The sequence below is a fragment of the Aulonocara sp. 'chitande type north' Nkhata Bay genome, linkage group LG6, assembly GCF_057382095.1.
Source record: "Aulonocara sp. 'chitande type north' Nkhata Bay isolate Kocher_YH1m ecotype deep benthic linkage group LG6, A_spYH_male_GT1.1, whole genome shotgun sequence".
Lineage (NCBI taxonomy): Eukaryota > Metazoa > Chordata > Actinopteri > Cichliformes > Cichlidae > Aulonocara > Aulonocara sp. 'chitande type north' Nkhata Bay.
In genome coordinates, this window is record NC_141349.1 from 25,646,725 (window position 1) to 25,935,082 (window position 288,358).

The 288,358-nt window shown below is 40.4% G+C and overlaps 11 protein-coding genes across 35 annotated transcripts in view; 4 read left to right on the plus strand and 7 right to left on the minus strand.

The window, feature by feature from the left end:
• Nucleotides 1-19,905: 19,905 nt before the first annotated feature.
• Nucleotides 19,906-31,174, minus strand: LOC147327897 (C-X-C motif chemokine 10-like). Of its 4 annotated transcripts, XR_015129898.1 has the most exons (5): nucleotides 27,564-31,174; nucleotides 27,259-27,376; nucleotides 27,086-27,172; nucleotides 21,024-21,144; nucleotides 19,906-20,442 (listed from the first exon to the last, which is right to left on the minus strand). XR_015129898.1 is itself a non-coding variant. In XM_086295863.1 (4 exons), the coding sequence occupies exons 1-4, from the start codon at nucleotides 27,610-27,612 to the stop codon at nucleotides 21,075-21,077; spliced, it is 324 nt and encodes a 107-aa protein (XP_086151989.1). In that variant the 5' UTR covers nucleotides 27,613-31,174; the 3' UTR covers nucleotides 20,741-21,074. The 4 variants fall into 4 exon arrangements, 3 of the variants coding, with proteins under 3 accessions (XP_086151989.1, XP_086151990.1, XP_086151991.1); XM_086295863.1 differs by lacking the exon at nucleotides 19,906-20,442 and having other exon boundaries at nucleotides 20,741-21,144; XM_086295864.1 differs by lacking the exons at nucleotides 19,906-20,442; nucleotides 21,024-21,144 and adding an exon at nucleotides 24,690-26,043.
• A 5,556-nt stretch (nucleotides 31,175-36,730) lies between these two features.
• On the plus strand, nucleotides 36,731-37,958 carry LOC147327898 (permeability factor 2-like). 3 transcript variants are annotated; one of them, XM_086295881.1, is made up of 4 exons: nucleotides 36,731-36,990; nucleotides 37,124-37,241; nucleotides 37,370-37,456; nucleotides 37,593-37,958. In XM_086295881.1, exons 1-4 carry the CDS (start codon nucleotides 36,924-36,926, stop codon nucleotides 37,603-37,605), a joined length of 285 nt encoding a protein of 94 aa, XP_086152007.1. In that variant the 5' UTR covers nucleotides 36,731-36,923; the 3' UTR covers nucleotides 37,606-37,958. The 3 variants fall into 3 exon arrangements, with proteins under 3 accessions (XP_086152007.1, XP_086152009.1, XP_086152008.1); XM_086295882.1 differs by having other exon boundaries at nucleotides 36,732-36,990; nucleotides 37,596-37,958; XM_086295883.1 differs by lacking the exon at nucleotides 37,593-37,958 and having other exon boundaries at nucleotides 37,370-37,460.
• A 6,515-nt stretch (nucleotides 37,959-44,473) lies between these two features.
• Nucleotides 44,474-92,752, plus strand: camk2d2 (calcium/calmodulin-dependent protein kinase (CaM kinase) II delta 2). Of its 13 annotated transcripts, none has more exons than XM_086295867.1 (22): nucleotides 44,474-44,896; nucleotides 47,817-47,911; nucleotides 68,003-68,062; nucleotides 71,071-71,125; nucleotides 72,226-72,291; nucleotides 72,830-72,902; nucleotides 74,461-74,563; nucleotides 75,156-75,239; nucleotides 75,464-75,558; nucleotides 75,945-76,067; nucleotides 76,262-76,345; nucleotides 76,608-76,650; nucleotides 78,908-78,948; nucleotides 80,041-80,100; nucleotides 81,509-81,553; nucleotides 81,830-81,878; nucleotides 82,348-82,446; nucleotides 82,779-82,799; nucleotides 83,181-83,256; nucleotides 85,857-85,951; nucleotides 87,773-88,008; nucleotides 90,153-92,752. In XM_086295867.1, the coding sequence occupies exons 1-21, from the start codon at nucleotides 44,835-44,837 to the stop codon at nucleotides 88,000-88,002; spliced, it is 1,659 nt and encodes a 552-aa protein (XP_086151993.1). In that variant the 5' UTR covers nucleotides 44,474-44,834; the 3' UTR covers nucleotides 88,003-88,008; nucleotides 90,153-92,752. The 13 variants fall into 13 exon arrangements, with proteins under 13 accessions (XP_086151993.1, XP_086151992.1, XP_086151994.1 ...); XM_086295866.1 differs by having other exon boundaries at nucleotides 44,475-44,896; nucleotides 87,773-87,998; XM_086295868.1 differs by having other exon boundaries at nucleotides 44,475-44,896; nucleotides 78,911-78,948; nucleotides 87,773-87,998.
• Nucleotides 92,753-93,640: 888 nt separating this feature from the next.
• Nucleotides 93,641-179,303, minus strand: ank2a (ankyrin 2a, neuronal). 4 transcript variants are annotated; one of them, XM_086295888.1, is made up of 49 exons: nucleotides 178,892-179,303; nucleotides 159,044-159,145; nucleotides 154,092-154,190; nucleotides 152,790-152,888; nucleotides 152,595-152,693; nucleotides 152,275-152,460; nucleotides 152,007-152,030; nucleotides 149,890-149,988; nucleotides 149,591-149,689; nucleotides 149,357-149,455; nucleotides 149,037-149,234; nucleotides 148,378-148,476; nucleotides 148,143-148,241; nucleotides 147,864-147,962; nucleotides 147,454-147,651; nucleotides 147,265-147,363; nucleotides 146,929-147,027; nucleotides 146,623-146,820; nucleotides 146,273-146,371; nucleotides 145,839-145,937; nucleotides 145,581-145,679; nucleotides 145,383-145,481; nucleotides 145,190-145,262; nucleotides 144,672-144,798; nucleotides 144,433-144,508; nucleotides 144,236-144,339; nucleotides 143,048-143,083; nucleotides 142,338-142,562; nucleotides 142,072-142,170; nucleotides 141,427-141,581; nucleotides 140,994-141,205; nucleotides 140,698-140,896; nucleotides 140,197-140,293; nucleotides 139,845-140,073; nucleotides 139,436-139,561; nucleotides 139,202-139,324; nucleotides 139,068-139,100; nucleotides 138,948-138,969; nucleotides 127,880-137,383; nucleotides 127,108-127,185; nucleotides 126,759-126,890; nucleotides 126,450-126,590; nucleotides 126,141-126,351; nucleotides 125,783-125,858; nucleotides 97,786-97,869; nucleotides 97,538-97,702; nucleotides 97,210-97,383; nucleotides 96,900-96,991; nucleotides 93,641-95,618 (listed from the first exon to the last, which is right to left on the minus strand). In XM_086295888.1, exons 1-49 carry the CDS (start codon nucleotides 179,021-179,023, stop codon nucleotides 95,414-95,416), a joined length of 15,321 nt encoding a protein of 5,106 aa, XP_086152014.1. In that variant the 5' UTR covers nucleotides 179,024-179,303; the 3' UTR covers nucleotides 93,641-95,413. The 4 variants fall into 4 exon arrangements, with proteins under 4 accessions (XP_086152014.1, XP_086152010.1, XP_086152011.1 ...); XM_086295884.1 differs by lacking the exons at nucleotides 138,948-138,969; nucleotides 139,068-139,100; nucleotides 139,202-139,324; ... (33 more) ...; nucleotides 159,044-159,145; nucleotides 178,892-179,303 and adding exons at nucleotides 98,292-98,381; nucleotides 98,854-100,617 and having other exon boundaries at nucleotides 127,880-137,297; XM_086295885.1 differs by lacking the exons at nucleotides 138,948-138,969; nucleotides 139,068-139,100; nucleotides 139,202-139,324; ... (33 more) ...; nucleotides 159,044-159,145; nucleotides 178,892-179,303 and adding an exon at nucleotides 98,854-100,617 and having other exon boundaries at nucleotides 127,880-137,297.
• Nucleotides 102,042-123,691, minus strand: LOC147327901 (uncharacterized). Its single transcript, XM_086297342.1, has 2 exons — nucleotides 122,947-123,691; nucleotides 102,042-122,157 (listed from the first exon to the last, which is right to left on the minus strand). Exons 1-2 carry the CDS (start codon nucleotides 123,689-123,691, stop codon nucleotides 107,315-107,317), a joined length of 15,588 nt encoding a protein of 5,195 aa, XP_086153468.1. The 3' UTR covers nucleotides 102,042-107,314.
• A 7,539-nt stretch (nucleotides 179,304-186,842) lies between the features above and the next one.
• On the minus strand, nucleotides 186,843-200,304 carry hpf1 (histone PARylation factor 1). Its single transcript, XM_086295889.1, has 8 exons — nucleotides 200,156-200,304; nucleotides 199,135-199,318; nucleotides 198,170-198,356; nucleotides 197,860-197,958; nucleotides 189,981-190,134; nucleotides 189,538-189,625; nucleotides 187,515-187,687; nucleotides 186,843-187,170 (listed from the first exon to the last, which is right to left on the minus strand). Exons 1-8 carry the CDS (start codon nucleotides 200,192-200,194, stop codon nucleotides 187,036-187,038), a joined length of 1,059 nt encoding a protein of 352 aa, XP_086152015.1. The 5' UTR covers nucleotides 200,195-200,304; the 3' UTR covers nucleotides 186,843-187,035.
• Nucleotides 200,305-200,551: 247 nt separating this feature from the next.
• On the minus strand, nucleotides 200,552-210,289 carry pde5aa (phosphodiesterase 5A, cGMP-specific, a). Of its 2 annotated transcripts, XM_086295891.1 has the most exons (20): nucleotides 209,899-210,289; nucleotides 208,960-209,626; nucleotides 208,170-208,253; nucleotides 207,955-208,035; nucleotides 207,745-207,834; nucleotides 207,499-207,651; nucleotides 207,283-207,350; nucleotides 207,034-207,182; nucleotides 206,352-206,527; nucleotides 206,184-206,234; nucleotides 205,555-205,701; nucleotides 204,614-204,742; nucleotides 203,507-203,601; nucleotides 203,252-203,339; nucleotides 202,969-203,069; nucleotides 202,785-202,862; nucleotides 202,622-202,685; nucleotides 202,445-202,519; nucleotides 201,691-201,774; nucleotides 200,552-201,509 (listed from the first exon to the last, which is right to left on the minus strand). In XM_086295891.1, the coding sequence occupies exons 1-20, from the start codon at nucleotides 210,174-210,176 to the stop codon at nucleotides 201,387-201,389; spliced, it is 2,781 nt and encodes a 926-aa protein (XP_086152017.1). In that variant the 5' UTR covers nucleotides 210,177-210,289; the 3' UTR covers nucleotides 200,552-201,386. The 2 variants fall into 2 exon arrangements, 1 of the variants encoding a protein (XP_086152017.1); XR_015129899.1 differs by lacking the exons at nucleotides 200,552-201,509; nucleotides 201,691-201,774 and having other exon boundaries at nucleotides 202,444-202,519; nucleotides 202,810-202,862.
• Nucleotides 210,290-210,493: 204 nt separating this feature from the next.
• Nucleotides 210,494-219,092, plus strand: ppp2r2ca (protein phosphatase 2, regulatory subunit B, gamma a). 3 transcript variants are annotated; one of them, XM_086295893.1, is made up of 10 exons: nucleotides 210,494-211,404; nucleotides 211,874-212,244; nucleotides 212,640-212,737; nucleotides 212,861-213,044; nucleotides 213,775-213,887; nucleotides 214,144-214,321; nucleotides 215,443-215,607; nucleotides 215,699-215,868; nucleotides 216,215-216,306; nucleotides 216,590-219,092. In XM_086295893.1, exons 2-10 carry the CDS (start codon nucleotides 212,181-212,183, stop codon nucleotides 216,885-216,887), a joined length of 1,362 nt encoding a protein of 453 aa, XP_086152019.1. In that variant the 5' UTR covers nucleotides 210,494-211,404; nucleotides 211,874-212,180; the 3' UTR covers nucleotides 216,888-219,092. The 3 variants fall into 3 exon arrangements, with proteins under 3 accessions (XP_086152019.1, XP_086152018.1, XP_086152020.1); XM_086295892.1 differs by having other exon boundaries at nucleotides 212,000-212,244; XM_086295894.1 differs by having other exon boundaries at nucleotides 212,051-212,244.
• wfs1a (Wolfram syndrome 1a (wolframin)) lies at nucleotides 217,432-231,736 on the minus strand. The gene is made up of 12 exons (XM_086295890.1): nucleotides 231,385-231,736; nucleotides 230,407-230,967; nucleotides 228,056-228,135; nucleotides 226,336-226,480; nucleotides 226,087-226,260; nucleotides 225,737-225,817; nucleotides 225,514-225,653; nucleotides 225,228-225,365; nucleotides 224,887-225,132; nucleotides 223,915-224,193; nucleotides 222,527-222,690; nucleotides 217,432-222,347 (listed from the first exon to the last, which is right to left on the minus strand). Exons 2-12 carry the CDS (start codon nucleotides 230,960-230,962, stop codon nucleotides 221,162-221,164), a joined length of 3,189 nt encoding a protein of 1,062 aa, XP_086152016.1. The 5' UTR covers nucleotides 230,963-230,967; nucleotides 231,385-231,736; the 3' UTR covers nucleotides 217,432-221,161.
• Nucleotides 231,737-232,753: 1,017 nt separating this feature from the next.
• On the plus strand, nucleotides 232,754-243,879 carry crmp1 (collapsin response mediator protein 1). 2 transcript variants are annotated; one of them, XM_086295895.1, is made up of 14 exons: nucleotides 232,754-234,131; nucleotides 235,865-235,953; nucleotides 236,188-236,372; nucleotides 236,514-236,678; nucleotides 237,127-237,188; nucleotides 237,291-237,371; nucleotides 238,166-238,234; nucleotides 238,325-238,445; nucleotides 238,520-238,676; nucleotides 240,170-240,311; nucleotides 240,403-240,573; nucleotides 241,629-241,808; nucleotides 242,305-242,470; nucleotides 242,584-243,879. In XM_086295895.1, exons 1-14 carry the CDS (start codon nucleotides 233,781-233,783, stop codon nucleotides 242,673-242,675), a joined length of 2,031 nt encoding a protein of 676 aa, XP_086152021.1. In that variant the 5' UTR covers nucleotides 232,754-233,780; the 3' UTR covers nucleotides 242,676-243,879. The 2 variants fall into 2 exon arrangements, with proteins under 2 accessions (XP_086152021.1, XP_086152022.1); XM_086295896.1 differs by lacking the exon at nucleotides 232,754-234,131 and adding an exon at nucleotides 234,141-234,968.
• Nucleotides 243,880-254,889: 11,010 nt separating this feature from the next.
• pcdh7a (protocadherin 7a) overlaps nucleotides 254,890-288,358 on the minus strand; it is a 40,443-nt gene continuing 6,974 nt past the window's right edge. The window contains exons 4-6 of the mRNA XM_086295897.1: nucleotides 283,698-284,477; nucleotides 260,635-260,836; nucleotides 254,890-259,103 (exon numbers count right to left, since the gene is read on the minus strand). Of these exons, the coding sequence (XP_086152023.1) occupies nucleotides 258,565-259,103; nucleotides 260,635-260,836; nucleotides 283,698-284,477 (1,521 nt within the window). The 3' untranslated portion in view covers nucleotides 254,890-258,564. The remainder of the gene's footprint in view (nucleotides 259,104-260,634; nucleotides 260,837-283,697; nucleotides 284,478-288,358) is intronic.

The following is a 288,358-nucleotide window of genomic DNA, read 5'->3' on the forward strand; positions in this document are numbered from 1 at the left end:
ACCTGTGTTCCCCATGTGCTCCCACTTCCCTCGTTAACCCTCGGTGTATTTATGTCTGCGTCTCCCTCAGTTCTGTGTCGCGTTCTCCCTCATGCTGCGTGGATTTCCCTGTGTCTCTCTCCGAGTGTTAGTTTATTGTTCCCAGTTTAAGTTTTGTATTTCCTGTGATCTGCCTTCCAGCATTAAAGCTGTGATTTTGAGTTTATCCCCTGAGTCCGTGAGTTTGCATTTTGGGTCCTCATCCTGCCTGCCACACAGCAAGCCATGACAGCCTTGAGTTTTCAGCAACAGGAGGTGAGTCCTAATGTGCAGCAGGCGACAGGCAACAGTAAGTGTATTACACCATCACCAACCTCTACCTCAGCATCACTTACCGACCTTCATGCAAAACCACCTACTGATCGTCTTGATCATGTGATAGCCCTGTTAGAGAAAGTCCTGGAGGGACAGCTTCGACAAGCAAAGCTGCCTGCTAAAGATGATGTAAGGGTTCCCCGGAACCAAACACACAAAATTGTGCCTTGCGTGATTTGTGTTGACACTGAACATTCTACATATCACCACTGTAGAGCCCATCAGCTATGTTTCATCTGCCATGCTGGCGACCACACACGGGCTCAATGCCCCAGGGCCGTGTCTGTCAGAGTGAGGGGGCCTGAATCAGCCACCCAGCAGCTGGGAAACTAGATGGCCTACATGTGGAGGGGGCAAGTGTTAGGCCTGAAATCGCCCCCAAAGAGGATGATTTTGATGATTTAGAATCTGTATTACACACTGTTTGTGAGGAGCGCCAGCTAGGCCGGAGACCCATTCTTCAGAACACACACAGACTAAAACAGCATGATGAGCTGTTCTATGAAAATGTGACCCTGGGTGGCAAAGTGTCTGTTAAAGCCATGCTTGACAGTGGCTCTATGGCCTGCACCCTCAGCACCAATATGATGCCCCAACTATTACATCATGCAGTGCTGCAGACCCCCACCTTGCAACCCACGGATGTCGTCCTGATTGGCTGTGGTGGTTCGAGGACAGTTCCATCAGGTGTGTGTGACATTACAGTGGAGATATATGGCTGTAAAGTTGTTGTGCCAATGTTGGTGATTGCAGGGCAGAGTGAGGACCTCATTTTGGGCAGTAACCTAATGAGGTATCTGGGTAATCACCTGAGGGAAGAGGGACATTTAGGAGAGGAATGCAGCAAGACTCTGAGTGCGGAAGAACAGCTTAATAAAAATCTGCTGAGTTCAATGTCAGGAGTGGTGGCCCCAGGGCATGTTGGTGATAAGATCAGAACTGTCAAGCTAAAGAGAGCTGTAACATTAGAGCCTTTGACAGAACACCTTGTTTGGGGCAGGCTGCAGCTAATGAATAATGGGGAAGTGGGCAGTGCTGTCGTTGTAGAGCCCACCGGGTCAAAGTCTGGACCGAGGTCAGTTATGGTTGGGAGAACTGTAGCGCATCTAAACAGTGATGGGTGGCTCCCTGCGAAAGTGCTGAACCCCTTTGACAAGCCGATAACACTGAAACGGAACATGAAGTTGGCTGACGTGTCCCCCTGTACAGCAGTGGAGAACTTCAGCCCCACTGGCTCCTACTTGCAACAGAACATGCAACGGTCTACTGGCTCAGCTTGGTGCCATGATGAGCAGAGTCTAGTCACTGATGTTTCCACTTTGCCAGATGTTTCACCCTCACAGGAGGTGACAAGTGGTTGTAGCCCCCTACATGCAGTGCTGCAAAATCTGGGGCTGTCTGATATCGACATTGATTCATGTGCAGTTTCGCCGGCTGGCAAAGAAAAACTGGTTGGCCTCATAGCCCAGTTTGAGTCTATCTTCTTGAGAGACAAGCTGGATTGTGGCAAGGCTGCCTACATCGAATTCGAGTTGTGGACGACAAGCCATTCCGGTTGCCATGCCGACGTGTGCCGCCGACTCATTATGAAAAACTAAGACAGGCTTTGAATGACATGGAGGAACAGGAAATAATTCGGAAGTCTTGCAGTGAGTTTGCATCACCCCTGGTCTTAGTTTGGAACTAGTCCGGTGAGTTGAGAATCTGTAACGACTTTCGCTGGCTTAATGCTAGAACTGTCAAAGATGTTCACCCACTCCCGCATCCGACTGACGCACTGGCTGCTTTGGGAGGGAACGGATTGTTCTCCACAATGGACTTGACTTCGGGTTATTATAATGTGGAGGTGCATGAGGAGGACCGTAAGTACACGGCATTTACGTCTCCATTTGGGTTGTACGAATATAATCGTATGCCACAAGGACTGTGCAACAGTCCGGCCACCTTCATGAGGATGATGCTAGGCATTTTTGGGGATCAGAACTTCCTCAGTGTGCTGTGTTATCTTGACGATGTTCTGGTTTTTGCCCCGACAGAAGAATTGGCACTGGAGCGCTTGCATATGGTGTTCCAGAGACTCCAGGTTCACAACCTTAAGTTGGCTCCAAAGAAGTGCCATTTTCTGAGACAGTCTGTGAAATTCCTGGGGCACATTGTAAATGCTGATGGGATACAGTCAGACCCTGACAAAATAGCATCCATTACATCCCTTGCAGAGGCAGACCTTATGGAAGAGGGTTCGAGTGTCCCATCCCAACAGAAGGTCCGCTCATTTTTGGGGATGGTAATGTTCTACCAACAATTTATTGAGAACTGCTCATCCATCGCAAAACCTCTGTTTCGGCTGACATCTGGGGATAAAGTCCCTTGTGGTTCACGGCGAAAGCACCGGCTGGTGCGTACAAAGCTGTGTGAGGAGGACTGGACGGATGAATGCAGGGCAGCTTTCAATGAGCTGAAGCAGGCCTTGTTGGATCGAGTGCTCCTGGCCCATCCTAATTTTGAGGAGCCCTTTTTGCTCTCTGTTGATGCCTCCAGCAGTGGCCTTGGTGCCGTGTTGTTGCCTTTGCCAGTAAGACACTCAATCATGCACAGTCCAAGTACCCAGCGCATAGGCTGGAGTTCTTTGCATTGAAGTGGGCGGTGTGCGACAAGTTCCATCACTGGTTGAGGGGTCATCAGTTTACCGTATGGACGGATAATAACCCTCTCACTTACATGCTTTCTAAGCCAAGACTGGATGCATGTGAGCAGAGGTGGATCGCAAAGCTAGCGCCTTTCAAGTTTGACATAAAGTACATTCCTGGTCCTAAAAATGTGGTTGCTGACGCACTGAGCAGGGAGCCCTTCGTGCACCCCAGGGCCTCACACCGTTTGATAAGAGTTCCATATAAGGAACTTCTGGCAGAAGCAGAGGCAGTCGCCACTGGTGGGGTTCAGGAGGCCTTCAGATGGACTGTTCACTCAGCTGATAAGGCCTCAAGCAATGACCAGCCTGTTGTTTCGCAGTGCACGGCTGTTGCACAGACAGGAATGCTGATATCTTCTGAGGTGGGAGCTGTCTTCCAGGCCCATAGTGAACATGAGTCCAGGGTGTGGCCACATGCTCTCCTTCTGCCCCAATGCTCTCAGACTGTGCTTACGCCAAACCAGTCTGACTCTGAACCCTTCTTGCGTGATGACCTAGTGGGACACCAGCGGCGTGATGATGTGCTGTGCAGAGTGATCTCCTATGTGGAAAGGGGACGGAGACCCTCGAGGAGGGAGCGGGCAAGTGAACCGGTTGATACGAAGAGATTTCTAAGGGCTTGGGACAAGTTAACTGTGAGGGATGGTGTGCTGTATCGAGTCTCCAAGAAGCCCGTCTCAAAGACAAAGATTTATCTGTATGTTGTTCTGCCAACCTTGCGGCTCGCTGTACTGAAAGGCGTCCATGATGAAGCCGGTCACCAGGGACAACAACGAACACTTTATCTGGCCAGGCATAGATTCTACTGGCCTGGTATGGCCAAACATGTGTCAGAGTATGTACGGTGCTGCAGAAGGTGTGTTGTTAGCAAGTCGCCTGAGCGAGAGCACCTTTGGAGAATATCAGAACATCAGAGCCTCTTGAACTGGTCTGCATAGATTTTTGGTCTGCAGAGGATTCGGCGAACAAATCACTGAATGTGCTTGTGGTCACAGACCACTTTACTAAGATGGCTCAGGCCTTTCTATGCCCCAATCAGTCTGCTAAGGCGGTGGCACACCAACTCTGGCATAACTACTTCTGCATCTACGGCTTTCCGAAACGCCTTCACTCGGATCAAGGAGCTAATTTTGAGAGTGTGCTCATTGCCGAGCTATTGAATGTGGCAGGTGTCCAGAAGTCTCACACGACCCCATACCATCCGATGGGAAACGGCTCCTGCGAGAGGATGAACCGTACCTTGGGCAACATGATTCGTGCATTACCCCCAAGAGCCAAGCAAAGGTGGCCTGAGGCACTGAAAGCTCTCACATTCGCCTATAACTGCACAGTCCATGAGACAACTGGCTATGCGCCATTTCTGCTGATGTTTGGCAGAGTGCCAAGACTGCCGATTGATGTGATCTTTGGCTCTGTTATTGAGCACCAAGACCTCATGAACTATGATCGATATGTCCAGACATTGAGGAGGGACCTCAAAGAGGCCATGGATTTGGCGCAGGAGGTGGCACGCAAAAATTTGAAGCATCACACGGACCTCTACAACCGGAAAGTGCGGGGAGCCCCAGTAGCGATTGGTGATCACGTCCTTTTGGCCAACAAAAAGGGACGTGGCAAAAGAAAACTTGCTGATCGCTGGGAGAGTGTTGTCTATACAGTTTTTGACAAAAATGATGAGAGTCACACCTTTAAGCTGATGGATGATTCCACAGGGGAAGTGAAAGTTGTGCATCGCAACCTGATAATGCCAGTGAACTTCCTCCCTCTCAGTGGTGTTTCAGTTCAGGATGATGGAGATGAGCTTTCTGAGTCTGGCTCGCTGATGGTTGGATGCGACGGAGAAGCTGTCTGCAACTCATCAGTGGGCACGGCTGAATACAGGACGAGAGCTTGGGTGTCTGACTTACCGTCTGCAGTGTCCAGCGACTCGCTGATGACAGAGGTTACTCAACCAGAAGGCAGCATGGTGGATCGAGAGCTTGCCTGTACCAGTGTCCCCCTTGTTGACACTAAGGAGCAGGTAGATGCCACCTCTGGTGGTCAACATTCTGACCTGCTTATGTCTGTGGCCCCAGTTGCAGCCTCCTCTGTTTCGGAGTTGGCAGCCATTACTGACAGTGACCAGGACAATGAAGCTACGATTGAGGGTCATGTCTCAACCACAGTTGTTCCACCCAACGCAGACCCGATTGATGTTAGCAGGATGGTGGGGACCCGTGCTAGATCGAGAGTGGGACGGTTACTTAAGCCTGTTTCCAGGTTGATTGAAATGATGCATCAGAGACCTGTTAAAGTTTAAATATTGTTGATAACTGTGAGTTGATTCTATTGTTGTTGAAGTGGGACTTTGATCTTTAGAATTGAAACTGATTATTTGTCGTTGATTTTTCTGTGTCGGAGTGGCGTACAGTTATGATGTGATGAAATATGTAACTGGCATATTTTGTTCTTTTTTGGAAGGGGTCTGGCCAACTTCTTCTTCTACTTCCTTTGGGGATAGTCCTCTGACTGAATTTTCTTTGTGACTGTACGACCTGGTATTACTGAACAGATTTATCACATGCTGATAGCTGTGGATTAGCTATTGGATTTTTTTTTTTTATCTTGTTCTTTTTTTTTGAGGATTATTGGGTTTTTGTCCTCTGTTTGTGTTATGGTGACTGTGGTGTACCTGATTTTTTTTTTTTAAGGGTGTTTTTTGTTTGTTTGTGGTGTTTGTTTATTTGAGTGTGCAAGTGGAATTCAGCAGGGGGGGAATGTAACAGTGTTTATGTGGTATTATTCCACTTGCCACAAATATCAGTGTAATGGGGAAACAGCGCCCCCCTCTCGGTGTGGCTGGTTAGGTGAGGCTGGCTGCAGTAATCGCTGCCAGTCTGCCGTAGCCATACGAGAGGTGAGTTGTATTGTTCCGCACACGATATAGCTAAGTAGTACAGACACATAAACATGTTTGATTAGCTGACGAGCACCGAGTGTAATAAGTGCTTAGTGGACACATGTCCAACACCAGTTTTATGTACTTTTCATTTGTTTATTAATGTGTGAAACTGTATGCTAAAGCGGAATGCTAATGAGATGTTCTGCCGTAGTGTGCTGTGCGGAGTGGTGTATGGCGAGCCTGTGCACTGATAATACACCGTTGTTTCCATTCAGGTACATCATTTGTTGTTGCTGTTATTTTATTGTATATTAGAAATTGTAATATTGCTGCAGTAATCACTGCCAGTCTGCCGTAGCCATACGAGAGTGTGCTGTGCGGAGTGGTGTATGGCGAGCCTGTGCACTGATAATACACCGTTGTTTCAATTCAGGAAATAAAGTGGCAACGAACGATCAGAGACTCCTTGTCTTTTTAAAAACACTACACAACGCAGAGTCGAGGAGTCTGTTTGGGCCGAACTGTTGCAGCGGGATGAAGCAGAAACCGGTTACATACGCACTCCTTGATACACAGAGCGATACAACCTTTATTCTTGAAGAAACTGCACAAGCTCTGCATATCAAAGGTGAATCGACTCAGCTAAAGTTCACTACCATGTCTTCAAGAAACACAGTTGTGTCCTGTTGCAAGCTCTCAGGTCTACAAGTCAGAGGGTGCTACTCAAGACCATTTCCCTACCAGTAACATATGCCAGAGATTGTATACCTGCAAACCGAGATCACATTCAGACATGGCCTCATCTCAAATGCATTGCAAGTGAGATCGCTCCACTTCAAAGCTGTGATGTTGGTCTGCTGATTGGGTAAAACTGCCCCCAAGCACTTGTTTCTTGTGAGGTTGTGTCTGGAAAGGAAAATCAGCCGTTCGCACAAAGAACTGATCTGGGATGGAGTATTGTGGGTTATGGAAATCCATGTCTCGATTATGGACATGCCTTCGAAGTAAGTCACCAAGTCATTGTGAAGGAAGTGGTGCCTGACATTCAGCCCTCTTCAAACCTCACCAACAAGGTTCACTATGTCTACATAACTCAAATAAAGGAAATGATCTCTTCCACAGAGGTCCTAAAGATGTTGGAGTCTGACTTTGTTGAGAAACAGCAGAAGATACAAAGGTCTCTCAAGAAGATCTCAAATTTTTAACAAAGATAAGACTGCCATTAGGCACAAGGAGGATGGTAATTTTGAGATGCCACTCCCATTCAAGAGTGAAAGGCCTAACCTGCTGAACAACAAGGCATGTGCTATTCATCGTCTCAAATGTTTAGAAAAAAGGCTCAAGAAGAACAAGTAGTACTACATGGACTATAAGAAATTCATGGATGAGATCCTAGCCCATGGAGATGCTGAAAAGGTCCCAGAGCAACACATTGTCAAGACACCAGAGCCCTATTTCAGGAAGCCGGTTTAGAAAACTCAGAGTGAAAAACGATACTCGGGGTTAAGTAACCCCGAACTGTCCAACTCAGAATATTCGGTTTCAGAAAGGCTGATAACAATTAGTTCAGTCAACGTGGAGTTGCTTTAACCCCAAGTTAAGCGCGCGCACGAGGATACATAAAGCCCTGATTAGTGGAGCACAGATTAAGCGAGTCACCATGGAGACGGAGGGAAAGAAGGCGCGGTCAATGTATTTTACAGCGCTTGAGGCCGAAATTCTGATGGCAGCATATGCCGATAACATGCAAATTCCGCAGAAAAAAAGTAACACAGCCTCAGCTGCAAAAGAAAGGGAGGATGCATGGCAAAACATAGCCGACAGAGTCAATGCGTGAGTGTTAATTTAAACATTGATCTAGGGATTTCCACCCATTTAACACGTTATTTTATTATATTTTATTTTATTTTGTATTTTATACATTTTATTTTGTGACGTGATGTGAGCGCAGGTGCAACCCAACAGGCCCCAAACGTTCCTGGCAGCAAGTAAAAATGAAATATAAAAATATAGTCCAAACAGGTAAGGTGTAATTGTATTATGAGCCATAGTGCTTGGTCTGTTTGTCCGATGTAAATCAATTGCAGTTAGAGGCTACATTAATTTTCTTTCTGTAAGCACTTATTGAAATTATCTGAGCACATTACAAGTACATATTTGCTTACTCTGTATGCTCAAATGTGACCCGTTATAGCCAACAGAAAAAAAAGCGGAGGCCCGAAAAACAGGTGGGGGTCCTCCACCACCACCACTCACAGAGGCTGAGCAGTTGGCTTCCACATTTGTGATAATGTTGGCAGCATCACATATGATCTTCACAGTGCAGAGAACACAAATTAGCATCCATTACTATAATGAAATAATTTGTTAGTTTGAAATGCTACAGGGAACTATGTACCTGTGCATTAATGCTGTGGAAAGACTTCCTGTTCACATAGTCTCCTTCATTCACTGAAGGAGCAATGATTGGAATGTGAGTGCCATCTATACAGCCAATCACGCCTGGGAACCGTGAGAATAAATGTAAAATTTAAGTAGTAGTTCAAGTATCACCACATCATGAATTAAGTTTCGTTCATCCTGATACCTGCAATTTTGTGGAATCCCTCTTTGATAAATCTTGTGGGTCTATGACCGGGGAACACCACAGACGAGTACAGGAGACGTTTCAGTGCAACTGTAACATTCCTGACTGCCCGACAGACGGTAGCCTTGGAAACGTGCTCAGCGTCACCAATATTATACAGAAAGCTCCCGTTTGCAAAAAACCGAAGTACAATACAAATAATATGTACAGAACTGAGAGAATGTCCGTGATGTGTCACATGAGCAATATTAGGCCTGAGGATGTTATTCAAATAAATTATAGATTGTGCTGAAAAACGGTAACGTTCACACAGGAGATCATCAGGAAATGATAAAATGTCCGAACGCGCTCTAATCACTCTCTCCCGGCGGAGAGCTCTGCGGAGAGCTCTGCGGAGAATTTGGGCTTCAACATCTACTGGCTCTTCAAGGAAGGAGCACGCCATGTCTGACACTTCCTACAGTCAGGTTTCTGACAAAGAGGCGGAGAAAGTCAGGGTTAGTTGAAGTAAACCTGCTAGGGGGCAGGTTAGCTTCACGGAGTGTGTCGTCATAGTAACTCACTCAGAATTAATCTAAACTCGCTTTGTGAAACCGAAAACCCAGAGTTTTCATTAACTCAGGGTATACTTACTCAGAGTTTGCACTAAACCGGCTTCCTGAAATAGGGCCCAGCTTAGTACATCCCACACCATGGTGTGTATCATCCACAAAAACCTGGAAAGATTCGTATCGTCTTTGATGCCTCTGCCAAGTTCCAAGGCACTTCACTAAATGACCATCTCCTGACTGGTCCAGAGCTAACAAACACCTTGCTCGGAGTCTTGTGTCGCTTCCAAAGAGGCCCAGGGAACTTTCATGTGTGATATCGTTCTACCAATTCCATGTGCATGCTTGTGACCACGATTACCTATGGTTCTTGTGGTGGTAGACCAGTGACCTTGAAACTCCATTCACTGTCTACGGGATGAAGGTACACTTATTTGGAGCAGCATCTTCTCCAGGTTTTGCCAACTATGGCCTCAAGCATCTTGCAGTTGAAGGAGAAGGAAGTTTTGATGAAGAAACCATCATGTTCATCAAGACCAACTTCTTCATTGAACTCTGACTAGCAAGTGTTGACACTGAAGATCAGGCAATACAGCTTGTTAATGAAGCACGCAAACTCTGCAGCACGGGGAATGTTTGTGTAAACAAGATCCAGCGCATTTTCCCCCTTCATCGCAAATATCATTTTGATGTAGATCCACGTGTCCCATGGAAGCTGGTTCCATAAAAAATGGGCTGGAAAACCGAAGGCTCTGCCAACCATTCTACTTTTAAATACTCTGGGAACAACAAGTAAGCCTGCAGTTCAGAGGCGAGCTGCTCTAATGGGGTGATATGGTACTATAAGGTCAGTAAGATAAGATGGAGCCTGATTATTCCAGAAATTGTATGTGAGGATTTTGAATTCAATTCTGGATTTAACAGGGAGCCAATGAAATGAAGTCAATATAGGAGTTTTTTTTGGATCAACTGAAGACTTTAAATATGAGGTGAATTTACCTAAATTGATTATGTGCACGTTAGCATATGCTACTTCCGGTGCGGAAACTCCTGTGGGGAGCTTTGTTTCCGGTGTCCTATTCGCGCCCTGTTTACGGTCCAAAACAAGTTAAGCAAATGAATGAATTAAGCGGCGATTTACATTTCTATAGATGTCTTGGGCATTTACACAATATATCTGTAAATGATGTTCATCGACTTGTCGATATGTTTTCCCCGCGCCTCAGGGCAAAAGAGAAAATGGATTCAAATGTTATATTTCTCAGCTGTCCCTCGTTTATCGCGGGTGTTATGTTTTAAAAATAACCAGCGATAGGTGAAATCAAGTAGCCAATTTTGTTTTTTGACGGTGCAAAACGTTTCGTGGGCATCGTGGACATACAGTACTGCACTTCAGAGTCACACTGCTAGCGATCGATGCAGCGATTCTGTACTGTACAGGAGAGACGGCACGGATGAGATCGTCTGCAGCGATCAGGACGCAGGACACAATGTGACGTAAGAAAAAATAAGCATGCAAACTTGCACTAAAAAATCTGCGAAACAGCGAGGTGAAAGGTGAACCGCGTTATTAGCGAGGGACCACTGTAATTTTTAAGGTAAGTCACAACATACCCTTCGTACATACTAATGTATAGAAACCGTTACCAGCAATCACTCATTTTTGTGTGGCTTTTTTCACGGTTTGTTAACATGCTGTGTAGGTGTGTACTTGACTAGCTGATCTCGACATAATGGGGGAAACATCTGGTTTGACTATTCTTGTCCTGTAGTTTGAATGCTGAACATTTTCCTGTTTAAATCATAAGACCAGTCACTATACAGAGATGTGCTTCTGAATGTGGACGATGTGTCTTCTGCATGCAGTAATGCAGTACTGCTTGTGTTGAGTGATGTAAACAACTGATCGATCTAAACTCTTTAAACGTCAAAATTGATCATTAGATTTTTTATGACGCAACAGTGGTGAGTGTTCCCACCTTCTCCTCTTTGTAACTTAACGCGATCTTTCCGTTTTCGAGTTTTGGACATGATTTTGGAGTATATCTTCGCAGTAGCGATTGACCGCAAAGTAAAGCTACTGGAAATGTACAACCCCACACCCGGTCTCAAACCAGGAAGTTAGCATTTTCTCGAGCACAGGGTCAATTTCCAGAGAAAGAGATCTGGAGGGTGCAAAAATTGTTTGTCACTGTTTAACTGGAAGACGTTATTAGTCATCCAATGTTATTATTTTCAAGACAAACCACAGGGAATTACAAAAAAGACTTGTCATCTACAGTATCAAAAGCAGTACTGAGGTCCAACAGAATCAAGTCTTCATAACTTCCTGAAACTATTTTAAATGACAGATCATTGGTCACATTCAACAAAGCTGTTTTAGGGGCATCAATGGTAAATGCCTCTGAAGTCTGACTAAAATAGTAATTATCATGGTCCTGAGTCTGATGACTCAGTGTTTTGTTTTTCTTTATATTATTCTATGTTCTTGTTTATTCTGTTATATCTTTTGTTAAGGTTTGCCATTTGTTAGGGTTTTGATCTATGCCTGCCTGCTCCCACTTCTCTGTGTTCCCTCTGTCTGTCCATGGTGTCACACTGTCTGCTTGTAAATCTATCTGGTAAGTTCAGTGTCTTGTCTGGTTCTCTGTGTCTGTGAGTTTCCTGTTTTATTCTGAAGGTCTCTGTCTCATGTGAGTGTGTGCAGTTTACGTTTCCCCTGTCTCGTCAGCTCTGATTTCTCCCAGGTGTGTTCCCCTCTTGTCTCTCGTCCCTTGATTACTGCTGTGTGTATTTAAGCCCTGTGTGTTCTCCTGCCTGTTGCCGGTTCATCTGTGTTATTTCCCTGCATCATCCTATGTTGGTTTCCTGATTCTCCCTGCGTCTCCATTTCAGGTCTGCTTGTGTTAGTTTTTCCAGTTTAGTTAATCTTAGGTTCAGCACTTGCCACCTCCTTTGCTGTTTGTTCTATCACCGTCACAATAAAGCTCACTCTCATCAAAGTCAGTGCTTGCATCTTGGGTGCTACTTCCAACCTCCCCTCATCTGCCACTGCGGATGTGACAGTAATAGTATCTCATTTGAGTTCATGAAAGCAGCAGTAGTGACATGACAACTTTTTCCATTATTTTTCACATGTGTGGTAATTTAGAGATAGGATGGTGTGGGTTTTTATTTATTTTGTTTAAAGGCTGACCTTCTTCAGATACTCGATTGAAACTAGCATCTACACTATCCCGTATGATATGAGAAGACCCAGCATCACAGGGGCAAAAGGGGATTTTCTTGCACAATGTCCCTCAGCTCAGACGAAAATACCTTACAGAACCAGTTGAAGGTGAGTCAGTGCAACACCCAAGGAAGAGAGGCTGTGACCGTTAATCTTATCTTTTCAATTTTATCTATGAAACAAAACCAATAGATGCTTCAGTGACTGTAAATATAAGAGGTTTGACTGAATTGATAATGCTTGACGATATCTTAGATCTGTGAGAATGTGCACTGATGCATCAGTACATTTAATGGAGGTTGCAATGGGATTTTGCCAAAATCTTTCCAAATGCAGTGAGAGGTAATTATGTGTTTGGATATTACACAGAGCAAATAGCGAGCAAAATAAGCTCACAACAGGAGAAGGCAGCAACCTCAATATAAATATTAACTGGGAACCTACAGTGGCTTGCAAAAGTATTCGGGCCCCTTGAACTTTTCCACATGTTGTCACATTACAGCCACAAACATGAATCAATTTTATTGGAATTCCACGTGAAAGACCAATACAAAGTGGTGTACACGAGAGAAGTGGAACGAAAATCATACATGATTCCAAACATTTTTTTAATAAATGTGTGCGTAAATATTCAGCCCCCTGAGTCAATACTTTGTAGAACCACCTTTTGCTGCAATTACAGCTGCCAGTCTTTTAGGGTATGTCTCTACCAGCTTTGCACATCTACAGACTGAAATCCTTTCCCATTCTTCTTTGCAAAACAGCTCCAGCTCAGTCAGATTAGATGGACAGCGTTTGTGAACAGCAGTTGTCAGATCTTGCCACAGATTCTCGATTGGATTTAGATCTGGACTTTGATTGGGCCATTCTAACACATGGATGTGTTTTGTTTTAAACCATTCCATTGTTGCCCTGGCTTTATGTTTAGGGTCGTTGTCCTGCTGGAAGGTGAACCTCCGCCCCAGTCTCAAGTCTTTTGCAGACTCCAACAGGTTTTCTTCCAAGATTGCCCTGTATTTGGCTCCATCCATCTTCCCATCAACTCTCACCAGCTTCCCTGTCCCTGCTGAAGAGAAGTCCCCCCAGAGCATGATGCTGCCACCACCATATTTGACAGAGTGTGTTCAGAGTGATGTGCAGTGTTAGTTTTCCGCCACATATAGTGTTTTGCATTTTGGCCAAAAAGTTCCATTTTGGTCTCATCTGACCAGAGCACCTTCTTCCACACGTTTGCTGTGTCCCCCACATGGCTTGTGGCAAACTGTAAATGGGACTTCTTATGGTTTTCTGTTAACAATGACTTTCTTCTTGCCACTCTTCCATAAAGGCCAACTTTGTGCAGCGCATGACTAATAGTTGTCCTATGGACAGATTCCCCCACCTAAGCTCTAGATTTCTGCAGTTTCTGCCACTTTGTATCGGTCTTTCACGTGGAATTCCAATAAGATTGATTCATGTTTGTGGCTGTAATGTGACAAAATTTAGGAAAGTTCAAGTGAGCTGAATACTTTTGCAAGCCACTGTATATGATAGAATAAGGTCAAGAGTATACATGAGTAGCCTCACTTATGTTGGAAGGAATCAAAGCAGTCCATTACATAACAGAACTTGTTGACAATGGGTCTACTAGGGCAAAAAAGTTTAAAGCACTGAAACTTTACCACTTATATACAGAAAATATGTACTCCATCCATCCATCCATCCATCCATCCATCCATCTTCATCCGCTTTATCCGAGGCCGGGTCGCGGGGGCAGCAGCCTAAGCAAAGAGGCCCAGACCTCCCTCTCCCCAGCCACCTCCTCCAGCTTATCCGGGGGAATACCAAGGCGTTCCCAGGCCAGCCGAGAGATATAATCTCTCCAGCGTGTCCTGGGTCTGCCCCGGGGCCTCCTCCCGGTGGGACATGCCTGGAACACCTCACCCAGGAGGCGCCCAGGGGGCATCCTTGTCAGATGCCAGAACCACCTCAGCTGGCTCCTTTCGATGTGGAGCAGCAGCTGTTCTACTCTGAGCCCCTCCCGGATGGCCGAACTTCTCACCCTATCTCTAAGGGAGAGGCCAGCCACCCTTTGGAGGAAGCTCATTTCTGCCGCTTGTATCCGCGATCTCGTTCTTTCGGTCACTACCCACAGCTCATGGCCATAGGTAAGGGTAGGGATGTAGATCGACCGGTAAATTGAGAGCTTCGCTTTTACACTCAGCTCCCTCTTCACCACGACGGACCAGTGCAGCGTCCGCATCACTGCAGCTGCAGCCCCAATCTGTCTGTTGATCTCCGGCTCCCTTCTCCCATCACTCGCGAACAAGACCCCGAGATACTTGAACTCCTCCACTTGGGGCAGGAACTCATCCCCAACCCGGAGTGGGCACTCCACCCTTTTCCGGCTGAGAACCATGGCCTCAGATTTGGAGGTGCTGATCCTCATTCCCGCTGCTTCACACTCGGCTGCGAACCGTTCCAGTGCGAGTTGGAGGCCCTCACCCGATGAAGCCAACAGAACCACATCATCCGCAAAAATCAGAGATGAGATTCTGAGGCCACCAAAGCGAAAGCCCTCCGCCACTTGGCTGCGCCTAGAAATCCTGTCCATAAAAATTATGAACAGAACCGGAGACAAAGGGCAGCCCTGGCGGAGCCCATCACCCACCGGGAACGAGTCCGACTTATTGCCGGCAATGCGAACCAAGCTCTTGCAACGGTTGTATAGGGATCGAATGGCCCGTAGCAATGGGCCAGACACCCCATACTCCCGCAACACCTCCCACAGGACACCCCGAGGGACACGGTCGAATGCCTTCTCCAAGTCCACAAAACACATGTAGACTGGTTGGGCAAACTCCCATGCACCCTCAGGTATCCTTGAGAGGATAAAGAGCTGGTCCAGTGTTCCGCGACCAGGACGAAAACCGCATTGTTCCTCCTGTATCCGAGGTTCGACTAGCGGACGAACTCTCCTTTTCAGCACCCTGGCATAGACTTTCCCAGGGAGGCTGTGGAGTGTGATCCCCCTGTAGTTGGAACACACCCTCCGGTCCCCCTTCTTAAAGATGGGGACCACCACCCCGGTCTGCCAGTCCACAGGTACTGCCCCTGATCTCCACGCAACATTGCAGAGGCGTGTCAACCAGGACAGCCCTACAACGTCCAGAGCCTTCAGGAACTCGGGGCGGACTTCATCAACACCAGGGGCTCTGCCACCAAGGAGTTGTTTAACTGCCTCAGTGACCTCACCCCCGGAAATTGGCGGGTCATTCCCCTCATCCCCAGACTCTGCTTCCTCCTCGGAAGACGTGTCAGTGGGATTAAGGAGGTCCTTGAAGTATTCCATCCACTGCCTGACAATTTTCTCAGTCGACGTCAGCAGCGCTCCGCCAGCACTATACACAGTGCAGGTAGAGCACCGCTTTCCCCTTCTGAGACGCCTGACGGTTTGCCAGAATCTCTTCGAGGCAGTCCGAAAGTCTTTTTCCATGGCCTCTCCGAACTCCTCCCACACCCGAGTTTTTGCTTCAGCCACTGCCCGAGCCGCATTCCGCTTGGCCTGTCGATACCTGTCGGCTGCCTCCGGAGTCCCACAGGCTAACCAAGCCCGATAGGACTCCTTCTTCAGCCTGGTGGCTCCCTTTCTCCTCCTTGAATCGCTACCTTATCGTGGTGGAGGGGTTTGTGTGTCCCAGGGATCCCAGGGGCTATGTTGTCTGGGGGCTTTTGCCCCCTGGTAGGGTCTCCCATGGCAAATTGGTCCTGGGTGAGGGACCAGACAAAGAGCGATTCAGAAGACCCTTATGAAAAGGATATCGAGGGAACAGTTTACCTTGCCCGGGATAGGGTTACCGGGGCCCCGCCCTGGAGCCAGGCCCGGGGAGGGTGCCCGAGGGCGAGCGTCTGGTGGCCGGGCCTTAGTCCATGGGGCCCGGCCGGGCACAGCCCGAAGAGGAGACATGGGCCCATCCTCCCACAGGCCCACCACCCGCAGGAGGTGCCATAGGGGTCGGGTGCATTGTGTGCCGGGTGGCGGCCAGGAGCGGAGGCCCTGGCGGACTGACCCCCGGCTGCCAAGACTGGCAATAGGGACATGGAATGTCACCTCTCTGGTGGGGAAGGAGCCTGAGTTAGTGCGTGAGGTTGAGAGGTACCGGCTAGATATAGTCGGGCTCACCTCTACGCATGGCTTGGGCTCTGGAACCAGTCTCCTGGAGAGGGGCTGGACTCTGTCTCAGTACAAAATATGTACTCATATTGCAATATTTTTGTGTGAAATACAGAAGATGGTCAGAAATTATTATTGAATAAAGAATTTTATAAATGAGCCCATTGTTCCTTCAGTGGGCTGGTTTCAGTCATTATGCAAATGTACTGTTTATAAGATTGGGGAAACCTGCAGTCAGCTGAGACTGAAGAAGTCACTTGGATGAGTGACAAAACGTTTCTCCCACTTAAAAAGCTACGTTGTGATGAACAGAATCAACTTTTGGAGATAAATGAATGTGCTTCTTCTCTGTGAAGACCTGAGGTTTAAAAGGGCTTCTCTCTCTTCTTTGTTCCAGGCTTGTGGACATTACACTTGTCTTTAGGTTACCTTGTCAATGCTGAATCTGTTTGGGGCTTGTGATAGCCTAATTGAAGAGTGGTGTGAGTTTATGGCTTATGCTTCAATTATTTTGTCTGTTGCCTGGTCTCTAACTATGGCTGTTGTCCATAGTGCGGATCAAAAGCCAGAATGATGCTGCTGATATTAATTATTGCTATTTAATATTATTTTGTACTTACAGTGTATCCGTGTGTGTGTGTGTGTGTGTGTGTGTGTGTGTGAGAGAGAGAGAGAGAGAGAGAGAGAGAGAAAGGAAGGAAGAGAGAGCAGGAGTGTAAAATGTTGCCTTGTTTTAGTATATTTTTGCTATGATGCACTAGATGACTTTGAGTCACCCAGCAGTTTCAGTTCTGTACTGATATAACCTCCCCCGCTAATTCCAAGTAAATGAACACTCTTCATGAACTCCTAACTTCTAATGAACACTAAAAATGTTATTGCTAAAACTTCCAATAAATATATAAGAGCTGAAAGTGTCAGCCTCCTTTAACTGCAAATCACTTTTTCCCTCCATCTTTACTGGATGGTACATTTAGAGGTTAGACTATTAGACCTTGGCAATAAGTCACTTAAAGACCTGTATGGTGATGATTATTTTGTTTTTGTTTTTTGTTCTTTGTCTGGTAAATTTGGATTACCTAAACATTTCTTTGACTCTCTCTGTTTGTATGCTTGCTGCTCTGTGTGTGGTTACCTGCTTTGCAGGGGGGAATCCTCCTGGGATCCCCAGCCTCTCCTGCACACACCTGAATCAATCAAGAACCTGTGTATCACCTGTTGGTATTTAAGGTGGGTCCTGACTTACAAGTCGTGTCCAAATTCATGGGCTGCATCCTCCTGAGGACCCGGCCTTCGCGGTCTACGTGGGTCGCGTCCTCAGAAGGTCGGGTAGGCCGGAAGTAAACGTCTGGGGAAATTGGATGGTCTAGACTTCTGATTAGCGTCACCGCTGTCTCGGTGGAGTTTAATAAACTCGGCCGTCTGCTCCTTGCTATCTAAAATATAACAGGACACTGACGTAAATTCTCGACCGTCTCATACTTCTTTTTTATCAGTTTTCTGTTTGACGTTTAGTGAGCTGTGTGAAAACCAAGGAGGAACCCACCCGGGGGATTAATAAAGTTTTATTTTATCTAATCTAATCTAATAACTTTAATCTCAGCCAAACTGATTGACTCACAAACAAACAAAACAAAACACTGAAAAAAGCCCGACAATAACATTTTTAGGTTGTCTAAGTGACTTATATATTATGTTTAACCTGAGTAGCTTAAGTCCGCGGTGATCTGAAAATGATGTGCCAGGAGTTGTGCCGTTCTCGGCGGCTTCAGTGACCCTCGAGCTCCCAGTTAGCTATCGAGCTGGTGGGTAGCAGACGTCTCTGAAAACATCGAAGCACTTTTGCAAATATGCGATATCTTGATAAACCGAGAAGATATTTGATGTTTACATACCCACATTCTCGCCTGAAAATATGTTAAAAGTTTATTTTGTGACCCAGAAAGATTAGTAAGAGTAATTTTAAAACTTAGTAGCGGCCGCCATTGTTGGAAACTGGAGTTTGGCTGGGCCGCGCTATGAATTCTGGGATATGGTGGGCCACGAAGGACACACCCGACCCATCCTTCAAATTCGGGGAAAAGGAGGACGCTGTCACTACCCGATCCGTACCGGAAACCCGATCGGTACCCCGCATGCGCGAAAGATGTCTACTTCCGGTCGAAGCGTTTTACGATAGTTACAGGTCAGAGTATCTGTTAAGATGTTAAGAATAATAACTATCTCTTAAAATGTTTCCAATAATGAAACATTTCAATATGATGTAGACAAAAACGAAAAATAAAAAGATAGTTATGGATCAGAACTCACCGATCCTTACTGCGCATGTGCAAAGTCGGACCATACAAATCGGGTCTACCCGATCCGTACCGCGCATGTGCAGGGGTTTTCTTCTTCTTCTGTTCGTTTAATGAGTTTACTCCCCAGTGTATGAGGATACTGCCGCCTGCTGACCGATCGAATGAACCATATTGTAAACTGAATTAGCGTCATTACAAACGTGTGTTAAATTTGATTTAGTGATAGTCGAGTGTGTTTATGCTTGTCTGTGTGGAGAAGATTGATTGGAATAGTGATGGTGATGTCTGCTATCACTGTCAATTGTCAGTAAACACTTCATCTGGCTGATGAATCTTCACGTGACATATTACAAAGTCTGTATTATTAACTCTGTAATTAGGCGCCATTCTTCTTATTTTACGGCGTTGTTCAATCGGGGAACGCTCTCTGTTGAGGAGAAAAGCATAAATTTGTTTGTATACGGATTATCCATTGTTTAAATGTCCTGGTAGTCGAAAAGGAGGCAGAGCTGTTGAGAAATGCTAGGAGCTAACTGGGCACTAACCGTATCATTGAAATATATTGAATGTCGCAATGTTGGCAAAGAGAGGAAGTGACGTAAGATTTGCACATGCGGGGTACCCATGGGTTTCCGGTACGGATCGGGTAGCGACAGTGACAGTCTACAAATTTGGACAGCTTTCGGCGCGTCGCTGTGACGTAATCGGTCTACAAATGCAGCCTCAGGAGGATGCAGCCCATGAATTTGGACACGACCTGAGTGTTGTGTAACTGTGGTAGTCTTTACTGTGCCTGTCTGTAAATCTTTGTTTCCAATTTATTTGGTGAAAATTTCTAATGTGTCTCTTCTTGTGCGTAGGACAGCGCAGCGGAGTTCTGTGAGAGTGCTGCTTGGCCAAGTTAGGCGATTCTGTTCGAGAGACTCAGAGGCTCGGGGACTTGGATTAACTGAACCTTCCTTCCAGTGGATTTTGTACATATGGGACTTTTGAACATAGCACTTTAAGAAAACTTTGCATGTAGCACTATCTGCACCAACACTATAAATAAATTCACTGAACCTTCATTCCTGAGTCCTGGGTTTGAGTCTGGCAAGACAAACCATAACAAAAATAGTCTAAAGTACACAGCAAATCCAGCATGTCCAAATTAACACTGTCGGATTTGATTTCAACACTATTAAAGTGTCTATATGGGTCCACACCAGAAAGTGTTAATTTAACTCTTTTTGGAGAGTTGGTACGTTAACTCTGATTTAGTGTTAAACACCAAATCTGTCTGGAGTTGATAATTTAACACTTGGTGTTAAGAGTTTATATATTAACTCTCAAAGAGTATTTTAGTTTAACTACGTAAGAGTTATCTTCTAATTCATTCTAAAAAGCGGGAATTTTACTGTTCTGAACTTCTAGAAATTTCTTTTGGAAATAAACATTTACTAAAAAGATGCAATGGTTTTTGAAAAACATTTATTCTGAACTGTGCACCACAATTTCAAAACATTTTCTGAAAGATGTAACAGTGTACATGTTCTCACTTTCATTAGAATTGTGTTTATCAAAAGGTCTGACATGGTAAATGCAAATAACAGCATTCTCAACACTTATTGCTTCAATACAATATGCATGTCCTTCATTCATCCCTTTGTGGAACTTCAACGCACTTCTGCTCTCCCCATATTCCATCTTCACAAGCATATCCTGTGCGGAGATTGAATAAAAATTAGTTGACACTAATTAATGGCACAAATAATCCAGTAAACAATTGCAGCACAGTAAAAAAAAAAAAAGGAATCCTCTTTGAGCCATTACTTGTGTAAAGTATTTTCCCAAAAGACAAAGACACAGGCAACAGGTAATACTGAACTAAATGTAAAACCTCAACCTTTTTCATTTTTACCTAAACTGTGTGCACAAAACTCTGGAGGGATCTAAATGCTAACGTAGAATCCAGTCAGGACGTCTGCTACTGCTGTTTGCTCGGTTTTTTTATGGGCGATCGTTTTCAGGCTTCAAGTAGCACCATTATACCAACATTTCACATTCTAGACATTGTTTTAGGTGTATTTGACCAAAAATTTGACTGAAAATTCACATGCAAGCTTTTTTTCAAGGCTGTGGTATTTGCCCGCAAACAATACCTTTCAGCTAGCTAAAACAGAATATTATGCTATCACCGAGCAACATGGCTAATGCCTTTCACACAGCTTTGTCTCAACTCCAAAGAGCCACAGAAGTAAAAGCTAATAACAATTGAAACAATCTTTGAAAAAATGACTTACCAAGCATGGCAAACAACTCAAATATGTAGAGCAAAATGTTCTGAAACGGCTTCACTTCAGCTTCGATTGGAGCCGTGCTGGGGGCGGAGTCTGTGAATTTACTCTGTTGGTGTCATAGCCCCTGTAGGAGTTCAGAATTAAGAGGTCAAGAGTTAATGTTTCCATTGTAACACCTCCAGATTTGACAGAGAAACACTCATTTTTAACACTCGATTTTAACTACTATCATTTTACACCTCAGAGTTACATTAAAAGAATGTGACTCTGCTTAGAGTAAAATTAACTCTACTTTTGCAAGGAGACTATTAACACCAAAAAATTTAACACTTTTGAATTTGCTGTGTAGTCAAGTACTGTAGAGCAAGTACTAAGGAAAGTGATAAGTAGAAAGAATCAGCAGACTGGTCAAATTTATTTATCTCCTGGCATCTCCACTCTACCATCTCAAAACAACCCCGGTCGTCAAACTCTCACTTGATTTATACAGACTTTATACACACCTGAACATCATTAGTCTCTACCATTAAGAAATAGGTTAGACCAAACAATACAATCTAAACAAAGAAACAGGAGTAAGATTATTTATCCAATTGACAAACTCATTTATGCAGCTAAATGGTTTGAAATGTAAAACACTGCATACAGTACAACTCAAGAGGTTACTTTAAAGTAAATAAACAGTACTATACAAAAGGAAAAACCCTTCATTTGGTTGTACCCAGTGATGCAGTTAATGATATCATGACCCACACACGTTTTGGATATAGGACCAGAACAAAGGAACAATCAATGGTAAGTTTAACCAAAGCAACATAAGCAAACATAATTTACCAGAAAGTTATCTGTCAGCAGAAGAAAATTCAAATCACCTGATGGTTCACTAGTATTTGCTTTAAAAGCATATGCATGGATGTAAACTGTAACATAATGCTACCACAAACAAAGTTACACCAGCAATGTCAAGGTCAAGCCTACCACTTTTTTCCACAAATACCAGCAAGCAATTTGCATATTTTTTGGTTCAGGCCAGCTTTGTAGCCTTCTAGGAAGAAATCTTTAAAATCTTTTTCTACATGAACTGGGAAACAAGTTGTACATAATGCTCTTTTTTTCCAGACCATTTCACCAATAGCACAGCTTCATCTAAAGAGTTTACAGTTCAGGACCCTTTAAAGGCCAGACTTGTAATATTGTGCAAATGGAAATCTCCCATTATTCCTATCATGTTTTTTTCGGAAAATATTCTATTAATGCAATGCTTACCTTTGATTACATTTGATTCTTGATGTTATACTGTATATATATTATTTGAAAATTTAATGAAAAGAACAGTCACATTTTGATGAGTACTGAGGTGCAGCTACAGTGGGGCAAACAAGTATTTAGTCAGCCACCGATTGTGCAAGTTCCCCCACCTGAAATGATGACAGAGGTCAGTAATTTGCACCAGAGGTACACTTCAACTGTGAGAGACAGAATGTGGAAAAAAAAAAAATAAATAAAAATAAAAAAAAAATCCATCAATCCACATGGTAGGATTTGTAAAGAATTTATTCGTAAATCAGGGTGGAAAATAAGTATTTGGTCAATAACAAAAATACAACTCAATACTTTGTAACATAACCTTTGTTGGCAATAACAGAGGTCAAACGTTTACTATAGGTCTTTACCAGGTGTTGCAGCTTTTAGGCAGGGATGACTCCGAGAGTTGCTTTCTCACTGCATATGCTTTATTTCACAATCAGATCGATAACAAAAACATACAGCAGCTCCTCTCCAACTCCTAGCCCTTCGCTGCGGTGGAAAAAAGAACGACTCCAATCCCCTTCAAGGAACATACGTACAAAAGAGTTTTCCTGACACACCAATGGGGCGTTCAATGCCAGCTTGTAAATATGAGTACTCTGGCAGAATAACAGTTCAAATGAAAAATACACCAGAACAAACAAGCAAACAAAAAAAGAAGTGTAGGGTACCTTTGAACCAATGACCACCAAAGTATAACAACAATACTTTTTAACATAACCCGGCCCCGTCAATATGTGTATCTCTCACACAGGTTTGCACACACAGTAGCTGGTATTTTGGCCCATTCCTCCATGCAGATCTTCTCGAGAGCAGTGATGTTTTGGGGCTGTCGCCGAGCAACACGGACTTTCAACTCCCGCCACAGATTTTCTATGGGGTTGAGGTCTGGAGACTGGCTAGGCCACTCCAGGACTTTCAAATGCTTCTTACGGAGCCACTCCTTTGTTGCCCGGGCGGTGTGTTTTGGATCATTGTCATGTTGGAAGACCCAGCCTCGTTTCATCTTCAAAGTTCTCACTGATGGAAGGAGGTTTTGGCTCAAAATCTCACGATACATGGCCCCATTCATTCTGTCCTTAACACGGATCAGTCGTCCTGTCCCCTTGGCAGAAAAACAACCCCATAGCATGATGTTTCCACCCCCATGCTTCACAGTAGGTATGGTGTTCTTGGGATGCAACTCAGTATTCTTCTTCCTCCAAACACGACGAGTTGAGTTTATACCAAAAAGTTCTACTTTGGTTTCATCTGACCACATGACATTCTCCCAATCCTCTGCTGTATCATCCATGTGCTCTCTGGCAAACTTCAGACGGGCCTGGACATGCACTGGCTTCAGCAGCGGAACACGTCTGGCACTGCGGGATTTGATTCCCTGCCGTTGTAGTGTGTTACTGATGGTGACCTTTGTTACTTTGGTCCCAGCTCTCTGCAGGTCATTCACCAGGTCCCCCCGTGTGGTTCTGGGATCTTTGCTCACCGTTCTCATGATCATTTTGACCCCACGGGATGAGATCTTGCGTGGAGCCCCAGATCGAGGGAGATTATCAGTGGTCTTGTATGTCTTCCATTTTCTGATGATTGCTCCCACAGTTGATTTTTTCACACCAAGCTGCTTGCCTATTGTAGATTCACTCTTCCCAGTCTGGTGCAGGTCTACAATACTTTTCCTGGTGTCCTTCGAAAGCTCTTTGGTCTTGGCCATGGCGGAGTTTGGAGTCTGACTGTTTGAGGCTGTGGACAGGTGTCTTTTATACAGATGATGAGTTCAAACAGGTGCCATTCATACAGGTAACGAGTGGGGGACAGAAAAGCTTCTTACAGAAGACGTTACAGGTCTGTGAGAGCCAGAGACTTTCCTTGTTTGAGGTGACCAAATACTTATTTTCCACCCTAATTTACGAATAAATTCTTTACAAATCCTACCATGTGAATTCATGGATTTTTTTTTTCACATTCTGTCTCTCACAGTTGAAGTGTACCTCTGGTGCAAATTACTGACCTCTGTCATCATTTTAAGTGGGGGAACTTGCACAATCGGTGGCTGACTAAATACTTTTTTGCCCCACTGTATATGATGATTTATATCGTGCATGTGATCTACATTTCTTTTTTTCTTTTCTTTTTTCTGTTTTTTACTTTCTAAGCATAATTCAACATAATGGCTGAGAAAACCCATATGGAAAAGATATATATAAATGTTATAAAGTTTATCTGTCTTGTGTGAAACTTGTATGAAAAGCATATAAGAGTGAAAACAGATATAAGATCCCTTGAAAAATTATATAATGAAACTTGTATGTTTTGGATACTTACTAAAACAATGTATGAAAGTAATTAGAAAGTGGCCACTTTCATGAGTAATCACATATAAGTTTTTACTATTTCTTTTTCACATGGGAAGCACTGGGAGACTGAGAACAAGATTGCAACATTATTTACAGTTTGGCAGTAAATCAACATGATATCCCAGTGTGTTAACATTTGCATGTAAGTCAGTGGGAAAAGTAGGAAAACAGGAGTTACAGAACCACAGAGAACAGATCTGAAGGGAGTAGAGAGTTAGGGAAAGTCAAAGGGGGAATAAAAAGCAGCTGTGTAACTGGGAAGTGGTGTGACATTCGGTATGTCAGCATAACTTTCATAGGCTAAGATCAAATATCTGCTGTTGCTTTTGAAATCACAGTCCTAAAAAGAGGTGACTGTATTTCCTTTATTCATAAGCCTTTATTCAAACCAGCAGTGATGATACAAAACAAGCACATAGTACATTTTTTTAATTGTTAACTTTGTTACTGTGTTTAAAACTAAAATACTAGTTGTTCTGCAGTCAGCTCAGAAGAAGCATAAATGACTATGGTTATACACCAGCTAAGGATTTTTCTTGAAAAGGGCACAGTAAAAACTGTTTAATTTTGAAAGAACATAATTGCTTTCAGCTGCTATAGAGGTATTCAGTAAATGAGACAATCCTAATGGTATGCATCTTTGTCCAAGAGGTGGCAATCTCCTTCCATTGAAAATATAATCTCACTGTGTGCCATAGTCTACATGACACAATCCAAGAAATTCTCCTTTTTGCTTTACCCTGCAATGGACAATATACCTGAATAGACTGTACCTGTTAACCTCTCACCCTATGACATTTTGGGCAGGATTCCAGCCCCACCATGACTCTGCATTGGATAACCAGTTAAGAAAATGGATGAATAGATTTATTTTTCCACAATTTTTTCCTGACATTTCAAAGGCAGCAAAAATGTCCTTGACAAAATGTATGGTATGTAGCACAGCACATGGAACAGTCACACAGTCATATGTGATATACAAACCATTAAATGCCAACTCTTCTAATAAAGTTTTAAACCCATTTCATGACTTGCTGTTGTGCTCTGTCCTCATTGCCCACTATCTAGTCCCTCCTTACCGTTAGTTAATAAGGTTTATCCCCACAATGTATTAATAAATGAACATGTAATGTATATAAGGATATATTTTTAAGGAAATACAAACACAGATAGTTCACATCAATAATAAGAGAACACAGTTAAGTGCTGTAAAGTGAAAACGGGTATAAACAATCCTGCTTCTACACCTTCAAACAAAACCCAGTTTATGTTCTATAACTGCAGTCTGTGCTTCTATTTTCCATGTGTCTATCCTCTGTCCATCTTAGCCAAATCAGGGAAGGTATATTCTTCAAGGTGTCTGCCTACAGAAAAGAAAATGTTCATGTTTTAAGGGGAATACTATTTCACTTGGCTCACAGAAAAAAATGTAAAATAAAAATCAAAATTTTTTTGATTAATTTGAATGCAATAAAATGACCAATTGTATATTTTTTTATTCTTTCATTGGAACCAACAAAAATGTAGGAGCCACTTCCTGTTAACAAAAGCAAAAAATGGAAGTGACACTCCTAGTGACAAGTTAATCATTAACGATTAACTGTTTTCCTGGTATCGTGAATATCTTCCTGTAATTGTATATGTTAAGGGGAAGTGGGTGCTTTTAATTCCTTTTGTAAGAAATTGAACCTTTTCCTGATCCATGACTAAGCATGCAAACACAATAGCCACACAAGGTTTCCAGTTCACCCTAATGTAAAAAATGAAGGTGGGGTTGTGTTAAAATATGTTTCTCAGTCATTGCAGACATCTTGCTCTCCCTGCTTATCCGGATTCTGAAAAAAGTAATATGCTTCTTGTTTAAATAAGGTTTTATATGCACTGGTATCTACTAACTCCCCCTCCCTTTCCAAACGCCTTCGATGCTTGTTTCCTGCGGGGGAAGACGGCGGGTATGCATGCCGCGCTGAAATGGTAGCGCTGTGTAGGACGACTGCTGTGTTCCTTCGGATTACCCCCCACCCCCCTATCCACCCCTGTGGCCAGTCACGTGCTCTAATGTTGTGATGTGGACATTAATGTGCTCTCTGTGCAGAGGAGTTTTTTTTGTTTCCTGTTCTCATGCTGTCCTCCCATAGGTGCCCAGCGTGAGAAGAGGTCTCTTTTCTTCCTCTTGTACTTTTTCCCATTGTTGTGTAATTTTTCAGTGTTTTCTCTGCAACGCTGCCGATCTCCGACTGTATTCCCATGTGATATCTTTGTTGTGTGTGTAAGTCGGGGGGGGGGGGGGGGTACTATTCCTCTGCGGGGCAACCTGCATATGGCCAATAAAGCATTCATTCAATTCAATTCAATTCAATTCAATTCAATTCAACAGTTACCAAAGTACAGTAAAGTTACACTCACGTAATCTTTTTACTTTTAAGCACTTGTTTGACCCATGGAGCATTGGGGTCCAGACAAATCTTTTGCCCCTCCTTCTTGAGAGTAGCACTGCAGGATCGAAGACAGATACGAGACGGCAGATGTATGCATATGGTTCAAGTGTTTTATGAGGGCAAATCAATAGAAATACTTACATAATCTCAGTGCTTTTGCAGTAGGAGTTTGCAGGGTAAATATCCACGGTGCTTATGAAACGTCCAATTGGCCTTTTCTCCTTAAAGAGGCATTGGCATCTAGGACTGATACCTGAGGCTTTTAGATAAGTTAGAGAATGATTTTAGTGTCTGGAGACAAACAAGGTAAGGCAAGCATCTATTGCAGGTTAAAATTCACATGCACGTGACAAAAATGAAAATTCTGTTGCTGCCATTAGGTGTCAAATGCACATTTCTGAGCAATAAATGTTTTGTATTTTCATCAGTTGTTCAGCTATACTTACCTCCATGGATAGTCAGGAAAACCAGGAGTGCTACAACGATGGTAGACATTTCTTCTGCAACTGACTGTAAACTAAACTATCTAAGAGATACGATATATATCTGAAGAATATGATTAGTGAGTAGACTATCAGCTCAGCCCTCTTCTTTGAAAGATTGTGATGAAGTCTGCTCTGCAGACCCCCTTTCTCTCTTTGCTCCCTCTTTCCAATGAACTCTTTTTTCTCCCCCCTCAATAACCACAACTGAAAAAAAAAATGAGAGCACAGAATAAGAATCACATAAGAAATACATGCTGCAGCAGCAGGCTTTTGGCAAGGAAATACCTGGACTCTGTCCCAAGATAAGTACATCGCAAGAGAACTGATTTCCATGGAAAAAGGTTGTGCCAGTAAATGGTACTAACAAGTTATCTGGAATATGGATATCTGTGCCAAACCAAAGACTTTGTATTTGTCTTTCTTGTCTTTGTATAATTTGTGTTGCATATATGCATAAATAAACATAGATCATAACAGTTTCCCTCTATAAACATAAATAAAACTAGCACAAACCTGTTAATATTCAGCCAGATATATGTGTGAAGGCTTTGCAGATACCAACTTTTCAAACAGAAGGTGCTTATGACAAGCCAGCAGGCTTGCCCTGGCATGACATTAAAGTCAGACGGATGCGATTTCACATGTGAAATTGTACTTCGGGACCATCCCCCAACAGATATCCAAGATTAAAGTATTCATTGTTTATGGGTGAGAGGTTGTACAATTCTTTATTTGTTAAACATCCTGACGTTTTTCAGACTATCCAGGGGATGTTTACATTTGAGTCTCAATGGAGGCAAGTTATATTGTAAAACTTCATCCCATCAGCTTGCAGAACGCAAACAATGAACAATTGGCCAACAGCAAGGAAATGATTCAGTCCTTGTTTTCCCAGTTCAGGTTTTTAAGTCTTACCATGAACCTCATGGTAATTTGGGGCTTTTAATGATTTCTTTGAACTGTTATTTTTTCAGGGTGGAATGCTTTGGACGCCATATATCTTTAATTACTTTAAAATTCCAGAATTGGGTGTATAGGATTTTAGATTTTTTTTCTTTGGGGGGGAGAGGGGGGGGGGGGGGGTTCTCTAATCCACACAGGCTCAAATATATACATACACCCCCACTAATAATTGGTTAAATTTTTCCAAGTTGCACCTTACCAGGTGCTTTTGTGTCCAAGTTTTAAACTATCTGGGTTTTGATTTGAGGTGAAGAATCTTGGAGGTAGTCTTTCTCCTTTATTACTTCATCTAGTTTGTTGTACCAGCTTTAAGCCTTGGTGGTTCCTGGGGTGTTTCTGAACATGCTAACTAATCATCTCTTGTATTCTTCCAGACTTTGAAAAAGTGATGACATATCAGAATAACTTGTACTTATGCACTACTGTTTGAACTGATGATGGAGAGATCTGCAGTTGTTGGCTCCAAGAGACCTTCCCAACTTATCCTTTTCCGGTTTTATTCAGTTCTTTTTACTTTCCCAATGTTGTGTTGGTCAACCAAATAGGTCCTGTCAAACAAATCCATTTTTAATGCTGGCAAACAGAAACTACAAGTCGCATTTAATCATAATCACTAATCACAAGTTAATAGGCATTGTCCTTGTCAATTTGAAAGACACTGTTGCACTTTCAGCGCCACTTATTAAAATATTTAAGTGAGTGTATGTATATGTTTGATCCTGAATAATTCTGACTCTGTGTGGACTGGAGAAAATCAGAAAATAAATTCAAACTTGTTCAATCAAAAATTTTTTAGTAATTAAATATGTACACTGTACAATCACTCCACGCTGGAAAAAGAACAGTTCAAAGAAATCCTTGTTGCCATGACATTCATGTCCATGATGCGTGTATATACACACACTGTATATACTGTGTGTATATATCTTTGAGTCTATGAACAGGAAATAGATTTCCTGCATGTTGTCTTGACTTCTTTCCAAAATATTTCATCTTTCTACATTGCTTTAACAGTGAAAAGGTGCAATGTCAGCATCTATGCATTTAATATACATGTCTACTATACTGATAAAATAACAGTTTAACTTTTTACTGTATTACACATTTTCAGCATAAATGGAAATACAGTGTTGACAGTAAAAACAGTCTGCACAATTCTAAAGAACTTAAAAGTCAATATTTGGTTTAGGTAAGGTAAACCTTTATTCTTCACACGACCTCAACTTGCTTAGGCAAGCTTCCTTGCTATTTCTTTTCGTTAATGAAATGACTACAGGCTTCTTGAAGGACATTCAAAGCTCTTCTTTGGATGTTAGCTGCCTTCTTTAAAAGTCTCTGTCAAGGTAATCCCACACTGCTTAAATCATGTTGAAGTCTGGCTTTTCAACCCATGACAGATTATGTTCCATTGTGTGTTTTCTATTCAGTGCCTTTTGTGCATCAATAATGTTTTGACAGTGACGGTGATCACTGACACAGCAATCAGATGAGTTCCAGATGTTAGTGAATGATGGTTTATAATCTGATGTTACTTTTTTGCATTCATAATTAAATGAATTTTGACAAGATTCCCAAACCATGACAAATCTTTCAGCAAGTTTTAGCAGTGGCTGTTGACACTCACTTCACAAGACCTGTTGCCACTGAGTTTGAGTCCGTTCTTGTTTATTTTGGCACAGCATATTAGCCTTTTCTTCCCGGTTCCCCTCCTTAAAAATGGCTTTTTAACTGCCACACTCCCACTGAAACAATTTCTGATGAGACCTCAGGGAATAGAAGGGACAGATATATCTTGCATTCCCTTTGTCTTTTTTTTTTTCGTGATTTCTTCCTCTATTTCTTTAGGGCATGGCTTTCAGTTACTGTTTATCTGCAGTAGATATGTGTAGTTTTTTAGACCTGGCATGTTTTGTCCTCCACTTAACAAATTTCCTTAATTTTTTGGTGACACTCTCAGCACACTCTAACAGCACACTGAGATATGCCCCAAACCAACTAAAGTCACAGAGCAGGGTCAGTGGATGCTTAGGTGCATAGTACATGATGAGAGAGTTTGGCGTATGTTACGTTTCGGTGTTGTCAGTGTGTTGTTTTTGGCGTGACTGTTATGTGTTTCCTGTTTTACTTTGAAAGTCTGTGTTATCTTAGTGTTTTCAGTTTACGTTTCCCTGTCTCGTCAGGTCTAATTTGCCCCAGCTGTGTTTCCCTCCCGTGGTCCATTCCCTGATTGCTCCTTCTAGGTATTTAAACCCTGTGTTTCAGTGTGTCATGGTCGCGATCTCCCCCGTGTTGTAAATAGTTTGGTGTTTTGTTGTAAATAAATAGTCTGTTGTAAATAGCTGTGAATGGGTTTGTTAATATTTTCGTTTGAGACACCTTCGTTTTGGGATTTTGGTGGAGAGCTTTAGTTTTTTTCTCGTGTGTCTTTTTCTTATTTTTATTTTCATACGTTGCACGCCGGTTGCCTAGGCCGGGGTGTAACATATGGGGGCTCGTCCGGGATTGCCTTCGCTGGGGGGGTCCGAGGACCGCCCCAGCCTTTGTCGTCTGCTGGAGGGTCCGTGGGACCGCTCCAGCCTTCATTCGCCTTCGCTGGAGGGTCCGAGGGACCGCTCCAGTCTTCATCTACCTTCGCTGGAGGGTCCGAGGGACCGCTCCAGCCTTCGTCGTCTGCTGGAGGGTCAGTGGGACCGCTCCAGCCTTCATCAGCTTCGTCCGTCTTCGCTGGAGGGTCCGTTGGAGGGACCGCTTCAGCCTTCGTTTGTCTTCGCTGGAGGGTCCGAGGCACCGCTCCAGCCTTCGTCTGCCTTCGCTGGAGGGTCCGAGGCACCGCTTCAGCCTTCGTTTGTCTTCGCTGGAGGGTCCGAGGCACCGCTCCAGCCTTCGTCTGCCTTCGCTGGAGGGTCCGAGGCACCGCTTCAGCCTTCGTTTGTCTTCGCTGGAGGGTCCGAGGCACCGCTCCAGCCTTCGTCTGCCTTCGCTGGAGGGTCCGTGGGACCGCTCCAGCCTTCGTTTGTCTTCGCTGGAGGGTCCGTGGGACCGCTCCAGACTTCATCCGTCTTCGCTGGAGGGTCCGAGGCACCGCTCCAGCCTTCGTCTGCCTTCGCTGGAGGGTCCGAGGGACCGCTCCAGCCTTCGTCGTCTGCTGGAGGGTCCGGGGGACCGCTCCAGCCTTCGTCGTCTGCTGGAGGGTCCGTGGGACCGCTCCAGCCTCCACCAGCCTTCATCCGCCTTCGCTGGAGGGTCCGTGGGACCGCTCCAGCCTTCATCCGCCTTCGCTGGAGGGTCCGTGGGACCGCTCCAGCCTTCGTCGTCTGCTGGAGGGTCCGTGGGACCGCTCCAGCCTTCATCGGCTTCGTCTGTCTGGATCAAACTTTTCACTTGGTGTTAAATGTTTGATTTTTGGGTGGGGGGAACTGTTACGTTTCTGTGTTGTTTGATCGGAGGGTGGTCACCTACATCTATGTCATGTTCGAGGACAGTAGTGCGAGACGGAGTGTCAGCGAACAGAGATGGGTAATTATTGATCAGAGAACACACATCGGTCTGGGCAGCCTCATCTAAATGTTTTAGGTGAGATTTCAAATTATCCATTATTTCAGAGTTTCTGAGTCGGGAGCAACCCTCAGCACAAACGAAAGCTAAGCCATCACTTTCTGGGCTATACTGAGACGGGGATGCTGGCACAACTACCGACACGGCAGACAGCGCAGCGGGGGATGAGGAGGAGTTTACACCTGCATCACGAACAAAATAAGGCTTCATCAGATTAACATGACACACACGACGCTTTCTCCTACGGTCTGGGGTACCTATAACATAATCTGTGTCACTCAGTTTCTCTTGGACAGTATAGGGCCCACAGAACTTTGCCTGGAGAGAGGATCCAGGAACGGGTAGGAGAGTCAACACTTTGTCACCCACTTCAAATTTTCTCTGCACGGACTTTTTGTCGAATTTCCTTTTCATTTTTTCCTGAGACGCGGAAAGAGCCTCGCGTGCAATTTCGCATGCTTTATGCAGACGCTCCCTAAAACAACTTACGTAATCTAATACGTTCTGCTCGGGGGTAGCTGTGTCGGACAGATATCTCTCTTTAAGCAGCCGCAGGGGACCACGCACTGTGTGTCCAAACACCAGCTCTGCGGGACTGAAACCCGTGGACTCCTGCACACTCTCCCTCACCGCTAGAAGGAGAAGTGGCAGACCTTCGTCCCACTCTCTTCCTGACTCGAGGCAGAACTTCCTCATCATGGCTTTTAAAGTCTGGTGGAAACGCTCAAGCGCACCCTGTGATTCGGGGTGATATGCACTGGATTTTTGATGCTTGATGGATAGCGATTTTAAGACCTGAGCGAATATCTTGAACATGAAGTTAGACCCTTGGTCTGTTTGAACTGATTTAGGCAAACCGAAAAGGGAGAAAAAGTTTACTAATGCTCTGACAATGGCTTTGACTTTGATAGTGCGTAACGGAATAGCCTCGGGGAAGCGTGTGGCGGCGCACATTAAAGTCAAAAGGTACTGATGTCCTGACTTGGTTTTTGGAAGCGGACCTACACAATCGATGATTATGTGCTCAAATGGTTCGCCTAAGGCTGGGATTGGATGCAATGGAGCAGGAGGAATAACCTGGTTGGGTTTTCCGCTGACCTGGCAAACGTGGCAAGAGCGGCAATATTTGGTCACATCAGTCTTCAAACCTGGCCAGAAAAAGTGACGCAGAATACGAAGGTAGGTTTTCCTAATTCCTAAATGTCCAGAGAAACTGTCATGTGCTAGGCTGAGTACTTGGTGTCGGAAATTTTGCGGTACAACTGCTTGTTGAAATACGTTCCAGCCAAGATCACTAGAGGAGGGAGGATTCCATTTGCGCATTAACACATCATTTTCAATGCTGTAGACACGGGGATTCTGATCGCTTGAATTTGCGGCATACGTTGCACGCCGGTTGCCTAGGCCGGGGTGTAACATATGGGGGCTCGTCCGGGATTGCCTTCGCTGGGGGGGTCCGAGGACCGCCCCAGCCTTTGTCGTCTGCTGGAGGGTCCGTGGGACCGCTCCAGCCTTCATTCGCCTTCGCTGGAGGGTCCGAGGGACCGCTCCAGTCTTCATCTGCCTTCGCTGGAGGGTCCGAGGGACCGCTCCAGCCTTCGTCGTCTGCTGGAGGGTCAGTGGGACCGCTCCAGCCTTCATCAGCTTCGTCCGTCTTCGCTGGAGGGTAAAAGAAGTTGACTTGCCTGCACAGAGTCCTGACCTCAACCTGACTGAACACCTTTTGGATGAATTAAAGAGTGGGAGCCAGGCCTTCTCCTCCAACTTCCTTGTCTGACCTCACAAACGCACTTGTGGAACGATGGTCAAAAATTTTCATAAACACAAATAAATTAAACCTTGTGGAATTAAAAATGGGATGCCTCTCAAGTTCATATGTGTGTGAAGGCAGATGAGTGAATAGTTTTGGCAATATACATTTAGTGAATGTGGAGGTGATTGGAGTTGTTTTAATGTTTGAAAATATCTATTTTTTATTATATACTTCACTTAGAATGTGGTAATCTGTAAATGAAAACACACAATTGGTGGGAAAATCAGTGAGCTACATAAAGTTGAAGGTTTACAGACGTTCCTACTATTCATTCTGAGGAAACATGACCATATATGTCATTTTTAAGCACAGTTCATCCCACCCCAGTTGTTGTCAAATCTCAATGAATGTGCCTGCTACCAGCATGCACCAGCATGGCAGCAAGTACTGTAATTCAAGTAGATAGTGAGATGATTCACAAGGACGCAAAAACTGGAATGCTTGCATAAAAGTTAGTAGAGTTTATTCTCACCTCTTAGATACCTACACTAAATGGCACTGCAGTTTCATCCAATATTTGTTTTGTCATTTCAAACCTGGCCATTGTGAGTTGACAGTGTGAGTCATCTTTTAACAATAATTCCAAAATAGGTGTTAAAAATAGTTCATCATTTTCATTATCCACCTAAAATGGTCTGATTTCATTTATTCCATTTAGGGGAATTTCTTTGCTTCAACTTCTAGCTTTAGGTTCAAGATGGGCCAACATGAGGTTGTGGAAGTTTTGTTTTGTGAAACATGCTGTTAGGAAAAATTTTGTTATACTTCCTCTTAATTAAAAGTCTAGTTCCTGTATTTTGTGTGTGTGTGTGTGTGTGTGTGTACATGTTTAAACATCTTTGTGATGGCAGAAAATTAAAGCATTATGCCAATGAGATGTCCTCACTAATATACGAAAGTACGCTCCTTAAAATAGGTTTTGCTTTGCAAAATGAAATCTTGCATATAACAGTAGAAATATTTTTTTTCTTTGTTGTGTGCAGGAAATATGAAATACTTTAAATGCACAGAACTCAAACTCAAGCAATAGACAGTGTTTGGTCACTCATATATGTATAAATATTTCTTTAGGGGAATTTCATGGAGCCAGATGATGTAAACTGTCATTTGATTTCTAACATTTGCTGGTGGTCACATGCCGGATATCATCTTTTCTTCACATGTCTCACTACATATGTTAGTTTTAATTTCAGCATCGTAATGGTTAACTTAAAAACTTTCCGTTGAGGTCCATCACATGCTCTGTGTTTAACCATAACTGCTTTCCCTTTCTATATAGCGAAGGTGGGTGTGACCACAAAGGGACCATCGGTTAATAGGTTTATAGACCTTTGGTCATTGCATCCAATTTTTCCAAAAATCAATTTTAAAAAACAAAACAAAACAGAAAAAAAAATTCATTACAACTAATATGGAAATATCTGTGCCTTTAAATGACAGACTTTTGCCCTCTGAAAGAAAAAAAATCTTTAGTCAGCATTAATTTGTTAAGTGAAGCAACAGTTAAAGTCTTTTTCTCTTGCTCAGACTTCCTTCTGCTTCATGAGAATGATTGAATCGACGTCATGTCAGCAGACATGTTTGAGCTAGATGAGATTGCATCAGACTCAAGTCCAATAACAACTTTTGGCAGCTCACCCACTGTTGCTTCAGGAAATATCAATTGCATAAGTAATAAACTGACAATCGTGCCTTCCAAAATGACACCAATGTAATCTAGGGTGCATAAACGCCAAAGGTTCAGTGTCATCAGTTCTGGGAAAGGATTTTAAGATAAGATAAGATAAGATAGAACTTTATTAATCCCTCGGGTGGGTTCCTCTGGGAAATTCGACTTCCAAAGAAAGCACAGCAACGACCGAAGTTACAGTTACAGAACTGTTATATATATATATATATATACACACACACACACACACACACATATATATAAATACAGAGACAAATATAAATAAAATATACAAAGGGGATAAATAGAATAAATAGGAATAAAAAATAAAAATACAAGTGAATTGCACATTTCAAGTATTGAGTCTATTGCACTGTTGACTATTTTCTGTCTCTTTTTAACATATATGCATTTTTTTTTACTATAATGCATATATGGCATGTGTACATGATCAACATATTCACAGTATACCCACTGTTGAAATACAGCAGGTATTTAGCTTTTCTTCTTAAGGACTGAGTGAAATTAAGTTGGCAGTTAATTACTGAGGAGGCAATTACCATCTCATATGGAAAAGAAATGAAATTCTTTAAGAATAAAAAATACTGTAGCTCTTATAAGACTTGATGAGCGAATGTGATACTACATTTTACTTAGGAATTTAGCCACTTTTGCATTTTTCCCCATTTTCACTTTGTTTTCTATGAAAACTATGCAAATAGGTAACTTTCATGATGACTGAGTATGTGAGAGACATGCCAACAAACGGAGGCTAACATTCATCAACCAGTCATTCAAAAATTACATTCAGGTGTAAATTATATTATATCTGTGAATCAGTCACCACTTGGTCAATCTTTAAGCTTCGTGCAAGAGCTGGTGCAATACAGGAATGCAGACGTAGTTGGTTAATGAAAAAAAAAAAAATCTGAAGCATTCCTGTGGCATCAGTCGATTATCACAGAATTTTAGTCACAGTGTTTTTCCACAAAGGTGATATATGTGACAAATCTTGATAAATCAGACTATTAGAGCTCTCAGTGTGAATTCCCACACCGGGTCTGAAAGTCCACTCTTGCGCAATCTGCAAGAAGTGAGTCATTTTCAGTTGGCTTTAAAAGCTGAGCCTCTTCAGGGATAGAGTCAAACAGCAGAGCAGCTGAACTGAGAGAAGAGAGGGGACCGGGAGCTGAAAGAAAGACAAACAGACTAGAAGAAAAAACAAACAGCTGTTGTAGATTAGCGCTTCAGGCTTCATCAGCTTTCAGAAGAACATTGTTATTTTTCGTTGTTAGTTTTTACAGAATTTCTAAAAGGCAAAATGATAAGCAACAGAATCATTGTCAGCTCCATCGTGGTGCTTTTGACCCTGCTGGCCACCTGTGAAGGTATGTTTTTTTTTGTCATTTAATGGCTTAATTTAGCAGTAACAAGCAATTTTATTCATGCTATCCTTTTTCATTGCATTAAATGTTTTCAGCATGCACTTTGTGACCATGTGCAACTGCTTTCTTCTTACAGGCATGGGAGTGGAACTGCACTGCCGTTGCATTCAGACAGAAAGCAAACCTATTGGCCGCCACATCGAGAAGGTGGAGTTGATTCTTCCCAACTCCCACTGCGAGGAGACGGAGATCATGTAAGAGCCAAAGTCTTCTTTCCATCTCAGTAGTGATAATTTTGCTTGATTTTGTCACTGTGATTTGTTGGCTTCAACACGAGTTCTCTATCTAAACTTTAGTTTTTTTTCACTGATTTGTGTTGCAGTGCCACACTGAAAAGGACAGGTGAAGAGGTTTGCCTTAATCCTGAGGCCCCCTGGGTCAAGAAAGTGATCAACAAGATCATGTCCAGGTAAGATTTTACCTAAAAGTATGCCAACACAGCAGTCTTTCTTTTAATAGGAAATAGAAACTAAGAAATTATCAAACAATGTTAAAATCCACTTTTGACACACAAATTAATTCTTCTTTACTGTTTCTTGTCCAAGCAGCAGACCCTGAGCTGAAGAACTGAAGCGACACAAGAGATGTGCTTCATGAACGAGCTGTTTTTTAACCAACAAAAATCACTGAAATCACCGTGTTCCTTTCACGAGATGAATGTCATCATATGCAACTAGCAGTACCATCGCCTGAAAACCTGTTAAAAATGACAGAATTTTGATTGAAGTGTTTGTATCAAACACCTTATTTTTTTACTTCAGTATATGTATTCTCCATGTATTCTCCTGTCATGAAGAAAGGGAGGCTACCTATTTCCCTGTGTGTATGTATTTATGTATTTATGATTATAAGTGCTTAATTTTTTTTCTGTATTTATGAAATAAAATGTCAAATAAAATGTCAAATTGAAATAGCTTGTTTGCCCTTTCTTACATTTTATATTGCAAAACTGACAATATCAATAATAGGAGCAGCCAGATATTGTAAATATTCTGTATGGAAAAACACCCATTCGATGATATAGTAACATATATGACATACATTACATATTTTAATAGATTGTTATTACTGATGCATATTGTGTCTAAGTAATTATTTACTGTTGTAACTAGTTATAGTGGACCTACATTAAGTAGTCCACTGATTCCCACTTATGGCATAATACATAATAATCAAGTAATTGGCTTTTTGTCAGACCATGACTAGTTTTTCCTCTTTGGTCCTAAAACTGTAATTTTAGAGGGAACATCTATTATTGATGAGAATGTCATGAGGCCATCTGTCATCTGAAATGTGACAAGGAGATCCACCGATACAATTTTTTTTTTGTTGGGGTCACAAGACAAAATTACCTCAAAAGTTAATTGACTTCACAGGTATATGTGTTATAATCTGCTTTTCAGGGCATGCTCACTTTTGCCAAACCACATTCTTGCTTTTATCTTTGCCTTTCTACTGAACACATGTCCTTGGATTTTTCTTCCTGTTGTTATTATCTCACTGACCCAGAAGTTCCCATTTTTCATCAGCCCCTCCTGGTTTCTAATCTCTGCTGGCCTGCATGGTAAATGGCCTGTATTTGTATAGCGCTTTATTAGTCCTTAAGGACCCCAAAGCACTTTACACATCCAGTCATCCACCCATTCACACACACTGGTGATGGCTACATTGTAGCCACAGCCACCCTGGGGCGCACTGACAGAGGCGAGGCTGCCGGACACTCGCGCCACTGGGCCCTCTGACCACCACCAGTAGGCAGCGGGTGAAGTGTCTTGCCCAAGGACACAACGACCGAGACTGGAAACCTTCCGATTACAAGGTGAACTCCCAACTCTTGAGCCATGATCGCCCCGTGCATAACACTTCCTAATCAGCCCTGATTTCTTATTTTATTTTATTTTTTAATTCAATTTTTAATCAAACAAAGTGCATATTTCCCATAGCCATGTAGCCAATTCCAAAGAAGTGAAGTTGATTCCAAGTGTTGAACTAACACGTGGTATTTTTCACTAGAATTCTCAATAAGAGCAAAACAGATGTGGATGGAAGTGAAGGGCCAATAACAGGCTGAAAAAAGGAAAAGGGGTGGCCAAATCAATACATTCTTTTAAAGAAGGAAAGTACTGGTCACCTCAGTGACACCAAAAGGCCTGAAACCTGGCAGAATACAAATAAAATGGATGCTTTTGGTTATTACATACAAAGCCAGAGAGACTAACAAAGAAGCTGCAGCTAAAAGTGGCTGCAGCAAAGGCCAGGCCTAGCAGAGCATCTCACGGAATGAAACAAAACATCTGGAGATATCCATCTGTTCTAGGCTTCAGGCAAAAAGAGACTGCAAAGAATTTCATTCGAAGCATTGAAAACAATCCGTATATTAGTTTTTCCAGTTTCAGTGTTGGGATAGGCTATCTCTTAGGAGATAGTACAATCCTTGGCTCCTTCATACTTTGTGTTAGCATATACTTTGGAAAGGTAGTGAATATGAGTTGGATAAGTGAGAAGGAATGGTTGAATCAAAATGTGAACATACATAATGAGTACTGTAAAATTTTAGTTTCATATATCAAATACTTTTCATGATTTTTTAAAGATAACAACCCACTTTCAGGTCTCTTTTTCAAACATTGAAATGTCAGGCTATGTTTGAACGCGATTATCTTAAAACTATTAAAGATAAAGGTCTAACATTTTCACTGATGTACAACAAAATTTTGAGTGCTCTACACCAACTGTGCATGGAAAGAAAACATATAAATAACAAGACAGCAAGAATATGTAAAAAAGAGGAATATATATACAAAACAAGAGGAAGCCACACAGCAGAAAGGCATTAGAGGATAGTTTACAAAGTACTTGAAAGTAGTGTAATGGACTCGGTCTGAGTCTGTGTGTGAGTGACCTGAGTGATGAGGGTTACTCAGATCATGGCTCAGATTAGTGAGTGGGTGGCCAGGGGTGGGGTGTGGGGGGATAGTCTTTCCTGACATTATGAGTGGTCCAAGGGAAGAAGCTGTTTGCCAGTGTTGAGGATTGGGACCTGATTGACCTTAGGCGCCATCCAGAGGGCAGCAGGTCAAACAGCTGTTGCGTGGGATGCACGGGGTCACCTGTGATGACCCTGGTTTTCCTGAAACAGCAGCTTCTGGGAGGTGCAGCCAATGACTCTTTTGGGTAGCAGCAGCTTCTGGTCCAGGTTATTCTTCCTCAAGGCACAGAGGAAGTGCAAACGCTGCAGGGCTTTCTTTACCTGGTGTTCTGGGTCCAGATGAGGTTGGTGGAGATGTGAGTACCCAAAAAACTGAAGGTGGAACTTCCACCTGTTTGGTTCTTTGCCTTATCTAACTGAATTTAGACCTTTTGGTGTGTTTATTACCATCTCAATAAACACGCCAAAGATCTAAATTCAGTGAATTTCTGGATTTGTTTGCCTAGTTACCTCTGTGGTTAAATAAATCATTATATTGCATTAGCTCTGCCATCTTTCCCCCATGTACCGTCAAGGCTGCTAGCAGCTAGTAGCATGTTAGCAGCCCTATAAATAGCATCTGTGCAGAGTAAACACAGAAAGCTTCCTTCTGGTTAGTTGTATGATTTGTTTGTGTCTGTTTAATACTAGAAGGCTGTTGCTTATCTTAAATCACAGCACGTGCATCTATCAGGATTGTTTTTGCTACTTGTTGCCCCCCATACTAAGACAGTGACTTCAGCAAATTCCACTTACAATATCTGAATCGAAGAGTGCAGTCCTAGGATCAGCTGTGATACTGTGCAGAACCCTCTAGCTCTGTATGCCTATGCAGGGCTTGTGTGGGATGTAAATAGTAGAGATGGACCGATCCGATATTACGTATCGGTATCGGTCCGATACTGACCTAAATGACTGGATCGGATATCGGAGAAAAATAAAAAATGTAATCCGATCCATTAAATATCACGAAAGCACCTCACAAAACTTGCAACACGCCGTAACTCACCTCAGAACGTTAGCATGTCGGAGCAGTATGCATCACGTGATAGAGCGGCTGTGGCATGCGGGACCTGTGGTCTGGATAGCATTTGGAGCTTCGCTAGCAACCCGGCATTTCATCTCCGACAAAGTTATCCCCGAGAGAAGTAAAGCAAGTGTGTAAGTCCATCTCTGAATGTTTGTAAAGCATTCCTGCGTTAAGCTTAACGAGCGACTGCCTCTCGCTCTCCGGCTGCTACTTCAATCGTGAAACTGCTTAATGATCAGCTGATCGGCTTTTCTGTCGCGAGTCCGTCTTTGTTTTTGGCCCACTTTGCACCAGAAAGAGGAAACCAGCGGCTGAACAACAGCAGCACGTTTAAGCTTGATAAGCTGTTGTTAGAATTTATTTAATATTACTTTCTACTAGTGATGGCCCGCTTGAAGCTGACGCTCCGGAGCGTGTGTCGAAAAAAACAACACACTGGTTCAGAAGCACTGTGTCGAGGCTTGCTTCGTTTGGCAAAAGTCACGTGACCAGTGACGTCCGAAGCTTCATTACGCACGTAACTGCTTCGGTACCTGATTCAAACAGATATAAGGAAGTGAATCATCCACGGGATTCGTGGAGTGTGTTGATGGTGACAGATAGCGACGAGGTGATCATTCCACTGACAGATATGGAGCCAGCGAGGAAGAGAGGACGTTCTGGCGTGTGGAAATATTTTGAGTTGATTTTGCTCAATTCATTTTATCTGCCGAAGTGAAAAACTTGAAATGTCCAAAATCATGTTTTCATAATGTAAATATCATTACAGCATATGACTTTAGGAACACTTCCATGTGAATTAAAGCTGATGAAGACTACAAAAATGTATTTGACACTATACGTACATGACATTGCTACACAGTTTAGAAAATCATTTTGTTTATTGTTTTTAGGTGATAGTCTGCAGGACCCAGGAATACCTGCATATCTACCAACTTGCAGTGTAGTTCCTGCACTCCACAGCCTCTTCTGTTCCATGCAAGTGGATTTTCTCCAGGGCAGGAGAAACTATTTCTAAGAAAAGAAACAGACTCAGCCAGCGCACAGTAACACTAATCCTCTTGTTAACTGTAAATAACAAAAGGGCTACCTTACATTGATCATGTTTTTACTTTGCAAGTTCTTGATTAGGGATGGGTTTTGATTATCGCTTTTCTGATTACAATCCATGCTAAATTGAATAAAGTGATATTGATTCATTAAAATCCCGTGTCGATTTGTAAATTAACGTTATTATGCCTGAAATGCCAGCATCTCAGGTTAAACCTCACAACATGTCGTCAAACACCATACAGCTAAAACAGTAACTGGGAGCAGGTTTACGGATTCTGCATACAAACGTGAACACAGAGCGCGGACCCGACGCGTCAGAGTCAGATTTTGATGTGTCGGCGGGTCCGCGCTGTGTTTGCCTCTTTTTTTTTCGCTGGCTTCTGCAGCTGCAGGTTTCATAACTCTCTGTTTACATCTCTAATTAAGTCTCACATGTGTCAGCTTTCTTTTAATAGATACGAAATTATGGATATATACTGTTAAATGATCAGACTTGTAATATTTCTGACTGAGGCAAAACTTTCCAGATTCCAATCAAATTGAATCGGATCCTGTATCGAATCAAAATGATTCTACAAATCAGTGACGATGCAGCCGTACTCAGCTTCCTAAGCATTTTCCCTTTCCAGTTCACAATCAATCCCACCCCTAGGTCAAAAATATGTATAGGACAATTGGCCTAATCTAATATTTTGTATGAACCTGTCCAGCTGTCCAGTGATTAAACGACAAGTAGATGGAGGCAGGACTTCACAGCAGGGGCATACTCCATAATGTGCTGTGCATTATCATATGTATATTATATATATTGCTCACTTATTGTATTTACCAACATCAAGGAGTTATGAGCAAAGAAAGGCCACCATAGTGCATGTTTAAATAGGGAAAGTTTATTGATCAAAATGTATTACGCAAATACGCATTACATTTTTTTCAGCCCCCCAATCGAGAAAACAAAACCAATTACATGTTCAAAGCAACGGAACGGTGGCCCAATATCAGAGAGAACTCCACTCTTGAGTGAGCAGTGATAATTGAGCAGTCCGTTTTATTTTGCAGATTCAAGCTGCTCTTCAAAATTTTCACCACCAGATGTCACCGGAGAGGACTGTGTTGAAAAGCTTCGAGTAATGAACCGTTTTTCAATACAAGCTTCAGTGCTTCGGAAAGCTTCATTTGGCCATCACTACTTTCTACACCAGGATCTTTTTCTACGTAGCTGACGCTGGTAACTGTGCAGGGGTGGATCTAGCAAAGTTTAGCCAGGGGGGCCGATAGGGCATTAACTGGGAAAAGGGGGCACAAAGACATACTTTTCTTTCTTATTCTCATTTAAAATGTCGAGCTTTTAATAAATAATTATCTGACACACAAAGTTTTAATTTGATGTAAAATGAATAGAAGTCCATTACTGTATATAGTGACTATTAAGTCTAATATATATACCCTAGTAAGCTATAGTACTTTTTCCTTTGGGAAGGTACCATCTGTGCAGTCTGCAATTTTGTTGAAGAAAGATGTTGAATCTATTTAATATTTCTTGAAAAATAATTGATTTCTGTGCATTTTTTTTCACACTGCATCAAATTAAGGTTGATTACGTCGATTAAGCATCATGAGGTGGTGCGTGAGGGGTGGTTCCCTATTTTTTATTTATTTATTTTTGTTGTTGCTGGGAGTTGGAACCCTATTAGTTAGGTTGCTTAATATTTACGCTAAGTACTCTTTAAAATACCAGAATAGGGAGGATGGTGTAGGTCTAAGTTTATTAGATTGATCAGTATTGCTGAACTATGAAATATTTTTTTTGTATACAGGTATAACAGAATAGCTTTAGTGTAGTTGTTGTTTTAAACTTGAGTATGAACTTGCAGACTTGCAAAATGCAGCAAGATATTTTAAAAAACAGTTTTGTTGATTAAAAAACACTATATCGGATTCATATCGGTATCGGCAGATATCCAAATTTATGATATCGGTATCGGTATCGGACATAAAAAAGTGGTATCGTGCCATCTCTAGTAAATAGAAACAAAATGCCAACCAACCATCAGCTTCACTTTCCTATAATCTGCCAGCACTGTCACAACTGTTTTGCCACTGATGCTTCACAATTAATCATCAATAAATCAAGAATGTAAATAAAACAGAAGAAGGGATGATTCAGTTTCTAGCTTATGTATGACCTTACATTTCATTTGCGCGATTTTTTAATTTCAGAAAGGTTTTGCAGACACGCCAAAAATACTCGTGCATCCAAATGCTGTTAATATTTACAACGTTACATTTATTAATGTTGTTATTTTTGTTTGCCAGTGGCTTGCGTGAGGATGCAGGCAAAGGGGCGGGACTGAGCGCACAGCCGGGGGTAGGTGCGGTAGTGCGGCGTACGATGCGTGCAGAAAGACAACACTTACAGCACAGGACACACAGGAGATAACCGACATACACACAAAATGCTGCGTCCACGAGCTGTAACAAGCCGCTGGATGTGAAGAAAATAAAGGACCGGCTGACGATAACGCCTCCAGATTGAGTACGCTCTAGCAGGCTGCGTTTCTGCCGCAGAAATCATTCCACTAAAGCTCTTGTCGATGCGCTTTAGCTCTGCATGAGTCCCTTCGTTTGGTTTGCAGGTTCAGAACAAAACCGGGCGGTGCTGACTGTGTGTGGTATATACAGTTTGTGAGTGCACCTTATCCGCGTCTCCGCACAGTCCTTGGCACCTCCTTCAGGATGGCGTTAACGATCTGCACGAGATTCACTGACGAATATCAGCTGTTCGAGGAGCTGGGGAAGTAAGGAAACGCGTTCTTCTTCCTTTTTGTTTCATCTGGCATCATCCCTTTTGAAATGTCAGCTTGTTATGTAATAGGCCGCCTTGGTTTAGGGACGCGGATTTCAGGCTGAGTGTGTTTTTGTGAGTGTGCTTGTGCGCGCTGCTGATAAGTGCGGCGATGAAGCCTGATGCAGAGGGGTAAAACACTCTGATGTATATCATGCAGGCCTGTGCGATGGGATCCTATTTGTTTTAATCCAACATCTGAAGCCCTGCTTACGTTTTGTGCTTACGAAAGAAGACGCGTATGGAGCGTGTCGTCATCTGCCTCTATCCTGTGCAGTCTTTGATGCCTCGACCTTAGAGGTTCCACAGCAGGGCGAGGACCTTTTTTTTTCTTTGAAAAGCGAAACCAGGGAAAGATGCATTACTGTGGGTGAAAGCCTGAGATTTGCTAAAACACCCCTCCCTTTCTGCCTCGACCCCCCCATTCCAAAGCCCTCCTCCTCCCCCTCCTCTTCCCTCGTGACAGAAATACACACTCAGTAATGCGACAGCAGACCATGTAGGCGAGATGGAGATGACACACTCCACAGCCAAGCAACCGAACCGTGATCACTCTTAGACCCAGGCAGGGAATTCCTCACCATTGAGAGAGAGCGAGAGGTGTGAAAGAAAGATCCACGTACCTGCATACCTGTGCACACATATGTATATGTTTTTAAGGTGGCTGGCTTGGTTTATATGAAAATATATGTGTGTGTATGTTTGTGGTCATGCAGCTGACTGACCTGCAGTCTGGTCGGCACCCAGTAGTCAGTGTACACAGTTCAAGATGTCTGAAACCAGCGTTGAATTTTACTGACAGCAAAAACTGTATAAGAATGTCCTCCCAGTAGCTCTCACCGAGTATTTTTACTGGAAGAGTTGATCACTGAAAGGAAACCTGGATTTCAAGTCTCCACCGAAGCCACAGCTCCCTTCAATTATGATCCTCTGCAGTATTCATCTTACACCATCTGGCATTAATAATGCACCCGTATTGCTTTCATATTACCATTTAACTCACTGATACTTTAAGCACAGTTTCACCCACACAGGCATTAGACATCTCTCTACTGTCTGTTTACAATACAATGATAGCGTTCCATTAGACAAGTTAGTAAAGGGAATATGGCAAAAAACCCCCACAACAACTCAGATTTGGCTGTTAAAGGACCACACGTGCCTGTCACAGTTTATCTATTGGACTGCATAAAAAAAAAAAGTATGTATATCCCCTTCCTGTTCAAGCATCTTTTGCTGTGTAAGCCATCACAGAAAGGATTTAAGTTTGCTTTAATGTCTGTTAGTTTTAAGCTGCATATAAAGTATAACAGTCTGTTATTTTACACCCATGAATTGGATTTACATCGATTTTCAGGTAAAGAAAAAAAAAAATTAATATAAAAAATGGTGACGTCATTTGCAAAAAAGTGCGTTGTGATTGGGATGATTGGAATGATACATATAAACATTTCAGTTCAATAACAAAAATACATTTTAAATCAAAAGCACTGTCCTGTCATTGATGGTAGAAGTCTTATATCCGTTTACTATCTTCTGTGAACTTCAGTGACATAGAAACTCCTATCTGAGCATTTCTTCACCAAGACAATTTTCATCTTTGTTAAGCATTTTTACATAGTTACACAATAAGATGGTCCATACCAGAGACCAACAGTATATTACATTTATATTTGGAACTATATATTTTGAAGAACCCAAAATATCATGGGAAAGTGTTCAGTGTTTAACCCAGAACCGCATTTCTGCTATTGCCTTTTATTTTCTCTGAATTTAGTAACTGCAGGCAGTTTCACTCTGCAGCTACTGTATATTTTGTCCCGCAGGACTGTATAGATGCACTTGACATATGCGTGCAATAGTGCCACGCGACTTAACCATACTGGACAGTCAACTAAAATTCTTATGTAACATGTCATGCTATGATCATTTCCTTCAACAAATCCCTATAAATTAGAGGTAAGCTTTAGTGGCAGGCTGCGCTCTCAAGAGGATGTTAGATAACATGTTTATGGTACACATCACTATATACTCAACAGCCAGTCATTAAACACACCAAAGACAAGAGTCAGCTCTTTCTTGTAAAACTGATTTCATCAAATCACATGATGTACAATTAGCACTAAATTAAGTGAAAGGCCAGAGTTCTTTTGAGATAATGGCTATTCTCAGCATCATCTTGGCAATACTTACTTACTTCTTACTGACTCTTACTGACGTCTCTGATGTTATATGGAATTAGACAGGAGGTTTGGTACGAAGGAGAACATTTTATTGTTAAGAAAAAGCATAGATAGACAGAGAAAAAGCTTGCGTAGCAAAGCCGCAGGCATGGCTGCAGTGCTGAGCAGATCTGAGGCAGGTGGACCACTCCTTGGCTGCATTTACAGATGAGAGATGCAGCACTCTGCTCCTCTCCTTCAAATATAGCTGACCTAGTTTTTTGATCTTCATACATGTGCCTGAAACTCCAGAGCAGCACGTGACTGAAACAAAAGAAGGCTAGTTGGCATGTCTGCAGGTGCTAACGGGTGTGACGGTTTAGGGAACGTGTACTGCAGGTGTGGTGTGTGAGAGTGAGTTACTGCTGCACCTAGACTTAGTACTACTAACTAATTTACATTGAAATTTCACTATTGTTTAATTAACTTAACTATAACGTCAGCTGGATTTTTAATAAAGCAAGATTATTTTAGTCAGATATATTTGCAGCCTTTTTCAGGGTATCTGGCTGACTCAAGCTAGTCTTTTAAAATTAAGCTCAATTTTTCTGAACTTGTTTTGTTGTATGTTGACTGGTATGGATTATATCTCTTATTTTTACCTGTTGAGAATAAAAACCCTAAGTATTTTTGTGTGCATGTCCATTTTAGGGGCGCCTTCTCTGTGGTCAGGAGGTGCGTAAAGATCTCATCTGGTCAGGAGTATGCTGCCAAAATCATCAACACTAAGAAGCTATCTGCCAGAGGTAGGAACCACAAACATTTTCAAGCACATACAACAACACAAGCTGAAACATTCCCTGAGTGTTACTGACCTATGAGCTGAGCATTGCTCACTCTGAAACAGGCTTTAGGACACATGTTTGTGTGCATCTGATTAAACTCAGTGAGTGACTGACAGACAGTCACACAGAAGGGAAGAGACTCATCTGCATTTTGGATAGTTATGTTTTCTATGTTTGTAGAAAAAAACAACTGAATACGTGTCAAGTGATGTGTCATGCTGTAATTGTTCTGTTGCACTTTTTGTGATGTACAGTTCTCCCTCCTTTTATGGCTTTCATATTTGTCCTCTAGTTTCTATGCAAATGTTTGTCCCATACAACCTTGTGTGTACGTATGTGCGTCCGTGTGAGTGTGTTCCTTATTGATTCAGGGCTCTGGCTGGTCTTGTTGTCCCAGGGGCAGATCTCTTGTGAAGCCGACCCAGTTCTTTCATATCCATCACTGTAATTGTAGCTGCTGGCCTGGTTGCCTCAGGCTTGGGATGCAAACATACACGCTCACAAACGTATGCATGCGCAGCCACATATGTGACCCAGGAGCCATTAAGAGTCTATCTGTGATTACTATCCAGTGATGTGTTGTGCTTTTACAGTTCCATTTCTTCAGCCAATAGATTTTGTTGCAGTGTGCTTGTTTGTGATAATCAGTGACTGCTGTCTACTACAGAAAATGTCAGATTTATGTATATGTGAACCATTCTTTCCAAACTACAATTTAGTTTGCAATAATTTACTTGAAATTAAACTGACTGGAGTGCACATGTTATATTTGTGTACATTTTGACTGTGATGAATCAAATGTGTGGTCTGTTGCTTAGGACCACCCCTAAGTAAATCAGAAGAGGCACTAAGTTTTGATTGGTTGTTGAAGGATAAAAGCAACTCACTGGAAGTAAACTGCTTGTTGGACACACTTTGGAGCTGACAGCTAGTTACTTTCAGACTTTCCAGATACGGTTGCCTAGGTGCCCCAATGATGTATTTACTGTCATGTGATATGCCAATCAGTGGTATCCTGCACTCTCATTGGGGGCTGCCTCAAATTTAAGATAGATGTATCTTGGTGTCTACCCATAACACATATAAACCTGTGTAAACAGTTTTCTGATTTAACCTCTGTAAACACTTTTGTAAATCTTGGTCATACTGTGTTTCAAAATGCAGGATTATCTGTAGTATGGTCACTGGCAGATGACTTATGTAGTAAGTCCCGCTCTTGCTTGTTACATCTAGTTTTCTTAAGCTAAGATGGTGACAGTGAAAACACTCATCTCAAGATTTCAAAACGGGACTAAAGAAACCAGTGGACCAGTGACACCATGGTAACTTTCATTCTGTCTGTGTCACCATATCCATATCACTTACTAAGCAAGCAAGGGAAGTAGCAGTTGTCTAATGAAATCTTAAAAAGGACATGTTTATATATTTATTTTGAGTTCTTTTTTATTTTCATGCCCATTTGCATCTGTCCTCTCTATTACTGCCATCTTGTGGCCACAGTTTGCTATTGTCTCTGGAAGCAGGATTAAGCCCACTTCACTACAATGCTACTAAAATCTGTACAGGGCCAGTGTTTTGAAGACATGGTCTTGTTCTGTTAACAATAGCCTGAGATCGTCAGTTAAGGGCCCAGCAGCTTTTTCTGGTTGCTTGCGCCTACAGAATCAGAACAAGTACAAGTTTTCCTTACATAACCACCTTTGCAAACATGCAAGGTGTAAGGAGTTATAGTGTAGTGTGAAAAAAGTTTTTCATAACTTCTTTTGCAGAAAGCCTTGATAATGGACAGAGGACATCAGCTGTTGCCATCTCTGGTTTAATAAAACAAGTTTAACAAATTAAGAACCCAGCAGCTCTTTCAGAATAACATGTATGTGAACTCACAGGGTTGACAGAATAAACTTTAATCAGCTGTTTTGCATTTTTAATTAATATTTTGAATCCCTCAGTAGATATTGACGGTTTACCATGTCAGACAGTGCAGACAGCTGTCATTTAAAAAATAAATATATATTTGATATACTGTGTTCCTGAGCTCATTAAAAAACGTTTATTTGAAGATTTGTGGTCCTTATTCACAACCACACTACAAAAATGTGATTTTATATACTATGAATCATTACATTAGATTAAATAGAGAATGAAGTATTGAAAATGAGCTGAGACTTAACCATCTGCAAAAATAATATTGTTCCATAAAACACGATGGGGAACAATTTCTGGGGAATATGCGCTTTTTCTTTTGGTTGTTTGTTGATTGTATGACAATAATTGTGTTTTATGTCTCGTGAGGTGTTTAGTGTTTGCTACTACCTTTTACTAAAGGAATAGTTCTATAACATTTGCCCGCAAGTCAAACCACTTGTCATCGTTAGCTAATAGTAAATACTTTGATGATGACTACAGAAGTTATATTTTACACTTCTTCGACCAGGAAGGCGTACGGAAAGGTGCAGGATGTTGTTGGTTTACATAAAGGCAGGTAGCAGACAGGCAACACAAAACAGTATTGACACATAATTTTTAATGACAGTTTTGCTGCCATATCATGCTGTCAATATATAACATTTAAAATTGGTGCCTACTGTTATTAGATAGTAATTTCAAAGGAAATCCAAGAATTGTATCATTTCCAGATGACATGCAAACACTACAGACAATCACTTCTCTTCACATTCAGTGACTTAAAACCATACCAGTTTGTATCTCATACATGATGTAAGACTGTCATATTGTAATATCACTGCTAGAGCAACCCCATGCATTTGCATTCCCTAGTGCGCACAAGAATGAGACAACCCCGGGCATGTCTGAGAGCAAGATGCCCTCTGATGATGCTATACTACCTAAAAACCGACCAACCAAAAAAAAAGTAAAAGAAAAAAACACTAGCACCTGGTGTTGTGTAACTCAACTGTAAGCAAATGACTCAACCAACCTGATTTTCTTGAAATATCATAATAACAAGTTGATCTACATATTGCCATTTGAAACATGCCAAAACTAGCCACATAGGTGCTCACTCAGATAGAATATGCTCAATATTAGATAGACAGTCTCCTGGATTGTTGTTGCTACATTTTTCATTATGCATTTACTGGTGCTGTTCATTTCCATAAAATGTACAGTGGGGCAAAAAAGTATTTAGTCAGCCACCGATTGTGCAAGTTCCCCCACTTAAAATGATGACAGAGGTCAGTAATTTGCACCAGAGGTACACTTCAACTGTGAGAGACAGAATGTGAAAAAAAAATCCATGAATTCACATGGTAGGATTTGTAAAGAATTTATTCGTAAATTAGGGTGGAAAATAAGTATTTGGTCACCTCAAACAAGGAAAATCTCTGGCTCTCACAGACCTGTAACGTCTTCTGTAAGAAGCTTTTCTGTCCCCCACTCGTTACCTGTATGAATGGCACCTGTTTGAACTCATCATCTGTATAAAAGACACCTGTCCACAGCCTCAAACAGTCAGACTCCAAACTCCGCCATGGCCAAGACCAAAGAGCTTTCGAAGGACACCAGGAAACGTATTGTAGACCTGCACCAGACTGGGAAGAGTGAATCTACAATAGACAAGCAGCTTGGTGTGAAAAAATCAACTGTGGGAGCAATCATCAGAAAATGGAAGACATACAAGACCACTGATAATCTCCCTCGATCTGGGGCTCCACGCAAGATCTCATCCCGTGGGGTCAAAATGATCATGAGAACGGTGAGCAAAGATCTCAGAACCACACGGGGGGACCTGGTGAATGACCTGCAGAGAGCTGGGACCAAAGTAACAAAGGTCACCATCAGTAACACACTACAACGGCAGGGAATCAAATCCCGCAGTGCCAGACGTGTTCCGCTGCTGAAGCCAGTGCATGTCCAGGCCCGTCTGAAGTTTGCCAGAGAGCACATGGATGATACAGCAGAGGATTGGGAGAATGTCATGTGGTCAGATGAAACCAAAGTAGAACTTTTTGGTATAAACTCAACTCGTCGTGTTTGGAGGAAGAAGAATACTGAGTTGCATCCCAAGAACACCATACCTACTGTGAAGCATGGGGGTGGAAACATCATGCTATGGGGCTGTTTTTCTGCCAAGGGGACAGGACGACTGATCCGTGTTAAGGACAGAATGAATGGGGCCATGTATCGTGAGATTTTGAGCCAAAACCTCCTTCCATCAGTGAGAACTTTGAAGATGAAATGAGGCTGGGTCTTCCAACATGACAATGATCCAAAACACACCGCCCGGGCAACAAAGGAGTGGCTCCGTAAGAAGCATTTGAAAGTCCTGGAGTGGCCTAGCCAGTCTCCAGACCTCAACCCCATAGAAAATCTGTGGCGGGAGTTGAAAGTCCGTGTTGCTCGGCGACAGCCCCAAAACATCACTGCTCTCGAGAAGATCTGCATGGAGGAATGGGCCAAAATACCAGCTACTGTGTGTGCAAACCTGGTAAAGACCTATAGTAAATGTTTGACCTCTGTTATTGCCAACAAAGGTTATGTTACAAAGTATTGAGTTGTATTTTTGTTATTGACCAAATACTTATTTTCCACCCTGATTTACGAATAAATTCTTTACAAATCCTACCATGTGGATTCATGGATTTTTTTTTCACATTCTGTGTCTCACAGTTGAAGTGTACCTCTGGTGCAAATTACTGACCTCTGTCATCATTTTAGGTGGGGGAACTTGCACAATCGGTGGCTGACTAAATACTTTTTTGCCCCACTGTATATTATATGTTACACAGTGCACATTAAATGTTTAGTGTTATACTCAGTTATTTCCCAGTTCTTAAAGTCTTAAATTAAAATGCTCATCGAATTCTTACCCAAAATGTAATATTTAAATGTGTGAGTACTGACTGAATAGTAACTAAGAAGGTTAGTATGTGCTCTATCTGTCAATCCATCTATCTATTGCAGCATATCTCTATCTTCTCCTCCATATCCTAACAGTCTTTTGCACGTTGCTGAGTGTAGTGTTTGTAATAGACACCTTGGGAGACGGATCAGTGTCTTGACACTTGCGTGGACAGATTTTCCAAAAATACTGCAAAGAATTATCTCACCACTTGTGCATGTGGGTCTCGAAGTGCATACGTACTTGCCCTTCCTCTTTCTTATGTGTGTTCATATAGAGGTTTATATACTCTGCATGCTGGCGTGTCAAATATGGACTTACCCTCTTTCTGCGATAAGCCCTAGCCCTTTGCTGCTTCTAGTTAAGTAGGCACACATGTGGTGGGCCTATTGAACCAGCCAGATTCCTAAAATCTGCAGTCCTGATTATGCAGCATTTGATTTAGAGCAGCAGATGAGTTAGTGAATAAGAGTGGAGAAACAGAATGGAAGAAAAGGAAAGGAAGCAGAGGGAGAGAGACAGAAAATCAGAGTGAGATAGAGAAGATGGTCAGTCAGTATTTAAGTGTGTGTTTGTGCATTCTGTATTTCTCATAGCTAAAAGCTTGCCTAGTTGTGTTGGTTTGTACTTTTAATTTTTAAAAGATGTGCTCTTGGGTTGTCGATACTGATATCCAAGTAAATACTTAATATTCAATGCCAGTTTTGATATCACAGAGGAAAAATGACAAAAAAAATTAAACTAAAAGTTGGTTAAAAAATATATAGATTAGCATAATACAAACAAACAAATTTAAGATTCTTTTAGGTAGTGCAAAAAACCCCAAAGTATTGTCATTGCTGATCAAACAGAGTTGGAAAGGTAGACTGCCTTTGTTTCTACTTGGTGCAGACTTTTCTCACCTTCGTTCTGGTACTTTCAGAGAAACATGACAGTTTTTAGACAAAAGAGAATGTGATCCTGTTAAATTACCAGGAGCCTGTATTAAGGCTACATACTGGCAGGATTGATAATCTTTGATGCCTATTTCTCCATGTTAATGTTATTAATTTATTATTAGTCATAGCAATTAGCCGCTGCCTTAATCATAACTTAACAGACAGCTAATGGTGCTATCAATTAACTGCTAATAGTTAAATTGCAAACATTAAATGTTATGATACTCAATTATCATATTCTTGTTTTAAAACAATAAATTATATATTACAAAATAAGTCCATACTTCCCAGTTGATATATTTTGTTATGTATCTATAACCATTTGCACACTGCCTTGGTCACTGACAATGTCTGTCATGTGACACTGTTTGTGAACGACTGTACTAAATAGTAACGTTATACTATTATTGGTTGTGATTACATACTATTTTTTCAGACATACAATCTCACAAAACGTGTTCTTTAAATGTGCACAGCATGGTGATTTCAAAAGAAGTGTTACTGTAGCCAGTACAAAAATGCTATGTTGCAGAGTCTGTCGTCTGCATTGCATTTTGAAAAGTGTAACCACCCCTGAGATTACTTTTGTCTCCTTGCTGACACCACCATCATTGTACTTGAAAATGTTGTAGGAGTGACATCACACTGTCTCGCTGTCTTTCTTCCTCTAACTCAGATGTTTTGAAATTTGAAACCAATTGATTTAGTGAGAATTGGTACTCATTAATACCAATGCAATTGGTTGGTATCTTTAAAAAATACAGAATTTGGCACTCAAGCTAATCAGGGGTTGTGTGCTTTCAGCTTTGTTGATATAGAAATTTTAGAAAATTTTTAAGTATTGATTGATACCCCAGTATGCTCATTGCATTGTTTTGAGCATGGCATGGTGATAAGGAGATGGGCTGTGAATCTGGAAATCATTTCCAGCAAATTAGAGATGGTGGTTTATCTTCTTCTATCTTCTTTCACCTGGCACATGTTTGACGAAAGTCTGTACTATATGTGAGGAGATGACAATAAAGAGACAGCTGAGCCATTTGACAAAAATAATCATAATAATAAAAAAAAGAAATTAATCAATAGGTCTGTAGGACTAAAAACAGAGAGAAAGGGGAGAAGACTGTGGTTAAGATACACAGATATGCACGCAGGAGAGAAGGAAAGGAAGGAGGGATCAGTCAGAAGAAGGGGATCACATGACTCACTGGGTACTCAAAGGCTAAAAATATATTGCTTGTGCTCTCACACCCTGACATACACTCAGTATTGAAAATATTCTTTTTTTCTGTTTTTTGTGAGTGTTTAGTAGGGGTGCAACGATACACAAAATTCACGGTTCGGTTCGGTTCGATACTTTGGTGTCACGGTTCGATATTTTTTCGATATAAAAAAATGTTCATGCCTTTTTAATTTGTCATTTATTAAAATTATAAATATATATTTTAACTCAAAAGTACAGTTTTTGAATTTAACCCTAACCCTTGTGCGTGTTTTTTATTTTGACAGCGAATGCGCACCTGCGGACCACTTATGTGCAGCCCTGGTTATTTAGCTCGTCATATTGCAGCCACAGAAATTCTTTTGTCCATGAAACCATAAAGCTGCACTTTCTTTTTGCCTTATAGCCTGATTTGTCATAACTTCTCCGTTTTGTGGTAAGCTTTTCTTTGGCTGTCACGTCTTCACCCTGACCTGTCTTGTTTGGCTCAGCAGAACTGAAATGCTTTTACACACTCACTCACATAAGCTCAGCGATTCTCTGCACGATCAACCTCTCACATGTTTAAGCTTGCTGCGGGAGATTTCACTTGTCATGTTTGCGTAGTAAGCTAACGATTAATAAGACGATGTCAGAGGAATTGGTGCGCAAATTATCATCACTCACAGATCAGTGCTGTCGCTCTCTATACACAGTTCGCGCGATTGCAAAGTGAAAGCAAAAAAACAAGCGCAAATTCAAACGCGATTTCAATATGTCACATATTGACAGTGGCTCACCGATGCCAATGACATAATTACCCAGCTACATTTCTGAAAGAATGCAAATTTTTCCTTCCTACAATAGCCCAACGGGCAGGGTAGCCCGACTGAAAAAATCGCTAGCCCCAGGACGTCAGGCTAGCGATATTGCAAGCCCTGTATCTGATTGAGGAATCACTCATCTTTGGAAAAGAGAGTTTATTACAGAGAAATGTCTCTTTCCAAAATAAAAGCTATACTATCCGCTTCTTCTGGGCTATATTCTCAGCAGCATAAGGAGAATCATGTGCTAACAGCTGTCTAAATGACTCGGCTAAAGTTAGTAGCATGCTTGTTGTTTTTGTCTTTGCACTAGGATGATGTCGGCGTAAATGTGCAGTCATATTCGTTGTGTTCCCACTAGTGATTTCAGGTTAATCTCGTTGAAATGACCTTAACGCCACAACACGGCAAATCTCCGTTAACGAGCTACCGCCGATCGCCCCTTGCATGGGGCTAGACGGCCAACACGTTAACGAGCTAACTGCGCTAACACACTAGTTCCCACCCATGTAATTGAGCATTGCATGGCACATCCAACATACTGTTTTACTTTAGTCCATGACTCGCTTACCTTCAGGGTCATACGTCACATGAAAACCAAAATAATTCCAAACGCCAGATCTGAATGAGGGTGGGGGAGGTGCCCTGCGCTCTTCCTTCTGACGATGCTGTCTGTGTGGAGCACTCAGTGGATCTGCGCTCGACAGTGCAGCCTAGGCGGAGTAGTCGAACGCAGATTCACTGAGCGCTCCACACAGACAGCATCGTCAGAAGGAAAGTTGATAAAATAAATTACAAATGTTGTATTGTTCGATACATATGCGTACCGAACCGAAAGCACTGTATCGAACGGTTCAATATCGATACGAATATCGTTGCACCCCTAGTGTTTAGCTGTTTGGCAAATTAACAAAGCACTGGACAGCAAATGTGTGTTTGTAGATCCCACTTTAAGTCTTAGTTTTAAAAATATTTTTTCCTGTATAATAATGCATCAAGTTATCAAATTAATTTGATGCATTATGCCAAATTTCTTACAGAGCCGTCTGCCACATACTGTATCATGGACCTTATTATTCAAATGTGTCCTACCACTATGAATAGACATTAGACTGATGGCAGTCATCAGCACAGAGTCTGCTCTAGATTTGCAGATGTGAAACGTGAACCAACTTTGTCCATTAAATTCAATGTATGCATTCAGTGAAAGTGAAAAATAAGTGATGCAGCTCTCACTCTTTTAAAATCACAAAATTTTGACTTAAGGTTAAAAAAATGTTCAGTACAATGTGTGCAACAAAGCAAGGGTATTCTTAGTTACAGATTAGATTACATTTGAATGCATCGCCTACCTCCCTCCTTTTCTCTGTGCTTTTATATGTTAATTTTTTTTCTTACTTTCTCAGAGTCTTAGAATATTTAGTCTGAACTCCTGCTGCAGGTAAACTGTGTACGGTTCATATTGTTACTGTCCTACTTCCTACAAAGAGCTGTTGTGTGACACTGAACATATTTATGACCATTTAGTCATCGGCCATGTACCAAATGATTTCAACATTGACAAATTGAATATTGATTAGATTGTCACAGACATAAATATATTTAAACAATCTTAGAAGACAAAATTCACAATAAAATATGTAAAAGTGTGCATTGTAGTTCAAAATGATGTCACTTCATAGATGGATTAGCACAGCTGCAAAGTTGCAAATGCATTTTCTACTTTTGGCATAGAAAACTGTACATCTGTCATGAGTGTATTGACACTGCCTCATTGCATAGACAGTTGAGCAGAAGCATCTACTACATCACTTAACCAGCAGTTTCCTTTGAAGTGGCAATTTTAGCCACACTAAATGCTAGCCATGACTGCGTCTGAACTATAGGTCCTGCATTGTTATTGTCTTCAGTAGGCCTCATCAGCAGTGTTGTGTTAAGCCATGCTTAACTTGCAGGTGCTTTTTCAGTTTGAAGTGGAGCAGTTCACAGCCTGGAAATACTTATCACCCAGACACAATTTGCATTTCGCTGTGATGATTTTGACATCTCTGGGCTCACTCTTGGAGATAGAGTGAGGAGTTCAGTCAGTGGAAGGTCTCATAGTAGAGGAATTGCTCCTCCACATTGAAAAGGCAGTTCAAGTGGTCCAGACATTGTTGCGAAATCAGTTTTACCCCGGTTCTTTTATTCGTCGAGGCATCCAGAGACGGCACCGGAACTCAGTAGTCATTTCACAAAACCTTTATTCATCTTTATTCATCTTCATTTAAGCATGCACTTCTAGAAGGGAAGACGAGGCTGGTGTGTCCCTCTCCAAATCTTCACTCCTTTGTCTGTGAAACACAGTTTTGTAGGGGCGACGCTATCATAAAACCCCCCACGGTGTGCTGCAAACTCTGTGTCTGTGTCTATGTGCACAAGCACATGAATGCCTACATGTGCGCGTTCCCACGTGTCTATGTGAGTGCTCGTGTGTGAGTGTGCGTCTGGATGTGTGTGCGTGACAGTTAAAACACTGTGGGTGTAGGTGACTCCCTAGGTCATAAAACCCATCTCCCTTCCAGACCACAGTTATCCAGTTACAAATGTTGAGACCCCCACCCAAACATTCTCTGGGGAATTTCCACTCAGCATTAACTCCTCTCTGTTTTACTTTCACAGTTCAAGTGGGGGAGGGGTCTCCTACAATCTACTCCTAAGTTCACAACACAATGAGGCCTTTATTACATTGAGGGCAGTGTCAATGTCTCTACAATAGTTCTACATTCTATGTTAACACATTTCTAAACTCTAAAATAAGCTAAACACTCCTACAACATCTGCCTCCAGTCTGCACCTGGCATGTCTAACTGGAGAGTCTGCAGTGCATGGCCTGGCTTGGTTTTCCCCAAGTGACTCGAGTTCTTTACTTTGTAATGCAATTTTCCCACAAGATACTTGTTGCACTTTGTTCCAAAATTAAAACTAGAAAAAAAGACATTCCAGTGTTTTTTCCCCCAGAAAAAAAGTAGCTCCATTAAATTGCTTCTCTTCTACATTAAAACTATTGCTTCCCTAGCTAATAAAAACTGGAAAACTGGATGGTTCAGTCAAGTTCTCTGTGGGTGTATTGGAGGCATTGCAGAGAAATGCAGAATAAATTAGGTCTGGTAGTTGTATTAAAGAATTTTAAGTGTTGACTAATCTTTTTATGCTGTTTCATGGTTCACACAGATTGCACATATGTACCTGCACACCCATTCATGTATTTATATTTACTAATATATTTCTTACAAAGCTTGATCATATGACATGCATTGCAAATGGAGAGCTGCAACTTTTCTGTTTAATTTGTATTTTATAAAATGTATAATTTTTTTCCATGGGGCTTTTCTGTTTCTTAAATAACAGGTCAGGTTATATTATTCCTGTTCTTGTTGCAAAAATTAATTAAATTCTCAAGCTGAATCTTTTGTACTGTGTATTTTGGTACCTTGGTGCTGCCAGTTCTCCTGAGCTGCAGGACACAATTCCTACCGCAGTACTGTAGCTGTAATCAAAATAAAGAATGTGCAGCACAGTAGGGCTTGATTGCTGCAATAAAATGGGGTCTTTGTCTGTGATTATAACTAGTATTTTGAGAGTCTCTCCTTGTTGAGGTGTTTTCAGAAAATGCAGCTCAGATTAAACCACTTTTACACATCAGTCTAATGTGTGTGTGGTATATCTCTGCATTACAGTGTATAAGATAAATGCGGACATTACCGTATGTTACAAGACTCTTGGGGCAGTTTTATCTCTTGACACCAGCCACCTTTTGTTTCTCTTCAGAAGAGAAAGCCAGGGAGTTATCAGTTTCTTAATTCTTCCTCTATTGCAAACTAACAGAGGGTGACGGTGTCTCAGCATCCTGGATGGTTTCATTAGATCCCTGGGAACGGTATGGAAGAGGACTACTTAGCCGCTGGCAGCAGAGGATGTTACATTCACTCCACTACATCTTTTTAATTAAAACTCTTAATTAAATGGAGCAGCGCAATTCCAGGACCCCGTTGCGGTGTGTCGCTGTCTGTGTGTGTACATTTGTGTGTGGTTTGAACATTTGCGTCTGTATCAGCGTTAAGACTTCAGAAAACGTTTGTCGTCGTTGGTGGTTAAACTATTGATTGTTTAATAGGGTTAATTGAATATGTATTGGAATTTCCAGAGGATGGTTTCAGCTGCTCATTTTTCTGACCAACACTCAAAACATCCAAAGAGCTATAACCAACAAAATTTGGAATTTTTACTTAATTGATTACCTAAGTTTTTAATTGATTATCAGAATTTGTTATTGTTGACTGGTATATAGAATTAGCATATTTTATACTGGTAACAGCAATATTTTTAGCCAGTAAGGCAGGACATATGTATAAATTCCCCAGATATTTGTAATGATCATTGCAAATATAAGAAATTAGTCTTAAGGATGTTATTTCCATTATAAACTGGCATATTATCATCGATAACTGCATCACTACTTATTCATGACTCTTTTTTTGGTACAAAGCTAGAGTTAGCTAGTATTGGTTCTTTTTTTAGCTTAGGAGCCATTTTCTGTTCAACCCACTTCCAAAAATATTTTGATATTAGCTCCCCTGATGACTGGCAATATATACTTTGGAAAGAACGGGTCAGCCAGTGTGCTGCTTTTCATACTTGGCCTATCAGCTACTGATAAAGTTGGAGAGTCACCATGCAAAACTGGAGTCTGAGTCACATTTGATGAAAGACCACTCAAGTGACCTTTTAGCTTCCCAAACATGCATGATACCTAATTTAAACAGAAAATGTGTTTTCACATATCAGTTTTGTTTGTTTGTTTGGTTTTTTACATAAAAGCGCCTACAATAATTTATTTTGAAGGATAAAATGTAAAAAAAAAACAAAAAAAACATAACAATTGTCATGGATGCCTTCCATTATTTTTTTCCTCATTTGCATTTTGCACTCTTACACAGGCACACTATACTGGAAATATTCTTTGTAGGCCAAAACTATGTATGAGCCAAATGTTAAATAAGTCTTTTCTTTTCTTTTCCTCCCTTGTAATAGATACTACACTCTTTACATGTAGCTACTAGTGCTGTGGTTTTACTATGACATAAAGGTCAGACTGTCAATACTAGCCTGTTAATTAAGTCACCGCTTAACACTGAAGTCAGTAGTAACATTAACTACAGATCTACATGTAATGAAAGTAAAATTACCTCATACTTTATACAGAAAACAGAAATGTTACATATCAAGAAGTAATAGTTCATCATTTGGAAATTGAAATTGTAGTTGTTGTCACCATGGATGCAAAAACATCGAGGATGTAAAAAACTAAAAAAAAATAACAATAATAATAAAACTAAGCACAGAATGATTTCACTTAAAGATTCATGCCATGTTCTCAGTCTGCTTCTGTTGCTGTGAAGATGGCTCTATTTAGCTTTTTAGTTTCAAAGCTGACCTCTTTACCTTGTTCTTTTTAAAATGTTTTTATTTATTTATTTAGTTTTAATAAAAATGTTTGGATGTGTTATGTTGTCCCAAAATTTGCTTGTGTTGGACTTGCAGGATATCAAACTATAAAGACACTCACAGAGAGAGCACTATACTGCTGCAGTGCGGTTGCAGATGTGACACTTCAGACACAGACTGAAAAAGAAAGAAGCAGCAGTGGAAAGAAACAAAGTGGGGTAGAGGTGGAGGTTCACTGGGGTCTGCAGCTGGGTGAACTGAAGATGGGCTTGCTGTTGCAAATGTTTTTGTGCCTTTACTGTAGGTTCAGTGGGATTTTTACTAATCACTTTGGAAACAATTCATCAAATGATACTTGCTAACCTGTCGATCGTATTTACCCCAGCAACCCACTGCAACCTACTGCTAACGGTTGGTTCTTTCCAACTTGCAACTGTGTCCATTTAACGTAAGGAATAATAATACACAACTCAAGCAACTGAAGTGTACAGGTAATGGAACAGAAAGAACAACTCAGAATGAAAGAACACATGGCGACCGTGGCTCAGGGGGTTGGGAATCGCATCTGTAACCGGAAGGTCGCCGGTTCGATCCCTGGGCTCTCTGTCCGGGTCGTTGTGTCCTTGGGCAAGACACTTTACCCTACTTGCCTACTGGTGTTGGCCAGAGGGGCCGATGGCGCGATATGGCAGCCTCGCTTCTGTCAGTCTGCCCCAGGGCAGCTGTGGCTACAACTGTAGCTGCCTCCACCAGTGTGTGAATGTGAGAGTGAATGAATAGTGGAATTGTAAAGCGCTTTGAGGTTCTCGAAAAGCGCTATATAAATGCAATCCATTATTATTATTATTATTATTATTATTATTATTATTATTATTATAACTCTTTGGTTTACAGTCATACCCTTTACTAATAGAAACCTGGAGATTACAGAAAATGAGCAAATGCACAACACAGCAGACAAACTGGTTATCAGCCAGTCCCCACTTTGTCCAGGTTGAAGAGCTGTGTTTCTGTACATTCCCTAGTAACAAATTAGCATATTTATACATTCACTTGGCAGCACGGTGGCACCGTGGTTTGCACTGTTGGCGCACAGCATCAGGCCGGGGTCTTTCTGTGTGGAGTTTGCATGTTCTCCCCGTGTTTGCATGGGTTCCCTCCAGGTACTCCGGCTTCCTCCCACAGTGCAAAGACATGCAGTTTGTGGGGATAGGTTAATTGATAATTCCAAATTGCCCATAGGTGTGAATGCGAGCGCGAATGATTGTCTGTCTCTGTGTGTTGGCCCTGCGACAGACTGGCGAGCTGTCCAGGGTGTACCCCGCCTCTCGCCCTATGACAGCTGGGATACGCTCCAGCACCCCCCGCGACCCTGAAAAGGAGAAGCAAATGGATGGATGGACTTTTGAAAGAAGTAACTTGTGATCTGTTCTAAAATGGTGCAAAGCGTAGGAGGCCTAATCTGAGCAGCATACTTGGAATGCTAATGATAGAAAATTGATTATTTACGACATTAAGATTTATGAAGTGACTAATACAACAAGTCAGTATTTTTCTGTAGACTGAAAAGGAGCTGACTGAAAGTCTCCTTGCATCACTCTACATTTGGGGAGGTTAAATCTATACCTATAGCAATACATACTCACCACAAACTTTTAAGATACTGTTTCTGTTGTAAATACCTTAAATAGATATTTCAATCTTTTTGTGGCTATTGCACTGTGCCATGGAAAAATATAACAAATTTGTTGGATTGTTTTATGAGACAAAGAAGTGCATTTGGTATTGAAGAGGAACACGGCTACTTTTCAGCCATTACAAACAAAGTAGCTGTATTTTTTTCTCACACCACAGCTAATTAAAGACAAATTATGACAGTTAAAATAATAAAAGTAAAAGAGAACAAAAAAGAATAGGTATGTTTTTGTATACTTTAAATGAAGTTATCAATCATCGTGGTCTTTATTGTGCCAGACAGAGAAGCACTCATACTTGGACACTTAGAGACGGTCAGCCCAGATCAAGCCAAGAAAAGGTCCAGACAGGGTTGAATGAAAACAGCTGACCGCACATTCACATTTGTTGGCACAGTTGCTTCAGTTTTAACCACATAAGCAAAATTACTCTCACTAGTGTCTGTGACAGCAGGACTCAAGCTTGCGCAAGCAGAGTTGAGTATTGTGAGGCTTTGCAGCCAGTCATAACTGATTGTTTGCGACATTTTGAGAGTCAGCTTTTTTTGCAGCTACAGTCTGAAGAGTGAATGGGTAAAATGCGATTTACTCATGCATTAAAAAATAAAAACACGCTGTTATGCCAGTGCAGGCAGTCACACCTGTGCTCGTGCACTTTTGTGCTCCAATCCTGTTAACTTGTATGAAGCTTGCAAAAATGAGAAACAAGCTCTCAAAGGAAAACCAAGTAATCTTGTGGACTGTCTCATTCTACAGTTACTGTCTGCAGTCCCTCAACACTGAAGATGTTTGACATTAAGGTTTGATTTTCTGCTAAAATCAACAGCATACTACAGTACAGTACAATGCAATACAATTTTATTTATATAGCACATTTAAAACCAGGGGGTACACCAAAGTGCTTCACAGTAAAAATAACGGTAAATGATTACACTGAACAGTAAGTCATTAAAACAAGGTAAAATAGAGAAAGTATAGAAAACAAACAAAAAGCAGTAAGTAGAGATAGGGAGAGATCATGATAATTCAGAGAAATGAGTAGCGATACAGCAATTAATGTGCGTTGAGAATTAGTGAACCGGAAAAAGCCAGGTTGAATAGGTAAGTTTTCAAGCGTGCTTTAAAGAATTGAATGGAGTCAGAGGCACGAACGGTAGCAGGAAGACTATTCCAGAGGTTTGGTGCTATAGAGGCAAAAGCACGATCACCCCTAGTCTTCAAACGGTGCCTGGGCTGGGCCAGAAGTAACTGACTGGAAGATCGTAAAGAACAGTTGGGAGTATAGAGACTGAGGAGGTCGGTGAGATAGTCAGGGGTAAGGTTGTTTAGGCATTTGAAAGTAAGCAGCAGAACTTTAATAGGCAGCCAATGGAAGTCAGAGAGCACTGGAGTAATAGAGCCAAACTTTCTAGTTCCGGTTAGGAGACGAGTCGCAGCATTCTGAACGAGCTATAATCTTTGGAGGTGAGCAAGTTGGAGTCCAGAGTACAGCGAGTTACAATAATCTAATCTGGAAGTCACAAATTCATGTATCACTTTTTCAGAACGAACAGAACTTTGTTATGCTTAAGCTCTTTTGCATGTGTTTGTTGTTGCATTTTTCTCTAATCTTGTAGCTGCTGAGGTTTCCAATAAAAAGCTACAGTTTTAATATTATCAAAAAAATATATTATCTAAATGAACGCATCCTTTGCAGACAAATGTTCACTACTCATCAATCCTTAGACTATCTGCACTTTTTCTGTGTACATAAGCATCTTGAGACTCAACTGTTGCATTACAGAATCTGTAAAGCTCAATTTCTGACTTTCCATCCTCATCTACAAGACTAGATGTGTTTAAGTTAGGAAATAAGCATACGTAGCTCTAACTGTATTTCTGCAGAGATTTAAAGTTGTGTGTGAACTCTCAATATCTGCTATTTGCATTCAAGGCTGGTTCCACTGCAGAGGAGAGGAGAGGCCTGACGCTCTGATTGGTGCGTGAGTTGCTAGACAACAGATGTCCAGCCGACTAGGAGGTGGACTACCTGTGGAGGAGGGAGAGAGAGGAGAGAGACAGAAAGAAAAGTGGAGGTGGAAAATGATGAAAAAAGGGAGCGAGGCTGTCATATAACAGAGTACAGTCGATGAATACTGCAAATAAAAAAAATAAAAAAATACAACCACCCTGGCACAGCCAAACATGACCACCTATTATGGAGCATTATGGAAGAATGGTTCAAATCATTTTCAGAGTTTGATTTTTTTTTTTTGAGGTCTGAAAACGTGCTGCAGTCTTTCCTAAACCATGTCCTCAGTATTGCTACTAGGTATGGTATAATTAGGTCAGATAACTTTATTGCTTAGTGTACAAAGAATAACACTAGATTGTGTGTTAATTGTAATATAATGGTTACATAATGGCATTAATGCATTGTGCATACTATCATTTTAACAAAAGTTCTGCAAACATACTTAAAACTATGGGTATTGTTTTATTTTACTGGAATTTAACAATGTTGATAAAGCAAAGTACAATGAAAAGTAGGCCGTTAAATTCCTTAAGAACAGCAAATTGGCTGTTGTACCAGTGTAAAATACGCTATGATGCTAGTAGACTTAAGTGATGTACTGTAAACACAGGTGTATTATAAAAAACTAAACAAAAAACAATTACTTAATGTAGCAGAAAATGCAAATGTGAAAATTAGATATTTGTGAGTAATGATTCTCTCAATATTGGCAAAGGGAAGACAAAATGTGTTTTGTGTTATACTGACACAAAAGGATGTGCCATTCAGCAACATAATAAGGCAAAGACAGAGATGGAGAGATTAGTGACCTTGCTCAGAGAATCCTGCTAATCATGCAGTAATGGCTAGGCTGCCCTTGTTTCTGGCGCTGTTTGTGGGCTTCTGTGCTGTTATGCTTGTCTCTACAGCCGGCAGTATGCTTCAGCAAAATTGAAATTGGCATGTTCTCAGGGGCATTATGGCAGACTTGGAGCCACACAGAAGAGCTGCAGGAAATTCTGCATGCAGGAAGGCATGCAAGTCCTTTCGGAAGTTTTTACACAGTTTCATCACCGCCTCTGGAGCCAATATGACTGTTGAAAGAAAAGAAACAGCATTTTTTAAGTTAATGAAGTTAATTGTGGCTGTTCTTGGTAATTAATGCTTGGGCTGATGGACGAGAAAGCTTTTTTGCAACAGTAATCAGATCAATTCATTGTAGACCTTTTTGTAGTTTCATCATTTTATCTCTTCTTCTTTTGCCTTTAAACATTCTTTTTTTTGTAGTTTTGTCTGCTCATGCTATATATTTTATTCTGGATTAAACTTTGTCACTAGGGCTGACAAACATCTTTGTCACCTTTCTTTGGGGATAAGTACTTTTCTGTCATAATATGTTTTATATTGGCATTTTGCTGCATATTTGAGTGCACGCCAAGGTCCGTCTCATTTAAAGCTCACTAGCTTTGTTGTTGTGCTTGCCTATTGTTTTCCTATAGGTGCGTTACACTGACACGAAACAAACAGATACCTGGACCTATAATGAGAACAAGCAGCCTAGTGTTCTTTGCTGGTCTTGCCTCTGTGCTGCACTGAGCCCACAGTTTCCATAGCACCAAGAAGAGAAGAAGAAGGAGGCAGATGAGAGTGAAAAATAGGCGTCCTATTTTATTTTGGAAAAATGTAGAACCTCCTGCTCTCTCTCTCTCTCCCTCCTGTCCTGAGGCAAAGCTGAAATGGGTCGCCTCAGCACCGGATTGTCTTACTCATTGCAATGACTCACTTATTCTGAATCAGAGTCACTGGACATTGGGTTTCTTCTGACAGAGAGATTTGAGTGTCACTTCATGTTTGCTAAGTCAGATAAAATCAGTCTGAGCCTCAACGAGGAGAGATATGTTATGCTGTCTGGGTTGCCATATTGCCTGTCTGGGATTTTTGTTGCAGTACAGTTAGATTGCAGTATCTAATACCTGCTGCTGTTCTATTCTTTGCTTCCCAAAAACCGTCTTTTCCCCCCCGCATAAAATTTGGTGGATTTCATGTAAAGAAGCATGTACATGTTCTCCCAGCATCAGTTAAGGGTCCACTATTAAAACAAGCTCACCAAAAGCTGATGTTGTATTTAGGTGGAACATTATAGTCACTGCCGTAGAGCATATACTTCTTTAAGGTTTCGGAATATGAGTGAAATCGTTTTATGGTATGCATAATATTACTGTGTGTGTGGGGAAAAAAAGTCACAGTTTATTTTAACCTAAAGCACTTCATTACAGTGATGTAGAAATCTACAAATATCATAAAGTTTCTGATTAAATCTCATCATTGGTGTAATACAGAATTACATAGCTGTTTTTGTATTACTGATTATATATTATTTCAAAGTACCCTTTGTCTGAAAAAAGGGGGTAGAAAATAAATAATTTTAACATATTCTATCCAGATTAATTGTTTAACACAAATTTTAATTAAAAACATGAAGAAAAAAACGGTATGAGATTTTCTTTTAAACATTCAAAAGGATTACTGTATAAATCTATTGTATGATACATCTGCAAAACTGCAGCACAGTGTATATTTTGGGAATACAGATTTCAGATTTCCCTCAGGGCACCAAAGAGGACCTAAAAGTACATTGGAGGAGCTTATGCTGAGCCCGACGCGAGAGGTCAATATGAATCCTCTGTGGCCGTTCACTGTGTTTGTTGTTCACTGCCGCCTGCCTGTTTGTGGCATATTACCGAGCACATATCAGGTCACATTATTTTTGTCAAGCATTTCAGTTCTGATAAGGAAAAGAGCCGGCTGACACCATGCCAGCGCGCGCGCGCGCGCGCGCACACACACACGCACACGCACACACAGAGACAGAGACAGACAGACAGACAGACAGACGCTGACAACCAAATACTGCAATGTGTCCTCCACTGAGTCAAAACTAAGTTGCATCCAACTTCACGTTCTATTATTTATAAAGCCAATCACAGGAGGGAATCATGAGTAGCATTAAAATAACCCATCTCTGTGTTTGTGTCTCCTCTATTTTTCTTTTAGATCATCAGAAGCTGGAGAGAGAGGCGAGGATTTGTCGTTTATTGAAGCACCCCAACATCGGTGAGCTGTGTCCTAAATCTCGGAATACACACACACACACACACACACACACACACACACACACACACACACACACTTGTGCAAATTAAAACAGGTCTTTTCAGGTCTCTACTGATTTCTGCTAGGGATATTCATGTTCTAGACACAGTTACGAGAGAGAAAGGAGGAGAGACCACGAAACCAAGTGTGTTTGTGTGTGTGTGTGTATGTGTTCTAGTACGGTATGTAATGATTATGCTGCACCTGTGTGCTCTTGCAGCTGAGTCATCAAAAAGATACACCAGCCGTACACCTGCTCTCTAAACCTTTACACCCCTCTCATTAAACCTCTGAAAGAAGTGGTCTCTCCTCCTTTGTTTTCACATTTATAGACACATGCTCTTTCTTCCCTTCACTGCTGTTGTTTCATATTTCTCTAATAATTTCTTTGTAGTTTTCTGAGATGTACTTGCTATTTGAAATTTTGAGAGCAACAATGGCGTTAGGTTTTTGATCCTGTGGCTTTGAAATCAAGACAATAATATATAATATAAGTCAAACTCTTCTAATTTCCTAATATTGAAACGCAGTGTAGTAATGCTTTACTTTCTAACAGTAACAGTTTACCTCCGGCAAAACCAGGCTCAGAGAAGGGGTGGTTGTCTGCCGTGACTGGTTGAGGAGAGTGAAGGAAGACAGGATAAAAGTATGATTCTATGCAGAGAGGTCTACTGAGGCCATAGTGAGTGAGAAAGGTGACTGAAGAAGAAATACTCAGTACATCATGGGAAACCACCAGCAGCCTACGCCTATTGCAGCATAACCAAGGGAGGATTCAGGGTCACCTGGTCCAGCCCTGACTATATGCTTTAGCAAAAAGGAAAGTTTTAAGCCTAATCTTAAAAGTAGAGATAGTGTCTGTCTCTCGAATCCAAACTGGAAGCTGGTTCCATAGAAGAGGGGCTTGAAAACTGAAGGCTCTCCCTCCCATTCTACTTTTAAATACTCTAGGAACAACAAGTAAACCTGCAGTGCGAGAATGAGCTGCTCTAATGGGGTGATATGGTACTACAAGGTCATTAAGATAAGATGGGGACTGACTGCGGCTGCAGTGATGCGGATGCTGCACCGGTCCGTCGTGGTGAAGAGGGAGCTGAGTGTAAAAGCGAAGCTCTCAATTTACCGGTCGATCTACGTCCCTACCCTCACCTATGGCCACGAGCTGTGGGTAGTGACCGAAAGAACGAGATCGCGGATACAAGCGGCAGAAATGAGCTTCCTCCGAAGGGTGGCTGGCCTCTCCCTTAGAGATAGGGTGAGAAGTTCGGCCATCCAGGAGGGGCTCAGAGCAGAGCTGCTGCTCCTCCACATCGAAAGGAGCCAGCTGAGGTGGTTCGGGCATCTGACAAGGATGCCTCCTGGGCGCCTCCTGGGTGAGCTGGCATGTCCCACCGGGAGGAGGCCCCGGGGCAGACCCACGACACGCTGGAGAGATTATATCTCTCGGCTGGCCTGGGAACGCCTTGGTGTTCCCCCGGATAAGCTGGAGGAGGTGGCTGGGGAAAGGGAGGTCTGGGCCTCTCTGCTTAGGCTGCTGCCCCCGCGACCCGGCCTCGGATAAAGCGGATGAAGATGGATGATGGGTGGATGGGGACTGACTATTTAAGACCTTGTATGTGAGGAGCAGGATTGTGAATTCAATTCTGGATTTAACAGGGAGCCAATGAAGGGAAGCCAATATAGGAGAAATATGCTCTCTCTTTCTAGTCCCTGTCAGTACTCTTGCTGTAGCATTTTGGATTAACTGAAGGCTTTTCAGGAAGTTTTTAGGACATCCTGATAATAATGAATTACAGTAGTCCAGCCTAGAGGTAATAAATGTATGAACTAGTTTTTCAGGGTCACTCTGAGACAGGATATTTCTAATTTTAGAGATATTGCGCAAATGGAAGAAAGCAGTTCTACATATTTGTTTAATATATGCATTGAAGGACATGTCCTGGTCAAAAATGACTCCAGAGTTCCTCACAGTGTTACTGGAGGCCAAGGTAATGCCATCCAGAGTAAGTATCTGGTTACATACCATATTCCTAAGATTTTCAGGGCCGAGTAAAATAACCTCAGTTTTATCTGAATTTAAAAGCAAAAATTTGAGGACATCCAGATATGTATGTCTTTAAGACATTCCTGCAGTTTAAAATAATTGGTGTGTGTTATCTGACTTCATTGATAGATAAAGTTGTGTGTCATCTGCATAGCAGTGAAAATGTGGATACTGTATTGTTCTTTCTTTGTCATTTTTTTGTGTTAAGTCATTTTTTGCTCCTTTTTAGTTTGTTTTTTTTACTGTTTGGGAGTTGACACACTCTCTAAAGAGATGGTATTTTCAGGGGGGGGGGGGGGGGGGGGATGGGATGGGAGGAGAGAAGCTGCAGAGAGGCATGTAACAGTGCAACTCTGCTTCCTGGTCCCAACTCTGGATAGTCACGACTTAGGGGGTTTAATAAATTTGGCCAGATTTCTAGAAATGAGAGCTGCTCCATCCAAAGTGGGATGGATGCCGTCTCTCCTACCAAGAACAGGTTTCCTGCCAGCAATTTAAGGAGAACATGTGGTCCCAACTACAGAGTCTGACATTGTTTTGGCAAAGTTGCACATGATTCAATATTAGTTCTAGTAACCTTCAATTGACGTAACTGGGTGTCATAATTGCCGTGATGTGAATTATAATTTTACTGAATTTATTTTTAGTATTGTAAAGATTTTCATAGACATATAGCTACTTCCAAAATAATTTAGGTTTTATTATGGGAAAGCGAGATTTCGTCAAACGACAGCCATCACTATTGACAGCTTTACTATGAAAACTTAGAAGTCATCTATTATTAGTAACATGTTCTGAGATGTTTTAAGTGTTATATTGTAACTTTGTTGACACCGCTGCACACTGCTGGTCTGTTTCTGTTGGCTGATTTTTCTTTTCTCTGTCACACTTTTCTCTCCTTTTTTTTATTTGCGCTCCTCCACAGTAAGACTCCATGACAGCATATCAGAAGAGGGTTTCCACTATCTGGTGTTTGATCTGTGAGTAACACTCATTCACACATTCTGTCAATTCTCTTCACCATACCAATTTTTATATACTATCTCTTATTAATGTTAACACCCTGTATAGAAGAAGCTCAGTTTTTACTCTGAAAGCCATGACCACTGGAGGGGAAAAAAATTCAGGGTTAAACACATTCAAACAAGATATCTGTAAATACCCAATTATATTAGAGTCCACTATGTTAAAGAATTATTATGGCAATTATTATGGCACCCTTTTGTTAGAATGCTAATAGCCAGTTACTGTAATTTGGTGAGTTACTTGCAAACATTTTTTTTCTTATTTTCGTTTGGAACGTTCCACATTCCAGTATAGCATTATTCAGCTGTCTGTGAAGGTTCTCAGTCATCCAGGTCATCGTAGTCAAAGGAGCTTTCAAAGAATAGTGTCTGGACTTCTTTAAGTTGCTTGAAGATGTTTCACCTCTCATCTGAGAAGCTTCTTCAGTTCTGAAGAAGCTTCTCAGATTGTTCAGCTGCTTGTTAATGCAAAGGTCTGAAAGATGATTCAAGTGGCTTTCAACATGGCACAGTTATTGATCTTAGAATTTCAGAAACTGCTGAGATCTTGCCACAAAACCATCTATTGGGTTTACAGAGAATGGTCCGAAAAAGAGAAGCTATCCCTTGAGCAGCATCAGCAAGGCCCCCCGAGTATCAACTGATATAAATGCGAAACCCAGCTAAGTATCTTTGCTAAACAATTTATCCATTTATGACCACAATGTGTCCATCCTCTGATGGCTGCTTCCAACAGGATAACACACCCTGTTAATATAATCTCAAACTCGTTTCTTGAACTTGACAATGAAGGGCGTTCACTGTCACCAGGTCCAGTAAAACACCACTGGTATTTGGTGGAATGGGATATTCACATGATGATTGTACAGCTGACAGAATTAAGGCAGCACTGATGGCAAAAAGGGGTACAGAGTCGATACTACCGAGGTGTAATAGTTGAAGTTGCCAGTGATTTTTGTAATTGAGTCCATAGAAAAAATGACAAGTCTGTTTCAGTTTTCATGACAGCCAGAATCATGAATACACTAAATAATGATCTCATTCTCTCTTCCCAGGGTGACAGGAGGGGAGTTGTTTGAAGATATAGTAGCCCGGGAGTACTACAGTGAGGCTGATGCCAGGTAACACATACACACACACGCTGCTGAGCAAAGCAGCCATTATGCATCTCTGTCTGTTACCCGAAAGAACAACTGTGTGTGCCTATATGTGTGTTTGTGTGTCTCACATATGGTTGTCTCAGAGGTGTGATATAGTTACCTTGTCTCAGGGATCTCGGAGTTATTTATAAAGATGATTAATGACATAAAGCCTGCAATATTAATCATACACAACCTACCTAACACTGCCAGCTTTATGCTGAAAAGCTGCATCTCGAGGGAGAAAGAAAGGGGTGTGTGTGTATATCTATGTCTTTATGTTATGCATGTCTTTAACTTTAACTTTTTGCAGAAATAAGTTCCCATCATGAGGCTTAATATCACATAAATCTCACATAAAAAGTTTGATGACGAGAACAGTGTTATGAATTAGGTTATTCTTCTCTTCTCGGTTATTTTCCCTAGTATCCTCTTTTAAAATATATTTTTTCTTGATTTTTTTCCCCCTCTCTCTCCTTTTAATTTGATCCATCTCATTCCTCCACTTTCCCACCCTCAGCCACTGCATACAGCAGATCCTGGAGAGTGTCCATCACTGCCACGTTAATGGAATCGTTCACAGGGACCTGAAGGTTTGTATGACCACAGACATTCCTGCAACCTTGTTGACCAAACAGACAGACAAAAAGTCCTGACTTGGTAGCAACAGAGAGAAAATTCCATTTTGTCCTTTACATATTTTTGTTTTGCTTCTTTTATGTTTTGTTTTATAAAATAAATAAATTAAATTCTCCAGTATCAACCTTCTTAATTATTACATTGTTCATTCTTTCTTTTGAAGGCAATAAAAGTAATAAAAGGCAATATATTGCAAATATTTGATTCGAGCCTACCAGATTCCGACACTTCTTCTTGCCTGCTTGTCTTCTTCTATGTTAAGTTAGTATGCGTGGCTAGTACCCCCCTGCCTGCTCGTGTAGAGAATGAGGAACCTCTTCTAATACCTCTAATATGTTGAAGACAGATTGAAAGTATGTTGACGTTATCATGGCAGTAATTTTGTGAGATGTATGACTGTGTAATGTAATGCAGTGCTGGTTAAAAATAGAGGCAATCACAAGACAGACACTCAGAAATGATCCCCATTCGCATAGTTATGTAAAAAATTATGTTGAGATGTGAAAAAAAATTTTAAGGTCATGACTATTCCAGTGGTAGCCCGTATTCTCACAACTTGCCATTAGCATTTTGATGTTAAGCAAAGAGGCAGGAGAATGCTAAAAAAAAGCTGTTTTCAATGTGACTAAATGGATTGTGAGCTTGTGCCTGCAAAAACACCCCAGAAAGAATAACCAAGTTTGAGATTTCCATTCTGTGACTAGGATTTCCTTTGCTGAAGCAATTTCAGGTTTTTACATGCTTCAAAATTAGGACGATTTATTCATCGTTATGTTAATCGTTATGTAGCTGTGTCTAGTTGTCAGTTACTGTCTATGTCCTGTTGAGTCATACGTCTGCCATAAAGTGACTGCTCACAGGCTGCCTGTGTTTTGAGTCTCTAAATGTTAGGAAATGCATTATTCATTAGAGCACACTGTCTAACTGGCCTTAGGTTAGCAAAGACCTTTCTGCACCTGCGCCTTTGTTAGTGCATATGTGTTTAAATGTGTGTGCATATATGTGCATGCTGTTGGCTTTCATAAATTTATGATGGTGCTAAATTGTCTTAGTGTGCAGTGTGTGTCATTATACATATGTGGCTGAGAGTCACTTGTTTTTACACCCACGTCTCCTGTTCCACCACAGCTGCCCCCTGTATCCTTCTCCCTGCAGTGTGCACTTTGTTCCTGCTCATGGATTCTAATAGTAGAGTGTTTTTTTAATTTACACATCACCTCTACTCCCTTTGAATCCATGAGGCTGGGGGAGCAAGTCCACAGCTCCAGTGTGAAACATGTCCGTGGTCACGTAGAGATCTGGTCCCGTGCACATTTTTGTTCTCTGTCATTGATGTGGCAGAAAGGGAGTTGCCTCAGACACTGATTTAAGAGCAGCTTAGTGTCACTGACCTCTAATGGCTTTGATTGGGATTGCTATGGCTAATCTGATCTTAGATCTGTGTCTGTGGGCAGCTTGTTCCCAGAGCGTGTGACCTCTCACCTCTAACCTGTTTGACTCCGCCCCCCCCAGCCTGAGAACCTTCTATTGGCCAGTAAGCTGAAGGGGGCGGCGGTCAAGTTGGCTGACTTTGGGCTGGCTATCGAGGTACAGGGGGACCAGCAGGCATGGTTTGGTGAGTATTCATCCATCCATTTTCCAACTTGAAATAGCTGATTGGTCAAGCAAGCAATCAGTAATGATAAATAATATTAAGTCAGCCATATAGATGTTTGACAATGTTAGGGAAGTTTTGGGGCAATACTAATAAAGGGGGATTTAGTGTTAATCTGTTGAGAATCTCTTTAATCTCGACAAGTAGGGGCACATACACCAATTGGTTTAAATGTCCCATAGAAACCTTTAGTAGGCTTCTTTTTGTTCATGAACTGGACAGCATCCTGGCCAAAGCACAACGTGATAATAGATTTCATGTGACATATTGGAGTTATTCAGTTTTCCAAAGAACACTGTCAACAAAATATTTGGCAGGAATAAAGAGTTTCACACGAACCACCCTAAATCCACAGAGGGTACATGGCAGCCAAAGCCTTGACTCCTTGTGAATAAAAATGTTACAACAGATGTCTCTTAGCAGAGTCTCTTATTCAAAATAAGAAAAAGTGAAATTTCAAAAATCAGCATAAGACAACACTCATTGTCTCACAGTCATTTTACGGCCTGCACCAACCTGCCTTTCCAAATATCCTTTCATATTACTCCTCCAGGTTTTGCAGGCACCCCAGGCTACTTATCTCCAGAAGTTCTGAGGAAAGACCCATATGGGAAACCAGTGGACATGTGGGCCTGTGGTAAATAACATTCAAATTGTCTCACTGTAGCTGCTTGGATCTAATACTGGGTCCAAAGACATCTGTTTTTTTTTTTTTTACAAGGACTGAAACTTTAAGTTGTTCTGAGTGTTTTGTGGAGTGCTAAATAAAGAAACCTCATGTTGTTTTTTAAAATAAACAAATAGTATCTGAGTATAAAGATCTAAAATGCATGGGTTTGTGTGCATGTCACTTTGTTCTAGGTGTTATTTTGTACATCCTGCTGGTTGGCTACCCTCCCTTCTGGGATGAGGATCAACATCGCCTCTATCAACAAATCAAGGCTGGGGCCTATGATGTAAGCATATATACATCATCCAAAACTGAAAAAACTAAATGGTAAATAAAGTCAGACAAAACAAAAAGTGACATTTTATTTTAGTTAATTTGCACATAGGATCATTTCATCATCTGGCCATCTGCTCAGTTTTCCTGTAGCATCATTGGGAGCTCAGGACACAGCCACTGTGATTTTTGAATTGGTATAGGCCTTTAAAGATTTTTCTCTCCACTAATATAACATCTGAAACCTGAAATTGAAAATTGGATAATAATTCTGATGTTATCTCCTCTCTTCCTGGCTTGCTACAAATACAGAATCCTCAGAGCTCTGTAGTTTTGTATTTGTATATATGCTGTATATATGACACACTTTTTTTTTTTTTTTTCTTTTTTTTTTTACAGTTCCCATCACCGGAGTGGGACACTGTAACTCCTGAGGCCAAAGATCTAATTAACAAGATGCTAACCATCAACCCCAGTAAACGCATCACTGCTGCAGAGGCCCTAAAACACCCCTGGATCTGCGTATGTGGCAAACACACTCCCAGATGTTGGAATATTTGCACAAACACACACACACACAGATGCACACAGAAATTAAAAAAAAAAGCATGAACACACACAAAAGGTGACAGTTGCACTGCCCACAAAATCGCAGCCATACATTCTTCTCACCCATTGTTTCCATTCCTTCAAATCCTCTCATCTTCTCCCTGCAGCAACGGTCCACTGTCGCTTCCATGATGCACAGGCAGGAGACTGTGGAATGCCTGAAGAAATTCAATGCCAGGAGGAAACTCAAGGTGAGACTTCTGGCAGTCCTTCATGCTTCTGTTTATATAGAACAATCCATCCAGCCATTTTTTCCTCTCCTTTTCTGTTTTCCTTGCTCAAGACTTCTCACTATAACTTAAAATGATTGCTTGTTCTGTAAAGCCTTCGAGTTGTCCTTTTGCTATGCTGCTCTTTCTTGCTACAACCTTTTAATCAATCTTTCTTTCTTTCTCTTCCTTCCTTTCGCCCATCATCATTTCCTTCTTCTTTCCTTCTTTTCTGTCAATGCAGGGAGCAATATTGACCACTTTGCTAGTCACAAGAAACTTCTCAGGTATGTCTTTCTCAGCATGGTGTCCAAAACCTGGTTTTCCCAAACATATTATGTTAAAAATTACAAGCATTTGTCCTAAAAAACAAAAAAAGAAGAAGGAAAAAACAAAACTGGAAGCTAAAAAGGCGTTACAGCTGTTAAAGAGATCTTTAAAAAAGTGGGAATTTATGAACTTATCCATCAGTGTAATACCTGCAGTAGAGGATGCGGACATGAGTACTGGCAAATTAAAACTATTATGGATGAGATTAACAAATTACTGAGGTGATATAAAGCTATTATACTGCTTTTTTTTAATAAGCTAGTAAAGTTTGATTAAAAACAGTAATGAGCAGAACCTGCCTCAACTTTAAAACTTTAAGGGTTTAAAAGGTTAGATTCAATCTAAGGCATTAAAACACCAAATTCACACATTAGTATATATTAACCAGTGAAGACAGTGGTAGACCAACGAATCAAGAGGTAGATACATAGAGTATAAATGGTTGTAACCAGCCTTGTCTACAGCAGGATATTGGTGATGGTATCAGAAGTACTAGGGGAATAAACTATGAATGTTGTAGGTAGTACACTGACTATGGATAACTATTTCAAGCCCACTTAAACTAACCTGAACTATTAAACCTTAATAACTGATAATAATTTGGTTAAGTACTCTCTGAAAAGTGAATCTTCTGCTGCTTACACCATAAAAAGGTAAAATATGGAGAAACTCTAAGTTTTAAAATGAAATAAAATTGAATTTTAGAAGACTTTAAAAAAAGAAACTAGGCATAAGAATGCCATTGCTAAACACGAGTCATTTATATTTTTCAAGCTGTTTTTCTACCATTCTCTCTCTATTTTGACGCCAAACTTTTTTTTAAATATACATTTCTTTTGACCTATCTCATATTCTTCATGCTCTTATTAGACTACTTTTGCTTTTCATTCTACAGTGAAATGCATTTGTTCATTTGTGTCTCTTTTTATTTATCAGTTTCTTCCTTTTTCAATTTTCTTTCCTTTTTTGTTTGAATTGTGGTAACCATTTGAGGTAAGGATTTTTGGAATGACAGTGAAATGTATGAGGTTGAGCCCAACCAATAAGCATTGGCATTTAGGTCTTATTTTTCATTTAGAGTCATGTTTCCAAAAATGTTGGGACACTGTGTAAAATGCAAATAACATTTTTTTATATATATAACTGACAGTAGTGTAAAGATGTATAAAATGTTAAAGGTGAAAAATGTTGTGTTTTAGAGAAACGCATCCAGATCACATTGTTTTCAGGAAAGTTCTTGCTTATTTCAGAAAGACAGCATCTATTACAACACCTTCCACTTGCTTAGCTGAGCTGCCTGCACTCCTGACATGTTATCCACTGAAAACCTCTGGCATATAATCACATAAGAATTCAACACAAGAAGCCAGAAACTGATGAGAAGCTGAACTCATACATTAAGCAACAAATAGGAAAACATTTCACCTTCAAAGCTACATAACGTCTCACTCCTCCTCAGTTCCCAACTGACATCAAATTCCAAATAAGCATATGCTTGTAATAAATGAAAAGCAATTTAAAAAAAATTGTCAAATTGCCTTGGTATTATTTTCAGTTACATGTGTAGTCTAAATGATTTGTTGATAATTTAATTCTGGTTGTATTTTCTGTTTATACTGTGCCCCTACATTTTTGGAAATAGTGTGGAATAGCCAATCGCGCATGCATGAAAGTATGACATTTGGCATTTTAAAGTGTACTACAGAATCTCATCCTTGCATAAGTGCTAATTTACAATCTCAGAGAAATTTAGAGAAAGATGCAGCATGGATTATTGTAATGCAGTTTAGTGTTAAGTTTCTATGTAACATCGGAAAATAAAGTTAAGGAATAGTGGTGGGAGCATATGCGTAGGTGCAAATATACAAGTGCATGGGTATGTGGGCAAATGTCGACTTAGGAATGTTGTGTGTGAGCCTGTTGGAGATAGTTGGTTAGATTAACCTTTTCATCACCTGCTATATATACACCCAATTAACCACCCACCCTTCAGCCCTGACATGTGAGTAAGTATGTAGTAGGATAACAGCCTTGCAGAAGTTATGTTATTTGGAGCTTCAGTTGGATTGCATTATGGATCTTGCAGTTGGATCTTGCACCTGGAGTTTGGAGATAAGCACAAATTGATATGCTTGCTGCATGTTTGTGTAGCCTCTGGCACAGGACTCTCTTGAACCTCATACTGAAATGTTGTCTCTGTCTTTCCTTCTACAGCAGCTAAGACTTTGCTCAACAAGAAGCCAGATGGCGTTAAGGTGAGCTGCTTTGCACAATGAAGAAAATGCTTTGTTTCTTGCATTATTTTTGTTGGAATGTTTAGTGTCTGAGAAGCCATATTGATTATTATTACTACTGTTATTATGCATTTTGCACTTAACAACATTATCATTCAGGGACAGTCACTCAAAGATGTGGGAAATGGGTATTATTTTCTTAGCTTTCCTAGTTTTCTTAGCTTGTTCGTAGCTTATGTTTCTGGTCTCATCATCCTCTTTTTAAATTATTGATCTTTTTAGTTTTTGTATTTATTGAATTTACCTAAACTCATGTTTTCCATAGTCATTTATAGTGTTTCTTTAGAGTAACATGATGCTCTAGCATACACGGTTTATCAGTGTGCTTGGTATCAGAGCACATTAGGTCAAAGGTCAATAACAGTCTCTCTTGTTGTATCATGTGATCTAAGGCCGTATGTCTTGGACACAAAAAGCACAAAAAGGAGCACAGCTGTCAACTGATCACCACCTAGGAGTGAGCCAGATCAGATGGTGAGGAAGGTTCTCAGACAGACCTGGAAAAACCCAAACGACTAGTGAGGGTGAACTGGGAACATCTGGTTGAAAGCCCCTGTGTGTAGTGCGTTTAAATCTGGAAGGATTCCTCTTGCTTCCCAGAGAGTCTGGAGACACAGAGTCCGAATGAGCCTTGTTAAAGATTGGAGGCGGAGTGTAAGACAGCAGGAGGGGGGGTTTCCATTTTCAAAATGAGGGACCGGAAATTGTTCTCCAGTTATTGGGGTATCACACTGCCCAGTCTCCTGGAGAAAGTCTATAACAGGGTGCTGAACAGGAGGCTCCGGCTGATTGCTGATTCCATTCTTCACTTTTGCAAAACTTTCAAGAAGGATCATAGGAGTTTGACCATCTTGCGTACATGGGATATTTTGGAATGTATATGTACATTGTGGAAACTTTGAAAAGGTTTACAACCAGGCCATCTGGTATTTGTATGAACAAAGGATGCGCTGTCCCCGCATTCTTCACATAAAGTCAAGAATGTGAGAGAGTGTGTGTGTCTGAGAAGTGTGTATGTGTCATGTCCCTCCCCTCTACACTGCCCCCCTGCAGGTCAACAACAAAGCCAACACAGTGACCAGTCCTAAAGACACTGGCCCTGCCCCTGCACTGGTATACACACACATTCTCATCTACACTCACAGCTTCTTTCACAAAACTTCTATATGTACCTGCCTCACATCCTGTGGAGGAGGTTCAGGTTCACCCTTTCCACATTGTAAGATCATATTCTTTTTGATCTCAACCTTTGATAAGAAGATTTCAACTTTTAAAAAAGACATGTAAGGATATTGTAGTAACGTGGGGTGAAATACATGTCTAGCACCAATAATAGACTATCCCTGAATGAAATAGTGCATATAGACCTTTGTAACTGTGCAGCATGTCCCAGCTCCAGATTTTTTCATCAAGCTATCTATGAAAGATATTTATAATTCAGATTGATGTATTTATGAATTCATTCATCTGAATTAGCAGTGCATGCATGGGATATATACCGCTTGGCCAGTTTGGATTTGCTGAATTTATGCACCGTTAATGTTGGGTTAAAGCAAGTTAAGTCTTTATATACACACGCACACACACACACGTTTGGATTAAGCTCTAATGAACATGAAGTTCTGTGGTTAGGGTAACCTCTACCTCAACCCCCCCACTTCTTGTGTTCTTGTATTTCTTAAGAAACTCTTCTTCTTTTCTTGCTCTTTTCATTTGTACCATGCATGAAGTCCTTTCATGTCATTGTACTGTACATCTGTTAGATATGCAATTAAAAGTAAAATTGCTGACAGTAATCCACATGTGCATTTTGTAGGATTTGTTACTGGCATAGTTGGTCTGTGCATGACTGTAAGGATTGTGAGGATAGTTGTTCTTTGGGCATGGTGTCTGCTGTCTACGTCAGGCCACATGACTGCCACTATGCATGATGTCAAAGACTTTCTGTCCTCCCATTTGCTGTCAAGTTGATTACGCATGAACACATGCACATGACATCTGTCTTTCCTCTCTTTCTCACTCCATCATCACACACACACGCCCACCCCCAACACACAAACACACATACACACTCACACTCACACAAGGCCGCTGATGTTATAATCTTATGTAATCTGGGTGAGTGATTAGAAAGACTGAGCTGGTCACCAGGATCAATTCTACAAAAACCCAGACATGTGATTACCAAGTGAGGGCACTGGCTAGGGCTGCTGAGAGAAAATCAGATGCAAAAAAGACCACACAATACAGAAAGAGTGGAAAGAATGAGAAATACAATAAACAAGAAATTGACGCACACATTTGAATTTGGTCTCAGACACATTGTGATGAATAGATTTACAGATAGACAAAGTTAAAGATTGTAATGAGTAATTGATGTAAGTGGTTGGCCATCTTCTTGACCGTCAGTTTTAGAAAATACACAAAATACATTTTCTTCAGAGGTATCTGCCCAATCATAACTTTTCTTGCATTGTTGAAGTATTTGCTCCCACAAGTGCCTATTATATGTTTTTCTTAGGAACCACAGACAACTGTGATACACAACCCTGTGGATGGAAACAAGGTATAACATAAACAAAGTTCACTTTCACTGATGGCTACATTTAATATTAAGTCTGTTTGCTCCTGTACTATAGACTTTCTTAGTAAGAGCTAACAGGAATGTTTTCCAATTTACCAACAAGAATAAAGCAAATTTGCTCATAAATCAGAGTTTATGAGACCATTTAGCTTTTAAAACTCTCCATTTAAGACTTAATTGTATTACAAATGCATGTTGCATGATATCATTAAAGAAGCATGTATTATGTGTCCATAATCTTTTTGTCATTTTTGTCAGGAGTCAATTGAGAGTGCCAACACCACCATTGAAGATGAAGATGTGAAAGGTAGTAAAAACTGTATGGTTTACAGACTTGCAGATCTCTGCTACACTGGTAATGTTAGTCAGTCCTCATGATTTCCAGTCAGACTGGTCACTCCCATCTGTGTTTTTCTACATCCTGCTTTGTTACGCAGTTAACAGCAGGTTAACTACTCCTGCTCCCATTTAGCTTTTAACTCTTGCAAAATGGAAATTGTTCTGTTCTTTCGTTGTCTTCTCCTCCAACTGCATCCATGTACTCCTAGGTTAATACAAAAATGGGAACACATGCTGCTTTTGTGCCCACCATTTTATGTTTTTATTATTAAATGTTTCCACTCAGCATTTTTTTTTACTCTCCTTTTATGTGTTTTTGTTGAGAAAATCTTTTTTTCGCTATGTCTCTCACCATACATGATTATCTTTGTTACGTCTTCTGCCCTTTATACACACTGGACACCCAATCATTCAATCATTCAATCATCCCATCTCAGCCCTTCGTCTGGGCAGCTTAGTGAGTGGTATCTTGAGTTCTAAGAGCCGTTCCTCACAGATGTCTGACTCAAGACAGACTCCCAACTCCTCAATTCAGAGTAAGTCCTCCACAATGGGGAAGATGCCCTATTTTGCTTACCCAGTCATCCCTGTGAGGTAGTGTTCCTTATATATAAAGTGTCTCAAATGCCATGCTCGTGATGTTCAGATCATATCCTTTTCTTAGACCACTGGGTGTTTGCAGTAGTCTGTGATTTAAGAAAGTTACTCCTCAGTGACTATCCCTTCTTCAATAAAATGAAACCTCTGTTTATGACCCTATTTGCTCCTTTCGTCTGAAGGTGAAGGACTTCTTACAGTTTTTAAAAAAAAAAATTATTTAACATGTCTGTTGTTTCACAAATTGAGTAATTTTTTCAATATCCCCCAGCCTGCACCAATAACAATAAAGGTAACTGTCAATATTACTTAGTTTAAATCGCTTTTACAGCAAATACTTGCATCTGACATTGGTTTGTCTTGATTCATTTGAGCTTTGTTGGGTGAAATATATTGTCATCCTGCATTTTTCCTGCCTGATATCACTATTAGTCATGGGAGGCTTTCTTCCAGCTTTTTTTTTTTTGGACTCAGACATGAATGATCAAAAATGTTGTGAAATCCTTTCTTGAGCGCCTTCCATTTCTAATAACCTTAAAATCCTGCAAATCCGTAGAGTAGAACTCATCTGAAGCTGATTTGTAGCTGCACTCTGAACATTTGCCTGAAATATAGTAACAACACATTTATTATGCCAGTTTAGCTGATGATTTTCTGTGATCTTGTGTTTTAGCTCGAAAACAAGAAATCATCAAAGTTACTGAGCAGTTAATTGAATCTATCAACAATGGAGACTTTGAGGCCTACGCGTAAGTTCCCTTCTGTTCACGTTTTCCCAGTAACATAACTATAATGTGTATATAATGTGGCCTAATAAACACAGACTCTCTTCCCGCATTTAAGTCACAGCTCAAAACACATCTGTTCAAACTGGCTTATTCGCTTTAGTGCTGATTTTATCTGTTGTCAAGTTCTGCTTTGCAATTTTAACTTATTGTATGTATTCTATGACTATTGCTTCTTTTATTAATTCTGTTCTTTTGTAAGGTGACCTTGGGTTTTTGAAAGGCGCCCTCAAATAATATATATATATATATATATATATATATATATATTTATATATTTATTAGGGGTGCAACATACACAAAATTCACGGTTCGGTTCGATACTTTGGTGTCACGGTTCGATATTTTTTCGATACAAAAAAAATGTTCATGCCTTTTTAATTTGTCATTTATTAAATTTTCACGGCACATTCCGCACCACATCTCTGTGCGTTCATCATTTGTTTGAAGCCAGCTCACCTCCTGCAACTACTTTTCCGAGAATACGCGCTTCTTTTGTGGTTCGGACTCCTTCTGACATTTCTTTGGAGGTGGAGGAACACCAAAGTAATTGCTTAAAGGAGCTTCTTCGACATCTTTAAAATAGTTCTAAACAAATGTCTGTCCTCCTCCTGAAAATCGGATGTATGCAAACACGCTTTGCAACTTCTTATCTTGTGCCTGTTTTTTATTTTGACAGCGAATGCGCACCTGCGGACCACTTATGTGCAGCCCTGGTTATATAGCTCGTCATATTGCAGCCACAGAAATTCTTTTGTCCATGAAACCATAAAGCTGCACTTTCTTTTTGCCTTATAGTCTGATTTGTCATAACTTTTCCGTTTTGTGGTAAGCTTTTCTTTGGCTCTCACTTCTTCACCCTGACCTGTCTTATTTGGCTCAGCAGAACTAAAATATTGTGGCGAGCTCAGACAAGGAGGAGACGGAGGTATCGTTTGGTCTTGCTTCCCGTGAGCTAGCCAGGGAGCACAGCCGTTTATTGACATCTGCAGAAGAACACTGCCGCTAGCTAACTGCTCAGCGCGGCAACAGCACAGCAACAACAACAACACACAGGGCGCCCTCTGACCCCGGAAGGACACACTGTCGCAGCGAGAGGGCGTCACCCGTCACTATGGCAACATAAACAAAACATAACTGTACAAACAGAACCCCGAACAGCCCTGACCCACTACAATATATATCCTGCTCCTTTTACACACGCACTAACATAACGCTCAGCGATTCTCTGCGCGATCAACCTCTCACATGTTTAAGCTGCGGGAGATTTCACTTGTCATGTTTGCATAGTAAGCTAACGATTGATAAGACATGTCAGAGAAATTGGTGCGCAAATTGTCATCACTCACCAATCAGTGCTGTCGCTCTCTATACACAGTTTGCGCGATTGCAAAGTGAAAGCAAAAAACAAGCGCAAATTCAAACGCGATTTCAATATGTCACATATTGACAGTGGCTCACCGATGCCAATGACATAATTACCCAGCTACATTTCCGAAAGAATGCAAAAGCATTGACATATATTTTTCCTTCCTACAATAGCCCGACGGGCAGGGCAGAGATAGATTTTGGTAGCCCGACTGGAAAAATCGCTAGCCCCAGGACGTCGGGCATTCGATTTTGCGAGCCCTGTATCTGATTGAGGAATCACTCATCTTTGGAAAAGAGAGTTTATTATAGAGAAATGGCTCTTTCCAAAATAAAAGCTATACTATACGCTTCTTCTGGGCTATATTCTCAGCAGCATATTAAACATATCAGGTCCCCATAAGGAGAATCATGTGCTAACGGCTGTCTAAATGACTCGGGTAAAGTTTGTAGCATGCGTGCTTGTTGTTTTTGTCTGCTTCCACTTGTCTTTGCACTAGGATGATGTCGGCGTAAATGTGCAGTCATATTTGTTGTGTTCCCACTAGTGCTGTCAGCGTAAATCTCGTTGAAATGACGTTAACGCCACAACACGGCAAATCTCCGTTAACGAGCTACCACGGATCGCCCTTGCATGGGGCTGGACGGCCAACACGTTAACGAGCTAACTGTGCTAACACACTAGCTCCCACCCATGTAATTGAGCATTGCGTGGCACATCCAACATACTGTTTTACTTTAGTCCATGACGCGCTTACCTTCAGGGTCATACGTCACATGAAAACCAAAATAGTTCCAAACGCCAGATCTGAATGAGGGTGGGGGAGGTTCAATTTGCCATGTTGCAAGGAGAGCTTAACTTCTGTCTGCTAGCTTGCCCTGCGCTCAGTGAATCTGCGTTTGACTACTCCGCCTAGGCTGCACTGTCGAGCGCTGATCCACTGAGCGCTCAACACAGACAGCATCGTCAGAAGGAAAGTTGATAAAATAAATTAAAATTTTATTTTGTATTGTTCGATACATATGTGTACTGAACCGAAAGCACTGTATTGAACGGTTCAATATCGATACGAGTATCGTTGCACCCCTAATAAATATAAATATATATATATATATATATATATATATATATATATTTCATAGACTTATTTGCTTGTCTTCTTTGCTGATGCTACATTATGTTTCTGGTGGAACAGGAAAATTTGTGATCCTGGTTTGACTTCCTTTGAGCCTGAGGCCCTGGGCAACCTCGTGGAAGGACATGACTTCCATCGCTTTTATTTTGAAAATGGTAGGTTCAAGACGATTAATTCTAACTTTAGAAAAAAAGCTGCTCTAGCAGTATCTTGAGGACTCATATGGAGAATTGCCTGCAATTTCTGCATTTCAAAAGAAAATCGATAAACTACTAACAACCTGGGTAACATTTGACAAATTAAAATGGAATTAGAAAGAGAATTTGCAGAATTAAAAAGAGAATTTGAAGAGAACTTTTGCTTATGCAAAAGATATCTGCAACTAAAATCTACCAGCTTTTAGTGTAAGAGTTAGAAACAGCTGGCTGACCTCGAATCAGCATTTGATACTAGGAGTAATTAAGGATTATGTTTAAGTAACAGTACTGGAGTCTTTAACCTCCTAGGACCTGGTGTCCACATATGTGGACATCACATTTTGGGTTGTCTAGACCAAAATACAAAATTTTGCTCTACCAGGGCCTGATATCCACGTACGAGGCCATTCTACTGCCACTGTTCTATCAAAATTTAAAACGAATGTCCTCATATGTTGATCTCATTTTTCTCAGAAACAAAAGTCAGGTAAAAAAAATCTGGTAATTCTTTGTTTTTACATTCATCAGGTCCCAATCAGCCCAAATAGCAAAGAGAAATTAAAAATGCATTTAGGAGGTTAAACACAGAGAGTTAGTATAAATATGTTTGCTTACATTGGTATGACAAGATGAATGAACTAATGCACAAGTCGTTTATCTCAGTCACAGTCTGGAGAACTGTTGATTTTTCAGCAGGGGAGAACTTGCATGTTTACATTAAATGTTCTGATGAAAACATATGGTTGAAGAGACCAAACACAATCAATATACTACACTGGAGGAACAAAAAATTTCATTTTGTAGTTTGTTTTAATACAAAGTCGAACATTAAGACTGCTAACTAATTTTTTTGAATCTGCATTCTTGGTTACTTTGCTGCTGGAACAGCTAAATTTCACCAACCAGCTAAATTTCACCAATGAGGGACAATAAAGGATATTTCTATTCTAAATAACTGCAACTACTAATCTGAGCTGTCAATAGAAATCCCTCTTTAGGGAGCTGATAAAACAGAAACAAGACAAATAAAACAGAAACAAGCCAAATAAAAAAAGACCTTGAGGAAAACAAATGTATGACATATTAATCTTCTTTTCAACATTCACACTATCAAGTACATCTGTGCATGTCAACACCAGTTCATAAATTTGTAAATAGTTGACTTAAGCTTGTCAAAATGATAAATGTGTGCACAGAGCTATGGAAACTTTTATTTGGAGGACATAATGCACAAAAAAGGGATAATATGATTAAGATACCTAAAATAACAAAGTCCAGTTCACAACCAAGGAGTTATTCGGATTGTTGAAAGACAATATTATAGGAACATTACTGGAGTTGGACTGGATTGTTTGTCCTATATCAATATTTAGTTCAGTTTGTTCATATTTGCTGCTAAACTACAAGGGCATTGACTAACCTTGGAGCAAAAAAAAAAAAAAATCACTCATGAATAATGACTGCTATAAATGGCAGAATGTCCTCAGTCTGGGTAAAAATAGTTCAGATAAACCAGATATGCCCCAGAAACCTCAATCACTTGGCAACCCCATGCTTGTCCACTATCCAGCATCAACATATGGAGACTTCACTTGCTCTGATTTCATATCAGTTAATACTCCAAAGAAGAATCAGCATTTTGTTTTTGATGCAACTGTATCTGCTGTATAATATTAACATAAAAAGGAGCAATTCTTAGCCAACTCTGTGTGGAAAGTGGGGAAATACTACCCATAACATTCACATATTGTGTGGCATCTTTCTCTGTTTCATTTGCAGCATTGTCCAAAGGGAATAAGCCAGTTCACACCATCCTATTGAACCCACATGTGCACCTTATTGGGGAAAATGCAGCATGTATTGCCTATATTCGGCTGACCCAATACATGGATGGCAGTGGCATGCCTCGCACCATGCAGTCTGAGGAGACCCGAGTTTGGCACCGCCGTGATGGAAAGTGGCAGAACATTCACTTTCATCGCTCTGGCTCGCCCAGCATCCCCCAGTAAGAGACAGTAAGAACTGCAAAGCTGAAAATGTGTTTTAGGAAAATAGATGTACCACCTGACTAATGTAATGCAGCTGTGGGCTCCGGGGTATGATCACTGTTGGCTGTTGCACCTAATCAATAGAGGGCACACTCTCTGTGCTTAACCAGCCGCATAGCTTATTTCAGTCAGTAATTATAATTATCTGTTTAAACACTTAAACATCTGTTTGACATTGAATTTATTTTTTAATTATCAAACATTATTCAGATGAAGTTGTAGGAAATGATATTACAGAATATAACCAACAACGATCGTGGAATTATGCTTAGAAAAATGATTCTGTTTATCTGCACCTATATTCTTCTACTCTTTTAAAAATTAAGGTATGAGGTTTCATATACATACTACCATTGTGTGGAATTCGAGCTCAACATATTCAACTTCAATTCATGTTTTGATCAAGCTGTAGTACATTGGTATAAAACTTGCCGTTGTCCAATGTAGTGGATGAGACAAAGAAACAGAAAAGGGGCAGTCAGAAAACCTTGAAGACTGTTTTACATATGCACTATTGCATATATAGTATTACAACAGAAACGGCGAGAATGGAATTATTAAGTAGAATATGAAAACGAAGCTGTCGTAGTACTTTAAGCAGGAAGCATTCTTTATATTTCTAGATGTTAAATGCTTACCTCTAGAGAAACATTCTTGCTTCTGCTTGGTGAAAAAAGGGAGGTAACCAGGATGAGCTGTTCGATGAAGTGTGCGTTCTTTTGTGATTCGCTCTTGAATTTCCCCGAAGTTTCCTTACTCCTACTAAGATAAAAAATAAGTACCAGCTATCACTTCACTATTGAGAAAGCAGGGAATTTCTGTATTACGGTATGATGTAATATTAATTTAACCACAACCCCCCTCTATGTCCTGGGCTTCCTACTCTATCACTTTATCAAAGCTTCAAAGCCAATATTTGGTGTGACCACCTTTATTCTCCAACACAATCTGAACTGTCTTAGCTAGCTTTCTTCTAATATCTTTAAGTGGTCTTCAGGAACTGTTTTTCCACAAGGCTCTCAGTAACAAAGTGCCTAAAGATACAAAAGTTAGTTCTTTGTTCATTTCTCTGTTATATGTAGACAAACACTGGTTAGTTAATTCTGTCAGCAAGGTACCTTTTTATGAATGAACAATTCATAGTCTCATTTGTGTGGCCTAATAAGTAAACACAAATCAAAATAAACCACAGCAACAACAACAACAAATCATCTTCTGAAAGTGGCCAGGTCGAATAACTGTGCAAAGAAAACAACTGAAAAAACTTCAGAAAGCCAGGAGAATTATTGCTAAAGACCAATTTGGAAAGAAAGAAAATCTGGCTCCATGGAAGCAAAATATTATAAATGCATGGTGGCTCTATATGTTTGGACGGTATTGTAGCTAGATTATGTAAACCAGTGCTACGAGCACCGGTAGCTAAAAAGTTTCTGAATGATTTTTGATGATTTTTTTCTTTCTTTCTATCTGGGAAGATTAGAATAGTTTATAAATCCATAAATCCATAAAGCCTGTTTCAGTTTAACCGTTGTTTTTAATTAATTGCATGCTCAAAAAAACGTTTTGTCTCACTACCATTTCTTCTTGTTGCATGTTGAAGCTCTACTTGGAACCTTGTTAAGATCCAACCATGCAAAATATGATTTTTTGCCATTTTCAAGTGTTCTTAAACTTTTGATCGGGGCTGTTTAATGCGCTGAAACTGTAGTTGTATAACATAAAATATCACCTTAAGCATTCCGTGCAGACTTTCTTTAAAAGTGAAAGAACTCCTGCTGATTTGTTTTGAATTGAGAGCCTGGGAAATGTTCACTTGGCATGGCATGATCATAATATCGTGTATAAACTGTTTGCTTTGGAAAGGTTAAGTATAAATATTGGCATTATATTTGAACACACCTGTGCAAGTGTCTTGTTGGCATTTCTGGGATATTACCAGTAAACAGTATCGCAGAGCTGTTTGCATGCCAGTACCATGCCAGTACTTTTCACTTTCACTGATGTGTGCTTTTCATTTCATGCCATTACATGGCTTAATATGTTTTCTCAAAAGATCCTTTTTATGCTGTCTTGTCAGCAAAGATTCACATGGTTGCTCTCTGTCTTTTCAGTTAATGGAACATCAACATGTGGTCACATAAAAAAAAAGAAAAAGAAAAAAGAACCCTCATCAGCAAATCTAGTGGAGTTCATGACTGCTCTTTGACCCCTCCATAAGGATATGACATACCACAGGAAACAAGTATTACTACATTTTACTGTTATGGCATTTTATTAATGGACATCATTCGAAACCACCACTGGGTGGCTGCACACCGTATTTGGACATTATGAAACAAGCATATTGAGAAAAAAATCTTTTTTGTTTGTTTTTTTAAGATGTTTTGGTATGCATTTTAAATATAAAATAGAGATGTTTAAAGATCTACAACTGTAACCTCTCCCCAAAAAATAGTTATGTATTTTTATGTGTATTTATGTGTGTGCAATTCAAAAACATTTGGAAGATCAGAATGTTAAAAATTGAGCTTGCTTTAGTTCTGGTGATGTATATACATTGTGATTGTTGGTTTAAAAACACAAAACACAACAAAAACAAATACTGAAATTGCTATTCTTGCTATCAGAGGACTTAAGAGTTTACGTAAAATCCAGTTTATGAGCTACATTTATGTTTGCTATGAGCTAAGTCATACTGTTTAAATTGTCAGATTTCAATCTATAGTACTAATTTAAATGTAAAGAAAAGCAGAGCAGCTTACACTTGCGTTGAGATATGTTTGCCTTTATATAAGTGAAATAAGAAATAAGAGAATGTAGCATATATGTAATATATGAAAATCCAAGACTATTGTGTAGTGCATGGTGGGGGGAGGGGGGTGTTATCGTGCTAAGATCATATGAAACTATTATATCTTCTGTTTGATTTGTCAGTCACTGACTTGTTTGTTTGTATTTGTTAATGTTGTGCATCAGTCCTGTCCAAATGTTTCTAATGTCCTCCAGCATCATGGAACTGTTGTAAAAACAATAACATTGTTATTGTTACCATCCAAATATCGGAATCTCATATCTAAGAGGAGGAGAATAAACTCCGGGTTGCCGAAGCACCACTTACATTTTGTACAAAAAATAAGACGAAAACAAGCTCATTTTTCATAACGTTTGTACTTGTATTGTATAACTGTATGTAGGGTTTCTTTTGTCATTTTATTCTTGTCATATCAGTGTGTTATTTTGCCAATTGCATAGAGGTGGTGCAGATGATGAAGATGGCACAAAAGCACTAGAAGGTTTGCCTTCTGTCAGGTCAAGTGATACAAACTGGTGGTCGGACTAATAGGTCTGGAAGCACTGTAATGAAAAAGTTGCACCAAGGCAAGAGGATGGTATCAGAAAATTGAAGGAGAGAAAGTGCAATGGACTGTAATAAATGTTGGGATGTCTTCCTTGGCGATCAGTGCTTCTGCTAGCCAGTGGTCTTACCACTGCAGGACAATGGCAGTGTCTTTGTCATCCCTACTGTTTGCTCTTTTCGACTGATTTGTCTCTTCTTTTTTAAAAGGGAAAATATGATAAACATTTCTTTCGACAAAACGTATGATGTCAATGCAATGCACCACTCCTTATCTGGTGTGTAACTGTTGCCAGCATGGCAATGGATGGCTTAACATGTTTAAGAAATAAATAAATCAGCTAAAATATGTGATAATTGATGTGTTTTAATTTTATTTTGTGTTATTTTGGTATTGATTTTTCATGCATTTGTGTCCTGTGGTTTGGTCACTGTGTGATTAGATTGCTGTGCTTCAGAAATGCTAAGCCCAGACCAGGCTATATTGTTGTGCCTGATTATTTGGATATTTAAAGACTTATATTACATTTTCATGTTTAAACATACTCTGAAATACAACATGTACAACCTGGGCTCTGGGGAGGCCAATCCATGACTGATAGTGTGCATACGTATCTTTTTTCTACGCAGGTATGCTTTTACTGCATTAGCAGTGTGTTTGGGATGATTTTCCGGCTGAAAATGATGCTGTTATTAATCAGATGCTTTCCAGATGGTATTGCATGGTGGACCAAAATATGATTGTTCACAATTCCATCAATTTTGACAAGATCTCCAACAACACTGACTAAAATACAGCCCCAAACCATGACAGAGCCTCAGCTGTGTTTTATAGTATGACTGTAGACAATCACTGTTATGACGTCTTCTTTTGTCCTGATTCCTCAAATTTTTTAAGGATACATTGTACACGATGTCGAAATATGCCAAGTGTTGAGTTGATGGCGCTTTGGGAATCACCTTGTTGTTGCAAAATTACCATTTACTCCTCAAAGTGTTATCTTTGGCTATTTTTTGTATTCAACTAAAGAAATGGAAAAGAATTATGTGCTTTTGCTAGTAACAAACTGTCTAAAGATGCAGTTAAAAATATGTTCTTTGCTAATTTGCCTGTTTTGTGTAGATACAACACTGGTTGATCCTTGTAGTTAGATGCCTTTTTGTGCATGAATGATTGATTAAAAAAATATTCCCCTGAAAATGGTCAGGTGTGAGGACTGGACTGAAAATGTGTGAGAAAGCATTTAAATATTTAAGCTACCAGGTGAAACATGTGTTTATGATCAATAAAGTTGGATTCTACTTACCTTGGTAGTATGGAGGTAAAGTGTATTAAATAAGCAGTTCAACCTTAAATGACCTCCTTGGATGAAGATTTGTTAACCTTTCAACCCTCTTACCATCAACAAGTTCTTGAATTCACTAGCTTTGTCGGGCTATTGCACAAGGACAACTGCAGGGTGCTAAACCAAGGAAAGGATCTTTAGATCACATCTCCAGAAGAGTGCATTTCACACAGACCTGAACATGTGTCAATTAGGCAAATCAATTTCTTAACCCACTGTGATGAAAGCTGTCCTGTTTATAAACCATTTCTTCCCAAGTAGCTGATTTGACTCTTAATACACATGGGTGCAGATTTATGGATCACTTGTAATACTTTTTAAAGACTGGAACTGTGTCTTTGAAAATGTGTAGTGTGAGGTAAAATTCATGCAACCCATTTATCTTGAGTTTAAATGGAAATCTGTTTCTTCTGGGTTACCCCTGATGCCCAGCAGGAGGCAGTACAAACTCTACTAAGTACATGTGCCTAACATATCTTTATTATAAAACTGATGGGACTGGATGTAGCAGGAATTAAAAAAGACAATTTTTAAGATAATTTTTCCTTTGTCACAGTAGAAAAAGTGTAGTGTATTAGACATTTTCCCAACAAACAAAAGCTCCCCAGTTCAGTTCTGAGACATAAATCCTTTTGGAGTTAAGTCAGGAAGAAAATCCAGCATGATATTCATGGTCAAATATGCAGACAAGGTGCCCTCTTGCAAATAAAGAAGCAGAGTAAAGTAGTTTCTAGAAAAGCACAGATGGAATTAATAATTCTCAGTTCCAGTAAGCTCTGAACTTGGTTATGCAAGACCTCCCCTGAGACACAACCATCAACAATACACCCAAGCTACTATTTTGGCATGTCAAAATGGCCCATTTTACAGTTAAAAGATGTAATCAGATACAACACTGCACATTTGTAGATTTTTATTCTCAGCTATAGATACACTGCAGCCATTTTCTTTTCTGCATTCTTGACTTTTGATACAGTAATACATGCCTTTATAGATATTTATTTATATATGCATTGTATATGTATATAACGGGTCATCATCACAGAGAAGGGATGCTGAGTCTTCAAATTAAAAGCATATCTGTCACAGTGAATCTCCACTAATTTGCATTTTTTTCTCTAAATCACAAAATAAACAGTGAGAGTGAGAGTAAATACATTGCATGTTGTAAATACAAACAGTAGCGATGCTCCGAGCTGTGGATAATCATATATTTAAGCTCTCAACCTGCTTTGTTACAGCAATCCCTCCACAATGAGTATATCCCTGTGGCTGATATATTCTGTACCTTGTATTGCAGTGCACAGAAAGCATGGAGGTTTCCTCTTCTGAAATTCAGGAGTGCAAATGCTAATTGTGTAAAATAAACATTTCTTTTCTTTGCTGACAGAAACTGCTACACATCCTTTAACTACATACGCCGAATCATTCACTCACACACATAACACAAAACCGCCTTTATCTACTTCAACAATCGGATTCAAAAGATAAACTAACAAATCTTTACATAAATAAAACACTGAGTGTATCATCATCTTACCGCAAATGTAATATTAGAAAACTGGGATTATTTCATTTCCCAGTGCCAAATCCTGAGGGGCTGAATTATTAAATTAAATAACTTCTCTACACGAAAATGAAAAAACAAACAAACATCAGCAAACAAGTTAAAATCACCTACAGAAACTTTTGACCAGCGTTCAGTGTGGTATTTAACTCATCAAATGCACAGACAAAATCAAACCTAAAGCACGTACAGTTACACCTGCACTCATCACATCCATACTTTAAAAGTGGAGGTCAACAATGATTAGTTGAAACATAATAATAAAGAATGAAAGACACACACACACACACACACACACAAGGTAAAGAAAAGCAGAAGGGCAATCCACACAACGACAAAGCAGTCAAAGCTAGGATCAAACTGACAGATGTTGATTAGTCATGCCTGTTAAGTTCACATGAGTGATTATTCATTCCTAGGCTACAGATGTCAGTAATGTTGAGATTAAATAGAATATATAATTCCCAAAGACAGAGTACACATAGTCAACACGAAACACAACAGCAGCAGTTAAATTCAGTGTCAGTACAGTCTGATTTTCTGTTTGTGATATCTTGACCATCTGAATCAAAAAAGCAGAGGCTAGTACAGTGAGTGAGAAGTTGTTTTTTTTCATAAAGGATTATCTGTGAAAGTTGTGAGAGGCAGTGCAATGTGAAATATCGTCTTTCAGTCCAAGCACCTACTCCAAGAGCAGTACCAGTGTTTTTAAGTAAAATGTACTTCGGAGGTTTGTGAGTTATTTGATGGGGATAGTGTCGCTCTGTTTTCTTTGAGTGTTCTGTTGCTCTACCACAGGATAAGACAAACCTATCAGACAACTTGAATCAGAAAGTAAAACAATCAGGAGATCAACAAAAGGCTTTCTTTGGTCACAAAAGGCAAAAAGATAAAAAAATAAAATAAAGAAACTCAGAAGTACTTTGAAACCACACAGGGAAAAAACTCCAAATCAAGAACTAAAGATCATCTTCCAGGTCCTAAAGGGGAAGACTGTGGTAGCTTTGAGGTGTGTTTGTGCACACTAGGATTGCATGTGACTAATGCATAGGACTAGCAGGGATTTTAGCATGGGCACAACGAGGGAGTTGGGCAGAGTGTTACTCAATCATTTACTCTTCCTTCCTCCTCATCATTGTTCTTTTCTTCTTCGTAGTAGCGGTGAAAGAGCTGGTGGAGATGCTGTTGGAGATCACGGGTTTTTGATCCTTTTCTGGGGTGGTCCACTTTCTCTTGAATGACCTGTTTGCGCTGCCCAGCTCCCTCAACCACTGTTCGTGTGAGAGTGCAACCTTTACGCAGATGGGCCCTGGACAGGTAGCAAGAGGCAGGGAGGGGAAATAGATAAAGAAAGATAAATATCTTTGAAAAAATTCACCTGTGGAAAATAAAGTAAAGGAAGAGCTATAGTTACAGATATGTTATAGGAGAAAAAAAACCCCACACAGATTAGACCGTGTAAATCCAACATTACATTTTTGGATTTACACAGTTGAATTGAATTCAGGTTTACTTATAAAGTGCCAAATCCCAACAACGATCACCTCAGGACACTTGATACTGTAAAGTAAAGACCCTATAGTATTCTGGAGAAAACCCCAATAATCAAGTGACTCTATATCACCCACATGGGGGACGAAATGTGAAAGCTTTTTTAGAAACTCTAGAAACCACAAATAAACCTGCCGTCTGAAAGCAGAAGTGCTCTGTTGGGATAATATAAAACTGTCTGATGACGGTATGATGAAGCCTGATTACTCAAGATTTTGTATGTAAAGAGAAGGACTTTAAATTCAGTTGTGGACAGTGAGCCTGAGAAGCAGTTATGGGAGAAATTGATCTCTCTTTCTCATCTCTATTAATACTCGCTGCACACATGCACAGCAACTTCATGGTCTTGATGCATGCTCGATCGTCCAGGTAAGGAAATCCCCACAACTTGATTCTGTTCATCTGGACCTGAAATCACTATGACTAGATGAAAGGAATCAATTTTTTGTGAGCAACTTCATAGCTATTTTCTTAGTGGAGAAAGCTTAAGATTGTGTTGCAAAACTCATACTGTTAAGGCTGAAAACATGTCGTCCCCTGCGTGGAACCTGAATTCAGGTTCCTCAAACCAAGGAATTTCTTTTGAGCCAGTTTTTCCTGAATTAAACTTGTTTGTAAAATACCACCATTAGGAAACCTACAGAATTCTACTCAAAACTCATTTGTGTCAAAATGTATCTTTTTCCTTTTCATTTTTGTGTCTTTTGCTTGTTAATTACTTGGAATATTTAAGGCTATTCAACTTCTATACTACTCAAAAGCAGCAACACAAAGTAATCACTAAAACTATGATTTACTAAAAACAACTAAATAGTGCATGAATAATAATTTTAATGTAGTGCACGGGACAACATTTTCTTGCAGTTGTTCACAAGAGTTAAAAAATTATAAACTCACATCTCACTGGTTTATTTACACGTTTGACTTTGAATTGGTTAAGAATACAAAAAATTTGTTTGCCAGCACAAATGAACATGCGCAAACATTAGTCAATAATAGTAAGCTTCACACACACACACGTGCACTCCAGTAGGCACACCTCCTGACCACTGTTCCATCCTCTTTGATAGTCTCTCTTTCTACCACCAGAGGGAGCTCTGTTCCGCTAAAACCACTCAAATAACCGAATGCCTGGTGGCATGAAAAGCAGAGAACACAGTCTCTTAATTCAAAGTGATTAAATAATAAAAAACATACATTTGAAACTCGAAACATCTTCACAATGTGCTGTTTGTTTATTATTTTTTTTAAACCTAAGGTGCTAAGACATGAAGAATGTTGATGTATAAGTATTATGTTAATATGTGGTTATGTGGTTGGGGAATAACGGTGACAAAGTGTTTAAAAACCTTCTTGAAGTCGTCCTGGGCTGTAGGCAGATCAGAGGTCAAAGACTGATCACCATGGTGTGTCACTGTCCTTTCACCCTCCAACACGGTTGTCCTTTCCGTGTGACTGATCTTGCGGCCATCAGCCGTCTCCTGCCTTGATGATGACGAATGCTCACGTTCGGTAAAAGTCACCTAGGTCAAAAAGTTTATTTAGCTGTACTTTATATATTAATGTCAGTATAGATGTTACACCTTCCATTTGTTTGGTAAAAAACAAAACAAAAAAACAACCCCAAAACAAAACAGAACAAAACACTATGAAGAAGGACATCTGCAACGAACATACCTCTGTGTGGTCTCCCTCACTTTTCACGACTGTCCGCTTCACAACCTTAGAGTAGCCATCTCCCTCCGCTGCAGGGACAAACCCCTGAGGAGCTCCTTCTAAGGTCGTCTCTTCATGCTCCGCACCATCCGCGGAAACACACTTACGTATAATTTTACGGGTAACCTGAGCAAGATAATGCATTTAACGACTATATATAGGATTAACTTATACTTGCATATAATGCATATAGTGCATTTTTTCTCCACCTTTTTGACAACTATGTGTCCATTTTCATCCTTGTACCTTTCTTCTGACACCGACTGGGCAGGGAGGTCTGGCATTTCATCAGCCTATGAGGAAAACAAGACAACTAATAATCATACAGGCTCATTTGGGTCAGTGAAATATTCACTTCTTTAACTGACAAATTAGTGCAACTGTATGTTCGAGTATACTAATGCACACAACTTTTAAGCAGTAATTCAGTGAGAAAACAGAGACTTCGGGACACAGGAAACAAACTTGCATTTTCAGATGTATTTTGTTAAATAAACCAAGAAAAAAAGAGCTCACAGCAGCACAAAACTCTCAGGTTAGGCTCATACATGTTAATCAAGGGGTGTGTTATCTAATTTGAACCCATTTTAATCCTTTCTGTTAAGACTTAAGGTTGTTAGAAAATAAACATTTGTAACTTGACAGTGAAAGTTTTTAGCTTTCATTTAGTTGCCACACTGGTTTAAAACGTCATCAGTCATGCTAAATCAGATACCTGAATGACAACTCTTCTTTGTACTATTCTGGCAGTCAAAAATTCATCATCTGAACTTTCTGACATTGATCCAAGCTCAGCGTTGATCTCCTGACCAAGCAACACAAATCCATTGACATTTAATAATGAATGACAGCATGAATGCTAGGTTTGCAGGAAAGCAAGCAAGAAGCAGAGTGATATGTTGCACTTTCAGATGATTGCATGTCGTTTTGTACATTACACTGAAAGTACAACATGGCAGTCTATAATTAAACAAAAAAAGAAAATACACCATGCTCTTACCTAGATGACAATAAATGTGCCTACTGATGAAAAAAAAAGTAACTCATGTTATCACTGTGAGTGATCCTACTAGTTACAGGCAGCAAAGTGACATGCTAAGTTAGGATTAGTCAAATGTGAAATCAAAACAAATTAAGGGTTAGAAGGAGTTTTAGCTCCCATTCACGTGTCTACAGGGTTACCAGCAGTCATTCCTCTCTGAAGCAAATATAGTCATTTGGCCAAGCTCAGCTCTGGGGAAAACACTTGCAGTTTTTTTTACCAACTCTCATCTTACCCTTGTCAGAGATTTATCAGTATCATGATATGCTGCAGTTTCACAGACAGGTGGTGGTTGTGAAGTCTCACACAAGGTGAATTCTTCATCTGATGTTTCTTGCATTTCTTCTCTCTTTACATCTACACGATAAATAGGCTCATGGACAAAAGAAGCGTCTTCGTAATCTTCACTTCCAGAAGACAACAGTACTTTTTGATTCAACTTTTCCTGCACTCTAGAGTGATCCTGGGCTTGACCTCCACTTGACCTAGCTCTTGTCTCAGATTCATCAGGATCAGGCTCTGAGAAATCGGATGAACCCTGTTTGCAGTCAAAGTAAGGCTCTGGGTCAGAATATTCATTGGTTGGACTGTCTGCACCACTATGCACTATAGGACTGTATCCTGAAGGTATCTGAGTATAGGTAGATGAAATAGAGGAGGCCTCTGCATAGCCAGGTGGCAAGTTGTACTCTTCATCAGAGGCTGAAGAAGAATAAGTTTTGGGTTTGACTGAAGAAGACTCAGAGTCAAAACATTCATCGTCTACTGAAGTCAGAGATCCTTCTGAATGGTGTTCACTGGTCCTGTCCTCATCTGAAGATATTTTTAAGTTCCTTGATGAGGAATTGAGCACCAGTTCTTCAAAGCTGAAATTTCTTGCAGATATCACTGTCTCAGGAGTCAAATCAGAAAGAGACTGTGAAGACAAATCTTCATTATGTATACTGTCAACAGAGTTTGCTGCCCATAACTGAAGTCTATCTGGGTTAGTTTGTGATTCTGTCACACCTTTAAAGTCATTAGATGGCATAGCTAATTCATGTGCTTCTTGACTCTGAAGAATGTCAGTTGTAGCATCTTCCCAACAAATATCTTTCTCAGGTATGTCAGACTTGCTCTTTGTAGCAACTGAAGGAAATTTCTGAGTATTATTTAGACCATGTGTGCTTAACTGAAATGCATCCACATGAAAGCTTGGTTGTTCCATTTCTTCACAAAGTCTTTGGGAAGATTCTGGGCTCGAAAGGGATTCATTAGAGGACTCAGAACTGTCTTTATGAAGACCAGAGCTTGATGGTACGCTTATGACAAGTTTTGTTACATCGGGAATGACTGAGACCATTTCATGTTCAAGCTGAATGGATGTCTGGAAATGTGGATGCTCTGTAATGGGAATATCTGGGTTATCTACTGCAAGCTGTGCAGCAGATGATAGATTGACTTTTAGCATATCACTATATTCTGCAGGGCTGTGATCCTGAAGGAAAATATCTTGGAACTCATACATTTGGTCAACTGCAGGGATCTCGTTGGTGGATTCAGATGAATGTGGTTTAAGTGCCTCTGGTCTAAACTTAAGTTTCATCTCCTCCAGATCTGACAGAAGCTGGTCAAGCTGAGGGGACCCAGACCCTGGTGGTGTTGGTGTGGATTCTGAGGACATGACAGTTGCAGCATCTGGGCTATCTTGAGCTGTTTGAGAGACTGATTCTAGAGTCATGAAGCTTGGTTTAACTAAGCCATAATCTTCACTTGTGGGAGATGACATTTTGTCTTTTTCCTGTGGTGCACTAATTTGATTGTTCACTGTGGTGTCAAATTGTGCTTTACTCAAGTCAAAGTTAGCTGGAATTGGTAATTCTAGTTTTTTAGTGAAAACTGTATTTGAATCACATGGTAAGGATGGGGATTCTGCTGGAAAGACCTGCCTCTGTCCTAATTCAAGATTTTTTTGTTGTGAATCTTGTGAAATATTTGTCTTGGAAGATGCAGGTGACACCTGAAAGAAATGGTACAATGAAGTGGGAATTAAAAATAAATATCATGGGTGGTTTTGTTGTTGATTTAAGGAAGACTCCAATGACGCATGCATTTTCCAAGATTTTTCAAGGACAAGTTGGTGTTTTAAATACAAGAACAGTGAGCAATATTTTAAATAATTAAGTTCACTTGTAGTGCACATGCATATAAAACAGAATTAACATATTAAGAAATATGTTAATACATGTATTTAACAAGCAGCATGAGGTTTAAAAAGCATGGCATGACCTATTAAGATGCCCATCGATATTTTTGAAATATTCTTCATAGCAGTACATAATTGACAAGACATTATATTACAACTATGATAGACTTGCAAAAATGAATAACAAAAGATTTGATTTACTGTGAAGATGAACATGCATAAGTATAGTATAAAGTCACTTCCATGTCATATAAAGTCAGCCATCCAGCAGTTTATAAAATTTGCTAGTGCATTTTGCTGAGCTGCATTACTGCAATAATAATAACACTGTTTCAAAAAACCTGCCCAAATGACACAGCATTATAAGGAAAGGTTACAAAAACACATCAGGTGAAAATTTGAATCAATGCAACCAACCCAAGGTGTTGCGCCCCTGCCAATACATTTGGGAAAGCAAAATGTGTGGGTTTTAAATGTAAAAATTCTTTGGCGGAGGATGTACTTTCAAAGAGGAAGAAAAATATCAGCTGTGGCAAATTTAGAATTCTGTGTTTTTTAACTGAACAGCTAAATATTGCAAAAAATTTGCTGCAACTACAGTAAATAAAAAATACATTTCTATTGGTAATCTCTATTAGTTTTGCTTCAGAGAAAGGGCATTCTACCTGTTCTAATGCAAACATGCCATGGTCAGAGAGCCATTGCTTGTTATTGGGGGAAGCTACTACTTATAAAAATCAACACTGCATTCACTGATATGCAACAGCCTTTGCTGCCTTACCAATGCCATGGAAATTTTTCTCTTGAACTTGATCGTGGATTTTCTTTTCATGGGCTTTTCATGTACTTGGGAAGATCAGTCTTGGACATGTGATATTGTTGTGTCCATTTTTGTTCATACACAAGTTGTATTCACTTCAGGGATTCTTTTTTCCTTGAGGTTGTTCATTGGAAAGCCTCCTCCAGCCAGGTACCATGATGAAAACCACTGTTTTCTACAGATGGCTTGTGACTCAAATGATGAAAACTAGCTGTGGTTTATTGTGATCTAATATAGACTTTTTGGCATTTAGGCTTTATTAAAAAACAAACTGAAAAACGATTATTTATATCTTAGTAAAGAGTTATAGGTTCGTTTTCAGATGTTTCATTTTGTGTAGTCTTTGTTTCAAGATATGTATCTGTGACTGTAACTAATGTAGAGTGAAATCAGAATTTTGTAATCTATTTGAATGCTCTTCTATTTTTTCTTCTTACTTGCCAAAACCAACAGCAACAGATCCTCTGTCTGAACTAGCCTGCATGCCAGATATACTTGGGCAAGATAGTAACCCCAAGTTGCTCTTCGATGCATCCACTGGAGTGTGAATTTTAGACAGAAAGCAATTGCATAGAAAAAGAAAAAAAAAGTGCTTGTATGAGTGGGTGAATAAGGCAAGTTGTAGCGCTCCGAGTGCCTTGTCAGAGTAGAAAAGTGCTATATAAGAACCAGTCCATTTACTACTGCTTGAGCATAGGGCTTTGTCTGATTGTTGGGGAGTTTCACTCTAATCTGAATTTTAAATAATTTTAGTGATTGCAGGCAACAAATCATCAACAACTGACTGTGTACACCTTTTTTTGTACAGTACATTTATGGGGGACCCGTAGGATTGAATATTAAACTCTAAAGTATAGAGTGTACAATACACATTGTATACAATAAAAACTAGTGTATACAATCGATAATATGGTCATATCACATAAAAGAAAAATAGCAAAACATAAATAATTACAGTGTCTCTCCAGATTAGATAGATAGGTAATTTTATTATCTGAGCTGTGAATATACAATGTTATGCCTATAATGTCTATTCTCTGAAAGACAGAATTGAGTTGGTGGAAGACAGATGATCTGTGACAAAGCACAACACCTGTCAACTCCCTCTGGTGGCCCATCTGCACCATGTGATGACAATTCATTTGCTAACTTTTTATTTATCCAGGGAACATAGTGACAGATATAGCATTTCATTTCCTTTCTAAATTATTTGTTGCACCAAATATTATAATGTCTTAAAATCAGAGTCAAATACCTCAGCACTCCTGAACAAAACTGTTTTGACCAGATGGTGACCCTTTAATTTATAATTTATGTTGTCACGCCTCCATTTGAATGTGCCCCTACAGCATCAGATAGGCGTTTCTGCTGGTGTAACTCTACTAACTAATGCAAAAGCTTGTTTGGACAGAATAAAACAGATAAACAACTGGTCACACTGCATTCTGAGTATGAGCAGTAGGTCAGCCACAACATTGAAACTACCTGATATTTGGTAGACACCCAGCAAAACACCTATGGTCCACTTATGCATGCACATAGGATGTTACATGCAGGTTACACTATACAAGACTAGACCTTGACTAGACCTTACTCCAAAATGTGGCCTGGATTTCCAGCATTACAGCCTGTGACAAAATCAGCAGACTTGAGCTTAATAAAACTTGACAAGCGTTAGGGGTGGGCGGTAGAAACGGTATACGATAGAAACAATATAAATTTGGCCAACGGTAGAGATTTTGACTTATACCGCTCTACCGTGATAGCGCATGTTGACGGCGTCATCAAGCTGTGCCTGTTTTGGTCGAAAGCATTGCAGCAGCTGCAAACAACATCATCTGCAAATTATGCCGGGCGACAGTAATAGCAAAGAGACGAAGCACTTTTCGAATATGGGGAAAGCTAAAAACTGCGCTTCCTCCACTTCCGTACCATTGATTCAATAATGATGAATTCTCTCGCAGCTGTTCTATTCCCATGTTGTTGCAGTATATTAATGACTAACCTCGTATTGTGGATTACCTCAGTTGTTCTCCTGACTGAAGTTTTGTCCGTTTATAGCATCCTGCCATGCAATTGCATTTGTCCCTAACCACCAGAAATCCTCACGTTAACTTTTATCGAGTGGAAAAAGGTTAGCGTTCATCCTTCAGCTTCACTGTGCTAATGTTATGCTAACATAGCTGTTTTGCTAGCGATCACGTAGCACATCATTATATACCAGCTAGTCCAACTTCAGTAACCCTACAAAAATCACTGCTGTTTAGTTTTCTGTCTGTTTTCATTTATGTTGGAAGTCATAGCAGACCTGTACATTTTAATTTTTCAGAAATCTCTCAGTCAGAACATGCTATATCATGTTTAAGTGGAAACTAGCGAGCTAACTTCCTGCTAACTTCTAACTCCATTAAATTTAATAAATTCTGTTTTCATGGATGCCTGGATGTTAAACTTAATTGTTACACCTGGTAAAGCAGCAACGCTGATTATTTTATTAAGGATGAAAGAATTTAGACAGTTTTTCGTTTGACTTTGGGACCTGAAGCAGACGGAGTTTTGGACCCGGATTACTCCGCGAAGCTCCTGACTACGGCAGCCGTAACGCTCCGGCAATCCATCAAGCTGTGCGCCTTCATAGCTTACCAAAATCATACTAAAACATTTTTTGACAGATTTCTACCACATAAAATCGGTTCGAGGTGAGTAAGCACAACCAGAATTCAGACATAAGGCACACTGTCGATTTCTGAGAAAATGAAAGTATTTTATGCCTTATAGCGGGGGGTAGACAACCTTTCTGATGATGAGTACCATCTAAAATTTCCTCAGAAGTCAATGTGCCATATGATTGCATTAGCAATAAATTTAATAACTCTATATTGACAGTTACACACTATATAGAACAACTTTATAGAATTATATTTGTTCGCAGATGTTTGCAGCTATCAGCGAATAGTTATCAGCTGTTTTGAAACAAAAAATTACACTTTTTATCCATAACAAGAACTCCATAACAGCAAATGAACTGTACAACAGAAAATGCAAATGCTCTTTATGGTCTCCTCACAACAATGATAAGAAAAATAAACTGAGCCAATATGACATGTTTGTTAATACAGGGATACACATGTTAATGTGATCTCTGGTCTCCCACTCAGAGACACAGGTCTACGAGTGTCCAGCATGCAGACCGCTACCTGAGGACACTCTTCGTGTGAGAGAAAATCTGCTTACACAGATATGTAGAGCCAAATACTGTCAATAATGCCTCTGCAATGTTCTGAAGACAGTTAAACTTGTCAGGTAGTGATGTCCAGCAGGTGAAAATGCAAGCTCCATGAACACGCACAGCTATGGATTCCAGCTTCGTTCGTAGTTCTGCAAACTTTCACCCCCACAAAGTTGAGGTTTTCAGTTCAATCAGCTGCATTTCAATGTCGCATTAACTGGCATTAACTCAGCCAGTTAATGCGAGACAAATCCAGCTGCTCATTAAAGCCTTCTGGTTTGATCAGTCTCGAGTCTACGGATGTATCCGTGTATTTCTGTGGTGCTGATGCTGCGCTGAGCGGAGAGCTCCTGAAGCATCTGAAGTGTCGGAATGTGGAAATTTCAACATCGCTTGAAAAAACTGTCAGCTAGCAACGTCCCTCTCACTGGTAAGCTAAGTTATTTTTAGCCAATTACAAGTTGAATCTGGTCGTTGTGGTTGTTAGCTAAGATACCGTCATTAAGAAGCGGCACAACTAGTGTGTCTATGTGAGCTAATTTGTGATGTGCACCGCTGGCCCAGCCATTTATTTTTTAATGCACCTTCTCAGATTAACTCACTGCGTGTCGTGCCCAGGGCTGGACTGTGACAAAAGATCGGCCCGGGCATTTTGACTAGAGACCGGCCCACCAGGTATTAAAGATATAAAGCCTTTGAATGAAAACAAACGCCTTGGTGACAGTGATGTACACTGTCTTGTTGGTATATGTATGATTTCTATACATTTTACGTCAGATAAAAACTTTGGTTATAAGATTCAGATAATTATTTAATAAAAGCTAGATATTTTTAAATGAGAATAAGAAAGAAACATATTTCTTTGTGCCCCCCTTTCCCTGTTAATGCCCTACCTGGCCCCCTGGCAAAACTTTGCTAGATGATGTTGCTGTTTTCCTGTTTCCGCTGGTTTCCTGTTTCTGGTGCAAAGTGGGCGATAAACAAGCATAGCCGATCAGCTGATCATTGATCAGTTTCATGACTGAAGTAGCAACAGGAGAGGGAGGGGGAGAGAGTGAGAGAAGAAGAAACAGCTGTGCAGCGTAAAGACGCAGAAAAACTCCAGCTTTGCTTGTGAAGCTCGCACACAAGAATTTCACTCACATGTGCTGTACCAATGTACCTGCACATGTGATGTGACAATAAAAGTGATTTGATTTGATTTGATTTGCTTTGTGTCTTTTTCCATTTTAGCTGAAGTACGGGACAAACTGTGTTCCTTTTCAGCTCAATACGAAACGCGTAATATTTTCTCTGAATATGGGATTATTCCGTTTTTTACAGGACGGTTGGCAACTCTACTAACTAACCTTATGAATAAAATAAAGTTCGCTATCAGTAACATCATAGCACTTGCCCAGCTGTATAGAAACTCCGCCAGCTAGTACGCAGTACGGGTTATTGTAACTGACTGTAAAAAGTCAGCACAACGAAAATAAACTACACCTAAACTTGGTTTTTCTATGACCCAGATAGACTGCAGGTCATAACGTCTTACCTGAAGTTCAGTTCACCTGACACTGGGACCAGCGGCTGCCTCTGGTCTCTCCTCCTGCCCCCCCTTTCCCTCATCCACCCGCTGGCCTCTGGTGGTGGCTATGGCGGAGCTTCCACAAACAACTGAGTTATTTTTACACATCGACCAGTATCTGGCCAATCCACCACCTTTCATTGTTTATACCGTTACAAAAATAAATAAATAAATACATAATCAGCCCATAAAAACGAAAAATCACCCGGTATGCCAGATGGCCAGTCCAGATACGGTCATGCCATCAGTTAACCCTTGGCACGCGTGCCCAGGGTTGTCGACCCCTGCCTTATAGTGTGTAAAGTATGTTATACAGAAGAAAAGAATATATCGCGATATATATCGTTACCGCACATGCTTCAAATTATACCATGATATGGATTTTAGGCCATATTGACCAGCCCTAACTGGCGTGGATAATCATTAAACATTACACATTAGGGAACATGAAAGGCTTGGTCAAACAAAAAAACAAACCCCCCTCAAAATTAGGGCTCAAAATACAACCACATTCACTAAAAAAGGCAACAGTTGAAAACACATAAGGGAACATTAAGCTCATTTTGAGTTAATCCCATGATCCTAGTAGTACCTAGAAGCCCTAGCAGTAACTAGTTGGCCTTACTTGCATTGAGGAAAAGAGCATAAGGACTAAGGAATAAAGGAATAAAGGATAAATAGAATATATGTGTAGGGGAATCACACAGTTTATCATAAATTAACGTCATAAATCAAGATTACGGGTGTCTTCAGCATTGCAATAGAGATGCTTGAAGATCTAATAACACAATAGTTGTTATGCAAAAAAAGATGACTGGTGACTGGTGAAATACTAGAGAAAAAAAACTGAACCATTTTAGTTACTATTGCGTCAGGATATTTTTTGTGATGTTCAACTGACTTGACTAAATAGGTGGATGGTTTCAGAAAATCTAATATCACAACAAGGACATTTTCCTTTATACATTGGATCAGAAAGATGTGACATTAGTTTGGGAAAACAAACTTTGTTTTGTATGCTAGAATCACTAACATATCTCATTTCATATGACTGTGGCAAGGAATGCAAAGATGAAGTGTGTACCTGGGTATGGTTTTTATTAACTAATAGGTTTTGAGAAGATAGAGGTTCAAAATCTGATGAAAAAGCCTTGGCTGAAGTTGATTTTTCTCTGAAAGCATGACTTGATTTTCGGGACGAAGTTGTGTCGCGTTCATTTTCTGGGGACAAAGGACTATTATTTGATAAAGAATCGGGACCAAAATCAGATGAATGTGACTGAGAGGACACTGGTCTGATCTCATCAAACATAATTTCCAGACGCAAATCAGAATCTTCCCAGTCCGAAAATGCTGATTCTGGTGTAACCGACCTTTGCCCTAACAATTCCGCATTACATTCATTATGGGGACATCTGAACTGAGGAACAGGTGAGTCCGGAGAGAGTGGCCTAAATTCACCTTCAGACTCCAGCGATTCAGGAGACTGGGGCCTTAATTCCGCCACCCACTCGTCTAGAAGATAAAGGGTATGTTCTGTATCAGATGCTTCTGATGGCGAAGATGCAGAAGGCATAGTTCTCAAGTCACTACTTTGGAAGTCAAATAAAGTGTCACATTCATTGTCATGTGTAAAGCCTCGCACAACCTGTGCATAGGTCAAAGATCTTGAAGAAGGCAGCAAAGGCGATGATTTTACAGTAAGAGCTGAGTGTTTAACTTCAACATTTGAAGAGTAGGAATCTGGTGAATCTGGTCTGTTGTCTTCAAACATTTGTGCAAGACAAGATTCTAAATCATCATTATCGGACATTGTTGAAAGAGGTGACGTGGGCCTATTTTCAGAATATTGCAAGTAGTAGTTACAATGTTGACTGATTGTTGGACTTAACATCATGGAAGAAGAATGAGGACATTGATGAACTGACACCACAGATTCTGGGGAGGATGCTCTAAAGTCTGCCAGCCAACTGTTCAAGAGTGAAAAGTCCAAACCAGGAGACACAAACTCTGGAGACAATGCTCTATTATCTGACAACAGATCCAGACTAAAATCAGATGAATGTGACTGAGAGGACACTGGTCTGATCTCATCAAACATAATTTCCAGACGCAAATCAGAATCTTCCCAGTCTGAAAATGCTGATTCTGGTGTAACCGACCTTTGCCCTAACAATTCCGCATTACATTCATTATGGGGACATCTGAACTGAGGAACAGGTGAGTCCGGAGAGAGCGGCCTAAATTCACCTTCAGACTCCAGCGATTCAGGAGACTGTGGCCTTAATTCCGCCACCCACTCGTCTAGAAGATAAAGGGTATGTTCTGTATCAGATGCTTCTGATGGCGAAGATGCAGAAGGCACAGTTCTCAAGTCACTACTTTGGAAGTCAAATAAAGTGTCACATTCGTTGTCATGTGTAAAGCCTCGCACAACCTGTGCATAGGTCAAAGTTCTTGAAGCAGGCAGCAAAGGCGATGATTTTACAGTAAGAGCTGAGTGTTTAACTTCAACATTTGAAGAGTAGGAATCTGGTGAATCTGGTTTGTTGTCTTCAAACATTTGTGCAAGACAAGATTCTAAATCATCATTATCGGACATTGTTGAAAGAGGTGACGTGGGCCTATTTTCAGAATATTGCAAGTAGTAGTTACAATGTTGACTGATTGTTGGACTTAACATCAGGGAAGAAGAATGAGGACATTGATGAACTGACACCACAGATTCTGGGGAGGATGCTCTAAAGTCTGCCAGCCAACTGTTCAAGAGTGAAAAGTCCAAACCAGGAGACACAAACTCTGGAGACAATGCTCTATTATCTGACAACAGATCCAGACTAAAATCAGATGAATGTGACTGAGAGGACACTGGTCTGATGTCATCAAACATAATTTCCAGACGCAAATCAGAATCTTCCCAGTCTGAAAATGCTGATTCTGGTGTAACCGACCTTTGCCCTAACAATTCCGCATTACATTCATTATGGGGACATCTGAACTGAGGAACAGGTGAGTCCGGAGAGAGCGGCCTAAATTCACCTTCAGACTCCAGCGATTCAGGAGACTGTGGCCTTAATTCCGCCACCCACTCGTCTAGAAGATAAAGGGTATATTCTGTATCAGATGCTTCTGATGGCGAAGATGCAGAAGGCATAGTTCTCAAGTCACTACTTTGGAAGTCAAATAAAGTGTCACATTCGTTGTCATGTGTAAAGCCTCGCACAACCTGTGCATAGGTCAAAGTTCTTGAAGCAGGCAGCAAAGGCGATGATTTTACAGTAAGAGCTGAGTGTTTAACTTCAACATTTGAAGAGTAGGAATCTGGTGAATCTGGTTTGTTGTCTTCAAACATTTGTGCAAGACAAGATTCTAAATCATCATTATCGGACATTGTTGAAAGAGGTGACGTGGGCCTATTTTCAGAATATTGCAAGTAGTAGTTACAATGTTGACTGATTGTTGGACTTAACATCAGGGAAGAAGAATGAGGACATTGATGAACTGACACCACAGATTCTGGGGAGGATGCTCTAAAGTCTGCCAGCCAACTGTTCAAGAGTGAAAAGTCCAAACCAGGAGACACAAACTCTGGAGACAATGCTCTATTATCTGACAACAGATCCAGACTAAAATCAGATGAATGTGACTGAGAGGACACTGGTCTGATCTCATCAAACATAATTTCCAGACGCAAATCAGAATCTTCCCAGTCTGAAAATGCTGATTCTGGTGTAACCGACCTTTGCCCTAACAATTCCGCATTACATTCATTATGGGGACATCTGAACTGAGGAACAGGTGAGTCCGGAGAGAGCGGCCTAAATTCACCTTCAGACTCCAGCGATTCAGGAGACTGTGGCCTTAATTCCGCCACCCACTCGTCTAGAAGATAAAGGGTATATTCTGTATCAGATGCTTCTGATAGCGAAGATGCAGAAGGCATAGTTCTCAAGTCACTACTTTGGAAGTCAAATAAAGTGTCACATTCGTTGTCATGTGTAAAGCCTCGCACAACCTGTGCATAGGTCAAAGTTCTTGAAGCAGGCAGCAAAGGCGATGATTTTACAGTAAGAGCTGAGTGTTTAACTTCAACATTTGAAGAGTAGGAATCTGGTGAATCTGGTCTGTTGTCTTCAAACATTTGTGCAAGACAAGATTCTAAATCATCATTATCGGACATTGTTGAAAGAGGTGACGTGGGCCTTTTTTCAGAATATTGCAAGTAGTAGTTACAATGTTGACTGATTGTTGGACTTAACATCATGGAAGAAGAATGAGGACATTGATGAACTGACACCACAGATTCTGGGGAGGATGCTCTAAAGTCTGCCAGCCAACTGTTCAAGAATGAAAAGTCCAAACCAGGAGACACAAACTCTGGAGACAACGCTCTATTATCTGACAACAGATCCAGACTAAAATCAGATGAATGTGACTGAGAGGACACTGGTCTGATCTCATCAAACATAATTTCCAGACGCAAATCAGAATCTTCCCAGTCCGAAAATGCTGATTCTGGTGTAACCGACCTTTGCCCTAACAATTCCGCATTACATTCATTATGGGGACATCTGAACTGAGGAACAGGTGAGTCCGGAGAGAGTGGCCTAAATTCACCTTCAGACTCCAGCGATTCAGGAGACTGTGGCCTTAATTCCGCCACCCACTCGTCTAGAAGATAAAGGGTATATTCTGTATCAGATGCTTCTGATAGCGAAGATGCAGAAGGCATAGTTCTCAAGTCACTACTTTGGAAGTCAAATAAAGTGTCACATTCGTTGTCATGTGTAAAGCCTCGCACAACCTGTGCATTGGTCAAAGTTCTTGAAGCAGGCAGCAAAGGCGATGATTTTACAGTAAGAGCTGAGTGTTTAACTTCAACATTTGAAGAGTAGGAATCTGGTGAATCTGGTCTGTTGTCTTCAAACATTTGTGCAAGACAAAATTCTAAATCATCATTATCGGACATTGTTGAAAGAGGTGACGTGGGCCTATTTTCAGAATATTGCAAGTAGTAGTTACAATGTTGACTGATTGTTGGACTTAACATCAGGGAAGAAGAATGAGGACATTGATGAACTGACACCACAGATTCTGGGGAGGATGCTCTAAAGTCTGCCAGCCAACTGTTCAAGAGTGAAAAGTCCAAACCAGGAGACACAAACTCTGGAGACAATGCTCTATTATCTGACAACAGATCCAGACTAAAATCAGATGAATGTGACTGAGAGGACACTGGTCTGATCTCATCAAACATAATTTCCAGACGCAAATCAGAATCTTCCCAGTCTGAAAATGCTGATTCTGGTGTAACCGACCTTTGCCCTAACAATTCCGCATTACATTCATTATGGGGACATCTGAACTGAGGAACAGGTGAGTCCGGAGAGAGCGGCCTAAATTCACCTTCAGACTCCAGCGATTCAGGAGACTGTGGCCTTAATTCCGCCACCCACTCGTCTAGAAGATAAAGGGTATATTCTGTATCAGATGCTTCTGATGGCGAAGATGCAGAAGGCATAGTTCTCAAGTCACTACTTTGGAAGTCAAATAAAGTGTCACATTCGTTGTCATGTGTAAAGCCTCGCACAACCTGTGCATAGGTCAAAGTTCTTGAAGCAGGCAGCAAAGGCGATGATTTTACAGTAAGAGCTGAGTGTTTAACTTCAACATTTGAAGAGTAGGAATCTGGTGAATCTGGTTTGTTGTCTTCAAACATTTGTGCAAGACAAGATTCTAAATCATCATTATCGGACATTGTTGAAAGAGGTGACGTGGGCCTATTTTCAGAATATTGCAAGTAGTAGTTACAATGTTGACTGATTGTTGGACTTAACATCAGGGAAGAAGAATGAGGACATTGATGAACTGACACCACAGATTCTGGGGAGGATGCTCTAAAGTCTGCCAGCCAACTGTTCAAGAGTGAAAAGTCCAAACCAGGAGACACAAACTCTGGAGACAATGCTCTATTATCTGACAACAGATCCAGACTAAAATCAGATGAATGTGACTGAGAGGACACTGGTCTGATCTCATCAAACATAATTTCCAGACGCAAATCAGAATCTTCCCAGTCTGAAAATGCTGATTCTGGTGTAACCGACCTTTGCCCTAACAATTCCGCATTACATTCATTATGGGGACATCTGAACTGAGGAACAGGTGAGTCCGGACAGAGCGGCCTAAATTCACCTTCAGACTCCAGCGATTCAGGAGACTGTGGCCTTAATTCCGCCACCCACTCGTCTAGAAGATAAAGGGTATATTCTGTATCAGATGCTTCTGATAGCGAAGATGCAGAAGGCATAGTTCTCAAGTCACTACTTTGGAAGTCAAATAAAGTGTCACATTCGTTGTCATGTGTAAAGCCTCGCACAACCTGTGCATAGGTCAAAGTTCTTGAAGCAGGCAGCAAAGGCGATGATTTTACAGTAAGAGCTGAGTGTTTAACTTCAACATTTGAAGAGTAGGAATCTGGTGAATCTGGTCTGTTGTCTTCAAACATTTGTGCAAGACAAGATTCTAAATCATCATTATCGGACATTGTTGAAAGAGGTGACGTGGGCCTTTTTTCAGAATATTGCAAGTAGTAGTTACAATGTTGACTGATTGTTGGACTTAACATCATGGAAGAAGAATGAGGACATTGATGAACTGACACCACAGATTCTGGGGAGGATGCTCTAAAGTCTGCCAGCCAACTGTTCAAGAATGAAAAGTCCAAACCAGGAGACACAAATTCTGGAGACAACGCTCTATTATCTGACAACAGATCCAGACTAAAATCAGATGAATGTGACTGAGAGGACACTGGTCTGATCTCATCAAACATAATTTCCAGACGCAAATCAGAATCTTCCCAGTCCGAAAATGCTGATTCTGGTGTAACCGACCTTTGCCCTAACAATTCCGCATTACATTCATTATGGGGACATCTGAACTGAGGAACAGGTGAGTCCGGAGAGAGTGGCCTAAATTCACCTTCAGACTCCAGCGATTCAGGAGACTGTGGCCTTAATTCCGCCACCCACTCGTCTAGAAGATAAAGGGTATATTCTGTATCAGATGCTTCTGATAGCGAAGATGCAGAAGGCATAGTTCTCAAGTCACTACTTTGGAAGTCAAATAAAGTGTCACATTCGTTGTCATGTGTAAAGCCTCGCACAACCTGTGCATTGGTCAAAGTTCTTGAAGCAGGCAGCAAAGGCGATGATTTTACAGTAAGAGCTGAGTGTTTAACTTCAACATTTGAAGAGTAGGAATCTGGTGAATCTGGTCTGTTGTCTTCAAACATTTGTGCAAGACAAGATTCTAAATCATCATTATCGGACATTGTTGAAAGAGGTGACGTGGGCCTATTTTCAGAATATTGCAAGTAGTAGTTACAATGTTGACTGATTGTTGGACTTAACATCAGGGAAGAAGAATGAGGACATTGATGAACTGACACCACAGATTCTGGGGAGGATGCTCTAAAGTCTGCCAGCCAACTGTTCAAGAGTGAAAAGTCCAAACCAGGAGACACAAACTCTGGAGACAATGCTCTATTATCTGACAACAGATCCAGACTAAAATCAGATGAATGTGACTGAGAGGACACTGGTCTGATCTCATCAAACATAATTTCCAGACGCAAATCAGAATCTTCCCAGTCTGAAAATGCTGATTCTGGTGTAACCGACCTTTGCCCTAACAATTCCGCATTACATTCATTATGGGGACATCTGAACTGAGGAACAGGTGAGTCCGGAGAGAGCGGCCTAAATTCACCTTCAGACTCCAGCGATTCAGGAGACTGTGGCCTTAATTCCGCCACCCACTCGTCTAGAAGATAAAGGGTATATTCTGTATCAGATGCTTCTGATGGCGAAGATGCAGAAGGCATAGTTCTCAAGTCACTACTTTGGAAGTCAAATAAAGTGTCACATTCGTTGTCATGTGTAAAGCCTCGCACAACCTGTGCATAGGTCAAAGTTCTTGAAGCAGGCAGCAAAGGCGATGATTTTACAGTAAGAGCTGAGTGTTTAACTTCAACATTTGAAGAGTAGGAATCTGGTGAATCTGGTTTGTTGTCTTCAAACATTTGTGCAAGACAAGATTCTAAATCATCATTATCGGACATTGTTGAAAGAGGTGACGTGGGCCTATTTTCAGAATATTGCAAGTAGTAGTTACAATGTTGACTGATTGTTGGACTTAACATCAGGGAAGAAGAATGAGGACATTGATGAACTGACACCACAGATTCTGGGGAGGATGCTCTAAAGTCTGCCAGCCAACTGTTCAAGAGTGAAAAGTCCAAACCAGGAGACACAAACTCTGGAGACAATGCTCTATTATCTGACAACAGATCCAGACTAAAATCAGATGAATGTGACTGAGAGGACACTGGTCTGATCTCATCAAACATAATTTCCAGACGCAAATCAGAATCTTCCCAGTCTGAAAATGCTGATTCTGGTGTAACCGACCTTTGCCCTAACAATTCCGCATTACATTCATTATGGGGACATCTGAACTGAGGAACAGGTGAGTCCGGAGAGAGCGGCCTAAATTCACCTTCAGACTCCAGCGATTCAGGAGACTGTGGCCTTAATTCCGCCACCCACTCGTCTAGAAGATAAAGGGTATATTCTGTATCAGATGCTTCTGATAGCGAAGATGCAGAAGGCATAGTTCTCAAGTCACTACTTTGGAAGTCAAATAAAGTGTCACATTCGTTGTCATGTGTAAAGCCTCGCACAACCTGTGCATAGGTCAAAGTTCTTGAAGCAGGCAGCAAAGGCGATGATTTTACAGTAAGAGCTGAGTGTTTAACTTCAACATTTGAAGAGTAGGAATCTGGTGAATCTGGTCTGTTGTCTTCAAACATTTGTGCAAGACAAGATTCTAAATCATCATTATCGGACATTGTTGAAAGAGGTGACGTGGGCCTTTTTTCAGAATATTGCAAGTAGTAGTTACAATGTTGACTGATTGTTGGACTTAACATCATGGAAGAAGAATGAGGACATTGATGAACTGACACCACAGATTCTGGGGAGGATGCTCTAAAGTCTGCCAGCCAACTGTTCAAGAATGAAAAGTCCAAACCAGGAGACACAAACTCTGGAGACAACGCTCTATTATCTGACAACAGATCCAGACTAAAATCAGATGAATGTGACTGAGAGGACACTGGTCTGATCTCATCAAACATAATTTCCAGACGCAAATCAGAATCTTCCCAGTCCGAAAATGCTGATTCTGGTGTAACCGACCTTTGCCCTAACAATTCCGCATTACATTCATTATGGGGACATCTGAACTGAGGAACAGGTGAGTCCGGAGAGAGTGGCCTAAATTCACCTTCAGACTCCAGCGATTCAGGAGACTGTGGCCTTAATTCCGCCACCCACTCGTCTAGAAGATAAAGGGTATATTCTGTATCAGATGCTTCTGATAGCGAAGATGCAGAAGGCATAGTTCTCAAGTCACTACTTTGGAAGTCAAATAAAGTGTCACATTCGTTGTCATGTGTAAAGCCTCGCACAACCTGTGCATAGGTCAAAGTTCTTGAAGCAGGCAGCAAAGGCGATGATTTTACAGTAAGAGCTGAGTGTTTAACTTCAACATTTGAAGAGTAGGAATCTGGTGAATCTGGTCTGTTGTCTTCAAACATTTGTGCAAGACAAGATTCTAAATCATCATTATTGGAAATTGTTGAAAGAGGTGACGTGGGCCTTTTTTCAGAATATTGCAAGTAGTAGTTACAATGTTGACTGATTGTTGGACTTAACATCAGGGAAGAAGAATGAGGACACTGATGAACTGACACCACAGATTCTGGGGAGGATGCTCTAAAGTCTGCCAGCCAACTGTTCAAGAATGAAAAGTCCAAACCAGGAGACACAAATTCTGGAGACAACGCTCTATTATCTGACAACAGATCCAGACTAAAATCAGATGAATGTGACTGAGAGGACACTGGTCTGATCTCATCAAACATAATTTCCAGACGCAAATCAGAATCTTCCCAGTCCGAAAATGCTGATTCTGGTGTAACCGACCTTTGCCCTAACAATTCCGCATTACATTCATTATGGGGACATCTGAACTGAGGAACAGGTGAGTCCGGAGAGAGCGGCCTAAATTCACCTTCAGACTCCAGCGATTCAGGAGACTGTGGCCTTAATTCCGCCACCCACTCGTCTAGAAGATAAAGGGTATGTTCTGTATCAGATGCTTCTGATGGCGAAGATGCAGAAGGCATAGTTCTCAAGTCACTACTTTGGAAGTCAAATAAAGTGTCACATTCGTTGTCATGTGTAAAGCCTCGCACAACCTGTGCATAGGTCAAAGTTCTTGAAGCAGGCAGCAAAGGCGATGATTTTACAGTAAGAGCTGAGTGTTTAACTTCAACATTTGAAGAGTAGGAATCTGGTGAATCTGGTTTGTTGTCTTCAAACATTTGTGCAAGACAAGATTCTAAATCATCATTATCGGACATTGTTGAAAGAGGTGACGTGGGCCTATTTTCAGAATATTGCAAGTAGTAGTTACAATGTTGACTGATTGTTGGACTTAACATCAGGGAAGAAGAATGAGGACATTGATGAACTGACACCACAGATTCTGGGGAGGATGCTCTAAAGTCTGCCAGCCAACTGTTCAAGAGTGAAAAGTCCAAACCAGGAGACACAAACTCTGGAGACCATGCTCTATTATCTGACAACAGATCCAAACTAAAATCAGATGAATGTGACTGAGAGGACACTGGTCTGATCTCATCAAACATAATTTCCAGACGCAAATCAGAATCTTCCCAGTCTGAAAATGCTGATTCTGGTGTAACCGACCTTTGCCCTAACAATTCCGCATTACATTCATTATGGGGACATCTGAACTGAGGAACAGGTGAGTCCGGACAGAGCGGCCTAAATTCACCTTCAGACTCCAGCGATTCAGGAGACTGTGGCCTTAATTCCGCCACCCACTCGTCTAGAAGATAAAGGGTATGTTCTGTATCAGATGCTTCTGATAGCGAAGATGCAGAAGGCATAGTTCTCAAGTCACTACTTTGGAAGTCAAATAAAGTGTCACATTCGTTGTCATGTGTAAAGCCTCGCACAACCTGTGCATAGGTCAAAGTTCTTGAAGCAGGCAGCAAAGGCGATGATTTTACAGTAAGAGCTGAGTGTTTAACTTCAACATTTGAAGAGTAGGAATCTGGTGAATCTGGTCTGTTGTCTTCAAACATTTGTGCAAGACAAGATTCTAAATCATCATTATCGGACATTGTTGAAAGAGGTGACGTGGGCCTATTTTCAGAATATTGCAAGTAGTAGTTACAATGTTGACTGATTGTTGGACTTAACATCAGGGAAGAAGAATGAGGACATTGATGAACTGACACCACAGATTCTGGGGAGGATGCTCTAAAGTCTGCCAGCCAACTGTTCAAGAGTGAAAAGTCCAAACCAGGAGACACAAACTCTGGAGACAATGCTCTATTATCTGACAACAGATCCAGACTAAAATCAGATGAATGTGACTGAGAGGACACTGGTCTGATCTCATCAAACATAATTTCCAGACGCAAATCAGAATCTTCCCAGTCTGAAAATGCTGATTCTGGTGTAACCGACCTTTGCCCTAACAATTCCGCATTACATTCATTATGGGGACATCTGAACTGAGGAACAGGTGAGTCCGGAGAGAGCGGCCTAAATTCACCTTCAGACTCCAGCGATTCAGGAGACTGTGGCCTTAATTCCGCCACCCACTCGTCTAGAAGATAAAGGGTATGTTCTGTATCAGATGCTTCTGATGGCGAAGATGCAGAAGGCATAGTTCTCAAGTCACTACTTTGGAAGTCAAATAAAGTGTCACATTCGTTGTCATGTGTAAAGCCTCGCACAACCTGTGCATAGGTCAAAGTTCTTGAAGCAGGCAGCAAAGGCGATGATTTTACAGTAAGAGCTGAGTGTTTAACTTCAACATTTGAAGAGTAGGAATCTGGTGAATCTGGTCTGTTGTCTTCAAACATTTGTGCAAGACAAGATTCTAAATCATCATTATCGGACATTGTTGAAAGAGGTGACGTGGGCCTATTTTCAGAATATTGCAAGTAGTAGTTACAATGTTGACTGATTGTTGGACTTAACATCAGGGAAGAAGAATGAGGACATTGATGAACTGACACCACAGATTCTGGGGAGGATGCTCTAAAGTCTGCCAGCCAACTGTTCAAGAGTGAAAAGTCCAAACCAGGAGACACAAACTCTGGAGACAATGCTCTATTATCTGACAACAGATCCAGACTAAAATCAGATGAATGTGACTGAGAGGACACTGGTCTGATCTCATCAAACATAATTTCCAGACGCAAATCAGAATCTTCCCAGTCTGAAAATGCTGATTCTGGTGTAACCGACCTTTGCCCTAACAATTCCGCATTACATTCATTATGGGGACATCTGAACTGAGGAACAGGTGAGTCCGGAGAGAGCGGCCTAAATTCACCTTCAGACTCCAGCGATTCAGGAGACTGTGGCCTTAATTCCGCCACCCACTCGTCTAGAAGATAAAGGGTATGTTCTGTATCAGATGCTTCTGATGGCGAAGATGCAGAAGGCATAGTTCTCAAGTCACTACTTTGGAAGTCAAATAAAGTGTCACATTCGTTGTCATGTGTAAAGCCTCGCACAACCTGTGCATAGGTCAAAGTTCTTGAAGCAGGCAGCAAAGGCGATGATTTTACAGTAAGAGCTGAGTGTTTAACTTCAACATTTGAAGAGTAGGAATCTGGTGAATCTGGTCTGTTGTCTTCAAACATTTGTGCAAGACAAGATTCTAAATCATCATTATCGGACATTGTTGAAAGAGGTGACGTGGGCCTATTTTCAGAATATTGCAAGTAGTAGTTACAATGTTGACTGATTGTTGGACTTAACATCAGGGAAGAAGAATGAGGACATTGATGAACTGACACCACAGATTCTGGGGAGGATGCTCTAAAGTCTGCCAGCCAACTGTTCAAGAGTGAAAAGTCCAAACCAGGAGACACAAACTCTGGAGACAATGCTCTATTATCTGACAACAGATCCAGACTAAAATCAGATGAATGTGACTGAGAGGACACTGGTCTGATCTCATCAAACATAATTTCCAGACGCAAATCAGAATCTTCCCAGTCTGAAAATGCTGATTCTGGTGTAACCGACCTTTGCCCTAACAATTCCGCATTACATTCATTATGGGGACATCTGAACTGAGGAACAGGTGAGTCCGGAGAGAGCGGCCTAAATTCACCTTCAGACTCCAGCGATTCAGGAGACTGTGGCCTTAATTCCGCCACCCACTCGTCTAGAAGATAAAGGGTATGTTCTGTATCAGATGCTTCTGATGGCGAAGATGCAGAAGGCATAGTTCTCAAGTCACTACTTTGGAAGTCAAATAAAGTGTCACATTCGTTGTCATGTGTAAAGCCTCGCACAACCTGTGCATAGGTCAAAGTTCTTGAAGCAGGCAGCAAAGGCGATGATTTTACAGTAAGAGCTGAGTGTTTAACTTCAACATTTGAAGAGTAGGAATCTGGTGAATCTGGTTTGTTGTCTTCAAACATTTGTGCAAGACAAGATTCTAAATCATCATTATCGGACATTGTTGAAAGAGGTGACGTGGGCCTATTTTCAGAATATTGCAAGTAGTAGTTACAATGTTGACTGATTGTTGGACTTAACATCAGGGAAGAAGAATGAGGACATTGATGAACTGACACCACAGATTCTGGGGAGGATGCTCTAAAGTCTGCCAGCCAACTGTTCAAGAGTGAAAAGTCCAAACCAGGAGACACAAACTCTGGAGACCATGCTCTATTATCTGACAACAGATCCAAACTAAAATCAGATGAATGTGACTGAGAGGACACTGGTCTGATCTCATCAAACATAATTTCCAGACGCAAATCAGAATCTTCCCAGTCTGAAAATGCTGATTCTGGTGTAACCGACCTTTGCCCTAACAATTCCGCATTACATTCATTATGGGGACATCTGAACTGAGGAACAGGTGAGTCCGGACAGAGCGGCCTAAATTCACCTTCAGACTCCAGCGATTCAGGAGACTGTGGCCTTAATTCCACCACCCACTCGTCTAGAAGATAAAGGGTATGTTCTGTATCAGATGCTTCTGATAGCGAAGATGCAGAAGGCATAGTTCTCAAGTCACTACTTTGGAAGTCAAATAAAGTGTCACATTCGTTGTCATGTGTAAAGCCTCGCACAACCTGTGCATAGGTCAAAGTTCTTGAAGCAGGCAGCAAAGGCGATGATTTTACAGTAAGAGCTGAGTGTTTAACTTCAACATTTGAAGAGTAGGAATCTGGTGAATCTGGTCTGTTGTCTTCAAACATTTGTGCAAGACAAGATTCTAAATCATCATTATCGGACATTGTTGAAAGAGGTGACGTGGGCCTATTTTCAGAATATTGCAAGTAGTAGTTACAATGTTGACTGATTGTTGGACTTAACATCAGGGAAGAAGAATGAGGACATTGATGAACTGACACCACAGATTCTGGGGAGGATGCTCTAAAGTCTGCCAGCCAACTGTTCAAGAGTGAAAAGTCCAAACCAGGAGACACAAACTCTGGAGACAATGCTCTATTATCTGACAACAGATCCAGACTAAAATCAGATGAATGTGACTGAGAGGACACTGGTCTGATCTCATCAAACATAATTTCCAGACGCAAATCAGAATCTTCCCAGTCTGAAAATGCTGATTCTGGTGTAACCGACCTTTGCCCTAACAATTCCGCATTACATTCATTATGGGGACATCTGAACTGAGGAACAGGTGAGTCCGGAGAGAGCGGCCTAAATTCACCTTCAGACTCCAGCGATTCAGGAGACTGTGGCCTTAATTCCGCCACCCACTCGTCTAGAAGATAAAGGGTATGTTCTGTATCAGATGCTTCTGATGGCGAAGATGCAGAAGGCATAGTTCTCAAGTCACTACTTTGGAAGTCAAATAAAGTGTCACATTCGTTGTCATGTGTAAAGCCTCGCACAACCTGTGCATAGGTCAAAGTTCTTGAAGCAGGCAGCAAAGGCGATGATTTTACAGTAAGAGCTGAGTGTTTAACTTCAACATTTAAAGAATAGGAATCTGGTGAATCTGGTCTGTTGTCTTCAAACATTTGTGCAAGACAAGATTCTAAATCATCATTATTGGAAATTGTTGAAAGAGGTGACGTGGGCCTTTTTTCAGAATATTGCAAGTAGTAGTTACAATGTTGACTGATTGTTGGACTTAACAACATGGAAGAAGAATGAGGACATTGATGAACTGACACCACAGATTCTGGGGAGGATGCTCTAAAGTCTGCCAGCCAACTGTTCAAGAGTGAAAAGTCCAAACCAGGAGACACAAACTCTGGAGACAATGCTCTATTATCTGACAACAGATCCAAACTAAAATCAGATGAATGTGACTGAGAGGACACTGGTCTGATCTCATCAAACATAATTTCCAGACGCAAATCAGAATCTTCCCAGTCTGAAAATGCTGATTCTGGTGTAACTGACCGTTGCCCTAACAATTCCGCATTACATTCATTATGGGGACATCTGAACTGAGGAACAGGTGAGTCCAGAGAGAGCGGCCTAAATTCACCTTCAGACTCCAGCGATTCAGGAGACTGTGGCCTTAATTCCGCCACCCACTCGTCTAGAAGATAAAGGGTATGTTCTGTATCAGATGCTTCTGATAGCAAAGATGCAGAAGGCATAGTTCTCAAGTCACTACTTTGGAAGTCAAATAAAGTGTCACATTCGTTGTCATGTGTAAAGCCTCGCACAACCTGTGCATAGGTCAAAGTTCTTGAAGCAGGCAGCAAAGGCGATGATTTTACAGTAAGAGCTGAGTGTTTAACTTCAACATTTGAAGAGTAGGAATCTGGTGAATCTGGTCTGTTGTCTTCAAACATTTGTGCAAGACAAGATTCTAAATCATCATTATTGGAAATTGTTGAAAGAGGTGACGTGGGCCTATTTTCAGAATATTGCAAGTAGTAGTTACAATGTCGACTGATTGTTGGACTTAACATCAGGGAAGAAGAATGAGGACATTGATGAACTGACACCAAAGATTCTGGGGAGGATGATCTAAAGTCTGCCAGCCAACTGTTCAAGAGTGAAAAGTCCAAACCAGGAGACACAAACTCTGGAGACAATGCTCTATTATCTGACAACAGATCCAGACTAAAATCAGATGAATGTGACTGAGAGGACACTGGTCTGATCTCATCAAACATAATTTCCAGATGCAAATCAGAATCTTCCCAGTCTGAAAATGCTGATTCTGGTGTAACCGACCTTTGCCCTAACAATTCCGCATTACATTCATTATGGGGACATCTGAACTGAGGAACAGGTGAGTCCGGACAGAGCGGCCTAAATTCACCTTCAGACTCTAGTGATTCAGGAGACTGGGGCTTTAATTCCACCACCCACTCGTCTAGAAAACAAAGGGTATGTTCTGTATCAGATGCTTCTGATGGCGAAGACGCAGAAGGCATAGTTCTCAAGTCACTACTTTGGAAGTCAAATAAAGTGTCACATTCGTTGTCATGTGTAAAGCCTCGCACAACCTGTGCATAGGTCAAAGGTCTTGAAGCAGGCCTTAGCAATTCTTCATTGTACTCATTATGGGGACATCTGAACTGAGTAACAGGTGAGTCAGGAGAGAGAGGACTAAATTCATCATCAGACTCCAATGATTCAGGAGATTTTGGCCGCAATCTTAGGCATGATTTTACATTAAAAGCTGAGCGTGTAAGTTCAATATCTGAAGAATAGAAATCTTTTGAATTTTTTTTGTTATCCTCAAAAACTTGTGTAGGTACTGTTCTCAAGTCACTGATAAGGGTTAACTCCTTTTCAGTTAGAGTGCATACGGTCCCCAAACTTTTTGTATCTTCAGGAAATACATAATCCCTCTGTTTTCCTAGCGATGTATGTGAAATTTTCAAACATGGCCTTAGTGCTTCCTTCTCATACTGACAGTCTTTGTTTACAGTTTCATTTAAGGGTTTTTTTGTGTTAGAGAATTGAGTTATCGTTGGAAAGTCCAAAATGTATTTTGGTCTCTCCACTAAGTCAAACACAAGTGGTTGGGCTAAAGATATTTTTTGCAAGTTGTCACAAGTTTCAAGTTTTTGGTGTTGGTCTTTGGTAGGTGATAATTCTTTCACCGAAGTCAAATTTATAGTCGCTTTCATTTCATTGTATTCTGGAGCCAATTTTGGCTTTGTTGTTAAATCTTCAACTGACTTCCCTGGTAATGAATTATTTTCTAAAGATTCTGCTTCCAGCTTTGAAAACCAGTAATCAAGGTAAGATTGACTCCTTTCCTCTCTTAATTTTTGGACTCCAGAAACTAGTGGCTTAAATTGAAATGACTCTTCTTCTTTAGCTGAACAGCCCAAGTCTTCAGTGTCAATGATTTTGACTTCTACACATGTAAGAGTAGATGAATCCATAATTGGTATTTCTCGTCCTTTCATGTGACATATCAATGAATCTGATGCATCTGTGGTTTTATCATCTCGCCATTGATTAAGATGAGATGAGCAATTCTTTATAGTATATTGCTTGACATCACATGCATTATGTTGGTGCTGTGAAGCAGAAAAATGTGGTGGAAGATAAACTGATGTGGCAGATTGCTGGGGGATAGACGGAGGGCAATCACAATCTACATAGTCCTCCATCAAAGGGCTACTTTGACCTGCTTCCTTTACACTGAATTTTTGGTAAGAAGTTGGCATCAGGGATGGTGAGGATGGATTTTCTCCTGAATACTGTAAATAATAATGACAGTGTTGATTCATTAGCTGTGTGCGAATTGGCTGTGACAGCAATAGTTCAAGAAATGAAAAACTGCACTGAGAAGTTTGCGATTGTGGGGAAGATGGTCGGCAATCCCTATCTGTAGATAAATAGTCATGAATAGCTGCACACAAGTCAGGTGAAGATATTCCTTTGTGAACTGAAAGATCATATTCATTTTCTACTATCACAGGTGAGAATGTTCTGGATTCTTTCTTTAAATTTTCACCCTCATGTCTTGGACTATATTTAGAGATTAGATAGTCATTCGATACTGGTCTAGAGTGTGAAATTACAGGAACAAAAGCCTTTGACCCAAAAAGCAGTTTGTGGTCGTAACTACATGACTCACAGGTGTTATATTCATTTTCAGTGAAGTTGTTTGTAACTTCTGGAGAACTACATCTCTCAGACATAACAGAGAGTGCATAGGTCTCATCAAATATACTTGAAAAGTCTGGAGGTAATACTCTTTCCCCACCCTGAGGAGAGTCAGGTGACATTGCTCTATAATCACTAACTGACATGACAGATTCGGGGGATGACAATCTAGGTACAGATTCATTTAACATCCATGCATCTGGAAGGAAGTGACCACTTTCATTAGCGGGAGAAAGGGAGCCACACTGCTCTTCAGATGCTAAAGAATCAGGGGTCAATCGGCTGCAGTCTATAAAAGTGGAAGGTAATGTGATACCACACTCAGGTGTTTGTAGTGTGAGATAAGTGACAGGCTGGAAATAGTGGAAAGACAAATTCTCTGGCTCAGTAATGCAGGACCTGTTTGCTGCTGCTACAACATTGTTACTGTTTGGAGTAGTAGAATAACAATTACAGATCATCTCAGTTGAGTCACAAGCCATACAATGAGGGCGACAGGTTGTCTGACTGCATGGCATCATTGTCTGTATGCCATTTTTAAATGGATTCACGTTGCTGGACTTAGCTGTTGCAATATTGAGTTCAGTTGCCTGCATATCAGCATTATCATCAATGAAGGGCAAGTTTTCCAGAATGACTTCACTATATACATTGCACTTTGTTATTTCTTCTTTGCTTAACTTGAAGGGTTTGGTGTCCATGTCCACACCTGAAACCTGTGTGGTCTTGTCATGACTATAGAGTACTCTCTTGAACTGGGCTGTGATCTCACTAGAACTGGCTGGATCTCTACTGCAAAACAAGGGTGCACAATGTAATTCATTACAAAGCTTACTGATATCAGTTTCAATTTTGTCTGACTCTGACAGCCTCAGAGTAAAGTCTCTGACAGAAAAAGATGAGTGAGATGAGTGAATTTCACAGGATTGACCTTGCTTGTCTTCATAACCACAGTGCTCTAGGCTTTGACCATCTTTGACTTGAGCTCCACCTTGGAAAGAGCTGATGAAATGAGCTTCCTGGTCTTTCACTTTGGGGTCATAAACCTGAGTTGCTTGGCTCCCAAATGCAGCTTCTTTTGAAGTAGGCTGCATACTTACTTGCTCATCTAAGTTGTCTTGACTTGATTCACGTGTAATTACATTCTCAGAGGTCCACAAGTTAGGATTCAACTCACTGCAGAACAAAAAGAAAGATAGGTCACAAAATCTGACTTTGATGATAAATGTGCATCTCAGAGTCCTAATCTGACAAGCTAAAAGGGAAACACACCCAAAGAACTGCACCCACTATATGACACAAAGAACAGCCTGAAGCAGGATAGGACACTGTTCTGTTTCCTGAGGACAACTTGGTGGGAAACATTAGGCTTGAGAAAAGGAGTAGTTTGATCTGACATTGTGTTGCACTGCCAGTGCATTTTGCAGAGTCAGGAATATTTTCAAATGAATAACTTACTGCGGGATTTCAAGCTCCTCCAATAGGTCACCATGCATGCTCTCCGAATGGATCTGTCCAACAGGCTCTGCCCACGAAGGAATATCCAGTAGGGAAGCGACTGAGAGGTCCTCTTCTGAAACAGCTGGGGGTGGTCTGCGATCTGACTCCACTTTTCTCACGACTCTGGGGCTATCTGCATCCTCTTGGACTGAAGATAAGGCTACTGACACTAAAAACAACATATATATGTATATATATGAATGAACGTAAACACACAGGGAGCTTGGTGTAAGGTAGGGTGTTCAGTGTGCTAAGAAGTACAACTACCTTCACTGTGATCCAGTGTCTTCTCTATCTCTGCATAAGTTCTAGATGTTTGCTCTTGAACTGACTTGTTCATCTGGGTTTCAATAAGATGAACAATGTCCATGCGGTTGATCTTAGTCAGCCTCTTAATCAGACAGTCCTCTGTGGAAGAATCAATAATTTATTAATAGATGACTAGAAGACATTCATTTCTATTACGTAAAAACTGAAAATAAAACATTTGTATTCAATCAGCGATTTGAATATGGGTCTACCAAATGCACAAATAATTTCATAAAGGCATATCTGGCAGGACAAAATGTTATGGACCTGTGGCGTGTTTTCCCTCACGTTCAACCCAGCGCTGCAGTAAAGCATGGCTCTGCTCTTGCAGGGAATTAGGATTCTCTGTTCTCACTAGCTGAATATCATCTTCACTGAATTCCAGTTCTCTTGCAAGTTCTTGAGAGGTGGAGAACAAATCAAATAACAAAAGGGTTGAATTATGTATAATATCATCTGTTCCTGATGATGAATAGTTGAGTTAAAGTTAAAATAACATTTGAAAAATGCAGTAAATACAGCCTCTACCTAAAATACAGCCTCTTCCTAAAGTACATTGCGTATTTAAAATTTAAAATATAAAACTTAAAATTAATTGCATAATTTGACAGCTTACCAGTCCAGCTGAAGCCAAGAAGATCTGAAATGATAGCTAATGTCTCCTCTTTCCTGTCAGCATCTTCCTGCCAATCGACTAAAAAAAATGCCAACATAGCCAAACATTAAATGTTAACAACTCCTGAAGTGAAAATATACCGAGTAAAATTTTATTTTACATATTGCAAGTATATGTTATGTGAATGTGTACGTGTAAAATAATATTTCACGAGGATTCTATGCTATAGGCTGTAAAATAAATGTAGATCTGTAATAATGACGTAGATGATAACATAAAGGCTGAAATTTGATACGAATTAATGTTTTCTTACAAATGACTAGTCACGGTCAGCACATCATGCTTTTCAGTCATTAGTGTAAGTAATGTTATAGATCTGCTTTTCCTTATTTTGATAATAGTAAAGCTGGATTATTAGTACAGACAATACTCTCATATAATAATCATTCATTCATCTATAATCAATAAGTCTTCATTGAAACTACTTAGACTATTTCTTTAGCCAACATGGCCATTCAATCTTGAGACTGCATATTCACAAACACAGATGGGAAAGTAACTTACATGCACAACACAAAAATATACACATAGGGGCACACATACTCACATACAAAATACACTAAGCTGTGCAAGGTGGGACCAGACAAGTCACAACATATGAAAGCAATGCAAAATGAGTAATGTTGATATTGTTCTTAGGAGGAGGGAAAAGGCTCTTGCAGCTGAGAGGAAGAGATAAGAATGTAAAAACCCACTTTGAGTCTGGCCATACCTGCCGTACATTCTGAAGTTTGGTCATCGATGACTCTCTGCATCTGAGTTTCCACTGTTTCATTCCAGGCAGGCCTGGATTCAAATACATCCACTGTCTCACAAGACAAATGCTCTGTTGGCTCTACTCTACTGCCATCAGAACCTGAACTATGCGAAGCAGGAATGTCATATGTGAAGATAACAGAATCTGGGCTCTTGTGACTAGCGCTACTTATATCATCGGTATCCAAAGAAGGCCTAACAGATGTTTCTATAGTCATGGACAGTTGGCTGTCTTTCCTTGGAGAAGAGCATGTCGAGATCATATGAGGTAAAGCTTTTTCTTGTGTCATTACAGTAAGTTTGGAAGGGGAAAGGTCAGTTGTATTAGTGGGCTGACTACCATCAGAATAACTCCTGCTGTCTTTTACAGAGGATTTACTTATGTCACTAGCCTCAGATCTAGTCCTACGGGCCAAGGTGGAACTTTTTTCTTCTCCATGAACTTGAGATATCTGTGTGTCTTTCTTGGCTTTTTTATAATGACCATCTCCCTTAACTGCCGTGGCTGGTTTTGTCAAAGGTGTGGGTGAGTCCTGATTATATGCTGGCATGCTAGGCTGACCAGATGAAAAGGCCATCTCTATGACTGAGCACTGGTCTTCTTCCTCCTCAACGTCATCATCATCATCATCATCATCATCATCATCTGAGAAATCATGGCTCTGGTCTGAGTAGAATGAATGAGCGACTGTGGATATGTCTGATTGAAGATCGGCTATGGTAGAGTCTAGATAGCTTAGACCGAGACTTTCAAGGCTTTTATTGTCTAAAGCAGAGCTAGAGCTGGCACATTGAACTTTAGTAAGTGGCTTCTCAAGTTGTGATTTTCCACTTGTAGCTACGATGACAGTTTCAGAATTGGGACTAGATGCTTTGTCACTGGTACCCTGAGTCAAATATGAATTTGGGGTTTCTTGATGGGTTACATCTGAGACATAATCATTCATCTGTAAAGTTAAAGACTTTGATTGAGAGTGTTCAGTCTCTTCTGGGACAACTTCATCAACTGGATGTTTCCCAATATGAAAAAATGCATATGCTTCCCTTTCTTCATCGAGGCTTCTTGTCATGTCAATAGCTCCACCTCTGGTCATTTCAAATAGCTTTCCCTCTTGAAACTGAAATGGATCAGGGGTTTTTTCATCACCTGGTGTTTTATCTGGTGTTTTTCTGTCCTCTGAAATGCAAAGACCCTCACACTCTACAACAAATTCTCCTTCTTTAGTACACACCGTAGTCTGAGGTTGGCTGACTGAAGCTGAACCGATTGTAAATGGTGATCCAACTTCTTTGTCATCATTTAAATGATGTTCATCTGAGCCAGAAAAAGGAATGTCAGTGACTGCACCTCCAATAGTGTCTTTATCTTTGTGTGGCACAGAGTACTCACATTCTTGTTCAGGTTCATCTGGAGTTGCAGTTAAACACAGTGAACTGTCAACTGAGTGAGTACTTTTAGGATCTGACTGAGTTTCTTCCTTCTTATTAAAAGTAATATTCAGTGCCTCCTTTTGTCTGTGAATGCTTTCTGTCACACATTTCTCTGTTATTTTCTCTATTGCATCTTGTGGGACAGACTGTGAAACCGGGCCAGATTTAAGATCAACCTCACCATTTTCATGACCATTTGTTTCTGATAGTACAATAGCATCAAAAGATTTTTCTATCCGCAGTTTAGACTCCTGTTCCATCTCCTCAAATGTTTTGATCTTTGCAGCCATTTTAAACATCTCCTCTTCTGGTGTTAACTGTTTATTGGTGCCATCAACCGCCCTTTCTTCTGTGTCAAAACAGCCTTGCCTTACAAACATGTGAAGACTCTCACCATGAGCTACTCTCTTTGTGGATTCAGAATATTTGTCTTCTTTATTTTCACTGTGTATTTCAGTTGTCTCAAGATTGTTATCATGCTCAACATGCTCACATTCATCTGAGTAAATATTTTTCTCATAAGCAAAACATGCTCTGAGCTGGGAAGCATAATCTTCATATACAGCAGTCTTTGCTGGGATCTTAACATCTGCATTGTTTGACTGAGTAGGACTTCCCTCAAGAGAGTCTGGACAAGGAGATTCTTTGGTAGGGCTTGGTTCAATTGAATCAGGGGATTTCTGTGACGATTTATCCTCCACAAGAGGGCTAGCTTCTAGTGAATCTCGATGACATGACTCATTAGCTGGGTCATCAAATACAACAGTGTTTAGATTTTCTAAATCAGCCGGTCGCTGTAGTGTGTTAAAACTACTTGGTACTTGAAAAAGAACAGAATCAGAGACAGCAACACTAACATCTTCATGGTCACTTTTATAGTCATGTGCATCCACCATCCATTCCGTTTTAATTTCCTCAGATGAAAAACTCTTCAGGCCTTCATCTTCTTTAGAACATGTGTGCCAACCACTTTCTAAAGGTTGTTTTTTAGTGATATCCAGGCTGTCAAAAATTGTATCTCCTGGTGACATCATTTTATGTTCAGGAGATAAGGCATGAGTTTCTTGTTTGAAATCCTTTATTGCTATAACTTGCTTGTAGCTCTCATGGACTAGTTCCTCTTCTGGTTCAGATTGCACTACTGCTGACTTTTCCTGAAGATGCTGATCTAAGTCATGACTAAGAACTGATAGCATGCCAGACATATTTTTCCCAGTTGTAGATGGCTGGTGGTGCGCCTTTCTCTCTATGCAAATTTCTTGGAATGGAGTTTCTACCACTGAACTTAGTATTTCTCTGCCTACCATTACATCAGTCTGCAGCTCTTCGATTTCTTCTTCTGATATTTTGACCTGTAAATCATTACTTTTTATGGTAGTTTGTTCACATCTCTCATGGACTACATCCTCTTCTGGTTCAGATTGCACTACCACAGACTTTTCCTCAAGATGTTGATCTAAGTCACTGCTAAGAAGTGACAACATGCCAGACATATTTTTTTCAGATGTAGATTGCTGGTGGTGTGCCTTTGTCTCTATGCAAACTTCTTGGAATGGAGTTTCCAACACTGATTCTCTGTCTCCAATTACATTTGTCTGAAGCTCTTTGTTTGCCTCTTCTGCTATTTTGACCTCTAAATCATTATTTTTCACAGTAGTTTGTTCACATCTCTCATGGACTACATCCTCTTCTGGTTCAGATTGCACTACCACAGACTTTTCCTCAAGATGTTGATCTAAGTCACTGCTAAGAAGTGACAACATGCCAGACATATTTTTTTCAGATGTAGATTGCTGGTGGTGTGCCTTTGTCTCTATGCAAACTTCTTGGAATGGAGTTTCCAACACTGATTCTCTGTCTCCAATTACATTTGTCTGAAGCTCTTTGTTTGCCTCTTCTGCTATTTTGACCTCTAAATCATTATTTTTCACAGTAGTTTGTTCACATCTCTCATGGACTACAACCTCTTCTGGTTCAGATTGCACTACCACAGACTTTTCCTGAAGATGCTGATCTAAGTCATGACTAAGAAGTGACAACATGCCAGACATATTTTTTTCAGATGTAGATTGCTGGTGATGCACATTTGTCTCTATGCAAACGTCTTGGAATGACGTTTCCAAAGCTGATTCTCTGTTTCCAATTACATCTGTCTGAAGCTCTTCCTTTGATTCTCCCTCTATTTTGCCCCCCAAATTATCACGTGTCAATATGACTTGTTGAAACCTCTCATGGACTAGCTCTTCCTGTGGCTGGGATTGTATTGTCACTGACTTTTCGTTGAGATGCTGAACTAGGTCACTGCTAAGAAGTGATACCATACCTGACATATTCTTCTCAGTAGTAGACTTTGGTTGTTCTAAATTTCTCTCAATGCATGTTTCTTGAAATGGAGTCTCTGATATAGAACATGGTGTTAGTTCTTTTACTTCAGCCACATCAATCTGTGTCTGGTCATGCATCTGTGCACCTATCTCATCCTCCATATCAGCACTCGAAGACTGATGTATTTTGGTTTGAATAACTTGCTGAAAATTCTCCTGAACAACAACCTCCTCTGTAGGCTCACTTTTCACTGGCTTGTCCTTGAGGTACTGATCCAAGTCACTGTTCAGCAGGGATAGCATGCCTGACATCTCCTTTGGTTCTGTAGATGGATCGTATGATTGTTGATATTGTACCTTTTTTTCAAGGCAAACTTCCTGGAATGGAGTCTCACTTGCCAAAGTTGGCATGATTTCTTTCTCTCTAATTACATCAGTGTGCAGGTTTTTATTTGCCTCACCGTCTATTTTGTCCTGTAAATCATTACTGGACAATATAATTTGTTCACATCTCTCGTGGACTAGATGTTCTTCTGGTTCAGATTGCATTGCCACAGACTTTTCCTCAAGATGTTGATCTAAGTCATGACTCAGAAGTGATAGCATGCCAGACATATTTTTCTCAGATGCAGATGGCTGGTGCTGTGACTTTCTCTCTATGTAAATTTCTTGGATTGAAGTTTCCACCATTGAACTTGGTGTTAGTTCTCTGCCTCCACTTACATCTGTCTGAAGGTCTTCACTTGGTTCTCCCCTTATCATGTCTATTGAAATATCACTTGTCAATATGACTTGTTGGAACCTCTCATGGACTAGCTCTTCCTGTGGCTGGGATTGTATTGTCACTGACTTTTCGTTGAGATGTTGAACTAGGTCACTGCTAAGAAGTGATACCATACCTGACATATTCTTCTCAGTTGTAAACTGTTGTTGGTTTAAGTTTCTCTGAATGCAAGTTTCTTGAAATGGAGTCTCTGATATAGAACATGGTGTTAGTTCTTTTACTTCAGCCACATCAATCGGTGTCTGTTCATCTGTCTGTGCATTCATCTCATCCTCCATATCAGCACTAGAAGACTGATGTATTTTGGTGTGAATAACTTGTTCAAAGTTTTCCTGAACAACAACCTCCTCTGCATGCTCACTTTTCACTGGCTTGTCCTTGAGGTACTGATCCAGGTCACTGTTCAGCAGGGATAGCATGCCTGCCATCTCTTTTGGTTTTACGGATTGCTCATATGATTGTTGATGTGCCCTTTTGTCAATGCAAACCTCCTGGAATGGAGTCTCAGTTACTGAAGTTGGCATGAGCTCTTTCTTTCTAATTTCATCAGTCTGTGGGTCTTCAGTTGGCTCCTCCCCTATTTTGACCTGTAAATCATTACTTTTTATTATAATTTGTTCCCATCTCTCACAGACTAGATCTCCTCCTGGTTCAGACTGCATTGCCATTGGCTTTTCCTTCAGGTGTTGATCTAAGTCATGACTCAGAAGTGACAACATGCCAGACATATTTTTCTCAGACGTAGATTGCTGGTGGTGTGCCTTTCTCTCTGTGCAAACCTCCTGGAATGGAGTGTCACTTACCAAAGTTGCTGTGAATTTTTCCTTTCTAATTAAATCAGTCAGCAGCTCTTCATTTGTTTCTTCCCCTATTTTGACCTGTAAATCATTGCTTTTCACTATAGTTTGTTCACATCTCTCATGGACTACATCCTCTTCTGGTTCAGATTGCACTACCACAGACTTTTCCTCAAGATGTTGATATAAGTCACTGCTAAGAAGTGACAACATGCCAGACATATTTTTCTCAGATGTAGATGGCTGGTGGTGTGCCTTTGTCTCTATGCAAACTTCTTGGAATGGAGTTTCCAACACTGGACTTGGTATTTCTCTGTCTCCAATTACATCTGTCTGAAGCTCTTCATTTGGCTCTCCCTTTATTTTGCCCTCCGAATCATCACGTGTCAATATGACTTGTTGGAACCTCTCATGGACTAGCTCTTCTTGTGGTTGGGATTGTATTGTCACTGGCTTTTCTTTGAGATGTTGAACTAGGTCACTGCTAAGAAGTGATATCAGGCCTGACATATTCTTTTCACTTGCAGATTCTTGTTGTTTTAAGTTTCTCTCAGTGCAATTTTCTTGAAATGGAGTCTCGCTCACAGGAGTTGGTGTGAGTCCTTTCTCTGTAATTACATTAGTCTGCAGGACTTCATTTTCCTCACCACCTAGTTTGTCCTGTAAATCATTACTTGACAATACAGTTTCTTCATAACTTTCATGGACTAGATCTTCTTCTGGTTCAGATTGTACTGCCATTGGCCTTTCCTGAAGATGTTGATTTAAGTCATTATTGAGAAGTGACAACATGCCAGACATATTTTTCTCAGATGTAGATTGCTTTTCCGTTGAAGACTGTTGTAGGCTTAAGCTTTTCTGAATGCAAGTTTCTTGAAATGGAGTCTCTGATATAGAACATGGTGTTAGTTCTTTTACTTTAGCCACATCAATCTGTGTCTCTTCATCATTAATATCATCCTTCATATCAGCACTAGAAGAATGATGTATTTTGGTGTGAATAACTTGTTCAAAGTTTTCCTGAACAACAACCTCCTCTGCATGCTCACTTTTCACTGGCTTGTCCTTGAGGTACTGATCCAGGTCACTGTTCAGCAGGGATAGCATCCCTGCCATCTCTTTTGGTTTTGCAGATTGCTCATATGATTGCTGATGTACCTTTTTGTCAATGCAAACCTCCTGGAGTGAAGTCTCAGTTACTGAAGTTGGCATGAGTTCTTTCTCTCTAATTACATCAGCCTGACTAGATGTTTTTATCTCTACTTGGATTTGATCTTCCTCTGATGGTATAATGTACATTCCATCTTCTTTAGTAGAGTACGAATGGATTTCATTGCTCAGTCCTGACATGAGTCCTTCAGAACTGTCTCTCTCACCAGTGCTGGAGTGATATGTTGTAATAACACTAGTCTCTGAGGATTTATCAATGCCTTTATGTTTGTGACTCTCAAGATACTTGGGACTTATGTCTTCCTCAAAATAAGTATCAGAATCCTGAGCAAAGCTCTCCTCTTCAGGTGTCTCAAGTTGATGTCTGACATCTGAAGCTGTTTGCTTGAACTGCTGGTACTTTGGACATTCCTCCAGCTCAGCTTTTATGTCTGCACTAAAGTCCTCAGAAGGTCTGCGATCAGGGCTAATCTGTGAATCATCAGATATACTCTTTCTAATAGCCGGTTCTTCGAGTTGCATTATCCTTCTTGATAACTCTGAATCATCACTCCAAGAGCTAACCCTTCCGTCATCTAACTGAATTCCATAAGGATTTTTTACTGTTTCTCCAAAATAAGAAATATCTAACATTTGTTGTGAACTCTCAGGATTCTGTAGAGGGCCAGTTTGGGCCTCTAAATCCTTCACATCTCTCTGCGGTTGGAAAGTTGTGATATTCTGCATTTGGGTTTGCAATTTTGGCTCATTTCTGGGACTGTGTTCACTCCACTTAATGCCTGACTCTGACTCTAGTGCTCCAACTTTACTCTTCAAAGGGTCTTTCTGAGACTCAAATGTTTTCCTCAGCTCCTTCACAGACATGGCATCTTTATGTAACATCTTTGGCCCCTTATTAAGACACAATTGATCACCCTGAAGTGTATCTACAAATATTAGTGACTTTCCATAAGGAATATCTGAAATTATCTGTGATTCCTTTTTGATTAAGGTTACTGGTTGATCAACCAATTCTGCCTGGTCATATTGCTTGGCATCACTCTGTTGATGTACATTTGTGAGGTTCTGACTTTGGATTTGAGTATTTATCTGTTTTGTAGGACTTTGTTCAGTACTCTGTATCTCTGCAGAATCTCCTGAATGGGATATTAATGTTGAAATAGAGGAAGCCACAGGTTTGTGTTCAAAAAGTTCCACTTTAGTTTTTGAGGGGTCTTTTACAGACTGGAATGTTTTCATCAGCTCCTTAACAGACACATTTTGCTTTTCTGAAAACTCTTGCACATCTTGCTGTGGGCTAACAGCATCATACTGAACTGTGTCAGCAAACGTAACTGTCTTTCTCAACAGGGAAATGTCTGAAATTAACTGTGGTTCCGTTTTGATTAAACTTTGTGATTGATCATCTGTGTCTGTCTTTATGATGCCGTGTACATCAGCGTCACTCTTTGAATGGAAAACCGTGGGTCTCTGAGATTGGCTTTGTGATTCTGGCTCCTGTGTAGGACTTTGTTCAGTTGTCTCTCTCTCTTCAGAATCATTAGAATCTAATATCAGTGTTGAATGAGGTCCCACTTTACTTTTTTGATCTTCTTGCCCAGTCTGGAATGTTTTTATCAGATGTTTCACAGAGATTCCCTCCTTCTCTGACAAGTTTGATACTTCTCGCAATGGGCTAACACTTTCATCATCTCGTTGAACAGTATCACTAAATGTAACCATCTTTTCAATATAAACACTGTCTGAAGTGAACTGGGATTCTTTACAGCTGATTAGGTTTGCTGGTTCATCCTTGATGTCTGTTTGATCACCTTTCTTGACACTACTCTGTTGATGGAAAATCGTGGGCCTTTGAGTTTGGATTTGTGATTTTGGCTCCTGTGTAGGTCTTTGTTCTATATCATGCACTGTTTCCGAACCTGGTGATTCAGAAATCCATGTGGAAATACAAGAAGACTGCAAGGATTGGTGTTCAAAAAGCCCAGATTTACTTTTTGACGGGTCCTCCCCAGTTTGGAAAGCTTTCATAAGGTCCTTCACTGACATAGTTTCCTCTAATCTTTCTGTCTGAGATCTAGGTGACTTAGGAACTCTGGGAAGTTCTGGCATAGCTTCCTCCATTTTCTTTGCGGTAATAGAAGATTTTCCATCGTATGTAAAGACTTTAGTATCTTTTTGCACTTCTTCCTCTTCAACTTTGTTCTGTAAAGCTTTTACCCTGTCCTTTATTGATCCTATAGGTGTCTCAACCACCAAAGGAGAAGCTGGTGGCTCGACAACTTGGGTGGATAAAAGGCTACTCTCTTTAAGAATAGTATCACCATCTAAAGACTCCTCAGAGCTCATCCTTTCCAACTCTCCCTCAGAACTGCTACATCCAGAACGCGATCTGTCTCTAAGTTTTTTCCGAATAGGTTTCTTGATATCTGGGGGGTGTTTTTTGTTTGCATGCTTCTCAATGACCTGTTCAAATCCATCTTGGACAAGATCTTCTTGAGAACCACATGTCCTAGCAGATTTCTGGCCAAGGCATTTTTCTGTCTGTGTGGTAGGGGGGGAGAACAATGTGATGTCTCTAACATCTGTGTAAGATCTACTTAAACTTTGTTTCTCAATGTTCTTTATGACTGGCTCTTCAAGGGTATTGGCCCCATAGAGTGAAAATTTATCTTTGATATCATCAATTTGTTGTCCTCTCAGTTTACTAACATTCGTCCGATCGTTAATTTCACCAGCCTTTTCTACTCTGTCTTTGAACTGTTCTACAGTGGCCACAGATTCTCTTTCTTCCGATTTATTAGTTTCAGCTCTTTCTTCATAGATATCTGGAGTAAAGGTAGCAGACATTCTGACATCTTGTGTGTCTGACAGGAGATCTGGGCTCGCAAGGGTTGCAGGGTCAAGAGGTTGATTAGTTCTTAAGGAGAATGTCTCCGTTGATTCAGATTCATCGTCTTCAGTGAAAAATATTTCAGAACCAAAAAGGGTACAGAACATAAGGGACAAATGAAGTGGGGGAGAGAGACATCAGAAAATTGTCATCAAGATAATGCCATCAAAAATCCATCTTCAGTTCACAGAGTTAGAAGATGACAAGGCAGAGAATAAGGAAGTCTCAAAAAGAAGACCAAAGAAGACAAAGTAGTTCCCAGACACTTGAAGAGCGGTAGAGCAGCAACAGCATAAGCAAAGCCAAGAGGTGTAACAAAATGAATAGAATGTAAATAAGTACCATAATAATCTAAATTGTTTGACTATGCATTAAAAATGAATTGCAAGATATACCAAAAACAAGATGAAACAGATAAACCTACATATGGAACAAAGGTACAAGAAGGACTGAAAACAGACAAACAAAACTTCTCAAGATTGTTGCTATTATAGTCATGTTTGCCAACAAATAAACATTTTTTTAAATAATAAACTTTGAATTAAAAAAATTATAAGGTATTTGAGTGAGTGAAAATATGAGGTAAGCAAAGTAAGAGAATCACTGTTACTTGACTGTTTTAGTCTCTTTTCAATACCTACTAACTGTAAGCAACACAATATATAGAACTGTTAGTTAGTATAAAATACTGTTATATTTAGCATTTACACTCTATTTGATGTGTTCACTATTATTAAATATTATAGCTTACAAGTTGTTACTGCTAGAATCCTATAGTTTTGTGACATAATAGCATATATAGAAAATAAAAATAGTGAGGTAAAACAGTGTAAACCAAATTTAAAATTTGTGTGAATGAGTGAATGAAAGTAACTTAGTACAAAAAAATAATAATAATTTAAAGAAATAAAACAACAAAGGAGAAAGCAGTGGCTAAAGAAAATCATAGAACATGAATTATGTAATAATAAATTGGCTAGTAATCAAGCACAAACAACATGATATTGTTTGTTTTTCTGTGAATAACAATTTTTACACGCAACTCGTACAACTGCTGAGGTTTAACATGAGAAAATATTATGTCAAAAAAATACTTGTTACATAATAAATGTTATTATCATAAAACATAATTATCTGTAAGTTAAGATTAATGTCAAGTACAAATATCTAGAGAATCAAACAATTTTGAGAAGATATATATAAAAAATACTATTTTGACCTTTGTATGAAATTAATAAAAACAAATATAGTGGAAAATTGAAATGATAGGAAAGTCAGTGGAGTTTGGAGTGAGAACATAAAGTATAGCAGCCATAGCATTTCCTCCAGTTACAAACATGTAACTGCATACAATGTTAGTAGTAGTAATTAGTAGTTAGTATATATAACAGGCAAATCTTTTAACTTAATACTTCAAAATATTTATGACCAGCAATCTCAAGTTAATCTTGTGATGCATAAATGCATAACTATCATATAATATACAGGCCCATTACTATTGAAAATAGTTTTTACAATGTCTCAATACATGAATGTCTATCATGCATTTTAGATACTTGGTCTATTGTGACAATATATATAAGAAAACTAACTTCTAATAGAGCACAAATACTAAAATAACAACTTACATTTCTTGTCACTCTTCTCACTCTGAAAAAAAAAAAAGAAGTCAAATCACAGTAAGCTGCAACCTAATTATACCATCAAGGTTTTTTGCTATAGACTGAAATCAAACAAACTTTATTTACCTCATCATCTCCATCTTGGTCTGAATCAGACTCCTAAATAAAAGAATAAAAATGAGGAGAAATCAGCAATGCGGCAGTTTCAAAGTTAAAGTTAAAATCACCTAGCATACATGATAAAATATTTAAAAGCTGACCTTTGAGTATGATGGAAGGGTGATGTTTAGGTTGCAGATTGCATTGAGATTAAGACTACGGTACGTGCGCGGTTCCTTGGTAAAAGACAATCGACCACATGGCTCCTGTGCTGTGTCTCGAATCTGCTCATATTTGGGGAAAAAATATGTCTCTGACTTGCATATATTTAGATTTGTGAATTTCTGAGTAAAAAAGTAAACATTTTATATATTTTAATAGATTTAAAGTCATACTTTAATAAAGAGGGCCAGTCTGTTCTCTTTGAAGGCATAGAAACTGAACACATGGTGCTGCCCACTCTTGGTAAGAGGCACCAGGTTTCCAAAGCAGTCAGCAAATATAGGTTTCCCCTCTAGTACCTGTATCAGGATATGACAAATCTAAATGTTTCCATGGCTCAAAAGAAACAAAAATTCTTGGACAATATTATTCAATTTCTTTCCAGAAATGAAAAAGAACCAATATTAATAAGAATCAGTCAGTAATAACCTGCGTCTGATTTAAAATCTTTAAATACCCACTTAACCATCATTAATTGACATCGACCTACTTTTCTCAATTACTGTTTAACCCTCGTTAGATAAACCTGTGCACACAATTTGATTTGATTTGCCTTATTTATTCCCCAGTATTACACTGCACCTCAACATCTCGGCTGCGGGCGACTTCAGTGAAGTTTTCTTGCTGTTCCAAGGTTTTGTCCATCTTGTCATCTGTCATGCAAAAACACCGTAGGCGAGCCTCAATGGGGTCAAGTGTCTTAGCAAAAATGACAAACTTAGCCATGTATGGGACACAGATGATTTCTCTGTAGACCTGAGTGCCAAAACCAACAGACTCCTGGATCTGTCTGCAGTCTATCAGCCAGAATCTACAAATGAACGACACTTTTAGGTAAGTATCAACAGGTAAAAATTTAAGCATAAACGTTTATAACCTTCAATCGTAAGACTGCAACTGTGCATCGTCATTTACCAACAAATAAAGGATTTACCTTGCTGACACATTCGTGGTGAAGGAAACACATTGGTTAACAAAAGTGAGAGGCGTGGAGCCGGTGATGTCCTCCCATTGTGCAGGAGTGGTACCACCTGAAAGGTAAACCGATGATTTGTTACTCAACCTCTGAAAACAGTTCACGCAATATTTTTTAATCTTCACACAGCATTTGTCTTTTTATCAGACTTAAGATAAGATACATCCACCACCACGAAGTTCTGATAAATTACGTCCATTAAATCAGGTCATTTCTTTTAATAGCACACAAAGAAAAATATCAAAGATTGACTAAAGAGCTTTATATTAAGATTTTAAACATAGAAATCTTAATAAAATTATGAAAAAAAACAGCAATTGCACAAGCAACAAATACAACATGAACAATAAATTAGGATGTTCACGGGAGCATTTCAATATGTCATCCAATGAGATGTGCCTGAAAGCCATCCAAGATGTTTTCTTTCTAAAACAAAGGGTTTTATTTATAGATACTTACCTGTAATACTACAAAGCAAACGTAAAGTCGGGGTCTCCCCACTGAATGTGGTGTCACTATTGGAGGTCTTGGGAATTGGGATTGTCATTGTGATGGGTTTGTGGAACTTTCTTCTCCTTGGCTCCAATGTGACAATTGGGCTGAACGTTGCTTTATTACCAAGAATCTTTCTCACCATGTCAACATCAATAGGCTGAGCCTGGGGCAAGATATGTGGTAATATGTATTCATATTTTTTTTCTTCATAGCCATAATTTGGATATTCTGTTGGTATACCAGTCAAGGAATGTACACACCTGAAGCCCAACTCTAATCTTCTTAGTAAGGGCTCCTTCAGGGAATACAGCCTGGACCTGGGGCACGAGAGTACTACTGAGGACCCCGCCCTCTGGACCAATCAAATGACTGTCCTGCTTTATCCTTGACACAACAGCAAAATACTGTGGGAAGTCTCTGGTGATGATGCGACATATTCTTTTCTTTTCAAGTTCCTCAGGGGAATCAAGTTCTGTGAAAGAAAGCATAAAGTCAGTGCTTTGTTTTTTCCCTTTATTATTTACGTACTGTGCTTCACATTATTATACTAGCATTTTAAAATCTATAAGACAACTCTCTCCTGCTCTAGTGTTGCTTGTTTTATGGCATTCATGTATTGTTTTACATAAAATGCTTTGAGATATCAACCTATCGATCACAGTTATACATCACAGGCCACTTCAGATCCCTTACTTTCATCCATGCCATTAAGTATCTGGTTCAGTTCCTCTTCAGTGAAGTCACAGTGGTGTTCCTTCCAGCTCTCTCCTGTTTCACTCCTTAAGATCACTAGCTCCCGCTCTGTTCCCCGCAGAGCAGCAAAATGGGGGATCTCTACAATCACAGGCCTAAAAGGTGTGACAAGGTAAAAGCAAATACAAATTGGACTAATGCTAATTAATGCTTTTCAGCGCTAACTCCAGAGAAAAATCAATGATAGCATAGTGTTTAGGTTGACATGTGAATGAATTTACGAAGAAAGAAAACAATAAAAACTCAGTTAAAATTAATTTCAAAACACAAACTATGAACATAAAAATAAATAAACATCTATTTCACATCAGGACCAGAATCCAACTAGAAACATGATTGGGGAGATAGGTGCTTGTGGGAAGCATGAAGAAAACTCAACAGGTTAAGGTAACAGGTCAGGTGGTAAAGCTGTCCTTCTCTTCAAAGAAAGAAAAGAAGCACCACAAAAATAAATTATAAAAATTAATATATATATATCATGAAAAACTAAAAAAAAAAATTCAAATTTTAGGACAAGGGAAAAACACGGGTGGGCGTGTAACCAGGATTTGAGGGTGGTTGGGTATCACCCTCACATGGTCCTACCCGAGGAACTTGGTTCCTGGAGGACCCAGCTGCAGGATGCGACTGACCAAGCTCTCACCCTCATTCAGAGGGGGTGGAGCTGTAGGTAGGTGGAGCTTACTGATCCATACGCAGCACAGAGGGGGAGTGAAGAAGAAAGTATGAACACACCACACAACTACTGAAACACACTTATACCAGATAGTACAAAGCCACCAGCAAGTACACAAACTGTTAGTAGATGCGCGCAGACACACACAAACACACGCACACTCAACCAAATTTACCCCAAGAACTGGGCTCCAGTGGGTCCCACTTCTATAATGCGACCAGCCAGCCCTTCACCCTCTACCATAGGTGGCATAGAGGCCAGACGATGCCTCTTCACCAGCCTGCAAGTCACCCGTGTCGGGGCAGAGCACTTTCTTGGTGGGACAATAATTCGCAAACCATTGTGACGGCAACCACGCATAGCTCCACCTCTGGCATCTACCATAAAGCTGACCAGGAAGCTAAAGAAAAGGCACCAGAAATGGATGAATTGGTTTCTAGACATTCAAACAAATAAAGATGCAAAATCTCCATGCTCACAAGGCAACTGAATCAAGTAAAGGTAAAAGAAAAGGCTATTTTTGTAACCTGAGAAGAGACATTAATAACAAATAGGTCTCAATAAATATCACTTTATCCTGGAGAAACACTTTTTCGGTTTTATTCTGCTTTAATTTTTTAACTTGCAAGATTCTGGTCAGGACACAGGTTGTATTATGAACTGATATAATTAAATTGCATTAAAAACAGGGCAAAGCCAGCTAGAGCTGCACTAAGGATAAAAAAAAAATCTGGTTATTTCAGGTTATTTCAGGTAATGTAAGGGCATTCATTATGAAATAAAGCAGAGAAACAGGATGGAAATGAGAAAATCATTCAAAAGTGACAAAGAAAAAGAAGTAAAGGCACAAAGGAGATAAGAAAATAGACAAAATAAAGACTTCACCTGCTGTTGTCATGGTCTAGGCATGGTGAGGAACGGCTAGAAGCAGAATACAAAAACAACACACACACACACACACACAGAGTCACAAACACAGAGAAGATAAGAGAATGCACATCGAAGCAACAACAAAATAAATAAAAGAGAAAGAGAGAAAAAAGAATAAGTAAAAGTGAGAAAACCTGACCAGACAGATAATTACACAGCAGGAAAAATAAAAGGAGTAGAAAAGACACATGAGAAAGTATGAAAAATACACCAAAAGTACACCAGAAAAAAATAAGGGCATGTAAAAGATGGAATATCTATTTCAGAATATAATGATAACCCTTGAAGTAGTGCATTAGCCAGCACAAGCAGCAGAACAGTCAGTAATTTGTTGCAGGAGGTATATAAGCTGAAGGACAGCTGCAAACAGGAGAAAGATTTACTGAAATAAAGGCTTGCAAAGCACCGAGATGCCATTTTGTGTCTTAAACTTTGGTGACTTTATCAGCAAGTAAACTAAAATAGAACCAGAAAATACACAACAATGGCAGAATAATGCTTTGAGTATAAGTAAATCATTAAAAAAAAAATCAATATCAGCTGATCCTTTGACATGCTGCTGCACATACTGTACACAAAGCAAAATGCAAATGAGAAGATCCAGTTAGAAATGCCCACATAGCCTGTTTATCCAAGATGTACACCTTTGTGTATAAAGATGGAGCCTTTAGTCTGAATTCTAATGTCCAAGCTCACTCTGAAATTAAAATGCTACAAGTGTAAAAAAAAATTGATTTTACTTTGAAGTCAATGTGCCTTTAGAGGGCACTGCTACCATAAACAGGTTGGTAGAATTTCCAAAGATGGGCTTAATGTATTTATTTCTATAAGAGACGCCATGCAAAATGAAACTGTACCTGAGTGTAGTGACAATAAAGACAATTCTGCTTTTGGTTGTGGATAATTTACTAAAGAAATTTGGATAAAGTGTGCACCCTAAGCTGATTTAATGCAAGGCCACAAAAAGTTTATGGCATCTTGTGGATTTTACAAATTGTGGGTTTAAAAAAAACCCTCAGTATTTCCAGACATAATGGGAATGTGTATGTTAAGTTTGCAACTGGGTTAAGTCCCAACATTTGGATTTTCTCTGAAAGAAAGGAGTGTGAGTTTTTCTCTGTGTGTGTTTGTGTGTGTTTATACCCAGAATGTAGCAGACTGGAGGACAGCACAACATTATCAAGATGTTCAGCACCCCAGCTCAGACGGAATGAGTCCTTTTCATGCTCTCTAGACAGTGTTGACACCTAAAGAACAACAAGCATCAGCAGGCTGGTTAAACTCACCTCGAGTGTCTAAAGATACTTTATTGAAGGTTAGACTACGGATACTACGCTTACCTGGTGACTTGTAAGCAGATCTTCAATGAGAACTTCTCTTTGATGGAAACTTTGGTGAATGGGAGTGTGTTGGGGCCTGATGAAAAACCAAGGTGAATCTTCTCAGACCTTTTCTGTATATATCTGCATTACTTAGGTATTCCTTATGATGATGAACTTGGCTAACAGCAGATCTGGAAGGTTTGCTGTGAGCAAATTTAGATGTTTGTCAAATACAATATGTGTGTGCTGTTTCTGACCTGTCCAAGTTGTGGCTCATGTAATTGAAGCCATCTAGATAATGTCCTGGCAGAGAGTCATCTCCCAGCTCACGGAGGTCCTCTGCTCTTAGATACTCTCCCCCATCACCTGTCATTGTGTCCTCGCCTGGAAAACAGATACAACAAAAATGCCAAACCTTGTTATGACCAATGAAAAAATTAATAACACTCTCTCTCTCATGTATATATATATATATATATATGTAATATATGTTGCATTGACTATGCAAGTAATATGGGGATCGAAAAGATGAGTTCCACAGACATCTCAGATAATGGCTCTTCTTCAACCCTTCGAGCACTTTTTCAGATCCAAAACTACATCACCTACAATACACTTTTTTACAACTTTTGAACAATGAGGTATAATTTTTTAATGAAGCTCAGTCATGACTTATTGTGTCTCATGACTGGAGTAGTTTTTTCCTATAAAAAAATTAGCTTGATATCGATGAGCAGCACACTAAATTCTTGTTTTCTACATTTAAGTAACTTACCCTCTTCATCAGACACATCGAGAATCTCAGTCATGGTCTCTGGAACATTCAGTTTGTGTTTCTCTGTAACCGTCTAATGTAACACCATTCAGAGTCATGGAAAACAGACAACCAAAACAGAGAAAGGTTATAGTTTAAGTTAAAAAAAATTTCCTGGCTCCATTTCCAGAGGCTAAAGCAATCATGAGCTTACAGTTGTGGTTGTGATGACCTCCTCAGTGACGACTTTCAGTGTGTCTACCACAGAAATGTAACCCAAACGTTTCGCAATCGACAGAGCGGTATTTCCATTCTAACAGAGAGAAGGATATACGATAGCGTACCAGCAGAACTTTTTCCACAACATATTTCACATGTTAAAAGTAAATGCTTGGACTCTATTGTGTCTTACCACTGTAGTAGTATTGGGCTTGGCCCCATGTTGTAATAAAACATTAATTATGTGTGTATTCCCTTGTTGTGCCGCTTGATGAAGTGGCGTGTAACCATTCTGCAGGGCAAAAGTTTAAAAAGAAGACAACAAAATTTTGTTAAGTCACAGTAGAAACTAAAACGAAAGGGATGCTATATTTGAGTTTTGCTTCATGCTGTGTCTGCAGTTTAAGTTAAATAGAGCTTGCATGCTTCAAATTTAAGATTTAAATATAACCTTGGTTTTGGAGTTGACGCTGGCTCCTTGTTGTAACAGGAAGTTAACCATCTTGGCATTTCCATAATGACAGGCGACAATCAGAGGGGTATATCCAAGCTGTAGCGAGGAGGGAGAGGGTGAGAGATGAACACTGATCTTCTGTAAGCAAGCACTAAACTCAATCTTAATGCTTCCTGAATATATGATGTATATGAAGACTTTGTTATGTTTTTAAAAAGCCTCTGGATGGCAGGTATTTACATGCACGTCCATATGATACACTTAAATATTAACATGTAAACATAAAGCGAATAAACAGAAAGTAAGCAAGACATACTGTCATTCACACAGGAAAATTCTTGTAGATTAGCATACTGTTAGGTTTTCATTACTAGTAACAATTTTCTTTTGCGTATACTTGTTAAATTTGTCATGCACATGCATGTCTGTACTTTGGTTTGCTGGTCCAAGTTGGCATCATGTTTGGCTAGTACTTCTGTTACAGTGACTTTGTCCTCTTGGGCAGCAAGATGCAGAGGAGTTAGTCCACTCTGTAAAACACAAAGCAATGTCACATTACCATCCTTCACACTTTTTTATTTTATTAATTCCATGAAGCAATTTATTAACATAGTAATAAATTGCTTCATGGAACAAATTAGACAAAACTGTTGTTATAGAGCACTCAGCTTAAGAACTAAAGAGTTTTATACAGCTGTATGTAGAGTGCATGTGTTTCTTGTTTCCACTTCAAATTATTTTAATAAATAAAAATGTCATAAAGATTGTGCTTCTGTGTGACCTTTGTCGCTGTGTTCACATGGGCTCCTTTTCCCAGCAGGAGGCTGGCCATCTCTGCATGTCCTTCCTGAGCTGCCAGATGCAGAGGGCTGACTCCCTGTTTCGTTAAAGCATTGGTCTCTGCTCCATACTGCAGTAGCGCTAAAGCAATGTTTGTCTGGTTCTTTTTGGCTGCAATGTGGAGAGGAGTGTAGCCATTCTAAAACAGAGGAACGAAAGAAGATATACACTGTGATAGAAATACAGTACATGCAAACAAGTGTGAGCTTCTCATGGACCTTTATTTTTCTTTAAAACTCAGCCTAACCTTTGCAGTAGCATGAGGCGATGCACCTTTATCCAGGAGCAGCAGCGCCACCTCTTGGTTGTCATAATGAGCTGCCACATGTAGTGGAGTTAAGCCATTCTGTGAAAAGAAGCATTTGATTTAATGAAACTTTTTGCAAGCCTTTGTGATATTTTTGTGTGTGTGTTTTTGTGTGTGTTTTTTTTGTTTCAAGTCAGTTTTATTCCATAATTTGTGTTTCAGAGAAAACAATCAGATGCTCAAAGATTAAGTGTAATGTGTCTCTCTCTGAAATTAAGACAATTACCCTCAGTGCTGGGTTTTGTTTCAGAACCTGCTTCTACAACTTCAGCTCACCTTGCCAGCATCATCAGTAAGAGCTCTGCGCTGAAGGAGAAGTTTTGCTACGTCGAGGCTTCCATATTTTGCTGCTACATGTAATGGAGTGAATCCTTTCTGTAGATGTAAAAGGGATTAATTAAAATTCCACTGATTTAACTTATCACATGTTATTTATCTGTCTACGTGCATTCATCCTCTGTTCACCTTGGTGGCCATTGAGTGTGAAGCTCCAGCCTCCAGGAGCACAGCAGCTGTCTCCACCTGCCCCTCTCTGGCTGAAATGTGGAGAGGAGTGTAGCCATTTGTGGTGGCAGCATCCGGGTAGGCCATGTGCTGTAATAGTAGCTGGACAATGTCTGTTTTTCCCAGACGAGATGCAATGTGCAGGGGAGTCTGGTCCTCCTGTAGTTGAGGGGAAAAGAGGTAGTACATGTTATAGAAGAAAAGGATAAACGGAAATGATGCAGTCATTTAAAAGCAGTAAAATTAGAATGAACGGTGATGTTGTAGGCAGAGCTGGGACAGGTGACATCAGGCATTCAAACCAGTGTTTGAAATATAAAAATTTACTGTAAACAGAAGGAAAGAGTGATTAATGTTTACAGCTGACTCACCCTGGCCATGGCATCCACCAACGCTCCATTTCTCAGCAAACAGCGAACCACTTCCATCTGTCCTGCTCGTGCTGCCATATGGAGAGCTGTCTCACCGCGCTGACAATCAAAGGCAGAAGATTTTTAAGCTTTAGGACACTGTGCTAAACACAAAAAGTACACCAGAACGGGGTACATTTTTTCACGTGTTTGCACTGAAACAAATGAAATGTGTGTTTACTTTGTGATGTGTATTTCCGACTGCTGATCGCTGACCTGATAAAAGAAATTACTACTTACAATGTTACGAACATCAGGAGAAGCTCCATTCTGCAGTAGAAGTAAAACGATGTTGAGGTGACCCATGAAAGCAGCTACGTGCATGGGAGTCAGACCAGACTGCAATAATGAAAAAAGAGACAGTAACAGTAGCAGTAACAACAAGGAGAAGCATTAAATGCAAATTTAGAACAATGTTAGCAACAAAGTATACTGTGCTAATCCATGAAATCCTGACACACCAAAACAATCTCACCTCAGTAATTGCCTGTATGGAGGCACCGTATTTGACCAGCAGCTCCATCACCTTCACTCTGTTTTTCTTACAAGCAATGTGGAGAGGAGTAAAACCATTCTGGTAGAGACAGTAAGAGAAAAATTAGCAGGAATATGCATGTCTCTATAGTAAAAAGGTAGCATTGGAGTATTTAAATTTTATAACCTTATTTTATATTTCAGGAGTTATTAAACTTTTTGGGTCAACTGACCCCTGATAATCTGATTAACCCTATGCTTACTACTGTTGGGACTCTTATATATCATTAAAACTAACTGTATTCTGACCATTTCCAAACCAAAGAGGCATTTAATTTGAAGGTGAAAAGTCAGAATATACGTGTTCCCAGTCAGAATTTTTTAACTGTATCTGCCCCTCAAGTCAGATTTCCAACTCAGACCATCAATGCTGACTTCACAATCCAAGTTGGCAGTTTGAAATTCCTCAGGAACATTTTATATGAAAGAATATGGAAATATATAAATATATATATATAAATAAGCATACTAGTAAATCGCAAGATATTCACGATCCATAGTGTCACTCTTTTTATCTTAATATGTGCATCAGTAAATATCATGATAATTTCTGTTAATACCAGTTTTGGTGCTTCTCTTATTGTTTCTTTGAACCCTTACCAGTGCTCTTGCATTGGGATTGGCCTTCTTGTCCAGGAGGAGCTTAGTTACTCTGTAGTGGCCACAGTGAGCTGCGACGTGCAGCGCGGTAAGGTAGTCGAGTGTGACATCATCAACAGGCGCCTTGTGTTGCAGCAATAGTTTTACACACTCTATGTGGTCTCCCTGGGCTGACATGTGCAGTGGAGACAGTCCATTCTATATGGAGGCAAAAAATTTAAAGAATAGCAGCCGAGATAAAAACCAAAGGCATATAAAAAGGAACAATAGTACTCATATTGTATAAATTCTAAATGATATACTAGTGCAAATATGCTAACCTTGGTTCTAGCTAGGATGGGGGCTCCTCTTTCCAGCAAAAGCTCAACTGCAGGATCATGTCCACTCCTGGCTGCACAGTGCAGGGGCGTCAAACCATCCTTCGGAACAATCACATATGCACAAGCAAACGCACACATTAATCCAGTTTAAAGATTTTGAGAAAGAGGACGTGGAAAGTTGTTGATTCCACTTATTTATTGTTCACTATGGTTTTAATAAAATCTGAGTCTTACTCTTGTTTTAGCATCTATCTGAGAACCTCGGTCCAATAACAGGGCCACCATGTTGGTGTTGCCCCTCTTAGAGGCAACATGTAGAGGTGTTATTCCATTCTGACAAGGCAGATACAGAAACAAAGGTACATCAAAAACTACAGCATGTAAAACATACAGAAAGAAATGTAACGTTTAATGGGCTAGAGGTAAATGTATTAATAAAGGCTTATTAGAAGTGAACACTACGATGGTAAATAACATGCCCTTCTGTAATGATCAAAATCAAAAACAGCCACACAGCAGGAATTTGGCTGTACCCTGGCTGTGAAGTCAACAGCAGCTCCTCTGTTCAGCAACAGGGTGGAGACATTCACGTTACCATAGTGAGCCGCAATGTGCAGAGGGGTGAAACCACTCTGATAGGAAAGGAGAGAATAGAGAGGGACAGAGTGAAAGGAAAAGAGGTTAGAGAGTGCAGAACAGCTCATCACGAAAAGGAGAAAAGTAAAATGAAAGTGAACAAAAGAAAGTAAGAAAGACTTTTCATTGTTAGATACAGGAATAGACTCTACTGAAGCAGACTCTGCTGAAGTAGTAATATGATGAAAGAGCGTGCTGAAAGAAAAACATTGTGTAAGAAGGAGCATAAAAATGAGCAAATCCCAAAATAGCACATTCAATAGATAATACATGCAAAACTGCTCAAGTTCAGCCATGCTTACTAAAAAAAACTACGGGTGAATCAACTTGGTTTTTTGGATACATAAATATATTGAAATAAAGGACAAAACATAACTCATAAGCACCAAGCAACACTATGGACGCTCGCAAGTATGTGTTTCTACTTGGGTGGACAAATGAACATTTATATATTAGCTATATATATAAATTTTCATAGTACACAATTGCAGGTCGGTTCACTCCTTACCTTCCCATTCTGATAGACATGGTGCAATTTAATTAAGAAACAAAGTTTACTTAAAGATCAGAGATCAAAGTGTTTCAGAGAAGTAAATCAACATGCACAAGGACACACATGCGCTGAGTTACGCGTAGAAAGATAGGAGTAAAAGAAAAAGCTGATTTTACTTTCAGGTTATCAGTTCAGTATAAAATTCGTAAACATAATACATTTCAATGACCTATCAATTAAAAATAACAACAAAAATCTATAAAATAAATGATCAGTAATTAACTGACATTCTCTGGGGATTATCAATAAAACACATTGTGTTTTACTGTCAGCCATGCAGTGTCTAATACAGCAAACTCTGGCATGCAGGGTATCCCTATGTCACAAAAGTCCTCAATAAGTAAGGACAAGATCAAAACAAAAGAGCTGAAAAAAATGGTCAGAAGTAGGGATGGGTACCGGTGTCCGGTGCCATGATGGCACCGGTTCTGACATAAACGGTAGTAACCAGACCGAAAAGCAGCGCACATTTCGGTGCTTTTTTTTTTCCTGAGCTGTGATACACTTCTAGCCAATCATTTTACGTTTCCGAGGATAGTAGGCGGGGCCAGGTACGTGCGTTCTTTTAGAGCAGAGCTACAGATTAAAATGTCCAAGGCGAAGCGGTCAAAAGTCTGGCTGTACTTCACAGCAAAATATGCAAACTCAGCAGCAACAAGTGCTTTAAGGTGATACTGTGATACTGTCAAAGGAGGTAACACCTCAAATCCGATGAGACAGCTGGCGACGCATAGCGTTTTTTTTTAAAAGCCGAGAAATGCGCCGTATGATAGCTTGCTGCGAGACCTCACACCGAGCGCATCTACTGCGGGTGGGTTGCCTGTTATCTGACCCGGAGTTAGCAACATCCCCCAAAAACCCCGAAGAGGAGAGTCCTGGCCCCTAGCCCTGCCAGTGTAGCAGAAATGATGAGGATGATGATGCAGCGGCAGCCGTTCTTCTCTGCGTGAGTAGCTTAATGTTGTTCGTGTAATTTACGTTGAGTAGGCTAACCACGTTATTACATTAATGCATGTAAGGTGAACTAGCAAACATCATCATAGCTACATGCAGCTGTCTTCTTGTTTGATGGCAGATACTCCCTTCACCCTGGACAAAAAGGCTAAAATGACCAAAGAAAAAGTGGAAAACAGTTAAACATGAGAGGTTTAGGACAAAGTTTGTGTTTTTTCCATTGTTTAAGCACTGCTTCCAGCCAAGAGTGATGCCATATATGCCCCATAGCTGCAGAAAAGGCTAACATTGTTATCTTTTTACAAAAAACCAGCTGAACATGAGAGGTTTTTGGACCAATTTTGTGTTCTCCATTCTTTAAGCACCGGTTTGAGCACCGTTTGAGCACCGGCACCGTTTCAAAAGTACCGATTTGGCACCGGTATCGGATAAAACCTAAACGATACCCATCCCTAGTCAGAAGTGACAAAATTCAGAATCAAAGGAGGAGGTGATAAGTCTGTATACCTCTGTGGTTCTATTGACCATCATCTGGTTATGATGCATAGAGAGAGAAAAGGGGAATAGGGTGAAGGGCTGTTAGGGGAAACACTCAGTATTTTTTTTTAATTTAAAACACTGAGTATGTTTATAAGTTTGCACAGTTTGAAAATAAAAAAATAAGGACCTGTACAATACAGCATTTTCAGAGAGGCCTGGTCTGTCCGTTTTATTATTGTTCCCTAAGGAACCCACAAACAATAAAATGTAACTTGTCCCTGTTGCCCTCCCTCACCTTAGACTGGACATCAGCGTTGTGGTCATTCTGAAGCAGCAGTGCAGCAGACTTTGTGTCGTCTTTGCGGGCAGCAATGTGCAGGGCTGGAAGGCGTACCTTACCCTTAGTGTCATGCTCCAACAACAAGGAGACAACTGAGTTGTGCCCCTGCTGAAGAGCAATAGCAAGTGGAGTAAAGCCATCCTGGAGGAGCACAGGGGAAAAAAAGTTAAATGGTTACACGCTTCATAGAGAAAAGAAAAGAAAATAGGCAAGATATTACATATTGTTTTTACCTTCAATAATTGTATATATAACAATATGAAAGATAAACATACCTCTGTTGCAATGCTTTGATTTCCTTCATTTTCCAAGAGGTATCGCACGACCTCCAAGTGATTCTCCTGAGCCGCCATGTAGAGTGGCGTGAAGCCATTCTGAAGAGATATACAGGCAAAAACAAAACCACATCATATACTTGTTGCTTGTGTTGCATGCTGATGCATTTTGTAAAAGTTCTTGTTAATTCTCACCTGTGACTGAGAATTGACATCTGCTCCTCTTGACACCAACAATTTGACTACTTCTTTTTGTCCAGCCAAAGAGGCAATATGGAGGGCAGTGTTTCCTTTCTGCAAAGAGAAAACAGGGTTAAGATCACCAACCAAATATCTGTCGTCTCTTACCTCCCTCAGTCTTAACCCTGAAAATTCCAGAAAATTCTGATTTTTGAAAATGAATGTTTATTGAAATGTTTGACACATATAAAAAAATATACATACACTTGGTGTTACAGGGCTAAAATCACATTATGCAAACATTTCATTTCTGCTTTAATGTTTAGGATGTAAAAGTTGGGTTTAATTCCAAGAAACGTATTCAAGTCACTCGAAGGACACAAACAGCAGAGTGATAGATTCTGTGTCAGCTGTTCACTGCTGCTAGCTGTTGAGCCTGAGTCATGAGGCAGTCACAGACTCACATAACAAGCAGCTTGCCAAAAAGCGCACTACACATTCACTCTCGCCTTCTCTTACTCCTTCCGACTGAATGGTACAATATCTAAACTTAGCACAAAAAGTAAGGATTTCTTTGTTGTAACAATGCTTCTTGGCAATAAATCTTATACTGTTGGAAAGGGTTGAGCAGCAGAGTTGAGTATACAAAACATATTGGCCATATAATAATAATAATAATAATTTAACAACAGAGGCACAAAGCACAAGTCATTAGTAGAAGAAGCTGTTTGGGATTGGCAGAGAGGTTTTTCATGGGCGCAACCGACACACTCAACTCTGCTGTTCAACCCACAAATGCAATTTCCTTACCAATGTGGCACCATTTAATGGAAAAAAATTAAACAGGGCTTCCAACATTTACTGCCAAGAAACATTCTTACAACAAACAAGTCATCAGCCAATCAAAAATTTTCTGACTCATTGTGCTAAGTTTATATATGATACAATTATTAATATTTTATTAATTAATAAAACTGAATGTCTGAAGAAACAAACAATCAAACTCTCATAATCATCTTAAATCACCCTCATATCCACCCCAATGGCTCCTTAATTCACTAAAGAAGGAATGATTTTTATGGTATTTTACAACTTATTTAATTCCTTTCCATCATCTCCTTCTTTCTCCTTTGGTTAAAATAATTTTCTTATCTTTTTTTCCCTCTTTTAAAAATTTAGCTTTATCTTTAAAAAGTTATCTTTGCCAATGCAAGCCAAAGAAAAACCCATTAGATATATAGTGAGCGATTAAAGCAACAATTATATTAACTGAAATATATCAATTAAAGACCCTATAAAGCTAAATCATGTGTGTACCTTGGTGGAAGAGTCAACAGATGCTCCTCTCTGTAGCAGTTCCTCCACCAATTCCTTGTGCCCCTCCTTAGCCGCCAGGTGTAACGCATTGAGACCATTCTAAACAGAAAACAAGAGAAGATTTCAAGAAAACACGTGAAGAAAAAATGAAACTGCGTGGTGCTCAGGGAATCATATTACAACCCCCCTGTATCAAAGATAAGGCATACCAACATTACAGGACATAAAGCGATATCTACTGGAAATTGGCTCAATAACAATCTAATGGAATCATGTATACTCCTGCAAAAAAGGAAAACTATAGTACAAGTGTGAATTTTTGTAAAATTGGCAACAATAAAAAATCTTGATTAAGTTTATAGTCACTTATGAAGGTATAATCCAACTTGACATTGCATTATACTGTACATGATTTATGGCATTCATTTCATTCACAGTTGGAGAGATTGACATTTAAGAATGGAAACAGAAGAAAAACTATTTGGGTTAAAAAAACTGGCTGATTTTTCACAGTTCAATTCGCTCATAACAAAGGCCTCACCTCAGATTTATCAACAGGAACTATAGCAGCACAAGAGGAGAGCAGACCTCAAATGTTGCACTCCAACAAGCCCTTACAACACAACTGATTTATCCCCACTCGAAAACTCACAGTACCTCTTCTGACGCTGACATTTACACACAGAAACAAACTCTAAACAAAACAAAAACCATTCACCTCGTCCTCCTTTTCTTCCATCCTGTGCTTTGGATCTTTGAAATTTTGCTCTTTTTTTATCTTTCAAAATGCCCGCTCCTTTGGGTATTCTGTGCCTTCATGAATCCTTTGCTCTGTTTTCTTTTGTCTTTGGTGATGGAACTCCAACCAGTCCTCCACCTCCTGCTTCCTCTATACTGGTTTAGAACCAGCTTTCTAGGTTTATGTGCTCTGTCCTCTTCCTGCAGGCTAATTCAGATGAATGACAGCGAGGAAATGTGCCTCTAAGCTCTGGATGCTTTTTGGGCAGTGATATAAAAGAGGAGCTGTTGCTAACCCCTCTATCATTGCCTTTTCCCCTCCATAGCACATGTACATCATGCATATACATTCACACACAAATAGAAACACGCCCTCTCTTTCTTTCTCGCGAGTTGCTAAATGCCAAACAGCCAAAGAGGGTGTCATATTTCTGCACAGTCATAGAGGGAACCCAAACACACATCCAAACATAGATAATCATATTTAGAAGCAACTGAAAATGTCAGCCTTTAAAATAAAAAGGGGGGCATTCCTCAAAGGCCAAAGTATATCAGTGACTGTCTGGCTGAGTGATTTATAACATGACTTTAAAAAGAGTGAAAAATGACACATAGTTCGTATCACTATGTCCATAAAACCTAAGAAGGCATAAATGCCTTCAGTTTGTGCAAACGGTTTCTAATGAGCTACGAGTAAAGCGGCACAAATGGCACTAGACCAGTGTCTGTTATGTGTCTTAATCAAATCTGCAGAGATCCACCGATCGACAGTCTATGACACATTCTCAATCAGTTTCATGTATGTCAGATTATGAGTTGGTCACACTGCATCACGCTAAAATAGTCACACATGCTCTCACAGCACAGTCGCTTAAAGTGTGAAAGCTCCTCATGGTCTAATCAAGTCTAATCAAACACTTAAATCATCATCACGCAGGTCTGCAAGGTCTGCAACTGACTCATCATAGCAAGCACTCACTTTTGATAAGTAAAGACTTTAAATTTTAATATATGTTTTTGCTGATTTTTTTAAATTGTCATTATCACTTCCACAATGATCACACTGCATATCATGTTTGTCCGGTCGCATGGCCAAACCTTCTAATATCATCATCACTTCAGTATATTTTAAATCAGTATGCAGTTAGTCCATCTGTGACTTTTTCCACTGAACTGGCAACGAATGAAAAGAGAAAAAAATAGTCTAGGCTATATCAGATGCTCTTTGCTGACATTTGAGAAGCAGAAAGTCCAGCCTCAGTTATACTTCAGTTCTGAAATGATAGACTCACTGACACGGCACAAAATAATCATACTTTCAGCCACATTTCAGCCATTATGTATTTCAGGAGAGACAAGAAAACCCTACAAAACACACACACAGTCACACAAACCGATCTAAATCTCCTTTCCCTCTGAGCTCAGTTGTTCCTAAAAGCTTCATTTAGCTAATGGACATCGTGATCCCTGGCACTTTGTTGCTTCCCCTAGCAGGAAACAAAATGTTGAGCTTCATCCAGCGCAGATTGTCATTCAAGCTGCTTTGACCGCTGACCTTTGTTATAAGCACACATGGTATAAACAACCATGCTTACTTGGTGCCGTTTTATTGTCTCAAATGTCACAGGGGAAAGATGTTGGAGGAAATAATGTAAATGTCATAAATGTCACAGTGGGATAGATTTTGGAGCAAATAATGTAAATGCATGCGGATTAAAGTAAAGAGTAATATTACTCACCAAGGATTAAAATTTTAAGTAGATTAGAAGGGAAATCTGGCCTTTAATTGTGAAGAGCGAAACAGTTCTTATACACACTCCTAACACGCAAATACAAGCACATAGGCATATTGTATTAAAATGCAGAATAAGCTGTAGTGACTCATTCTCTTTTGAAATCCTAAAACTCAAACACACCATGCTTAAAAACTGGAAGAACAAACATCATCTGTAAAAAACATTACAACTTTATTTATACATCTCATTCATAAAATCTGTGCAATGGAGAATCATAGTATGACAGTGGCTTTGGCAAGCTAGGAATATACCCCTCACTCTCTCTTCTACTAACTTGGGCAGCCTTCTGCCCTTGGCGCCAGTTTCTGGCCCTTGCCACTCTCTTCGTGCTTTCTAGGTTTTTACTCTTCAGTTATTAATGAATATAGCACCAAGGGCGATACTCAAAATATGTGCATGACTTAGTGTGTGACATTTGCAGCTTCTTGTGGTGTTTTGTGGATGGATAGACTTTTTAAAGAAACCATGAATAACATTAAACATGATAAAATACTAAGATACAGTTCCTGTATTTGATTGCATTGTGAACGGTAATCGGAAACGCATTAAAACAAGCAAAAGGAAATTGGGTCATTCAACTGCAATGTCACATTATCCGGCTCTTGTCAATAGACTACTAACTCTAATGACTCATTATCGGACATTATTTCAGATAATGGCTTTGTGATAATGATGCTTTTCCGTGATTCGTTCAAGTCTTTGGAGAAAATTTGCATTTATGCACAGAATTATTGTGATTTATTTTTTTTTTTTTATCTTACTGCAGTAATCAAAAGCATTAATCCTGGGCTCATGCCATCACTTCCAGTACGGTCATGTCACTGCCTGTTGTGCTTTGACTTAACAAAATCATTCTAGAGACATCACTCATCAGCTGTCATACACATTCAGCACAAATTAAGACCAGTGATGTGTGCTTTAACTTAACCATACTGTCAATGTCTTTCCTCTTAAAATTTGTGAGTAAAAAGGTAAAGACACAACAGACTTCCCTGCCTGTAACACAGCATATATCTGTAGGTGGAAAAAGTGTAGAAATGATCTGTGAATCTGTGAATGTATGATTATGTATTTAAGCACGTGCAATCAGAATTAGAGACAAATACACACGTGGGAAGATGCACACATTATTTTATATTATTTTACATTTGGCTATTGAAAACACTAAGAGAAAAAAAAGTAATGCATTTATGTGCATGTTATAACTTTAATTTGGTTTACTTACACATCACTGGAATAAAATAAAGTCTATAGCTTATGTTCATATGTGCTGGGAGATATTTAACGTGCTTAGGTCCAAAATTACATTCACTGCACATTATACTGGCCTCTACACACACAATAATGAGGGAATAACTGGGATATGTATAAAAATGTCCCTTACATTTTTTGGTCACTTGACAAGGTCTCAAATTTGATCATCTGACCACCGAGAAATCCTATTAGGGCAAGGCTCTCCTGTTGCAGGACAGGAGGTGTGTGTGCCTATGTACATGTCTGTGTGTATGTGTATGTGAAGATTAGTGTGTGCACAGCTTTCTATATTCAGGCTTCCCTCTCGGGGCACAAAACAGAGCCCATGGTGCCCATGATAACAAACAGCAGAGCTACGGGTTGGCTTTTTATAGCTGCAAACCAGCTATAACAGTCAAGCAATGACACAGTAAAAAATAACGATATGCACGCACGCACACACACAACACATACGCTCACGTAGCCTCACTCCTTTAGGCTGTCTTGTGACTTCTGTAAATCACATTGACGTAGACAGGAGAGAGGAGTAGGGGGAAATATTTTAACCTCTCCAATCCCTCCCCTTCGGCGGAATGTGGGACAGGGCGAGTATGGGGAGGGGACGAGAACAGCTGTCACGGAGACAGACCTTTTCAAAAGCTGCTGAGATTGGGGGGAAGAATGGGTGGGGGGGGGGGGGGAGTAATTGTAGCTATGAGGGTAGCTGTGAGTATGTAAAGGGATATGGCAGGTTAAGGTACTCGCTGTGTGATGTTGTCCAAGCATTTCACTACATATCGTACTGTGTATGACTGTGTACGTGACAAATAAAATTTGAATTTGAATTTGAATTTGATGCCATCATGACACGGCAGGGCAAAGGTTAGCTTGAGCAGGTTTGACAGTAGCTTGCATTGAAGCACTAAACAGCAGATTTTAGATATTATTTCACACAATTGCTATATCAGTTCTGGAAAGTTGTAATAAATATTTAGATTTAAAAAAAAAACTAAAAACTTAAAAAGTATTATTTAAAATTAAAAACGCAAAGATGGAGTTTTGAAAAATATAACTCCATAAAACCTGAAAATTTGTCACAATTTTTATTTTTATCGCCTCTCTTCAAATTAATGTAACTGCATACAAGAATTCAAACAAAATCCGATGTTGTTTAAGTTTTCTTACCTGGTTACATGTGCTGATGTCAACCCCGTTCTTCAGGAATTCAAGGACTTTGTCAATGTTTCCAGCTCTGGCAGCCCGGAGGAAACTGGTGTTACTGTCCGACTACAGAGATAAAACAGAAATTAGGGTAATATTAATAACAGGTAAATAAGCAAATGTTTCTAATTTATTTTGTTACTGTGTCATTCTGATAAAAGTGCCACATATATGCAATATTATAGTAACAACATTAAAGGCCACATTCCATTTATCAGACAAAACAGTATTTTTCTCTCACACACACACACACACACACACACACACACACACACACACACACACACACACACACACACACACACACACACACACACACACACGATGGGTTTGTTCCTTAAAGCTCTTTTAATGTGAAAACATAAAATAAAGGGTCAATCATGTGTTTTTATATGGCTAAATAGCTGCTTGTACAGTATCAGTGGCCTACTAGGCTACTCTAAATGTAACCATCACAAAGCAGCTGCGCACGCGTGCACACACACACATGCACACACAGAGTCACGTTTCCACATTGCCAGAGGACATTATGTTGACTTACATTCATTTCATGGAGATTCTAACCTTGATCCCTACATCATGTTGTCATACTAAATTTGCATTTTGATGTCGTGGTTTTTTTTTTGTTCAGGCTTAAGTTTATTTGTTTTATTTAGCCATTCCTGGTGTCTTTTTTTTAGTTTTACTTGTGTCTTTACTATTTTTTCCTCCATTTTTGTCTGTCCTGCACTGATAAATATCACCTGCGTTAAACTGCCGCACTTGTTCCCAATCTGTTACTGTTTGATCTCAAGCCTTCCAGCATTTCTTGTTCTCCTGGTGTAAGACTTGTTTTCATTTTATTCAAAATGTGTTCATTTTTTGTTAGAATTGTTCGTTACTGCCTGATCAACAGTTAATGACAGACTGTCTTTATGTGCATGTACACAGCAAATTTAAGTTTTAAATGTAAATTGTGTTTTCCTCTTGCTCTTTAAAAAAAATGTAAGAGGAATAGCACTCTTTTCTGAGTTGGATTAAATATAAATCTTACCAAATAGTGTTATATTTTTAAGGCAGTATCAGAATTAAAAGAAAAATCTTATATTAATAAAACATCTAACATTTGTTTACTGCAGACAATCATAATCACTGCAGCTTAATGAACAGAAATTTAACAACCAATTTTAACAGCAAACAAAAAAACAAAACAAAGTCAAAGGAAGTGATGACTTTCTGACGATGGCCTGTCATTACCTCTGTAATGATTTTGGCCCAAAATAGAATTTTTCATTGCATGACATCTGATATTTGAATAATCAAAATATACCGATGTATCGCTTTATTTGCTGAATATCACAGTATGTGAACATTAGTAGTGTCTTCATTATCTTGAGAGTGTCAACGAGTTTCTAACCTCTTTTTAGCAAGGTTAAAGTGTTAAAGTGTCAGTCAATCACCACTGGAAGTTAACTTGTAAGGTCATCAAACTTCGCAATACATGTCAACAATCATACCACACCCCCTATGTGGATTACCCTTCACGTGCAATGTCGCACAATCCCAAGCAAACCATCAGACATTAACATGTTTGTTTCTTCTTTTTTTTTTGCCTGTCCCGTTTGGTTCTTTTGCCATCAGAATTGTTGTCTAAAGGCAAAGAAAGATGCCCAATGGATTTACTTTACCAAATGGACCATCCCAGCCTTGCTGTATTGGTCTATTTGATTCACCTTTGCTTTTATTGTTTATTTTATTTTCATTTGCTGAACACGGGACAAACAAACATGTTTGTTTCTGACAAAAAAGGACATTAGCAGAAAAAGAAATTATAACAACCCAAGTCTGCTTTTTCCATCTCTTACCAGTAAATCATCAACGTTAGATCCAGTGTCAGCAGCCTTGTAGTAATCAGTATGTTGATTTGAGGCATAGTCAATCCCAACGGTCTTTGAAGCTTTATCTGATCCACATATCTTACATGTTGCTGCATTTCCCATGGTTACCATTCAGACAGGAAAAGAATTCACAGCTTTACCTGAATATTGTCGCCTTTCTTTACTCTCTTTGGCCACTTTGTCAAATTCTTGCAGTTTCTCACTTTGCATCTCTCAGTACACTCCTGATTACTGGCATCCTTTAATCCTACAGTCCAATAAATTTGTACATATCTTTGGTTCAAACATATTTAATAAATTACCAAATCTTGCTTCCTTTTCTAATTAATTCTACTACATTTCCTTGTTGTTCCCTTTTATCACAGTGCAAGCTGAGGATCAGCCTCTAGCTCTGACTTAATGTACGATGTACTGTGGTCAAGGCCCAGTCCTGCCTACTCTTCCGCTGCCTCTCCTCTCTCGCAGTAAGATAACAACTGCAGCCATAAACATTTAACCCTTACTGTTTCTCCTGTCTTAGCTATTTTTACCATTCTAGACCTTCAGTTCCACAGACACAACCCACTGATGGGTGTGTGTGTGTTCATGGTAGGGTGCATAACAGCTGGGTTTCACTCAGAATGTAGACCACATGGCCTACGGTGCTTTCAGGAACACCAAGGGTCAGGATTCTGAGACAAAATTAAAAATGGAACACAGCAATAAAAAGATTTAAATAAGAAATGCACTAATTGAGATTTCTTTGGCCAATTCCATGTTTTTTTGCAAGTCTGACATGGTAATACATATTTTTGATGATTCTGATTCTCTTCTTTCTAAGAACTATAACTGTTCTTCAAAGCAAAATTAGCTGAAGCATAAATAGTTAACTGAAATGTCTGATATATTTTTCCTTACCAAACAAAAGCAACAGATTTATATAACAACAACAACAAAAAACCTTTCATCTTTTTTCAGCATGTTCATAACAGGCTTTCAGCCCTTCCTTCATTTTTACTCATCTCTATAATTGTCTACATAACTCCTCCGATCCTTTGCTCATACCGAGGCTGCTGGCTTGGATTGGCTCTGAGCTCTGGACGGCTTTAGCTTTAGTCCCTTTGCCTTGGTTACTTTCTTATAAATGTTCATGGTGGTGATTTAAGTGTTTGATTAGGTTTGCTGTTACAAAGGTTTTTCATGGTAGTGAACAGTGAGACTTTACCTCCAAAAGTTGACAGTACTGTTTATCCCCAACCTTATAAACAGTACTGTTTATAAGCTTGGGGAAACCTGCAGTCAGCTGAGACTGAAGAAGTCACTTGGATGAGTGACGAAACGTCCAGATGAACAGAATCAACCTTTGGAGATTTACTTACCTGGATGATTGAGAATGCATCAAGAAGTGAGTCTTTACAACACTAATGACATGTTAGTGTGTGGCTGTGAGTGTGTATGCAACTGTTTGGCTGTGCTGCTGTACATGTGTTGCTCATGCATAACGGGACATATGGGAGGCTGACAGAAACCACTGAAAAATGGACCAAGTCAGATCCGGTTAGTACAAGCAATCTAATTTCAACCTTACATAGAATTTTTCACTACACAGAACTCGTTTTGTGTGTGTGTGTGTGTATTCTTCAGTCTCCACTTTTTGAGTTTTTACTCATCTGCCTGCCTGATTCAGCTGTTTGCCAAACTCCACATGCAGAGATTGGATTGATTGAGATCCAGCTGTAATCTCTGTATCCGTACAGGATTTGCACAGATTCGCCTGGAGTCAGTCATGTAATGAAGGACAACACAAGTATGCTTACACTGGATGAAAATCAAAACTCTACTTATTATCACGAATGTCTCATTAACAGCTGCTTTGTGTACACGAGGTCACTTATGAACATATGTGCACTAGTATTGCTAGGGGCTTTAGCTTTAGTCCCTTTGCCTTGGTTACTTTCTTATAAATGTTCATGGTGGTGATTTAAGTGTTTGATTAGGTTAACCTCATGGTTAACCTTGTTTTAACCATGAAGGTTAAAACAAAAACGGTGAAAATCTTTTTAAAAAATTATACTATTTATGGTAGACAGTGGTACAGTACTATTTCTTTGACTTTATCCGTTACCTAGTGCAATTTCAACCACCTCCACATCTGTGCAAATCCCACAGCCCCTTTTCATGTTGTCCTACAGTAACACCAAAGCGTACGATAAGGCCACCACAGAATGTGGTAATGAAATTGTCATGATACACACCACGTGTGACAGATTTTACCTGACGCTTTCGTTCAGCTCTTTCCCGCTGCCGTCTCCTCTTCTCCCTGGCTTTCTGCAAAGCCCTGTAGTCTGGGTGTTGCTCAAGCTCGCGAGCTTTCTTAAGATGGGCTGCAGCGTGGGCCATGACTTCACCCTTCTACTTTTCTGTGTTTTCTCCTTGGTGCTAAAGTTTATAAATTCTGCCTAAAGCAAACTAAACACCTTCACTTTTTATATTTGTCAAAAAAAATGCCATACTATATAAATTATAAAAAGTTATTAGGCCTTGTTTTGCATCAGCATTATGCTAATACTAAAAGAAAAAACAGAGAAATATTGACTAATTACTCCGAAATGACTGAAAAAAAGACTTTAAAGAAGCGTTAACCCAAATTCAGTGAAAAATAAAATATTTTTAAAAAACTGTTGCATATTCCTCTTTTTCCTTTCTTCGGTTTTCTTTTCTTCCACCTTGTACAGCAGTTAGATTTCAGTCCTCACACAAAAACACAGGCATACACACACCTACAGGTGCTCAAAAAATGAATCCCTCCCCTCGTATGGTCCTATCAAACACGAACAAGAGGGATGATGACTGAAAAGGGCTGATGAAAAATGAACATAAGAACCACTCACACTCTCATCCTCATCACATATTTCAACACACAAACAGGGAATTACCCATCCCAGATGTACATGAAAACCCTCCATGTGAACAGATGTGGCTACAAAAGGCTCTGAGTGTGTACGAGCGTGTCCTTGCATGAGTGTTAATGTGCATGTGAGCCAGAGTCACAGGAAATTTTTCATTGTGTAAGGGATTTAAGGAGGCTGTGTGCTAACAGCCAGCTGACTGCTGCAGACACAGCTACTTCCTCTGCTGCTGTGAAAATGCTCTCCATCCTTAGCGAATGAGGTAAATGTGTAGTGAAGATTTAATAGGTCAGAAAGGACCATGAGACGGATTACAATGGTCGAAATACGGTAAATATTCTAGTCATGGTATGGTTAACCCCCAATTTACAAGTTCATAAATCTATAAAGTCTGTAAGGACTTTTTATTTTGTCGCAGTTTAAATGATGTATGCGTTTAGTTTCTTTTATTACATACTACAGACTTTTCCAAATAAAAATGGAAAAGAATGATGCAAAAAGTGTTCAAATAAAAATGAGACAAGACCATGAAAAGGGTGAACTTGGGTACAGGCTGTCCTACTGTGAGCCAGCAGAGCAAATGGGACACACCACTCTGTCCAGAGGGGGACCAGTGAGCAGAGAACAGTGGCTTCCAACCACCAAGTTACAGGCTTCCCCCTAAACGGGAGAAAGTGGGTCAGTCTGAATCTTAACTGCATTGCACCCTCCATAGTGGTGGCTGATAGAATTGAAGTTGACAGCTCCTGCATGTGAGTGTGCGCGCCCACTCCAAGCAGACGGGTGTCAAGGTCTCTCTCTGTCAATGCCGCTAATGTTAGGAGTTTGAAATTTCAGCACAAGTGACAGGGACACAATCTCACACCTCTATTTCTGTTCACACATTCTGCCTGATCGGTTTCACTGACTCAGTCAGCTACAGCAGCATCAGCAGCATTTATTTCTTCTAGTAATCATGAATGGGACAGATTTGCTGAATCACTCCACAACTGCAATAATGTTGTTTTCCTTTTTTTTTTTAACACTGGTGCACTGAACCTGACTGCTTCATTTAGTTCCATGACAATGCTGCCTTTAGAGAGACTGCACATTTCTTTTTCCTTTGCTGCTCTCTGCTGGTGATGAAGGGAATAAGAGAATCTTTTTTTTAAGGAAACAGCGTATGGATCTTAGAACCCAATCTGACCTAACAACAGTGTTTATATTGGAAGAAAAAACAACTGGCAGTAAACACAAGTAAAAAGAACACTCGACATTTTTGCATCATTAATCCATTATACTAATATTCAAAACAAAATAATACTACTCTGATCTAGGTTTTTGGAACAAGGAACCTTGAACAGAAATTTAAGGCTCCTTGTTAATTTATTCACTTGAATAAAAATAATACAGCTGTAATAATTGTAATAAACTGAAATTGTAATGTACATTTTTTCTGGTTTCTTTTCAAGCATAAACTTGTTTTTAACTGAAATTACAAGCACATGCTATTCACTAGGTCACCTATTCAAACCATTTATGGTCATAAAATTAAAACAGTTTATGGTTACAGATACTTTAGAATGTGGCTGGTTACTATATTCTCAGTGCCTGATTATGAATTTATTGTTTGATTTTACACTCAGTAAAAACATACTCTCAAAGCCTCAGATGAGGTTTTCCTCAATCATTGTATCTTAAAAGAAAAGGTGGGCTGGTCTTCCTTAACAAGGGAATGAAACAGATGCAAAATGTTTATTTTTATTGTATTTTTCATAAATTTGCAATTACCTTTGTTTATTTGTAACAGGCGGGCATAGTATATAAAGTCTGAGTTTTCAGGAAATGGATTCAACCAAAATCTTTTTATTTCACGAGAGATAATTTCGCCATTAACTACATTAACTTTTACATAGCAATATAGTTGGTACTGTCCAGTCACAGGACATCCTAACTGGACATAAGAAATTGTGGAGTCTCAAATGGAATGGAACTGCTGCACAATACAATTTTACTTTTTGGTTTGCTATTGTAATTTTAAATATATATGCATCGTTACTTGAAATGTATCACATACTGAAATACTTACTGGATGGGGGTTATTTACAACTAGTAGCATTTTGTTACAGTGAGCTATTGTAAAATTACTAACAAGTTCTGTTTGGATTGCCGAAGATGTGCAGTCTTTTGGAGGTGTACCTTCATTGGGTACACCTTCCCTTCCCTAAGTACACTAAAGCCAACTCTGTTTTACAAGTAAAAACCTTGGCATTACCCGAGTTCTTGAATTTCACATTAAACAGACAAAAATCTATAATTATTGATCATCATGTTAGCTGATCCAGAAACAGTGTCCTCAGTAATAAGTTATAATGCTATCATTGCTTGTCTGCAAATGCACGTGTATATGAGGAAGTGTGTGTGTGTGTGGTGGCGGTTATCCATTTGAGATTCAGGTTACACTGATGGGCGATCTGAAAGAAGGATGACGTGAGCTCTCGTTTCTGTTGGTCCAGTGGACCTGGTACATGGGGAGGGGTTAATGGTCTGCTTTCCTTTTTATAGATCCAAAGGCTTTTATTTGGCCCATTAGCATTCTTTGATAGACAGAGAGCACACACGCATGTTTCAAACTGTAAATGTGTGTGTGTTCGCAGAATTGTACAACTCCTTTGTCAAATGAACACACACTCATTTTTATATGAAAAGGGGGGTTATAAACAACCAAATTCACACTTTACATCTATGTTTCAATTTGTTCCTGTTTATTTTTCGACTTTTGTGCTTAATTTTCAAGCTGATTTTTTATTTAATAATGAATTTGACAGTTTTAAAAGGCAACAGGGCTTTAAAAAGATAGTTGCCTTCCATGGACTTCGATCTGTCCATCCATCCAATCTCTTCTGCTTATCCTTATCGTGGGGGGGCTCATGTTATGAAACACAAGCAAACATTAGGAGCAAGAGCAAAGGAATAAGCCATTATGTTTTTGATCACTTTCTTTAAATTGTGAGATAGGCCATTATCCTTGATGGAAGACGTGGCCTTCAAGTTGATAACGATTATTCTACCTGCTAATGGAGCTACAGTGCTGACTAGTAGAGTTCTCCCAGAGAAGAGTGTCTAACAGCATATAATGCATCTGAGATTTAATGGAGATATGATCTTTCTGTTTGAAAAAACTCATATAGACTTCTTAACGCGTTTAAATATTTCATAACCACAATTTTTATCTCCTCCCTAAAATTTGTAACAGCGATCGGGGATGGCTACCAGATTCTTTTTTTTGCCAACCCCTTTGAACCTTTGTTAGCTTTGAATAACTTGACCATTTTCAGGCCCGGGACTAATATAAAGACTCATGATGTCAATAACCACTATATTGTATTTTCCAATATATTTAATTTAGTAAAATATCCTTCATTATCAGATGACATCATTCCATAAGAAAGATTGGAGAAAAAACTAAATTTAAGTTAAGGCTTTACCATGCTTTAAAAGATTATGTATAGCAGAGTTTCACTTCTTAACTGTCCAAAGACCAAAAATAGCCAATTTACAGCATCGACTGAGGCCGATGACCAGTCAGTCAGCCTCACTTATTTCAAATTACAAGCCGGTCTGTTTCATGCATGTACAACACACACACAGTGATGTAGGCAAATCGTTGCATGCAAACCACATGATACTATGTGGTTAGCTTTAAGGCTTCTTATTGTGAGTGAAGACACGATGTTTGCCAAAATCACAGGTGGACCACCACAAATGTTCAAAACAAAAAAATCTAAAGAGACATTTAAACCACCTCCACCTAGCGAAACATGGAAACGTGGATTTTAAAGAAACTAACAAAGGCAAAGTGGCTAAAGCTATAGAGTTCAGAGCCAGTCACAAACAAGCAACCTTGGCATGAGCAAAGTCACTAATAGTTATTTTGTTTCATAAATCTGTTGCATCTGTGGGTGCACAGCAACTACACTTGAGTTCTAAATACTTCTTTCAATAGCAGAGCACTTTATTTTTACTTGTGAGAGAGGATCCTGTAAAACATACAGTTTGGGGGAAAATTTTTTGAGGGCAGTTTTTTTTAAAAATGATCAAAATATGATTTTGCATTGAAGAGAAGTTGATTTTTTTTTTTTGCTTTGATATGCTGACTTTCCACTTAAAAGGTTGATATTTCTATTTTTTATGTCTAATAGCTAAATTGTTAGCCTGTTTATGTTTGTGTAACAGAATTAATAAAATACATGGCTGAAGCAGTAATGGACTGCCTCAGAGACAGTTCCTAAATGCCATGTCTTTTTGAAAGCCTCTTTTAGTGCTTAAGAAAGGTCAGCACCATAAAATACACAGCACACATGCTTGCTCTCCATCACCGTCCCTGTTTTTTCCAAAACCAAATCATACAGAGTCAAATTTAATAGCAAGCAAACAAAGCAGGCAGTTAAGACTCCAGATCATGCCACACCCAAACACACACTAAGAAATAAAACTCGGATGCTTGGTGGGAGGGGCTGAAATGAGATGAGATTGAATAGAAGGGCACATTGTAGACATGACATAACCTTGATACATTATTATATAAAGAGAAAGTCAAATGAAGAAAGAGGAAGTCAAAAGGACCACACCCTGTTGCAAATGAAGCACAAAATGGAAAAATCTCATTAGTCACTCAGCTCATTTACACGTAACATGACTTGCTCCATTTGTTTGTTAGTGTTGTGCAACCGCACTAAAGCCCCCAATACACACACCCTCACAGACAGGCAGCAACACTAAAGGCAAACAGCAGTGCTACATTAACTGATTGCTTAAGCTTTTATTTTTTGTTACACAATGCCACAACCTTCAACTTCTTTCTTTTCCCAAATAAATTATGAACACTTTAAGAAAAGCTAGATGGCCAGTAATGCAGTGTAAGCAACTGCTCACGTCAATAAATTCATTATTCACTTCCCGTAACTGATGCCAGGGTTTATGAAGTGTTATATGTAAAAGCCATCAGTACAATGCAATGCCTCCAGCTACAACCAACATTCACTGCCTCCCTGTGATAGATGAGGGTTGGTAAGATAGCCGCTACAGTACCTTGCAAATGGCCAGTACCTGAATTTATAGCTTTCCCCTTTTCCCCTCTTTGAAGTTCTACCCAAGTCCCTTGGGAACACATGATGTCATCTTGCTTTTCATTTTAATTAAAAAGAGGCCTTGAGGCAAATGGAAAATAAATACTTGAAAGAGACTCCCATCCTATTATAGGATGTTATCAATGTTAAGTAGTACAATATACCAGTTATCACAACAAAAGTCTGTAGTTTTGTATACTAAATACTGAAGTATAAGTTCAAGCCATAGAGTCCCTAGCTATGTGTGGCTCCACAGCCTAGTGGTTCACACATTTACCTAACAAATGACATCACCTAACAAGATACCTGGTTTCAGCACCGTATTGCACAAAGTAACAATGCAACATCATATCAGCTGGGATAATGTTGGGGATAACCTGTGTAATTTTTTTACGTGATATAAAAGTATAAATGGTCTGGTTCTTATATACCGCTTTTCTACTCAGTCTGAGCATTCCAAGTGCTTTACAACTTGCCTCATTCACCCATAGAAAACACTTACGACTAGAGCTGGGCGATATGAGATTTTTTCATATCACGATATGTTTTTTTCATTTCAGGCGATAACGATATCTATCACGATATAAGCCAAATAACTATATTTGTAAGATTTAAATGTGCCGTTGCTCACAAGTAAAATGTGAAATAATCAGCAGCTTGTTTTTATTTAAATATTTATTTCCCATAATAAGTTCAACAGGGTAGATGTACTTAAGGAACATGAGACTTTTTCAGATAAATAAAGGCAAATATTGCAAACTACACAAAAGGCAGCCGCTAAAGCGTTTAAGTTTCAAAATAGAACAAACGAAACAGACTAAATTGTCAATTCCACTTAGAAACAAAATATTAATTCTAAAAATAAATCTTAGTTTGTTTTACAGAAGAACAGACAAAACTGACTAACTTTTATCAATATCAAATAAACTGAGAACTAAAAGGAAATTCTCAATCTCTCCTTGTTGTATAGCTTAGGTTTTCAAACAGTTTTAACAGTTACTTTAGTCTGACAAAAGCTGAATGACGAATTAGCGCTTCCAGTCAGAGACTGAGGCTACGTCCACGCGTACACGGGTATTTTTGAAAACGGAGATTTTCCGTTTTCGTTTTAAAAAATAATCCCGTCCACACATAAAGGCAGAAATGAAGGAAAACGCTGCTATGAACATGCCAAAGCAGCAGGTGGCGCTAGATTCCTAACCGTGCAGAAATGTTGGCCAATCAGAAGTCTAGAAGCCTCGGTGGGAAAAAGTAAACAAAGCTGGGGCATAGAAGCAGAACCGAGTCCTATGTGTGGAGGGACAGTAACTGTGTGTATATGTAAGCATTTAAACACTGCAGAGAGTAGAATTAACAGTATTGTAGAAATTCATTTCACCGAAACAATAACGTGGCGCACAGTGTGACGCATGCACCAGTTTATTGTATTTCCAGACTTGCTTTCGGCACAATTTACAGTGCATGCTACTCTGTTTTTTGTCAGACTTGAAATAGCCGAAATACCTTCACACTACGGAACTTCTATGGCTCTTCCGTTCGACAATCTCTCCGACATTGGAACCGTCATCTGTTTTCTCTTCGGTCACGCTCGGTTGATTTTTCTAGTCAGCACACTCATTTCCTCCATTACCCGCTGGCTCCATTACCCGCTGGCTGCTTCCCAAACAAACACACGTGCGGCTTGGCACTTGTGCTGTACGTAACAAGTCACGCGACGTGACGCTGCGGCTGTGATTGGTTCGGCTCTGCGCTACTTAGTTTGGATTGGCTGTTCTTTTTTTTCTTTTTTTTTAAGAGGACAAGAGCGGCGAGGTCTATCGCGATAGCTTAATTTCTCTATCGAGTAAAAGTTATATCGCGATACATATCGTTATCGTTCTATCGCCCAGCTCTACTTACGACGTAAGTGCTTTCTATCTAACATTCACACACATTTATTCTCCAATGAGAGCACCTCGGGGTTAGTATCCTGCTCAAGGATATTTGGCATGCAACCTGAAGCAGCCAGGAATTAAACCATCAACCCACTCCTGCGTTACAACCACAAGTGTCACAGCATGACATGTCATTGCTATAGTAACGCCTAGTACAAGCGTTACTTTAGATTCCCTAGTACACACAACAAAACAAGCCCGGACATCTCTGACAGTAAGAGTATGTGTCAGCTACTGGAACAACCACCAACAAACTCTGGAAAAATATGCAAAACATTTGTTCCTAAAGGTGGAACTAAAGGTTCCACCTTTTGCTAAAGGTGCTAAACATGGAAATGACAAACATGTTTTGCCACTTAAGGCAGAATCACAGTCAAGAACAATGAGGAGATACTAGCAGCTGGTGATGTGCAACCCAAATATAATCAAATGGCCTCACCGGGAGTTGATGGAGTACTGACTAGTTGCACACCATATGAAAGGACGCACAAACAGTGAAGGAAAATTCCTGATGCAGTTATAGAATAAAAAAAGCACGGCTGGCTAAAAACCTTCCAACGAGAAAATATTTTTCTTTTTTATTATGTGACAATATTGTGCAGCTCCTGATAAATTACAAGGTTGGGTTAGTTTAGTTATTTTTGAAATCAAAGTGTTTAGCTGTTATTTTACCTGCTATTTAAAATTTCTCAGGTAACATTACATAGGCTTACATTTGAACTTACATTTAACATCTGCTGTGTCACTGGATATTATGCTGTATGATCTCTAATGCAGTATAATGCTTCTGCAGCTGGCACCTTGTTTCAGTAGGTTCACACTTCAAATTACGTGGTGTGTCATCAATGACAGCAGCTCACTGAAAAAGAAGGATGAAAAATGACCTTCAATAATTTAAATGCGGCTGCCTGCAATCATCAATAACACATCTTTCTGTATCTTTCTTTCTGTATGTCTTGATATGAGTCAAAACTGACTCAAAATTGGACACAATAAACATCCAAGCATCCACTTATTTTCTTAACTGCTTATCCAATTCACGGTCTCAGGGGTGGGTTGGGGGGGGGTTGAAGCCTATCCTAGCTGTTACAGGTCAAGGGGAAGGGCACACCCTTTACAGATTGCCTATCAATTGCAGGGCTTACACATAGAGAAAGACATGCATTCATGCTCACATTCACCCCTACAGCTAATATAGAATTGGAAAATTATCTGTATTGTAAATTTTCTGCACCTTTTCTTTAAAGTTCACTGATTTCTTGATATGCTAGAATAACAAAATGATGACAGAGTGCTGTGTCAGATGACAAAGGGTATTGAGGCAGAAACTGATTTCACCTCCAATCTGAATGTGTTATGAATAATGAAGCGTGTGACCTAAAATCCGCTGCAGCGCACAGTCATGCAGGAATGCTGAGTGATGCCGTGATGCCATCACACAGAGAAAAAGAACAATGCAGACAATTAGTAAGACAGACATAAAAAACAAAACTGTGAGATGGCGACAAAGAAAACAAAACAAATGGGGGAAGAATTCACTTTATTGTATCGCCACTTTTTTCAGCCGCTTTTTAGATCTATAACCATACCAGTTCAGAAAGGAAAATGTTAGACCTAAGTGACACATAATAAAAGCACAAATGTCAGACTTAACTCTAATGTAACTGCTGCATGAGTTAGAAGGTGGGTCACAGGTTGTGTCATCTTCCTCGGTTTGTGAAAAAAAAGCAACATGCTGCTGTGCGTATGTGCACGTACATGATTGTGCGTGTGAACATTCAGTTCGATCAGCAAACTATTCTCAGCAACACAGTCAAAAGCTTTGATGCGTTTCCTATGAGAAAACCTTTGCTTACCCAACTTAAATTTGATGCAAGAGAAGTGGAGAGAAGGAGCATTAGGAAGGAGCTGACGGCTGGGGAGAGTGCACATTTACATAGATATGTCTGAGCTTCTGAGAAGTCCATTGATCACTAACCACACCCTGCTCTTGCCCCCGCCTTCTATTTCTCTCTAACGGGAATCAGCCTTATAAGGTCATTATAAATAATTAACTTCTAAATGCTTCTCACTGCCTTGGTCCAAAAACACCTGTCCTCTATGAAGCAGAGGACACATTTCAAGGGATACAATATTTACATAGTGTTGTTAGCTTTTCTTATACTCGGGCTGATATTCTCTCAAGTTTTCTCCTTATAATTTCATCTGTTTCAGTCTGCAACATTTTGTAAAAATGATGGTGAGGTATTACACATCAAGTGATGCTATCTCTCTCCTTGAAACATCTATAAGGAAAAAACATGCCAGGAAAAGATGGTGTCAGACGTAAATAGGGCACCCAAGCTAGCTGTGAGGTTGAGTCAGGGTGTTGTTTGTACCCCAGTATAGACATGCTCATGTGCTCTTTGGATTTTGGATCTTGGACAGGAATACCAATGGATTTCTCTACACAGTATCACCATTACCTAGTACTGAAACACAACACTCATGTGTATTGCTTGTACATTGCATCAGAGCTCACCAGCAATGTGGCTCATCTGTATTTGGAGAACATTTTTCTAATTACTTGCTCTTTGATAATAATTGACTAAAGCTAGGTGTCAGTATTTAAAAATAATTGGTACTAGTAAAATGTTTCAATTAACAATTAACCAGTTGGCAAAAATAAATTATTCAGAATATAAGTAGTGAAAATTACAATAAGCATTCTGTATTCTATTGTTGTGTTGTGTTGGTCCAAAAGCTCCAAACTACAAAAACATAAATCATTTTCCTTGTATTATATCAACAAATTACAAGAAAAAAGCAGCTTTACATTTTTTGTTAAAAAACAAAACACTTTACTAATTCTCAAAATCTCAAAATTAACATTTGACAGACTGAGTGACGAACTGGTTAATCCGAAAGATGATGCAGTAATGTGCCATTTTGCTGATGGTATAGTATATGAATAGTGAGAAAGTGTAATTGACAGCTGTATCCTGCTGAATCATATCTATACAGAAATAATCTGGAAGCATTAAGCCCACATTATAAATTGTTAATGGCATTTGACAACCATAGGGTACTGGAGTTGTTGACCTGCAGTCATTTACAGGTTTTTGCATGAATTTATAATCAGGAATGTGCTGTTAAGCCTCTGGTAAATACTAATATACAGTTTAATGCTTTACCTACATGTGCGTTTAGCAATTTGAATGAATATAGAGTATTTGACCCCAAACATTTCCAGTGGTTATATGTGGGTGTACATTGATGTAGCTGTTCTGAAGTAATGTAATGAAGATCTTGGCTCCATTAGGACTCCCTTCCTGCAGAGTCCCATCATGAGACTCCCAGTGGGAAAAGACAGACAGGCAGGCAAAAACAGAAAGGCATAAAAGCAACAGACAGAGAGGCGGAAAAGAGAAAGCTGAAAATGTCAAAGGCTGCAGTGTAATCTGACCTCCTTGCACATCAGGACATGAGTGTAGGAACTAGTGGAGAGGAGTGCAGGGCAAAAACAGTGTGTGTGTGTGTGTGTGTGTGTGTGTGTGTGTGTGTGTGTGTGGGGGGGGGGGGGGGGGGTATTTTGCCGGGAAATGAGAGATGGGTAGGGAAGGCAGCCAAAAAGACAAGGAGAAAACCAACCTAAAGAGTCAAACCCCTTTAAAGAGGAAAGAACGAGAAAGCAAGGCTCTCGAGGAGAAAAGACAACTGGCAACCAGAAAAGAAAGTGGAGAGGGAACGCAGCGCAAGAAAAGGTGTCAAAAGAAAGGAGCATGCAGCGACAGGGCTTGACACTTGAAATAGGACCTTCATATCAAGTCCTGAATAAAAAACAGGTCAAGCTGCCTAAACCCATCATCGTTGGATATAAAATGAAGGCATTACGCTTTTCTGGGTTTTATATCTGTATCTACATGGGGAGCAGCATTTTTCCACCAAAGCAAAAAGGTTCAAATAGCTCCTTGACTTGTCTTAGACTGCAATGAACATAAAATCTAGTAGAATCAATCTCTGTTCCTAAGAATCTACTATTCGAGCCCAGGAAAGTAGCTTACATATTTTGACGCACTCCACATATCTTTCAGATAGAGGAGGGAGTACACTGCAGAAAGCAATCATTTAACAACAGCTCAGAGTAGCGTGCAAATGAACAGTGACATTGGTCCATTGCAGTGAGCGCAGAGACATGGACACAAAGCCATTTGGCTGGGAAAAAGCGATTTCTCTCCAGGACAATCACGAGAGAGACAGGAGTATTTTTAGACCTGAAAATAAGATCTTCACATCCCAGTCTCCCTTAGTCATGTTCTCCTTTTGTGTCAGAGCTGTTTTATTGTTTTAGTGAACTCCAGCTCAACGATAAGATTTCGATTATTCATAAGATTAAACATTAAAGTGCTGTAATATATTACATTTATTCATGTCAACTTGCTTTTTTTAAAGTTTTGCGCATATTGTCTATCTGTGGTTTGGAAAGTACACTGGAGATGAAACAAAGTTTGGTTGCAGGATTAAAATCTTTGAAAGTTCAGTTTAGAAAAACACAAGAATCGTTCCTGCAGTCAATCCTGTTTCTTCTGACACCTTAAAGTCCTCCATAAACCAAGGTATCGTTATTAGAAAGACATTTTCTGATGTATTTAACAGATAAAATCAAGAGTATCCACTCAGCTAGATGCTTTTTCACACTTGCAAGACAACAAGACAAGACAAGTGTACTCTTTGTGCCAAAAGCCTATTAATTGGACAGTATCCCTTTGATGTGCCATAGTCTTTCTTGCAAGTTAAAGTGATGTATCCCAAGAGGCCAAAATGTGCTATTTTTTATACTCACGGTGAGTAAAATTATCACACGTATCACATGATTTGCCTTCACATAAGAACTCGCTCTGTACCTCTCCTTGCTGGCCCATGCGCATTTAGGATACTTAATTTTCACTGTGCTCATTAAAGCCATTTCCAGCAACAGCAGATATAAAAAGGCTTTGATAAAACCAGTGTGCCCTAACAAAATGGCAGACAAAGAAAGCTGAAGCTTGCTGGTGAAGAGAGTCCAACATAAAGCAAGAACAAGACTCAGGAGTTAGATGGGACCAAAGCAGGGGGTGAAGAAAGTGAATATCAGAGTCATTCATAACGATACACAGAAACCTGAATCAACTTCCAACACAAGTTTTCAAAGATTTGTAATATCTTTTTGTGTTTTGGGCATACTGACTATATAAAGTATTTTGATTTTGCACCACTGTTTGCTCAGCTGTGGTGCATTATGCACCCAGTGCACTCTACTGAACAATTCGTTACTCATCATTGCCTCAGGCATCTTTTCCTACATTTTTCTCTGTAAAAAATAAAAATAAAAAAGTAATATACAGTCATGTGAAAAACTGTTTTAACAGGACTCCATGCAGTCCTGTTATGATTCACTAACTTGTGGAACCACCTTAAGGAGCAAAAAGTTAAAGTAATCTTTTAGCAGTATATTGTTGTGAAAGATCTCCACTCTTCTTTGCTTTGCTGAGGCTTGCAAGCTCTTCTTTATACAGCGCTCTCTCACCACATCATTTCCATCAGATGGAGGTTTGTACTTTGGCCCATTGCAACACCTTGATTCATTTATTTTTTTGTAGATTTGATCCTCAGACACCTGTGAAAACTTGTTTTTCAAATGATTGTACGTACACAGTGCTAATCAAATTTATTAGACCACCTAAAACTGTAAAAATTCATATTTTAGCATTAAAAATATATGAGTTAAAGGGCTTGCACATACTGGTGTATTAATGATTACATGTATGTGAAATTAGTTTTAGTCATTACCAGTTCCAATGATTTAGTGCAACTGTGGTGTAAAATGTAAAGTGGGTGATGGTCTAATAAATTTGTTAAGCACTATATATTGGAAATCAATAGGTCAGTGTCATACAGCCTCAAGCTGTAAGGTGTGGCTTATTGTACCAGTTTAGCCTCTAAACAAGCTTTGAGTGTCACAGCCTGTTTAGAGGCCTAAACGTGAATCCAGTTTGTTATCTGAAAATTAAGAAATCTATTTTCTGCTTTCATTGTGGAGCACATCAGCATAAGTATGCAAATTGCATTTTTTTTAAACTAACTATAGTAAACCTGTAGACGATGTGATTAGTTGACCACGAACAAGCAAGCACACGGATGAGCAGTGCGGCGTTTGATATTTCAGTGCCATTTAATTATAAAAAAACAAAACCTCCGGGGTAATTCAAGTATCTGAGCTCAAAGGCCCCACCCCAAAAGAAGGGTCTAAGTGTGTGTCTGTGTGTGCAAGTGTACATGTAGCACCACAGTCCATTACTGAAATCACATTAGCCTCAGAGAGTGCACTGAGACAGGAAACAACCCTCTGCCATCTCCTGACTCACTTCCACCGAGCAACCAAACACACATTGCATGATCAGGCCTAGATGGTAACGCTTTACATCCATTTTCTTGTTCATACTGAAAATTTATGAAAATTGACTTTTGGATATAGATAAAGGGACTCTATATATTACTAGCATGTGTACTCATAAAAGTAAATCTAGAACTTAGTGATAAATAAACAGTACTGTTAGTCTGTAAGTCTTGAGCCATCCCCTCATTTCTTAATATTTTGTTTTCAAGGAGCCATACTTTCATGTAATTTTTAAAGTGGTCCTGGGCAATAGTTCTGCAGGCTTCCTGGAGGTTTTTCAGTGTTTTTCTTGGATATTGGCTTCTTTTTCCATCCAGTCCAGTCCTTATACCTGACCATTTTCATACAAATGTTTAAAAGGAATTTTTTTTTTTTTAGTATTAAGCCATTTAACAAAAACACTGAACTATAAAGCACTCAAACATAAGCAAAGTGCCTTACTATAACATGTTCTATTTCTTTACCTGAATCTACAAAAAATACCAATGACCAAACAGTTTGACACACATAAAATCCACCATGCAATACCATCTGCACAGCATCTGATTGGAAATGACTTCATTTTCCAGCATGACAAGGATCCCAAACACACTGACATACAGTATTTTACTGTATGCCAGTGTGTACACCTGGGTAGAATAACATACAATGGAAGAGAATCAATCCTGGATTGGCCTCCCCAGGGCCCAGACCTCAATTATTGAAATAGTGCGGATCTTGACAGAGAACAGAGCAAAAAGCAGCCAACGTCTAAAAACGAAGATTTGAATGTCCTTCATGAAGCCTGGAAAACTATTCCTGAAGACTACTTAGAAATGATCAGAAAGCTGCCTAAGAGAGTTCAGGCTTTATGGAAGAATAAAGGTGCCCATGCCAAAATTGACATTCAAGCTCACTACCTCTGTCTGTTTGCATGTTTCAATAAATTGCTGAGCTTACTGTATTTCCCATCTTTTTAGTGAAATGTAAAGAAATGAGTGGAGACTTTTGCACAGCACTCTATGTGAGGTTGTTGCAGATATCACATACAGTGTATGCGTGTCATTTCAAGAGCTTGAGAGTCTCAGACACAAGTCTATGGACCTACAAATATTTGGAAAAAAAAAAAATCACATCTGAAGTTCAAACTAATCAAGCAAATATTCAGAACTATAAACAACTTGCAGTGTGTCATGATATGGCCGATCCAGACAGTAAACTTTCAGTGGTAAATGATAACATGTAAACATTCTTCACTGAAGCCCCTCGACCAGAGCAGACCTGGTGGTGTTTATTTTGACGGCCATAACAACTGGCACAGTTGGCCTGTTATCACACAATGCTGAAGCACGTCCCTCTACGTCGCTTATCAAAACAGATGGTTGAGGAGCTTTTCTATTATTAACAGCTAATTTAAACACAGTTTATGCAGCATCATAGGAAAATCTGTCTTCTCGGCAGCGCCGATGTGATAAAGCACGGCAACGCCTATGACCGCTCTGCCTAGGCGCACAGCATCATCAGCAGCATCAGCATCAGCGCTTTGGACTGCTCGTTACACGGCTGACTGGGCCAGCTAGTGCAGAGAGCAGGCTGCGGACAGACACCCACCTGGCGTATACGGTTTTGGTGCAGCGGTGGTGGATTTCCATCCTCGAGGGACGTGCTGCTCGAAGAGGCCGTCTTTAAGTCACGGTTGGAGCCGCCGCCCCTGGAGTGACTTTCTTCGGGGCTACTTGACATTCCGTCTCGGGCTTGCTGCTTCTGCTGGAGGAGACACGGGGGTCCTTTACCCGACCCACTGTGGATTTCTGTGCACGCCTCAGCATCCACGGCGCCCGGCAGAGCCCGGGATCATTATGCGTCGTCAGAGAAAGTCTTTAATCAAGCTCGACAGAAGCTAATACAGCGATTCTTCCAGATGGTAAACCAAAACGAGCGCTCCCTCCTCTCAGGGATGCTCCCGGTGTGCTGCTATGGCCTGCGCGCGTGTTTGTGTGTATGGAAACGTGAACGCGCTTCAGATGCGCTTCCCCGAACCTCCGCAGGACCAGTGTTGCCTTCGTGGACAACCGGAAACCTCGACAGTAGACCTTGGCAGTGATGACCACCCTGAATGCGACCAGAAGTAGCCTCAGAGCACCTTTTAAAGGGGCGCACTGTGCGCAGACATTTTTTTTAACACATCGCATCACTTAAAGCATACATTGTCACCATATAGTGCTTTACTGCATAGTAAAGCACTAATTCAAAACAAAACATTTACAATGAGACAATTCCCAGTGGCACTTGAATACACCGACGCCCTGTGCAGCAGTTTGCTTCAGAGATCAAAGTTCCCAGTATGGAGCATGTTGTCCCATGGTTGAATAAAAACTGTGAGATTACTTACACACTCATGTGAAATTAGACACTTTGGGTTGGGTTTAACTAATCTAATCTCCTTCTTCGTGTTCTTACGCCCCCGCCATGGCCTGGCCTTCTTCACTAGATGACAAATTTAATATAGGCTGACAGGGCAAAAATCAATAACAATGTCTTGGAGACATTTTAAAAAACAGACAGCATCTTGGGCAGAGGAGGGCCAAGTACGGGAAGAGATGTAAGAAATCATGTTAGCAAAATGTCATCGTTTGAGATGCAGTCTTCAGAGCCAGTAGGGCATAGAATAATATGCCCTAGGCCAAATCTATGAGTTTACAAAAAAGACAGAGGTAATTTTTTTTCTTTAAAACATGCGTGAAACAATTACTAGATAAGAACACCTTTTAGATGTGACTTAACCCTTTGTCAGAAATCAGCTCTAAAGAATGCAACAAATGGTTTAGTTAAATAAAGTAAATAAACTATGAATGGTTGCCAACACACATGCAATTTCTGAGTGAAGGGAATGGATGTGAGAAATGCCCTGGGCTCCAGCTGCCCAGGTCAGATGTCAGGTCAGCTCCACCCACTAATTACCTGGGGGATATGATACAGGCAACAAGGACAACAAGGGTGGCCGTCATACTGCAGTATTATTGTGTCTGTGCCTAACACAACCCCCCCCCCCCCCAGCTCAGAATACTAATAAAATACTAGTATTATCAATGAGGAATAGAAAATAAATCAAATCAATTTTATTTATATAGCACTTTTAAAAAACAACAACTGTTGGCCAAAGTACTGTACAATAGAATAATCAGATAAATAAGATAAGAAAATAATAAGAATAAAATAATGACAGACTCATACAGAATAGTAATTTTTTTAAAAAAAGCCAAAGAGTAAAAATGGGTCTTTAAACAAGTTTTAAAAGTATCTAGTGTTGGAGAGGTCCTGATATGTTTATTCCACAGTTTCGGGGTAGTCACAGCAAAAGCCCGATCTCCTCTGTGTTGTAATCTAGACCTAGGGACAGCTAGAAGCATTTGGTCCGCAGACCTCAAAGATCTCGCTGGAGTGTACCAATTTAAAAGATCAGAAAGATATATAGGAGCTAGTCCATGCAATGTTTTAAAAGTGTCAAGATTTTAAAATTAATTTGAAAACTTACTGGCAGCCAGTGTAGCGAGGCAAGTATATAGGGGATATGTGCTCTCACTTCCGCTTGCCAGTCAGAAGCCTTGCCACAGCATTTTGAACCAGCTGTAGTTGGCCAATAGATGACGAAGTAACACCAGAGTAGAGGCTGTTGCAGAAGTCAAGGCAAGATGAAATAAAGGCATGGGATGCTTTCTCAAAGTATCTGAAGCAGAGAAATGGCTTCACCTTTGCAAGTACGCGGAGTTGAAAGAAGCTGGTCTTGATCACATTATTTATCTGTTTATCGAATGTTAAATTACTATCAGAAACTTAGTTATTTACAAATAAATAACTGCAAAGTGGGGTGTGTGTAATTATTCAGCCCCCTCTGGTCTGAGTGCAGTCAGTTGCCCATAGACATTGCCTGATGAGTGCTAATGACTAAATAGAGTGCACCTGTGTGTAATCTAATGTCAGTACAAATACAGCTGCTCTGTGACGGCCTCAGAGGTTGTCTAAGCGAATATTGGGAGCAACAACACCATGAAGTCCAAAGAACACACCAGACAGGTCAGGGATAAAGTTATTGAGAAATTTAAAGCAGGCTTAGGCTACAAAAAGATTTCCCAAGCCTTGAACATCTCACGGTGCACTGTTCAAGCGATCATTCAGAAATGGAAGGAGTATGGCACAACTGTAAACCTACCAAGACATAGCCGTCCACCTAAACTCACAGGCCGAACAAGGAGAGCGCTGATCAGAAATGCAGCCAAGAGGTCCATGGTGACTCTGGACGAGCTGCAGAGATCTACAGCTCAGGTGGGGGAATCTGTCCATAGGACAACTATTAGTCGTGCGCTGCACAAAGTTGGCCTTTGTGGAAGAGTGGAAAAAAGAAAGCCATTGTTAACAGAAAACCATAAGAAGTCCCATTTACAGTTTGCCACAAGCCATGTGGGGGACACAGCAAACATGTGGAAGAAGGTGCTCTGGTCAGATGAGACCAAAATGCAAAACGCTATGTGCGGTGGAAAACTAACACTGCACATCACTCTGAACACACCATTCCCACTGTCAAATATGGTGGTGGCAGCATCATGCTCTGGGGGTGCTTCTCTTCAGCAGGGACAGGGAAGCTGGTCAGAGTTGATGGGAAGATGGATGGAGCCAAATACAGGGCAATCTTGGAAGAAAACCTCTTGGAGTCTGCAAAAGACTTGAGACTGGGGCCGAGGTTCACCTTCCAGCAGGACAACGACCTTAAACATAAAGCCAGAGCAACAATGGAACGGTTTAAAACAAAACATGTCCATGTGTTAGAATGACCCAGTCAAAGTCCAGATCTAAATCCAATCGAGAATCTGTGGCAAGATCTGAAAACTGCTGTTCACAAACACTGTCCATCTAATCTGACTGAGCTGGAGCTGTTTTGCAAAGAAGAATTGGCAAAGATTTCAGTCTGTAGATGTGCAAAGCTGGTAGAGACATACCCTAAAAGACTGGCAGCTGTAATTGCAGCAAAAGGTGGTTCTACAAAGTATTGACTCAGGGGGCTGAATAATTACACACACCCCACTTTGCAGTTTATTTGTAAAAAATGTTTGGAATCATGCATGATTTTTGTTCCACTTCTCACGTGTACACCACTTTGTATTGGTCTTTCACGTGGAATTCCAATAAAACTGATTCATGTTTGTGGCTGTAATGTGACAAAATGTGGAAAAGTTCAAGGGGACCAAATACTTTTGCAAGCCACTGTAAAATGGCGGAGTCTCCCGAGTCTGTAAAAGTTAAAAAGTCATTAGAAACTTTTAAAAAAATTAAAAGGTGCACAGTGGCTGTGGTTTCATGGTCAGAGTGAGGTACACTACATATTGCAGAGATTATTTTGAAGTTAAGCTGATGATGCTTAGATTAATTCACTGCAATCTACCTTCAGTCTGTTTAATTTTCTACCTAAGTGATTCAAGCTGAGTATATTATTTAGAACTAAAATTTCAACCAAAGTAAAGTTAGCATTCTCATTTATTGTCATTATTAAATTAACATAACAGTAGTAGAAACATCTTCCAAAGAGATACTTTTTACTTTCTTACTTTGCGCATGTTTCATGTTTCAGTCTATACTTTTTCATTGTTAGTTGAGTTAAGAAGGTGAATCCGTACTTCAACTTTTACAACAATCAGTACTTGTACTTAAGCACAGAATGTCTGTACTTTTGTCACCTCTGTGGCAAAAGACAATACACTTCCAGGGAGGAGGAAGTCTTAAGCAGCATACCATAACTGTTAGAAGATAATCACACGGATGACTTCATGTTCATAAATTCAACCTGAGATTTTATCACTTTTGCCACTGTTAACAGCCTTAGAAACAAATAACACAAACATGTGCGTGTACTGGAGCGCACAACTGATGCTTTCTGCTACTTAAATAGCGCTACACCTCTAGGTATAGTCACATTCAATAAGTACTCTAGACTATGAGGCCTCCCCAAACCAGTTATAGGTCACAGCCCAGTACTCAGACAACCAATTCACAATATTAACACACAAAGGGAAGGGGTGGTGAGCTCTGTGCTCATGTGGTCTGTGCTTATGTGCTTCAGGACTGGTGCCATAACAGCAGAATTACACAGTCACTGCTCACTACACTTAGGTGCCATGTCCACTTGGTGCTGGCCTATCTATCTGCCTCGCAAGCTAACGGTAGCCAATGTTACCACTGAACAACCTCACCAACCACAAAGGCCAGAGCTATATCCTGGACAGCAGCCTCAAACTAGCAGAGGAGCTCATACCTTCTTTGCTCAGTTTGAGACCACCCCTCCCCCACTTCCCCTGCCACCCACCTCACCCAGCACACACCCTTCTCCCTCCAGGAACACGAGGTCATGATGAGGCTGAGAGCAGTGAACCCCAGGCGACCTGCTGGCCCCGACAGCATCCCAGGGGCTGTGGTTAAAGTTGGTTGAACGAACTGTCAGGGATCCTCATCAGGGTATTCAACCTCTCCCTGACTCATGCCACTGTTCCCAACTGTCTGAAGGCCTCCACTATCATACCCATCCTCAGAAGACTGGTATAGACAGCCTCAAAGACTTCATGGAGGCTGTCTATGAGCCTGAGCCATCTGGAGAACAGGAAGGTGGACTAAAGCTTCAAAACCATAATCCCAGAAATCCTCACCACCAAACTGGACTATTTTCAGATCCCCCACTTTCTCACCAACTGGCATCAGTCAGTCCGACTTGGCCCCACCTCTCCCCCTCACTGTCACTGAGCACCACGGCTCCCCACAGGGCTGCGTTCTCAGCCCCCTTACTGTACACTCTCTACAGATACGAGTGTAAACCAACCCACCCAACCAAACATCATCATCAAGCATGCCAATGACACCACTGTGATATAGATCAGACAGTGTACGGGGCAGAGGTAGAGAACTGGTGCTGAGGAAATAACCTGAAGTTGAACATTCTTAAAACAGGCCCAGGGTAATTAAATCATTGGCTGCCCACACCCCAACCCTGCCCAACCACCTCACTAATCTGAGCCATGCTCTGAGTAACCCCCGCAACACTCAGGCCACTCATACATGGACTCTATTCAGATCAAGTCTTTACTTTGCATTAGTTCCAAGCACTTTGCAACTTGTTCTCTGTGTGCCTATTTTTGTATATATTTATCCTCTTTGCTATTTATTCCTGTCTACTATTTATATTTTCATCATCATCATCATTGTTTATTTATATAGCACTTTAAAAACACACAAGGCTGACCAAAGTGCTGAACAATAGAAACATAATAGATACCATAAGAATAATAAATACGATCAAATAAATAATATTTTATTGCACCACAGTTGGTGTGAAGCACCCAAAATTACATTATACATGTAAAATGACAATAAGCAGCAATATTCTGTTCAATCCTTTTCTAAAGGCAAGTCAAAAGAAATAACTAACCAAAATAAGTATACACAAGATGTGACCCCAAGAATACCAGGTGCAGCCTAACAAAGCAGTACAAACAAGCATTTGAAAACTTACTGGACCCCGATTTTTGTGCAGACAAGCTCCCATTCGATGCAACCCGCTTTAAAAGAATAACAAAAACAGGGAGACCACACCTAATCTTAGGAGGCAGTGGAGTGGTTTAATGAAATAAAGTAGTGAAACCAGAGATTTGTATGGGTAGTTATCAGGACATCAGTGTGTATACAGTGTGTGTGTGAGTGCAAAGACAGCGTATAAGTGTGTGCAGGTGAAAACAAAAGCGAAACCAAATGGCCAGGCGGCCAGCCAGCTAGTCAGTCAGGCTTCTGGAGGAGGAAACATACAGGCAACAAGGAACACAAGGTCAGTCCCATCACATTCCTTTCAGACCTTTCACATTTAAACCCATTTGGACCATTATATGGACCATGAGTTTGTTTGTTTGTTTGCAGCCTCTGTGAACCAGCATTGTGCACTTTAAATCAAACAGTCAATATGTGGCGTAAGTACAGATTTTTGAGGGGGTTAAACAAAAAAAATATATTGAACTAAGCTCCCCCTGGAAACACACATTGTTTATAGACCGAAAAGCAAACTAAAATTATTATAACTATCAGGATTGTTTTTAGTGTCAGGATGGAAATCACTTGCAGCCAACGACATCGACCATGGACATTACTAAATATTGTTTCCTTCCTTGATCTGCTAGTCCTTTACTGCAGCAGTTCAGCTGCTGCTTTTTTGTGTGTCTCTCTGTGTTCAGTTTTGTAGTTAATAACTGAAAAGTTTCCTCTGTTACGTCAAGTTCAGGTGACTGAATGATCTATTGAAGAATATCCATTTTTCTTCCTTGAATAAACTGTAGCGATGCCTCTTTGGACTTCAAAATTGAACAACTGCTCAATACAAGTCCAAAAGTTGGAATCAGCTCCAGATCTTCCATCTGCTTAGTTTTTCAGGAATTAACAAATAAGGAAACACACCCTGTGCATTATATGTATGCCTCTAAAAATGGCTCTGATGGACAGGGGGCAAATTACAAAATCATGCTGGTGTCAAAATATTTACAAACTGTAAATATGTCTGTTTACAGTCTGACTGTAGGTCCTTAAATCCAAATTAATGAATGCTCATTCCAAAAAGAGTTTTTATAAGTCTAGTGTACCAATGAAGCTTCACGACAAGAAAAAACATCAAAGCAGGAAGACGACAATGACACAGCCACCATAACCTTTGTAATGCACTTTAGATTTTGAAGATGTAACATACTCAGTGTAAGCTTGCCCAATTATTGACAAGTGAAATAAATGTTTTGAAATGTCTTGAAACAAAACAGCAACAGAGCAGTCTGTGCAGTCATCCAAATTTTTAATAAAGGCTGCGTTACTGTGGATGCAACCATTCCAATGCAACCACATGGGCTTCTTGTTGCATATTACTCTGCTGTAAAACGTTTGTTTGTAGAAAGGCTATTGATATAATAGAGGCTTAAATAAAATATATCCAAATACCAGCCATTTTATGAACTGCATCTAATCAGAAATGGGAAATGAATGAGGTGGCTCAGGCCTGGTTTTAGGGGGTTTTCTGGTGTTTCCAGTATGCTAAAACTGGAAACTTTCTTATTGTTACAGTTTTTCTCCACATATCCTGAAAGACTAATGAAAAGACAGGAAAGGATCAATCCCTTTCTATATGCCAAAACATTCATCAACAGAAATGTCAGTTACCAAATACATCCTATGTACAGTATGGAAAATGATGACTCAATATATGAATGATGGGAAGTCGTTCCCAGAATCTTACCGTGCTGCTCATTTATGAACTCCCATACACAACACTGCCCTCTATTTCCACTCTATGGTATTACACCACCTTAAACGCATTGTTCCATCAGATTGCCTGCAGTCTGATCAACACCAGTCCACCTTGATGATCTAAACTCAAGGCAAAAATTATGATGACTGCACAATTCAACTGTAAAGTGAGGTGGACTTTGGCTCAGATTAGGCTGGACACAAAAATCAAACAGGTTAAAAAAAAAGAAAAAAAAAAGTAGAAATATATATTTAAAAAAAGCTTTATTGAACAGCTACCTTTTACAAACAAGACATCACTAAACTGTTTCCAGTTAGTGACAGCAGCACAAATCCACCAAAAATATCAGCAATGACAAACAACAGAAGACAAGAACACATGGTGGGAAAGCTTATAAAGAGCCAGAACAGAAATGTACTTCTGAATAATTTTTTTTGTTTTAATGTGGAGAGAGTTGGTCTATGTTGTCATGGATACGACTTGACAGATGGGTCTCCAAAATTTCCCCAAACAAGTTCCTTTTCAGTAAGTTGTAAGCCATGGGCAAAAGTTGCTTGATAACCTTGTGGAAGTACTGTAAGAGAGAGAGAGAAAATCAAAGAGAAATGATTTATATCCCCAAAAACCCAGTCCTTAAAAAGTTTTGAAAATTCAGTTCTTTGTATGGACCAAAGCATTAGTTCCCAACTTATGTTTATTCTATTTAACTTAAATGTATGTGCAACATTAAACCACTAATAGTTCTAGTATAGCCACTGTTGTGTTTTGTTTTAAATATGTCAAAGAATTAAAACTATCCCATTTTAAATAAGAAATAAGTCGAAAAGAAAAGTTCTTTTTATTTCATAAGTCATCTCAGAAATCACATCAAATCCAAGAAAGATGATTGCTGAAGAAGCAGTGACTTAGTATACTCACATGAGATCCATAACAGAAGAGGTCTATTCCCAGTTCATAACCCATGCCATAATCGCACTCGTCATTAGCAAACTGAACAAATGTTATCATTTCCTGGATCGGTCCAAAAGCTTTGACGCGTTCTTCATCAGTCCGTGCTTCAACAATGGCTTTACAAATTTTCTTGAGACCAGCTGGGACACAAGGGAAAAAACAAATTTGTTAAGGAGCGGAGACAAAAAAAAAAAAAAAAAAAAAAAAAAAAAATCTCTGCAATCTCCAAAAGTTGATTCTGTTCATCTGGAGGTAGCGTTTTCAGTGGGAGAAACGTTTTGTCACTCATCCAAGTGACTTCTTCAGTCTCAGCTGACTGCAGGTTTCCCCAATCTTATAATCGTATGAGTTCCGGTCAATAGCATTGTCTCTTCACTTGCATCCCAGTCACGGAAGCGTTGGAGGTAGTTCGTAAGAGATTACAGGATGACCCCAACCTCAGCAACAGGACCACTCTCAGCACTAACCAAGTGTGTTTGCTGTTGGAACTGTATCTTCATTCCACCTATTTCACATACAAGGGTCAGTTCTACAGGCAGAAACATGGGTGTGCCATGGGCTCCCCAATTTCACCCATCGTGGCCAATTTGTACACGGAAGAAGTGGAAAAGAGGGCTTTGTTATCCTACCCTGGAACACCACCAAGTCATTGGTTCAGGTATGTGGATGACACCTGGACGAAAATCAAATCTCAGGACGTACCACAACTCACGAATCACATTAACTTGGTGGACCGACACATCAAATTTACCAGGGAGGATATGAAAAGTGGCAGGTTAGCCTTCTTAGACTGTGAGATTTCCATCAGTAATGGGGAACATCTAAAAGCTGAAACCTACGCATACAGATCAGTATTTAAGGTTTGACGCTCATCATCCACTGGAGCATAAACTGGTTGTCATCAGGACGCCAACACCATCCCCACAGACACAGCGGACAGGGAAGCAGAAGAACATCACATCAAGAAGGCCCTGAGTAAATGGGGTTATCCCAGCTGGACTTTTGTCAAAGCTGGAAAGGCGCCTAAAGAAAGTTCCAGCCGATCCAGGAGAGAAGGACAACCGCTGACTAAGCAAAAACCTGTAGTGATCCCATGTGTCAGGAGTTGAGACACATTTTTTCTAAACATCGTGTCTCTGTGGCTTTTAAACCCCAAAACATGCTGCGCCAAAAATTGGTCCACCCCAAGGATCTGGTCGCTCGACACAAACAGAGTAACATAGTGTACGCTGTTAAGTGCCAGGAGGATTGCCAGGATTTATACATCAGGGAAACCAAACAACCTTTGGCAAAGCGGATGGCACAACACAGAAGAGCCACCTCATTAGACCAGGACTGCAGTATTCCCACCTACAGGGTGGACACTCTTTCAATGATGAGGATGTACACATCCTGGAAAGGGAAGAACGCTGGTTTGAGCGCAGAGTCAATGAGGCCATTTACATGAAAAGGGAAAGACCATCTCTGAATAGAGGAGGGTGCTTAAGGGTACATCTTTCGCCATCTTACAATGCTGTGATTGCAGCCATTCCCCAACTCTGTGTGAATGGTACTCATGGCCATTGATCAGTGATCTTTGATCAGTGGTTGTTGATCAATGGTCATGAGAATTTGCATAATCAAGATGAAGGAACTGACCTCCCAGTCCATTTTTCCTTCAGTGGGCTGGTTTCAGTGATTATGCAAATGTACTAGTTACAGTATAAGATTGGGGAAACTTGCAGTCAGTTGAGACTGAAGAAGTCACTTGGATGAGTGACGAAACGTTTCTCCCACTGAAAACGCTACATCCACATGAACAGAATCAACTTTTGGAGATTTACTTACCTGGATGATTGAGAATGCATCAAGACATCTCTGCAATCTATATAACCAGCTTATTTCACAGAAGCTAAATTCCTTTATCAAAATTTGTTTACCTCACCAATGAATAAACAAAAGACAAATGGAAAAAACTGGTGTTAAAACAACTTTAAATTTGTAAACTCACCATCTGTTTCTGGAAGTTCCCTGTATCCAACATCATTCTTGTCTACAGGTACAACAATGCCCGCGCCGTGGAATGTCTTTGTTACGACCTATAGTGTGTAAAAAGTTTTCAAGCATCAACTTTAAGAACACTTTTTTTTTTTCATATCTATACATTTAATGCTTTTCAAGCAGCATTACTGTCTTGTAAATGTGGAACAGTCAGAGCTACCAGAACTTTTTCTGTAAATGAAATTGGACTTGATCTTTTATTAAGATGTCTCGGGGATTAAATGTGTACATCAATGTCTTTAAAGAAGAAAGTGCAGTTTCACTCATCCGGTCCACTTAAGATCAAAGTCGGCTATATGCGACCCTAAATGCAAAATGAGTTTGACATCCCTGATTTAATGGGTATTACAAGAGAGGTCTTGGTAATTTTTTTTGTTGGCGTGTCCATTTTACCTTCTTGTCTCTCTGCTTCATGTCTTTGGTCTTCTGCTCCAGAGAAAAGCCCAGAGTCTGTGCTTTGTCTCTCAGCTTTGCCTCCAAGGTTTCCAATGCCTCATCCCCAGTTTTCTTACCGCCCCTCTCTTTCCTCTTCCTCAGCAGATACAGGCTGATGGAAGTAAGAACAGCAAATTACAAGACAAAAAGAAGTGATGACAGAAAATTTCATGCAGTAATGTACCTCCACTCTCACACATGAAATAAAAGGAGGAAGGACAAGAGGGCATATTATGAAAAGTTAAGGATCACCCAATTTGACTGTTTATTTCTGTAAGCATCAAGTTATTGATGGAATTTTAAGTGGCCAACAAACAAATAAACCACAACATTAAAGCCACCACTTTAATACTCTACAATTTCCCCTTGTGCTGAGACCACACCTCAGTGGGTCAGAGCTGTTGAGGGGTGGACTCAACACAAGACCTCAGAAGGCGTTTTGTGGTATCAAGCATCAACAGATTAGCACGACTTCCTTTAAGTCTCCATGCACTCGAGTTTTTTCCCAACACATTCAGATGCTCAATCAGGCAGACACAGAAACTCAGCAAGTCAACTTAAAACCTTAAAGTTTTTTTCATATTCCTCAAAACATTCCTGAACAGTTTTTGCAGTTAAATGTGGTGCATTATTCTACTATTGTTCCCATGAAAGTTTATTTGTGGTCTGAAGGTTTAGGTGGGTGATATGCATCAAAATAACAACATCCACATAAATACACTTTTAGTAATGTAAGAGTTCAGCAAAGGTACCCTGACTGATCTACAGCTACAAAACCCAAACACAACAGGATGCAACGCACTGATGATTCTTTCAACTTTCTGATAGTGCTGGATGATAAAACGATTACAATATTATTTCGAGAAAATTTTTTTTTAAGACCATGATAATAAATGTAGGCTTTACAATTTGATCAGACAGACAATACAAGTAGCTTGTTTAATAATAATAAATAAATAATAGCTTGTTTATATTATGCTAACGTAGCTGTGTCGCTAGCGGTCACACAGCACATCATTATATACCAGCTAGCCCAACTTCAGTAACCCTACAAACGTTACTGCTGTTTAGTTTTCTGTCTTCATTTATGCTGGAAGTGATAACAGAGCTGTACGTTTTAATTTGTTTCCAAAACCCCGCAGTCAGGACATGCTATATTGTATTTAGATAGAAGCTAGCGAGCTAACTCCCTGCTAACTTCTAACTCCTTTAAATGTCATAAATTCCGTTTTCATGGATGCCTGGATGTTAAACTCAATAGTTACACCTGGTAGAGCAGAACGCTGATCATTTTATTAAAGATGAAAGACTTTAGACAGTTTTTCAACTCTCAGTAATGCCATAGTGATCGTTTGATATATGGACCTGCAGCGGAGTTTAGACCCAGACACGGCTAGTGACGTCAGACTGAACAACCGGATAGCCTATCAGACAGTATTGTAGGGTTGGCATAACGCCACAGCAGTCAATCATAGTCAAATCAAATTCAAATTCAAATTTTATTTGTCACGTACACAGTCATACACAGTACGATATGTAGTGAAATGCTTGGACAACTGCTCGTGACCTAAAGAAAACAAAAAAAGGAAAGGCTATGAATAAGATAGGAAATAAATATGAAAAATTAAAAAGGGTAAATTTAACTAGGAAGGAATAAAATATAAATTAAGGTTAAAAATGAAATAACTGTACAACACAAATTAGAATGAAGGGTAAATTTAACTGGGAAGAATAAGATAAAATATATAAATTAAAGTTGAAAATAAAATAACTGTACAACAAAATACACAATACACAATATAGAACTATATAAGAATGTATGAAGAAATCTAAATATAAATAAATATATACACAATAACAGCAGCTGTACAAGTATTAACTGGAAATGAAGAATATAGTGACCAGTGTTGTGCAAAAACAATGTCCAGAAAGTCCAGTGTGTGTGTAAGAACCATATGTGTGGGTCAGTACTGTGTGGTGGTGTGATTGAGAGACCGTATCGCCTGCGGGAAGAAGCTCCTCCTCAGTCTCTCTGTGTTGGTCTTCAGGGAGCGGAATCGCTTTCCTGACCTCAACAGAGAGAACAGTCTGTTGTTGGGATGGCTGAGGTCCTTCACGATCTTCCTGGCCTTGGTCCGGCACCGCCTGCTGTAGATTGAGTGCAGGTCAGGGAGCTCGGAGCGGATGGTGCGCTCAGCTGACCGCACAACCCTCTGTAGAGCTCGTCTGTCCTGCATGGTGCTGTTCCCGAACCAGGTTAAGATGTTTCCCGCCAGGATGCTCTCTATGGTGCACGAGTAAAAGTTCCTGAGCACCTTGGAGGGCAGTTGGAAGTCTCTCAAGCGTCTGAGGTGGTAGAGACGCTGTCGGGCCTTTTTCACCACGGTGTTGATGTGACAGGACCATGACAGGTCCTGCGTGATGTGAACTCCGAGGTATTTGAAGCTGTCCACTCTCTCCACTGGGCACTCGTTGATGACGGGGGTCTGGTAGTTCCTCTCCTGCTTAGTGCTGAAGTCCACTATCAGCTCCTTTGTCTTACTGACGTTTAGAAGGAGGTTGTTCCTCTGGCACCAGTTCTCCAGATTCCTAATCTCCTTCACGTAGGCCGTCTCGTTGTTATCAGAGATCAGGCCCACCACGACGGTGTCGTCAGCATGATGGTGGTGGAGCTGGTAGTGGCCACACAGTCATATGTGTACAAAGAGTACAGCAGGGGGCTCAGAACACACCCCTGGGGGGCTCCAGTGCTGAGAGTGGTGGAGGCTGAGACATGTCCGCCCATCCTTACTGCCTGTGGTCTGCCAGTTAGGAAGTTGGAGATCCACTGACACATAGATGAGCTGAGTCCCAGATGCTCCAGCTTGGTGGTGAGTGTGGAGGGAATTATGGTATTAAATGCAGAGCTGTAGTCTATGAAGAGCATTTTAACATAATTCCCCCTTCTAGTGTCCAAGTGAGTGAGTGATGTGTGGAGGAGATGAGAGATGGCATCGTCTGTGGAACGATTTGGACGGTAAGCGAACTGTAGTGGGTCCAGTGTGACTGGTAGTGAAGAAATGATGAAGTCTCTGACCAGGCGTTCAAAGCACTTCATCACTACTGAGGTGAGGGCTACAGGGCGATAGTCATTGAGAGAAGCAGGGTGGGGTTTCTTCGGGACAGGAACAATGATGGACTCTTTGAAGCATGTGGGGATCACCGACTGAGATAAAGAGATGTTGAATATCTCAGTGAACACAGGAGCTAGCTGGTATGCGCAGTCTCTGAGGATACGACCTGGGATGCCGTCTGGTCCTGCTGCTTTCCTGGTGTTCACTCTCTTGAAGGCTCTCCTTACTTCATGCTCGGAGATGACGAGCACGTTTCCGGTGCTGGCAGTATCTTCCTGTCTGCAGCCGTTAGCGCCGCTAACACTAGCATTGTTGGAGACCTTAGCTGCAGCCTCGAAGCGAGCATAGAAAGTGTTCAGCTCGTCTGCCAAAGTCACGGCCGCGTTCGTCATACCGGTTGTTGGTGCTTTATAGTCCGTTATTGTCCTTAGTCCCCGCCACAGGCTCCTAGAGTCACTCTGTTGGAGTTGTGACTCTAGTTTCCTCCCGTAGCGCTGCGTCGCCTCTTTCACCGCCCTCCGCACGTTATATGACGCGGCTTTGTACGGGTCCATGTCCCCCGTCATGAGTCCCGTGTTGTAGGCAGCGGTGCGGGATCTCAGAGCGTCGCGGATGGTTTTATCCACCCACGGCTTCTGGTTGGGAAACGTTGTGATAGTCTTTGTCTCCACGGTATCATCCGCTAGTTTCCCGATGAATCCCACAACCGCTTCCGTAAACACGTTGACGTCATCGTCGGAGCTGTTTCTGAACATGCCCCAGTCTGCGTCATCGAGTGCGTCCTGTAACGCGGCCACCGATTGATCCGTCCAGCGCGCGACCTTCCTCTGAACCGGAACTTCCTGTTTCAGCCTTTGTTTGTATTTTGGCATGAGGAAGATGGCGGCGTGATCAGATTTGCCAAACGGGGGGCGGGATTGTGCCTTGTAGCCGTCCTTGACCGTAGTGTAGCAGTGGTCCAGTGTCCTTTCACCCCTGGTGGGGCAGGTGATGTGTTGATAAAAGTTCGGCGCTGCGCGTTTGAGGTTGGCGCTATTAAAGTCCCCCGTCACAATAAGCGCAGCGTCCCGGTGTTGTGTCTGGTGCTGTGTGAGTGCCTCATGCAGCTCGCATAAGGCGGTGACCGTGTCCGCTTGTGGTGGAATATAAACGGCACTTACAATGACCGATGTAAATTCCCGAGGTAGATAAAAAGGACGACACATGATGGACAGTAGTTCCAGATTTGGTGTGCAGGAGCGTGTGAGAGGAACAACGTTCGCACTGTTGCACCAGTTGTTGTTCACCATTAAACACACGCCGCCTCCCCTTGACTTCCCCGAGTCCCGTGTCCTGTCCATGCGGTGAACCGAGAAGAACTCGGCCGGCTGGATGGCGTGGTCCGGCACCGCTGGGTTCAGCCATGTCTCGGTGAAGCAGAGGAGATTGCAGTCCCGAATGTCTCTCTGGAACTTTATCCTGGCCCTGAGGTCGTCAAGCTTGTTCTCCAGTGACTGGACGTTGGCGAGCAGGATGCTAGGCAGAGGTGTGCGGTGTGCACGAGCTCTCAGCCTGTTCCTGACGCCGGCTCGCTTCCCTCTAGGCCGCCGCCGCTTCCCTTTGTTCTCCCTCGAGATCTCACTCGGCCAGCTCGGATCCGGAGTTAAAAACTTCGAATTGTGAGTACATTGTATACCAATAGAAACAAGAGTGTCACTGTCATACCTAATGTACCCAATGGTGATGATTTTGCCGATTTAGAAACGCTGAAAACTAACTTAAAAAACAAAGACAAAGAAAAAGTGGTCGGAGCAGTCGTGACGGCAGCCGACCTCACCGGCGCCATCTTAATCACTCACTGACGTCAGACTGAACAACCGGATAGCCTATCAGACAGTATTGTAGGGTTGGCATAACGCCACAGCAGTCAATCATAGTCAACATGTTGCCCATTCCCTCAGAAGACGAAAAAAATAATGTAAACATTACTTGCAAGGACTTGTGAAAAACATGTCAGGCAACTAAGATGTCCTTGTGAGCAGTAAATAAAGACGACGATTGTACCGCATTTTGATCCGGGACGTAATCTGCATGAAAACAAGCGCTCACTCTTCCTGCTCAACAAATGACAAGGGCGGAGCCTTATACCACGTGATACAGAAGCTGGCTGCTAAAATTAGCAGGGAAAAAACAACGGAGAGCACATGAGAAAGTGACAGGAGAAAATCCGTCCCGGTCAACCACCCAAACATCAATAACGGGAACCTTATACAGCGCTTCACGTCGAACTCCCGCAGGCACAAAGAAATTACGGAGGCTATCACTTATCACCTGACCAAAGATATGGCTCCCATCAACACTGTGCAAAACGAGGGATTTAGGAAAATGATCAACACCCTAGACAAACGCTACACAGTGCCGTCCTGCAACTATTTTTCTATTGTTGCACTACCTGCTCTATACCAGTGTTGCCAACTCCTCAGTAAGGAAAGTCGCTATTGGCTGTCCTAAAAGTCGCTAGAAGTCGTTAAATGACGTCATCGCCTAATTTGCATAATTGGTCATGCTAATATAATTGTAACCTACGTTGTTGGAGAGAGAAATAACATCATGGAAGAGACATAAAGTGAGTAAAGAACGTTCTAAATGCATTTAGAATTTATTTATAACTACAAATTAAATTTATTTTAGCAATTATTGTTTTTTTTTTAATGTCACAATTCCAACCCTGTTCCTTTATCCGGGCTTGTACCGGCAAAAGTGACCCGAAATAGGCACTCTGGTGGAGTTACTGTGTGTGTGTGTGTGTGTGTGTGTGTATAAGTAGTTTTAAAGCTCGTGATCCACAAAAAAGCACAACAGTAAAAGAAGAACTGACTGCGTTACAGTCAGTGCGAGAGCAGCGGCTTCGCTCATGCGCTATTCATTTGCAGTTCGGACGCACAGGTGTGAACATCTTCTGCCCTGATAGAAGCTGGGGGGGACTATTCTCCGCCCGTGAGCGCTTTGGAACGGGTGAGATGCCCACGGCAGCACCCGCTGCTTGTTGAGAGTAAAAGCGATACGCGCTTTCACTTCAAAAAGTCGTCATAAATAGGTCTCCAATAACACCAGAAAAAGTCGCCAGATTTGTCGCTAGTCGCTTTTTAGAAAAAAAGTCGCCAAGGGGGTCTGAAAACTCGCTAAATATAGCGACAAAGTCGCTAATGCTGGGCTTACACTGTGCGATTTTTGGCCCATTTTGAGCAGATTTTTGAGTCGTGCGACCGTTTTGGCGATCGGCCCGATTTTGGCCTTCATCGTGCGTCGTGCATCGTGTAGTATACGTGGGGTAACGAGAAGCGATTGACACCTCACGACCAGCTCCCGATCATCAATCGCTTGGTCGAGAGGATTTCAAACCTGTTTAAAATCCTCGCGACCGTCGTGAGGGTGTCACCGCAGTTTCTCACACTGCGCACGCGCAAACACAAATGTCAGCGAAAAAGACGGCGCAGCACGGCAGTGCAGCGTGTGATCTGGACACAAGCGATGGAGGCACAACTTGTAGAACTATGGCAAGCTCATCCGAGCCTTTTCGATGTGGCCTCACAAAATTATCACGACCACAACAACCGTGAAAATAGTTGGATCTACACTGCTGCTCAATCACAGCTGCCTGGTCAATGTTTTTCATTAGCAATTTAGCAAAGTTGATGGTGGTGGCGTGTCTGTGTGAGTGAAAGACAGAGAGGGAGAGCGAGCAACAGAATTTCTCTTATAACCTTCATTTTATGGACGCACAGTGTGAGCACTCGGGTCGCATCAGAGCATCGGGCCGTATAGTGTGAGACCCTGCATCGTGACCTATGAACTTCTAACCCCTGCGAGTCAACCGTACAGTTTGAGCAGGAGCTGAATCGCGCGACTGAAAAAAATCGCAGTGTCTGCCCAGCTTAAGTTGGCAACACTGCTCTATACACGCAGTGTCGAGCAACGGTGGAGACGGAATTTCAAGCAGTACAACATTTTGCAGCAACAACAAAATGTGAGACATTTGTTGTTTTTATGTTTATTTATTGTTTTTATGTTCAGTCTCAACTGTTGCGAAGTTGATGTGCAGTTAATAAGTGCAATAAATATTTATACTGGAAAAGAAAATCGTGAGATAATCGTGATCTCAATTCTAAGCCAAAATAATCGTGATTCTCATTTTATGCAAAATCGTGCAGCCCTAAATAATACCATTCAAACAAGCATGATGGAATAGTGGAAAGTCCACGCAACAGGTTTTCCTACAAAGAGTCTTCTTGCTTAGCGTTAAATCTGTATCCCTGCCATCAGTTCACCAGAAACTGAAATTGTTCAGTAAAGAAAAAAAAATTTGTGATTTTTTTTTTTTTTAATCCATATTGCCCAGATCTACCTTCCAGTACAGCTGATACTAAGCTCTTCCTGATTTTCCTGAACATAAAAAAACAGTTTTCATTTCTCCTGCTTTGGAGGCTGTGACCTTGTTGCTTTTTCAGCATTTGTCCCCCTTCAGATCACTTTTAGAACCTGTTAAACAGTACATACCTAAACACTACATTTAAAAAAACAAAACAGTTTATTGTGAAATGTGATGTGGGAAATAAAACCACCACCATCAGTGGTCACTAATGCACAAGGACTTTTTTTGTTCTTGTGCCAAGAATTTGTTTCTTAAGCTGGAAGTTGGATTATATAAAGTGATATAAGGTGAGTTTGTGGTGGTTAACACTCACTGGACTGCAGCAAACACGTTGTCCCCCATCTGTGTTATAGCACAGCCCTTCTTGGCTTCATTTTCCCCAACAAACGAAGGGAGGGAGTCTGGAGTATCTCTGGCGGAACAATGAAATTCAGTAAAACAAAGCAACAACAAAATCAGAACCACTTGTGCTCATGTACATATTGTTATCACTATTTTCATATTATTACACACGATGCTCTCTATCTTCTCGGTAGAGCAAATGTTGGAAGCAGCCTTTGGTGGAAGCTACAAGATTCTAATAAAAGCCGATAGTCACACACTTCAGATCTTATGTTCTATACCTGTAGTAACCAATGTGATGCTGGCTGTTCTCACACCCTGCGAGTATGGTCTGAAACTCTGGTGGGTCATAAAAATATCGCCAGTGAAGGTGGAAGTTCGGCTGGGAATTCTTGGAGTTTTTGTGAGCTCCTGCCAAAATATCAAATGGTCCAACTAGCTGCAATCCCAGCGAGTCTTTCAGAGCACCTACAGAGAGTGACAATATATTGATACAGAAACGAGCTGACACAGAAGCATTACTTAAGTGCAAATTATTGATGAAATATTTTACTAAATAGACACACTGTTTTGTAGCACATATCTTATACACCACATAAGTATCTGAGATGGAGATTTTTCACTTAATGATAAAATGAATCATCTGCACTGCTCAAAAAAACCTTGATAAATGAAATAAACTTAAATCTGAGAACAAAACAACACTCAGTGGAAACAAATCATCCACTGTTTTAGGGCTGGATTCAAAAATAACAAAAAAAAAAAAAAAAATCAAAGATAAAATTGTTCAGGTGTTCAGTATATTTGACATTTTATAGATGAAATGATCATTGACTGTCAGCTGCTGTACTCTACTGCAGTGTGTACACTACCACTCACCGCAGCACCTTCAAGAACATCTGCTTTTAGCTAGCTGTTACACTGGCCTTTAAAGCACCGTACAGTACTACAGTATTACAGACGTGATGCTTCTGTCTTCTACTGTGTCATCTGTTTCACACCTGTATTACAGCTCCTAAGTTCATTACAACGATTGAGCATCTAATAGCTAAAAAACAGGTTCTGAATTTCATGTTTAAGTATAATAGGAGATCTGTTCATTTTGAAGTCCTTAACCACCGACTGTCACGTGGAATTTTTTTTTGCTTTGAATTACCTCGTCTTTAATGTTCTATTAGACTGAAATACTAAGCAGTATTAAATTCAGCGGTTCCACCCTATGAAGTCTAGTACCACATCATCATACCACAGGGGTTGTCAGTGCAAAGCTCGCTGCAGAATTCCCAGAAGTGGTACAGATCTTCTGGCATTTGAAAACTGTATAACTGCATCAGCTCATCACGTTGCTCCGATTTCACTCCCGATGGCAGCACATCATTGGATTCTTCACTTCGAGCTTTCTTCACCTCTCCATTATTTGTGCCTTTTTCCTAAAGACATGAAAAGCAGGGGAACTCCTCAGCAATACTGCATAGTAAGTTGCCTATTTATGTATTATATCAAGCTCCAAATATCTCATTTTGATTCAGCAGGTTGACAGTAAAACATATCGTGGATACATTGAACCAACCACTATATTATTATAAAAAGAAGCCCCCCTCCAAAAAAAAAAAAATATCGATAAAGGTTATTCAAAACACTTCTATAATAATCATTGAGCATCATGGTCTCCACAGAAGTAGGTCAATATTTACTGCGTGAGAAATAATGCATCGACCTCGCATCAGCACTAGTGTACAATAAGTACAGCTGTGTCCACTGCCTTGGACTCTGTACCCTGCAGTGGCGTGTACAATACGAGTAGGGATCGAAATCTTTTCCAATAGTTGCTCGCAACCTTAGCAAAACGATTTTATGGGGCCATTTATTGGTGTTTAATGGATAAAGGCACCAATCAATGAAGACACCCACAGTGCGCTTGCTGATGCCACACTACACAATCAGTGAATGGGAACGACGCACGGATATTTCCTAGCTAGCATAAAGGTCCAGTTATGGTGCAGTGCTTTCCATTTAATCAAAGCCCAAGACCCCATTCGAGTATGTGCTGTTAGCATCGCTGAACAAGCTGCTTTGTGGGACCAGCCTGCAGAGCTGCTGCCATGTTGTCCACTGCTGCTCGGTCAGGCTGCTAAACACTTCTTCACACCGACTTTAACGGCAGCTGCTCTGCTGCACACAGAGCACGGCGTCTCGTTTGGTAAGGCTGCTGTTTTAAACGCATATTCCTGCACCAAACACAGCAGGTCAAAACAAAGCGTATTTACCTGAACGGCTTTGTGTTTTCTTTTTGCGCGCCCTGTCATTTTATCCCTCTTTTTCTCCGTTGAAGTCTTCTTCTGCCAGTCAGCGTCGAGCCGTCGGCAGCAACAGCGCCCTGTTTAAGAGCACCAGTGCCACCCACAGGCCTGGAATGCAAACGTCCATTCCCCTAAATAATCCAGGTAACAATAAAACAACGCTACTACTACTACTACTACTACTACTACTAATAATAAATTGGCTTACTATACACTCATCTGCCCCTTTTGCCTCTACAGTTCAGCTAAATAACTACTTACTATTAACAAGGTTATGCAAATCATATAGAAGGTATGTGACAATACTTTGAACATTTTAGGCTGGATAATTATTTAAAATGCATGCTGTATATGTGTGGTGAACAATATCTTTATTGCTCAGTTTCAGATGGTGGAAATAACATTAGTTGTTATCAGTTCTGCTAAATTTCAAGATAACCTTGTAAGTCAGAGCCAATAAAGGGGAACAATTAATAGAATTAGCACAGGGTCAAAGTGCTCCAAAGAGCCATTATGGAAAGAAAGTCAAATCAGATAAAAAAAAAAATGTAGATGTCAGTAATCTAATAAAATAAATAGTTGAATACAAGTTCACAAAATTGATTATGTTATAGATCACTGTACTAATTTGATGGTATGTGGAAAGGAAGCAGTACATTTAAAATACTTATGCATTTGAAAATCTGGATACAGGTCTTACGAAACTCAGTGTAGCACAGATAAAAATACAAATACAGATATGGTGTGCAAATAATCAAAGTCATTTTTCAGACTTTCAAAGCTTCACTGCTAAATAAACAGATTAATGTAGGCTCAATGTGAAGGCAGAGCAGTCCATCCCCTAACCTAACACTCCATACAGAGAGAACATAAATGTGAATGTAGCTTTTAATGTAAAGTACTTTGAGAAGCTATTTAGTACATCTTTACATACAGTAAATGCATTTAATTTGCTATTATATATGTGGCACAATAAGTTGTTTGCAATACAAGTGCAGGAATAATCATAACCGTGAGGGCCACTGCATAACATATTAACCAGTTTGCTCATCAAAGTTCTGATGTGTGAGCAATAGGTCAGTCTTCACTTAGAAGAATGAAGATGGGCAAGCCTCCTTTTAGCCTCTGAAGCCACGTGTCTTCATCTTCTCTCCAGTCCGCTGTTCATTGGTCTGTCTGTGTCTCTCCCTTAAAGTCTTCATGCAGTGAAGTTTTCATTGTTTTCTTTTTCTTGTTCATCAGCAAGTTGCAGCCAGTTTTCTCTGTTCTTCTTACACCCATTTAGCAAAGGAGAGCAGGAGTCAAACAGTCTCGATACAGTCTGAGGAAGGCAAAGACAGAGATGGGATTGTTGATAGAACAGTGGAAATTACAACTGATCTTAAGGGAACAAGATGACAACAAGGTGAATTCTGTGATGAAATATATAAGGACACATGCATGCAAGTAGAATATACAGTTATCTACACATTGCTTACACAATACCAATAGTAATAACACACCTTGTAGAGTGGATAGCAGACCTCATCAATGTATTCAACTTGCATATACGGCAGTCGAGTGCTGTTTTCTCTGTTCATTATGTCCTAGTGAAAAGTAAGCATAAAGTGGCTGTTAAAAAGCACTTAAAGCACTTACAGAAGATCAGATAGAATTGTAAAAGTATGCAGTACTTGAATATGAACATTTATATATGAAGATTGATTCAACCCCAAACACTGCAAGCTACATTAAATTTACTTCACTCTGAATGGGGAAAAATGCATCAGAAATACACAACAGGCTTTATAAAGCTTTATGTATTCAAAGATATTGTTATTTTTGTTATAGTGTAGACAGAGTAACAGTAACATTTTATGAAAACCCTTTTTTGAATCTGTGTAAACAAAATAAGAAATTTTTTTAAACCACAGTGACAAAAATGTGAAGATATTCTGAGACATACCAGTGTTTGTGGTTATGTATTTTTTCAAAGAACAGTCTTTGGCACCGTGATACTGTTATACGACGGGGTAGATGCAATTGTAGCGCAACAAGAAATAGGACAACAGCATGCCTTTTAAACTTAAAAACATTTATCATCAGACTGAAACAAGATATTCACAAATGATTGGATTCTTGTTTGATTCCAATCATGAAAAAATAATATTGATTTAAATTCCTTTTTATGTGCGCACACTTTTTTATCCGGATGTGAGTTCCACTCAACATTTTCAGAATCCTTGGCACACTACAAATCCTGCAAGCTCCACTTACAATGGGTTTGATTTTGAACTCTTCCCTCTCTTTGTCCCCCTGTGCAAAGAACTCCATGGCAACCAAACTGGCAATCTGTTAGGCGGAAGAGTGAGGTTAAGGTTGCAGTGAAAAAGGATTGAGAGATGAAGCATGAAGTGTTTTATTTTTCATTCAGAGCTACTTTGTGAGACCTACTCTTTTTTGTTCAGGCCAAGGCTTTGTGATAGCAGAGAGGTCACTGGCTGTCATCAGCATTGACCTGTGGGGTAAAGTAATAGCTTACAACACAGCGCATTCTCTTGGTTTACCGAGCACAACAATATAATATGCCTCTGATTCTAATTTATGTGATTCTCACGTGAGCAAGTCTCTTTGTTTCTCACTTTTCCAGCTCACTCCGCTTTTGTTAGCAAGAGAAAAGAACTCCTTTCTTCTTCTGAAAAAAAAAATTTAAAAACAGCCAGAAGAAACATGGGTTAAAATAAGACTGACTTAATGTGTAATCTACGTCTTCTATGACATTTTTAATGTTTCAGACGTACTCCATGTAGACAGTCAGGTCTGTGGCAAGGATTGCCCTTTTGATTAAGTGTAATAGAGCTTTGTGCTCTTCAGCAGACAGACCGCTAAGAATCTGACTGCCCTGGAAGATGAGAGAGAGAAAGAAAGTAAATTAAATTGAAGACTACAAGTTCACACACAGAGATCAAAATAATCTAATTATTTCACAAGTGGAATGATTGCAGAATAATAGATATAGTATATGAGCTTCATTTGAACGTCCTGTTGTGTGCATGCAAACATAACTTATTTCTTGCATCTTACAGTGTTGTTTAGGATGAAGACACACAGGTTGTAGTGGTGGTTCTCAAGAGAGGAGTGTCCATATAACTGAGCTAAAGGCTGATGAGTCCTGAGAGAAAAAAGAAAGAAAGAATCAGGACTGAATATAAGTAGGCAGTGACTAATAAGTGTTATAGATAGTACAAATCAAAATAAATACAAATAATTATGGTCTAGATAATTTAGAGTAAAAATAAGTAATGGAGTAAATGTGAGAGATGAAGAAGTAACATTTACCTTTCTATGAAGGAATTATTAACTCCTCTGTGATCAACATCATGATTCAGAGTGGCTATCATCAACGCTAAGATCTCCAGACGAGAAAAAATGGTCTAACATATGAACAGAAAGAAACAGGTTGTAATAATGAAGAAAATAATTTTTCTGCATTTTATAATTGAACGCTTTATAGGAAAAAAATAATAAGTGAGAAAATAATCATCTGCACATGTATATATTGCACATGTGCTACACAAAATAAAAGAAAGTTTGTATCAATAGGTGGCTCATGTGCTGTCAAAAGTCGATAATAAAAGTTTCTAACAGATAAGATGATAAAGGACCAACCCCAATTGGAGCTGAAGTCTATGGATCCCTACACACGAGTATATGTAAGGGTAAAAAACAGGAAGCAGGAATTTATGGATAGTTGATGATGCAAAATCTCTAAATCATTTAAAAAAAAATTTTGTATTTTAATTGTATTTAAATAATCTCTAATCTAAAAGAATTAAGTGATAAGACAGTAAAATGTTAGATAGTAATGTCATTTTCTATCTGAACAAATACTGAAAAAAAAGTGTAACTGTAATTCTACTATTCAATGTTTGATGTTAAAGAAATGAAGTACGACAAATGATACTTCCATTTTAGTGTTACTAATACCAGTCAGTGTCTTCATTGAATATCCCACATAATTAAGCTCCAGACTATAACAGATACAAATATGCATAACAGATACAGCTTGGTCCTGGTACAGAGACCCCCAGGGTGGCCATACACCTGGATCTCCAAAAAGCTTAGAACACTGGTGAGTGAATGGCAGAAGTCACTTGAGTTGAGGCGTAGGCATGTGTCTGATTGTTACAGACAGCAGTTAAGAGGTTTTGGCAAGATCTAAAATTAATCCTCTTCCAAACAGTTAAGAGCGCTGAGTATGGAAGGACAACCCTGGCAGTCCTCAACTGACTCCTCCCAAAACTTCTGAGCTACAGGACAGATGAAACTCCGGCGGCATTATGCAAATGTCACAGTGTGACTGTCACATGGACACATAGAATTGATTGTAAATAAAATTATAATAATAGCAACTACAGACCCACTCTGCTTTTACCACAAACTAACCTGGAGTTGGTCTGTTGCCATGAGCATTGCAAACATGCTTTGAGCAGTGCTCACTGCATGGTGCCAGTTGTGGTAGGGCACGTTGTTCCTGTAGCCACGTTTCACAGTCAAAACCCACTGGCAAAGACTCTGGAAGGATGAGATATGTAAAATTGATAAATAATAGAAATTGAGAATATTTAAGGTATTAGGTGATTCTATTGTGCTTTTCTAGTTTGTCAGTAGTGAAATTCCTGTAACTCAAAGAGACATATTGAACTACATATTGTCAAATGTAAGAGCTAATAAGATAACACTAAAATATCCATTATGAACTCATATTCTCCTCTCTCAAAGGTCCTTTTCCCACTAACGTGATTCCTGTTTTGGTGCCTTAGATAAGATGGAGTTAATGAAATGAAAAAAAGACCAATGCCAGTGAAACAAGCTTGAACCACCACAGAACCCCAGGGTTTCACAGTCCTTAACATCAGTAGCTACACAACAGGATTTTACCAAGAAATTCACAGATAACTTGCAGATGCAGCTTGCAGATTTTGACAGAGAAGCTTTTCTTCTTACCAAAATCTCTTTACCCCAACTTTTAAAATGGAACATTGTGAAATGCTTAGTTATTAAACTTTGAATTTTGTGCTTGTTCAAAAGGCACAAACGCCAAACTGGCTTCACACTAACACTGATACAAGCACTATCCTGTATCCTGATTGGAAAAAAGATGTAAAAGAAGCATGATGTGTATGAAAAAGGATTTTTGAATTCATAAATACTTATGAAACAAGCCTATTAATGTCATTTTGTTCTAAAACAAACAAACAAACAAACAAACAAACAAACAAACAAACAAACAAACAAACAAACAAACAAACAAACAAAAATTAACTGTTTCCTCATTTATATGATAAAGAAAATGACGCTACTAATATTAATAGAAGCTGAGCTACCTTGTAGTCTATGTTAAAATCCTGCACCAAATTGAGATCCAGGAACATGCGAATAGTGGATTGTGTTGTCGCGTCTTCTGGCACGCCGAAACCAGAGAAATGGAAGTCTAGAATATTCAGCAATTCAGCAGAAGGAATGGTGGCCTCCTAAAAACACAACCAATAAAAGAAATTGAAATGTACTCTTCAGGACGTTCAAGCACAAACACACACAAACAAAATAGAACTTGAGCTCTTTTCCTCAGTTTACCTAGGTGTGTAAACACAGAAAACCCATCTAGCTTTAACATGGGTGAGGAGGTTACCTTAACACTCACATTCAGTGATAGCAGCTGATCAAGAGCTTTAAGTTGTTAGGGCATTAGTTCTACAATAGCATTAAAGCCTGTAAATCTGGCCTCTTGGAACAAAGCAAGGGTTGATTGCTTGACTACTGCCATAGTGATTAAAAAAATAGGAAGAGTGGAGAAGGAAGGCATTTAACAGAAAGAACAAGGTATATGAAAGAAAAGGGAACAAATGTGTGCGCTATTTACTTTAAATCACTATTTACATGCACGATGCCACGCTGTAACAGGGATAAACTGGATAAAAAGAGAAAGGCTGATTTCTTCCAAAGAAAGACTCACCTGCAATGCCTGGATTTCCTGCTCTGCTGCAGTGATGTGGTAGGCAAGGACCTGCACAATTACAATAAACAAAGAAAACTCAGAAACAAAACTTTAAGATTTGTTAATGTATGAATTATTTTTCTGACTCTTCTCTAACTTACTAATTGGGCGAGATAGTGTTCTCACCTCCTGTGTGACCTCTATACTGGCCCTCCGCTCCTCAGTGATCTGGACTGCCTGAGCATACTGTAGAGCCAGGCCACAATACACTGCCAGGTCTTCCAGAAGGCGCTCGTCATATCGGTTAAAGACTTCCATTTCATCTGAGGCTCTGCTTTGTTTGTTCATCAGCTGGCACACAGCTAAATGACATTAAAAGACAGATGGTTGTGTAGCTTGAGCACAAAGTTCTTCAAATTATGTTTTTGTTTTTAACACATAGTCTAGTTGCTTTCTGTGGTAAAGCTGAGATGGGCAACTTGTTTTTGGAATCACTGGGAAAAAAAATCACAATAATAATCTCAGCATCTAAATATTCAAGTGGCTAGAAAAGATAACTGGATTAAAAACTGAAACAATTTTATAAAATGTCCAGATCTGGTCTTCTCAGAGCAGATCACAGTAAGTAGTATAAAGACTGAAAAGGTCTAAACAGTAAGTAAGGATTTCTAGCTGTGAAAGGTCACTGCAAATCATCTGTGAAACCTATTATTTTATATTATTTGATACTATTTTATTTTCTATTTTAATAAGAGAGCTTTGTATGCTGTGCTTCATTTGTGCTTGTCTGGTAACAGAGGTGTGAAAGATTTATTTTCAAATTCTATCCTGTTTACAATGTTTACTGCCATTCAAGAAAAGAACTTACCGATAACATTTTCAGATCTCTCATTTCTAACTGGGCAGCAGATGAGACTCCTTTTCAGTTCATCAGAACTCTTCGACATATTAAGTGTTTCCATAGAAGTCAGGGTTCGAAAGGCATATGACGGATCTATATTCCTGAGGTCACGCTCCCTGAAAAATTATACTTTCAAATTACAAAACCCCCCAAATATCCCATATTTGTTTTAAAAGTAAATCACACTCAAGGACTTGCAAAGTCTCCGGACAATACCTTCTGTAGATCTGGCAGGTTGATCCGAGCTCCTCACATTCCAAATGTATAACTCTTGAGAATAAAGTCTGTAATCAAAAGACAAAAATGAAAAACAAAACAAAACAAAACAAAAAAAATGAAAACATTGTGTATGGCTAAAAATATTGTACTATATTCTAAACAGACAAAGTAATGGAAAACAAGGAAATTGAGCAGGATGTCAAGATAATGTACCTTTTCTTCAGTGTCTGAAGTTTGCTCACTGGGGATAAAGATGGTGCAGTATTGAGCGTGTGTAAAGGGCATGATGGTGGCAGCCATCTTACTCAGCATAACTTCAAGGGAATGGTGCTCCTTTGATAGTACTTGTGCCATCTCTATCAAAGCCTGGACCACACACACACACATATGCATGAAGATATTACTTAGATATACATGTTACAAGGCATAAAACGATTTTAAACTGTTCTCTGGCTTTACCTTACTGCGTTTAGCCTCTTGTCTCGCACCTTCATACAGCTGGACATTATCCAGGACAGTCCCCAACACATCCATGTGATTTGACAACACCTTAAAACAAAATCAAACGCGTATTTATGGGTGGTAAGCATTAAGACAAGGCAAATATCTGACATTATAAATAATGTTTATAATAGAAAAAAATCTCCATACTAAAGTCCAATCCCTCACCTTTTCATCAACGTTTGTGAAAACAGAACGTGATCCATCGCAACTATTTCTTTTGTTGATCATTAGCAGGACACCTAAAACCTGTTCAAAAAAAGAAAACGTTTTATTTACATCCAATCTATATTTAAAATTCTGTTATGACAATGAACAATATGCCACTGAAAAATCCACAGGACATTTACATTAGTTAAAGGTATTTGCAACGGCACACATACCTCTCCCCTATGGTTGCTGATAGGAACACTCAGAACCGTCCTGATCTTTGATGTTTGATCATTGGCTAAGTTGAATCTGGGGTCCTGTTGGGACAAATAAGGAAAACATAAGTGCATGTAAGAGGATCACTTAATATTAATTACTTAACAGCAACATGTTTTAAACATATCCTATCCAACAGTCTTATGTATGTTAGATATTTGTGGCAACTGAGTAGCAACAGACTTTAATACCTAAACTAACTTTAATCTCTTCATAACCCTTTGTTGTTAAGCTATTGGGTCAGCGCTGTTCATCAGCTTTAGCCACATCTGACCAAAAATACCCACACTTCTCAGGATGCTTGGCATCTACCTAGTTATTAGGGACAACCCATGCACACCCACGCTGACTGGGTTTACCTGGTGTTCAACTCTTCCAGGCACACATTCCAAATCACCTTACTTGTGAGGGCAAGAAGAGCTGCTGTGACCACCACCTGTAAGCCTTTTAGACAGCTTTGGCATGAATCTACTTTTGTGGGGGTGTATGTGTGGGCATGTGCGAGGAAAGGACAGTAATCCAAGGTTTATCACTGGAAGCAGTCACTAAAAGGATTAAAAGAAACTGCGTCATCAGGGATTCCCTATCAGGCTTCTTCAAATAGCCATGTCATCATCTCAAAACAGACTTTCAGGAAATGGGTGACTCATTAAACATGCAGTCCTCATTTCTGATTTTTAATCCCTCGTCTGTGCCCTGGAACATGGGAGTTAAGCTTACATGTACAATCATGACATCAACATTTACCTCAGATGCATCTCTTAGATTTATTGGTGAAGCTGTAGCCATTACGCATCCCATGATCCCTTTTACCAGTTCTAGATAAGCTTGGCTGTATGGGTTTCCCTCATTCAAGTGCCCCAGTGATGTTAGGGCTATCACGTCTTCCAAGCTACTCCTTCCACCACAGTGTTTCCGTACAAGAGAGAGCGAACCACCCTCTGCTCCCAGTAGCTCCCCAACATGGATCACAGTCCCCTGGCAGAGCTCTGCTAAAGAACCCATACAGCTTAGGCCTTCTCCTAGGAGCCCCATCATCCAAGGGCAGCCGTCACCATGGCCACATGATGTGGGTGGAAAAAACTGTGGAGGGTGGGGTAAGCTAGATGAGCAGGGGCAAACGGGAGCTCGTGGTTGACAGGGAGAAAACTGAAAACGGGAACAACGAGGTAAGCAGAGACAGCATGGTGAATGGCTTTCTTTAACATCTGGACCAAAGTGGTCCATCCATTCAGGGACACTGAGATTTGAAGCGAGGCGTCTGTCTGTCAAAGTTAAAACGTTCAGGTCTGAGCTTCTCAATGGGGAAGAATTTCTCCGATAAGGTGCCTTCATGAGCGCCTCGGAATGGTCAGAGCTCCTCCTTTGAAACCTTGACAGAAGTGGGGACATTTCTGTCTGTGGACAACTGACCCTGAAATCATACACAAATTACACGATTTATTTAAAAGCAAAACTAAAATAAAGTACTTAAAATTTGTATAAAAAGTATTAAACGTATATGTGGAAACATAATTTTATCTAATGCAGCTTATATTTTCATTACTAATAAAGTGTTCACCTTTACAAGCGTTTTATTCAACAAAAGTTTGTTAAAAACGTTTTAATCGCACATTATAATTTTGAGGGATCTGAGTAATTTGAGTTTCAGCTAAAACTGTAGAGGTATAAAATGTAAACTCTTACGCTGAGGTTCTGCGTAAAAAGTAAGCCCTTGTGAAGTCGGAGTGGTCATCCAACCATGCGTCCTCTTGGTAGCTTGTCGTACCATCTCCAAACTTCCTGCTATGCAACCTGGACCTTGGACTCCACAGTGGGGAGAAGAACCAGCCCGTGCCTTGCACCATCGGCGAGTCGCTCACGATTCCCCTGCGCATCGACTCCGCGCCAGCGTCCGGAGATGCCCCAGGACTCACGCTGCCAGGCTCCATGGACTCTAGCGCTTCAGAGTGAAGGCAGGGCATCCCCTCGCTCAGGTAAATCGAGAAAAGATCGGGTAAACTCAGTTTTTACGCCCAGTGAGCTATCTAAGAGAAACACCTCGAACGCGAGGAGGCAGAAAGTAAGACAGACTAACGACTTGCCAGAGAGCAGAGCATAAAGAGCCCGTGAAAACGATTGCGTCAAGGTAATCCCTTGACCTTTATTTAGCCGATATCCACTAAAGGAACCTGATTAAATGGATTTGCTCTAACCCCCGGCTCGTACATGTTATGAACTCGTCATTTAAATTTAACACCTGTGTCCAAGTGTCCAAAAAAGTAAATATCTTAGAACTAGGAAAACCAACCTATTGTGATATTTATTTGTACAATAACAAAAAAGCACCAACATGTCCTCATTTAAATAGCAAATAATAGGTTAATCCTAATTATTTGGCTTGGTGTAAACTGAATGCCAACTGTATACCAGTCAAGTACATTTCATTTAGCCAGATTCTGTTAAATACATTTATCCGTGCAACATAAGTACAACATAACATAAATTGTACTCCTTGCAAAGAAAAGAAAAGAAAAGAAAAGCCGAAGATCATAAAAGCAAGGTGACCAGAACAATGTTTATTTAGTTTTTAGGGAATATCACACAGTGCTGTAATAAGAAAGGGCTTTTCAAACATTCTTTGACTGATATCTTGTTTATCCTTTTCTTATCATGTTTTATTTTCTGGAGACAAATAACTGAAATTGTAGCAACATACCATCAATTGGTGTGTGAGGTTTTAAAAGTTTCTTTTAAAGAATTTTTCTTTCATCTGTTTAAATTGCTCTGCAGTCCTCAATATTATTTTTACTTTGGACAGAAAACTGCATGCTGGTATGTGCCACTCAGTATTTAAGGGCTCCCTCTGCTGGTCTTGGGTACTTCTCATCACCTGCAGTGGGTGGATCCTCCAGTGACAGCTATACTGTGATTGGCTGCTCCAGTAGGAGGCTGCCATGACACATTGGATGCTGCACAGATCCACAGCATCAGCAGGCAACGGACCTCCATCCTCCTCGTTATCCCTCTCTCTTTCTCTTTTTTCTCCTCCTTTGCCTCTCCTCCTCTCACTACTACCCCTGCTCTCTCTTCTCTGTCCCTTCTCCTCCCACTTGGAAAGACACGCAGGCCTGTTTGAGTACACTGCAGCAGAGGTCCATTAACACAACAGCAGCAGGAATAGCAGCAGCAGCGACAGCAGCAGGCGGACTGGTAGGTGTGCTGAGGCCTGTCTCCCTCCTTATTGCAGCACAGGCAAGACATCGCATTCTCCTCTGATCACTGTCAAGGACTATCTTTTTGAGAAGTGTGCGTGCATGTGAGAGCAGGAATCTGGCAAGTAGTCAAAGAGGACTACCACACCCTGGGAACATTATTACCAGTGGTAGGGCTGAATGTAGCAGCTGATATTTTCATTCTCATGCTATGTTCATTATGTACTTATTTCTGAGCTTAAACACAAGGATTCATCTTTTGCTTTTCTCTGCTCTAGTTGTTTGTTGCTTTTCCTTCATTCTACAGCACTGTGATTTGATTCAGCACCCACTAGGCCTTGTTCGTCTACACACGTGTCTTTGCTAATGAATGCATTGAATGTCTAACTAAGGTCACATCATTTGCCATGCTGTGCGCACATATTGTCAGCCTACCTAATGACAGCCTTCGTCTTTCCTTTCCAAAGCTGTCTTCATCACCAGGCTCTCCATCCACTGTTCTCTCTTCTGTCCTCCTGCATCTTAATTTCCTCTCACTCCCATTCCTCTTTCCTAAAACCCTGTTCCTCCTTCCCCCGCCCCTTGCATTCCAGTCTCAATCTCTTCGACGTGCCTTTTCTTCTTCCTGCCGGCTGGTTTCCCAGGATGCCTTTTTCCAGGCCGCGCCGTTAGGCCCTACCAGCATGGGCGGAGACTGGGTGGGGAGAGACATTACGGATTGGACCCTTCCCCTCAGGACGGGCGCACTGGCGGGTCACCCTCCCTCAGCTTCAGATGGGCGAGGACGCTGAGAGCCCCAAAATCAACCACACCTTCCTGCGAGACTACGTCACTGAAGGTAGAGCGGACGATGTCTCGCTGCCATCTCTGTGGTGTCAGATAACATACTGGTATAATTGAACAGATTAATTTCAGCTTCCTGCATTGCACAGTAGAAGGAATGTATGATGACACTGCCTGACTCAGCAACAGACACTTTCATAATTTAAATTTTCCTTAGGCATCATAGACATAAATGGTTGATTTATGGTTTAGAGTAACTGAAATAATATGTGATTTTATTAATTTTTCTTTCATTGCCAGCCTTTTCTACATTGTTATGGTCACTTAATCATCTGTGCTTTTTTTGCCATGTCTGCCTAACGTTCTCGCTACTCTATCATTGCTGCGGTTTTCTTTTCTTCTTTCTATACTTTTGTTTAATTGCCTCCAATGTTCCTATCTTCCTTACAGCTGATGTCATCTCTACAGTGGAGTTTAACCAGACAGGGGACCTTCTGGCCACGGGGGACAAAGGTGGCCGGGTGGTCATCTTTCAGAGAGAGACTGAGGTTAGTTTACAATGCAAAACCACCACTTTCTGTACACATGCTTTTTTTAAAAAAAATAGCTTCGTACACATACTGTAAATGCATGCTGAAAGCCGTGTTTTCCTCACTGTCTGCCCTGGGCAGCCGAAAGGTGAATCAGAGGAGGTGGGCGAGACAGGGGACTCTGGGGAGTACAATGTCTACAGCACGTTTCAGAGCCACGAGCCTGACTTTGACTACCTGAAGAGTGTGGAGATAGAAGAAAAAATTAACAAGATCAGATGGCTGCCACAGCAGAACGCAGCACATTTCCTCCTCTCCACCAATGGTGAGAAATCAGTGACTTCTCAGTCTCTATCAGAACATCATATTGATTGTTGGTTGTCGTAAAATGAAGTACAGGAAGTATACATGCATATAGGTTTTATCTATCTATCTATCTATCTATCTATCTATCTATCTATCTATCTATCTATCTATCTATCTATCTATCTATCTATCTATCTATCTATCTATCTATCTATCTATCTATCTATCTATCTATCTATCTATCTATCTATCTATCTATATATTGAGAGATAGTGAGAGAGAGAGATTTGTTATAAATAGCAGTTGTTTTTGCTTGATATGGCACAGGTATCGCTTACACACTTTGGTTTCAAACTACCTCCAATTTCCAAAATTATGGCAGCCTTGTGTCATCTTTTATTACCTACATAGAATTAAATAACATCAAGATAGTCTTTGGAGTCTCACTTACGGGTGCAATAATGGCACAGAAAAAAAAATCTAAATTTGGTGCATGAATTAAGTATTATGTTTTAAATTAGCTGCAAATGTGATTTTTGTTGTGCTTTGCAATTTTCAATGAATGTAATCATCGTCAAAGGAGCTTGCAAAGAAAAGCGTCTGGACTTCTTTAAGTTCTAGCAACTCAAAGAAGTCCAGACGCTTTTCTTTGCAAGCTCCTTTGACTACGATGACCTGGATGACTGAGAACCTTCACAGACGAATGTAATCATCATTTTCTGGCACGCAAATCCCGATGCCTGTCACAGATAAGACTATTAAACTGTGGAAGGTAAGCGAGAGAGACAAGAGACCAGAAGGATACAACCTGAAAGATGAGGAGGGACGGCTCAAGGACATCTCTACCATCACCTCTCTACAGGTACTCGGACACACACATACAACTGCACACTTTCATTTTGTTGGGTATGCCTGATACAAGTATTTATCAGGCTAACATTTAATCATCAAATCAAGTGTCTGTCTTTTTGCTCCTGTCCTTAAATGATCCATGGCTCTACTGTCCTCCAATTATGTCCTTTCTCATTGTTGTCTTTCTTTTTGCCCTATGATTTACTCCTCCTGTTCCTATCACCTCCTCCCTTCCGCCTTAAATCTTTTATCTCTCACCATTTAAGGTGCCAGTGCTGAAACCTACAGATCTAATGGTGGAGGTCCGTCCCAGAAGAGTATTCGCTAATGGACATACCTACCATGTCAACTCCATCTCAGTCAACAGCGATGGGGAAACCTACCTGTCTGCTGACGACCTCCGCATCAACATGTGGCACCTGGGCATCACAGACCGCAGTTTCAGTATCCTTACTGTCTTTTTTTTGTATTATAACACACTATTTTCAGTTTAACCAACCATGACCATTTGCTTTAAATAATTCTATAGCTCCTCTCAGACTTTTGTGTGGTGGAAACTCCTTCAATTTTACAGAGAATTCAGCGGTATGAATTAGATCACTGTTCATTGTTAAAGTATAACTGTATCCTTATGGTAATTGTAAAACAGCAATGAGAACAATATACCTAAACAGGTAAAGATTCCTGTCTACACCAAAAGGGAAAAAAAAAGAAAAAGTTTAATATACGTCAGTAAGCTTTTTTTGTGTTTGATTTTATGGTGAAGTGTCCATAAAGGATAAAATCTCATTTTAATTGTGTTAAGGTACACTGTAAAACAATTCATGCTACTATGTTAGTGTGCATGATTTTAGTTATCAGTATTGATCATTATGTATGTAGTTTCCTTACTAAAGAAAAAGAAATTGAGCAGTGTTGGGAACGCATCCCATATGCTTCTAATCTGTGTTTGTATTTCATCCACTGTTATCTAAATTTATGCCTAAAATATCACGGAGCCAATTCCAGGTTATGTACAGTAATCATAACCAATCATCCAAATTCATCTTCTGATTTATACTTAATGTAAACAACGTGACTCTGATTGGATTTGTGTTTCCATTATAATGCTGAGTAGTCAGTGCAGGTGGTAGCATGTGGGACTGGCTGCATGTTGTGATTTCCCCATTCAAATGGAAGCTGACCTAGAAAATCATAGAGGCATCTATGGAAGACGAGTTTAAATAATTCACACGGCAGTACACTTTCTTCTGAGCCACACAGGACTACCACAAATAGAACAGAGAGGAACAGCCTGTGCATGCATATTGGGGATAGGATGGGGTGCAGTTTTTTTTTTTTCCGGGATGTCTTTATGAATTTAGGTTGTGAACGTGTAGATCATCTGAAAATAAAAAGACTGCATGAATGAATATAAGTGATTTGTTTGCATGTCTGCTGCCTCAATTGACAAAATGTAAACATAGTCATGGAATTCGGTGTGGCTGTGGTAGAAACCCAGCTCGCCAGATTTATGTGGTGCTTAATGTCTGCGCTGTTTGTTCCTTGATGGCTCTGCTTCTCAGATATTGTAGACATCAAACCAGCAAACATGGAGGATCTGACGGAGGTGATAACAGCGGCAGAGTTCCACCCTCACCACTGCCACTTGTTCGTGTACAGCAGCAGCAAGGGAACGCTGCGCCTCTGTGACATGAGAGCCTCGGCTCTCTGCGACAAACATACCAAACGTGAGGAAACATTTTAAAGAGTTTACTGCAAGCTGTGCATGAGGAATCCTGCTCTCACGAAAGCAATGCAATTATATTTCTGTCTGATTAGTTTTTGAGGAGCCTGAGGATCCAGGGAACCGCTCCTTCTTCTCCGAGATTATTTCCTCTGTGTCGGATGTTAAGTTCAGCCATAGCGGACGTTACCTGCTGACCAGAGACTACCTCACCGCTAAGGTGTGGGATATCAATATGGATAAAGGCCCAGTGGAGACCTTTCAGGTAGAGGATTTTACCTGCACCTATTTGGAAATTGTATTCATTATTTGTCTGACATAAAATCTGTCTGAATCAAATTTGAAAATTTTGGGTGTTTGTTATGCTTTTCAAATTCAAAATACATATATTTTTACATTCATACACAATTCATTCAGTTGATCAGCATAATTCAGCAGCATCAACTTGATCCCAAAGAAAATCTGGAAGCCTTTTCTCATTTTTACTGCCGGTGTATTATACATGAGAGCAAAGTACAAGAAAGAAGATTAAAATGCCAAAATGTGAGCGTCCTGAGCAGGATAATGCTACCTTCCCCAAAACTTAAGCTGACTGTTTGCATCATCCCCAGGTCCATGAATACCTGAGGAGTAAGCTGTGTTCCCTCTACGAAAACGACTGCATCTTTGACAAGTTTGAGTGTGTTTGGAACAGCTCAGACAGGTAAGAGGCGGTGGGGGGACAGACAAAGTACAGCTTAAGTAGATTTGGAAGCAAAAACAGACTGCTGTGTCAGTGTGTTACTGCTTACAGTGATTTCCTAAATGCCCGGCCTCCTGCTTTATCCGACGTTTAAATCAATCCCAGAGACAAGCTTTACAGACATCAAATCAATCCTCGTGTATTCAGTTTGCTTTTTCCTCTTTTCCTCCCCCTCTACCATGAACACCGCTTGTCTCTTCCCGCTCTTTACTTCCTTTCGCCTCTCCTTTCCTCCATGATCCAGCGTGATTATGACAGGGGCGTACAACAGCTTCTTCCGGATGTTCGACAGGGAGACAGGCCGAGGCGTAACCCTGGAGGCCTGGCGAGAGAGCAGCAAGCCCCGGGCCGTACTGCGAACCCGCCGTGTGTACACTGGCGGTAAACGTCGCAGGGGCGATGTGGGCGTCGATAGCTTGGACTTCACCAAGAAAATCCTGCACATGGCTTGGCACCCATCTGAAAATATAATTGCCATAGCAGCCACCAACAATCTGTACATCTTCCAGGATCGTGTCAACCCAGAAACGCAGGCACAGTGACAAGAATGGAAATATGAACAGAAGCAGACACAGTACTTTTTATCAAAGTGTCACAGAAATGCAAAGAGTGACTGGAATATATTTGGATGTTCTATCGAGGGCATGGAGAGTGGCATGTTTGATGACATGCTTTGATGCAGAGTCTGTACATAATTGGAATAATCATAAAATAACAAGACTCTTTATTCAGTTCATTTTATTTAAAGGTGTTTAATCTAATCACCGAACTGAACTGATCTAGTACCCATCGGGACATTTGATTGATTGATTTATTTTTGGCTGCACTCTACTTCCACTTTTTGAAGATGTTTGTCTAACTGCCCCACTGTTGGGGCAGTCAATGAGGTGCAGGGACACCTCTCGATCTGCAGTGACTCAGTGCTGTTCCTCACACCGTGTTGCACTTCCCATTAATGTTCTGGTTACCTTTCACATAAAAATGGAAGATATGTGCTAGCTAGCATTTGAGAGGTAATTTCTAAATGCTACAGAATATACCGATAGAATGGCTGGAAAACTTTACCAGGCATTTAATCCAAATCTAATTGTTTTCACTAGGGTGAGGTATCAGGAATGGTGTTATTGTATAGTTCACAACAGTCTCCTAAAAGTTTTTTCTTCTTTGTCGTGTGACAACAGCAATTCAGTCTCTCCTTCAGAGCAGTGCTCTGGGGGAACGCACGAATAACTGTCCCGTAATCTTTTCCCCGTTCACGTTGCAATAATAACACTAACAAAACACAGTGCAGCACCATTCCTGCTTTAATACATGAGCTCTTCTTCTACAGGTAACAAAAAAATGTACACACTCTTTTTACTGTTTGCTGTAAATAGTCTGTGTTTTTTTTTAAAGGCGGTACCAATTTTCAGTTCCAGAGAGCTAAGAAAAAAAAGCATTTTGTCAAGGACACTCTAAATCGGTGTGAGATCTCATTTATAATAAGGTTTGTGGAATCACACTTTATCAGATATTTTCTCGTAGCAGTATATAGGTAGTTGTCGCTGGCTGTAGAGAGGACGGGGTAAAATTGTGCACAAAAAACACTAACTGTTTGGTTGTGTATATTAAGCCCTTATTGTGTTTTGATTGCTGTATCATGGTAATCTCATGTAAAAAAGAAAAAAAAAGAAAAAGAGGAAAGAAACAAATCCACATGCTTATATGAGAAAACATAGCAGTTGAAGGAGGCAGTGTGTGTATTGATGGGGGAATCTTGCAGTTTGGACAAACTTGAATTCTAAGCACATCGTTTATCGTTGAGACTCCCAAATTTAAATCAAAGTTGACTTTGTGTCCAGTGTGCTTGGAGGTTAGAGGTTATCATCAGTGCAATAGCTCATCACAGCAGTAATGTCATGTGAATTCATACTATCACAAGATCTTAATGTCATTACACCGTATACCTCACAGCGCCACATGCTACTCTGCGGTGCGACTCTGAAAGCCTGGGATGTACAGCAGTACAGTAAGGTGATGTCCGTGTTGGATCGCGTGAGACTTGTTTGTTTACAGTGAAGTACTTTATTTTCAAGTGACCTTGGCCCTGATGGGATTATTGTAAGTGGTTTAAATGTGTACTGTAGTGGGTGGGGTAACATAACCAGTGCAAAGGTAGAGAATATCAAGTCCCTTTGCACATTTTCAAAATCTGAAGAATCAACAGTGTAAAGAAATAACTGCTGTCACACCTGCTTCCTCCTCTCTCCCTCATGCCCGTTTGGTTTTCCAAGTTGCTGTTCACACACATCTGTGTTATCTGCCTGTAGCTAAGATGGTTTTCTTATGGGCATATATATTTTTTGTCTTCACTACCAGCCAGTGTTATCATGTGCAGGTACAGTTTTTCACTTATTGATTTAACATGTACGACACAGCAAAATCCATGATGACGACAACCCACAAGAAAACGGTTTTACATAGTGAAGGGCCTTGTGAAGCATTATGTAAGCTCCGAGGTTCATCCCTGCAGTGGCGAAATGTAGTTTAGAACAAGTCAGTTGTAATCGCATCATAACCACCAACACATACAACCAGTGAGACGATTTGTGTTCGGGAGCACAGCAGCAGCAGCATGTCGCCATTACTCAATGCTACTAGCGTGTATATCTATCATGCTTTAAAAATCTAACAGTACGAAAACATAACTCATATGAGGTGAATGAAAGGAATGTGCATTAATAAAATAACATAAAATCTAACAAAAATGTGTTGGATTTCATTTTAATGTCTGTCCTCATTTAATAGATTCTGCTTTTTATCTCATCACCAAAAAAGAAATATATATAAAAAATATATATTAATCTGAATAAAACCTTTCACAAGAGATTTTTCCCCCCCAATTCAAGCATTTTAATAGACACCCCATTTAACTCCACCAGTGGAAAAAAAAAAGGCACTCACATTTACAGTGTCGAGGCTCAACGTCAGCAATTGTAAACCACACGAGCATTGAGGTTACAGATTGATAGTGTTTATGTGTAAAGCTTTTCATACACCACCACTGCATTACTGTACTGTGTAAACCAGATAGCTAGGAAAACCCCCATTTCAAAAATAAATTAATCATTCATTACTGTTATTTTAACTATCCGTCCATCCATCTTCTTCCACGTATCCAATTCAGGGCTGCTGGAGCTTATGGAGCTTAGGGTTGAGAGGTGGCGATACACTCTGGGCACATCGCCAATCTTTCACAGGGCTTATTTTAATTATGTGTACAATATTTTCTTTAGTACCTCTTTCTTCAGTCAAATTCCAAACTGGCAAATTTTGAGATAAAAACTGTTTTTCTTTAAAGGTTCGGATTCTGTAAACAAAATGGTCTCTTAACTTGAACCAATATTGTGTTCAACTCAGTGAAACAACACATTTTAAACATTCCTGGTAATTCTTAATTGTTATGGAATGAACATGGTGTGTCTTAAATTTGTCATTTGCATACATTTGAGAAATACCATAAAAGGAGGTCTAGTGTGTGTTAATGTGATAACGAAAGTTTTCACAGAACTGCACAAAGTTCAACCTTATTTGCGTCTGGTTATTGATCATCAGCAAGTGAGCACTTCTATAAAAGCAGAGGTTTTGGCAGTTTTCTGGGCTGGAGCATTCTCATGTGTGTTAACAAAATGCCACAATCTTCCAATGAGGGGATGCCCCAGCAAATTCACTCCAAAGTCACACTGTGTAACTCTCAGATCACCTACAAGAACAACAAGCACTATATCTTAGCCTCTATAGGCCTGAATATGTTAAAGTTCATGATAGTAAATTTATAAAAAGTACAACTTGGGTAGAAGGGGTTCCAGGAGAAAGGCTCTTCCTCTAAAAACAAGATGTCAGCACAGTTTAAGTTTGCAGATCTGCATCTGGGCAAACCACAAGACTTCTGGAACGATGTCTTGATGAGAAACAGATCAGACCAAAGTGTAGATATCTGTGTATAATCCACAGCACCACATTTGATGCATTTTGATATGTGTAATACAAAAATCTGCAAGTTTACTGCAACCCCCCCTTGATGAAAGTTTTATGCTGGCTTTTCAAAATGACTGCATGTGCATCATAGCTTGAGAGACAGGAAAATCTGATGCTAAAATTAAAGTTAAGACCAGGAAGTTTAAAGACAACATCATAAAATATTGCCTAACAGAGGAAGCCAGAAATGCATATATATTATCACTAAATTTGTGTCATATATTTCCATAAAAATATTTAAATATGCATTTGAAAATGCACAAATATAAACAGAATACAAATGCAAATATCTTAACCATACACTATATTTCTAGATAAATTTCTAAATACAAAGGCAGATATAAAATCTACTCAGTCGCTATTTTGTTTTCAACAAATGTGCAGTTTTCTAGGTATTCAAAGGAGAACAGCACCCAGCATTAACCTTCTTGCATACAGCTGGATACCATCAAATTACAGCAATCTTCCAGTTCTTTATAACTATATTATAACATATTATTATATATTAGGTTGTGTGTGTATAAGTTTAACTCTAGCTAGACATAAAATGGATTTGAAAATAAAACAGATCATGAGTCTTGCCAAAGTTGGTGTCTGACGATTCTTGAACTGCTGTAGATGAAGTAAAAGTAGGATCTGCATAAACTAATGCACAGGAACACAAACTTTATAGATCCATCCAATTAAAAAAATACTATTTTAATTGCATCAGTGCTTCTAGACTAACATCATAAGAAACAAGATGATGTTCTGGAGAGACTCAAATAGGTTATTTTATTTCTACTTTTAATTACTAGTTTTAAATTTTTGCTGACAAAAATGGGGAAAAGAAAAAATCAAATGCAAACTTCAGGGCTTTCATTGTGGTACGTCTCCAGTTTCTCTCTATTTTCACCTGCCTGCCTCCAGTGAGCACTGAAGAAGGACAGTCAAGACAGTGGATAGCTTTCAACTCAAAGGCTGGAGCTCTGGCTCCTAGACGTCCCTCCAGTTTGGTGCTAAACTCCACCTTATTACCAGGGCTCAGATTTAGAAGCACCTGCCTGAACTCATGAGTCGCCATTAGGACTATATCTCTGGCTGGGTCCTCTCTCTCTCCACGTTCATCCTGGATCATTCCCACTGTCACTTCAAAGCGGTAGCTGTCGAAACGCTTGACATGGCAGGTATGTTTAGCCAGAGCCTTGAGCTGACACAGTTCTTCCTCATCTTGCGATAGAAGGAGGATTGGCAGTGAAACAGGCCCTGATGCAGAACTGGCTGTCAAATCTGCAGCTGTCAGATTTGCAACTGCGGCATTCTTTGGCTCACATTTGGGATAGGTCTCACCGTACAAGCAGCGCAGCCAATCTCCCACAAACACCGGCAACATGTTGATCACAGACTGTGCCCCATTCTCTGTTTCAGCCACACGGACTTGCTTGAAGCACCCAGTCCAGGTGACTCTGTGTCCATTCAGGTGGCTACAGAAGATTTGTGTCTGGGCTATGCCTTTGGTTTCCCAAGCAGGAGGCCCACAAACCTGGCCATACTGACTCCAAGTAAGGGTGGAGTTGTACACCTTCTCACCTTCTGCATGGTACACATAGACAGAGAAGAATAGAAGGACCATGGAGATGCAGAGTAAAATGAGTTTGACTGGACCCCGATGAGTCAGTGAGCGAAAGACATCCAGAATGGACGTGCTGAACCGCGTCCACAGCCGCAAGGTGACAGGGATCGCACATATTACCAGAGTCACAATCATCTTTGTCAGTTCTAGCTCGAGGAACCACTTAAACACTTGGATGAAGAGCATGGTGGCGAGACCAAATGCCAGAACAGGCAAGGCAAACAGGAAGAGAAAGTAAGCCACACAAGTGCGGATTAGACCCACAACAGTGGAATTCTGGAGGAGGACCATTGAGAACTCGCACCACATGAAGCACACAAGATACGGAACCAGGAAGCAGTAAGTTCCCCGGAAACCACGCAACCTCGCCATGCTAAGGAAGGAGAAACAAAAAGGAGGGGGTAAAAAGTTCTGAGATTACTTTAAGTGTCTGAAGAGTAAATCTGTCATTTTAACATAGAATAAAACAACACGGCAGACAGGAGTAAGACCAGTTTGAGAATTTTACTAATATAAGTAATCAATATTTCAGTTTGTCCAAATCTTTCTTACCTGAAGAACAGATAGAACAGGTAAACATAAAGCAAGCAGGGGAGACTGAGCTTCAGCACCACAGACTCCCCCAGTGGCAGAGTGGCGAAGGTGCGTCCCAGTAAATGAAGCGCCGTCATGTTCTGTGGCAAGAACTGCGTCAGGCAACAGAGAGATGATGCCATCTGGATTAAACCAAATGCAAGGACACAACAGAGGTTTTGATTAACTTGGAGAAGGCTGTTTTATTTCACTGTCATAAAAACATTAAGATTATAAATAGGAAAGAGATTTTTGTCGACATTTGTTAAAACCTTGCACAACAGCATTGCATGTTTTCCATTCATAAAACTGAGGTTAAGTACACATAAAAACCCTTTAACCCATTCTATGGTTTAGTTTATATCCGTAGTTCTGGTTCTTTTAGTTGTTTTTCTGTTTTGTGTAATACTTGTAGTTTCTGGCCTTAGTTTTGCCATCTAGTCTTCAGGTTCTGTTTCCATGCCTCTCCTATGTTCCACAGACTGTTTTATCAGACTTGTCTTCATGTTTGTTTTACTCTTATCTCCGTGTTTAGTATTTCTTTTCTGTCTCCTCAGTCAGTTTTGTTCCCATGTCTGTTTCTCCCCTGGTCCCAGTGTCAAACACTTGTTTCTTAGTCTTTGTCTGTGTGGTTATTGTACTTCCTGTTTTATTTTGACAGTCTCTCGTAGTGTGTACAGTTTGTTAAGTTTTGCTTCTCTTGTCCTGTTTGTCTGTATTAGTTCTCATTGTGTCCCATCCTCTTGTTATCATGTGTGTATTTAAGTCCTCTCTCTTCCACTGCACATTGTCGTGTTGTCCCTGTTTGCCATGTGTGCCATGTTTTACTTGTTAATTCCTAGTTTTAATCTCCTAGTTGTTTGTTACCAGTTTATAGTTCCTAGTTGCTAATTTCTGAGTTTTTGGTTGTTAGTACCCTTGTGGTTAAATAGTCTCAGCTGCGTCTTTCAGTTGATCCCTTTGTGTCTGAGTCCTGCTTTTGGGTCCTACCTCTGCCTGCCACACAGCGTACACAACAACGAGTGAATGAAAGCATGTGGTCACTATCAGGCTAATTATGCAACTTATGCCTAAAAAAGGCATTACTAGAAAATTATGTCAAACTCTGGTTTTACAAGGCAAAATAAAACTTCAACTCCCAAATCTGAGATTTCCCAGTATTTACAAAAATATTTTTTCTCTGTTATCAATGTCATGTTGCTGCTACACGTTTTTATGACAGAAGGCAAACAAGTGGTTTCCTAGAAATTCCAAATCATTTCATTAAGAATGAAATGATTAATTAAGCAGCAATATTATTAGTGTAAATTATACTTAGCAACAGGCAAGACAGTAATTCTGATCATTCAATCACTCAGTCAATTGACCTCTATAACCATTGCCCGGCGTGCATATGCTGTGGCATTTGGGCTGAGGCTGTGGTAGCTGACAGCAGTAAAGAAGATGGCCACAGTCGAGAGCTCAGAGCAGGGGATCCAATTCTTGTCTGCTACAGGGAAGGAGAAAATTACAAAGAAGACGGAGAAGATAAAATAGAGGTACGGTTCAAGGTTGTTCCAGCCAAAGTTTGTCTCTGCTTGCTCCACATCAAGGCCAGGTTCAAACCGTGTCAGCAGAGATGTCAGGGCACTAAAGTTCTCCCAGGTCTAGAAAAAGGGGGAAAGTTTACAAGTGAAAGGAAGCAAAGCACTCCAAAGAAATTTAAATGCAGGGTATTTAGACTGAAATTCAATATCAAACAAATTAAAGAAAAAAAAACAACAACAACAGAAAACATATTCTCACCTATCCCATTTAGCATTAGCTGACTTTTTTGTACAGAAATGTCGTCCGCAAAGTTTACATTCATGCTATAAATATTTTCTGATTTATAGGCATTCAAAGTGGATTGAGGTTGGTTGAATTTTTTTAATGTGCTGCAAATTTTAAATCTGAGATTGTGTCCCTTTTTTTTTGTATCTTTGGGGTCAGAAATACTAAGTTTGCAGAATAAAAAGCATTTAGCATAAAAAGCAACTTTTAGCAACACAGTAAATTTGAAACAATAATTATATTTTTGCATTAAAAATACTGATTGTGGTATTTTTTTTTACTGGTAATTTGATAATTACCAGTACTGTTAATGTAGGGCAGATTTAGCATAAACCTTACATTGGTTGTGGTGTAATAAATTGGTTGAGCACTACATAATTTCATTGATTAAGGAGAAATGCAAAAATAAATGCACATTTACAGTAGAAATTACTTTGTTTCATAAACTTTCATGTAAACTTTCAGGGTTCTGACAGTCCTGCTAACTGTGTGAAAATTACTAAATGAAACTGAAAGGAAATGCTCACCTTTGTCCTCTGGAAAATACGCAGCGTGCAAATGATCATGGCGATGAAGGAGAGGTAGAAGACAAGCAGAGGGATAACAAAAGCAAACAGATCCACCGTCAAGTTGCTGATGATGAAGAAGAAAATGAGAGCATTGACGTGTTGCGTTGGAATGATTGTGCTCAGCCACTGGACACCGGCCCGTGATGCCCAATCAACAAGATGCTCCTTTATCTCAACAACTGCATGCAGTGGGTACTGCAGCATCTGAGGAGAAGAGAGACGGATATGAAGATGAACAGAGAATATCAACACATTTAAAAGACTATTAAAATGTGAAATAATAATGAGGTAACAGGTACTATTAATTGTGACTTCATGTCCATGGCCCTTCTAAAGGCTCCGGTCTCACTAGTGTGCAGCATCATCCCACTTCGGCCAAAACTCCAGGCACTCTTGTTTGACTTCTTGCATCCTGATGAGACTGACTCAGCCTTGTGCTTTAAAAACACAGTTGCAAACACAAACACATTCACAGCCATGCTGTATCAAATAAACTATGTTCAAGTAACAGTTTATTTCTGCTTATGTAAAGTGTAAACCTTTTTTTTCTTTTCTTTTCTTTTCTTTTTTTTTTTTTTTTTTTACCCCTGTACGACTGTAATGAAGTGCAGGGCTTTCAGTTGTGGCTGAGACTTGGCTGCCATTCTTGGGAGTAGCCGGGGCAATACCCTGTGCATAGTTCTTAGTCATCTCAACAAACTCATCCAGGTCCACCATCTGACTGGCTAAGAGATAAAGAGAGATATAATTACAGGTGGAGATGCAATATAGTTTCTGGTCCGCTCCTCCACCCTCTCTGGATACCTACATTCTTTGCTGACCATGCTCCCCAACACTTTCTGGGCTTGATTCGAAGTTGGGACAGGAACCTTGCTGCTTGCAGTGCCACCTGTTGGTGAGAAATGACCACACCACCATTGAGCTGGATGAAAGCTGGTAACATGAAACTATTCATTGTAACAGCTGCAAATATTAAAATCACACAGGGGCATCTCATATTTCCAGCAGTAGTGACAGCTATTGCATAACAGCATACTAAATCCTTCTAGGTATAGCCACTAGTACATCATGCAGCATTATTTTCACCATTCAAAAATAGTTAATACTTTTTAATGATGAATTTATCAAAATATCTGTGGCTGAGTTTGTCTCTCCTACCTGGAACTGCATTCACCTGGTTGACATTTTCCAGCATCTCAGATACAGTCACCTTCTTCTTCCTGTCTGGGTTTAGCTTCCAGTACATCAGCATGGCTGCTTTGCGTACTGCCAGCTCAAACTTACTCTCTGTCGACAACCTGCGGACATCAGCCTCATTCTCTGGAGTGATTCCTAGTGGAAGTGAGCTTAAGTTATAGAACAGAAACATAAAGACTTTAACACATGTGATACTTGTGTTAAATGAACCTTTTTTCTGGATCCAGCAGCGCTGCAGGGCTTTTGCTGCACCCCTTCTTCCCTGTTTCGCTGCTTTAACAAGCCAGTTAACAGCCAGCAGATTATTTGTTTCACTATCCTTCTCTTTAGCAAGACCCAAGTAGTGCTGACCAAGCTGAAAGACAGAGGAGAGGTAAAAGGGCCAGATTATTTCAGCTTACTTAATGTACTGCATGCATGGATATGTATTTAAGCAAGCTTGTTATACTGTGGTGTTAAAGGCAAAACTACAAAAAATCGTGTATGTCCAAAACTGTATGTCTACTACAATCTTTTTGCTAGCTCCCAAGATACAGCAGTGAACAATGCCCCAAAAAGTGTTATCATAAAACATTATGCCATAGTGAAATCATAGCTGAGCTTCTTTTGTATTTTGGACAGAAACAGAATCGCATATTAATTTTATCCCATTAAAAATGTATGTGAAGTGTTTTGGTCATAATTGGTGTATGCATGTTATGGCCAAAAATGTGTTACGTGAGGTCACACTGACCTCTGAATTTTAGTAACCAAATAATAATAATTTCATTTTTGAGATCAAGTGAACGTTTGTGCTAAAGCTTAAGAACTTCCCTGAGGGTATTCCTAAAATATTAATATTATGAAAAAAATGGGAGAGACAGATGAAAAAAAAGCAACACCTCCAGCTACGACATTCACTGTCATCAAAATTAATCTGCAGTGGCACAAAAATGTAATTAAACAGGAACTTGTATTTCCAGTAGCTCTCTTGTTATTTTGAACAATCCTCAAGGATTATTGGATTTACACTTGTTTGTGAGCTCCATTCAAAACAGTTCATAGTAAAGTTCATATAATGCACCAAGAACACATGACTTCAGAATGTATTATTTTCTGTTTCTGTAGCCGTCGGGGCATTCGTCATGTCTAACTAACAGGGGCAGCAGTGGCCCCTGTGGCATATCAAGTGACTGCTTTCTAATATTAACTGTCATTTCATAAACTTCCCTCTCACTCAGTTATTATTAAATGTCCCTATTTGTGTGGAATCAGATGTGTCTTCGTTTTTAATGGTTCTGCAGTTGTGTATTCCTGTGTCTATCAGACAAACAAAGAAAATACCATCATAAAACTTATTTTAATTGCTAGAGTGACAAAATGTTTTTAAAATAAAATAAAGCTTTGAATTGGAGTATTGGACAGTACTGTAAATATTATAATGTGTATCTTGCCTATTGGGATACCATAATGCACAAATGGAAAGCCTACCAATGCTTCTCAGCATCCAGCTGCTGTACTGATATGGTCTCAGGTTTGCATGTGTTCTCTTAGATATGCACACCCTCTCCTTATTTAGACAGTGGGTATGTGCAAATACATGACATCTGGCAAGAGAATGTTGAACCAAATGTTGACAAGACACTTGGGAATGTCACTTCTACCACCCTTGAATTTGTTTGCGCTGGCAGACAACATGGAGTAAACAGAGTGTGAATTTTGCATTGTTATTTATACAGCAGCAGTACATGCTACAGTATGCTTTAACTTTTACACTTCTTAATGATTTGTAAGTATGACAGTATATTAGTGTGTCACACTGAAATTGTGGGATCATCTTCCAAGTGGCCCAAAATAGGCACATGCTGAAAACCAGACTGAGTCAGCTTGCAGGACTGAAAACAATGCCAAGAGCCTGTCTGTGCATGTCTGTGCATGTGCTTTCACTTACACGGGCCTGAGCTCTGGCATCACCGCCTATGGCCTTCTCCTCAAGCTGCTCCACAGACACGTCTTCCTCTGGTTCTTCATCTGCAGGAGAGGACACAATATGTCTTAATAAAAAAAAAAATCATGTATATCAATTTTAATTAACTGCCAATAACTTTTTGACAAAACCTCAAAGCTTCCAGCAACACCGTGCCCAGTTTTTACCTCACAGCACTTGTCAGCTGTAAAAGTTTCATAACTGTCCCCCCGCTGTCCATTAAGAAAAGGGCTTGACACTCTTCAACTTTAGCCCTTACTGCATTTCAAATGTCACAGCTTATCACGCATAGCAGATCTCCAACTGGTGAAGCCAGGATCTTGTTTTCAATTCCAACAGCTATGGAATATATTGAAATACCACAAAATGTCAATGAGACAAGAGTGTCGGTTTTCTAAAGTACTTAAGGAAAATGTACATTATGAACAGTTTTATTATTATACATAAAAATCTGATTATACAGTCTGATCTACTGGGACTTTCCCACACAGTCATCTCTAGGGTTTCCTATGAATGGTCTGAAAAAGAGTAAATATCCAGTGAGCAGCAGTTCTTTTGGCAAAAATGCCTTGTTGTTACCAGAGGTCTGAGAAAGATGGCCATACTGCTTTAAGCTGACAGTTAGGAGACAGGAGACAGTTAGGAGACTCAATATTTACTTTCACAAACAAGGTATGCAAGGGAGAGTATCTCTGAGAACACATTAAACCCCGAAGCAGATGGATTACCACAGCAGAAGACCACAATAGGTGCCACTTCTGTCAGCTAAGAACAGGAAACTGAGGCTATAATTCCCACATACTTACCAAAACCAGACAACACAAAAATTGGAAAAACATTGCCTGGTCTGAGGAGTCTTGACTTCTGCTATGACATTTGGATAGTGGGGTCAGATTTTGATATATGCAACATGAAAGTACAATGCATTTTTTATTGTACCAAGGTTTAGGGAGGATATTTTCTTGACACACTGTAGACTCCTTAGTATCAACTGAGCATAGTTTAAACACCACAGGCTACCTGAGTGTTGTTGCTAACAATGTTAGCCATCTTCTTGTAGGGTTAAAAAAAAAAAAAAAATGCTGCTTCCAGCAGGATAAAACACCATGTCAGGAAACTCAAACGGGTGGTGTCTTGAACATGACAATAAGTTCAGTGTATCCAAATGGGCCCCACAGTCACCAGGTCTACATCCAGCAGAGCAGTTATGGGATGTGATGGGGCAGGAAATTCACTTTATTGTTATGCTGCCAACAAATCCGCATCACCTTCATGATGCTGTCATTTTAAAATGGACCAAAATTTTTGTAGAATGTTTCCAGCACCTTGTTGAATCTGTGCCAGAGAGAATTAATGAACGCGAGTGTTAATTTTTGAGTGTACAATGACACAATCAAATTCTTTTTGTGCTTTGTTTTTTTATAGAATAAACTTTAAATAGTAATACTTTTTTGCATATTTAAACTTTCAGAGAGTGCTGAACCCTTCCTATTGTTACTCTTGGCAGACATTTTTAAACCAGTGATGCTGCTAACCAACCAAATTTAGGCTGTAAAATTGACTTATTAAACAATGAGCAACTTCTGTTTAACTTTTCTGTTGCAAAATTCATATTTTTTCAATGACAATACAATTTCTTCAGTTTCAGCATTTTACAGATTGCCTTTGTATATTTTTCCACGAAATATGGAGTTTATGTGATTTGGAAATCATTGCATTCTTCTTAAAACTGCATTTACACCTTCCCAACTTTTGGAAGTGAGGTTATAAAATTAGTGCACTTGACAGATAAAATATTTATTGTGATACATGAAACATATCATGATGTACAATGAAAAAGGTGTATTATTTCTATCAATGAGGGGACATGACTTTGTGCACAAAATTCCACGGCAACGCAACTAATATTGTTTCATAGATTTGAACCTCATATTGGAGTTTTAGACTACCAAAGTCATAATGTCCCTGTGTAATGCCCTACAGATTTAAATGCAAGCCATAACAAGTTGCTGAGATATTTAAGTAAAAGCCTTTTGCATTATTTCGATTATTGTGTTTAATTCACTGGGAAAAAAAGCATCCCAAAATGTTTTACAGCACGGTATTCAAATGAGTAAACAAAGGAAGCCAAAGTGGATCTGGATTCTTGACAAGAGTTGTGTTTTCCTCGGGACAGGGTTACATGAAAAGACATTCCAAAGCATGCAGAAGGCTTATCACCTTAACACAGCAACTGGTCTATGACATCCTCTCAGCAGCACTGAACCTTCAAAATCTGTCATTTAATCCCTCAATTTAAATGAAACTATTCTTACCATCCTCTTCATCAAAGGCATCCTCTTCCTCAGCTTTTCTAAGTCTTTCCTGTATGATTACCCGTTTGGCCATGGAAGCAAAAGTGCGTTTTGCGGAGGCCATGGATGAAGATGTGGAAGCCGTGGTGGAAGTAGCTGTTGAGGAGGCAGATGTGAGGTCGGAAGTGAGTGAAATTGTGGAAGTTTGAGGGTCAGCAAGGGTGAGAGAAGCTGGTAGGGGTGTTCTGATCGGAGCACTAAGGGAGGGATTAGTAGAAACGGTTTTACATGTAGAGCTAGGAGACACAGCAGGAGATAAGGGCTTTGACTTGTCTAAGGAAAGGGGGGGATCCATCTGTTTAGCGGTAGTATGTGTAGATGGTGGCGAAGAACTGGGTAATTTTCTGGGTTCCAGAGAGGTTGGTGATTTTTCATGCTGAGTGGGAGAAGCAGAGAGGTTACTGGAGATGGGTGTAAGAGGAATTTGCATGGGGGATGGACAAGAGGGCATATCCAGGACAGGGCTCGACCCCTGGACGTTGACACTAGTTGGTGTTGATGACAAATCCTTCTCCATCTCTCCTAAAATAAAAACAGGGTGAGAGAAAATGTATATTTTAGCTGGGTAGTGAACTTTCTGAACTCCCTGTTACAGAATTTGATGGATTCACCTACAGACATTTTACGTCCATAACAACAGATCTTCTCATTGAAGTTTTGAACTTAACAAATTCTTACATAAAGCAGGCTAAAAGTGCAAAGCAAGAAAAAGGCTAATTAAAAAAATATACAACAGCATAAAAATTTGAGAAAACGCAAGGTAAATGAGAGGTGCTTTGGGAAAGTACTGTAATTACTCCGCATTAAAGCATCAGAGCAGCAAGCAGGGACTGACATGAAGTAATAGGCAACAGGAGAACTCGGAACGTCAGTAACTAGAGCAAATCTTCAACATTAAAACTGCGCTATGATGACATACAGTAAAGCAATAATCATTACCTGTTTACTAAATGAGCAGATTTCTTTAGGATTCAAGACAATCACCCTCCTGGATTTGAATGTTGAGTGTGTATTCCATGTTCCAGATTAATCCTCACCAAACAGCCCCGCGTAACCAGAGACGCACACTTGCTCGCTGCCGTCAAACTCTGGGCTATAAACGACGCCACAACTTTGTGGCCCGCCCTCTTAAAACAGGCTCTCGCACTGCAAGGACTGCAAATGTCCGTCAAAGGAACAGCTTACCTGATTGGTTTTTAGCTTTTTAAACCTGTGACAGATGCTTTGCGGATGTTTTATGGCGATTCTTTAAACATTTCCCCAATGCACTTCCAATTTTAAAAAGAAAAAACAAACAAACTTGAGGTCTTGCTTTAAAGTTCAAGCCTGGACGTGCAGTTATTTTAGCTATAGCTAGAGCAGTAGACACATGTAAGTAGATTACGGGGTCCCAGATCAAACGCTACGGGCCTACACTTAATCGATTGTGTCTTTTCCATATGGCAGAGGACAGCGATCCTGCACCCTGAGATGCTGTGAAAGTAAAATAGAAATCATTAAAATGACTAATAAATAAAACCAAGATAATTATATAAGTCACAATTGCTGTAATCATCAGATACAAACACAATCGCATATGAATTAAAATAGGAGATTCTTATGTATACCTGTTTACCATCTCTCGGTTACTTCAAAAGTAAATGTCGTATTGTTATTAATACCCGATGTTCTATTAGACGAGGATTTATGATCCTTTCATTATTTCATTAAGGAGAGACAGGATTTTACATCAGTGTAGTTGATCATTATGAGGCATGTAGTAGAGAAACACTTGTATCAGTATACTAAAGAGGACAAATACATAATAATAATAATAATAATAATAATAATAATAATAATAATAATAATAATAATAATAATAATAATAATAATAATAATTGTTAGGTATTTTAGTACCATGGTAGCATTTACTGGATATTGTTTTATAGTGACATTATGCAGGAAAACTCTGTCATTCAATAAGGCCCCTTTGTTTCAGTGTTTTTCTCTTTGACCCAAGAATTGATGTGTGAGAATCACAGGCTGGTACAAGGTTGAAATACCACAGAGATCACTCCCTCAGCTACATTAGTTTCTTAATCTTTTAGACGCCTGTTGAAGGCCAAATGGTTTGTTTCAGATTTCACTAATGTAAGAACTCTTTGTTTTGTGCCTTGAAAATATGTCGCTGAGATAATCACAATTGTAGCTGAACTGATACACTACACAAAGGATGCTTCTTCACCCAAGGGCAGGAAGACGCTGCCTTATCTTGGTCTGTACTGGTTTAAACTGATAAATCTGCTGTCTCATGAATTTTACCATATAAACTGTTGTACTTGTGAATAAAGTTGAGTCACTTTGGGAAGACAATCTAAAGCAGTCTCTGTTTTCTTGTTCTCCCAAGCTGCTCCCGAGCTCGTACTAACACGCTGAATGGCATGCTTGAATATTACTTGAGAATATATTTGACTGTGTTACAGACTAAGGGACATTCTCTGCTGATAGGTGAAGGTACATTCTCTGCTGATAGACGTCCACGCCTCGAAGGAAGTCGATCCACGGATTAGGCCCTGGAAACCGTTTCCTTCAATAATAATAATAATAATAATAATAATAATAATAATAATAATAATAATAATAATAATAATGCGTGTGCACGTATTATTGCTGTGTTAATGTTTGTAGCGGTCCACCTGTCCAAGTGCTGAGGGACAGCCGCCGCCCACCCTCATCCCGTTTCCGAGAGTACATATGGAGCGCCCTGGGAAGGGCAGGCCTCCATAATTGAAGATGAAGGAACTAGAAAGGCTAGCTCTCGTTTAGCTCGCATGGTCTTTGATGTAAAGCAGGTCTTTGTGTGAAGTTAAGCCCCTAAGGCACATGGACTTTGTGGATGATCCCCCCCAGATGTGGATGGAAAGATGATGCTGATTTAATCCGATGATAATGATGTGTCTTGCTCAGACACAACCCCCCACATTAAAACACGAGAAAGGGGCACACTGGAGAGAGACAAAGAGGTCCTCCACAAAGAGGCCAAAACACCGAATCTAAATTTATCGGGGTAAGTTGTAGATGTGCTTACTTATTCTTTCAGCACGAATGCTTCACTTTAAAACTAGTTCACACTGACACGCCACCAGTCCTGTCAAAACGGGAGCACTGCACCATGTGTGTATGAAGAGGAAGGATTCTAGGTTGCCCGAAGAGAGCTGCTTTTCCAGTTCACATCATCGAATGAGTGCGCTTGCCTGGAGAGGCGGGACTGTGACCCGGTTAGACGTAAAATAAGCAAAGCCGTCTCCATCCTTTCAGACTTGGGGGGGAAGTGTGCGTCTCCCACTGTAGCCAATATGTCTGACTGCAGAAGACAGTGGAACCGGGAGGATGAGCTACCTGTCTACCTAGCAGGGCCGATCACCACCGGGCCGAACCAGCGGAAGACCTATGGTATGTTCAGCTCCGTCGAGGGGGCGTTTGAGAGCAAGACCATAGACTTCGAAAACTACGCGGTGGGGAGAAAAGGTAGCCGCACCCCGAGAAGCGGGAGCCGGGAACGACTCTTAGACACCGGTGACCCCATTAGCAAGACGCCCAGCGAGGCCCGGGAGTCGTCGCTGAACGGCTCGCCCGGAGAGAGAAACGAAGCACGCAGTGGTGCTGAGGTCAGATTTTCATCGGGGACGGAAAGTCCTAATGGCAAGGTAGGACTGACAGCTTCAATCTGTGGCTTTTTGTTGACATATGTTGATAGTGCAATGGCTCCGTCGTTCCCTAACTATAATTTATTAATGAAGTGCACCAGTAAGTGCCACTAGACTTTAACCTTTGGTTAAACCTTTGGCCTACGCAGAGGATAAAATTAATTTTTACTCATAAACCACCAAAAAAAGCTATGCTGGTTTCGTTTTGGGACACCAGGAACCAGGAGTTATTTTCCTGACAAAGGCGTCAGTTTGCATAAATTATGAACTTTTTATGGTGCATTGCAGTTTGGCTATTATGGATTGCGTTAAGCTTAAATTCTCAATAAAAGGCGCAAAACGCGCGCAACAAAGCAACACATATTTTTTGCTTGCCGTGGTGCTGAATCGGACAGCGACAGACAACATGTACCCCCACCCAACCTCCACGCTGCATTGTTTATGCTTTGAAGTAAGATGTGTGTGTGTGTAGTGGGTGTGAGGGTGCTCGTGTCTTCACATACGGCCTATAGCTGTCTTTTCCCCCCCGTGTCGTGAACGTCGTCAGGCAATACGGTGGCTGTGAGTTTTTCCTCACGCGCGCGCCCACAGGAACGTCAGCTTTCTTCCACTGTGCGCGCGCCACGCAGCCTGACGCAGCCGTACGGCGGCGGATTCATCGCTCGCTTTCTGTCACACACGGAAACAAAACCCACATCACATCAGTGGAGACAAAGGGGAGCAGGAAGCCGCGCAGGGGCGCCGGAGTCGGTATAATTCGCTTCTGAGTTAACTGCCAGGGGGCAGAGCGACGGAAAGAGCATGTCTGGGTCCAAGAACAGCATCCCCCATCTGACGGTAAGCGAGCCGGCCTGCTCAGCAGCGACCAGCAGTCATGTATGCATGAATACGGATTAAATTCCTACTGAAAGTTACCTCACTTAAGGCTTTCTCATGCTGCCCCTACGAGAAACTGCACGCCAAAGAAAGGTGACAGTGCGTTGTGTTTGAGCGCGTTTTCTCGCTCCTGGTTGGATAATGTTGTATAATCTCGCTGCCTGTCAGAGAGATTAACTCGGTTGACGTGTGCGATCGAAACTGGAGTCGAGCAAGTGACAATTGCTTGCTTAAAAGCAACGAAATGTGAAGCTAGATTTTAACAAACGACGTGCATCCTTTTCAGTCTGTGTTCAAGCGTGGATTTTACACATTTGGCACGTCTGTTATTTGAGAATTATCCAGTGTCTAATGGATCTTAAGCCTAGAGTTACACATTGAATTTGAAGGTTAAGACACAAATAATGTCTGCATATTCTTCCCCCCTTTTGCCTTCTCATTAGTCAAAGACGTTGATTTTTCGGCAAGCCGTCAGCTGTCGTCATGCCAAACTCTGCTTGATCACTGGTTACCATGGAGACGTAACATCTTCCTAATGCTGTTGCCAGGCACCATCCGTAGTAGTAGAAGGTGTGGACACGTGGTGGTCTCACAAAAAACGTGCTGGTTTCAACACCCTGTTTGTGAATGTTCAGTATTTGATTGCATAATTGAAATAACAGAAAGATACTTTTTTTTGGCGCCCCATTCAGGTACAGCTCTTGTGTGGCCATGCATTTCTGTCCACACTACACCACATCATGTTATATTGCTATAAAGCCATGGATTACATAACTGATTGTGCAATATATCAAAATGTCAGGACTAAGTTCAACCTCTCCCTCCCTGATCTCCCTTTCTGTGCTTTTCCCCTGCAGAGTGAAAGGCTGCTGATCAAAGGAGGGCGAGTTGTTAATGATGACCAGTCTTTCTATGCAGATGTCTACATTGAAGACGGGCTCATCAAGTGCGTATTTGGGGACATTGTATGAGCGTGTTGTTTTAAGCACTGCACAGGCTGTTTTCTACATTTCTTTGCTCTTTCTTTCTTTTTGTGTTCTTTTCCATCTTCTCAACCCTTTTGCATTCCCATGTGTATTTTGCCATGACAAATCTTTTCCATAATCTTCACACCTCCATAATTTGGCTTCCTTTTCCCTTTCATCAATTCATCTGTTTTTGCACATCTTATCCTGGGTAGGCAGGTGGGGGAGAACCTGGTTGTCCCTGAGGGAGTCAAGGTGATCGAGGCCAATGGCCGCATGGTGATACCAGGTGGAATAGATGTTAACACCTGCCTGATGAAGTCCTATCTGGGCACACAGCCTGTTGATGACTTCTTTCAGGGCACCAAGGCTGCACTTGCTGGGGGCACCACTATGATCAGTGAGTGTGAATGCTTAGACTTAGTCAGCAAGTGTCAGCTACAGTATAGCACATACCATATCTACATTTGTCTTTAAGTGTTTCAAAATACTGATTACGCTCTTTCTTTTTTCTATGCCTTGTGCCCTTCCTAATTTTCAGTTGACCATGTAGCCCCTCAGCCTGGTGACAGTTTGCTGGAGGCGTTTGAGCGCTGGCAGGAGGCCGCAGACAAGAAAGCCTGCTGTGATTACTCTCTGCACGTAGACATCCCCCAGTGGAATGAAAATGTTAAAGATGAGTTGGAGCTTCTGGTGCAGGACAAAGGTACGTCCATTTTTAATTATTTTATGATATTTTAGAGATGTGGCCTTTCTTGCAGTTCTTGTTTCAATCCCTAGTTTGGGCACATTTCACAAGAACAATAGGGACAGATTTAGAAACAATTTGGCTAAAGTGCTGAATCCTCTTAGAGTCAAGACACTATAGAGAGCCATTGTTCTCACTGCTGTCATTGTGGCCATGTGCAAATTTCACTTGTAATCTGTTTGAGTAGAAAAATTAGCATTTTCTTCTGGGGCAGCTTTAAAAGTCACCATACGAGATAAACCAGCTGCTTGTGTGTCCAGCTTCCTTCTAGGAGTTGTATTATTTGGCTAGACACAAACACGCACTGCTTCCCATTCCTACTCACTCACAGTTTGTCTTTATTATCCACGCTCCTGAGTATTTACTTTCTCATTATGAAGCCGTTCATTGTTTCTTCTGTTGCCAGGTATCAACTCCTTTCAAGTATACATGGCTTATAAGGATGTGTACCAGATGACCGATTCAGAGGTATGTTTTATACTCATAAATTCCACGAATCTGTACTGTACGAATCTTCTGGCTTCTGTTTTTAACAGTAGAAATCTGAAAATTGGTGTTCTTGTCTTTTAGCTGTATGAGGCATTCTCATTTCTGAAGCAGCTGGGTGCTGTGGTGTTAGTTCACGCTGAAAATGGTGATCTTATTGCTCAGGTAAGTGCTACTGCCTGCTGAAAAAGGATATCTTATTATGTAGGTAAGTGCTGCTGCCTTTTTTTTTGCTCTCTCCAGCATGCACCACAGCTTAGAGATATTCTTGTTACATAATGCTGCATCTCTCAGAAAGAGAAAGCAAGGATTAATACGCCTGCAACTGCAGCTGCAGTTGAGAATGACATGTTTATCTTAGGCCACCATTAAAGTTGACCATTATTATTCTAATGAGGATGATGATTATGTAATGGTGATTAAGTTGGTGAGGGTGAAGGTGCTGATATAGCTAGCAGAAGTGATGGCAAGTATTAGTTGTGGTCATGGAAATGATGGCCCAGATTAATGAGACAATTATGGCAAAAACTTTGATGTATGTGAAGATGAATCAGGGTAATGGAAGATAATTGCAGTGCTGATGAATGATCATGACACGCTTGTTAAACTAACTGTAAGAGAAATAGGGAGATAGGTGATGAAAATTCATATCAACCCCATAGAGAACAAACAAACACTAAAAAGGGAGCAGGGTGGGGATCTGGTTGTCATCCAGGTTTTCAGAGAAACTGAAATGTGCTTAATCTTCCAGCTGTGCGCTGGCTTTCGAAGATTACACTGCATATTTATTTTAGCTTGACAGGCCAAAAGATTTGTTATTTCTAATTCCTGAAATCTCATCAGAGGCATTCAAACATGGCTGTACAGTTACTGTATGTACAGCTGTCAGTGATTGCATTGCATGTGAAGATAATTCTGACATTCTTTTGTTATTCTTATAAATTTTTTTTTTTTTGCAGGAACAGCAAAAAATACTTGGAATGGGAATTACTGGCCCAGAAGGCCATCCTCTTAGTCGTCCCGAAGAGGTGATTTTTTTTCCCCCATAGCTTCACTGTTAATCAATTCACCTGCCACTGTATAGGTTCTTGGCTCTAGTTTATTCCCTTCCTGTGCAGTTGGAGGCTGAGGCGGTGTTCCGTGCCATCACTCTTGGCAATCGTGTGAACTGTCCTGTTTACATCACAAAGGTGATGAGCAAGAGTGCAGCTGACACTATCACCCAGGCCCGGAGGAAAGGTAGTTCTTAATCATATAATGTCCTTTTCTGTCTTTATTAAGGATGAAATTAACCATTCTACTATTCTTCTCAGGTTCGGTGGTTTTCGGAGAGCCAATTACAGCTAGCCTGGCCACTGATGGTTCGCACTACTGGAGCAAAAACTGGGCCAAGGCTGCTGCCTACGTGACCTCTCCACCTTTAAGTCCTGACCAGACAACCCCGGACCATCTTCACACCCTGCTGGCCTGGTACGTCTCACTTTTTCTTTTTAAACAGTGAATGGATATTGCTAAAAACTGTAGTAATTTAATTTATAGAAGACTCCAGAGTTTTACAACAAGTAGTTTGTATGAAGTCTGAGAAAATGTGCAGTGTCAAGAGTGTTTCATAAACCCTAAAACAGGCAAAAACTTTTAGTATTTATGTAAAGGCAGACAAAAGCTTAATTTAGCTACAGTATGACCTCTGCTCAATGTGAAATGCAAATAGGATCGAAGACACAAAAGGAGACTCTTACGTTTTACCCCTACACACTCTTTGGTATTCATGCCACAAACAGCTGCTAGTGTTATGCAGAATTTTAGATCAAACTTCAGTGAAACAGAAGAACAGATGGAGAGAAGGTGAAGGTGTGAGGAGAGGCAGAAGAGAAGAGAGACTTAATTACAGACTAAGGACTACATAATCATTTGGAAGCCACTTTACTGTATATTCAGTCAAGCACACGATAATGGTTGGTTAACTTGTACCTATGCATAAGTGCAAGTCAAGGCCAAACTCACCTCAGGTATTACCTCAGACACAGTACTCGCACCCGTCACACATATCACACACACACAATGCGGAGAACTTCCAGCTGCACATTTTAAAATGCCCCCGATTCCACAAATAGCACTGAAACCTCTATTATCTGTTGCCTTGGCTACCGAGTGCCTCCCTCCTCCTTCTCCTCCTCCTCTATCTTCCTCTGTTTCTCCACCCTTCGTCTGAAGCTCCTACTTCTCAAGGCGGGTCCATGCTGTCAAGCCGGTGGTGTGATACTGCTGTTTTCTTTGAGCCACTCCTGAAACAACGGGGTGTATCCTTAGGTTCTTTTCGGAGACATGAACACAAGAACAGCTTTTTTTTCCTCCTCAGATTTCAGTGAAGCCCATTATTTACATAATAAGCACTTTCTTGGCATTAAGGTGACGATCCCACAGCTCACTAACACGGAGTAATCACTGTAATTAACAAATAAATTAAAGGTCTTATAACTGAACCGTGACAATCACAATTCTTTATCAGCCGGATTCAGCCTTATTTATTCAGAGCTAAAGCGAGCATAAGTCTTGTTGGCTTTCTTTAATGATGCAGACCAGACTGAGCATTAATCTAGTTAATGTTTAAAGGACTGATACTGCAGCTGTGTTGCACCATTCTCTGTAGTTCAGTTGGCTGTTTTTCTGCAATAGGCCACTGCATGACTTGACATACTTTACCTTACATGCTCAGTGAGGACACCTGGTGGCTAGTGGTTAAAAAATAACTTCTCTGTATGTGTCTTCTTCATTCTGTCTTTTTTTTTTTAACGTAAACATTTTTATTTTATTGATTTGTTGCTATTTCTACAGACTGAGCTCTCTGAGGGGTTTAAAACTTTTAGCAATTTGTCAGGGAACCTTTTAACATTAGACAAGTCAATGACTGCATCCTTAAGTGTTTGCTGATGATTTCACTTCATTTTGTTGCCTTGATACAGTGGGGACCTCCAGGTGGTGGGCAGTTCTCACTGCGCTTACAGCACCTCCCAGAAAGCTATTGGTAAAGATGACTTCACCTTGATCCCCGAAGGAATCAACGGCGTCGAGGAGAGAATGGGCTTTGTCTGGGAAAAGGCAGTGGTGAGCAATGAGGGCATGTTTTCGTTGTTTCTTTTGTGTAGGTGTGAGGTTTTTGTGTAGCACTCTAAACATCCACTTCTTTTTCCCTTAGGCCATGGGGAAGATGGATGAAAACCAGTTTGTGGCAGTCACATCCACCAACGCTGCTAAAATCTTCAATCTGTACCCACGTAAGGGTCGGATAGCTGCGGGCTCTGATGCAGACATTGTCATCTGGGACCCTGACAGCGTCAAAACCATCACTGCCAAACTCCAGCAGTCGGTGAGGACAAAAAGAAAAGAAAGATGATGAGGGAAAAGAGAGGGTGGGTAAATCGGAGAGAGGGAGAAGAACTAATAAAATAAGGGGGGAGGTCTAGACAGAGGCTGCACAACAGAAGGTTTCATGGGAGACTGCAGAGTGTAAAATAGGATAAGAACCATGTGGAAGATCACAGGAGGGGAACAGAAACCTGAATAATAAGTCAAGTCTAGCTTTATTTTACTCAGTATATATCATATATGTGTGCTAGAACCAAAATAGTAAGCCTCAATGTTTTAAAAGTTTTTTCCTAAATTAATTAAAATAATATTTCGTAAAGGCAGATGAGACAGAGTTTACACATGAATAGCTGTTCATTCTTATTGTGTTCGGGTCTGAGCAAATGTGCGGTCAAATGTGCATTTTGTACATTTCTCTCTCAAAATCAGAGATGGCAAGTGAAATTTCGTATTGTGAAACCGACACCGAGTCTACTGAAAATGACACGGAACAATAACCATGCTCCCGAGTTCACGCTGTGGACCGTGGATTATCAGGACATTGTTGTTTTAATCCTTTAAGCATCACAGATGAAGCCTTTTCACCTTTTTCAACAGCAGCAGCTATCACACAGACAGCTGTGTCTGTGTGAAGGATAAGACAAAATCTATCTGCAAAACAAAATGAGCTATAGGCAAATGGTAAAACAAAATTGCTTTCAAAAATGTAACTCAATACACAGTAGTTCATTTATTGGTCTGTTCTGCCACTCCCAAAGACCCTAATCCAGACTGAAGCCAGATTTAAATTATAATCTCCCTTCACCCCTCACCCATTTTGTTATATCTCCGCCCATCCCCCTGAATTTATACAGTCACCCCCCGTATCCCCTTGCCCCCCACTTATTTATCCCCCATCTTCTCATATGCTGCATTTTGCTGCATCTATTAAACCCTATGATAAAAAACAAGCTTGCCCTGACTGCATAGAGAGGCTAAACACTGTACAGTATTTGGAAAAATCAAATAATCCTCTGTTTTCTGTACTTCTTTGTCTCATATTTTCTCTCTGCACAGGCTGCAGAATACAACATCTTCGAGGGTCTGGAATGTCGCGGAGGTCCAGTGCTGGTGCTGATTCAAGGCCAGGTGGTGTATGAAGAAGGAAAGCTGCATGCTCAGCAGGGCACCGGTCGATTTATTCCACGCAAACCCTTCCCAGATTATGCTTACCAGCGTGTAAAGTTCAGGAATGAGGTAGAGTATTTAGAAGATTTTAAAAATACTTAAAAAACAGTGTTATAAATGTCACATTGAAAAATTTCATTGAAAGATTAATTGGATAGTAGATGTTTGAGGATTTCTTTTCCTTATCTTGCTGCAAGTCCTCATAAAAAGGTAAAAATTTAAATATGCCCCCAAAATGAGGCAAATAAAGATTTGAAGAAGACTCTGTAAATTAAATAATTGTACAACCTAACCTTGGTTGGAGGAATTTGGGATGTTTATTTTTACCTTTTGTACAGATTATTATGTTATGATAATGAAAAAGAAAAAAACAAAACAAAACAGGAGCTGAATTGATTAGAAACATGATCATTATTCTCTCTTTTTTCACCAGTAGGTGATTCAGGCAAAATACAAATGAGCCAATTAGTCCCGCATTATGGAGACTAATGTGCTGCAGGCCATTCGCTTCTAAAGAATGAATAATAGGTTGGCTTGTTTGTGTCTCTGTCTGTTTTCTGCCCAGGTAAAGCGTAAGCAGGGTGTAACTCGGGGGATATATGATGGCCCTGTATATGATGTTGCTCCGACTCCCAAATACATTACTCCTTCACCGTCAGCCAAAACCTCTCCCACCTCTCACCAGCCACCACCAATACGTAATCTTCACCAGTCCAACTTCAGCCTTTCAGGTAAGAAAAGTAATATATTTTCAAACAGAATGTACTCTAAATACACAGTTATGCAAAATTGATTTCTTTTGCAATTAGAGCCATCTAATATATAAATTTTGTCCTCATTTTAGGTGCACAGATTGATGACAATATCCCACGTCGCTCTGGCCACCGCATTGTAGCACCCCCGGGTGGTCGCTCCAACATCACCAGCCTTGGCTGAATACTTGAATACATATGAAGCACGGCTGGTGCGACGCTTCACCTACTGAGTGTGTGCGAGTGTATGTGTACGACTGAATGAATACCTTTGCATTTTTTTGGCATAACGTGACCGTTTCTGTTATATCGGTTTGTCATGGTCACTCAGAACAAAAAAAGCACATTTCTACTTCTAATCCAAAAAAGGTGTGTGAGTTACAATCAGCTAAATAATTCAAATCAATAAAAAGTCACGTTCCAGGCACACACACACAAACACACACACACACACACACACACACACACACACACACACACACACACACACACACACACACACACACAGATTCAGTGTTGGACCCCCTCCAACCAACCCGTCGCCCAAGTGTTATGTCATAAACTTATTTCCTGTGAGCATGACTTCCTTCTTATTCTTCCTCACCTCCCACATCTTACCGTGTGGGTCTGACATGGTGCTCCTTTCCACCCACATGGTGGACGGCTCAAGAATTGTCAGATTTTTTTCTGCATCTGGTTCTAATATCTTGGCAATATTTGTTTCATTGTGGCTCAAGCGGATCAGTTACACTGCATGGACGCGTCTTTAGATGTTACACTACTTGTGGTTTATTGTTGCAATGGAGGAACACTTTAAAATGAACTCAAAGCACATTTGTATTCAACAGCACAAGCATATTCTTATATTGGTGTATGTATGGTTTGAAAACCCTAACGACATCCACTGTGGGCAGAGGCAGTTGTTACCTAGTTAAAAACATATTCATGCAATTTAAATTACTGTAAATTTTGAAAGGAATGCATTTTTTTCTCCACCACCAGATACTATATGCAAATGTGTCAGTACTCTCTTACACTCTGTGTGAAAGTAGATAAGCAGTCAAAGTGAAAACAGAAACAAGTGAACTAAATTAAGTTCTAGATTGATGTACCTACATAATGTAGACTTCTCAGTGTGCGTGCTTAGTTTGCTGCCAATCACTCCCACCAGAATAAGAACTTTGTTGTAATGACATGCTAAACTCACTGCAGAAAAAGAACTTCTGAACAGGTTTTTTTATTTTTATTTTTTAAATCTTTTATTGTTTCAGTTATTTATTTCTGGGCATTTTCCTCATTATAGTACATTTAGTGTTTCTCTGTTTTGTTTACTCTTGTCTGTTGTCACCAATAAAACCACTTAATAAAGACTGGACTGTTGTCAAAAATGATGGTAAGACAAACACACTGTGAGTTATTAGTAATATCATTTGTTATTCTGATCGTAATCAAAATTCAGATGATTGAATATAATTTTTCACGATCTGTCTCTGTCTTTTCTAAATTTAGAATTACTGAATGCATTTTCTCAGGTTAAATCAAAGGCCTTATTTATTGTAATACACCTTGAAAGGAAACTTTAGAACAGCCAGTTTTGATAGGTTGTAATGGTTACAAACTAAAGCACAATTATAATTCTTTCACTTTATTGTATTTTGTTTAAGATTGGAGATAAATTTCCTTTTATAGAGGCTCAGTTAAATACTGTGTTATGCATATAAAAATAATCTAATAATCTTCAGAGTCACTGTTATACAGGAAAGTCGCTGCCAACATAAACTGCATGTAGTTAATCAGAAAGATTTAGGTAACGTTGCTGTTAAAAGCATTAGATACAATCCCCCCCAAAAAGGTTTACACATGCAAAAGGTTGAAAAACTGATTTATAAATATAATTATATAATTTATTATTACAATTTATAAATCACAGTAGAAAAAGTTGCTAAACTGAAAAGAAATGAGTACAGGAATGAGAACACTACATTTTTTATAGATCAAGACTGAATGAAAACCAATCTGATGCAGGACTAACATGGAGAGACAAACAACCATTCACATGGAAATTTAGATACACCGATTAACCCAACCCCACTAACTGCATGTGTTTGGATTGTGCAAAGAAGTACCTGGAGAGAACCCACGCAGACACGGGGAGAACATGCAAACTCCACACAGAAAGACCCCGGCCAGTTGGCAGAGTCGAACTCAGGGCCCTCTTGCTGTGAACCAACAGTGCTAACCTTTTTAGCATATTGTGAAATTTGGCACATTACAAAAACGTTTGGTATAACAGGATGTAGTAGAAAGAATCTAAAAAAGTCTGATTTAGGTTTCTTTTTTCAAAATTTAGAGAAGCTGTATTTTAACATTGGATTTCTTCTGTATCTGTGTGCAATATGGAAAAGGTCAGCAGAGGGCGTTCTGGATGTTTTTTTGTCAGTACACATGGCTCTTGCTGCTTTACAGCCTATCCAGCTTACAGTCAATAGTGACAGCAGGCACACAGTGGGGTTCCATGTCTGACGAAAAAGCCTTTCATGTCTATGATGGCAGAATGTTGGGTTGTGCTGGAAAGCTGTGCTACTTCAGAGTAGTCTGAGTAAAAGTGTATTTCTAAAAGATGTCCTTTCACTTTATGATGGAGTAGATCAGTACCAATGAGGTTTTTTAGCAGTATTTTTATGCACATCTGAGGCATAATTTCCCAGAGTTAATTTAAGTGTATCCTTAACTGTCATCCCACTAACTGGGCTCTATGAAGCCCCAGGAGTTATATTTTTGTTATATCTCTTTTTTCAATCTTTCAGGTATTTTATGATTTTGTCAGTTAATGTGTTTCTAATGATGCCACATCATTGCTTTCTATTTCTGCTTTGATTAGTGTTTTTTTTTTTTTTTAAATACAGATGTTTTAAAAAGAACCCAATTCTGCCGTTGCAGTTTTAGCAAACTGATTTATTCAGTTATTGTTTGTCCTAAGTTAAAGTATCACATAATATCAAGGGAGGCAGGGGTACCTGTCATGTGTCAACTTAGATGCTATTACTGCATTCATCATCTTGATGGGGAACTTCCCAGACTGGAAGTCATCAGAACATTGGAGACATTGCCAGATCTACTTGAGACAGATAGATGCCCTGGTTATGCCACACATGAAAAGGACAGCTGATGCTGTTATATTGCAAGCCACAATCCCTCCTGGGAGTGAAGAAAATTCCATCTGCCGATGTGACTGTCCAATATTTGGCTGGACAATCTACTTGACAAAGGTGTCACCTTTATCTGACGGAAGAGTGGAGTGCCCAGAACGAGGTGCTGTCCCGAGTGGAGGAGTTTAAGTACCTCGGTGTTTGTTCACGGGTGAAAGCAGAGTGAAGCAGGAGATTGACAGACAGACTGGTACAGTCTTGGCAGTGATGTGGATGCTACACCAGTCTGCTGTGGTGAAAAGAGAGCTGAGAGAATCAGTCAATTTGACGGCTAATGTGACCATACCGTCCCATATGGTCAGGAGCTCTGTGTAGTGACTGAAAGAATAAGATCACAGATGCAAGCATCTGTGATGAGTTTCCTATGAAGGGGGTCTGTGTGCAGCCTTAGAGATATTCATTTGGATGCCGCTACTCCTTCACATAGAAAGGCACCAATTGAGGTAGTTTGGGTGACTGACTGGGATGCCCTGTCTGTGCCTTCAAGGTGAGGTGTTTTGGACATGTAAAGAAGGCCCCAGGGCAGACAGAGGACATGGTGGAGAGGTTATGTCTCTGGGCTGGCTGGTTTTTGTGTTATTTCAAGTATTTTATATCAGTTTCATCACAAAAATACAACACAAATAATGTTTACTTTATATCAAAATCAAAATATTGTTAAATAAGCTGTTAAATAACAATTTGCATTGTATTTGGAATAAAGTTACAAGTTGAATCAAAGAAAGCTATTGATTTTAATTTTTTACAAAATATGTAAATTAATTGTAAGTTTAAAAAAATAATAATAATGAAAATCATTTTTTTCTTAAGATTATATTAATTATGTAACTAATAATGCATTAAGTAGAAATAAGGTTTGTTTCTGCCACCAAGGAGGTTACATTTTTTGGTAGTGTCTGTAAACATGATATTTCAAGCATGGGGTCAACAATCCATTAAAATTTACCTCACATACGCCGAGGTCAGCTTATAAAAAAGCCTTATAACATAGAAACTATAATTTTTACAAGTGTGGTCTAACATATAGTATAAAGGTGATTGAGATTGAGAACCTTCACAGAGATATGGCATAGAGATTCAACATATCATGTAAAATTTGACCTCTAACCTCTCCTTCAAACTCGATTGATCTGAAGGACAAAGTGATAATAATGCTAAATATCTACTAAAAACTATGTTACTTAAGATATAGAGACTGATCTACAACGCTAAATATCTTGTTTCTTTGGACCTCTGATCTCATCTTATAAGGTTAAACTTTCACAAAGTGTCTTTTATCTTTAAAGCTGTACTTAAAAGTCTACTGCCTTTGTTTGTATTGGCAACATTTAGAAAACAGTACTGGTATATGGGGATTTTGAATATCATGTTATAGTTTGTATCCAAATATCATGTCACATTTGACCTCTCATCATATTTCTCCATATTTCTCCATTTTACATTTACAAATTACCTGTTATCGATTAGCTACTCCCATATAATGGTTGTATAATCAAAGTAAACATCCTTCATATATAGTCATTGATTAATTGTTGTTTAATAAAGATGATTTATTATTATTACCTTCAAGTAAAAGGTGCATGTGATTAAACAGTATGATGATCCTATTTCTAACAAGATGGAGCACTGTTTAAAAAACAAACAAAAACAGAACTCTGACTCTGAATAACTTTACATTTAATTAAAAGTAGAACAAAGGTAACATATCAAATATGCAAACTATCAGTGTTTGTTGTTTGTAAAACAAATATCTAGTACTGTTTAAAAGTCTCAAGCTGCTGCTCATTTCTTTATGTTTTGCTGGGTAAATGGGAAATAGGTGCAAGGATTAAGTGAAATAGATAGACGGACATATAGTGTATATGGTAAAAACATAGCTTGTAAAATTTTAATGAGCCTGAAAGTTAATATTTGGTATGACTGCCTTTATTCTTCAACAAAGAATAAACTCTGTTAGGCAAGCTGCCTTGTAATTTTTTTTATATAGTCTTCAGGAATAGTTCTCCAGGCTATCTGAAGAAGATCCAAGGCTCTTCTTTGGATGTTGTTCTGTTCTCTGTCAAGACGAACCCACATAGCTTCAATAATGCTGAGGTCCGGGCTCTGGGGAAACCAATCCATGACTGATAGTGTTCTGCTGGCATACCTCACTCTTTTCTTCCTTCTTCCCTTCCTTAAGAACTGCTTCTTGACAGCCATCACTTCCAGTGAACAATTTCGGATGAGCTTTTGGTGAATAGAATACGGGTCAGATGCATGTCTCAGATCCTGTCTCAGGTCTTTCAGGAACTGTCCCCCGGTTTCTTAAGGACATAACTTTCAGATATGTTAGATGTTATTTAGGTCTGCACGCTTCCTCTTTTACCTTCAACTTGAATATTTTCCTAAAACTTTTTAAGCACACACTGCATTTCAAATGAAAGAAGGGATGGCTAAAGAACATATAAATGCTATATTTAAAATTTCACCACAGCATCACATTTCAAAAAGTTGTGACAGGCGGCATTTTTATCATTGTATTGCATCCCCTATTACCTCTTCTTTTAAAAGTGCCCACTTAGTATTGGGGAACATAGAGCAATTAGCTTTGGAAGAGCGATCTTTTCAAATGCCTGTTTAGGATTTCAGCTGCTCAACAGTTTGGGGGCCTCATTTGTTGTTTTTCATTTCATAATGTGCCAAATGTTTTCAAAGGGTGACATGTCTGGACTTCAGGCAGGGTGGATTTTCATCTGGACTCCTTTAATATTGTGCCATGCATGCTGGTGTTATTCATTCTGAATGTGGTTTAGCATTGTTTTGCCAGATCACAATAAGCGAGGCCTTTCCCTGGAAAGGACTTCATCTGGATGGCAGCGTGTGCTCCTTCACAACTTTTATATTATAGCTGGCAGGCTCTTAACAGTGACAAATACTCATGAAAGAGAGGCTATAGATGGGCCACAATTGAAAAGAAAAGCCCGCATAAAGTCCCTTAGTTTGTTGTTGGGTGACCACGCAATGCCAGAACAGCCTGAACGTGCCCTGGCAATAACATCCATCCACCCATTTTCTTAACAGCTTACCCATTTCAGGGTGGTGGAGACAGCTTTCATCAGGAGACAAGTGCAGTACACCCCAGACAGTTTCCCAGCCTATGTGAGGGCCCCTGGCAATAAAAATGTCTGAAACTCCATTGGAGGGATAGAGCACCGTTTTACCAGAAGATATTTCCTCATTTAGTGTTTTGATGATGGCGATGGAGAGTGCTGTCTAACAAGGCGGTCCAAAATCTCTAACAGGGGTTTGAGCGGAGAGTGACTGGTGACTGCGAAGGAGATAGCATATCACTGACAATATATTTTTTACACATTGGGGACCATGGATTGGAGCAGTGTGATCCTGGAAAAGAGCACTAACACTGAGATAGATATGTCAGGATAAAGGTTATCACTCAGAACAACTTTGCATTGACTGGCAGTGATCCACTGTGAGTCTGTTTTAAACATCACTTATCCCGATGCATGAGTGTAGTGAACTACACAGTAAGCAGCCATTATGTAGTTTTCTCCTGCTCCATTAACATGGAACAGCATGGACCACAGACTGTCTCATATTAGTTTCACACAGCATTAGTCAGCGAACTTTCACAGATGTCACATGATATCTTAAAGTAAGCAATAAATGCTACGCAAAACATATCAACTAGCACGACAAAAAGCCATGTACATCCAAACGCTACATACGATTAATTATGCTGCATCTGTATAATATCTACACCCATCTGTGTTTCCTTGGAGGCTCATTTCCCTTTATTGTGGTCCTCAACAATAACAGCTACTTCTACTTCACTTAATTTCCACGTTTCATCTGGAGACTGATATCACTTGTTCTCAAGTGTTTTCTCAAAGGAAGCGCTGTTTAGTGAGTTTGCTTTATTGGGGTTGCTTTTGCACTCTCTGTGCATCAGTTGCATTCGTTATAGTGTCCCAGAGTTTATTTGTGTTTGCCATCTAAAGTCCTAAAACACCATGTTGTGTTTTAGGGAGACCAGGTGTGAAAGTGATAATTATGAAAAATAAACAGTTTTTAAATGCTGCAGGGAGAGCAGTGCTGGGGCTTGCTTTAGAAACAGTGGAGCCACTTACCCTTTCTATGATCATAAAAAATGTAAAGGTCAGAAAGATGTTCATCATATGCAATCTGAAATGTCAAAGATTTTAATTTTATGTCGCATGTAACAGATAGGGGTATTTTGTAAAAGCAATAAAGCAGACTAGTAATAGCACATAGTTTGACATTTATTTGATCTTCGCACTCAAACTTTATTTGCTTGGAGATTTTTAATTTACATCATGCAGACTATATATATATATATTTGAAAAGAACATTTTCTAGCTTCTAGTACAGATGAACTGAATCCAGACAACATCACCTTCACAGAGACCAACAGAGACCTGCATGCTGCTGCTGCCATCTGCTCTGGGAGTAAACCAAAGGGATGTAATATTGAGCTTCTGAGGCTGAAATTATGCATGTCTTCCGATTTTCTGCTGCAGGCGATGAAATCACAGAAATGTAAAACAGTGGCTGTGTGTACGTGGAGTTTACACAAGTCTGAACAGGTGCCATAACAATGCAATGACTTCCCATCCCTTGAAAGAGTACAGACCGCTTCTTGGGCATAACAGAGGATTGACTGCATCCAGGCAAATTACTGAGCCAGCTGTGCTTTCGTCCTACTACTGATAGTCCCATAGGCCCCTGCAGTGCATATTTGAGCTGCATCCAGCATCCGTGCAATAAACAAAAAAGTCTGCTAGTTCTCTTTAGAACGTGACGATATTTTGAGTGACATCCAAAAACAAAAGATAATACGCGGTAATGAATGGTCCATTATTCGTAGCTCTAAAACAGACATGTTTGCAGAGATAGTATGGATCATAACTATAGTCCTAATTTCAACAACAAAATTATCAAGACCACAAAAATGATGATTGCCTTCTAAGGAGGAAGTAGAGGGATGCAGTTTGATTATTAATGGCATTACCACTTGACATTATTACACATCCCCATGTTAAATGTGTCATCATCAAATGCTTTTAACAGCAGTAAATCACATCTGCCTGAGAAAGACAAAAGTTTCTTTAAATAAGATGCTGTCCATGCTGAACTTTGGGGAAAATGGTCTAGACTCTCGAGGCATTCAGAATCTGAAATGGATGTAGATTGATTTAAACTTGAGCAACAATGTTTGGTGTCCTCTTTACTTGAGTAACAGACGAGACTGCATTTGCTATATGGATGAACTTTTTAAATAAAGCTTTAGGGCAGCAGTTTTTACAGTACTTTTTTTATCCCCCAAATGAAAACAGTCAAAGCGAATTACTGGAAATAGAAATGAAGTGTATAACGTATCTATCTGTCACTCCTTTGGCACTGCTTATCCCACTTAGGCTTTCACAGGGTGGCTCTGGAGCCTATCTCACGGTGCAAGAGACCAGAGAGTGGGGGTGTTATTTACTAACATGCAAACTTAACCACATGTAGTAAAATTTCGACACTGGGCAGCTGTCACAACTTTGATTCTGAATTAGCTACACAAGTGAACCCCCCCCCCCCCCCCCCCAAACCTTCTTTTGTGAGGATAAAGACAAAAACAACAAAAAAACAACAAAGGACTGAAGAAACATTTGGAAACCCAAAGAAATGGTCAATCAGGAGATGCAATGACATCCCTGCAATCACTTGAAACAGAAAATCACATGTCACCACCTGCAGGTCATCAGCCACACACACACACACACACACACACACACACACACACACACACACACACACACACACACACACACACACACACACACACACACACACAGAGGGTTTTTATTACTTCCTACGGATTATGAGCTCAGACTTATCTGTGAGGAAATGGCACAAACAAAGTAAACACATTTGAGGAGACCCATGGGGTAAATTAAAAACACTGAAAAGTGGTCTCGCCTTGAGACCATTACACCAATCTAAGCAGTGCGGTCCTGCAAGTATGGAAATAACGTTACTCTGTGAGTGTCAAAGTGAGTTCTCTGAAAATCACATGATTGTTACATAAAAGCAGAGCAGAGGCTGTGAAAGGTTCTGTTAGATTTCATCAGTATGCAGTGAGGAAATCCTAAGTTCACTTTTAAACGTGTGTATAAATGAATCCTTAATTTAAAAGTCCTTTAAAAAGAATGGACAGAATATAAATGTGTTCATTCAGGATGTATAACTGCAAAACCTTAACAACATGTACCAATGAATTTAAATGCTGTTTTAGCTGTTTCTCTTTTATCTTTATGAAAAACTGTTCCACCTGTTCCGCTTTGCCACAAATACTGCATTGCGTATTTTTCTTCCCTGCTGAAACCTATTCATCATAACAAGTCCTGGTATAGTGACCATTGTGACATCGCACATTTGGTACGGCATGGCTCTGCAATGTGATCGCTTCATTTTCTGCATATATTTTTATTTTTCGTTCAAGACCGTTCTTGCAGCCTTCCATCGGCATGGAAACCCCTTCATCTAAAACATGAAGAAGCCGTTAATGCATTTTACAGTAATGACTATTCTCACTTGTTTGGATTTACTTTGACAGCAGAAACCAAACTGACATTGATACTGTGCAAATTAGCCTTAAAACATACCATGCAGTCTTCATACATTACAGCAAGTGCAAAGCTAAGCACAGCAGAGGACTGTCAAATATATTACATATTTCATAGAAATATATAATTGGCATATTTATCCTGCTTCATAAACATTTAGGAACATTTGAATAACCCACTTTTCATCTGAAAAGTAACTTTTATCGTGCAGGTATAGGCAGATGCCATCATGCTAAAAGATGCGCTTTTATATAAAATGTGCTGTATATGTGTTATTTCCTGCTTCCTTGTTCCTACCAAGAATGCTGATGGCACAGCTTTGATGAGCTGAGGCTGGTGTGACCATGAAAAGATGAAAAGACATAAATGACAGCCTATCGAGGAAGACGGGGAGGATCAAATCTCACATCATCTGTCTGGCATATTGGCGAGAAATAGTGTTTACAGCTCTGCTGCAAGGCTCCCCTTAACATAGGAACATTGCACTGACAGAATTTATCGCATCCTTAATGCTTTATCTTCACTTCTACCAATCCTGAATGTTGTGTATGTGTGTGTGTGGATAAGTTGCAGAACTCTTTACATCTTCTACTCTTACACCTTCTGATAGGATCTGAAAATAAACCCCTCTCATTGGAAAGCACAAACGAATAAGACAGGCGAATTTCAACATATTACACGAATATGTCTTTTCACTTTGAAGCAATGAGCCCAAGGTTCTCTGTGCATGTAAAGCCAATTCAAAGGCAATTCAATCTAGCTTTCTGTCACTCAGAAGAAGAGTGAGCTTAAGCTCTTGAAAACACCTGACAACTCCAAAGACCACTTGATATACTGCTGGGCAGTGTGTGAGGAGGTTAACATGCTGGGATTTACTTCACCGGGCGCAATCGCAACACTTTCTTCTATCTTTATAAAATCAATAAAATGAACATCCATCAGATGTATCCCTTGAATTTAATGAAGAGTTTAACTTTAACACTTTTTCTGGATGACAGACAATTTCTTATTCAATTATCATTTACAAAACCTTTTATGGCTAGTGCTTATTATATGAGTAAAAGTTGATTGATATGATGGTTCTGATGTTTCAAAGAAGGTTTTTAATATTTTTAAATGATTTAATCAATGTGTGCTTTTATTACTTTATTACCAGCTACATAAGAATTTGTCCTCTGTGGAATGCAAATACATCTAGGTGGCTATTTCCTGAAAACTTAAAACTGAGGTCAGCACTTCATAATGTTTTTCCAGGTGAAAACAGCCTTTTATTGAATGGGTGACACACTTGCATAGTAATACAAGCGATTATTCTAATTGATGATAATAAGGACACACAATTATATGACTTTAGAGTCCATCAATTGACATTTTTTTCACTGAACCTTAAATCAAATGTGAGATTATTATAAGCCATCACCCGAGGAAAAAATAAAACAAGATGCATTTGAATTGAATTTTGTCAAACAGCAAAAGTAATTTAGTAATTAGTTGGAATTGTTTGAAAATCTAATTGTGAAACAGGAACGCATTAAATTCTGAGTGCTGTAACCAGCTCAAAGTTCAGGAGAAAACATGCTGTTCTGTGACAATGGAAAACAGAGTAGAGTGCAGGATTCAACTTTTAATTGCTGCGATGCCCCTGATAATGGGTACTCAAATATTAAAATGTGCTTGTTTTCTGAAATTATCAATTCCTTTCAAGAACAATAAAGTAATGTTTAAATAGTTATCGTAGCTATCATGTAAAATATATTGTGTATCACATAAATTCGAAGAACCTTCTTTTCTTAAAGGATCATTTCCAAGATTCAGGGACATCATATTTTGATATTTTATTACATCTAAATCTTTAGCAAATATTTTTGGTTCAGTGAAAAGAGTCATTTGAATTAAAATGACATGTTTTTTAATGTAAAGTTAATGCCTTTAATTGCTTAAAAATATTACTGTACTTCACTTCTGCATGTTTAAAGGGGTTATGACACAGAGAAAAAGCTCTACCAGGAAACTGACGTACCACGCATGACCATCTGGTGTCAGCGTTGCATACTCAAACCAAACACAGATTCTCATTTTTCTTTTCCTTTCTTTTTCGTTTTGACATTTTAAAGTCCTTCACGCTAATCTTTGTAGCAGTTAACACCTGTGAAGCATTTTCAGATAAGTCCAAATCCAAATTGCTTCTACATTTTAAACTTTTCTAGTAACAAGGTCCAGTGCAGAATATTTCAAAGTTGATAGATTGTTCCACCTTTTAGTGATAAACTTATTTTTTTGTGATAATCTAATTTTCAGATATCAGCCAGCTGCAAAAATGACATATAATTGCGTGACAGTGGTGCTGTTGGTTCAACAGGAAGGCAGACAAAAGCTAAACTTCACTGGGCGTTCTTGACTTTGGAAGATGTAAATGGGAGAATGACCTCCACACTTCAGCCTGCTTAGAAAATTGTTCTGAAGTTTTTAACTGCAGCTTGCTGTTATGAAACTGAGAATTTGGACCAAGCTGACCTTGAATAAAGATGGCCTTGTCTCCAGTTTTGTACCACTTTCAAGTAAGGCTTCCATTTGCTGTAAGTAATGACTTTATTGATGAATAAATTTGCCAACATTTGGCTCAGTTCTTGATAAAAAAAAAATATTGCAAGTTATTTTGCTTGGTGTCATTACAAGTGTCACACCTGCTGTTGCTCTCATTGTTACTGTGCGAAATAATCTGAGAACAGAGTGAAAGTGCTAACAGCCAATGGGTATGTCTGAAGTTTTTAATGTCAAAGTCAAACTTTTACATGATTAATCTTCATACCAAACCATTCGTCAAGAGCTCTTCTTCTTCTTCCACATCATAGCAAATGCAATTAGTTCATTATGTAATTACAGGGGGGAATTGGCAAAGAAACAGAGCCAATTCCTAAAGGTAAAGAAAACAAAGAAGAGGAAAACAAAAATAACATTTTTTTCCTTTTTTTTATCAAGTGCAGATTTGAACCTTAAGCATGCCATCGTTTGTTATGGTTTCCGGTTGTCTGTTCTACAGTGTACTTTATTTGTACATGGCTAGGGTAACAGCACAAGGGGGATGACAGGTACATGGCATCCACTGAAGTGTCTCTTCTCAAAAGTGTCTTGATTAGTCGGTGGCAGATCTCAGACATGATGCCTTTCTCTGTCTCTCTCCCCTCTTCATTTTCGCAGTAGACTGAAACATCTTCATGTTTAAACGTGCAGTATAAAAAAAAGAGACACACCCACACAGATTCATTTACATAAAGTTCCCTTAAATCCACTCTTAAGTGTTTGAAAGGTGCCATCGTGGAACTGCCATAAAACAGCAGTTTGAAGAAATATTTGCCACTTTTAAAAGGCAGGGCTGTCTCAAGAGTCTCTTTGCAAAACTCACAAACTGGTTTCTCCACGGGTTCTTGATGCCCTTTAAGGGTCTGAAAACCATTTATCTCAACTCATTCTCCCAGAGAATGAGCACGTGTCCTTTTGTCTCTCAGAACATACCATGCAGGATATTATGATTGTTTTCAATCCCCATGAAGTCTCCAAGAAGCGAAAAATCCCAAATGTTAGGCTTTGAATTTTGTTACATCCTCAGCACAGTCCATCAAAAACAGAGCTCAGTAAACAGCCATATTGGGGTATATGGGAGTAATGAAGGCTTTGGGAGTAAATACATCAGTGGACCTGAAGCTAAAGAGTGTTTTTTACAGAGTTGGAAAGTTAAAGATATATACAGGTATACAAAGTGTATCCACACACACGGAGCTGTTCTTATCCTTGTAAAATCTAAGGAGGTGTCACAATGATTCCTGCTTCATTTCCAGTCCAGTTATCTTTCAGTGAGGTGACAGTCAAGCCGCGACTCTGTGAGTAAGCTGAACCTTACTACACATTTTTTTTTAAATGTCTTAGTTCACTCTTATGTTCCGAAAACAACCAGAAAAATTAAGAGACACACTAGCAATTTTCCAGCAGTGCTACATTCCTCTATCCAGACATTAATGAGATCAGAACAGATCAAGGGAGGAGAAGAGAGGAGAAAAGAAACTCATTAAGACCACAGGGACGACCTAACCCTATTATCCCTATCACACCACTGAGCCACACACTGATGATGGGAATTAAGATGTGTTGGCCTCAATCCACACCCACTCTTTAGCCCAATGCAGCAGAGTGTGTCGAAGTCGTGCAGTAGCTGATGGGAAGGACAAAATGTGAAGGAGTCTGTTATCTGTGCAGTTCAGCACAGCAGTATGGGCGTGTTCAGGTCAGCACTGCGCGGTGAAACGGGTCGCAGCACAAGTCTTACGTTCCCAATTCACTATGTTCTTTTTTTAATATATATATATATATATATATATATATATATATATATATATATAGCCTCTGGCATCCTTTGTGCCAAAGTGAGCGAAAGGGCCCAAGGTTACTTCAAACTCTCTCCACGATAAAGAAGAAACGATCTCATCCACTGAAGCTAACTCCCTTGCTGCAATCATTATCTCCATTTCCCCGCGAGCACACACATTTAGTACAGATGTATCCAAATAGGCGTGGTATTCAAAAAAGCATGTGGTTTAAAAAAGAGGGGAAAAAAAAGTTAGCATAATCTTTCTTTCATGCAGTTTTTTTCTTTCCTTTTTTTCTTACAGAAGCTATAGAAGTTTGGTCTTTTCTATGAGTCCTACGTACAGCAGAATAGCTCCGGTTTTCACATTGTCTATCGTCACTTACAGTAGATGTCACTGAAATTCCCTTTAATGTAGTCTCACACATCAGTCAGAGATGAATAATTATTAAATACATTTCATGTTTAAATACTGGATGGAGGGGAGCAGGCAAAATGCTACAGCTAGTTCAATGATAATGTTAAAAAATTATGATAAAAAAGCACATACATACATAGTGCACATGAACTATGCACTGCGTTTATATGACTTATGTTTAAATATGCTGTGTGTATGTGTGTGTTGTGTTTGCCTGTTCTTAATTTTTTCTGTATGAAAGTTAATGCAGGTTATTACATACTTTATGTTACACAGCCACTGACTCGTGTCATAAACGGTGGCCTTATGCACGTCCACATTCTGTAAATGCACTGTATGTTTGTGTTTACATGCTATGCTCAGTGTATGAGCGCTTGCATGCGTATGAGTGCATATGTGTCCGCGTGTGCGTGAGAAAGCACTTATCATACATGAACACCGTTAGGATACCGTAGATGTGCAATGAACTAAGCACCCCAGTCTACTCAACGAAAGACAGCAGCGGAGAGATAACGCTGCTGTTTTATCAAATACTGACATACACTATATACATACAGACTGGGTGTAAAGGTAAAATAATAAACATATATTCTCACACACGCCCGAATACTGTGGCACTACTGACATACTATGAGGACACTGTATTCTGAAAAATTACATTTGATTGTAAGAAAAGTCTGTTTTCACATTGTTGCTGTTTGTTCTGAATCGTATGTGTTTTAAACAACTGACGTTTTTTTCTAGTGTGTAACATTACGGCGATCACACTCAGGTGGTACTTTATGCTCTATTTATGACAGAAAATCCTCAAGACATGAGCAGTTTGATTGGTTAATATCCCCCTGTTGTGTTATGATACAGTTGATTAGACATTAGAAAAACTGATTGGTTTGAATTAGATTCAAATAACTCAATCAAAGACCCGTCACTTCTTTTTTAATCTGTTTTGACTGGATGAAACCTCTGTGGTTTTTCAGCAGATGGCTCACCAGTTGAGTCCAAATCTGGTCTGCTGTAGACTCAGTTTTTATACGCACTCAGGAATTTATAGCATCAGAATTTACACCGTCTCCGCTTCTTTCTTCTTCATACAGTTCCCTCTGTGGGATAGGGTCAGGCATGCATCAGATTCAGGTAAAAAGAAGAGAAGATTGTCCTCCTCCACATTGTCATAAGAGGAGCTTTGCCTGTAGGTAACTTTCACCAGTATTTAGAAAAATGCTTTAGAAAGTGTTCTTTCTGTTCAGGGTTCTCCTAGGAGTTTATCCAATTTTTTTCCTACATTTAAGGGCCTATAAATATTAGTCAGAATCAAAAAGTATTTTTGGAAAACATCTTTTCTGACAGTTTCACATCTTCCCAGGTTCCAAGTCCTTTCACGCTGATGACTTGCCAGTGAAGTTTTAATCCTCCCTCTTGTTACGGAAAAGGAAGTAGTGGTGAGGACTGCAAGGATGTCACAGGTAGACCTCACGGCGTGACAAGGTCAGGCAGGATGTGGTCTTGTAGTCCCCTCCTGTCCGCGTCAGTGGTATGACCTCAGGTGGGTTTTGGCCTTCTCCCCCTCCCTCCTCTTGTTGGCGTCTCCCAAAACCAGCACTGCTAAATGTGTCGTAGGATGCAGAAGTCATCTTGCGGTTAAGAAGGTTACGGTTGTGATCACCCATATTCCTGTTGTGGTTTCCCCTACCCAGGGTGCCAAGCGGATCCCCATTGGCTAAAGGTAATCTCTGACCTTCTCCACTGACGACCACTCCGGGTTCGGAGCTCCCCGCGCTTCCCGCACTCTCACTGTCACTCTCATGGTCGTTACCGCGAAGGTTATTGTTGTCATCTCCGGGGGCAAAGGTCGAGAGTCGTGGTGGGTCGCTGCCGTGGCGCTGACGCGGCCGTGCCGAAGAGCGGACAGGCATCCAACAAGTGTCAGAATGGCCAAACTCATCACACTCCCTGGTACACTTCCCTGTCAAAGCTACATCTGGCAGCTGTCTAGCATCTGGATACAGAAAAAAGAAACAAAAGAAGTTAAATGACATCTCTGCCTTAATTTAACAAGTAATATATCACAATGAAAACACTGGCGAAAAGAGAGTGAAAGGGGAATGTCACAATGAACTGACTCACGGTGCCACACACTAGACCACCAAATAATGAGGAGACAAGGAAATAAAAAGTACCAGAGAGAAAGGAGAGTTGAACAATGAGACAGGAAGACAGAAAATAGCTTTAAAAAGATGGTTTTAGACAAAGGTTGCAAAGGAGGGGGTTGAATTAAAGGAAAAATGCTGCTGGAGCAAAAAGAAAAACTGCTGACATCCAAAGAATGCATAAAAAAATCAGGTGCGGTTCAGCATTACATTAAAGGTAAAAGTTGAGGTCAAAGCAAAAAAAGAAAAAGAAAAAGAAAAAAATACTGAAAAGAAAAGGAAATTCATCAGCAGGAATTTGAATGGCAAGACTAAATTTCTTTATGTGGAAGGAATTGATTGGATGTGTATTTGTAACATTCCTCCAGTGCTTTTTTCCAAAGGTTAGCAAGACTACCAGAGATTTAATGCTGATGTATTGTAGCCTTATGTATGCAAAACCAGTCGTTTGTCTTTTCATGTCTTGTCATGTCATGTAATGTGTTCATTTCCTGTTAAAGCTTCTAACTTTGGCTTCACTTGAATTTACCGCAAGAAATTAGATATCTCTGCTGTAATCTGCCAGCAAAGTTTTACTGAATATGTAGAGCGGCAGCAGTAACTTCATGCGAAACCAAACAAGAACATACTTGTGCAGTATAATTAAAGCCAACACAATGAATTCTCTGTTCAATTCGTCTCCCCATCTGACCGTGACAAAAACGTATTAAACTCAACAAAATTTCGCACACTGGCAAGAAGCAGCATTGAACTGGAAACTCACTGATAGCCACAGAACTAGTTATTCACCAAGGTCACAGTGACCCTGGCTTGTTGCCGATGTTGCTGCAGCCCTGGCATGACCATATACAGAGGAAAGACGAGTGAAAAGATCAAAAGAATAACTTTTTTTGTCGCTTGCCATCCTTGACAAAGACTTTGCACAAAAAGGTGAAAACACAATTTCATTGGTGAAGCAGATGCTTGGACAAGGCCAGGGATGGTTCTCTGGCATAACATACTAACACACATTAGCTTTTATTAAAAAAAACCTTCACATATTACTCAGAAACACTCTGTATATGTGGGACAAGTGCATGCACACACAGAGACACACAGACACACACACAGAACAAATGCTTTTTTGTATAAAACAGATTTCCATCATGTGAAAGACTGAAAAGATTCCAGAGGCCTTGACAGCAAGCCGAGGTTTTAATGAAAGTGTTATTGTGTGTTTTTATGGCATAGAAAGAGGAGGTGAGGGGGTGCGAGAGAGAGATAGGGAAAGAGAAAATGAGAGACATAGATAGTGTCTATCAACATGTCCAAGCAAAGTAAAACATATACAAGTAAATGCATCGCTCGGCCTTTTTGAGCTCTAATGCGCCATGTGTGTACCATTCTCCACATGCTCCTCCTCCCCTACGCTGCCCTCAGGTGTGGTTCGCTCGTAGCCTTCCTCTGGAAGTGGCAGGGCTCCCAACCGAGGCCCTGATGAACTCTTGCTACTCGGAGTCTCCGAGTCTTCCAGGCCACTGTCATAGCAACCACCGTCCTGTGGTTGGCTCACTACCGAGAAGGTCACCCGGCGAAGGGTCCCCTGCAGAAAACAAACGCACAATATGAGATTAATCATCCAGTATTCCTAATCTGAGGTTCTAAATCTGAGGATTAGGCTGTTGGGCAGGGGTCTGCAAAGACATATTGGGATTATCGGAGGATGTTCGCCTTGATTATGGGCTTAGCTGCTACAATGCAGGGTAATAGTTATCAACCAATCATGGCACTCCCTCAAAGTTTTCAGTTGGCCTTTAATCCTAGTTTAGATTAAGGTTTCTGGACATGGTTGATGTTTACAAACCTCTGGACGGGCCAGAGAGAGTTTCTTTTCAATCTGGAATGGTGCCTAGTAGTAGCAGCTGGGTAATATAAAGTTCAAGCTCACAAACAACATTCAGCACTGTATTGAAATAAGAGAAGGATGTTAAATGATGAGTCTGGTGACATTTTACATCTTTCTCATTGACAGCAAGAAAAAACGGACATGCACAGATTTTATGCTTTTGACTAAAGCAAAAGCCGGGGTGAAGGCCTTCCGTTTTCCTGTCTGTCTCTCAGGTACAAATACTGGCAGGTCAGATTTTTCGGAAATGTGCTGGAATGGTGGAACATGCACAAAGGAAGAGGCCATTAAATTTCAGTCTGAGCGTGGTTAACTCTTTTGAAACTGCAAAAAAGGCCTCGGTGGTGCATGTGCTTTCCAGTTAAAAAGGCTTGTCTGTGTCTCCAAAGGCTCATACAGCCTCTCTGGCGCAAAGGGTGACATGTTCCTTCAAAATGAATGACAGGCAGCGTATTCAGCTCAAGCCAGTCTCTACTAGATCATCCTGCTGTGTATGTGGAATTCGCACTAGCTTACTTACTAAAATCCACTGCATTTATTTAACCCCTTTAAAGCCTGAGTTTTAATTTATGTCACATTTGCTACACCTGGCATTTTTTTTACCTCTATTTTTGTTATTTATTGCTTAAAATGTATTGTGAGATTTATTTAGGTTTTTCGGGGGAGTGGGGAGGGTTGACAGATGATGTAGAAGTCTAAAAAATGCATTTTAATATAATACACTGGGCATTAAAGGGTTAATAAAAAAAATAAGAATGTAAAACTACACATTTGTGATCCACAACAATTTACTCTTTGGGCTCCAGTTCCAGAGATATGAGATATCAAAAGATCTGACAAGCGTTTTCCTTCATTTTATCTTAGTTTAGAAGTAAGCCAACTCATCATAATGTAGAAATTTATTAATATCTGAATAGCAAAAAATAAATAAGAACTGCAACTTTCAAAAATAGGTTGCAAGCATCCTTGCGACACAAACCACTGAACCATCTCCCATCAATAACAAATAATCTAGTTTTACAGTGTAAGTGGTTTCAGGAGTGAATTACATCATTCATGCAAACTAAGCATCGCACCTGCTCCAGTTTTAACGCTCTAATCACCCCCAGTCTAGTTAGCGGAGCGGTTTTCACTTTGAGGCGAGACAGAGAGGATAAAGATTGTTATAAGTTCACGCTGAGAGGCTATCAGTGAAAGTTAAACGACGCTGTCTGGCCTGAAGGGATCACTCTGCACCAGGAAGCCCATTTCTATATAACCCCCCTTCCCCCACAAACCCCTTTCATACTCATTTATCTGGTCACAAAATTACATCCCTTTCAACCTAAATCTGCTTTGAAACATGCAGCGTATGGGGAGGAAGTGACTGAGCAGAGGACGGAAGCAGATTAGGGTGGACAAAACGTCAGCTCAGAAAGTCACCTCAGGATAATCGGGGAGGAAAACTGATGGAGGGCTGCAATAAAAGTCCGGACTGTACCAAATCTTCCTTTTCTTTCAAACAGGCACACAAGCACGCGCAGAAAGAAAAGAAACATTTGAGCGAGTTCACCTAATGAACGCACAAGACAAGATGAGAGGCGAACACAGCAAAATTAATTAAGGAGAAACGGGAAATTAATGGAGCACGTGTTTCTTCTGCCACTTCTTAACATCGTTGAGATAAAATGGGGATGAGAAAAAGTGACTCAGACAACAGGGATGGGAGGCACGTGCAAGGGTGAGGAAAGAGCCGAGACATTGGAATCTAATGGAAAACCAGTAGTTCTTGCAACCTCGGTGGCTTCATTTTAACTCTCCACAGACAGCAATGTATTTTTTAGAGCGTTCACTTAGTTGAAGCAGCTCAACCTCTTTTCCACTTATTCAAACAGGGGGCAACAGCTCAGAGAGGGAACAGTGGATAAATGAGTAGAAGCTGGGTGTAAAGAGTCAGCGAGAACATGAGCAAGAAAATGTGGGAACATGTAATAATAAGTGTTTTCCGACATCACAGGTGTTGACAAAAAGAAATCCTCTATTCACTTAACAGGCTGTCAAAACTTTTCTACTTCTGATCATAAAATAATATTAACTCAACATTACGGCAGGATGTGTTTTCATGATCACAGATTTATTTCATGAAAATAATGATGAAAAATTATAATAATTTCTGATCACAAGGCCACAAGAGGGGCATGCCCGTGTTCAAGGGATATAAAACAGGAAAAAGAAAGAAAGATATTCTCATAATAAATGACTGGGCAACTTTAAAAACACAGTCCGCTGTTCAGAAGCTCTTTCCTGAATCCGCTAATTTCTTTTCTTGCCCAGCTGAGAAAAACGCTCTCTATCTTACACAATAGAAGATATTTCAACCAGTATAATTGCACAGTTGACATTTCTCCCTTTTCAATCTGAAAAATGTCCAGAATAAAATAAAAATCACTTCTATTTTGATTGTATTCAATAACATCAAGGATGTGCCGTTACATCTACCTGAGTGAGGAAATACACAACTTAAGAAAAGAGGTAATAATCGTACTTTTGTGCAACTAGGTAATTTGTTTCAGGTGGGCAAAGCTGTCAGTAAACAGAGGTATATTGAGATGACAAGTAACAATAACACTGTCAATATGTTTTATATTAGCTACTATGCTAAGAAAGTTAGCGTGTGAGCAACCTTTGCTAATTGAGCAGTAAGTATAAAGTATAAAGCTGAGGCTGCTGTGTCGAAAGATCTGATTCAGCACACAAACTCTTCATGTTCTCTTCATGTGGTTATTGAGCAATTACTTAGTGTGCTCAATAAAGACGAAAAGCACAGCTGTTTGCGTGTTGCTAGTCTAGTCAGTCTGCGGTTGTCTATAATTGTCACATGAAGATCAGATAACATTTTATGGGCAATCAATGTAGAGATCATGGTCTTTCCAAAGGCTTAGCAAACTTTTTCTTAGAGCTGTACTTCTGAATATGAGATTCTTAGCTCTGTGGCTTAAATGTAACATGTCAGCTACATGAGAGGGGGTAGGATTACTGTGTAAGTGTAGAAATCCAGCTTGCAACACAGAGCACGCCTTGATTTACAGCAGCTTATTGCAAAACTGGTGCGGGTTGCTCCTCTGTGTGTGTTTTATTACAGATCTGATCTGTTCAGCCATGATTCCGTCTAATTCAATTTCCCTCTAACCTTGTTTCTGGCCAGACTTGCCCCCTTTCATTCCTTCATCCTTGTTATTTTTTATTTTCTACTTCTCTCCCGCTTCTCCCCCTTCTTCGCTTCGGCCAATTCTACAGTCACCCCCTCTCCACAGCTGTAGCATAGCTCTCCCTCTGTCCTCCGTGACTCCTGTTCACTTCCTCCATCTCCTCCTCAATCCTTTCTTCTCCTTGCCAGTCAGCGTTATGATGTGGCGATCGATGATGTGTCCTTGACCTCGTTATGAGTCCCTCTCTGCTTCCCCACAGCGGGCTTTATTGACCCATAACTTCTCTGCACTCCCCAAACCCCCTTTTCCAGCGTCTTCTCACATCCACTGCCTTAGCCTCATTGACAAACCTCGCTTCTTTTCTTTTGCCAAATCCCATATTTTGGCATCTTCTAGTCATTACATTCTATGACTCCACACTCTACACATTCTGCCTCAGCTCCTCTTGCTACTTCACATTGTCGTCTCACTTTTTCCTTTTCGCTCTCACTCACCCTCTGCTACCCAGTAACCATTTGAACATCTTTCTTTTGTGAATATGGATTTCTTAAAAAGCTTTTCACATCTCCGCCTTCTTTGCTTATACCTGCGAAGTGTCTCCTACTCTCTCCTTGCTTCTTTGCCAGCTTCTACCTTTGCACTGAAAAACCTCCTTGATGTTTTCCAACCTGACTGACAAAAGCACTTTTGTGTGTGCATGTGCACTTTCTCTAATTTGGAGGAGGAACTTCAAAAAAGTCTCATTATTATAATAGGTAACATAGTGCTATACTCAAATATCAACTGAATGTGAAAACACATTTATTAGTTTCAAAACACACGCATGGATGAACTGGCTAAGGTCCAGTGTGGCCTATGAATTCATGCCTGATGGAGTATTAATTGAGTCTGACGGAGGACATAAAAAAAACCCTTCCCCCTAATCTGACATGGGCCATTACAGTCCAATACTGACATGGGAGCTTCGCTCATCTGCGCAGCAAAGTGAGCGAGTGTGAGTGTCCGCGTTTGATCGATTATGTTTTCATATGTGTGTGTGGATGTAATGCAACTATATTGTACAAACATATGACCATCCTGGAAGTTGGTCTGAAGTTATTTCTGGCAGATCGAAAGAGTGAATCAAAAGGAAGCATGATGGGTCTGAACTAAGAATAAACTTAACCATCTGTATCTTGCAGCTCTGAAGAGAAAAAAAGAGAGTTCCTAATATAGCTTTCATTTCAGGGCAAAACCGTGTTGCAGACTGTGTGTGTGAGTGTGTGTATATGCATATGAGTGAGACTTCTCACATTTATGTTTGTGTTTGATAGCCGTGTACGAGTGTGAGACTTTCAAAACCTGCAAGATGTGTTATGTCAGCCCGTGAGACTAGTCGCACCTGCGTGTGCGTCTGTGTTTGTAGAATGTGTGTGTGTGTGCGCGTGCACAGGTTGGCTCAGTCATCAAGGTAATTAGTATGTAAACCTCCATGCTGTCGGTTCAAAGAGAATTAACGAGCTCTAGTTAATTAACAGTCTCCCTCTCTTCTTGTTACATGTGTCTGCATATTCAACACATGTGTGTATCTGCACATCTGATTCTTGGTCTCTCTCTCTGTGTGTGTGTGTCTGTGTGTGAGAGAGAGAGAGCATTTGGATGTGAGACCGTGTTTGTGTTTGTTTATGCCCTGGTACACTTTGGTCTGCATAATGAACTGACAGGATGCGGCTTATGCATAAACCAAAACTACAAATATGGTTGTAGGACTGGAGCCACAGTTCCCTTTCGCTCTCTGCTCGTTCTCCTTGATGTTTGACATCATCTTTGTATAGGTGAAGAGCCACTGCGGCTAATTTTTAGAAACCAAGTGTACTGGGTTGTAACAGTGCATAGACAGGGGGACAAATTCCCATCATGAACACAGATTTATTCAAATCATGTTGCATGGAGGCAGAGTGAGACACATTCAGTAAATACAGACCAAAAAATGTAAAATAATTCATTTGACGGATTGACTGATATGACTTTTTAAATGCTGATACATAATATAAAATCATTATCCATTAAAAGAGTTGATGATAGCTTTTAACTTCTGAACTGACAATTGATAAAAGTCAGTGTAATCAGGTTTCGGCTAAACATACTTAATGACCATAATAATTGTTTTTTTTCTTTGTGGCTTCTTTCTTTTATTCAAGAAAACAAAACTATGAAAAGAAGTGTAAAATGTAACAGGCTGTGACAGAACAAATATTAAATTTATCGACTGAGAGCTGGAAATGCTAGTGTTGATGATGATTAATTTTTATCTTTATAATTCATAATGACGTTAGCCGGTCCTACTGCCCGGCATCAAAAGTGTTGTGATGGATTATACTTTCATCTGTCTTTGCCCAACATATTGCTGCATGTTTGTATTTATTGCTGTTTGCTAAAAATAAAAAACTGGATGTTAAAAGAAAAAGTGTTTTTCCCGTGTTGTTAATATAGTTCTTTTGAAACAGGCCAAAGTCGGTTTATTCACTGAGTCCAACGTCAATCAAGCAGACAACAAACATCCTGTTTGTAATCGCTCCCTCCAGACACCTGAAATTTTCCTTACGTTGACTGAGGGGTGCCGCGGTGTAATTTCCCTGGCAGCGATCCTTGAATCGTGATTTAATCCTGAGAACACGTTACGTTTGATGGCATACATCAATATTTGTAAAATAAGATATTTTTAGGCCAAAAATTGGATTGTGTGACTGATGTGGGATACTGAAAGTCTTAATTACAGACCAGATTTATGGAATTCTTTAAGAGGCTTAGCAGCTCTAGTGGGCAGGATGACCTCTTGAATGATTAGAATAACCCTGGCATTTAAGCATAATATGAGTAATGACTTAATAATCAATTAAAAAAAAATAAATTAGTGATTAAACGAGTACATTGCTCTAAAAAGCCTTTAATATACAAATGAATAAAGTAAATAGCGATCTATTCTTTGGTTCTGTACAAAGCTGTCAAAACATAAATAAATCAGAGGGTTGTCAGTTCAGTCCCTGGTCCCTCCACCTTGGGCAGGACGGTCAACCCTTAGTTGCTCCTGATGGCCGGTGAGCTTCATACGCCAGCTCTACTGTGACTAGTGTTGCACGAGAAAGGATTAAAAATGCCTTAAAAGTGCAGATTATTCAACATAGCTATTTTTTATTAACAGATAATATCACTTTATCCCGATTCTTATAATCTGGAAGTTTATTTACTATCTAAAAAAATACCAGACCTGATAAAATGTCAGCCTAATGCTTATTACAGCTATAACTGTGTGGAATACGTAAGGTGATATTGCACTATACTACCAGAGCACACACTGAAAACTAATATGCTCCTGTTGACACCACATGGGTATAGTCCAGACTTCATATCCAGAATGCTGATCAGTCAAAATGACCTTTGTTTCTGCTCTGTTGTTTTGCTGCCGTTTAGAAATCATGTTGTGCTAATGCAGACAGCCAGCGTGCATGTGGTCATACTTTAAGAGTAGAGTGAATACTGGAATGAATAAGTGAACTCAATAACAGCGACCAGATTACAATGCAAATATTATTGAAAAATAATGAGCTTGCATTGACTGCTTTAAAGCAGGCATCCTTACACCTTGCATGATTAAACTGCCATGAAAAAGGCGTTTATGCAGAGACACTTCTTCACTGTGGATTCACACAAAGTGGCTCTACGGATGACATGTTGCATGACTTGCATTTAACTTCAAAGCTTGCTTTTCCTTGCCTTTCTTTACTATTGTTTTCTACCATTTTAATTGCCATTTAAATTCTCTGGCTCCAGATGTCTTGTTTCATAACTGTAAGGGATTTTTTTCTTTTTACAAGCACCTTAAGTGTGAAATTTGTTGGTGAAAACAACAACAACACATGAATATCTTTGTTGTTGTTTTTTTTTTAATCTAATTGCACAAACAAAGTTCATTTCTACTCCAACACTTTTTGCTATTTCTTTTCTTCTGTCTTTTCTCATCATGTCAAAGAGTCCAATAAAATAAATGAAACTAAAGTTTAACTGGAAAATGAGTTAATTGGTAAAATTCGTGTGATCCTAATAAAATCTCCAAGAGTTTATGAGAAAACCTCCTGAAATCTTTTGCTGTCAACTGCTAAGTTATGCATCAAAGCCAGTGAGGAGGGGAAACAGTGAAGCACACTGACAGAAAGCATCTTTCAGTTACTGCGCAAACAGGACAGACGGGTTAACAATTTATTTGATGATGATATATTTAAACTGGTTATTTAAATATAGAAATGATCTGCAACTTTGTTCAAGCCCTTAGTGGTGTAACAGAGTGACGTTTCCAGTGCCATAATGCAGTTTCTTAAGGCTATGTTGAAAAGAGCAGACATCCTGCTTACGCAGTGTCACCGCTGGGTCAAGCAGACAGGTACAGACATGTGTCAAGAGACTACGTGGAAGGGAGTGACGGATGATGGATGGAACAACTGATCAAAGGTGGGATGAGGAAAAAAAATGTCTGTTAATCAGCATTTGTAGCGAGGTAAATATAAAATAATAAAAGGAAAAGACTCGGCATGACCACAGACTGTCTGAAGTAGAAGTGAAGAAGAGATGAAGAATGTTGTTCAGAGGGAGAGACGCGGACTGTTGTGGCATTTGCAGAATGCACAAAATGGTTTGGAGCAGGTTGAAACTCAGCTCAGGGAGGGATGAAGCAATATGAGTGGCATTTCTTCAGCTGTCTGGCCCAGTGATGTTGATGAGTCAAGGCGCCTTATTATCACAGCGCACACTCACGCACTCGCACAGACATTCATAGCTTCCACGCTGATGCCGTAAATGCGCACTTCAGCCACGCTTGCTCACACTCACACTTGCAAGTGTGCACTTTAACACACACTGACAACACATCTATAACTATGCAGCATGTATGTTGCAGTGGGACCACCTCTGCAGTAACAGCAATCCTCCCTTATCCATGCTTCTGCTTTTTCCCTCCCTTCCCATGTTTCTCTGCTCTCCTTCACCCTTTGTTCCCTCACCCCCCACTTTCTCCCCTTTCATTTCCTCTTTCTTCTTTCATTCCCCTCATTCTGCAGTTCACCGATCTTCTCTCCCTCTTTCCCTCCCCTCTTCCTTTCTCTTCTTTCCTCTGTCTCAGTCTCTCGCTCTCCATTGCTCCCTCTAGAAGCAGGTGATGTAGAAGGGTGCTCAGCAGTATCTGACTATCAGGCCTGACTCTGTGAGAGGAATGATAATCACTGTGCTGCACTGCAGAGAGAAAAAGAAGAGAGGGAGAGAGAGAGAGAGAAAGGGAGAAGAGGGAGGGAGAGGGGGTATGAGGTAGAGAAAAAGGGGGGCAAGTGCGGCAGTAGAAATGAGGGGCAAATTAAAGTGCGTGGGGGGGTGGAGACGCAGAGGGCAAGAGAGCGGGACAAAGAGAAAGGAGGCAAAGAAAAAGGAGAAATATGGGGAGAAGGGTATAGAAGAAAGAAAGACCGGATTACAGAAATTGAGCAGTGCTTTAGAAACATGTTACCTTCTTGGTGTCACGCTCCCTCATTCCCCTCACAGGAGCACCTTCTCTTGTTCCACTCCCCTAATCTTTTCCCCTCCTGCATACACACTTACACACAACCACACTCGCACTCCTCAAACAACACCACCCCTACCACCACAACAGCTTGTTGTACAACAGCCCCGCGGTATGAGGGAGAGCCTTAGCCTTGTGTCTGAGCGCCAGAGAACATTAACTGCAGCAGCGAGGTCATCTGATCGGCACTATGCGGACCCATTCGCTCCCTCTCTCCACACTCCTCTTCAGAATGCTGCAGTCTGCTGCAAGCCCTCCGGTGGCAAACACTGGAACTACGAGCCTCGCTGACTTCTGACACGCCTGTCCCGCTTAACAGTTTTTGCTTTGTGCGAGGCACGTTTGTGATTTGTTGAAGCTTTGTGAACTTCAATCACTTTCTCTTATTGGCTCCATTTAGAAATAAAACCGTGAGTCAGTTGTGCACCATTTTAGCCCTAACTAGTTATTTAAAGTGTGTGGATGTTTGCAGGTATTTTGCGGATGACTGTTTGTGCAGAGGCAGACAGGCAGAGAGACTGTTTCGCTGCATGTGGATCGACTGCTTCGCCATCCACCACAGCTTTATTACCATCAATCTGTCCACTCTGGCATTGTGCTTTCTCCCTTCTCCCTGTCTCCATCTGGGCTCTCCACCCTGCAGATACACATTGAAAATCATTGACTCTATTCACAGCATCGGCCCTTTGAAATGTTTATCCTTTTGTGCAGCCGTGGCTGTCTATAGGGGAAAAAACAAAACAGAAACAAAGGCTCATAGTGTGAGATGTGAAACGAGGCTTACCGGACAAATGCCCATGATTCAGATTAGCTCCTCTGTTGGTGTGTGTGTGCTGGTGGTGTTCATCACTTTCCAGTGCTAGTCCTTAAAACAGTCATCTCTTATAATATCCATGACAGCAGTCATTGTTAAGAAAGATGCAAACAGGATGGCCGCGTACAACTGGCCTTCTGTGTGCCTGCGTGAGTAAGAGAGACCATACATATGTATGCCTGCTATTTAGATGGTATTTACTGCCCATTCTGTCTTCGTGTGTGTGTGTGTGTGTGTGTATGTGTGTGTGTGTGTGTGTGTGTGTGTGTGTGTGTGTGTGAGAATTTGTACCATTAGACTAATAGTATGCGTGTTAGGAACAGGCTTTTCCCACCCACTGCTATTGTCCATTAAGGTTGACCAGATGAAGAGTGAACAATAGCTTCTCTGTGGGGGCCAGTGTATGAAAGAGTAAAAGTGAGGATGAGGCTAAAGATACGTACTTTTTGTAAAAGGCTGGCAAACAAGATCACGCAAACAAGATCACACATCCACGCGCGGGCACACACAAACACAACCTCCCTGTTGAGAGTGATTAGGAGTGCTGCTGTGAACAATAGATAGAGTCAATAAAGGACCTCAGAGACGTCCGACTACAAGAGCAAGGTCTCTTTCCCCCTGCTCCCTCCACCACCTCTACCTCGGTTCACACTCCCATTTTTTTTCTCCTTCACACTCTTTTGCCTCGTTTACACTTTCAGCTCTTTTGGTGTGGCATCCTTTCTCTGTCAAACAAGACCGCTCTTCCTCCCCGACTTTCCAAACTATTTCATTTCTCATATCTTTCCCAGCTTTCTCCATAAACCTCTCATTTTCTTCTTGTTTCTCGTTGTTTCTCTACCTCCCCCTCACATATACTTTGTCTCCTTTGTGACGCTCCTGTCTTTTGTGAAATGGGCGGACGGGCTGAGCTGACAGAGGCTGACACGATGGAGCGCCATGGCAAACTGAAATCCATCCTGTCAGTTTAGAATCAGTGTCACTCATTTTACAAGGTTAAAGATAGCTTTGCCTAATGTGCTGTCAGATACAAACAAGCACGTACACCACATAGGCCTTGCCACACATAATCACAACCCACATATGCGTATGCTATAACTCTGGCACGCACAAGTACAAACACACACTCACACATGCCTGCTCTGCACTCCAGGCGACTGCCACATTAATTCACCTGCCTACATATAAAATGGCATATTTGTACATTAGTTGTGGATCTTATAGATTGTGTATTTACACCATCATATTGTGGGGACCAACTTCCCATTTGGGAACCATAAACAAGTCCCAATAATAACTAGGGCACAATTCGGAGGTGAAGACATGGTTTGCGAGCAGGTTTAGTTTAAGTTTAGGGAAGGGAAGCAGTTAAGCAAATAGCAGCTATGGTTAGTTTCAGGAGAAGCCTTCAGATAAAAAAATTAAGTCAATTTAATGTCCTCTAAAATGATTTAAACACAACTGTGTGGGTGTATGTGCATGTGCAAACCCCTTTACAGCCCTATCACCCCCGTGACAGACACAGTGCCACAGAAATGTCTTGGGGTGCCTCGCCCAATGTCTTGACAATAGTCTCAGTGTGTGTGAGTGACAGAGAGTGGCTCGGGGACACAGAGGGGGCGTTATACTGGGTAGACGACACGCACGAAGATGTACAGGCACACACACACGTGCACACACGCACATTAAAGAGAGAAGACAGTGAACTCTTTCTCTCCCTCTGCACTATTTCTCATTCCCTCTCTCCCTGACGCAGAGAGACTCAATCATTCTCGCACTCTGTCTCCTTTGACGCATAGGAGAAACAAAATAACTGCTCCCTCACTCTCTCCTCTTTTTTTCTTTGTGTGTGTGCGTGCGTGTACAAACGCAGACTGTATAATTAATACGGCTTTCATTTTCTTTCAGCTATGAAGTATGCTTTTGGTATGCAAACAGACTTCTTGCATGCGAGTGTGTGATAACGTGTGTGAGTCTGCGCGTGCATGTGCGCGCGTGTGTGTGTTCGATACACCAGAGACCAAGTGCAAAGTTGGGCCATTGAGCGGTCGGAGAAGGAAGAAGGAGAGTTAATTAGAAAGCAGGGGAGACTCCAAAGCATCCCTATCGATAACCTCACACCACACTTCAAGCGTATATATGTACATTGGCTTTTGCAATCCCCTTTGAAAATTATAGTTCGGCATTAGGGTTAAGAAATGGCTCCCGTGAAGTCATATTCAGCAGAGCCTTTTACTCAGAAGTCTGCCTGATTATTATGCGACTCGTGGCATTAAAAAATGTTGAAAAGTGCAAATTATTCTGCAGCTAATGCAGTAAAAATAGTTTAGATGCTGTTTGTCTGCAGCATAAAACGACAGGTATAGATTGCACTTTTAAGGTGTCAGTAAGGAACCTCATTAGGGTTCATTTTGGGTGTATGAGGATTTGTGTATGGTATATTAAAATATAACCATCTATATAACATCTGTCACATTTTCTTTATGTTCTGATTCAGTGCTTCTGTTTTCAGGCTTCAGGGCTTAACTGTGGATTATTTTCACAACTCATTAATAATTTAGTCTCATTAGCCCAATAGGCTGACAGAAATTGCCATTTGTAACCAACCAAGAGTCCAGACTACATATTCAGTATGCTGGCATAGAAGATTCTGAAATCCAACCTGTTTTCATCCCTAAAAGTTACATAAATTTTTAAATACTGAAACTGTTGCAGTCTACGGCTCTTGTACGGTGTCCATCTGCAGAGGAAGCTATGTGTTTTTAGAAAGCATTGATCTTTCAAGCTTTCTTTTAAGCCACGAGACAACAATCCAATTACTCTTTAAAGCTTATTCAAGGAAGAAATGTATTTTTCAGCCCATTAGGGGGATTTAATCCGCTTAGTTTATCTGAAAACTAATTTTCACAAGACAGCAACGAGACCTCTAATGTACACAATATTTCAGCAACTTAAGCACTATATATATTGAAAACTTTGAGCTTAAGTGGAGCACTTTGTAGATGCAAATACATTCACTGATCTCTACATGGGTTCAGACATGATATGCGCATTTGGATTCCTCACAGTCCAGATCTCATATTCTACACAAATCCCCATACGGGAATAAGAAATGAATTATTTAACCATTCATAATGATCATGCCATGTAAGAGTAACACCACTTTGTAAAAGTCACACAGAGACACTTTCTTGCAGGAGCGACTTATTAATCAGATTTAAAAAAAACATTTTTTTTTGATATTCAGTTAGTTAACAATTTTAAATTCAATGTTTGATCATCCACAGCTACACTGTTACTGCTGCTGCTGTTGCCTTTTGGTTGAGATCTACTAAAGATCTACTGCAAACATGGTGAGCACGTTTAACATCTGTTTTTTAGAGAATTCAGAGAAAAAAAAGGGGGGAAAAGAAAAAGAGTAACAACAAAAAACCCCCTTCAGAGCATGTTAAGGTGAAATCGTTGATTCAACATATTTTTGACAGAAGACTCCCTGCAAAGGCTCTGCAGGATTTAAAAGGGCCGCTGTCAGCAAAGGCCGGCATTAGAAAACACTCTCACACATCAAATTCTAATCAAAGCCTGGTCTTTTTAACAGCATGAAAGCTTTTATGTTAACACGACACCACGACCAAAGCTTTATTCACGCTTTTAAAAAGAGACTGACCCAAGCATGTGTGTGTGCCTGCACCTGACAATACACCATATCTGTGTCAACACACTCTACCCTTGCTTCTCATCTTACCGGTGATACCGTGTGTGACTCCCCTAACCATGAATAAATTGTCTGTGATCCGCGCTTACAAAGTGTACACCTGTGTGTGTCTTTGTATGGATGCAGGTAGGGATGTGTATATTTTCCAAGCTGTCTCAAGTTGTCGGCTCGGATGTGAGCATTCTTTTATCCAGCCAATTAGAGGTTGCCATTTCATCCCATGGAAACCTGTTTGGGGCCTAATTGGAAGACGTATTTGCATGACTTTGATTTCAGTTTCTTAGTGCGCTTGTTTTAAAGCTTCTGTGTGCATATGCGGATGTGAGTAATTTTCAGTAAAAGTGAGGGTTTTTTTTTTGCTTTTACCCCCTTTTTCCTCAAGTGCTGTTAGTTGCCATCTTCATATTAGTGCTGCATTTGTGAAACAAGAGGAGAACCTCTTAAATAATCTATGTCTGATTTGTACCTGTGCACTGTTGACCCATTAAGAACGAGCTTTATGATAATGCCTTGCTATTACTGTGCTATATCAGGAGAAAGTCTTTGACTTTAAGTGTAGTTTGATTCATCACGTTCACTGTGTTTTGGCTCTAAGTGTCTGTATGTGAACATAAATCATGTTAGTTTATGCGTATGGAGGTAGTTCTTCCTTTCCAAAGTCCAAGGGAACAAGAGTGTGTGATTATACAGCCTGTGTGAAAATGTGTGTCTGTCAAGCAGGTCAACCTGTTTTAACATCTCTGTTTGAAGACACTGGCTATTTCTTAGGGCTTGGGTCAGCTAGATCTTTTGGTCTGTGTGTAAGTGTAAGTGTGTCTGCACATTTACGTGGGTGTCTCTCTTCTGGTTTATTTCTGACATGAACAGGCAAGTGGGACTCTACAAGGATCGAACACGCACACATAGCGTGTACGCTCACACATGCACTGGGAGAGGTTTGGGTCAGTGGTATAATATGGAGAAATGCTGCAGGCAGAGGCATGCCCACTCAGATTTATGTAACTTTTTCATTAGGGCAGGTAGAAAGCTCTCATCTCTTTCCCTCTCCCTGTCTCTCCCTCTCTCCCTGACACGCACACACACACACACACACACACACACACACACACACACACACACACACACACACACACACACACACACACACACACACACACACACACACACACACACACCAAAATAGCCTGGAGAGTCTGAGCTGGCTTTCCTCTCAAAGTGAACCTCCTTCCCTCCTCTCTTCTTCTACTTCTAACCCTAGACCCATACACCTCATTTCTATCTTTTTCAGTCCATCTCCTCCTTCCCTGTACTCCCCCCATCAGCTTTCCACCCCTAGGCAATACCTAAGAATGCATTTTCATTTTGTAGCTTCACATCTCCCTCCACCACTCACTGAAGCATTGCCTGTTCTCCCACTCACCTTATTTCTCTTCATCCACCTACCCAAATCTCCTACAACCACCCCACACCGCCACCACTATACCGCCCCCCCCCCCCAAAGTTAGTGGTACTAACCAGGAATTTCTTTTCTACTCTTTCATTTATTCTCCTCCTCTTCTACAGTCTTCATCTCGATCTTCCGATTTATCTATCTTCCACCAACAATTCTAAACAGATGGCTACACGTAGCCTGGAGCAAAAACATTGGCTTTGGACTACAGCGCTACCAGGGCCAGTCTTTTGCACTCACGCAAGATCTAATAAGCTGATATCCGGCGAGAAATGTGCTCTGATTCGCCAGTGGCAAAAATGCATAAACCATATTGCACAGTGCAGATATTCACACCTTAGGCTTGTTCCTTGGTAGCATGCTTAATTTTATCCAACCCCCCCAAAAATGAAAAGCAAAGATTAAAGCTGATTTTAACTAAAAACAGACGAAAAAGAGGGAGCAGGAAATGGAGAGGGTTGTTAAGAGTCATTTGTAAAATTTAAAGAAACTATTAAGTGTTATAAAAAAAGAAAGTTTGGAACCATTAAAAACACGTTTTAAAAAAGATGGATCCAGATGGAGAGTGATGAAAAGAGATGAAACCACTTAGGGAGAACAAAGAGATCAATCAAGAGAAAGACAGACGGAGGAAGATGTAATTGTGCGTGTGTGAGTGTGTGGAGGGGGCGGGGGGTAAAGTCAGACATTGGGGATGGAAGATTGGAAAGAGACACTTTTTTTAATTGGACGACTTACACAGCGCTGAGTTCTAAAGCAAATATCTCAGGCGCCTGCTCTGTACAATAAAATAATAAGTGTTTATAAGCACATTCCAGTGAGTAGATTTTTGCCACCTTGGTTTTGTAAGTTTGTACATTGAAGCTTAGATCTGTTACCATCACTTTTGAGAGTATGTACTGTCTTTTTTTAAGACTCATAATTAGACATATATCTTTATATTCCAATACTTTAACTCTGAGCATTCACCTCCTTTGCTTTAAGCCTGATTGTGATTTAAGAATAAAAGCGCTTTTTCTTTATGTGTGTTTGCAGACCTGTCATTGGATAGGTGTTTGATGATTCGTAAGTTGTTTCCTCTGTAGATGTCATGAGTTCAAAACTCAGTTTCAGCATCTTTTAACGAAAGCATGCTGATATTGTGTCAGTCCATTCTACATAGTAAAATCAGTCCGTCCACCGAGCTGTCACCTGGAACATCGACTGGCAACGCTAAACCAATTTTAATCAAGTTGACTCACCCTAGATTGATTCAGTTTGAGTTTATCCAATCTGACTTGATTCCACACAATCTGAATTATTCAATTTAGCTGCGCTGTGCGCAGTCCAGTTCAGTTCAATTCAAAATCCATTCAAGCCAATTTAATTCGGCTCAACTCAATACCACTTAATGCACTGAAGATTCTTTTGTGTAGGTGGATAAAACCAGTCATAGGGCTACTAAGCTGTCTCGAATCCCTGTCTAGTGTGAGAAAGAGTGCTTTTGTTTAGCAATATTGGGTAAAATTGCTCAACCCACAGACAACCATTAAGGTAATGCTGGAAGGCAGATGAGCTGAATGCCGAGCTGTACAATGCGGAGCAGAGTCTTCAAGACGCAAATAAAAGGAAGCATCGCAGTGAGGGGCTTGCTATGTAGGTCTTTGTGTGTGCTCAAATGTGTGTCTGTGTCAGGGAGTTAAGAGAGAGTGTTTGTGAGCCTCCGCAGATGTGTGTGATTCTTGGAGGCAGAGTGTGCCCGGGCTTGTGAATGTGATTCCGATCCAGAGGGAATGGAAGAAGAAACTGATGTAAGAGATGGAAAACTTTCCTATCCACTTGTGTGTCATCATATTCTTATCAGACTTCATTTGCTTGCAGTGAAAAAGTGTGTATGCATAAGGATCTGGGAGGGTGTGTAATTATGTGCTATTATGTACACACAAAAGTGTTTCGGTGGGCACGTCTGTGTGTGTTAAAATCATAATTTTGACAGTGCCTGCCACATGTATCCCTGCTTCAGCTTGCCTGCGTGAGTGCATGTATCTGCTGGAAAGACATTCCCACATTCTTGCCATTTCCACAGAGAAGTTGAAACAAAAGCTGAAGGGAGGAGTTGTTAACACAGTAACATTATCAGCTGAACACCCTGTCTGTATTATCTTGTGTGGTAAACAGCTGAGACAGACAAGGGACTTCTAATCACATTCCAGCTCTGGTTGACCTTGATGTGTAAGGAAACAGACAATTTGTCTCCTTTTGCCTCCTGCAACCTCCCTCCCTCTGATTCTCTCCTTCCTTTGTCTTTCTCTGGCTGCACTTAGGCTGCCACACATGGAAGTGCACATGCTGTCTTTGTGGCTTTAATTCAATGAATCCTAAAAATAATCTCAACCTTTAGCATCGCCTGTTGCCCTTTACTTTTTACATTCACATTCTTATCTTGAGTCAAAGCGTTTTAAAGAGTATGGGCGACCAAAACATCACTTTAAAAACCTCATCTTCATCCCACTGAGGACATTTGGACTGCACCTTGTCTACGCTGGCTACATTGTGAAAGCAGCATGCCAGCCCAGCAGCAGTAGCAGCTGCAGTTCTCAATCATTTTGTGTTCAGTTGGAGCGCCGCTGTGCAATCTGAAAAGTTTCGGCAGCAGTCACGGCCCAATACACTCTACATAGTCCCGGAGAAAATAGCAGAAAAACAGGTGTGAAATGGCAGCTTCGAAATGAGACCAAAACAGTTCTTGTGCAGATGCAGCCTGCAGTGCTTTCACATTTACCATTTTTCAGGAATTTGAAACCAAATCTGGTCCTCAAGCTAAGGCTTTTCCCCTGTATTACAGAGTTATATCTGTGGAAGTGAGTGCAATGCAGCTGAAGATTTGTTTGGTCAGATTCAGTCTATGAGCTTAGTTTCTTTCAGTTAAATTTATATCAATGTAGCTGTTCTAACAACAGAGGAGTTCAAACAGATGGATAGCTCAAAACCTGTGATTGTAGATATGTCTATACTATGTACAGTACTACACTGTAAACATGGAAATAAATAAATAAAAACATGAATAAAAAAGTAAAGGATTATTTTGTCCAGTGACCTTAAAAAACATGACAAAAACATTTATGAGTCATTTATAAATCTGATCGTTGCCTATATTTAAAATATAAATGTTGAATGAAATGATTTAACTAACAAACTATTATTCTTTCAATTTCAGCTGATGCTTCTAAATCTTAAATCGAAGGTGCGATGAAGATGCTTTTGTACTTCCATTCAACTGTGGCTCTTCATGCCAAGAGCCCACAAAGTACTGCTGAATGGCAGGTCGACAAAACTGTCAATAAAAGGGAAATTCGTGTTTCTCGATGTTTACAAATGTCAGTTTGTTTGTGAGTTTTAATAATGGACCTTCAGTGCACTTTCAGACGCAGACTATTTATGTTCGTACAATCTCGATCAAGCGGAAAATCAATGTTTACAGGGTAAGCAAGTGTTCTAAATCTACAGCCAAGCACCTAAGAAGGGATAGTGCGATGGTCAACCCTTTCTTAGTCTCCTTCCATCATTTAAACCTCTCTCACTCTGTCTCATTTCATTCAGTCTGGCTCATGTTTCCTCTCTCAAGTCCACTGCCTCTAACCCCAGCACCTCCCCTCCCCTCGTGCTTTGCTGCCAGGTCAGCAGATCAGTTTCAGTCTGGCTCAATGGGTGATCCCCACTTTGGTTACCTTGTCCTTCTCACCTCCCACTTACCTCCACCTCCTCATCTCCCATCTACTCGCCCCTTGAGCATATGGCTGGCTGAGTGGCCTGAACTCGTCGTGACTTTAATAAATACCTCAGTGTGCTGGTATCATCATGACAAGGGTCACGGGATGGTTACAGTGTGCGCATTCGTGTGTGTAACAAAGCAACAGGGAGGGGACAGTGTGTGGTTGTGTGTTTCTGTTTGTTTCTGGATGACAGTACCTTCACCTCTACGACCCAAATGCACGCTGCATGTTATCACAGGGGGCGTATGTGCGGATGCATTCATGTGGCATGCATGAATCTGAGTCTGTGACAGAGGCTCATCATATTTAATCCTGGAGGGATTTTGCTGAAATGAAAAGCTGCTTTTCAATTTTATAATCCAGTAGACCTAATCTCTCCACCCGCACCCGTCCATACAGTCCAATTAGATGGACAAGACTGGCCGGATGAGTCCTGTTCACCACAAACTCCCCTTCACCTGACCTTGCTGTGCCAATACAAGTGCCCCGTGTTGTGAGAGTCCAGCAGTGACCTTCACCAAGTGTTGCAGAAATGTGCAGTGCGCAAAAAACTGCACCGTCGACCCACCTGTTTCCACTGCAGTCTTGGCCTTGTTAACAGGACATTGATTGGACTTGGACTGAATGTGTGTGCATGGGTTTAAGATGATGTGTGACTGGTTCGATTCAGCCTTTGTGGCACCGAGCGCTCACCCGCCCCCGCACACCCGCTGGGTTCAGCAAGAGAGAAAGTGCACACTACAGTAAAAGAAGTCGCACTAGTGAAAATGCTGAGTCGATTTATTCTCGGAGGTCAGTGTGGCGCATGGAAGATGCAAGGGTACCAGCGACGGGGTGTTTAGATTTATAGCCTGGCATATGGCAAAGAAAGTTGGAGACTGATGGAAAGGAAGAGGGAGTGAGAGTTAAAAGGGGAGAAAAGTGAACAAGTGAAAAGTTCAAAGCGCTCTTTCAGATTAAGTTACACTCTGCAAAAAGGATGAAAACCAAAGATAACTGGAAAAATAACTGTTAAGTTTGATAAGCTTTAATTGTGGGTGACTGAGGACAACAGACAGGAGGAACCTTGTTGTGATGAATTGTGCATTTTTTTGTGTGTGTGGTGGAGTTAAAGGGTGGAACAAGGCCACTTTGCCCATATTGACTGCAGTGCCATGTGACTGCTGTGATCATTAATGTGTCCTGATGCCAACGGGTATCCTGATGACCCACATCTCAGCAGTCCACTCTCAGTCTCTGGCTGCCACCCAAACCAGGCCTCTCTCTTTCTCTCGCTCTCTTGTCTTCTATCTTTACTCCCCGCTTTCCATGCCTCTCTTTTCTTGGAGAAACATACTCCTATCGTCTTTCTTAGAATTTGTCCACTGCAGGTGTAAAAGTGAAGTTGCAAGGAGCAGAGGTGGTGAGGGTAAACAAAACTAAATACCTGGGCTCAACCAACCTCCACAGCACTGGACAGCATGTAAGAGAGGTGAAGGGGAGAGTGCAGGCAGGGTGGAGTGGGTGGAGATAAGTGTCAGGGATGATTTGTGACTGAAAGATAGTAGCAAGAGTGAAAAGGGAAGGTGTTAGTGAGAGCTGCTATGATATATGGTTTGGAGACTGATGAAACGACAGGAGGCCAAACTGGAGGTGAAGAGTTGAAGATGTTATGGTGTGACCAGGATGGACAAGGTTAGAAATGAGTATATCAGGGGGATAGCACGGGTTGATCAATTTACAGACAAAGTCTGAGGCCGAGATGCTCTCGACATGTGCAGAGGAGGGATAGTAGGTATGTTGGGGAAAGGATGTTGAAAATGGAGCTCCTGAGCAGAAGGAAAAGAGGAAAAAGACAGACAACATTCATGGATCTAGTGGAAATTAAGGGGGTCGGCGTGACAGAGGAGGATGTTAGAGACAGGGTGAGATGGAGGCAGTTGATCAACTGTGGTGAGCAAGAAGAAGAAGTTTGGTATTGAACCTCTATAATTTTTCTATTACTGTTAGAGACACACACCCCCGACCCCCAACACAAACACACACGGACACACACACTTCTTGTAGAATTTAGTTAAATAGCTAATCATTTAGACCACATTTCTGTTTTTTTCACCATTTTGTCCCTCACCATTTCCATTCGTATACAGATATCTTTCCCACTCTCTCTCTCCCTACTCCTCAGTGGACAATTTACATAAAAACAACCAACACTATTAACTGAGCTGTCTTGTGATCTTGTTTCCTCTTTGATGCAATCTTGCACTTTATTCATGAGCATCCAAGTTGGTCTGATGATGTGCTGACTTCAAATGAACAGCTTTTAATATTTTCACTGACCCAGTAAAGTAGCTTTAAAATGCTGAAGTTCTGCCCCATCTCGTTTACTCCATCTTCTTCCCCCTCCTAACCTTCTGTAATTCTCACCCACTCCTGATCTAATTCTATTCCAATTTCTGTTGGCATCGCAAATCCTACATCTGGCACATGCACACCACCTATTACTCCCGGAGTCTATCTCTCACTTGCACTCATGTATAAAATGCATATGCCTTCATGGAATAAGCACTACTGCAAGCAAAGTGACAGGCACCCACAAACAAAAACCTGCTCATGTCACTAAACTGTTTGAGTTAACAAATTTTGACATGTAAGCGAAACCAAGTCACGCATGAGCTCCCAAAATCTTAGCCAGCACACACACACACACACACTGTGTATGAAACCAATGGGTGTTGGAAATTTTGGGGGTCAGCTTGGGTGGGGAGGGGGCAAACCTCACTGCAGAATGGGAGTTAATTACCACATCCGATCAATAATTCATTACTCTGTCAGTTTGTGTGTCTGTGTGAGTCTCTCTCTGCTCTGGCATGTTTTGAGTGCACATAAGCATGAACACCAAACTCTCCCAGTAAGCATTTTCTTTCCCTGGGAATGGCAGATTAAGAGGATTGAATCCGTAATGGATTAACCTCTGCAGTTTGTGTGCGTATGCATATGTGTGAGTGTTCCTGTGTGTGTGTGTGTGCACGTGCACTGAGCGGGATCAGAGAGCCCATGTATGAACTGATTAGCCTAAGAAGCTGCTCTCCTTCCCTTTTAATGACCACATCAGCACTTTTCTCACCACGTGGAGGATAAATGTAGACTTGTCTGTCAAGGAAATGAGAAGCCCGCCTCTTTAAGAAGGGTTAGCTGTCATTCAAATATCACTCGTGGGCGCACTCCCTACAGAGTCCGGAGACCCTGCTGTGTCAGTGTGGCCGTGATGATAGATAGTGACTGTGTCTGTGTATTTGTAAATGTGTATACATGTGTAGGTGGAGGGGTGAGTGACCATCTCTATGGTGCATTTATTCAACAGGAATTCAGCTTTTAACTGCAGCGCCTGGATTGAAAACCAAAGCCATTGCATCCATTAACTATATGACTGATATTGTTTATGGGATAAACATATATAAACAAACATATATATAAATGGAAGAAAGATAACAGCAAGGGAAACAGAAACACAAAATGACCAATTACCCTGCTGGAAGCAACTATTCACCCACACCCCTCTCTGTTTTCACTCCGACTGATCTCCTCAGGGGTTCATACACACGGTGTCACATACACACACGTGTGCGCGCGCACATATACACACAATCATGCACATTCACGTACTCTTTGGCTACAGTGTGAGCTTGATGTATGTGCCCTGTAGTAGATCTTGCTAAACAGAGGGCCGATGTTTGACATGGAGCGCACGCGTCTGACAGCAGGCTACCGCCACACTGCTCATAGGCTTAGTATGCTGACACAGACACAAAAAAGTGCGTAAGCATACACACACACACACACACTGACAGCTATTTTGTGGAGATAAAATGGTGTTTAGACATCAGCGACAGGGTTTGCAGTACAGTATGTCAGCAGTTGTGTGAATAAGAAGACATGAAGCCTGGGATGAAAAGGAGGAGATCAGGAGCCACACAGCGGACAAAGAGACAAAGAGACAGAAAGAGCTGAGTTTTTTAAGACAGAGTTGTAAAGAGGGACCAGTCAAAAGAATATTCAACATCCAGTGCGCCTACCTGTTTGCTGTACTTGTTTCCAGTCTGGCAGCCATACTCTGAGCACTGGTCAGATCCCAGGGACATGGCATCTGCATTGCCACTGCCTCCACTACTGCTGCTGCTGGAACCAGCACTTCCCACACACCCACCACTGCCTACAAAGGTGTTAGAGGGAGGCAGCTCCTGGACTGCCTGGTGCTTCTTTCCCTCTGCTGGAGGTGAGTGAGGCTGAAGATTCACTGCGGGGAGGGGCGAGCTGGATTTGTAGTGCCGGGCCAGATCTGGGCTTGACTGATGCCTCCTACCACCGCCCATCCGCGGGCTTCCAGGGTCACCATCCACAGCACAGTAACGAGCTGCCAGGCGCTCACTAGCACTGCTCAGATCCTCTTCATCATCATCATTGGCATGGCGACGCAGTCCGTTGACTGTGACTATACCACTGTAGAGGGCTCTGTCTGACTTTCCTCCTCCAGGTCCATTCCCACTGCTTCCACTGCGCTTGTCCCTACGAGGCTTGCGTCCACGATCTGATCCCCCACCACGGCCAACCTGTGGCTGCGCCCCCGTGGGACCAAAGAAATCTTCCTCTGGCTCCTTCTTGCCGGCCTCATAGCCATTCTTACCCTGAGCACCACACTGCCGAGCTGTGACTACCAGAAGAATAACCAAGATGACTGCTGCGGCTCCTGCCAGGACACCAATTGCTACACTGAGGCGCTGCTTGCCTAACGCACGCTCGCTGTCTGGGTCCCCTGCAATGTCTAGTGACAGCGGAGCCATCAGGCTTCGGGCCACCTGGGGAGAAAGGGAATAGGGGGAAAGATAAGATGCAAATGCAGAGTAAAGAAGGAAAAGGAATGCAGAGACAAACCATCAATAAAAAGTTTAGAGCAGCAACTGTAAAAAGATGACACAGTGGGGGTGAGCCACAGAGAAACATCAAACAGCATCGTCATCTTAATTACACTGTGTTTTAGTGTGAGAGCTTCCCATTATTCCCAGACACATAGGGTGTCACTAAATATATAATTGCTCTTGCTTCCCAGTTGCAGCATTTCAAATTGTGCCTCCAATTCTTCACTTGTGATCTCGCATCTTCTGCAGTAGTAGAGAAAAAATCTGGGATTATACTGTTTAAAGCTGATTAAAAGAATAAAATGAAACTTTAGACATTGAGCTCATGGGCAGTTAGGAATGGGAAAAGTAGGAGAAACAGTCAGTAAATGTGAAAATAAATTCAAGAGACATTATGAATACACCCTCTGAATGCAAACTCATCTACTGTCTCATCAATGAACAATGTCCCTATTGTAAATGAAAGCGTAGGCATGGATTTGTTAAGGATTTGGTATCACAATTTTTGCACTGCGAATTGGACAGTTAGACAAATAAGGAGGCCACTGTAAATATGTGAGCTCTGTGGAATTGTCTTTAGAGCCATTTTTCCCCCCACATTTTAAGGTCTCAAGTTTGTTCTGTTTAGCATAATGGTTTTGTTACAAGGTAAATCCACGCTAATCCATTTCAATATACAGCATATTGCACATATTTTGTCTCTGGGCTTAAGATAGATCTAACAATTATCTTCCTTTATGAACACATATACAGGATTGAAGCTCAGACATGCTCTGAGCTTGTACACTAATAAAAGGATCATTATAAGAAAGTGGGTTATGCTGAAACACAAACACAGCCATTAGTGGATATGGAGCCTTGCTCGAAAGGAGACAATGAGGCTGTGGTGTTCTGGTCTGCACAGCCCTGCTGATAATATGGGGTAGACTCATGAATTTAAATACGACTAATCAATACAAACCAGCTTTGTAGGCAGAATCATTATTTAGATGCACTACAAGTTTAGACAGATATGAGCACAGTGATATCTATTCATGCACCTACACATGCCCGCAGAGAGTGTAAGCTGTTAGCGAGACAACTCATTCAGCAATCCCGACACCTTGTCACAGAGCTCATACGACAATTTCTTTGACCCATCTAGACAAAAAACTACTGACTCATGTAATTCCTGCTGCCTGCTGCTTAAGAATGTTAGATAATAAAGTATGCAAGGATGGATGGGAGAAAAAGAAGTTAAATATGAGCCCTCGTGGCTTCAGATGGCTCAATAAAAAAAATATATGGTATAACCTGCAGTGTTAGTAATACTGCAGAAAATTCTGCTCATACAGCTGCACTGTGTAACTTGCTCATTATACTACAAAAGGCATATGAGGCTTACTTATACAGAGGCATTCTTTTTGTTATCCATGAGCTGAGAATAAGCCTGGCAGTGTTGTAGTTCGTTGTTTTATCCCCATCTATCAGGGTTAAGTTTCATTGTTTTTCACTGAGTTGTGTTGGTTCTATTCCATTATTCTGCTTCCACTGCAGAGGGCCTCTCTGCCAGGCTCCGCTCTCCCATCAGCCCCACTGTTCTTTTGCCTGCAGTATTCCTTTCCATTCTCATTCTACTGGGCGTCTCTGGCATAGCGCATCCCCTGCACTGTCTGCTGTATTGTGTGTGCAGAACAAAGAGAACATTGCGATGGTGTGTCATATGTACAGATACCACTATGTGATGGTGCAGCCGCCGAGTCTCTGTGTGTTTGAGTGAGCACACAGGCACATGTGACGGCAAAAAACATGAAATGGTGCAAGGTGTATGCTTGTGAATCATCTCCTCTCTCTGTGTGTGTGTGTGTGTGTGTGTGTGTGTGTGTGTGTGTGTGTGCATGTGAGAAGATGAGACAGCCCATGTATTGTCATCCAAGTGTAGATATGCATGCTGTATGCAGGTATGGGTACAGCATACCTGCACAAGAACATTAGATGCCCCAAGTGTTGAGCGATATAAGCTGCCAACTCTACCCCTACATTTGAATTCAACCTTGTGACGCATCCCAAAATCCCAGAGGAATCTTCCATTCTGCTGCATGAGCTTTATTCTAGCTGGACCTAACATTAGCATCTATCTGTTCTACTCTCCAAGGATTCAGTTATCAGCATGTCACTGCAGATACTGATGCATCCAGACAAGGAGTCCACACAACTAGCCGATACTTGAAAAGTACTCATTCCCGGTTGGGGGCTCAATAAATTCACACCACAGAATAGCAACACTTTTAAAAATCTTACATTTTTAAGATGAAAAAATATATATTCATATATATATAGATGAACTGAGATAATATACAATTGGTCAAAATGTGAAAGTGGACGTCATAGTAGATCACACTTTTGATGTACCTTAAGGGGTCCCAAATGACAGCAATGTCTAAAATCTCACAACTAAATTCTTTCTTCTTCTACCTCAAACTCTGCAGAATGATATTCCAGATAATTATCCAACATGTGGCTCTCCCAGTAATGTTGGATAGAAAAGACTGGGGTAATTTTCTGCCGCGGTGCTACTGCAGCAGCAGCAGCCGTTTTCGTTCCCTAATTGCATCTGGCATCCATCCACCACTCAGTTTGACTTCATTATGAGATGGAGGTATTCTCTCTTCAATGACTTCTACTCAATTACTCCTTCAAGTTCCTCCAGTCACACTAAACTATGCATATTGTAATCACAGACAGCTTTTATATCAGCTTGGATATATTACACCCTATTGTTTGATTCAGTGGCATGGTCATTTAGGCATACTGCAGCTAATTCTTCCTGCCCTGGTATTGTTTCATCACTTACCTCGTGATCTTTTTAAATTCTCATCTCTTTGATTTCTTGTTTTTTTTAATATATATTTCTATTTTTAAGTGTTAAATTCATAAGGTGTTCTATTTACTCCCTTGTGATAAAATCATTCACCCTCTGTCTGCACTCATTTGTTTGACTTTGTTCGAAAAGATATCTGGATGCCAAATTGTCTCCACATGAGGTGAGTCAAAACTTTCAAGCTGAGGTAATACAGGATGTTTTTCCCTTGCTAAAACACAACATTTAGCTTTAAGTGTGGTTCAATACAAGGATTTAGATTACTCAGAGGGCATGTTTAGCACAGTTTTACTGTAGTTGCTATGCAACTGTCTAAAATAGCTATACTAACATAACAGAAAATGAGAAATTAGTTAAAGTTTACATTTCTCAGCTGGCAATCATATATATTCTCCAAGTGTCTCATTTTTAGTCATCTTCCCACCCAGGGAAGCAATACACTACAACAAGCATAGAACGAGGTAGAGTCTGCAAGAGGTGCATCTGCATTATAAAGTGTGCTCTTACAGATTCAGCTAACATTTTGCATAGGTTAGAGTTCAGTGGAACTTTTTATGCTGTCCATATTGACCAAAACATTTTTTTTTGCTTGTTATATGTGTGCCTCTTACTACTCTTACTGTTCGCCTCACTACCTCACTACTATTTATACAATATTTATATTTATATAAATCATGATACATGCAAAGAGTGGACAGCTGAAGACCTTTTCCTCAGAGAAAATCTAAGAATCAGTTCCTGCCCAAGTTTCAAGTGGGAGTTGAAACCACAAGTTCAGCACAAACACTCTAACCACAAAGCCACTGAACCAATTTAATTAATTAAGCACCAGTACCAATTTCCACACCAGAGATAAAGTTTCAGTAATTATTACCTGCCAGCATTTATAACTTAATTGAACATTTTTAAAGTGTAATGGGAAGTTCATTTGATTAATACGGAGGCAGAGGAGAAAGAAAGA

What these genes read in the sequence shown, in the direction of transcription:
- ppp2r2ca (XM_086295893.1), top strand. Translation starts at nt 212,181, where the DNA reads ATGGGCGAGGACGCTGAGAGCCCCAAAATCAACCACACCTTCCTGCGA. An exon ending in CATCACAGACCGCAGTTTCA is followed by an intron (nt 214,322 to 215,442) that starts GTATCCTTACTG and finishes TCTGCTTCTCAG; the next exon opens with ATATTGTAGACATCAAACCA. An exon ending in CTGCGACAAACATACCAAAC is followed by an intron (nt 215,608 to 215,698) that starts GTGAGGAAACAT and finishes CTGTCTGATTAG; the next exon opens with TTTTTGAGGAGCCTGAGGAT.
- LOC147327901 (XM_086297342.1), bottom strand. Translation starts at nt 123,691, where the DNA reads ATGAAAGCGACTATAAATTTGACTTCGGTGAAAGAATTATCACCTACC. An exon ending in AGAAGCATCTGATACAGAAC is followed by an intron (nt 122,158 to 122,946) that starts ATACCCTTTGTT and finishes CTGATACAGAAC; the next exon opens with ATACCCTTTATCTTCTAGAC.
- pde5aa (XM_086295891.1), bottom strand. Translation starts at nt 210,176, where the DNA reads ATGCCCTGCCTTCACTCTGAAGCGCTAGAGTCCATGGAGCCTGGCAGC. An exon ending in ATCTAAGAGATGCATCTGAG is followed by an intron (nt 208,254 to 208,959) that starts GTAAATGTTGAT and finishes TTGTCCCAACAG; the next exon opens with GACCCCAGATTCAACTTAGC. An exon ending in TCAGCAACCATAGGGGAGAG is followed by an intron (nt 208,036 to 208,169) that starts GTATGTGTGCCG and finishes TTTTTTGAACAG; the next exon opens with GTTTTAGGTGTCCTGCTAAT.
- wfs1a (XM_086295890.1), bottom strand. Translation starts at nt 230,962, where the DNA reads ATGGAGAAGGATTTGTCATCAACACCAACTAGTGTCAACGTCCAGGGG. An exon ending in ATGCCAGAGCTCAGGCCCGT is followed by an intron (nt 226,481 to 228,055) that starts GTAAGTGAAAGC and finishes TCTGTCTTTCAG; the next exon opens with CTTGGTCAGCACTACTTGGG. An exon ending in ACATGAAGTCACAATTAATA is followed by an intron (nt 225,133 to 225,227) that starts GTACCTGTTACC and finishes TCTTCTCCTCAG; the next exon opens with ATGCTGCAGTACCCACTGCA.
- ank2a (XM_086295888.1), bottom strand. Translation starts at nt 179,023, where the DNA reads ATGTCAAGTAGCCCCGAAGAAAGTCACTCCAGGGGCGGCGGCTCCAAC. An exon ending in ATGTCAATTCTCAGTCACAG is followed by an intron (nt 152,694 to 152,789) that starts GTGAGAATTAAC and finishes ATATCTCTTCAG; the next exon opens with AATGGCTTCACGCCACTCTA. An exon ending in AACTTCAGAATGTACGGCAG is followed by an intron (nt 127,186 to 127,879) that starts GTATGGCCAGAC and finishes CATTTTTTTTAG; the next exon opens with TCGATTGGCAGGAAGATGCT.
- camk2d2 (XM_086295867.1), top strand. Translation starts at nt 44,835, where the DNA reads ATGGCGTTAACGATCTGCACGAGATTCACTGACGAATATCAGCTGTTC. An exon ending in TAAGAAGCTATCTGCCAGAG is followed by an intron (nt 47,912 to 68,002) that starts GTAGGAACCACA and finishes TTTTTCTTTTAG; the next exon opens with ATCATCAGAAGCTGGAGAGA. An exon ending in TCAAGGCTGGGGCCTATGAT is followed by an intron (nt 75,559 to 75,944) that starts GTAAGCATATAT and finishes TTTTTTTTACAG; the next exon opens with TTCCCATCACCGGAGTGGGA.
- LOC147327897 (XM_086295863.1), bottom strand. Translation starts at nt 27,612, where the DNA reads ATGTCTACCATCGTTGTAGCACTCCTGGTTTTCCTGACTATCCATGGA. An exon ending in TTTCCTGACTATCCATGGAG is followed by an intron (nt 27,377 to 27,563) that starts GTAAGTATAGCT and finishes CTTATCTAAAAG; the next exon opens with CCTCAGGTATCAGTCCTAGA. An exon ending in CTTAAAAGTAAAAAGATTAC is followed by an intron (nt 21,145 to 27,085) that starts GTGAGTGTAACT and finishes GAACTCCTACAG; the next exon opens with GGGCTATGACACCAACAGAG.
- crmp1 (XM_086295895.1), top strand. Translation starts at nt 233,781, where the DNA reads ATGTCTGACTGCAGAAGACAGTGGAACCGGGAGGATGAGCTACCTGTC. An exon ending in CTCTTAGTCGTCCCGAAGAG is followed by an intron (nt 238,235 to 238,324) that starts GTGATTTTTTTT and finishes CTTCCTGTGCAG; the next exon opens with TTGGAGGCTGAGGCGGTGTT. An exon ending in GTCCAACTTCAGCCTTTCAG is followed by an intron (nt 242,471 to 242,583) that starts GTAAGAAAAGTA and finishes TCCTCATTTTAG; the next exon opens with GTGCACAGATTGATGACAAT.
- hpf1 (XM_086295889.1), bottom strand. Translation starts at nt 200,194, where the DNA reads ATGACAGGGCGCGCAAAAAGAAAACACAAAGCCGTTCAG. An exon ending in GAAAACACAAAGCCGTTCAG is followed by an intron (nt 199,319 to 200,155) that starts GTAAATACGCTT and finishes TCATGTCTTTAG; the next exon opens with GAAAAAGGCACAAATAATGG. An exon ending in GGAACTTCCAGAAACAGATG is followed by an intron (nt 187,688 to 189,537) that starts GTGAGTTTACAA and finishes CTTGTGTCCCAG; the next exon opens with CTGGTCTCAAGAAAATTTGT.
- LOC147327898 (XM_086295881.1), top strand. Translation starts at nt 36,924, where the DNA reads ATGATAAGCAACAGAATCATTGTCAGCTCCATCGTGGTGCTTTTGACC. An exon ending in CCTGCTGGCCACCTGTGAAG is followed by an intron (nt 36,991 to 37,123) that starts GTATGTTTTTTT and finishes TTCTTCTTACAG; the next exon opens with GCATGGGAGTGGAACTGCAC. An exon ending in TGCGAGGAGACGGAGATCAT is followed by an intron (nt 37,242 to 37,369) that starts GTAAGAGCCAAA and finishes TTTGTGTTGCAG; the next exon opens with TGCCACACTGAAAAGGACAG.